The following is a 288,358-nucleotide window of genomic DNA, read 5'->3' on the forward strand; positions in this document are numbered from 1 at the left end:
CTCACTCTGTCTGTCTGTCTCTCTGTCACACACACACAGACACACACACACACACAGGATGCCCGATTAAATTTGAATTTCAGCAAACAATTTGTTAATATAAATGTTCCCATGGCACTACTGAGACATATTATTTGAGAATATACTTGTACTAAAATAACACAAAACTACCTGCTGTTTATCTGAAATTCAAATTTAACTAGACATCCTGTCTTTTATCTGAATTTTAAATTCCACCCAAGTTTTTGCCTTTAACAGAAATATGTGCAAGGAAAGACATGAGGCTCTACTGCAGACTTATAGGCCCTTAATTAAAGCAGACTATGTGGATCCCAAAATATTTTGAATTGTCCCTTTGGGGCACAGCACTAAAAAGTCCTTTCTTTTGGACAATGGAAAGAAGTGTTAGTGAATGAGGAGATGGACAATGCAGGTGGCCCTCACGCATGTCAAGTTTAGAAAGTGGAAATCCATTATGCTAACAGCCATCCATACTGGGGAAATTCCAGTGTGTGTGCGCGGGTGCCCATATGCATATGAAGCCGGGACAGGGATAGGGGGATGGCGTTGGTAATGACACAGTGCCCATACCTTAATTTGAAGTCCAGTATTCTGGGCAGAGTTTCCCAACAGGTCTGCACTAATTAGGTAAATGGGTTACGGTTGTGCCACAAGAGACTGACCTCTTCAGCTCTCAGGGTAGTCTTCGTTTAGAGGCACAGTGACATCTGGCAGAGGGACCCAAGTGAAAAGGGCTGGGAAGCCCCATAGAGCAGAAACATCCCCTAATATATGTAGGGTGGCACATCCATAAATGCTCAGAGCAGCATTTTTATAGTTACAAAAATCTAGACATACATTAAATGCCCATCAGAGCAAAAATGGAGGACTGAGTCACTGAATATTCAGCTAGCCAAGTGTTACAGTGCAATTAAAATGGATAAACCTGATCTGTAACTCCCAAGAGGAAGAGACCTCAAAAACCTAGCACTGAGAAATAAGCAGGTCACAGAAGGATGGCAGACACAGTACAGCAAACGTGTAAAATAGATAGTTAAGGGATTTTTTTTTAAAGATTTTATTTATTTATTTGTCAGAGAGAGAGAGCAAGAGAGCGAGCACAGGCAGACAGAGTGGCAGGCAGAGACAGAGGGAGAAGCAGGCTCCCCGCCGAGCAAGGAGCCCGATGTGGGACTCGATCCCAGGATGCTGGGATCGTGACCTGAACCGAAGGCAGCTGCCCAACCAACTGAGCCACCCAGGCATCCCAAGTTAAGGGAATTTTTTTTAAATGCAACCATCATGGGGCACCTGGGTGGCTCAGTGGGTTAAGCCTCTGCCTTCAGCTCAGGTCATGATCTCAGGGTCCTGGGATCGAGCCCCACATCAGGCTCTCCACTCAGCAGGGAGCCTGCTTCCCTCTCTGTCTCTGCCTACCTCTCTGCCTGCTTATGATATCTCTCTCTCTCTGTCTCTGTCAAATAAGTAAATAAAATCTTTAAAAAAGAAAAATGCAGCCATCGTGTATTAAAAGCAGACAAGCACTGATTAGAAGGATGTAGAAAGTACCTGTTTATGCCAGGGGAATGGGATGGAAGAGGATGGGTAAGAACAATGGCACAGGAGGGCACTCAAAAAGCTCAGCTCCGTTCTTCATTCTTTACACTGTTAACTCAGTCACGCCTTTCAACAACTCCAGAAGGTACTGGACGGTATTATCTCCTTTTTTACAGAGGAAAGGATGGATGCACAGAAATACAGAGATTAGACAACTTTCTCAGTATCAGACACCTCTAATAACAAAGGGGACAAAAGGGTCCTTACTTATTACTAATTTTTTTATTAATAAGGACTTGAAAATGTGACAAAATGACAACATAATAGATGAAAGGGTGTTTATGACACTTCATTCTTGTCCACTTTTTTGAAATATCAAATTTAAAAGCTCTGCTTTATTTTTTCAGAAGCTCAGACTTGTCCAATAAGATCATTCTAAAACTCTGGTTATGAATTCTTTTCATGAAAGCATAAGTCTTTTTCTCATCTGTCCTCACCAATGGTAGATAAATTACATAAACGGGTATCCTATTTATTTTTGTGTGGTAATACGGAAGTGAAGACATTCTATCTCAGTCTAAATTACACAGTAGGGCCGTAAACTTGCGTGCCTCGCTACAAATTATGTTATAATATTTAATATTTAAGGGATGGTTTCCATCCAAAAATTCTGTGCTTTGCATGATCCAAATGGATGAATGGGAATTAGGTCCAATTTTCCCTTAACTGATTTAATTAACTAAATCTTTTTTTTTTTTTTTTTTGGTTGCAGATAAGTTAAAAGCCAATATTTAAAAGCTTGCTGCAATTAAATTTCTAAGAGCCAGGAGAATAAACAGTATAAAGCATAATCTTTGATTCATGTACCCGGAGTAGTGTCAGGTGGTAATTTTATCTCCACTTCCAAAATAGATTGTAACATTTCATACAGAGCCATTGATGAGGAAATTGATGGGCAAATGGGGATGACAGTAAACATTCTTCCCTGGAATTGCTCTCTTCTGGTGGAAGAGCAGCTGAAGCTGTCGCACAGGAGCATGTCTCCACAGAGACTGGGCTGGGGGCAACCGGCCAAGCCTCCCTGACATAGTTGAGCTGTCATTTAATTACCCTCATTCATTTCCACTCTCAAAAGCTAGATGTTGGGGCGCCTGGCTGGCTTAGTGGGTTGAGTGTGCAACTCTTAATCTTGGGGTTGTAAGTTCAAGCCCCAAGCTGAGTGTGGAGATTGCTTAAAAATAACATCTTTTTTAAAAAATTAAATTAATTAATTAAATTACATTAAAAGCCAGTTGTTAGCTCCCTTGTGAGCAGAAGAAAGACCCGGCCCAAGTCACATAGATGGATCTGGATAACAGCAAGCTTTCAGGTGCAGGGGCCCCTGGGGTCTGTAAGTAACGAAGCAGCCATAGGACTGTGAATCCTAGACAATGAAGGAGGCACTCAGGTATGATGTGAGGGGCTACTGCCCCCACCAACTTGTCATGCTGTCTGAAGTTCCTACCCACACTCTCTCAGGTTCAGACATTGATCCAAGGAATTGCTTGTCTCAACCATGTGCCTTGTAGGAAGGGGACATTGCCCCTGAATATGGATTCGTGTATTTGACTCATTGGCTTGACAGTTTAGAGACAGCAAAAGATAAAAGAGTGGGGCACAGAAGAGATAAGTTTAATGAGAAGAATATATAAAGGCACATGTTATAGGGGCAATAGCAATTGGGGAAGCATATTAGGGCTCCTCAGACAAACAGAACCAGTAGCTTATTTTATATATATTATACATAGGTTATTGATATATATGTCCCATATATACCTTTATATAAATGTAAACCAATATTCTACTGATATAGTTATACATACACACATATAATCTACATAGAGAGTTTCATTGAGAGAGAGGTTTATTATAAAGAATTGCTCACGTGATTTCGGAGGCTGAGAAGTCCCACAATGTGCTGGCTGCAAGCGGGAGACCCAGGAGACCTGGTGGTGTAGTTTGGTCCAAGTCCAAAGGCCTGAGAACCAGAAGGCTGGTGATCCCAGTCCAAGGGCAGGAGAAAACCAATATTCCGGCTCACTCAGTCAGGCAGAGAGTTAATTCTCTCACTCTCCAATTTTTTTGTTCTATTCAGACCCTCAAGGCATTGGACGTAGCCCACCCACACTAGGGAGGGTGATCTGCTTTACTCAGTCTATGGATTCAAATGCTAATTTCATCCAGAAACACCCTCACAGACACACCCAGAAATCATGCTTAGCCAAATCTCTGGGCACACTGTGATCCAGTCAAATTAACACATAAAATTAACCAACACAGGCAAGCTGCAATAGAATTACAAACCAGGAGAAAACACTGAGATGCTAGGTCCCAGATAACGGAGGAAACAACAATAGGATTAGGAAGTACGAATGAAAACCTTTGCCTTCTTCGCATTATCCAGGCTTTAACCTTGAACAACTACTACCGGGAATTCAGCGACCTAAGAGTTTCTCAGAGTTCACATGCATACTTCCAGACCCACAAAACCAGTCGGTGTCACTGAGATGCATTTTGTGGAATGGAAGGAAGGATGTAAGAAAAAGTACATATCAGCCAGAGGGCTGTTCCGCTACTACAGGATAATGTCCTTGAATGTCATATGCATCAGGTCCTTCACAAAATGGAAGATAAAACCCCCTCTTAGGGCTGTTGTGAGGATTATCAGAATGACTGATGAGTAAGAAACCCTCAACCTATGTGATCTGTATTAGTCACTGACATTACACACACACACACGCGCGCGCGCGCGTGCATGCACAAAAGCATGGACTGTGGTCAAGGTCAATATCTCATTCTCAATGGCTAATATCCAACATATATTTTCAAAGATCTAGTCTTTGCTTTGTTGACCAACATTTGATCAGCTGCTTGGCATGGGGACAGAAAGGTGAGGCATTGATTCTCAGCTGATCTTGTGCTACCACCAATATTAATTACTTAATTCCTAGAGTTACTCAATATTGTAGGAATTAATCAGGTCTGGACTTAAAAACAAAAACCATATGTATGTGTGTGTGTATATATATATATATATATATATATATATATATATATATATATATATGATTCATTCTGCCAGCATGTTTGGGAATAGCAATTCTCAATGCCTGGAACCCAGCTCAGCTGTACCAGAATCATCCGGTAGGTTGGCTAATGGCCCTCTTCACCCTCCACTGCACCCCACGACATAATGAATCAGAATTTCTGAAAATGGGGCCCAGGAGTTTTAATGTTTAACAAGCTCCCTAGGGGTGCCTGGTTGGCCCAGTCAGGCAACTGAGTGACACTTAATGTTGGGGTCATGTGTTCAAGTCCCACATTGGTTCATGGAGCTTCCTTTAAAAAAAAAAAAAAAATCCTTAAAAAAAAAACAAGCTCACTAGATAATTTTTACTTAGAGTGAAATTTCGAACATGGTAGGTTTAAGGCAGAAGGCAGAGTGATCACTTCATATGAACCTTCACCTTTCCTATATCACAAACGTTCACCTTCAAACTACTGTTGACACTGTCAAAATTGAGTCTCTATTTTTCTGGCCTATTTAAACACAGTTTGGTTAATATAATCATTCTAAAAATTAAATACCTTTCAGTGCCTTCAGGGCAACATTCTGGGCTCAATTTAATTGGGGATAATTAAAGAGGAGGTACACAGGGGGAAAGCTGGGTTGTTTGCAGGCTCTGATTGGTTACTGTGGGCCACCTCTCTGCATGGCTCATTGTCCTCCCCTGCCCCGTAGGCACAGCACCTCTGCCTCACACACACCACAGCATGCTGGGGGAGAGCCTTGCGCACAGTGTCCTAAGTGTTCCATGATTGTGTTGGTCATTTCTTAGTCCAGGCATGGCTTGGTTTTCCCTAACTGTACATTTGCAGGAGACAATGGCCAGTGTTTGTGATTTTTTGTTTGTTTCTCCACATTAGGTTTGTTCTGACCATATTGACTGAACTGTAATTTTAGGTCTACCAAACCTAGTAAGAAAAAAATTGAACTTATATTTTGTATTTTTACCTTGCTTTTCTTCTAATTCGCTCTATTTTACTGTATTTTGCAAACACACAGCTACACGACAGTTTTTAAAACTTCTTCACCAAAGACAGCATGGCTTTCCACCACTCTCCTTTAAACAAATTCAGACAAAACCACAACTCTACTTCAGCACATTCTCACCTGCTAAATGGTAGGAGTTTACTCTAGATCATCCATGAGATTCCACAGTTCTCTGTGGATACGGTTATATCTTTTTCCTACAGGTGACAAACTTTTATGTTCACAGCAGACTTTCTGCTATCTTGTAGTTGCTCTGTGCCATCTCTCCCACTGTGAGACTGTGTGGATTAAGAGAATAAAGACCATTTTAATAATAGCTCAATCAAAATGTAATTAAGAAAGGTAATTTGGCATCATTAAAAATATTACATAATATACATCAAAGATAACGTCTAGATATTTCTTACCATCTGCTACTTTGGATGATCAGTTCTCTCCTCCAGTAAGATTTAAATGTTCTCATCAATATTTTGAAGTGTGCATTCTTTTCTGAACCTCCTTGTATTTGCCTTATCGTAATACATATCACACTGGATTAGAATCATTTGTGTAACATTAAGCTTCCTTTATAGATTTCTAGGTTCATGAGAATGGAAATCAGTTCTCTCTTATTCACCACTAGGTTCTAGTGCTCAGACTCTGACATATTAATAAATACGTATGGGAATAAATGAGTAAGTGGAAAAATGAATTTCTTAGAGGAAGAACCATGCATGCATCAGACTTTCCTTTCTTTACAGCCTCTTGAATATTTCTTGTCCATTACTTTCTCTTTGTTCTATAATCTCTGAGCATAAATTTTATAGTTTGAATAGAATCTAAGATTTCATATGTGTTCAGAGAGCCATAGTTACAATATGTCTTAATTCCCTTCACTCAGCATTTTTTTAATGCCAAATACCCAACGTAATTGTTATCTTCAAGTCTACATCTGAAGGCTGTGAACCTCTCTCATTTTCTGCTTCGGATTACCATAGTAAATTTTGCTTTTACATTGTGTATTGATGATCACATCTCTGTTGCTTGGACTGCATAAGCAGTGTTTTTGTTTTTTGTTTTTTAACTTTTTTAGCCAGCAGGAGCTTAAAAGCAAAGTTTTTTAAGTAAAGAAATTACTTTCCTTGTCCAGAGAAGATGTAGACAAAGCAAGTTCAAAGAGAAATCCAGTTAAATAAACTTTTGTCTCTGGGAACTGGATCCCCTAAGTTGGTTCTCAAGGTCTGCCTGCTTCACACTGACTGTCTGACTAGGTTTTCCTTTTGTGATCTACACTGCTTGAACTAAGGAAGGAATGACATCACAACATGCATGTCTCCCAGTGCTTCCTAAATGCACTGACCCCTTGAAAGTTTCAGAATGGCTTCTTTGTGCACTGGGAGGGACCATCTGGCTAGCTGTAGATAAACAAGTTTCAACATATGGGCCATAACACATACATGGCTCTGCTCTACTAGTGCAGAAAATTAAGAAAAGGTTGCTCTCTTGATGTGAGAAGCTCATGCAAAAGGAGCAGCACCCTGTCGTGGAGGGCCTGCCCTACACCGCACACAGGAGAGCTTAATTCCAGCCCCTTCTGTCCCACTCACTGAACATGTCACTTGATCACACCAAGTTTCCTCGATAGTCTCCTCTGAAAATTAACAAGTAAACCCTGGCCTTCCTCTTTCCCTCCACCTCCTTCTTTCTTTCCCATTAGGAAATATTTTTTACATGCTTCCTACATATGTTGCAAGCACAGTGCAAAGTGTTGGGCATATTGATGAGGGAAACAGACACTATAATCACCCCTGAAGATATGTACTAAACTATGATGGATATATACATTAAATAAAGAATTGAAAACATGAAGAATATTCCAGACAGAAGGTGGAAAGCATGTGTGAAGGTCCTGACATGGGAAGCATCGACTGTTGGAAAATGCAGGACTTTGTAAACATTTCTATCCCTTAAATGGAGGACTCTGTTGAGAGTCAAAATGCTGCAAGGAAAATGCCTGCCACCTCCAGATGGCAATTCAAGCAATCAGTATATTAGCATAAACTATCTGAAAACTCGTCTGCATCTTCATTGATGTTATGCCTATAATCAATGCATCTAATAAAACTGCATGAAAATATGATCACTAAAAACATATACAAGCATGTCAAGCACATGACACTGTGGCAAAGGCTTTAAGAATAGTGAAACCATTTCCAGAAAACTTACTCTATGAGTGCCCCTGCTTAATATGAACATAATAAAACCAAACACTAAGTAACCGTCATTAAGTGACAGCTTACAAGTACTGTTTCCTAAGCACCATTTCCCAATATCCAGCCCTGCAGGCTGACAGTTGACACCCCTGAGTGAGAAGAGACATGAGTCATCACAGCCATTCTTGCTGAACACTCATAAAATATGTGTAGAGTGTTTCTTTCAGTGATTTCCCCAATTCTGGGTTAAAACAAAAGCTGTACCTTTGGCACAAATTATGTCATGTGGGAAGCAGTATAAAGTGTCTGAGATTTCTCTCATTCTCTCTCAGTTTCTACTCCCTCCTTTCTTTTGGCAGCTGTGCTCGTGAAGCACAGTGCACACTGGCCAGCCCCTGTAGCCAGAAGAAAGCAGAGTTCAATAACCAGGCATTCGAGTCAGGCATGATAAAGAGCCGATGTGAATAACTAAGGTCATGACAAAAAAAAAAAAAAAAAAATTAAACAAACTCATTTAAAAACCTGAATCAACCCAATTAACCATAATGGCTTGTCTTCTACTATAGGAAAGAAACAGGACATTCCCTACACACTGCCACACCGTTCATGTGTGATATGGCGACCATCTGAGAAACGTATGCCTTCTCTCTAATGGCACACTTCTTCAGAGTAAGGACCTGCTTTATCCATGTTTGCTCTCTTGATGTCCACAGTGCTGAATATGCATAAGCCCAATAAATGCCAACTAATTACGTCAAGGAATGAAGAGTCATTCTTAAAAAAAGGGAAAAAAAAGTTACGAGCTGGATAAATCCTCACACTGAAACGCAGTAAATTATAGATGGTCTTAACTACCTGTTAGGATTTTAGCAAAACATACAAAACTTGGCCTTCTGTTATTCTACGTAGAGCAATATTCAAGACAGCAGACCTTCCATTAAAAATCGTTACTTAATTTGCTTTATTACAGCTACAAATAAACTTTATTTGATGTAATGTAATAAAACATTTTTAAAATTTAACAACATTTATCCGACCAGAATTAATCATTTAAATTATGAATATAAGTATATACAGTCACTTTAGCAAATCCATGGTTCAGGAATCTGTACAAGCTTTGTCTGAGAGGACAGCGCCCACCTCCCCTCCAGACCCTTCCTTGTGTCTGGTGAGATGCAATGTTCAGTGAAAGCAGAAGATATCCAAAATCCACGTTGGAATTCCATAGTCTCCTGGAAGAGAACAGCTATCTTTCTTGTAGGAAAATAATTTTCTCTGTCAGTTCTCTTTTATCAAACGAAGCTTTGCATTCACTTTCTCCCCTTGGTGGTACTCTTCTGATCCACCATCTTCCTGTCTTATTACATATTACTTGTACATTAAAAAAAAAAAAAAACTATCTGCATAGGGGCCTTTTCTGGTTCCTTACCTGCCTTAATGTCTACCACGTTGGGGAGGGAGAGGGAAGAAGAACAGAACTGGCCAGGCACACATTTGATTTAGGTTACAGAGAACACAAAAACGAATCTTCCTAAAAGAAGAGAATAGTGTTCTGAGTGTTTCCCAGTAGCAGCCTAGGCGACCTCCAAGTCACACAGTTCCCTTTAATATAACGCTGCCCAAGAATTAACAATGTTGATGCTCCATGCCTGAAAGCATCAGAACCTTCCATGGAAACCTTTCTTATTCCCACACTTCCTCCCCCAAAACACATGGTTACTGCCCAGCCTGGGAGCCCACAGCAGATGTGTCAACCTGGTAACTGAGCCCGAAGTTCCATGCCCGCAGCCATGCTGGTAGATAGCACAGCTCGGTGGCCCCTGCTCTTCTTCCAGGCACAAAGCCTACCGAAGGAACCCTCCTCACCTCTCAGGACCCTTCAGAAGAAGTGTGAGTACAAGAAAAAGCTTTATTCAGGTTTGATGATTCTCTCCATCCTGAGATCTGTTCCTGAGTGATACCATAACAATACAAGAGTTCACAAAGAAAAGTACATCGGTGGGGAAGTCACAGGGACCCTGCAAAAAAAGCGAAACTATTTGACAGAAGCTTGAACCAGACACTGCTCTGGGACATCATTTGTATTAGCTGATGACGGGATTCTGTTTTCTAACACGGACATGCAACACATTCAACACTACGCTTACCACAGTTTGCTTGGAAAAACACACCCTTCTGTCCTGCCACAAAATACATTCTGTCTCGTGAACAATTCCTGAATATTCACCACAATGCCTAGACTTGGAAGCATGGGAAGTGCGCATTGGAACTTTCTTCCATTTGAGGGGCTTGGACATACGCAAAGCACCAGAAACGATTTCTTTTCTGGGACTCAGTTCTGTTTGTGTGCTTACCGCTGAGCTGATCTGGCTGTCTTAAACGGAAAACTATTTTCTTTGGCACACAACAGCACTGATCCACAGAAAAAGATGAGAGGTCACCATCTCTCTCACAACATGCTTTGTACAACAGATCACCCTGCTTGTCACGTCTCAGCCACCCCAGGAAAGGACAAGCCGCGCTCCATTCTGCGGCCTCAGCAAATGGTTGAGTTCTGTTTCCACCTCTGTCTTGCCTTGTTGATTTCGTTTTCATTATTCCACTTTTGATCATGAATCATGACTTTTTTTCCTACAGTAGTCAGAGTTTTGTCTATAAAAAGAGAGAAAGAGAGAGAGACAGGGAGAGAGAGAAGACAAGAAAATGATTTAGCAGAACCGTAAATGTGAGTTTTCATTTTGTGGTGGGTAGATTTAATTTTGACAGCATTCAGTCATTTGAATCATGTGTGGTTTCTAAGGGGTTATATGAGCTGTTCTAAAAGGAAAGAAAGAGTGCTGTGGCTCTTTTCATAAATTTTATAGTGTCTCTAAGTTGCCAGGGCCTTAATATATTATAAAATATATATATATAAATCAGCCCCAGATAACCCATTTAGAAATTCACTTTTATAATACAGCTGTAGCCAAAAATGGCTCCACTCTCAAAAATTCTTGCAAAATACTACTGCACTTGCCCCACATGAAAAGAATAACGACAACCATATATGAGAAGTGCTCTTCCTTTCAAGCCAATGAGGGTCCATCATAGAAAGACATGTGTGCAAAAACCAGAGAACCCCATCTCTCTCACTTCCTTCCTCCCAGATTCACAGAAGTGGCATGAGTCATGGAGAAGTCTTGGCCAACAGTTGAGGGACAGTCTCTTTCTTCTTGGTGCAGAGCACATTCCCACCAGATCCACAATCCCCTAACTCTATACATTCATAGGACTTCACTTACCAAACACTATCCACAAGCTTGAAACCTAGGTCTGTTGAGGTTCCGGGGCCTGGCACCGCATCCCCAGGCTTTGCCTCCCCAACCCAATAATAGTCCTACTCTCACTTGGCTCTCAGGACTGGATAGATGGGTATTCCTGGTGAAAGGATCAGTTTCTCCATGAGACCCCATCTCTCCTTTTCTTTGTCTGTCACTTCACAGAATGATGCCTAAAGAGAAGGACCATGCTTCAGCTCAAACCCCCTCCCTCCAGGCTCCTGGGTTTGTGGGAGTGGGCACCGGAAACAGCTGTATCCCCAATGATGTTCCCCAACTACTCTTAGGCTGGGGCCTCCACCGTCTCAGCACAGAGGAGACACTGCACTTCCCTGCAGCTCAGCGCCGCTCTACTTGGATTGGTTCATGAAATGGACTAAACCACTTCAGCACCATCTCCCCCGCCCCCCTTCACCATCCACCTGCGAGGACACCACTGAACGTTCAAACATCCTTGGCCTCTTTCCTGGTCTCACCACCTTCCTCGTGTGGGCCCTCATGGCAGGAGACCTCATTTTCATATTGGTCTCCTAACCCATCTCCCTTCTCCTATTGTGAACCAGTCTACACCGCTGCCCTGGTCTCACCCCTGCTCCAAAAGCTTCATCTCTCTCTCCCTGACCCACACTGCCCAGCTGGCCTTCCGTGTTGACTCTAATTGACCCAGCTTTCAGGTACTGCTGAAGACCTGCCCTGTGTTCCTTATTTGCCTCCAACCACATCTGTGCTCCTCTGTCCCTGCTGTCCCATCTGCTTTGAATAGGTCCAACTCTACCTTTCCCCAAAGCTTATTTTTCTTATATACCTATCCATACTGCTTGATTTTTATTTATTTTTAGAGATTTTATTTATTTATATTTATTTGAGAGAGACAAGAGACAGAGCATGAGCACCAGCAGGGGGAGGGGCAGAGGAAGAGGGCCAGAGGGAGAGCAGTCTTCCCGAAGACGCAGGGAGCCAGACACAGGGCTTGATCCCAGGACCCTAAGATCACAATGTGAACCTAAGGCAAATGTGTAACTGACTGAGCCACCCAGACATCCCTGTACTTCTTGATTTTATTTGGTGTTATCTGTATCTACTCAGAAAACAAAAAAGAAAAAACATGTTCAGAGAAGCAAGAAAAGCCAATTGCCTGACTTTCCTATTCTAATTCCTATTCACATTGCAAAGTGAGAATGTAGGCAACAGCAAAGCAAACAAGCTGTGATTATTACTCACTGATGATTTAATGAAAACAAGGAGTTGAATTACAGCTAGTTAATGGTGAGGAAAACAGAACGGGGCGCGGAGGGGAACCCATGAAATAGCAAAGGTGTCATTTGTTTCTGCCTTTAAGGCAACATCCCAGCACAGATACCCAGAGCTTCAGGGCCTTGGTGGTTCCTCCCAGTTCCCACTAGGATCCATTCCTTTTCTTTTCTTTTTTTAACCACTGGTTTTCATAAAGAAAAGGTAGAATCACCCTGAACTCCAAAGCTTCAGCACAAAGCCGGAAGCCGTGGATTGACAGAACTCATAAAAGGAACCCAAGGTTACTCTGTCAGTTCACCACTGCAATCAACCGGGGTTCTAAGAGGCTTTTTGAACAGAAAGGCAATACAATCACCAAGGAGAAGAAGGGAGAGGCGAACAGAGAGCTACTTCAAAACAATTTCATAGAATTATTTTATATGGAAGTATTTCAAAAACGGCAACTCTTTTTCTCTTTTTAAAAATATTTTATTTACAAATGGCTATCAGACACATGAAAAAATGTTCATCACCACTAGCCATCAGGGAGATTCAAATTAAAACCACACTGAGATACCACCTGACACCAGTTAGAATGGCCAAAATTAGCAAGACAGGAAACAACATGTGTTGGAGAGGATGTGGAGAAAGGGGAACCCTCTTACACTGTTGGTGGGAATGCAAGTTGGTGCAGCCACTTTGGAGAACAGTGTGGAGATTCCTCAAGAAATTAAAATAGAGCTTCCCTATGAACCTGCAATTGCACTACTGGCATTTACCCCAAAGACACAGAGGTAGTGAAAAGAAGGGCCATCTGTACCCCAATGTTTATTGCAGCAATGGCTACAGTCGCCAAACTGTGGAAAGAACCAAGATGCCCTTCAACGGAAGAATGGATAAGGAAGATGTGGTCCATATATACTATGGAGTATTATGCCTCCATCAGAAAGGACGAATACCCAACTTTTGTAGCAACATGGACGGGACTGGAAGAGATTATGCTGAGCGAAATAAGTCAAGCAGAGAGAGTCAAGTATCATATGGTCTCACTTATTTGTGGAGCATAACAAATAACATGGAGGACATGGGGAGATGGAGAGGAGAGGGAGTTGAGGGAAATTGGAAGGGGAGGTGAACCATGAGAGACTATGGACTCTGAAAAACAACCTGAGGGTTTTGAAGGGGCAGGGGGTGGGAGGTTGGGGGAACCAGGTGGTGGGTAATAGGGAGGGCACGTATTGCATGGAGCACTGGGTGTGGTGCAAAAACAATGAATACTGTTACGCTGAAAAGAAATTTAAAAAATTTTTTTTTAATTTTATTTATTTAAGAGAGGAAAAAAAAGAAAGCTAGGGAAGAGGCAGAGGGAGAGGGAGAAGGAGACTCCCTGCTGAGTGGGGAGCCTGACATGGGACTCAATCCTAGCACCCCGAGATCATGACCTGAGCTGAAGGCAGACGCTCAATCGAGCCACCCAGGTGCACCCAAAACGGTTTTCTATATTGTTCCCAAAAAATCCTCACAATATGACCCTTAAAAACAATTTATGGCAATTGAAAGCAACTCCATAAGTGAGGTTGTCAAATTAAAAACACAAGAATCCCTGCTATAACACATTATCACACTTGGCTTTGTATTACCAGATTTGGATACTTGTGAAAAAGTGAAAGAGGTTATAACTTAGAAAAGACCAGGGAAGCAGACACAGCTTTTCTCTCTGTCCACTGCCTACTCAAGTGCCTGCTGGACTCCTGTGTCTCATTGTGCTGATCAAGAAAAGGGGAAGACATGGGTAGATATTAGGAAGGAGCAATACACTGTCTAGTAGAGCATTTACCCAGAAAAGAAAGGAAACCATTATGTAGGGATAGAGCCAAGAAGGCGGAGTTGGGGGCATAAGTGAACAAAATTAGAACCCAAGCAGCCACAGAGGGAGGAAAGGGCTGGAGAGACTGGAGGGAGGAACTTCAAGTCTGTAGGCAGGCCAAGAAGCATAGACAGGCACTGGAGAGATGGGTCGGGGGGGACAAAGGATCCTGAGAAGGTTTGCTGTGAGCTATAGGTTAGACACCAGTCACTCTTCCAGAGACTCCTGTAGAGTTATGAGTTGTTTGGGCTACCCAGCTGGTGTGTACTGAAATGCAAGTATGGGATATTCTTTTTTTTTTTTTAATTAATATACAATGTATTATTTGCTTCAGGGGTACAGGTCTGTGAATCATCAGTTTTATACAACTCACAGCACTCACTGTAGCACATACCCTCCCCAATGTCCATAACCCAGGCACCATACTCCCTCCCTCACCCCCAAGCAACCCTTAGTTTGTTCTTGAGATTAAGAGTCTCGTACCGTTTGTCTCCCTCCCTGGTTCCATCTTGTTTCATATTTTCCCTCCCTACCCCTCACAACCCCCCACCCTGCCTCTCATATTCCTCATATCAGAGAGATCATATGATAATTGTCTTTCTCTGATTGACTTATTTCACTCAGCATAACGCCCTCTAGTCCCATCCATATTGTTGCAAATGGCAGGATTTCGGGGTGGGGGGTGTTGATGGCTGCATAGTATTCCATTGTGTATATATACCACATCTTCTTTATCCATTCATTTGTTGAGGGACATCTAGATTTTTCAGTATGGGATATCCTGATTACTAGTCTCTCACTTACCACGACTGCCACATCATCCCCCCACCAACGCACTGGACTGAAAGCTTCCAGAAGCATAGACTGTCACCTCTTCATCTTTCCACCCCTTGACATGCCTGGCATTATGCCTTGTACGTAGCAAGCCTCAAAGGTCTCTGGAGAAAACCAGCCACTGAACAGACTACTTCCCACCTCTGCCTTCTGATTCATCTCACCTGGAACCCCTGGATCCATCCCATCTCTTCAATGATTCCTGTTCTCCTATTCACAGAGATCCAGTCAGAAGCTCTCTTTTGTCCACACTAGGAGTTTGCAACTTCAGCATTATAGAATTTGTGGTGGGGTAATGCTTTGTTGTGGGGGAGCTGCCCCTGTGCTAGGCGATGTTGAGAGGTATCCCACTGGATAATTGTAGGTCCTCCCCTCTCCCAACTGTGACAACCAAACATGTCTCTAGACACCGCCAAATGTTCCCTGGTGGCAAAACCAACTCTGGCTGAGAACCACCTGTCTACACTAAAATCCCAAATTTCTGGGGCTGGAAGGGGAGAGCCTTCACAATCTGATCTTGTTCTACCTTTCCACTCTGATCCCCAAATCTTGCCCCACCCCAGAGCTTAGCGCCAGGCTGACTGTCCTCTACAGATGCCCCCCCCCCCACTGGTGCCTTTACATGGATGCTGTCTCTACTCTCCTTTAGCTACAAATGCTTGACTACTTTCAGAGACGTACTGGAGCCCATATCCTGATGACGGTTAGGGTAAGCTCTGAGTTATTTTCCTCTGCTTTGAATCCGATAGCTTTTATTTTTTCCAACTTTCCATTGCTTTCATTATGAAAAGGGTGGCTGTGCATACATGTGTGTTTACATTCAGACTGCCCAACAGAAATATATGTAGGACAGGAAAGATATCATATATTTTCTGCATCCTTCGCAATGCATGGCACAGTTAGGAGCAAGAATTTCAAAAGGAGTCCTCCCCTATGGAAAGTGACTAGAATGCTACCTGGGTGTCAAATTTTTTAAAACAGCAGTTATTCCAACTCTCTTAATGGAAATTTCCTGAAGTTAATGGAGATTTAGACCAAGCATTCCAAATGATTTTCATATTCTATAATTGTAAAAAAAATCAATAATCACAAATCAAACAGAGTGAGATGTAATGAGAGAACAGTCATTTTCTTACACCAGGGGCAGCAAACTATGACCTGTGGGCCAAATTCAACTGGCAGCCTGTTTTTGTAAATAAAGTTTTATTGGTACATGACCATCATCATTTGCTTACTTGTGTTGATGACTGCTTTCTCATCGAAAAGGCAGAGATGAGTAGTTTCAAGTGACTCACGGCTAGCAAAGCCTAACACACTTACTATCTGGCCCTTCAGAGTAAAATTTGCTGACCCTTGTCTTAGACTAACAGGAAAACAACACCTAAGCCTCCATACTAGCTAACAACCCAGAGGCAAATATCCTTGGATGTGATGTTGGTGAAGTTAGAGAACAGGCTGCGTTCCTAGAGGTGTTCAGAGTCATTTGGCAGGTATCCTAGGTTTGGAGAGCCTCTGGAGGCCATTGTGATCCATGAGGACACTTTGGCGTTCACCTGAAGCAAGGCTGTTCTTCTGGGACAGCTAGGAGGAAGAAGGTGTCCTTTGACATGGTTGTTACCCATCAAGGAATCTAATATATGAAGAATTTACAGGAATAAGATTCAGATGAAGTGGGATCTAGACCTAGGGGTGCTGCCTTAGTCCCCAGGTCTGTTACCTCTTCTGTCAAATGAAGGGTCTGGACAACATGGCTGACAGGCAGCCCATGGTTCTCTGGCTGCTCCTGCCCACCAGGACAGGACAGGAGGACTGCCTCCTCCTCTCATGCCCAACACCGCCCTCTCATCGGCACCTTTCATCTTCTTGTTCCAGTTTCCTTGCCCTCAAACAGCTTTCAAACAGGAGGATGCTGCCTCTGCCTCAGATTTAAAGCAAAATCAGGGGGTGGCATGCTAACAACCCTAATTACTCTATTGTCTCCTTCCTTCTTTACCATGCCAAACTCACTAGCGAGTGGGTTGCATGTGACACCCCTATTCCTTATCACCACTGGCCCTCAGATCCCAGACCCTGCCCCAATTGCTCCCGAGAAAGGCAGAGGCCTCCCAGACAGACTCAGCAACCATGGGTTCCTTCCTCCTCCGAAATGGACAGCACCTCCTCAAAGCTCTGCAGCTTTCAAAAGACTTTAATCCCGGCTCCTCCCCATACTATCCACTCTCCTGTGTCCCAGGCTGCTTCCTTTTAGCTCGTGTGAATCTGCTTCGTTCCTCGAACAACTTTATCAGCAAAGGATGCGAACAACTTTATCAGCAAAGGATGCGAGCATCACAAAAGTCTTACTGGATAGAAGAATCACAGCAACAAAAAGCACCGGCATTACAAGAATGGGAGCTGCGGGACACAGCTTGGATGCTGTTTACGGGAAAAGGGTAGGAAACGCCACCTTCCTTGCCTATCACACCAGCTGCAATCCCTGGACATACCAGTCCAGTCTCCCGGGCCCTCTAAGTACCTGACTTGGGCTCTGGGAACTCTGCTGGGTGGAGGGCTGGAGTCTAGAATTCAAATCTGATCTGCTTAGTACAAAATCGGCTGGCTACGGATGCAGGGAACCCTCTGGGATATGCTCAGAGAGGGTCCATACGGGGTGGGGGGGACGGTTGGAGATGGGGATAAAAGGAGAATAGTGATAAGTGACCTTACAGCACAAACTCAGGTCTCTCGGGCCTCTCGGCAAGCTTCAGGGCCTCGTGCATGCCTGCAGCCGACAGCTTGCGGTTGATGTTCCGGTACTGGCACTGAAGCAGGCTGCGGTAGGTGGTCCTCAGGTCCCGGTTGAAGAAGGCATATATAAAAGGGTTAATGAGAGAGTTGGCGTAGCCCAGCCACAGAAAGGTCCTCTCCACCCACAGCGGGATGCAGCTGCAGGCTGTGCCGCAGATGAAGGGTCTGGCGGTGGAGAGGAGGAAGAACGGCAGCCAGCACACGGTGAAGGCCCCCACGATGATGCCCAAGGTGGTGGCCGCTTTCTGCTCCCGCTTGAAGATGGAGATGTTTTTCCTCTCGTGTTTGAGGAGTCTGGAAAGGTTGGCACACTCCTCCACCTCCTTCTGGAGCTTCACCATGCCGTTCAGGGAGATGCTGCTCTCCGGCTCCTCCGGCCGGGGGAAGCCGGGGAACTTGTGCTTGGCGGCGCTCTTCCGCGCGGCCTTGTAGATCTGGTAGTACATGAACAGCATGACGGACATGGGGATGTAAAACGCCACCGCCGTGGAGTAGATGGTGTAGCCAAAGTCCTGGCTGATCAGGCACACCTTGTCGTCGTTCACATTCTGAGCCCATCCGAAGAGCGGGGGTAAGGTGATGGAGGCCGAAAGCAGCCAGACAGACAGAATCATTTTCGCCATGCACTTGCCATTCTGCCTCACAGGGTACGTGAGCGGCCGTGTGATCCCAAGGTACCTGGAGGACAAGTAGAGAGCGGGCACGTGACTCTGGGATCACTCCCAAGCAACCAGAGGGCCAAGGCTGCTACCAGGCTTTCTACCTACTGAGCAGCTCCATTCCTCGGAACAGCCCTTCTACGGAGGCATCATAACGCCCCTTTTACAGTAAGGTAAACTAAGGCTCTGGGATGTTACCTGCTCCCATCCAGGTCATAGGCTTAGCTAGAGGGACTGCCACCCTCTGTCTGTAATGCCAGGCCATGCTTTTCTCGAACCTCGCAGGCTCTCCGATTCCCCACAGTCAGTGAACCAAAGGTTAAACATCCGTTTCCCCCCCATGACCACTGCCACCGACATCAGCCAGGAACAAAATGTCAAGCTGACGTGGGATGTGGTGACACATCTCACGCGTTAACCAAGGTCGACCGCGCTCTACTATTACACACCCACTGATCTCCCGGGTTGTCTTAACTCAGACAGGCTTTTCATTCATTTTAACTGCCCCCTTGCGCTGTGGTGAGAGCATCTCTTTAAGATCACAGAGATTTGTGAGATATTAAGGAAATTCTAGGGCTTTGGAATGGAAAATAGCAAGTAATCATTTTTTACACCCAGAAAATTCTCACATAAGAGTAATGTCAGAAGAACAATTCTATAAAATAAAAACAGCCTACCTCGTCTCTCCTCTCCTGAGAAGGATCACAAAAAAAGGGCACAATTCTGAAAAATAGGAGGTGAAGCCAACATTTTTTCTGAGCTTAGTTCTACATAGAGAATAAATAGTTCTCCATCTCTGCTATCAAGGATTTCCAATGCAAAAGAGATTCAGCAAACAGAAAACACACACAGCAAGATGTTTTTGCTAAATATTTAATGGTTTTCAGCTTTCCAAATTTGTTTTCTTCTCTGTGTATTTAATGGTCTTAGCTTCTACTTTGGGAAGAATGCAACGAGCCCGTAAGAAGCCAAGACAGGTAAAAGCTGTCGTTTTGTTAGTTTCTTTAAATTCATGGATGTGTATAAAAGATACAGTCTTAACACAGGAATAGGAAAGGTACAAAGCCCCCAAATTACCAAAAGGTTATTTTCTGAAAGTCTCTCAGTTGGTGGGTTGGAACTTTAAAAATAATTATTTTGTGCTAGAAATAGCCTCACGTTTTGTCTAAATTATCCCACAAAAGTCAAAAAATCATACTTTCACGATGAAAATAGGCATCACTGCAGCATTTACAACAAGGCAAAACTGAAATATTAATAAAAAGGAATCAGCCACATTTTCTTATTCACCAAGAATATTTACGTATTCCTTCAACAAATATTAATTGAGTTTCTTCTGTATGCCAGGTGCTATTTTAAAAGTTGGGAATGTGGCAGTGAATAAAGGAGATATAAATCTTGAAGGCAGGTGCTTGGGGAAATCGGATTAGGTTGAATGGGAGGACTATGGCTGATGGTTCTGTGGGAGGGGCTCCGGATTCTTTCCAAGGATTCACGTGTTAGTGGCACGGGTTCATTTCACAACCACTAGGTCCCTTTCCTCAATCAAGCCGATCCACAAACACTATCCCTAAGCTTATCAGGTATAACTAGGATTAAGTTCTGGCTCGGGAACAGAATGAAGGATGAGAAAGAAGGCAGTTCTCCTGAGAACACTAGAATTAGAGCTGAAAAGGAAAGGAAAAGAGAATAGGAGGGAGAAAAGAGGGGGGCAGGAAAGGAAGAGGGGAAAGAGGGAGCAAGGAAGGTAAATGCAGAGTAGACTTTGCTGTTTGGGAATTTTCTAAAATTATCTGAGTTTTAAGTCATGGAAAAAATTTTAAGAAAATTAACACAAACATACACAAAAATGGTAAATGAAGAAACCCATGAAGCAAGGTGTTGGAACTGACTGGAAGCATACAGTTAAGTTGATCCCTGCTCTGAGATGTTCCATTTCTTTCTTTTTTTTTTTTTTTTTTTTTTTTTGGTTTTGGTTTAGGCTTTTCCTGTTGGAACTGCTTTGCGGACCTCTCTTTTCAGATATCGAATTTCCTCTTTAACAACTCCTGTGGATGCACATAGCCTTTTGGCTTCTTCCTTGTTTCCGAGCTCCCTCAGCAAGCCTTTTCCAGGACTTGGATTTTGATTATCTTCTCTCTTTGCCTGTAGCCAAAGGCACAAGCTGCTTGTTTCCAAGCCTGGATCTAGCTTCCTGGATACCAACCGCAGCAAGAGGTCCAACGGGAAGAGACCAGTTCCTACAGTTCCCCAGGTGGCCACCAGATGGCATTGTGAGACCATCTTACAACTACTTACTGGGGGGTTGGCTTGTGGGTAGTTAGGGCAGTTGGTGTTTACTGGAAGGAGGAAGGAAGATCACTCTTGATGAGAAAAGTTTTATTTTATTTGCGGGGTTATACAAAAAAATTAGCATGCCTGGAATTCACAACCTCATAAACTCCTATTCTTGATTAACACGGTTCAGTTTTCCCTTCCACCCTTCAACAGACTCCTTACTCAAACAGGGAAATTCTATCTTCAGACTTAATTAAATCCAGCCTTTCTACTGCTCCCATAAATAATACGGAATTCACAAAGATTAAGCCTGAGAGATTAATTGAGTACCCAAGGACATCTCACAATATTAAATAATCTCATAAGCACAGCATGCTTATTCATATTCTAATATACTTAGTCTGACTTATATTGCATTTCAGTGATGTGGGTCGGCCCATATTTGGTCCTTCCTGGATGTATAAATTATAGCCCATAAACTCCTAATTTAGTCTCCATTCTCTAGTGGCATCAAGTCATGTCCTACAGTAAGGCAGTTACAGTTACTGGGTACCACCTGGTGAGACTTTCGGATGCTAAAATCAACTGAAGGATGATTTTAAAAAATACGAGTGCTCATTAAAGTGTCTGGAAATAAAATAAATAAACAAAAGTCAATAGTTTTTTTTTTTTTAAATCCATCAACAATTAGAAATATTATGAAAGGAAACAACTCTATTCATAGCAACCATCAAGGAATTAAAATACTTAGATAAATGTTTTAAATGCCAGAGCCTACACGAAGAACACATAAAATGCTACTGAAAGAATGAAGAGAATGCTTGAATCCATAGGGAATTTTTTAAAAAATACAACCCAGTATTATAAAAGTGCCAATTTCCCCTCAATTGATCTAAAAACAATATAGAACTGTACTGGAAAATTCCAGCAGGACTTTTCCTCTATCTACCAAATGACTTTTTAGTTCATTAAGTAAATATGGAAAAAACAGAAAGTCTGAAAAAGAAAACTGAAGGGATATTTACTCTATAAAAAAAAATAGTACAAAGCCACAGAAACAAAAACTCAGTAGTAATGACTCAGAAACAGACAGGTCAATTGAATAGAATAGAGCCCAGAAACAGATTCAAATATATAAGGGAATAATATAAGAAAATGCACCACTTTAAATCAGTAGTAAAATGGTGTATGTATTCTTGAAGTCTGACAACTGGCCAGCAATTGGGGTAAGTAAAAATAAAACTGGCTTAGGTTTCTCCTTATGCAAAAATAAATCCCAGATGGATCAAAGATTATCGTGTAAAAATGTTAAAATCTAAGGCTACTATGAGGAAATAAGGGGGAGTGGTTCTGCAATCCTTGAAAGACAATGCTCATTCTTAACTATGATACAAAAGCTTAAAACTTTATATAAAATGATGTAACAGTAAAATTTTTTTTTTAAAGATTTTATTTATTTATTTGACAGAGAGAGATCACAAGTAGGCAGAGAGGCAAGCAGAGAGAGTGAGAGGGAAGCAGGCTCCCCGCCGAGCAGAGAGCCCGACGCGGGACTCGATCCCAGGACCCCGAGATCATGACCCGAGCCGAAGGCAGTGGCCCAAACCACTGAGCCACCCAGGCGCCCCACGGTAAAATTTTTTGACAAGAATTTTATACACAAAAACAAATAAGTGATGTTTAGTTTAAATTAATAACCACTGTGTGCAGAGTTAAAAGTCAAATGACAAACTCCAAGCCCAAATAACAATTATCTCAATATTCACAGATCTCTTACAGGGCAATGAAAAAAAGACAAACATTGTAATAAAAATACTGAAGCAATTAAACAAAGAAGAAATAAGAACATCCAATGAGCACTTGGAAATATGTGCAATTTCATTAATAATCAAAGAGATGTGCGGCGCCTGGGTGGCTCAGCAGGTTAAAGCCTCTGCCTTTGGCTCAGGTCATGACTCCAGGGTCCTGGAATCGAGACCCGCATCGGGCTCTCTGCTTAGCTGGGAGCCTGCTTCCTCCTCTCTTTCTCTCTGCCTGCCTCCCTGCCTACTTGTGATCTCTATCTGTCAAATAAATAAATCTTTAAAAAATAATAATAATAATCAAAGAGATGCAAATTTTTAAGTGACTTTTGAGCACTTGTCAATTTTTAAGAAAGACAAAAGCCAATATTAAGAAAGTATGAAAAAACAAGCACTCTATTATTTTGCTTAGTGGAAGCTGCAACTGGGATGATAGATCTGGAGCAGTTTGGTAAGGAATATACACAAACATTGACCTTTTGGCTCAGCAATCCAACTTCTAGGAATTTAAGAATATAACTGTACAAATGCAAAATGATTAATGTGCAAGGATATTTAGGGGGGAGGGAGATGGAAGGATGGGTGAGCCTGGTGACGGGTATTAAGGAGGGCACAGATTGCATGGAGCACTGGGTGTTATACGCAAACAATGAATCATGGAACAGTACATCAAAAACTGATGATATACTGTATGGGGACTAACATAACATAATAAAAAATGTACAAGGATATTAATAAACACATAATGGGGGAGGGTGCAGTGTAAATGTCAACAGGAGGTTAGATAAAGTAGGGTATATATGCGTGTATATATAGATACAGATATGGATATGAATGTAGATACATAATGTAACCATTAAAAATTCTGAAATATGGGGGTGCCTGGGTGGCTCAGTGGGTTAAAAGCCTCTGCCTTTGGTTCAGGTCATGATCCCAGGGTCCTGGGATTGAGCCCCACATCGGGCTCTCTGCTCCGCGGGGAGCCTGCTTCCTCCTCTCTCTCTGCCTGTCTCTCTGCCTAGTTGTGATTTCTCTCTGTCAAATAAATAAAATATTTAAAAAAAATTGTGACATATGTATCTATTTAGTGGCATGAAAACACAATAAAGGGGATAGAAAACAGTACTTAGTCCCAAAAGAGTAGCAGAGCGTCATATATTGTATTAATCTTTTTATGTAAACGTAGGTGTTTGTATGAGTGTATGAGTGTGTGTGTGTGTGTGTGTGTGTGTGTGTGTGCGTGCTGAGATGTCTAGAAGGCTATCTACCAAATACGAATGGGACTTTTATCTGAGTTGGAGAGATTTGAGTAGTTTTAAATTTTTTCTTTGGGCTTGGAATTTTCTATGCTTAATTTTTTTTAACTATAAAAAAGAAATGAACATCATTTTAATTTCACTTTAATTCTGAGAATAAAATAGAAGATTAAGAAGAATTCTGTGATTCCTAAGGCACCTAAGTGATTTTGGCAATACAGATGATCTGGTTCATAAAACCTTTAAAAAGCTGATAATTAAATCTTAGGTTGTTTCATTTGATAAGCTTTCCAAAAGTGTTTTATTACATTCATAAATTCATACAAAGGAAACAGAACTCGCTGGCATTTAAAATTCCATAATTAGTATATAAAGTAATATTGGTATTCAGGAAGTGTTTGTCCAAATTATACATCCATTCTCTTAAATAGTATAAATTTGTTCTCCTATACAGTATAAATCTTACCTTTGTGGGGGGGGGGAGGAAATCTAGATTTATTCTGAAAATTCCCTAATATGCATGGTGAATATTTGTCACTCTACATTTTATGAACATTTATGCTCAGTGTTAATTAGAAAGCAGGGTGCTTATAAAGCCTTCAGAATTTAACTGTAAAATACATACAAATGTTAAAATACAGTAAATCTCAGAGATTAAGGCACCAAAGTATTATATAATTGAGAAATGTATGCAACTCACAACGGGGTTCTATTAAAGAAGGGGTTTGTAGAAAAAGAGGGTTAGGGAGTTGTAATCTACATAAAGAGGAATTAGAAAGCAAAAGAATTCTGCTGCCTGCCTTCCATTCTAACTCTACAGAAATTACAGGTAATGGTTCTTCAATGAAATGGCTTCTCCTGAGTTTTGCTGCTATAGAATAATAATTTAAGAGGTAAAAGAACAAGGAGAGAATTACTCTTTGGCAAGCGTTCGGCTTGGAAAAGGTCTGCACACTTAGCACACCAATTTTCGTGAGAAATCCTCCCTCACAGGTGAAATCCACTGCACTCCCCAGCCCGAAGTTGTCAGAATATCAGAATCACGAAGACGCTTTGGAAACCTACAGATTCCTAGACTGCCTTCCACATATTCTCTTTCAAGAAGTCTGGAGGCCCAGGACTTTGTATTTAGGGCTGTTCTGTTCCCTACCCGGTGTGCTGTTGTCAGAGTCACCTTCCCTTGCTCAATTACAGAGATTTTACTCTTGTATGAAGGACTTCACTTCTACTTTATATATTTCATCTTAATGGTTTACTTACAGTTGGGCCCAGCGAAAGCATCATGAATCGTGTCTCTGTTACACCAGCTTATTACTCTGCCTTCCAGTGTGCTAAATGCAAGTGAAATAAGCATGGTTTTTCTGTCCTAATCAAGTTGTAGATTTTTTTTAATTCACAGAAGACAACAAGGTTTTGTAAACCTTTTTGAGAGTAAGAAATAAGAACAAATACTTCCTTTTTTAAGATTTTATTTATTAAAGAGAGAGAGAGGAAATGAGAGAGAGAGAAAGCATGAGAGGGGAGAGGTCAGAGGGAGAAGCAGATTCCCCATTGAGAAGGCAGCCTGATGGGACTCCAGGATCATGACCTGAGCTGAAGGCAGTTGCTTAACCAACTGAGCCACCTAGGGTGCCCCAAGAACAAATATTTCTTATAATAAATTTCCAAAGTCACTAAGTACACATATATTTATGATATAAATAAGAATTTAAGGCATATATACGTACATATATATATGTAGGTATATAGATATAGGCATGCATATATTTATGTATTATGAAATGGAAACAGAGATTTCACAATACCAAGTTACCGTTATGATTCGCAATTTACTCTTTTCTATTCTACTTCAGATTTTTAAAGTGTTGGTCTTACTGAAGGAAATTGATTTCATGACCCAATAATGGATCATGACCCAAAGTTTAAAAATTACTAGCCTTCAATGAACATATTGAAAGGTGTTGAATATTATGAGTCATCAGGTGAAATGCAAATTAAAAGCACACTGAGATACCACCAACACCATCAGAAGGGTTACAGCTAAAAATGATAATGATTCGAACTGGTGTAGCCACTATGGAAAACAGTATCGAAGTTCCTCAAAAAGTTAAAAATAGAGCTACCCTACAACCCAGCAATTGCACTACTGGGTATCTATCCAAAGAATACACAGTGAATCGAAGGGGCACATGCTCCCCGATGTTTATAGCAGCAATGTCCACAATTGCCAAAACATGGAAAGAGCCCAGATGTCCACTGACAGATGAATGGATAAAGAAAAGGTGGTGTATCTATATACAATGGAATATTACTCAGCCATCAAAACAGTGAAATTTTGGGGCACCTGGGTGGCTCAGTGGGTTAAAGCCTCTGCCTTCGGCTCAGGTCATGATCCCAGGGTTCTGGGATCGAGCCCCGCATCGGGCTCTCTGCTCTGTGGACAGCCTGTTTCCTCCTCTCTCTCTCTGCCTACTTGTGATCTCTGTCTGTCAAATAAATAAATAAAATCTTAAAAAAAAAAAACAGTGAAATTTTGCCATTTGCAATGACATGGGTGGAACTAGAGGGTATTATGCTAAATGAAATGTCAGAGAAAGACAAATACCATAGGATTTCACTCATATGTGGAATTTAAGAGACAAAACATATGAACACAGGGGAAGGTAAGGAAAAATAAAATAAGAGGAAAGCAGGGAGGGAGGCAAACTACAGGGAACTGAGGATTGCTGGAGGGGAGGTGGGTAAGGTGATAGAGGGAACTGGGTGATGGGCATTGAAGTAATGTGGACTGGGTGTTGTATGCAACTGATGAATCACTGAACTCTACCTCTGAACCTAGTAATACAGTATATGTTAATTAAATTAAATTTAAATAAAATTAAAAAAATAAAAATGATGATGATGTTGATGTTGATGGAGAACCTGGGTGGCTCTGTCAGTTGAGCGTCTGACTCTTGATCTCAGCTCAGGTCTTGATCTTAGGATTTTAAGTTCAAGCCCTGCACAGGGCATAAAGACTACTTTAAAAAACTTCTAAAAAAATTAAAATGATGATGGTGATGATGATGATGATGATGGTAAAAACTACAATGCTAAGTGGTAGGGGAAGACAGGAAGCAACTGTCATTCTCATATACTGCTGATGAGAGTATAAATTGATGCAATAACTTTGGGAAACTATTTTTTAACATCTATTAAACCTGATTTTATATATATATATATATATATATATTCTTTTTTTAAAACATTTTTTAAAGATTTATTTATTTACTTTAGAGAGAGAAAGCAGGGGGAGGAGGGAAAGGGCAGAGGGAGATGGAGAGAGAATCCCAAGCAGACTCCATGCTGGGTGTGGAGCCGGATGTGGGGCTCAATCCCAGAAGCCTGAGATTATGACCGGAGCTGAATGCAAGAGTCGACACTTGACCAACTATGCCACTCAGGTGTCCCTATATTCTTCTAAATATACAATAAACATTTAACAAAATACTGAAATACATGTGTAAGAATGTTCATAGCAGCATTAATGGTAACAGCCCCAAAGGAAACCAACCCATTCCACAACAATAAAGTGCGTGCAATTCCACAATAGAAGAATGGGTACATACATTGTGGTATATTCATACAGTAAATTCTATAACACAAGAGTGAACCAACTACTGCTCAACGCACCAACACAGATGATTCTCACAAACATAAGATTGAACTAAAGCAGCCAAAAAGAAAAAAGAACACACAGTTCAAAAACAATCAAAACTAACCTATGGTGATAGGTAACCAGGATAGCAGTTACCTTGAGGGGAGACGGGATGTTAATAAGTAGGAGGGACTCTCAGGAAAATTTAGAGCTCTGGAAATGTTCTATTTCTTTATCTGGGTGTGTTACATAAATACATTCCTTTGGTCAAAATTAAGTTAGCTGTGCAGTCATGATTTGGCAGTGTTTGGAATGTAAAGAAACAAAGTTATTTATAAAAATTAAAAGTAAATTTTTAAGAACACATCAAATTTACCATTTGCCATTAACCTACACATCTCTAAATCTACCATTATAATGAGGTTCCATTATATTTTTAAACCATTTTCATCAATGTTTCCAGGCTGTAATTATAGTTAGGACCAGCAAAAATCGAGATTCCCCATTCTGAGCCCAGTATTGAGGAAGAAACGTCGCCAGAGGAAGAGGGGGAGAAAAGACAGCAACAAAACTCAACAAGATTTGGAAACAGAATAATAAAGGCTTCCTCTTTGAAAAACTAAATTATAAAATAAGAAATGATAGCTTCCCTTTAGGGAGAAAATCAGGCTTAATTAAAATAAAGCAAATCACTTAAAGCCAAAAGTACTTGTTAAAAATTCATATACTGTTTTAGTTTACTGTTGTTACATAATTAATTACCACAATTTAGTGGCTTAAAACAACACCAGACCTGTAGGTGTCCTTACAGTTGTGTAGGTCAAAAGTCTAGACACAGTTCCACTGGGTTCTCTACTCAGGGTCTCACCAGGTTGAACTCAAGGTTTTGGCTGGGGCTGAGGTGTCATAGGAGAACTCTGGCCAGAGTACATGGCTGCTGGCAGAATTCATTTCCTTGTAGCTGCAGAACCCATAAAGGTTGCATCTTCAAGGCCAGCAGGGGAACACCTGCTACACGTCTCAATCTCTAGTTCTTTAAATCCTCTTTGAAAAGCGCTCACCTGATTTGATCAGGCCCACTAACATTGAAGAGGGAAGAATTACACCAGCAAACACACAGGGAAAAGAGAATCTCAGGGCCATCTTAGAATCCTGCCTACCAGGGTGCCTGGGTGGCTCAGTGGGTTAAAGCCTCTGCCTTCAGCTCTTGTCATGATCCCAGGTCCTGGGATTGAGCCCCGCATCGGGATCTCTGCTCCACGGGGAGCCTGCTTCCCCTCTCTCTCACTCTGCCTGCCTCTCTGCCTACTTGTGATCTCCGTCTGTCAAATAAATAAATAAAATCTTAAAAAAAAAAAAAAGGGAATCCTCCCTACCACTGACATTCGGTGATAACAGAAGCTAAGGATACAGGAAACTTCCCACTAAGTGAGCTCAACAGAGACCTTTTTGCTACCTACTCAAGCTGAGACAAACTTCCAATGAGACTAATCTTGTCTGTACTCTATCATAAGGCAATTGTTTTCTGCTGAATTTTTCCACCATTTAATGCAAAAAGAACCCCACAAAAAGACAAAAACAAAAACCAAAAACACAAAACACAAATTTTCTCTTACTGCCAACTCAATTTTTAGCTACCTACTATGTAAAACTCCATATCTACCAAAAACTATCAATGAATTTTTTAGATAATTATAGGAAGTCACGCAAACAAATAATGTAAGAGATTAGTAGTGACTCCTGAATTATACTTGGTCCTTACTCACTTCAGTTGTATCTGAACTTACAATAAAGTCTGAATTTTCCCACCAAAGAATTTTATTCCTCAGAGAGAGAAATGGAAAGGCAAAGAGTCAGCCAAAATTTTACCAACAAAAACAAAACAAAGGAATGGCATAAAACTTTAGTTAAAATTTCAAAAGATCATAAGCAGGGAAAATATATCTGTTCTGTTTTATGATAGTACTAAGTGGCTTCTAATCCCACATCACTCCGCAGAAGCACCTGAAGAAAGGGTTAAGTGAGTAAAATCGTTAAATTTCTGAGTAGTATTATTTGAAGTAAATTTGAGGTGATAAGGAGCCAGTGTAAAGAAAAGCCATAAAAGTCATCAAGAAGAAAAGCCCCAAAACATTATTTTAGCCAAGGTAAGAAGGAGCACCCAAATCTGTTATCTTTTAAGACACTGGGCTAAAAATGAGATCTACACTGAGGTCCAGAAGATGGGTAGTCCTTAGCTTGTGCAATGTGCTCTGATACAGGACATTTAATGAAAATTTAGAATAAGAACAGTCTTCCACTAAGGGCTTTTCACTCAGTGGCAGTTACCCGCCCCCCAATCCTACACCTTCAGACTGTGGAAAAGTAGATAGAATAAATAGTAGCTTAAAGCGGGAAAATAACTGCTATCAAAGAAGGCAGAATGACATGGAGAACTCAACCACACGATGTCAGAACAAACACTAACATTTAAATAACTCAAGTTAAGAATGAGCCAGATGGAAAAAAAAAAAATGTTACAGCAACTATTACAATAATAACAGTGAAAGAAGAAAGCAACAGAACATGCATAAAACTCTTGAAAAAAAAAATCAAAATGAAAGCACACCCTTAGGTTAGAAGGAGTTTTCTTACAAATAGTTTTCTCTGTAAAGGACCTCAACAAGTACATCTGACCCTTGAACAATGCAGGAATTAGGGGCTTTGACCCTCCATGTAGTCAAAAGTCTGTCTTAACTTTTGACTCCCCGAAAATAACTCATAGCCTACTGTTGTCCAGAAGCCTTACTGGTAACATAAACAGTTGATTAGCATATATTTCGTATGAAATATGAATTATATACTCTATTCTTATAATAAAGCAAAAAAGCTAGAGAAAATAAAATTATGAGAAAATCATAGAAAGAGAAAACACATTTACAATACTGTACTAATTTTTAAAAATCCACATGGAGGTGGACCCATGAAGCTCAAACCAGTGCATTTCAAGGGTAGAAATTTATGTAATCACTAAAGCAGGGACTGAAAGATGAGATGCTGAAACAGCGGAATGAGATAGAAAAAGAGACTTCAGAGTTAAGGAAATAAATTGAGGTCAAAACACCAGCAGTTCAGTTCTAATAGATAAATTAGAAACAGGTAGGAATAGAATAAACATATGTGAAAAGTAAATCAGTGGCATGAGGAGAAGGCTTGAGATAAAATAATGCAGAGGGGAAAACATATTCACATAATTAGAGGAGGATAGACAAGGAGGACACACATGGATAATGCAACGTAGGTATGACTGGTGTTCCCGAAGAAATGAAAGAGCCTAACAGAGTAACAACAACACAACATCACTTAGACGTGCAAAATGTAAAAAGTATACAGAGATATAACATAGGATACTTTCCTTAGATTCATCAAAGGGGTGAATGTCATGATCAGAAGGACATATAACACAGCTGGGAAAAGTGACCTAGAATTATCTATCATCAAGAAGACCTAACCAGGTAACATTACTGAAGTTCAAGACATGGAAAGACATATACAGGCATCTGGAATGAAAAAGATCAAGAAATGTCCAAGGGGAAAACAATCAGACTGATTCTCAGTAGCATCACTCCATGATGGAACATAACAGTAAAGTGTCTAGGAAAATGTGAGTGTGGAAGAACACGATACCCATTACTTAAGGTTATAAAATCAACAAAATTCTCAACAGGAAAGAATTTGGGGGAATATAGCAACCATAAACTCATTTGCAAGACAGGGGGACAAAATGCATCCAACCAAAAATGAATCAAAATGAAGAATTTAGAAACAAAGAAACCATGATTATCACCAAACCTGTTTAAATGCAGACTAACACCTGTGGGAATTATATGAGAAAAACAATATAAGTTTTACAAAGTAAAAATAGCATAAGCCACAAGAATCAGGAGCTGAGCAAAGTGGTATAGGATACAGTGTTAGAAGACTAATCGCCTCCGGGAGCCTGGGTGGCTCAGTGGGTTAAACCTCTGCCCTCGGCTCAGGTCATGATCTCAGGGTCCTGGGACTGAGCCCCGCATTGGTCTTTCTGCTTGGCGGAGAGCCTGCTACCCCCCCCCCCCCCCCCGCCTGCCTCTCTGCCTGCTTGTGATCTCTGTCTCTCTGTCAAATAAATGAATAAAATCTTAAAAAAAAAAAAAGACTAATCACTTCAACTTTCATAGTAGGGAAGTACTAATATGGTCTATGAAATTTTAACATATAATTTCTATAAATCCAGCTTCTTGATGGTTGCATATTTTCCCCAATATCTTCATGCAATCTTTTAGGAAAGAATAGCCTTAAAGTCACAGCCCTTATTTTAAGTTTGTACTTCCTTCATTTTATTTTAAAATTCAAGTAAACATTGTTTTAATATTTTGTTAGGATAACAAGTATAATGTTATCTCCTTCTTTTAATTTTTCATCTATCAACTTTCTGTGTGTTGTTGAGTCAGCCAACCAGAGGGCCAGCTATCCTCCTAAGTGGACAGAAGCATAAAGAGATGTCTAAAATGGCCCTCACCGAATGTTAACATTGTCATTTTTCCTCTTTGTACAGGAGAGTTTACACACTTTGTTACTTTCCTATTTGTGTTTTTTATAATTGCTGGAAGTTTTTATGAGCACACATATTTTTCAAGAAATTATTTCTCTAAAATAATGAAAGTGCCTTTTTAATAAAATAATGGTTTCAGGGGTACCTGGCTGTCTCAGTCGGTTAGTTAAGCATCCTACTGTTCATTTCAGGTCAGGTCTTGATCTCACCATCGTGAGTTCAGGCCTTGAGTTGGGGTCCATGCTGGGTATGGAACCTACTTAAAAACAAAACAAAACAAAAAAACTGGTTTCAACCAGTAATTTCATTCACCTGCCAGTTGGTTCCTGTTTACAGATCTCTCTATGAACCTGGCAAGTTTGGGATCAACTGCTGATTTAACCAGACTCAATTTCTCAGAAAATTTTGCAAATTATCTTTGCACTCTAAATTCTCATTAACTTCTTGAATTGTGAAGTACCTCTTGGGAGGAAGCCAGTTCTAGGCCTTCTAACAGTCTAATCTCCTAACGAGCTCTGGTGAACTACAGGGGGCTGCCTACTCTTTGCCTCCATGTCTTTCAGAGGTAAACTCTTCCCCTTTCCTTTATTCTGGGCTAGGCTTGTGACTTGCTTTACCTACAAGCAAGTAAGCGATGTGTGACTTCTGAGGCCAAGACTTAAGATATCTGTAGCTTCTGCCTTCACAGCTTGGAAAAACCCCTCTTGGAAGCCCACCAGGCTGACAGGAAGCTCATGTTAAGCAAAGATAGATGATAGATAGATAGATAGATAGATAGATAGATAGATAGACAGACAGACAGACAGACAGAGACAGATATAGCACCTCGTGAGGAGCACTGAGTAGTCAGACAGGTGAGTAATGCTTTCTTGGATCTTCCAGTCTGGCCCAGACACCAGCTGAATGCGGCCAAATATGGAATCTCTTATGATGCCATCTGATGTCAGTGGGCCACCTAGGTGAACTCTGCCCAAATTCGTGACCACAGAATTTGGAACAATCATAAAGTTACCGGTGGTTTCTTCTGCAACAGCAGATGACTGAGACAGTATACGTATGCCATATTCTCCTCATTGACATGTGATCTCAGACACTGCATTTGCTGACAATCATTTCACCTCACTCTTAGGAATGAATTACCACAAAGCCCATGGCTTCATCTTGGCCTCTGCAGCCCCCAAAAGTGAGCCAGGAACATTCACCGGTGTTTGAAGCAACTCCAGATTTCACTCTTTGCTTTCTTTCACTTTGACTTTACCTTAATGGCTTCATTTATTCATTCAAAGAATATATCCTGAGTACTGGCAATAGGGTAGGTCCTGTTTAAGGACAGGGGCTACAGCAATGAACCTAATAGACCAACATCTATGAAGTCTGAATCGAAAAAACAAAACCAATGAACAAACAAAACCAGAAAGAGAATGATAAATACAGAGAACAAACTGGGGGTCGCCCTTGGGGGGGGAGGAGGTTGATGGATGAAATAGGTAAAGGCGGTTAAGTGGTATAAACTTTCTAACTTTTCAGTTATAAAACAAATAAGTCATGGGGAAGAAAAGCATAGCAGGAGGAACAGAGTCAATAATATTGCAATAGTGTTGCACAGTGACACATGGCAAGTAGGGGTGAACACAGCCTAATGTACAGAATTGTGGAATCACTATGTATTACACCCAGAAACAATACAACTATGTATGCCAACTATACTTCAATAAATACATTTAAAAATTTATGAGGCTTACAGAGATCAAAAATAAATAAGTAAAAAATGGACAGTAGGTCAGATCATTTTAAATGCAATGGCGAGAAAAAGGCAGTAGAGGGGAACAGAGAGTGGAGGATGGGCTGGGGATAACCTGCAGCACAGGTGTGCACTTTGGTCCCTGAAATGGGGGTGGCAGGCTGCCCAGTATTTCTTGAAGGGCTCTCCACTCTCAACTTCTGTGGTCTGGTCTTCACCCACTTCTTTACCTTAGGCTGCACAGAGAAGCACCGTCTTCATGGAGTGGCTTGACCATATTCAACATCTGGCTAAAATGAAAACCGCTGAAACCCTGCATCAGGCAGATCTGGCTTGAATTCTGGCTCTGTCCTCTTCACTAGCTCCAGCACTCTGAAAGGGATACTCAGCCCTCCGAGCTTCGGCTGCCTCCCAGGACAGAACGGGGGCGGGGTGGGGGTAGAGAATAGAGTCACTGTGATGGGGAAATGGGAACCTGAATGTCAGGTTTTCACACCACCCACTAAGTAGCAGACACTCAGAAACTAGAGTTGACTTCCTGCCCCAGAACCCCACTTTAAAGAAAGGAATTGGCAACTAAGGCTGCCACCTGAGTCGACCCAATGGGAGAGAGAGTAAGAGGACATATGAAGCATCTGGGAAAGAAGAACAGAGGGGGGTTATGCCCCACTCGGGAGAAACTGGCCGTGCCCAGCAGGTGTTTGTGGAATTTGTTGGTATGAGAGCTAGCTGGCCTTGAACGGATGAAGTGGCTGTATGAGGAGAGAAAAGACAGAATTAGAAGACATCGTTGGAACAGAGTAGATAGGGCTCAGAAATGATTTAGCAAGGACTGAGGGTAAAACTGGACAAAAGAGGAGGAGCTAAAGCAGCTCATCAGTTTTCAAGCCAGGCGGACTGGGAAGAGGGCGGGGCCATTATCCGAAGGAAGCAGTCCTCAGTCTACCTGATCCACCTTGCAGCCCGAGAGGCCTCTGGGGCAGATCCCACTGACCTCTCCAGATCCAGCGGCCATCACTCCACCCTGGTCATACCTGATGGCTCTGCAGCCTTCAGCAAGCACTCCGTGCCTCCTTCTTGAAACCTTCCTTGGGTCTGTACTGACAGATTTCTCAAGCCCCCGCCCCGCCACGCCTCTGGCCCACTCTTGCCCACTCTTCTTGGCCTTCTTGTCCTCTACTATGGGGCCTTCATGTTTTGGAACTCCTCCAGGCTGGGTCCCAACCCCACTGTCCTGACTCTGTATTCTCTAGCTGTTCCCCTCTATTACCATTGCTTTAAATCCTTCTATTGACTGATGATCTGCAAATTTGAGTCCCCAGCCCAGACTCCCCCAGGGAGCTCCAGACTCACAAATCCAACTGCCTCCTTCCCATCTCCACTTTGATATCTCTAAAGCTTCATATTCATTCCTTCATCCAACAGACTTTTTTGAAACACCTTATATGGATCTGGCACCCTCTCAATGTGTCCAAACATATCATTCTCCACAAACTGAGTCTCCTTCTACTTTCCCCACTTAGTGAATCCATCCAAGGGTACAGAAGGAGTCATTCTGGACTCCTCCTTCTCTAACTGACCTCCTCCATAGCTCTAAAACCTTACCCACTTCTCTCTGCCTCCACTGCCACCACTCTAGAATCCTTATCTCACCATGGATTACTGCAGTGGCCTTTGAATTGGCCTCTCGTATCTATTCTTCCCCTTCCTGACCCATTCTCCTCCTGCATCCAATATGACCTTTTCTTTTAAATTTTTAATGTTAATGTATTTAGTTGAATATGTAACATCTTCTCAGACTTAAAAAATTAAAGTATAATAAAAGTGGATATTGAGAAGTCGCGTTTCAAATCTTGCCCCATCCTCCTACCCCTTGCATTCTATATGTATCATTTTTATTACAGTCTTGTATACCCTTCCAGCTTTTCTTTGCACAAATGCAAGCAAATAAGAATATATTTCTTCTCTCCAACTTCCTTATATATAAAATAGCATACTGGATACACTGTGTTGTTCATTGCTTCTTTCACTTAAAAATATATCCTTGAGATACTTTTACATTGGTGCATCAAGAGTTCCCTCGTGCTTTTTTTAAGAGCTGCCTAGCATTCTATTGTGGGGCTTTGCCATCATTTATTTATCCAGTTATAAATAAATAATAGTATAAATAAATGCTAATGGTATCCATACCATTTGTACTCTCCCGTCCACCAATCAAAGCCAAAAAGAAATCCACAGGTCAGATGCAAACACCCAGGCAGCAAAATAATGAAACAATGCCAATGTCTTCCTTGTGATGTGAACTCTAAAACTTAGTGGCCACCTGCCTTCTGTTGGCCTTTGAAGGAAAGGAAAGTTGTTGTTGGCCAAGGCTGGTATTCAGCTCCTACTGAAGATCCCACTGACACAGAGCACAGAATGGATGTTTCTTTCTACTAGCCAACAATATTCAATTAACTGAAGCCCAGAGTCTACTTTGCAGAAATCCTACAATAGCTCAGGGTGTGTGTCTTTGAGCCATCCTTGCAGAAAGGACAAGAAGTCAGGTTTCCTCAATGACAAGTACCTCAGGTTGCTGCATTGTTTGAATGTAAACATTATTTTCCTCCTACTTTGAGAATATCATACACAGTAGTCTAAACCCACCAATATTTGAGCTTCTAAAAAACATATAAAATATGGCACCTACAGCTTTGGGTAAGACATTTGTCTCTGTATTTAATATTTTGATAACATCACTTTCCTTTCTTAAGTGAATTGTATGGAAAGTGATGAATTAAATTTACTTTATATTTTCTTTTCTATTTATTACTGTTATCTGATAATTAATTTGCCCATTTCCATTAATCTTCCCCCAAAGCAATCAACTAGCAAATACATTTAATCTTGAAATGCTTATTATGTATGCATAATTTTAACGTTTTCTTCATGAACTAAATGCTTATCTGATCTAGACCTATCACAAATGTTCATAAAATTTCACTGAAATAGAGTAGAATACAAATCAGCATATACTTATCAAAATGTATTTTCTGGTTTAAGTTTTAACATAATAAGGTTTGGACAATATAAGCAACTATGGCCAAATATATACTTTAAAAGAATTAGGAGAACAAATGAACAAAAGAATTTTTAGGATTAGAAAACCAATTATATAATATATTCCAATCTGGAAACATAACTTAAAAGATTAGATTCTAAAAAAACAAAAACAAAAACAAAGAAAAATTAAACCATTACAGTCGGCAAAATAACCGACACCAAGAGTTAGTTAAATAAAAATGAATAAAATCGAAAAGACCCTTTATAGACTGTTAAATAAGAAAGAGATTAAAAGAGAAAAGAAATGAAAGAGAAAATAGCATTTAAAAAGGTCAATAGCTTTCAAAGTAAACTAAAACATTAAAAAAAAGACTTTTTAAAAAGCCATTGGTAAGAACTATAAATCACTGTGTGTATAAAAAACAGTATTTAGAAAGACATCTCAATTGAAAACTGATAACAAATTTACTGTAATATAATTCAATAACCTCCTAAATTCAGAGAGTATTAAAATGAACTTCTAAAAACAAAACCCCACATCATAGTAGCATAGTTTTTGCTTTGATCAACATAATAATCTTACTATCTACTTATCTAAGCAAATAAGCACCAAGTATGGGGGTGGTTTACTCACCTCTAATTCAATCCTTTATTCTCATATCCTTTCAGTATTTTTCCTTCAAATGATATTAATCTACTGGTTTGAAATGTATTCCGTTCTAGTAGCAGATATTAGTCAATATAATCTAACCACTTAGCTGTCTTCGGCTTCTTCTTGGAAACACAAAATGTACCAATATGACTTGGGAGATTTTCCTCCTCCTCTTTCTTCCCCCTTTAGCACATTAAACCATTAAAAAACCACCACAACTTTAGTCCAAGAGGCTCTCGTTTCCTGTCGCCCTTTTCTTTTTTTCCTCATTTTTTTCTTTTTTTCCTCTTTCTCTTTCTTTTTTTTTTCTCTCTCAATCTCTCTCTCTCTCTCTCTCTCTCTCTCTTCTGGTGCAAAATGGTGGTTTATTAAACCATGGGCACAGGACTGGAGGGCACAAAGAGCTACCGCACTGGGCTGTGACCCTGCTGGGGTTGAGGAAGGTAAAGAAAGGGGAAGTTTCTGAAAGAACTTTCATATGCTAAAGAAGACTCCCAGACTACCCCAGGACTTGCTATTGTCAAGTTAAGGTTGTTTACCCCGCCAGTAAGGCCTTAACAGTAAGATACTTGGGAACTTCCTAGAGGAATGTTACATTCCTCCTATTACAGTCCTTATCAATGGGCTGCAGGTTTAAAAGAAATTAATTTTATTTACATTTTTTTCTGCCTCAGCCTCCCGCAATTTTATGGAGGGGAGGGCGATGCTAGGGCTTCCAGGCCCCTTAGCCCTTTTCCACGTAATGTATCTTTACACAGGGGCAAAACCTTTCCAGAGGGAAAATCATAGCTGATAAACTTATTTTTACTTGTATGGGGAAAAATTTACATTTTTTTTAAGATTTTATTTATTTATTTGACAGACAGAGATCACAAGTAGGCAGAGAGATCACAAGTAGGCAGAGAGAGAGGAGGAAGCAGCAGAGAGCCAGATCCCAGGACCCTGAGATCTTGACCTGAGCTGAAGGCAGAGGCTTTAACCCACTGAGCCACCCAGGTGCCCCAAAATTTACATTTCTTTTACACACGTGTCTATCCAGAAACCCAACCTCCTTTGTGTGAGTTTAAAGAAATATGGCGTGTATTTTTCCTTTTATCCCCAAAATGATTATGCCGAAAGAGTAAGAGCAAAAATAATTCTGCCTCATGTCTTCCTAGCATTTGAATACTACGAGCTAACATTTACTGAGCATGCAAAATGCCAGGCCCTGTGATAAATGCGTAGACAGGGCATTGGACTCAGTCCTTGCAACCCTACGTGGTAGATATTAGCCACATTTCACAAAAGAGGAAAACGAGGCTCAAAGAGGTTAACTTACTCTTCCACTGACGCCCAGCTAACAGAGCTCAAAACTGGACTCCAAATAAGTTTTTTCTGACTTAGGAGTCTCCTCCTAACCAATACCCATTTTCTGCCACCTCATTTACAAATCACATCCATATACATTCTCTCATATACTCCCTCTTTTTCCATTTATGTTGGAGAACCACTCCAAGTCTAGCTGGGAAAAGCTCAGAAGCCCTGACGGACTGAATATAGAAATTCCGATCTAGAACATCCCAAGCTTTGAGTTAAACTCACACATTGTGAGAGAAGTCAGAGCTGCCTAAAGCAAACAGCTACACTGTAAACCAGCGTTTACACTGAGTTCTACATCAGGTCTAGGACAAATGGGCCTTTTAATGTTTCCCCTCCCTGGGTGCCCTTCTTTTAGAGCAACCCAGAATAATTCTCAATCTTTTCCATACGGCAACTATTCAAATAGCTTCAGACATTTATGATCCTTTCACTCTTCTGTTCGGTTAGGTCCTCTTTATTGGAGATGATGGAACACTCAGCTCAAACAAGGAGAAGCAAGAAGGCAAAAGTCATGGCTTCTGATTAAAAAAAGTTAAGGTTCTGTTTCATGCATGTCTTGATCCAGGGGCTCAAACGATGCCACTGGCATCTGGGTTCCGTGTGATTCTCATCTCTACACCCATCAGCACGGCTCCATTCTCAAGCTCAGTATCTGGCCATACTGCTTCCAGCACCTAGAGTTATATTTAGCAAGATTTAGTCTAATTCAAGACTGTGCTCTCTCCCAGCAAACCCTGGAAAAGTCTTTTCTTTCATTTTACTGGCTTTGATTGGTTCACACATCCATCCCTGAGTCAGTCATAGGGGCCAGGAAAACAATAACCCTTCTCACTCAGTGCCCCAGATGGGAGTAGCATCCACTCCCCTTCAAACACACAGAGTAAAGCACAGGGTTCGGGTAGTTTCCCAGACTGAAATAACAGTTGTTCCAGGCAGCTTCCTTGTTTTCAGGAGAATTTGCCCAAGATCTTACAACATAACTACTGAAGCAAACTCAGGATCCAAATGTGTCTACATCTGCAGAAATGACATGAAAAGGGGAATGGTTCTAATTTTTTTCCACATTTTTGTGTTATACTTATAATTCAAGTTTATATAATAATATTGATAATTGATAATATTGATAATTATATAATGAAATTGATAATTGATAATAAGAAGATATTTCTTCTTTTTTGGAGTTGCTCTTCCCTTAAGTACTAAGCACTCTTGTGCTGTGTCCCTAGCTGGTTCCTTAGGGAGATGCTATTGTACAACAGCATCTCATTAGGACTTCTACTCTTTTCTCTGACAGGCTTATACATGGGAGGTTGCTTCACTTAAATGTTATAATACAGCATCAGGTAGGTACTTCTGGCTGGGAAAAACATTTTCAGAAAACCCAGGTCCATGTGACCTAAACAATGAGAATAATTTATCATCTCCCCAAACAAGAAGTCACAAAGTAGGACAGCTCTGAGATAGTTAATTTGTCAGCCCAACAACATCATCAGGGACTGGGCTTCCTTCCAGCTGCATAATCTGCCATTCTCCGGGTTTGGACTCAGCAGCTCCGTGGACCTAACGTGGCTGCTGCCACTTTGGAATGGGAGCACACACAAACCAAGACCAGCAGAACTATGACAGACGGGCCCTTCATCAGCATCTCTTTTTAAGCAGGGTCACCTTTCCCAGATGGCCTCTTTCTCAGAAGCCCTCTGCTCCAACTCATCAACAAGAAATCTATCACCTCCCTTGTCCTAAATCCAATCTGAGACAGAAATATGAGACCACCATGAGTGTTCAATGAAGAAAGCCCATGGGTAGGAGAGGGAGTGCCTGGACAAAAGAAGGTTCTTTAACAATTGCTTGGGTAGGTGGCAGAAAAAAATGAAAATCATTCATCACTTGGAAATAGACCTTATTTGCATTTTGGTGTTTTTTCCTTCCAAACTGTTTTCCCCCCCTCTTTCTTGGTTGCTTCATTTAAACTGTTTTATTCATTTGCCTGACAAATATTTGTTGAGGACCTACTATGTTCCAGTACTGTTCGAGGCAGTGGATTTGGTGGTGCTAGAGGCAAGGAAAGAAATAATTTACATGCTCTTTTCAGACAGTGTAGATGCTATGTGGATGAATTTTGAAGGGTCTGTAGGGTATATAGTGGGAAGAAATGACACAATGAGTCATCACAGTGAGGAGGCCTTATCTGAGCAGAGGTGAGGGAGTGAACCACCTGCGCATCCAAAGAAAGCACATCATATGTGCAAAGGCCCTGAGAGCAGCACACAGTCATGCTCACAAACAAAAGGGCCAGAGTGGCACAGAACACTAGCAAGGAGGGGAGAGGCAAGGGATTGATTTGCAAAGTGGTCAGCAACCAAACTTTAAAGTGCCTGGCTGGCCCTTATGGCCCTAGGGTTTTAGTCCAAGTGAGGTGAAAAGTCCCCAGAGGGCTGAGCAGGGGAGATGGGGCCTGAGTTACATTTTTAATGCTCACTGGGACTGCTATGTGAAGAGACTATGTAGAGACAAGATTCTAGGAAGCAGATTTCTCCAGATTCTCTAACAGCTTTTTAAGTTCTCTTTCACCTCACTTACAAGAACAATGCTTTTTAGTCATTAGCTTTCTCCTATATCTCTGGGAGTCTGTTTCGATCACTTCTTTTAGACCAGCACCGTCCAAGACAAATATAATGTCAGACTCATATGTAATTTAAAGTTTCTAGTAAAAAAATTTTTTAAATATACAGGTGAACTTAAATTTAATACTATGCTGCATTTAACCCATATATCTTAAATATTATCATTTCCACACATGATATAAAAATTTTAATGAGTGATTTTACAGTCTTTCTCTTATATAAAGTCTTCGAAACCCAATGTCTATTTCCCATATAGGGCACATCATCATTCTTAACTAACTGTATGTCAAGCCCTCAGAAGCCACATATGGCTTCTGCTACCATATTGGATGTGGAAGTTTGGGACAACAGTTTCCACCTTTTCTTTATTCCTTCAAATGCATCCCTTACGCTATTTCATGCCTTTAGTACTTGAGGAGTTAATTTCATAAATATTTTAATTATAAAAGGTCTGACAGACTTTAATATCCAGTATCACTCAGATCTGTTGGATGGACATTGTCTTATTCTATTGTCTTTATAGACTTTTTATTTTCAAATACTTTAATTCAAACACACACACACATATGCTAGCCAGCTTCAGTTCAGAATATTTGTTTGAAAAGGCAAAATGTTGGAAATCTTAATATGCCATAAATAACTAGATAAATTCTATTAGCCTTAGAAAAAATGGGAAACTTAACCATTTTTTCTTTCTCTTAAGTTTATGACCTAAATTTGATTTAATCATATTAGTAATTTCATAAACTCCAAACCTCATACCTCACATAGGTTGAAAGGACATCACTTTTTTAAAATTTTAAAATCGACATTTAAGCAGAGTAAAATTAAATTATCAGGTATAAAAATGCTGATTAGCTAGAGTACTTAGGGAATAAGATGGTTTTGTTAATTGAATTCTAAAGTTAATGTTTGCTGCTTATTGTGAAAAATCTTTCTAAAATATATTGGGCAGATTTCCATTAATTAAGTTTAGTCTACTGACTATAATAGATTCTCCTTTGATGATCCCAGAAGTTATGCAGTCTCAGTGTTATTATTCTTAAATCTAGCCATCAGTGTATGGAGGTACAAAGGAAAGAAAATCCAATTATTTAAGGTCTTAGTTGAGTTGAGGTCTGGCCAGAATTCCCTATAGCATGGCAAAAGAGAATGATTACTGTTTTATAGAGTAAGTGAGGGTATACTAGGTAGGAATGCTTTTAGCTAAATATAATAACCTCTCAGGTTCAGGAGGAGTCCTAAACAGCTATGTTACCTCTACAGTACCATTAGGGCATCGTAAATTCCCAGTTGTAACAAACTTAATCTTGTAGCCTTAAGCTGGTGTCTACCAAAAAAATGACAAGCCATCCATGTTCTAGGCTAGACGACAGGAGAAAGGCCAAAAGGCAAAAAAGAAAGTCAACATAGTCTGTCCATTTTTGAAGACTTCTCCAGGAGTCCCTCCCAAGAACTTTCATCTCAAGTCTCATCAGCTAGGACAGTGTAATCTGACCACCACAGCTCCAAGAGAGGCTGGGGGTGAGTATTTCAACTGAAAACATTGCCATGCTAAACAGAACCAGAGTCTTGTTAATAAAGAAAAATTAAAAAAGGGGTTTGGAAAGGGTAACCAGCAGTTGTACACATGGGAACTGGGGCATAAATTGTGGGGGAAAGGGAATTGGTTCCCAAATTCCTTATGTCTCACGGTGGTGGGATGGGAAGTGAACAGATAGGATCTGTACAAGAGAACACAATTTGTGTCAACAGATAATCTTGCCACTTCCTCACCCTCATCCCAAGCCACACAAGCCTCTTCATCTCTTCCTCCTCAAGCAGCACTGGACTCCAGGGACACTTCCAGCCATAAAATTTCTTAATGTTGTTTCCTCTTCCATTTCCCCTAAAGTGGACTCTAACTAGGTGACCCATAGATCCCAAGGGTAAGGACAACGACATGTCTCTCTCTGCTGGCCATTTGAGCCAGCTAGGGGAGACCACTGGACATGCTGAGTAATATTAAACTGAAAGAACCGAAATGAACATAAAGAAGGTCTGACTGTTTGGGCTGTTCAAACAGGACTACTTTAAATGTACTGGGGTCCCATGGAAACACACACTGGATCCTTGGCTTCTACCTCTGTAATTAATCCAGGTCATTTCTACTTGCTGGCACCCACTGCCTCTCACACTGTGCTTTCCTGTTTCTTCCGCCATCCAAAAATGGCTCCATACCTGGATGGCCATTGTCCATTGTCCAGGTGGTCTTCTTCTACCTGCCTCCCTCTACTCAATTCTCAACTTGATTTTTCAGCTTCAACTGCAATTACTGTCCCACCTACCAGACAGGAGACCAGGCACCCTCACTTCCAAACCAGTGTGCTGACTGTAGAAGTCAATCAGCCCAAACCGAGAGTCGCTGACCTGATTCTGGCCATGATGCTGGTGAAGGGCCAGTGGGAGGGAGGATATTAGACCTGCCACTTAATGGTGGTGCTGGCCTGCAGAGCCCCTGAGAGCAATCCCTGAGGAAATATGTATGCCTCTTGGAGATGTTTAAAAAGAATTCCAGCAAACATAAGCTCTCTTCCTCCTTCCCCCTCTTTGGAGCAGAAAATGCTAGAACAGAGAAGTTAGGACAGACCAGAAGAAGAGGGACCAATACCATCATGAATGACAAGATGAAACTCTTCACATTTCTAAATCTGCTGAGAAAGAGATCTGACGTGATTGGAGGAAGTAGTCAGTGTTTTATCCCAAGAAGAAGACAACAAGAGACAAACAAGGTCCTTGGTGTCTGACCCCTGCCTTTGGCTCCAACCTCATTGCAGGCCACTCCCTTCCTATACCTGTTTTCTATTTCTCACACACTGTGTCGGCTCAAAGAAAGCAGCTTCTGCTCTGATGAAAAACAACTCTGAAATTCCAACAAACGTTCATTTTTCACTCGTGTCACATCTTCTGTGAGTCCAGGCAATTCCCCAGGCCAGCTCTACCCCTTAGTGATGACTAAGTAGTACATCTCTGTCAAGCCATGCTTCCACAAGCCCAGAGCAGGTCAAGAGTGCTCTGGAGACACCACACCCACAGTTGAATCGCATCCAAAGAATAGTTGCCATTTCCACTCACATCCCATTGGCTAAAGCGTCTTACAAAGTGGTGATTAACCCCAGTGGGACAGGGAAGTCAGTCCACCACAACTGCAGAAGGACAGACGGCAATAATGCTGGGCAAAATAAAGAAACCATCACCTTTCCATGTTATCTTGGACCTCCACACTTTAGCTTCTCTGAGGGGCTGCTCTCCATAGGCTGCTCAGCCCCCAACCCTTTCCTTGGTTAACATCTATTCCTATCAGTTATTCCTCACTCTCCAGGCCTGCACCCAGACTGTGAGAACTCTGTACCGTCATTATACTTGTCACAGTATTTGCTTATCTTCCTCACAAAATGACACACTTCTCACAGCCTATTACTCGTCTTTTGAAAATTCAAGTATGGAGACCATGTGTGGCACATGGTAACGGATTCCAAAATGTGTGAGAAATGATTAAATGAATAAGCATGTAGCAACTCAAGAAAAGCCAAGAGCAGCACGAGGCACAGTGCCACAGGGAAGTGAAACAGACAAACCCACATCCAGCATGAAGGTCAGCCATCACCAAGAAGGACAAAATCAAACTCTCCACCTTTGTGAATCTGTAAGAAGCAAAATCCAGTGGAATGATGGGACGTGATCTGTTTTTTTCTCTTTGGGGTTGGAGGTGGGGGTTTGTTTTGTTTTGTTTGTTGTGTCTGGTGCCAGCAAGACACAGATATAGCCCAGGGCCTGGAACACTGCAGAATTCCCTCTATCTTAACTTTCTAGCCCACCTAAGAATACCACTGGTTTGAGGAAGAATCAGAGAAAAACAAAATTCCTTTGCAAGAAATAAATAGTCTATGATGGATGTGGCTTGAAATTTAAAGGTTTTCCTTGAGGTATAATTAACATATAGTGTTCTATTAGTCTGAGGTATATAATATAATGATTCAACAATTCTACACATTACTCAGTGTTCATGACAAGTATTCTTTTTTCTAAAGATTTTACTTATTTATTTATTTATTTATTTATTTATTTGAGAAAGAGAGAGATAGAATGTATGCTCAAGCTGGAGAGGAGCAGAGGGAGAGAAACAAGCAGACTCTGTGCTGACCGCGGAGCCCGACACAGGGCTTGATCTCAAGACCCCAAGATCATGACCTGAGCCAAAAATCCAAAAGTCAAAGACATTCAACCATCTGAGGCGCCCAGCACCTCAGGATAAGTATTCTTAACCCCCTTCACCTATTTCACCCACCTTCATATCTTCTCTCTGGCAACCACCAGTTTGGTTTTTTGTCTCTTTTTTGTTTGTTTGTTCATTTGTTTTGTTTCTTAAATTCCATATATGAGTGAAATCATTTGGTATTTGTCTTTCTCTGACTTATCTGGCTTAGCGTTATACTCTCCAGCTCCACCCATGTTGTTGTAAATGAAAGACTTCATTCTTTATTTTATGGCTGAGTAATGTTGTATATACATTATATAATATATATTATATACACTGTGTATATATATATGTACGTACATATATGTATGTACATTATATATATACACACACACACTATATCTTCTTTATCCATTCATCTATCAATGGACACTTGGGTTGCTTTTATATCTTGGCTATTATAAATAATGCTACAATACAATATGGGTGTATATATCTTTTTGAGTTAGTGTTTTTGTGTTATCTGGGTAAATACCCAGTAGTGGAATTACTGGATCATATGGTAATACCATTTTTAATTTTTTGAGGAATCTCCATACTGTTTTCCAGAGTGGCTGTTCCAGTTGGCATTCCCGACAGTCTAAGAAAGTTCTTTTCTCTCCACATCCTCACCAACACTTATTGTTTCCTGTGTTTTTGATTTTAGCCATTCTGACAGATGTGAGGTGATATCTCATTGTAGTTTTGAAGTGCATTTCCCTGATGACGAATGATGTTGAGCATCTTTTCACATATCTGTTGGCCATCTGCATGTAGTCTTTGAAAAAAAATGTCTATTCAGGTTCTCTGCCCATTTTTAATAGAATTGTTTGTATAGTGTTGAGTTGTATGAGTTCTTCATATATTCTGTATATTACTTCCTTATCAGATATATAATTTGCAAATACCTTCTTCCATTTAGTAGGATGTCCTTCAGTTTCATTGATACTTTCTTTTGCTATGCAAAGGAAACACAAAGAAAATTCCCTCACAAAGAATAAATGTTTACATCTATGACAAATGTGGCTTTAAATTTTAAGTTTTTAAACTTTTCTCATTTTTTATTAGAAAATAATATATGACCCAAAACAAAAATTTCAAATAATGCAAAATGGTATGAATTTAAAAATGGAAGTGTCCTCCCCATTTCTACCGTAGATCTCCAATACACTCTCAGAAGTAATCACTGTTAGCAGTGTATTCTTCCAGAAATCTCTATGCATATTATATTCCTACATGTTATTTAATCTTTTCACATAAATAAGATCATTTTCTATATATTCCACAACTTGTCCTTTTCCTGTACAATTGGACATCTCTGAATCAGTGCATATAAACATACTTCATTCATCTTAAAGTTGAATAGTGAGAACAAGGAATTTGAACCAAACCCTTAAAAAAAGAGGCCACAACTTTTTGGAGTTTTAAATATATCTTTCAAACAGGAAAAGAGTCTCAGGACATTGTCCTTTGGAAACAATGAGAAAAATGAGTTCATATTCTGCAGAAAATCTGAAAGACATCAGAAGGGTAATAAATGGTCAAACATTCATCTTTTCAGTGAAGATAAGAATCTGAGAAAGTAAATGCTTTCTTTTCCATAGAAAAAACTGTGTGTGATTCTACCAAAAAAAAAAAAAAGGAATCTGATTTCTAATGTCCTTATTTCAAACATTCCATCCTGTTACATAACAAGGGTTCTTCTTTTATTTTTTCACAATAAGAGAATCTGAATTAAAAGCCTTCCCTCATCAACTTAAAGAAATAATCATGCGTCAGATTTTCTGGATCAAAATCAGGATTTAGCTGGGAAATAACCTCTCTTTGCCCTTCTTTGACCACTACGGTGTTCCTGGCATAACCGGCCACCATGAGCGCAGGCAGCAGGAGGCTGCAACCATCGCCTTACTCCAGAATTACTCCCACGGCCCTCTTCTGTGTTCTGGGCACATTTTCCTTTGGCTCCAGACCTTAGCTCTCTCCTGCCTCTCTCTGGGTTGGATCAAGCTGGACTCCAGGACCAAGCAATGACCTCTGGCTATGCCCTGCTTCCCCCTGGGAAGCTGAATCCTGCCATTAATGGACATCACAAAAACAGGGAGGGGTGGTCCATCCCACATCCTGGAGAGACTCCTAGACATTGCCATAGCTGGGTCCACAGCACCTCCAATTCCACAGTCACAGGCAAGAGACAGTGCCCCCAGAATCCCCAGACTCTTCGGGATACCACACTGAGTGCTCTGCTTCTCCAAGAGGGCACTAAGCAGTTTCCAGAAGTGCCGAAGTTCAAGAATGTTAGCTCAGAAGTCAAGCTGACTGAGATCACACCCAACTTTAACTTCATTAGCTTGAGTAAGCCATTTTCCTAAGACCTCATTACCTCATTTGTGACAGAGGGCTAATAATAACACTTATACAAGAAGATTAAAGTAAAATCTTATTTTATAAGGTTAAATAATAAATAATAAATAATAAATAAGGTTAAATAATCCATGTTGTGTACTCATCACAGAATGTGACTTAAGCACACACAGAATATGTGTTCATGGAGTGCCAGTGATGATGCCAATGGTGAAGACAGTGACATCTTCAAAAAGTGTTTGGAAGTCCTGACTTCCTTGAGCAATGGACCCCTCCCCGCCCAACCCAGAATCATGCCCCATCAACTTTCCTATAGGAATGAGATGACCCAGATCCTTCCAGAGGAAAGGCACTCTGAAAAACCTATGACAGTGCCTTAAATGGCCAACTAGACTTAGCCAACATCCTCAGAAACAAGGTAAACCCTTGCCCATGCCATGTTCCTGAGGCTCCTTAAGAATGTTTTTGAGGCCTGTGTAATCATCTAGCACCCATCTCGCACTTTCTTCTCCTTCCCACAAATCTGTCTGACCATCTTTGAGCATTTTGTTCCCCATTCGCACTTTTGATTCCACTTTTCTAAGCACAATAAACATGGGCATCTATGTACAATATTGAATAATGACATCTAAAGTCTGCCGATCCAATTGTGCTATGTGTAGTTTTTGCTGATAATCACTGGTTTCCTGAGGAATTTTATAACTTGGTGATTATGAGCCCTTCTTATTAGAACTTGAACTGTGGGAATTCTCCGAGGCCTGTGTGGAAGGTGTATTTCCCTAGAGACCATTTGCATCCGTTTCTGCCAGGCGGGGCAACACTGCCAATCCAGGGCCCCTTTAAGCCCAATTCTAGGTTGGAGATTCTGCTTGTTTGTTTTTTCAGAGCCTCCTGAGTAGTATGGGCATCCCCACCTCTCCACTAACTTCCATGCAAATTTGCCCGTTAGGTCTTTCAATAGTCACTCTCTCAAAATTCTGGTTGGCAGCTTTGGTCTCACTCCCCACTTTATAAAACTCCTGGGCTTACTTCTTGCCTCTGGGATGCAGACTTTATATTTAAGACTCTAGGTCACCAGAAACCAGCAGCTCTCCCCATGGGAGGCCGCCAGCTCCCACACTGGTTTACCTTTTGGCCTGAGGATTCATCTTACTTTCTTGGCAGCTCAGCCACACAATTAAAATGACATGTATTTTAAAAATTCTGTTCGGCATTTTTAGTGTTTTTCATTAGAAGGGTTTTATAGAATATCTAGTCCATCCATAATACTGCCAGAAATAGCTTGGATTTTCATGTGATGTTAAAATTTACTCAGTTTTTTCTTCACCCTATTATTTGAATGGTTTATGTTTGCCTCTCCTTGTCATCTGCTTCAATAATCATGATGCTCCTGCTCGACTCTGGAGCCCCCACTAACTCACCTCTGAGTTTTCTCTTATTTTTCCTCTTGTTTCCCATTAAGCTGTGGCACTTTAGCACGAATTTTTCCAACTAGGTCTGCCCATAGGAGAAAGGTTACTATATAATTATTATTTTTATACTGTGACTTCAAGCAAGATTTCTAGAAAATTTAGTTCCTGACAGATACAATACAATTATACAAAGAAAGATGGAGATTAATTACATTCTTGCTAAGACAGAGCCTATTAAAGAGGTGATGTGGAATAGTATAGCATTTTATACATTATCTGTCACAAAACACACCACATACAAAACTGTCTAATCATGTTGCCAACCACCTCAGGAAATATTAATCATCTACCCACTAGAATCCTTCCATTATTTTAAAATTAATCACAAAAGACTTTAGAAAGATCTGCTAATAATCTCTGTATTGCATACCAAATACCTCCATCTGGTCCCTTCTTTGAAGCTTAAGCACTGTGGTTCCATGTCCAGCCTCTGAGACAGCCTGAGTTTGAATCACTGCTCTAATCCTTACCAAGTGAGAGGGTAAGAACAGGTCACTTCATATCTCAGAGTCTCTAGTTCTCATCTGCACAGTAGGAATAACTATATCAGGGTTTAAATATGAAAGTCTGTAAAACCTTGGTCCAGGGCCTGACACACAGACCATCTTTAATCATTGGCAGCTATAAGAATAAACTCTATTAATTAAAAAAATTTTTTTAAAATTATCCAACCAGCATTATCCCAACTAGAATAGCGACCACTTCTGAGCCAGTATCAAAGTTTAGGAAGCCAAGCGGTTTGTTTAAGGAATGGGGATTAATGTGTGCTGACCAACCACCTCCTCTACTTGGTACTCTGTGGGTAGGGCCAACCCAGTCTCCAAGATGCTCAGTCAGGGTAAAGTCAATGGCGCCCGCCTTAATTCAGAATGTGTAAGCGCTGACTGTGTGACTCAGCAGCAATAACCACAGTTCATACAGTTCTGTATTACTGCCCAGTTTGTTCATCAGCCATGACCACTCTGGGAAAGACTCAAGCTCCTGGCCACACACACGCTGTTCCTCTGCCTGGAACACTCCACAGTCTTCCTCGGGATAAGTCCTACTCATTCATTAGAGACTAGCTTGGATGCCATTTCCTCCAAAAAGACTCTCCAGTCTCACTGAATACCCTGCTCAGAATTCCTGGGGCTTCTCCTCAACACACAATCAACCATCCTGGAATATGTTCTCCACTTATTTGTTTTGGATCCTCAATAGGATAAGGTGCATTAGGGTAGGAACCATGTTTTTCCTTGTTTAGCACTAAATCTAAATCCTAGTTCCGTGGTTCCTATGATAGGCATTAAATAAATATTGATTGTATAAATGAATGAAACATGCTGAGAACTGTAATCAAAGATGTATTTGTCCTGTAGACATCACTTAGAGGCATTCAGAGAGACCTAAGTATCTAATTGAGATGATGGAATTGAAGAAGTAGCAGAACATACCCTTTGAACATTCTCCACTTTTGAAAGCCTAATAGAATCCAGGAGGTTTTGAAGTCCTAGAGGCAAATGCCTTTATTAACTGTATAATGTCCCCCATCCATCTGTCTGTTCCTCCCCCCCCCAACACACACACACTTGTCCATACAGTACATGACTCAGTACCTGGTACATAAACCCTAAATAAATGCCACCTGAATAACTGAATGGCATCCCTGCCATTCTGCCCCCCACCCCCATCAATCCTAACACTTCGCCTGTAGCAACAAACACCAGAGCCAAGAGCCAGCGCTGAACTCCCACAATCCATTTGGAGCCTCCGTTCTTGTGGTATATTTTAAATAACACTATGGTTCACCTTGTTCTTTACACAGACCTTAAAATTGTGTTTATTTTCCCTCCAACACTTTTTGCTGTTCCGCAAACGGCACCACAATGACTCCTGACAAGGACTGAGCCCCAAAGGCAGCGATGCACAAGGTCCTAGAGCCCACCTAGCCGCTGCACAGGAGAGCTTAGGAAACAGTCACCATGCTGCCTGGGGGCCGCCCAACGTCCGAACGTGTCTGCCTCTAGAGGGCGCTTTCTCACCCCCAGAGCCCGTGACCACAGGGATGTGGCCTTTCTGCAAGGTGCTCCCACACCTCTAACCTCCGTCTTCCATACGGCTGGTTCCAGGCATTTCTGCTGAGGGAACTTCCACGGGACACGGTGCCCAGGTTCATGTCTGACCTGCACCGACCTTACATTCTCACTAGAAACACAAAACCTACAACAGCAGGCAGGTTAACACCTGATCTTTGCTCAGCATTGGCCCACCCATCCAAGAAGGAGGCTACCATCGGTGGGAGACATTAGCACTTGGTAGATGCTAAGTAGTGGCCAAGGGCAGGCCGTGGCTAAAGAGGGTTCATCCACTCCATCAGCAGGAAAATGCCTGTCACACTTGCCTGCTTCTAGGTACCCACTTCATGTTTCTTTATAAAGGTCAGTGATTCTTATTTATTTGTTTATTCACATGTTTACCACACATGTTCTCCTGGGAACTTGGAAGCTGATGAGGTGACCAAATGTGGCGCCTGGGTTCACATTTGCTTGTGTACTTTTGGGGTACGGTCTAAGAAATGCTTAAACAGATGGAAAAGTTGATGAGACAAACAAAGAGAAAAAACCTAACAGAGTTTAACTTCTCTTATTCTAGGTTATTACCTGAACTTTTATTTTTAAACTACAAAGCCTTGAAATTCATGAATAATACAGGAAATCTGTAAAATGCCACTTTTCTGGAATAAGCAGGACATTAAAATGCAAATTGCAGTTCCACACACAGCTGTACTCGATGTGACAAATTAAGCTCTTCTTATTCCTAGTCTTGACATTTGCCTTCAAGATGTTGTTCAATGTAAAGAGAAAGAGCAAGGGAGAAGCAGACAAGAAGAGGGGCTACTACAATGTCCAGGAGGTTAGCCCCCCATAAGAGGTCCTGAAGGGATGAAAGGTCACCCTGGGAGTCCCCCTCCTCTAGCATAAGACATGGAGAAAACCAACCTCTGCATTACTGCATTTTTCTCAGGAAGGCCTCCCTATAAAAATAGCATTCTTTAATAATACACGTACCTCTTTAGAACAAGCAGGACAGAAATCGAAAACAAACTGAGTGAATGAGAAAGTTGGGAGTCCCTTTTAGACCTACAGTTGCATACTTCACTCACTCAGCTAGACCCACAAAGCTCATCCTCAAACCTCTCCTTATAATACAACATATTTATCATGACAAGTGCCTACTCTGCCTGGTGCACTTAGGATCCATCGGTAAGTTACTCGGACAGAGTTTACTGCCTTCACTGGGCTTACCTGTCACAGCTGCGTGTAGAGAATGACTAGCTAACGGTGTGATCAGCTGTAGGGCTAAGTATGTATTTGGCTTACATAATGCCCACCGCGGCCTTGTGAGGGCGGTACTGCTGTTACTCACATTTTACAAATGAGGACACCGAGAGGTTAAGTAATTTAGCTAGCACACTAGTAAGTGGGTGAACTACGATGTGAACCCCAGCACTCTGGCTCCAGAATCTGCCTACTTAACCCCTTCATTACATTGCCTCTCTCTTAACGGCCTCTCTCACTTGGCTACCCTGCTGTCCATGTACAACACAGCATACCCTCCCATGGGGAGGATCTGCTCCCTAGGTATCTTTGGAACCCCCACCACTCACAATCTCTACCGAATTTTATCCGTGAGTAATCATTACTTTTTCTTGAATAAATGATTCATCTGTTATTACTCAGTGACCTTGGGTTGGAGTTGCAACAGCAAGTATTAGCACCACCTGGTGGACAGAGGCCTAGCACAGGAAAGACCACCATTACTGAAGGCTTGACAGCAGGGATCAAAGCAATTTATCCTGATAATTCAGGTACTAGTCCTCGTGCAGGAACCTTGCCATCATTCCACAGACCTCTCACGCTCGATCTGATTAACCAAAAGCTAGTCACCTAGTATATAAAGGTGCCAATATCCCAAACAGATCAAGCGTTGGTATTCTTCAGGGATCAACAAAGCAGAACTTTTAAAATAGAACTCTTCCAGAAAAGTCATGATCATGGTCATGAGATGACAGGGAATATCTCAAACTCTTACAGGAAAGACCTACATACTTGTATCTACAAATAACTGCACTAATCTCGTTAAAGCAGATAAAATCAATCATTTAAAGACCAAGAATTAGATTGGGCCCAGATATAAAGCCTAAAAGATGATGATTGTTCCTGATCTCTGCTTCTACAGGAGCTCAACTCTTTACCCATTCTTTTACTAAATATTAGCAAATTTGTAAAAAAAAAAAAAGTAATTATAATAAACATGTATTAGTATACAAGTAAAGAGTTTACCTATACTTTGTTTCAAGTAAAACAAAACAAACAGAATTTCTTTTTTTTAAAGACCTCTTAGCAAAATAGGAAAAATAAGAGTATTTTGTTATTTTCAGTTGCTTTCCCTCTTTGACCTAAAGTGAAGAAAAAGAAAGGAGAAAAAAGGTATGCAAAAAGTGCAGGGAAACAGAGTTAGAGGCCAAAGTGGAAAAGTCAGGAAGACTTCAAATCCGCACTTTGTAACTTGGCAGCCTCCTATTCATCCCTCACGACCTTGCTCAAGCGTCACCTCTGCTGTGTAGTTTCTCCTAGCTATGCCCCTCCTCCACTGCTTACTCTCATTATTGAGATCCCATAGCACTTGATATGTACATTATGATATAATATCATATCATAATTATGCACTGACCTGTCCTTGTCCCCTAGACACTATGAAGATTTTCTTATGAAGTTTCTCAGAACATCTGCCAGTGAAATGACTACTGAAACCAGAAGTAAACAGCGGTCATTTGAAACAAATATCACTTCCTTCTTTCCAAACTATACTTTGTATTGTTACCCAACAAAAGCTCTTGAAGGTAGCTTAAAGACCCAGCAGTTCTCAAGGCCTTTTTTTAATATATATATTTTATTTATTTGACAGAGAAATCACAACTAGGCAGAGAAGCAGGCAGAGAGAGAAGAGGAAGCAGGCTGCCTGCAGAGCAGAGAGCCCGATGCAGGACTCGATCCCAGGACTCTGGGATCATGACCTGAGCTGAAGGCAGAGGCTTTAACCCACTGAGCCACCCAGGCGCCCCAGTTCTCAAGGCTTTTGCTTTGACTCTTTTGTGATTTTGTGTGTGTGTGTGTGTGTGTGTATGGTCTTCAAAACTGTCTTCCCAAGCTACAAAATCAAAAATCATTGAAATACAAAGCAGGAAAAGTAACCAAGGGCTTTGGTTTCCAATGCTATTTTTGTCTGTTCTGCCTACGATAAAACTATGTCAGGAGGGACACCCCACACACATCAATGCATCTGCCTGAGCTGAAAAGAATGTGGAAAGCCTCACTGGGAACATCAAACCCACTTTATATATCCAAGTGCCTGGACATGATCTGTTTATTTAAATGCTATTGGCAAATGGACTGCTGAAGGTTAACAGACAATTGAGAATCACTGTAGTTCTGTGAAAATGATAAACAAAACAGAAGGATCAGCCTTACAAAGTTTTATAAAATCAGCTACAATTACACAAAAATAAATCACCAGGAAAATCACTGTATTTGCTAAATGCATCTTATTGGTATAGTATAATGGTTAAAAAGTGTTTAGATTGAAGGATGTCACAGAGCCAGAATTCAAATCCATGTTTGGCTGTATATAACCTGGGTAACCTAAAACATGTTACTCAATCTTTTTATGGCTCAGTTTTCTTATCTGTAAAATGGGAGTGATAATAGTACAATCCTGGGTCTGTTATGAGCACTTAGCAGAGCATCTGGCATATAGTAAACACTCAGCAGATACTGTTATTCTTTCTCTTTTCTCATTTATTTATTCACTGCTTCAAGAAAATAAACACTGAGTGCACACACTAGCTATTATGCTGGAGACTTCCACACATATCTCTGCAGCTCCTTTCTGGAAAAATGAAAGGGTCGGACATAATGAAAATTCCCCAGGCCAACATCTTTTAGCCTAGTCATGCAAAGAGTCAAACTGTGCTCCCAGGCTTCTGCAAACATTTGATTCAAATTTCATTGTTAAGGTATATTAATTATTTTTACAACTTTAATGTGAAACATCAACCACACTCATTTATGTTCTCTATCAAAATTTCACGCAAAGGAGACCTGGAAGAACTTAATGTGCGCTGCCTGGTTAACTGCTTTATTCCAGAGTCCACACAACAAGCTTTTCTGTGAATATATTTGAAATTCTCAGGAATCTGACACTGATTAAGAAGACTGAAGGTCTTTTTTGGTTTGCTCTGTTTTGTTTTGTTAAAATTCAGACCTGCACGTGCCTACTCACTTAAAATCATACAAGCAAATAAAATCCTACAACATATGTGTGCTCCACTCAATTAAATGACAAAACACATTCATATGGCATTTTCTGACAAATGCTGACTAATTAAAATGGCTGAGGAACCCATTAATTGATTCTTTAAGCTGAGTACTTAATTAATAACCACATGCACTTGTTACTTGCTGTGATTTTAATTTGAGACAAGTATTTGCTACTCTTTTGAGTTACTGTATCCATTAAATTGAAGAGAACAATTTTTAAAAATACTGTCATTCACAACTACTCCTCAGTATGAGTCCATATTTTCTTGATACCATGCAAAGAGAGAGAGTATATGTGTGTGTGAGAGAGAAAGAGAGAGACACAAAGAGTGAAAGAGAAGGTTAAATTGGATGCTAAGATTGATGGCTGGAACTGTCTTCCATAAACAGAAATTTCATTACAAGTTTATTAAATGAGCCTCATTGCTCTTTTGGATGATTTTTTTTTAAGATTTTATTTATTTATTTGACAGAAAGGTAGAGAGAGAGCACAAGTAGGCAGAGTGGCAGGCAGAGGGGGAGGGAGAAGGAGGCTCTCCACTGAGCAGGGAGCCCGATACAGGGCTCGATCCCAGGACCCTGGGATTGTGGCCTGAGCCGAAGACAACCGCTTAACTGACTGAGTACCCAGGCACCACTTTGGATGACTCTCTGATAACCAAATGTCACAAATTTGAAGTCACAAATCTATACTAATAAAATGTCCCCTTCGTCTCATATTTGAATCCTACATATTTAAAAAGGAGGTTCAGAAATCTTTGTTCCGAAGTATTCTCTTTAGTGAGCCATTATCATAGGCTAGTAACTATTATGGTTCCTAGATGGGTCACATAGAGAAGTATCACCAAATACCTGTCCACAGAAAGGTTAAAGTCTACAGAAGACAGACAAACCCATATTTAGATTAAGGCACTATGTGTCAAGTGCCATCAAAGTGTATATGTGTTTTATATATATATATTATTTATATATAGAAAGAGAGAGCGCGAGAGTGCGCTGTAGATTGGGGGATGATTCAATTCAACCAGGAAGTCAGAGGAAAGTTTCATAAATAATCAGTTTTTAAGTAGAACATTGAATACTGAATAGAATTTAATAGGAGAATTAAAGAAGTAAAAGATTCAAGAAATGCTCCAGAAAGTTAAGTGGTCCAAGCATATGCATATACATTTTTGTTCATGTTCACTGAAGGAGGAGGTGGGGGAAAGAGTACAATATGAGATAATAAGACTAGCCTAAACTGAAATAAGCTGTCACTCCCAAAATTGCACCTAGAATAAAGATGTACATTTTGCAATTATCCTAGGTCTAAGGAACCAAAGAGAATAATGTTTAAAGTAAGATCTGCTGATAGTCCCTTTCAGATTTTTCTGTCATTCAAGATACCCTTATCATTTCCAGTGAACTAAGGTTTGATAATCCTCTTGTTTCTTGACCCTTCCTAACAATTTCTCACAAACATGAAAATATTACAATATTTGACAAGAGTTTTTGTTTTTTAAATTTGAAATATCTGGTCATAGTGGCTCCCTAGAGTTCTTCGTTATTTATCTGGGAAATCTCCAAATCTGTTTTCAGTAGAGTTTATAAAAAGACAGATGAAACTGAAGAATTTTGAAGAGAAAAGGAACTGTAAAATTGCGTAACTCAAACTCCTCATTTTCATGGCATCTATGACGCATACAGCTCAGATGATTCTGAGGAAAGGATGAAATAAAACAGAACACAAAACCATTTTTTAACCCAAACACACTTAAAAATGCTTGTTTAAGTGTCACACAAGTTCATCCTTCACGCTCTCAGTGCTAGAAAGATAACCATGATATCGTGATCCAAATTTCCAAGTTTCTTGACTTCCAACCCAAGCTTATCTTCATGCAGGGTACAGCGGGGATCAAACATAAGACACAGAGTCCCTGGTTCTAAGATTTCAGTGTCTAATTGGGGAGATAAAAGATAAAGTCTGTAAATAATAAGAGTTTTTTGTTTGTTTTTTTGTGGTTTCATTTGTTTTGTTTTTTGTTTTTTTACTACAGCCATACCAGATGGAAATTAATCATGACTCTTGGTTTACAACATATTGTCAACACTTCTCTAGGCATGACCCTCTTCTTATTTATTTTATCTTTAAAAATAATATAATGAGCACCACCAACGTACTATCTGTCCCAAGAATCAGAATGCAGACAGCCATACCTACCCATGGGCCCCTTCCTGCTGGGTTTAGGAAAGACTCAGTGGAGCTGGTCAGATTTCGTTCAAGGATGATCAGTACCATTTGGGTAGATGGAAAAGAATATCCAAACATGAATAAAATTTGAACAAAGGTCATACATAAAAACCTGTAAGGCAGGTTTGGGAAGGGACTAGGAAGAACACAAAGATGGATTCAGCTGGAATAACAACTTGTGTAAGGACCTAATGAGAGCCAACAGAAGATATACCTATAGGTAGAGAACTCTAAGTGCCACCTAAAGTATCTTAAATGTATTCTGAAGACAATAGGGAGACTTTCAACAGAGAAAAGAATGATCAAAGGAGAGTTTTAGAAAAATTAGCAGAATGGAAATAGACAAAATAGACTGAAGGGGGGAAGCCAAAATCAGAAAGTTCAGTTCAGAATTAGCTGTACAACGAAATATCACTGAAAATGACATCTGGCCCACGTGCCACTAGCAGCAACTTCCTGTTTTCCATAAAAAATATGGACTCTTCATGCAAACAAAAGACATAAAACTTATAAAAATCACTTAAGTGAATAGACTATTAACAAGTACCCTTGGATGATCTGTAAAAATATTCAACATGATAAAATTTAAAATACACACATTTTTAAAATCACAGAGTTAAAGGATAAACAGATTCATTGGGCAATTTTTAAAAAAGCATGGATGGTAATAATAATTTCAGGTAAAGTAGGGTATATAATTCAGCTAACTGGAAACACATATGGGAAAATATAAATTTCCAAAGCTGAACCCCCCCCCAAATTGTAAACCAACAAATAATAATGAAGGAAACTGAAAGATTAAAGAAAATAAAAGGCTCCAGAACCAGATGTTATGAACCAGTGGATCATAAAAGATCCACTCATTTTATGAATCTAATATAATTATAATATCTGAAAAAAACTAGCACCAAGTAAGAACAAATTACTGAAATTAACTACAGACCAGTACTATGTCTTTAATTTTAATAGGGATCACAGAGAACCTGTTATCTACCCTGCAATATGCTAAAACAGAAGAAAAAACATATAGTCTCTGTCTTCCTGGTAATTATGGTTTAGCCATTAAGCACATAATTATAAGTATGATGGGGTAGATATGTAATACGTGAAAATCACAATAAAATACAACAGAATTTTATTTTTTTTTTTTAAGATTTATTTATTTATTTATTTGACAGACAAAGATCACAAGTAGGCAGAGAGACAGGCAGAGAGAGAGGAGGAAGCAGGCTCCCTGCCGAGCAGAGAGCCCGACTCGGGGCTCAATCCCAGGGCCCTGAGATTGTGACCTGAGCCAAAGGCAGAGGCTTTAACCCACTGAGCCACCCAGGTGCCTCACAACAGAATTTTAAAATAAACTAAAAGAATCATTCATAATAACCATGGAGTAAGCAATCCTTACTAGCATTAAAGAATGCAAGCATAGTTTAATGTTGGGAAATTTATTTATATATTACATAGTAGTATATCAACATATGTATATGTGGACTGTTTTGAATATATATATTCAGTACTATATAGATAATGAAAAAAATTAATTATATTGAAAAAGAATTTTTTAAAAACTCAAAAGAAAACCCCCCAATATAAGATCAGTTTAGATTACACAGCAGTATATACTGCAGCCTCAGCCCTTACTCACCAATTCCTTATGTACAAAGAGAGCTTCTTAAAAATCTATAGTATTGGAAGGCAAGAAGGGGTGCCTTCGGTGGACCAAAAATCATAAGGAACCCCTTAAGGATAAAAGGTAGACTGGATTGGGTTAAAAAAGGAACTGTAGGGGTGTGGGTGGCTCAGTGGGTTAAAGCCTCTGCCTTCAGCTCAGGGTATGATCTCAGGATCCTGGGATCGAGCCCCGCATCAGGCTCTCTGCTCAGCGGGGAGCCTGCTCCCCTCTCTCTCTGCCTGCCTCTCTGCCTGTTTGTGATCTCTCTCTGTCAAATAAATAAGACATTTAAAAAATAAATAAATAACAAAAAAGGAACTGTAGTCCAAAATGCTCAGAGACAACGGCTGCTAAAATACAGGGGAAAGCCTCTGAAGATACCAGGAAGTAGGGCAGATACAGGAGGAAGCTCCAGGACAACCAACAGTGTGGTCTGAGTGGGGACGGTAATCACAGCTGGGACAGATATACAAGCCTGTCACTCTCCACTCACCCCCATGCTCAAAACACTAATTAGCAGAAACACACTACCTGGAAAGGCAAGATGAGCCCACAATCGAGAACCACAAGACATCTGGGGACAACCAAAACCACCAAAATGAAGCCCCAATTTCAACTTCAAGAACTAACACCAGAGAAAGAAGAATTATTATAGCAAACACAGACTTTAAAAGAGCATAATTTTGCAAAGTATAATTCATATCCCCAGAAGGATCAGACGAGATATTGAACCCATAAAAAAGTTAAACTTGATATAGTAAATTGTATCTTAGAAACACAACAGAGGGGCGCCTGGGTGGCTCAGTGGGTTAAGTCTCTGCCTTTGGCTCAGGTCATGATCTCAGGGTCCTGGGATCAAGCCCTGTATCAGGCTCTCTGCTCGGTGGGGAGCTGCTTCCCCCTCTCTCTCTGCCTGCCTCTCTGCCTACTTGTGATCTCTGTGTGTCAAATAAATAAATAGAATCCTTAAAAAAAAGAAAGAAACACAACAGAATATTTGTTTTCTTAGAATGAGTTAAGCAATTCTAAAGCTCATCTAGAAGAATATTTAGATGATATTAGTCAAGGAGTTTTGAAAGCAAATAGTCTTAATTGTTAGGTAATAAAAAATTAAAGCATCAAAATATTGGCATAAAAATTGATCATTAGGGGCGCCTGGGTGGCTCAGTGGGTTAGAGCCTCTGCCTTTGGCTCAGGTCATGATCTCAGAGCCCTACATCGGGCTCTCTGCTCAGCAGGGAGCCTGCTTTCCCCTCTCTCTCTGCCTGCTGCTCTGCCTACTTGTGATCTCTCTCTCTCTCTGTCAAATAAATAAATAAAATCTTAAAAAAAAATTGATAATTAACTAGACAGAGTAATAGCCCAGGAATAGACCTTAGTACAACAATGTATTTAGAGCAAAGTACAACAAACCTTATTACAACAATGAAAATAACTCAAGAACAAAATGTAAAAAACAAACAAACAAAAACCATGAATTATCTAAAATAAAACACAAATATTTCAATTGTCAAAAGATAAAAAAGATACTTAAACAAAAAGGCAATATAAGAAATAAAAGATAGCTTTAACTATTAAAATACAAAATTAAAAAGCAAATGATAACTCAGAAAAATATATCTACAACATCTATAACAAAAGAGGATTATTTTCAAATATAAAGAACTCCAAAAAGTTAATCTCTAATTGATACAGACACTGAGATGCAAACAAAAAAGCTTATTTGAATATTCACCATTTTACTTTATTTTATTTTTCTCCATTTTAATGTGAATCATGTTTAATGTAATCACTAAGTGGTTAAAGTAAGAATTTTATTCCCTTTATATTTTTTTACACTCCAGATTTTCTACATGAACCCAATATTGTCACAATCAGAACTAAAAGTTATCTCTGAATCAGTAAAATGAAGATAAACACACTGGCAAAGACAATTAATTTTAAAAAGAAATATAAGAATGATAAATATATGATAAAAGCTAGACAACTCTAATCAAAAATACAAACAAAAATAGGATGCCATGTTTGTTTCTTAAATTGTCAAAGTTTAAAAAAAAATTGTTCTAATGATATTACCCAGGGTTAGCAAGAACGCAGTGAAACAGACACTTTATTTACATAGTCTTCTCGGGGTAGAACCTAAATTGGTAAATCTTTCTGAAGAATGTAATAACATATGCCATCAATATTAAAAATACACAAATTCTTATAATTTCCACTTATAAGAAATTACCCTGAGAAAATAATCAGAGCAGCATAAAAGCATTTTCATCTTATTCTTTTTTTTTTTTTTTAAAGATTTTATTTATTTATTTGACAGAGAGAGAGATCACAAGTAGGCAGAGAGGCAGGCAGAGAGAGAGGAGGAAGCAGGCTCCCTGCAGAGCAGAGAGCCCGATGCGGGGCTCGATCCCAGGACCCTGAGATCATGACCTGAGCCGAAGGCAGCGGCTTAATCCACTGAGCCACCCAGGCGCCCCTCATCTTATTCTTTTTTTTTTTTTAATTTTTTTTCTTTAAGATTTTTTATTTATTTATTTGATAGAGAGAGATCACAAGTAGATAGAGAGGCAGTCAGAGAGAGAGAGAGAGGGAAGCAGGCTCCCTGCCGAGCAGGGAGCCCAATGCGGGACTCGATCCCAGGACCCTGAGATCATGACCTGAGCTGAAGGCAGCGGCTTAACCCACTGAGCCACCCAGGCGCCCCCCTCATCTTATTCTTAATAACAGCTCAAAACTAGATACAACCTGAATATCAAAATATAGGAAAATTACCAAATAAGTTATGATAGATAATTATGCAATCATCAAAAGTCATAATTTTGAAAAATGACTTAAGGATGTGATGATTGTTCCCAACATAATTTTAAGTGACAAACAGCGAGATATAAACTTCTATCTACAGTGGGAATGTAAAATGATGCAGCTGTTGCAGGAAACAGTATGGTGGTTCCTCAAAAAATTAAAACCAGAATTAGCCTATGACCCAACACTTCCACTTCTCGGTATATTCCCCAAAGAGTTAGAAACCAGGGTCTTGAAGAGGCAGTTGTATACCCATGTTTATATGCCCATGTTCATTTGCCCATGCTCACACAGCAGGATTCAAAACAGCCAAAAGGTGAAAGGAACCTAAGTGTCCATGGACACATAAGTGGATAAACAAGACGCCATCTATCCATAGAATGTAGTATTATTCCACCTTTGAAAGGAAGGAAATTCTGACACATGTCACGACATGGATGAACCTTGAAGGCAATATGCTATGTGAAAAAAGACAAAAGTGTGGTATGATTCCACTTCTATGAGGTACCTAGAGTAGTCAAATTCACACAGACAGAAGATAGAATGGTGGTTGCCAAGAGCTGAGACGAGGGGAATGGGAAGTTGTTTAATGTCTATAATCTCAGTTTTGCAGGATGAAAAGAATTCTACAGATTGGTTGTACAATATGCGAATATATGTAACAGTACTGGACCATACTTGAAAATGGTTAGGGTTGTAAATTTTATGTGTATTTTATCACAATTTTTTAAATGGGAAAAAAAAACTAGGTATGAACCCATTTTTGAAAGACATTTATAAGAAACAATCACATCCTTCTACCACCTCCACCATCACTTCTAAGGAGAACCTAGATATGAGCACAAAGTTTTAAAGCCTCTTCGAATAGCAAACAATAGAGGTCACAAGATATTAGAAGAGTAGGAAATGACTAAGAGAGAGAAGGTAGGAGCTGGCAAGATGGCAGTCCACAGAAGGGAGAAAGAAAGTAAAAGAGGAAGCCAAAACTCCATTGTCAAAGAAAATTTACAATATACTATAAATTGCTTACAAATACTTTTACACAAGTGGATTTTTCCAGGGAAGCTCAGAGAGGCAAGGCTGGTGGCAGGTGACAATTGGGTTATATGAAAAATGTCTAAGCAAAAAGACTGGAAAGATACACCCTAAAATGTCAGTGATGGTTATTTCTAGATAGTGAGATTCCTGGCAGCTTTTTTCTTCTTCACATCCTTCTTCTCATGTGTACTCCTTTACTGTTGTCTAAATTTTCTATAACAAGCACAAGGGCATTTATTTTTTAGCAGTTGTCTTGGGTAGTGGTGATGGGAATGAGAGGAAGGTAAGCAACAGGCATAGCCTTAGGAAAGATGGATCGACAGGATTTAGCAACAGGACCACTGAGGGGACTGCCTTCGCCTGTAGTTCATTCACTCACCAATTCACTGACATGAGCATCTAACAGACTCATTATCATCTGACCAGAGAATCATGTGAGAAGCCCACTTGGGCTTCGTACTAAGGATACACTCTAAGAAGAATGACCAGTCTAGTCAGAGTACTCACTGGAATCTAGGATGGCTGAAAAATGCTTTGAATTAGTGTAAAACAACAGACGAATGCCAGATACTGTCCCAATTACCTGAATTATTCTATCAAGGAACAAAAGCTCCATAAAACAATGAAGAATGTATCAAGGAAGGTGTTCTATTAAGCAAAATTTCCGAACTGTGCATCTTTATGGAGCATTTTGATAAGCATTGTTAAGTGAAATCTTTGGAAAAGAATTTGTGTACTGTTTTTGCATGCTGAAACAGCATCTACAGAACATCTAATGTTTTCCTGATGACTCAGTGTCATCATCAAAAGCATCAAGCCCAGCGCTGTCAATGACACAGTTATGCCCTTAGGAGCTACCAGGTTCTCTAGGACTACTTCCCACTCCAGTCCAGATTTCTAGGTTCTTTCCATTCTTGTGTGTTTTTCTATAGCTTTTATAGCTTTTATCTTAAACACATTAAGGTTCGGAGCTGGAAGTGACCTCAGAGACTACCTAATACGACCTACTCATCTCACAGAGGAGCAAACTATTTTCCTCCTCCACTCTGAGGCTCTTCTCCCAACGTTTAGCTGTGTCAATGTGCCTACCGTGAGCAACACCTCTCCGGTTACCAATGTTCTGCTTCTAATCTGACAACTGGGAAAGCAGATAAGCAACCTTATTAGAATTATGCCAAAAATAACCATGATCTAAATGGAAAACTATTCTTAGAACACAAAGTAGGAGTTTTAATGTTGTTCTCTTGGGTCATTCACTTCTTTGTGGGAATTTGGAGGCCTGTTTTCCATCCCTCAGGTTTGGGGAATATGTTTACAATACAATACTACAGGCTTCTAGGACTATATATAGAGAACGCTAATCCTCTGAGAAGAAGGAACTCTTCCTCTCATGAACCAAGTGAGCTCAAGTCAACTGTAGTCATTCTGAGCCTCAGTGTGCTCACATGTATAATGGGAATGATGTCTACCTGGGATCATAATGAATGGATTAAGTGAGGTCAGGTGCTTTAAACAGTGCTCAAAAATGAGAGTTGATATTGCTGTTCCTCTTCACATTCCCTCAAGCACTACAAGAAGGCATGTTTGCAAAAATTAACACAGTACCTTCATTTATTTAGCTCCTTCAGGACTGGGTACAATTCTACCCAAAGCAAGAGTGGGAGCCTCACTTGCAGATACTCTGATTTAACTGGTCTGAGTTGGCGCCTCAGTATAGAGATCCTCAAATGATTCCCATAGAAGCCCAGGTTGCGAATGAATGCTCCAGGCAAAAACCTTGAACCCTGCTGAGGCTCCATACCTGCCTACATCAGATCAAGACCCCTAGAAGCCCTACTGTCCGCTGGTGAGACTCTAGCTTGGTTTACTCTTGGTACTGTCACACTGCTCCCCCAGGGACACTGCCTCTCTCTCAAATAAATAAGTCTTTTAAAAAGAAAAGTTACTACAGTTCCACTCAGTTATCTACCCAAGAGAAATAAGAATAATGTCCACACAAAGACTTGTCTACAAATGTTCACAACAGATTTATGACAGCCAAAATGTAGAACAGCCTAGATGCCCTTCAGCTGATGAGTAGATAAACAAAATGTGGTATAGCCATACAACAGAATGCTGTTCTGCAAGATATACATATATCTCTTGGGGGGGGGGGGTGTAGATTGGAAATATTCCAGGACTGGATTGTGGTGAGAAATATACAACACTATACATTTACTCAAAATCATGGATCTGGGTACTTACAATGGTGAATTTTATGGTATGTAAATTATATCTCACTAAAACTGTTAAACAATACACACACACACACACATACACAAAATGATGCAATAAAAACCACTGTGGAAATCTAAGAGTTCATTCCTAGCCCTTCCCAGAAAATCTCTCCTACTCCCTTTTCACTAATACTGCCTCTTTATCCACAATGACAGGCAGGCATGCCTCAGGCTGGGGACCCAAAGCCAACAGGAATCTGCTAGTTTTGGTGCCCTGTGTCTGAACAGTGTACCCTATTTCCCCTTAACCTCTCCTACATATTCACGTGGATAACTTAGAGTTACAACCCCAGATTGCCCCATGAAGGCTTAGCCTGGTAACGGGTTTCTACTTCTGGAGTCTACCCACTCCCAACTGTCCTTCCTCTTGGCTCCCAAGCTCACTTTTGTCCTGTAACACTGATTTTAGTCCAGCATTATTCCTCAATGCATAAACCTAAAACAAAAGCCCTAAAAGCCATCTCCTACCCTGGGCCAAGAACCTCATTCTGACTGACGTCAGCTAGCTTCCCCCTAGTTCTGGGGTGGGATAGAGTTCAGGCAGTGGCTCATAAGCTGAAGGGTATATCCCAGGGATTCCCATCCTTCTTCAAAAATGAGGACCCCTTTAGGATGTCAAAACATTTTTCAAACCCACACTTAGTAGTAATTGCACTTTTAGTATCAGTTGACTAAAAAAGTACAGAATGACAAAACGCTATGCTAGCTTAAATGCTCTTAAGTAAATTTGCATTTTATTAATCATAATCACATCTACATTTACCGGGAAGGAAAATCTGCTCTTTTTTAAAAGGGAGAAATACTTAGCTCCAGCTGCTGCTGTATCCTGAGAAAGTGCAGAACTCACATGGTGGGGAGAAAAGGTCATTTTTTTTTTCCTTAGGATGATGGAGCCTGAGTTGTGAAAGGGAAGCCAGCCTCCAGACTGATCTGATGAAAGAGATAAAGGCTACTGGGAAATAACTTGGTTTGCATAATAAAACAACAAAGATCTTTCAAGTAGTTCTCAGGCAGCTAACAAGAGTGGTGGTGGCTTTTCGTATTGTTTTTGGTATGGGGAGCAGCAAAGGTGAGGAAGAACCCCAACATATTGAAAGAGTTATTGAGGGGAAAAGTATCAATGGGAAGAAGAGCTTAACACAAATCCAGATCATTACTGGATTGGAGCAAGGACCTGGATGTTGTCAGATGCCCAGCTCACAACATGGGAAATCCCCTACAGGAAATGGGGTTTCTGATCATTTCTTGAGTCATCTCTTTAGAATCATCAGAATCACAAGTGAGCGTCACAGATACTGAGGGAAGAGCACATCTGAACTAGTGAAGCACACAGATCAAAACACCAGCTGAGGACCCACAGTCCCACCAAGTCTGTCATTTCAAATACCTATAACACCCAAATACCTATAACACCCAAATACCAATACTACAGGAAAAGCAGTACTCCACTTACAAAAAAACACTCTTGTACATACATTCTTACTTTTACCACCAAAATATCCTATGAGAAAGGTATAATCAACCCAACTTTACAATATGGGAAACAGAGGCCCAAAGAGAGTGAAATGATGTCTTACATCTAATAAGGAAATCACCCAATGAGAACCAAAAGCGAGGTCTTTGGATTCCAAATGCAGTGTGTTTTGTACAACATCATGGGTATGGCAAATGAACAGAAAAAAATAAAAAGAAGTCAGGGCAACTAAATTCTAAGTCATATCAGGCTTCAACAGCAATAGAGACTGCCTCAGAAGTCAAAGAATTAAGCAGTGCTCTAGACAGATTAGGTACTCCTGCTAACTTTACTATTTCCCACTCATCAACATTATGAGCATTCATTCATTAAATCATTCAACAAATATTGATTGACTGTTTATCTTGAGCCAGCACATTGGCAAAAGCCAAGTTTCAGTAATTGCAATTTGAATACCATTCAATAATGATATCGATAAACAGTGTGACGATATCCTTTCCTTGATGGTACGAACCTGATTCGCTGCCATCGTGGTTTGTGGGCATTATTAAGCTCATGAAAACCCTGTATTTCCCAAGGAACAAAAAACCATTTGCCCCAAAAGATGCTAATTACACTCACACACAAACCATCAGCCTATACTGCTTTTAAATGTATAACCAGATAAACACAAAAGTCTATTCATGGCATTTTTTATTCTGGAGCACCCAAAATAAGGCGAAAGTCTGCCCAAGTGCAGTTGAGCAATAACCTGGGTCAAAGTCATAACAGAAAGATGTGACTCAGTTAAGTTGTTCTACAAGGAAAGGAAATAATATAAACAACTGTCTCAACTACTAGAGTACTATTCACAGGTCTGTCCTCACTGCGGTGTATGTGAGCATCACTGGATAGGAAGTCAGTTCCATGTGCCTTCCAAGTTCTGGTCTTGTCACTTAGCAGTCAGTGGCTTTAAGCAGGCACTTCTTTACTCTGTGCTTTGGTTTTCTCTTTATAAAATGTGAAGGTTAGACTATATAAATTCCAGAAGTTAATATCAATCAAAATTCTCAGCAAGAAATAAATTGCACCCTCAAATTAGGATAGTCAAGGAAACTGTGTACAGAGGTATGAGCAGGAGGCAAGGGAATGACAAAGGACAGTGGGGCAACAGAACAATCACCACATGCAAAGGGAGGAGGGCAAGAGGCAGTTAAAGGACCCAGTGGGAAAGAGTCAGGCGGCAGGAGCCACCTGCAGAGGAACCGTGACTTCCGGTCAAGGGACACAGTCAGTGCAAGGTAACCTTCAGGAAGGGTAGGATCTCTCTTTGATATCCTTCCAGAACCCAACCAGAAGCTGGAGAGTGTATCAGTTTCCCAGGGAAGAAAACAGAGTGGAGAAAATAGAGGGAAGATCTGGAGATGTCAACTAGCACAGGTCTCTTCCAGTTCTCGCATTCTTCGATTCTGTTCATCTGGTAATTTGTGGGGGATAATTTGACCTCGCTTGACCTCTGGCATGTCAAACCTGGAACTCGGGACAATCAGGGATAAGTAGAGTCCAGCACACACACCAAGGTCAACACCTATCTTATCACTGTACAGAATATTTCAAGGTGCTGATATCATGCTCCTAGGTGAACCTCCAAGGTCTAGATATATTATTTGATTTGCATCTTTAAAAGAAGACCCATGATCTACCAGGAATAGACCATACTTTCCATTCCTTTCCTTGAGAAATGTAACAGTTAAGACACCAGCCTCGAATCAGATTCTGACCCTGAGTAACCTGATTAAATTCTCTAAGACTTTCCACGTTTGTAAAATGGGGATAATAGAATCTACCACACAGAGCTGTTGGAAAGAGTGCATGAAATGGTCAGCATGTAGCACAAAGTCCTACAGATACCAGGTAACATTTAATCCTTCACTGGGTACTTATTTAAAAAAAAATTTCTTGGGGATTGCTAATGATTTTTACCTAAGTTACCTTTCTCTTCCTTCATTCCAACTCTAAAGGACTCCTTGACACGACTTTCTAGGGTTCCCGAAATGCCAACAATTGATCAGGGATTTTTATTGAAGCTACACATGAAATGAATTTGTTTGGAGATTCATCACCTCAGACAAGATGAAATTAACAGCTTTCAATGGAAAACTGTTCATTTTGAAAATACAAATCCTACACACTGAAAATCAAATCAAATGTAAATAAAAAAAATCAATCATCACATAACGCCATTGGAAAAATATAATCTAGAAAGAGAAAACTTGGATTCTTATCAAAAAGTTTATTTTGACCAGCGTCTTCTGTGAGTACATAATCCTATTCTTTAAAAACTTGGGAGAGACTTTGCTATTACCTGTAGACATATTAAGAAATTATAAGGATGGGTAAGAGACCACCATAACTTTAAAAGACAATGTGGAGGGGCGCCTGGGTGGCTCAGTGGGTTAAAGTCTCTGCCTTCAGCTCAGGTCATGATCCCAGGGTCTTGGGATCGAGCCCTGCATCGGGCTCTCTGCTCAGCAGGGAGCCTGCTTCCTCCTTTCTCTCTGCCTGCCTCTCTGCCTACTTGAGATCTCTGTCTGTCAAATAAATAAATAAAATCTTTAAAAAAAAAAAAAAGACAATGTGGAAATACAAAATGTCAAGAGTAGAATAAACATCACGTGTTGAATACCCAGGGAAGTGGGGAAGTGGGGAAGAAAGAAGTAAAGAGGCTTCTGGTGAAACAGAAGTCAATATTCAAAGACATTGCAGTTGAGCTACACATATTCATCTGGTCTGTGCACATTTCTGAAGTACATTCTTGGTCCCTGGCACTGGGATAGTCCTTAGGTCAGCAAATCCTACCAGTCCTCCAGACACTGCTTCTGCTCTTGAAGTATCCAAGGTTTCCTGGGGAGGCAGACTCATAAACAGCCATCCAGAGAACATGACGGACACTGAGCTATAATACGAACAAGTCAATATGGGAACATAAATTCAGGGAAAGAGGAGGATCAAATTACTAATGGCTTGCTATCAGTTAGCTTCTGCTGTGTAACAAATTACTCTAAAACCTTGAGATTTAAACACCAGCTATATATTCAGTTTGCTACTCTGCAGGTCAGCTGTACTGTTCTGGTCTAGGTTGGTTCAGTTCATCTCAGATGAGCTTCCCCGCTTCCCCACTTTCTTATGTCTGTGATCAGGTGAGAGACCTGCTGGTGCCTGAGTAGGTTATGGAAACCTCATTTGCCTGAGTGGGGACAGGGAAATAGGAGAACTAAGTCATGAGTCTCCTATCACTCAGTCTAGGCTTCTTCATGTAGAATTAGTCACAGTGCCCCCCAAATCAACAAAGGCTGGCAAATACCAATGCATAGGCTCTTTTCAAGTTTCTGTCTGCATCATGTTTGCTAAAGTCCCATTACGCAAAGCAAGGTAGAAGGCCAAGCCTAGAGTCAACATGGGAAGGGCTGTAAAGTCACACATGGAAGGCATGTGTATATAGGAATGGGAAGAATTTAAGGCCATTTTTATAATCTATCACAAGGCTACACACAAGTGACATTTGAGGAGAATGTAACAGTCTCCTAGGAATTTAGCAGAATAGGAGCTATTCCCTGGAAGAAGAATCAAGACAGGAACCAACATGTAAGTGTCAACATGTCTCTGACTCACCCAAGATAGAGCAAGGAGAGGTTCTGAAGGGAGGTTTACAGTTTATCATGGGATTTTTCATTTTGTGCAGGGGTATTTGAAATATCTGTGGCTGTAGTGGATCCCATTATATGATTTCCAGCATCTCATCTTGCCTCTGGGGCTCGGAAGCTAACCCAATAAGGCTGGCGGGGGTGTTCATGTAATGCATATAACAGGTAAAAATCCTGTTATACTGGCCTCCCTTACAAAGAGACCTTAAAGACAGAACATCTTGACAATGAAATCCTCAGTGACTTCATAAACCACGGGAAGCAGAGCTGTGGCTTCAGAGTCAGAAAAAAAAAAAAAATGCCCTGGCAACTATGATGACGCCCCCACTCAGGGAGAAAGGAAACAAGGCCCACCAAAGCAGAACTGGATCATAAATGGTGTGGCTTCTATGTCCCTCAGTCCCTCATTTCCCCCGCCTACTTATTCCAAACCCAAGATCCAATTAAATAGTCAAGATTTGCTTGCTTCATTCATTCACTTATTCATTTACTTATCCATCAAATATTTATTGGGCACCTTCCACATGCCAAGAGAAGCTGGGAACAAACAGAGATGAGTAAGTGCCCCTGTCCCCAAGGACTCTCAACATTTGCTGTGTGGGGTGGGGGAAGAAATGGAAACAAGTACATTTCAGCATGATGATAATTGAGAAGGAATCTCAAGGCGCTAAGGGAAAGCCTGGAAGGAGAACCCAACACAGACCAAGGGTCAGGGACAGCTTCCTGGAGACCAAAATATGTTAGCTGAATGCTAAAGAATGTTTAAGAAACAGGCAGGAAAGTGAAGGGCATTCCAGGCAGAGGAAACAACAGGTACTAGAACACAGGAGGAAGGATATGGTATAATCAGGAAAAATGGAAACAGCCCCTATACTTTCTGACACACAGGAAGTCCACAGAGAAAGGGCACAAGCAGGAGACAACTAGGATGTCATCTGACAAGGGATGATGCCCCACAAGCTCTCCTCTCCCCAATATCTAGAACATTGTATCAGGTACCAGTTAGTCACCTTCCTGACAAACTGAGCATAACCCATCATGAAGGAACTCGAGCCCCTGACTTGCCTCAAGCAGTGTCTATACTGAATCATGGAATAGACTTTGGCCCCTATTTTTAGCATCACTGGATAGTTAGGGTGATTTGGGGGCAGGCTGCCATTCCCTGAAGCCTCACCAGGCCCCCATACAGGCTTTTTCTGCAGGCAAACTTGATTTACTTCTTCTCTTCAGGATGAAAGAAGACAGGAAAGTCAAAAAGGGCACCAGGGAGTCCTCCCATTCAAACAGCTCTAATTCCAGAATGCTGCCTTGATTGGCTGGCAGAACTCAAGGCCACAGCGCAGCTCAGAGTTGAACAATATTAACAACAGTAATAATAACAAGCTCTCAATCTGCGGGCATTTTATAAGAGACAAGCCCTTGGCTAAATTCCTCTTGGAATCTCATTTATTCCTCATATTAACTCTGTGGAGATATTTCTATCATAATGAGCCATGAAACTTAGAGATAAAACATGGTGACTTATGTCAGGTCACAGGAGTCACAGAGACAGAATTTGTGTCCTCTCCCATCTCTGCCGTTTCCTAACACAGGCTCCCCTATTTGACACCCAATTTTACCAGATAACGTTTATTCATTCAGGGGTATTTCTGCATCCCACCTCGTGTACTGAGCCTGCAGAAGATGAATCAGACATGGTCTGGAGCCTAAAGTTCTTCTGCCCTTGTAGGATATCCATGAATTCAACCATCCATTAATTCAATCAATATGATTAAGCACCTACTATGTGCCAGGAACTCTGTAAGCGCTAGGAAGTAGAAGTGAAAAATGAAGTCAAATTTCTTGTCTATTGTAGTAGAATTTAAGACATGTACCTAAGTAACCATCATCAGGGTACCATGCCACAGATATGGGGCTGGAAGCTCGGGTTCCTGACTCCCAGCTATATCAGCAAAACTTTCTCGAAAAAGCTGTTTCTAGTCACCATCTCCACTTCTTTCCTCTTGTCTCTCTCAACTCGCTCCATCTGGGCTTCTGATCCACTGCTCCACTGAAGCTGCTCTTCTCAAGACAACTAGAGCTCAAGGTCACCAAGTTGACTGGTTACTTTTCTAGCCTTCTCCTACAATACCATTTCACAGAGTTGATAGTCTGTCTTTGTCAAAATACGTTTCCCTTGATTTCCTTGATAGCACATTCTCTAGGTGTTCCTCATGTTTCACTGACCATTCCTTTTTTAGTTTTGCTAGCTTGTCCTCTCCACTTAACCTCTAAATATTTTATCTCCTTAAGGACTGGTATCCAGGCTCCTTTTCCTATCTATTCTTTCCCACCCTATGGCTTTAAATATCATTTATACTGGCACCCAAATATGTATATCTCTAGTCCTGACTTCTCTTGGGAACTCTAGACACTTAAATCCAAATGTCCACGGACACCAAACTCAACATTCAAAATAGAACTCATTTTTACTACCAGTCCTATACTTTCTCGTTCAGTAAACAGCATCACCATCTGCTGAGTGGCTTGAGCCAAAAGTACGTCCTCCTTTATTCTTCTTTGTCCCTCACTCCCCATACCCAACCTCAGTGCTGCTGATGCACCTCCAAGGCATATCTTGATCCCTTCACTTCTCTCCATCTTCACTATTCCATTATTTCTTATCTTGATAACTACAGAAGCCTTTGGGTTGGTCTCCTGGCTCTGCCGTGTTATTTATATCTCAGGGTATTTGTTACCACCTCAGAAAGGGCTTCCATGATTACCCACTCTAATTAATTCATTGCTCTGTTTTAATTCTCCATATGGTACATATTACCAATGAATGTACAAAAGTCTATCTGTTTCCAGCCCATTTATTCTCACTAGAATGTAAGATTCAAGAAAGTGAAGAGCTTATTTTTGCCTTGTTTAGGATACTGAGGAGTAACTAGCGAAAATGGAGTAACCAGTAAAGGCTGAAGAAATGAAAAGATTAATCCCTATGACTCCCATAATAAGAAAAGATCAGTTTGATATGTGAAGAAGTTGCTAATAAAGGCCTATCACTTTTGTGATCCAGGAAGGAAGCCAGAGGGGCAGGACCTGCAGCAGCCCCAAAACTATCAGGTATGGAACCACAAGGCAATCCATTTGTCAAAACGGAAGAATGGTCAAAGACTTTTATTGAGACTATCAGAGACTTTTTCACACCAAACACACAGAATATATATTTCCCAAAATACAATTCTGAAATATTCAGGCAGTTGGACCAGATTGATTATAGCTGGACTGGAGCATGCCACTGAAGTCTCCCAGGTTGAAGCATTACGACTGATAGGTGCCTGTAAGTGGATAGTTCTGGCAGATGTTTGGGATGAATGAACCATTTAGAAAGAAGAAAGCCATCCAGCTGCCATTCTTTGAGAGTAGAAAATTCTATCAGAAGGCCCAGGAATACCGAATGCTCGGGAATTTGAATCAGAACAGAGCCCTTGATGACAGTGAGAATGCAAACTGGGTAAATGAGCAAAACCAAAGCTCCCCATATAGATGCACCGTGAGGGCTCCCCCCAAGGCCCACGGCCGCTCCATCCACAGACGCTGGTGCCGGCATCTCACTACAACGCCGGAAGACTGAGCACATGGGTCGGACCCACAAGCCATCACTGTGCAGCAGTCCTTGGCAAAACTTCAGGCACGAAAGGCTGTTCAAAAACAGACCACAGAGTACCTGAGTTTTTATTGATGGAAGCACTCAAACAACCCAATTGTTTGCAACCAGAAGCTAAATGACTCATAATCTCATCCAGAAAGGTCATAGCACACAGGGACTGACTGCAGAGCAATATGGATAAGCTAGTTTTTTAAAGGTCCAAATTTTCTGATATGTGAATAAATCAACTTAATGGATGCTCAAGCAGATAACTTCTTGAAGATGCGGGTGTGTCTTTGTCCACGTTTGTATCATCACAGTACTTCAATATATAGGAGACAAGAAACAAGGGTTTGTCTATTAAAGAAATCTCAGTTCCATCGTCTCCTCTAACTTGCTCATGCATCCTCTCTCCCCTCCCTGCCTACCTTGCTCTCCCTCTTCATTCTCTCTTTCTACACACACACACACACACACACACACACACACACACACACAAACACACGGCCTCTCTGTTAGGGCCTGGTGCTCAAGAGTCCTTAAACCGGTGGAGAAGTGGATCATACTATTCCATAACGACTTACTCTAACCCTAACCCAAAAGCTAACAGATGGACAGGAGTGGAGGTGCACTGGACCAGCAATGGAGGAGAGGCTGCCAAAACACATCTGGCTCCTAGGATATTAGATAAGAGACTATGGACTTCTGCTAACATCATTACTATCACAGTCACATCACCTCTGTCCTCTCTGAAAGGCAGAAGAAAACATCTAGTGTGGAATGTGGTTCACAAATGATGTTCACCAAGTCAAAACCCCTCTGGATCTCAAAACACCTGAAGTCAGACATTTCCCCAGCCAAATGTGACTCCACTACTTTCTTCCTAGGCACGCTTGGGCAAGTTATTTAAGCTCTAACAGGCTCCCTTTGCTCATCACACAGGTGGCCATGATGAGACTGCCCACAGAGCAGTTGTGGAGATAAAGTGAGATGAATTACATAAAGCCCTTGGCAGTGGGCCTGGCACAAAATATGCACTCAACAAATGATATTGCAAATGCCATTTACTATGCTCCCCTACTTGGCTCTCACCTTCACGCCTGACACCTGTGGCTCTCCTTCTGGGATGTGTGAGCTTGGTCAAAAATATGTTTCTTCACCGAAAGAAAAAGGCTCTGGGATGTTCATTCAGTTTTGCCTTCATTTTCCCCCTGTTCCATGGCACAACAATGATGATAAGAAAGATCCAATCCCTGGCTCTAAACTGCTAAGCTTTCAATATCCCGGGGCCTTTAAAGTCAGTGTTCTGCCTATGCATGGAAAGCAGAAAGTGACTCAGCAGCCTACTATGCCTATGGATAGATGGGAAAATTCCTTGGGGCTATCCTACTACCTTCATGCTGTTTCTGTTCCATCAATCCCCAAATGCTAATTTGATTTCCCAAGGATATATCTATGTTGTCTCCAGAAAGAATGTTGCACAGAAAGCTGGAAAATAAGAAGTCAAGGCTAGACCTTGGGAATCTGAGGTACCCACCGTCCTTCCTCAAATCAACCTACAACGATTAGCTAAACACCTACTATGTGTCAAGTACTATGCTGGGGATGGGGATACAGTCTCTGACAAGATAGACTCCTGCCATGAAGAATATATGGAAGATTCCATGCAGAATGTACAGGTCCTGCTATGCAGAATGTATGGATGATTGAGCCAACAAATCATGCATTCATTACAATTAATTTCACAAACTGTTAATTACACATTGCAGTGAGTGTTACTAAGAAAAAATGCAGTGAGTTTTAAGACTCTTTAAGGTGGTCTGGAGATTCTAGGATTGCTTGCATAAGATAGTAACATCTAATCAAAGACCTGTCTAGAGAGTGATAGGAATTAGCCAGCCAAAGAGGTTGAAAGGGGGAGAGGGCAATAAAAAGACTTGTGAAAGCCCAGAACATCAAAATGTCAAGGAACTAAAAAAAAGAATAAGGTTTCCAGAATACTGAGGCCTTGGAGGAGATGGGGAGATAGATAGATAGATGGACAGAATGACCAACGGACCAACAGAGAACTGAATCGAATCGAATCGAATTGAATTGAAACTTGGGCAAAAGTTGGCAAACTCCAGCAGGGTCAAATCTGGCCTGCTGATTTTTGTCTAGTACCCCCTAGCTAAGAATGTTTTTTATGTTTTAAAATAGTTGAACAAATAAAAAGAATATTTAATGAGATGTAAAAATGACATGAAATGCAAACTGCAGTATTCATAAATGAAGTTTTATGGAACACAGCCACTCCCACATATCCACGTAATGCCTATGGCTGCTTTCAAGCTATAGCAGCAAAGTAGTCACAACAGAGACCACATGGCATGCAAGCCTAAAGTATACACTAAAATACTTACCTAGCTCTTTACAGGAAGAGGTTTGCCAACCCCCAATCTAGTGAGGCAGGCAGAGGTCAGATTATATAATCTTTTAGGTCACAATGAACATTTAGGATCTCATCCCAAGAAATGGGGAACTCATTAACCCATTCAAGAAGCAGGAGAACAGCATAATCCAGCACATTGGACTAACCCGGGAGCTTCCAAAGTTCTTCCAAAGTTCGGATGCATGAGTCCTAGCCCCAAAGGCTGTGCATTAGTTGGCCTTGTGGGTGGCCTGGGTGTGGGCTGTGGAATTTTTTTAAGATTCCTAGGTGATTCTAATGCGCAGATAAGTTTAGGAACTGTGAATAAAATCACATTTGCACTTTTAAAAGAACATCCTAACTCCATCTTGTTAAACATTAAAATCACCTGGAGGGTGTTTTCAAACAAACTGATGCCCAGGCCCATCCAGGTCAATTAAATCAGGATTTCTCTAGAGCTGGGCTCCAAGACCGGAGTTAAGAAAGGCAACCCGCAGCATCTGCCACAAGGGGAAATGTCTGACAGATGGGCTTTTCCTGTGCTATTCCCTCACCTGGGATGCCTTCTGGCTCCCTCTCTGTATGTTTGCTCACAGACTGATTCGCTGCCTCCAGACTCTTGGCATCTCTGTTCCCCTTGCCTGGAAACTCTCCTGCCTTTCCATCACCAGTCTAATTCAACATTTCATCTGAGACCTCGATCAGGATTTAACTCCATCATGGTCATACCCAAACTCTTATTTTCTTTAAATACATACACATTAATACATGACACTTGAGCCAGCTTTGAACCCAGGTTTCACTCATACAAACTGTGTCTTTGGACAAGTCACTTTCTCCCTCCAGTTCCTCCCACATGGCGTGAGATAATAATGCCCACTCCACAATGTTGTCAGAAGGATCAAAGGAGATTTCCGTGGGTGGAAAGTGGTCTGTGAACAATAAAAGCGCTGAACACCAATTAGCTGCCAGCATTTCTACCCTGCCAGCTAACTCATAAGAAGGAAAAAAAGTAGTTTGTGGAAAGCATCACTCACAAAAGTGCAAAAGATCTCTTTATCCTCCTCCCTCTCACCTTCCCATAGCAAAGCTAGAAAAGGATTCTAGCAACCCTTAAAGTATACCTACCAGCTGCAAATTAATTTAGAGATGAGCGAGGATGACTTCTTCAAAGAGAAAGGCGATCCAGAGAAGCCAGAAGGCTCCCTGCACTGCTGATCACAGTGGAATGAAAGCCAAGAGCCCAGCTCAGATCATCGAAGCGAATGAGTCACAACACCTGGCGAGGAGGCAAGACTTCAGCCAGACGCCAGTCAGAGCTAAGGAGCACGGCTCTTGCAAATAACTCAAATGAGTTCCTGTAACTGTTAACAACCCCAAGATGACCCCTGCCCTCATGCATGAAGCTAAAAATGAATGGTGGCAGACGGCACTGGAACAGCAAGTGTACCTGGTCAGACAGACCACCCATCTGATGTGAATCCTCACAGGATGTCATCAGATAAAGACCTCCATCCTTTCGATGATAAAACAAAATGCAGAAGCAGGAAAGTGCCTAGAATATACATGGATGCTTTGGCGGTAATTTAAAAAGGGAACATTCTTGTAATTATCACTACAGTCAAGAGGTAAAACAGGACAGCACTTTAGAAGCAAGCCCAGAGGTAATCACTCTCCTTGGTCTCATGATCTATATCTCTTCCCTTTTCTTTCTAAAATTCCCACTTACCTAGGTCTCTAAACAAGTTTGTTTGTTTCAGACTTATATGAATGGAATCACACTGTATGTGTTCTTTGGGATTCTGCTTCTTCTGCCCAGCATTACGTTTGTGACCCCAAAGTATTTATGTGAAATGACATGATGTCTGAAATTTGATTTAAAATACTGTGAAGATGGAGGAGTCACAATGTTGAATAAATGGGCCATAAACTGATCACTGTTGAACCTAGGCAATGGATATATTAGGTTCTTCATACTATACTCCTGACTGTTAGATATGTTTCAAATTTTTTGGAACAAAAAATTGTTTATATTACTCTGAGATTCATTTTGACCACAGTTCATTCATTTTTATTGTTGTATAGCAGTAGTTCTCTAGGTAAGGTCCCCACACCAGGAGCATCAGAATCATCTGGGAATCTGAAATGCAAATTATCTGGCTCCACCCCAGACTTACTGAATCAGAAACTTGGGGTGGGACCCAGCAATCTGTGTTTTAATATGCTCTCCAGATAGTCCTGATACATGTTCAAATTAGATAACCACTATTGAATAGTACTCTATTATGCAAATATACCACAATTGTGTATTCATTCTACAACTGATGCACATGTGTATTATTACAAGTTTTAGGATTCCAAGTCTGTGGATATTATAAATATTCTTTTTTTAAAAAAAAATTTATTTATTTGTCAGAGAGAGAGAGCACAAGCAGGGGGAGCGGCAGGCAGAGGGAGAAGGAGAAGCAGGCTCCCAGCTGAGCAGGGGCTCAATCCTAGGACCCTGGGATCATGACCTGAGCGGAAGACAGAGGCTTAACTGACTGAGCCACACAGGCGTCCCCATACTATAAATATTCTTATACAAGACTTTTGGTGACAAGAGTCTCTCTGATACAATCCTAATGGTAAGATAACAAGATCATAGGTTGAATTATCTTCGACAGTACACAATAACACAAAACTATTTTCAGAGAGATTCACCAATTCACAACCCTATTAGTAAAGTATGAAAGTACCCTTTGCTCTACATTCTTGTTAATACTTGGTATTTTTCAGATATTTTAATTGTTGCCATTCTAGAGCATTACACACTTTCAGGCTTTCCAACTTGGGATTAAAAAATATATATTAGGGAATAGATATATTAGGGGATAGAACTCTAGACATGAAATCATAGTTTTGCAAATATGTTAGTTGATGGGTTTGCATGAAATGGGCCTGATTTCAGAAAGAATCTGGCATGATGGAGAAACTGCAAAGGTCATTGGAACTATATACTTTGGAAAGCAAGAGGGAATGTGGTATAAAATGTTATTGAGAAGTGAAGCAAGGACAAATCAGGGACCTTACAGATGCGCTAAACAGTTTCAATTTTATTTCAAGTGAAATGAAAAGCCAATGAAAGGTTTTCAGAAGAGCAATTTACATAATTATACTTCTGTATTTGTATATATTTAAAATATTTCAGGCGCACATCCACTTGTAGCTATGATGAGGATGCATGATGCTTCAGACCAATGCTTCTGCTGAAACAACGAAAAAAGCTGGACAAAGCACAGAGAGGCATACACACACTCACACCTGTTTGGAGCCATCAGAGTTTCTGAGACAACCAGGAGCTGAGAGGACAAAATAATCCTGAAGAGAGAACCACAGAGAGGTAAGCCAAAATTCTGCCGCCACTCTTTCTCTTGGTACATTGGCCATAATTAGGTGAGGGGAAGGGGCAGAGGATCCAGGCAAAGAGCCTCTGCAGAACTACTTATGAAGAAGCAACAATACCAGAAGAAATTTTGGCAGTCTCTTGAAGATAGAAAGACAGAAATTAAAGACCTAAGAGGCCAAGATCCCAGTAAGAAGGAAGGAGCAGAAAACGAAGCCCAACGCTTGGCTGGTACTCCCCTTAAGATGTTGGTTGAGTGCTGAAGTTGTGCAGGGCAGGGGACTGAGAGGCCCAGGAGAAAGCTCCCAAAAGGATTTCAGTAGGAGTTTTAGCAGTCTTACAGTGCTGAGAGAAGAACAGTTACAGTACTAAACAAGCCAGCAGGAGAAGACATTGAGAATAACTCGTGCTCTTAGCTGAAATCCCACGGAAAGCTACACCCCGGGAAGAGGCATTGGCCAGCAGCAGACAGAGCCCTATCAAAATTAAAACATCACCTATAGTTAGCACAACCCCTAAATGGAATACAATAATAAGTCCACCAATATGCTTGCCTAGAAGCTATTTTCTCTCGAGAAAAATAACATCATCTACAACATCTATAATTTTGCATGCTAAATGTTGAGCATATAGTCAAATGTACTAGGCATGCCAAGACGTAGACCCAAAACCCAGAGGAAAACAAACAAATAGATCACACACAAAGAAACCACAAGTGATTCAGATATTGAAATTAGTATAAAAAGAGCCTAGGTATACTCAAGAACATAATAACAAGAAGGAGAAATTACATGCATAAGGCAGAGAATTCAAATCAACGAAAAGGAACAAATCAGAAAAAAAAAAGGATCAATTGGAACTTCTAGGAGTGTGAAATTAATAATCAATAGATAAGGCTGAACAACAGATTAGACATAGCAGAAGAGAGGACTAGTAAATTGGAAGGCAGGTCAAAAATTTCTCAAAACTGAAGCACAGCATAAAATGGAAAATAAAGAGTGTAACAGACATGTGTGACAGAGTAAAAGTTCTAAATTATATAAATTTGAGACACAGAAGAGAGAAAGAATGGGAAAGTAAAATTATTTAAAGAGATAACAGCAAACTGATCAGAGACATCAATGCACAAATACAAAAATTAAGAATCCCAGCAGGGTTGACAGCAAATAAACAGTAAAAAATAATCAATAATGCCACACCTGGGGACATCTTAGAAAAACTGATAAAAACCAAAGACAAAGAGAAAATCCTAAAAGCAACCAGAAGAAAAAAACACACATTATCTTCAACAGCATAATAATAATGTTGGTGAATGGCTGATTTTTCTCCAGAAATGACAGAAATATGAAGACAATGGAAGAATGTTTTAGAGTGCTGAAAACCCCTCAAACATAGAATTACATACTCAGAGAAAATGTCATTCAAAAATGACGGCAAAATTAAGACAGTTTCAGATAAACCCAAACTGATAGTAATTGTTACTAACAAACCCTCACTTTAAAAAAAAATGTTAATGAAAGTTTAACTGGGCAGAAGAAAATAATCCCAGATGAAAACATGGTAATGCAGGAAAAAAAAAAAGAGCAATGAAAAGGTAAACATGTGGGGAAATAAGAATGAATACTGACTGCCTAAAATAACAAAAATAATATCTAATAGATTTTTTTTTAAAGATTTTATTTATTTATTTGACAGAGGTTACAAGTAGGCAGAGAGGCAGGCAGAGAGAGGGGGGAGCAGGCTCCCTGCTGAGCAGAGAGCCCAATGCATGTGGGGCTCGATCCCAGGACCCTGGGATCATGACCTGAGCCAAAGGCAGAGGCTTTAACCCACTGAGCCACCCAAGCACCTCTAGATTTTCTAAATATGTAGATTAAAATATATGACAACAGTAACAGAAAGGATGTACGGGGGTAAACAGAATTAAAATACAATAAGGAACCTTACTATACAGTATTGTACTCACCCAAAACAAACGAAAACATGTCCCCAAAATGAATTGTATACAAATAAATGCTTATAGCAGCACTATTAGTGGCATTCAGAAACTGGAAACAATTCAAATGTCCATCTACAGGTGAACTGATAAACTAAATGGAATATTACCCAAAAAATAAATAAATAAAATAAAACAAAATCAAATACCGACAGACTATAAACTATGGGTCAATCACAGAGATATTGAGCAAAAGAAGCCCGAATTAAGAGTACACACTATACTGTTACATTTATATGAGGTTCTAACCAAGTGAAACTAATTCATGATGCAAAAAGTCAGGATAAGTTATCCTTGGAGTATCAGAAACTGGAAAGGGGCAGAAAGAGACCTCTGGGAGGTTGGTAATATTCAGTTTCTTGATCTAGTGGCAGATTACATCAAAGTGTTCGCTTTATGGAAATTTATCAAACTCTATACTTAGGATTGTTTGTTTTCTATATGTATTTCCAAAAGACATTAAAAATATATTTCAGACTAACAGAAAGTTATACAAAGAATAACAAGACTGTATCAACCATCAAAATTAGAAACAAAACATTACTGATACAGTTGGTATGTGTGTTATTCCCTCATTATAAGAGCCCCTACCCAGAGATAACCACTCCCATGAGTGAGGTGTTCATCATTCCTCTGCACTCTTTTTCCCTTTACTCCTTGGACTCATCTAAACAATGTACAGAGCTCTTTTATATGTTTTAAACTATATATAAAATATAACTTGATCTCTATTTTTATTTTTTTAAAGACGTATTTATTTAGAGAGAGAGAGAGAGAGCAAGTGGGGAAAGGTACAGAGGGAAAGAATCTCAAGCAGACTCCCTGCTGAGCACAGAGCCCCACCTGGGGTTCAAAGATCTCAGGACCCTGAGATCATGACCAAGCCAAAATCAAGAGTCAGACGCTGAACCGACTAAGCCACCCAGGTGCCCCGATTTCTATTTTTAAAAGATCATTCTGAAAGGAGGACAAGGCAACTTCCTAAAATTATAAAAATATGCTATGTCTTGATAGGAATATTGGTTACATGGGTATAGACATTTGTAAAACACATCAAGCTATGCATTTAATATCTGTGCATTTTGCTATACATAAATGTTATCTCACTTAAAACAGGATTTTTTAAGAGACCATTCTAGCTACTTCATTGACAATGGACTGGACAGAAAAGAAACCAACAAGGCCAGTTAAAATACTCCAGTAGACCTGATAGTGCCAAACTCACCTACCAAGGAGGAAGGACATAAAGACAGCTTGTGGGCACAGTTCTTTGAGCGGCTTAACTGGGAAGTGGAGCAGTAACTGAGAAGTAAGGCCAGAGGAAAATAAAAGATCAAGCTTGATCCAGTTGAGAGGAAACACTGAAGACAAAGAAGAGAAGCAGGATCAAGGAAGGAGCAAAATCCTTGAGATAAGAGGGGATGGGATGTGAAGCGCAGGTGGTTTAGTCTTTGCCAGGACACAATGTCTTTTCGCCCTTTAACTGGGCAGAAATAAAAAGCGAACAGATGTAAGAAAGATTGTTTGGTAGTGGAAAGATAATGAAGCTCCCATTCCAATGACTGCTACATTTTCAACAATCATGGATCATTATCTGAGAAGGATGGGGAAGGGAGTGTTGAAGCCTGGGCAGAAGAACAGCATGAAACTGCACTGAAAAAGGCCAGAAAAGCATCCCTGTGAAGGTAGGGGTGTGGTTAAGAAAAATCAAAGAGTTCCATTTTGGACTTAAATGCTCAATAGATATCCAAATTCTCACAATACAGTTAGAGCTCAAAAGCAGGAATACTATTATTCATCCTTGATTATACTTCACAAAGCACCCTGTAACCTAACCTTGTACTCAAGAGGGGATGAATAAGTGAAGATTAAAATGTTTCATATTTTCTTAGTACATTTGTATGTCATTGGTCATAGTCTACAATGGAACTGAAAAAAACAGTCTCTTCAGAAATAATTCTTAGATATCGAAAGCATTTTCCTTTTTCTCATTTTTACTTTTGTGTGTTCTTGGAAGAAAAGCAATCTGCATCTTCCAGTGTTATCAGCTCTTCACTTTATCAGAAAAAAAAAAATAAAACCTATGTTCATCCCCCAAAATAATTTTGAAGACGAATTCACCAATGGAGCAATTCTCACAGGAAATAAAGAGATAGAATCTATATTCCTATATTACCACAATTTGTGACAATCGTAAGGATATACTGGATAAAGAAACCGGAAGCTCTTGCCAAGAAGGATTAACCTCTGTCATGGAAACATTCCTGCTGCTTGTTGGTAAGTCACATATGTACCCTGAGTGACAAGCCTTTAGCTCATATACAGGAACCTCAGGGTGGTCCCAAGCCAAACCTGAATGCGTCCAGCAGGGCAGAAGCACCGCCTGTGTTAGGAGATGAGTCAGTATACTGTGCTGTTTACATATCACTAATCAATTACGAAAGGAAGAAAAATTATAAATGCATTTCTTGCAGCATAAATTGGCATGTGTTGTACTACACCAAGTTCCATTTAAAAGGACTCCATTCATGCAAGAAGCACCGATTTGGTTGGCTTAGCAGTTCAATTTTTATGCTTACAATTCATTTATATACTATGTATATTGAGTGCACTCTCATATTTCCTGTTGCCACAGCCAGACTGTGAATGCATATGTTTTTGTCATTCTTCACTACAGTAATTCAGAACTTCAGCTGTCAAGTTTGGAGCTAATATTCTCATATATGCCATTCGTGCACTGCTCTTAAAAATAATTCCTTGTTTGCTCTCAGAAGCTCCAACCTGACATGATATATGAAATGGCAGGATCAATTCTTTAAAAATAACCTAGATCTTTAAATGCAGCTACAATATATTTTTTCCTTGAAAATAATCCCCTTTCCTATCATTCCCTTTATTCAGTAATTATAAACCCTGGTCAAGCAGTAAAATAGGACAACATGTTAAATATCAACAAACCGCAAATAGCAGGGAGGAAAAGGAAGAAAATCTCAGCTTCCTGCTACACCATCCTTTGAGGCACTGTCATTTTAAGTGTGGAGGCATCAATTATTTCTTCTATGTTGAAGGGTTTATATATTTAAAGGTTCCATAGGTCCACAAAGAAAATAAGCAATCGTTTCTCTGTATCATTAAACACAACAGGATACAGTCCTGTGCCAGTTTTAAAACACCAGCAGAATTACGTGGGTGAACACTAAGGTTTAATATTTCACTTTAAAGAGAAACAGAGTTATTACGTGGCCAAAGGACATTGGGACCATCCTTCAAGTTGTCAGTTGCACAGTGTTTCGGGGACCAAAGTCTAGCTCCATTGCAGCATCCTGTAATCCTGGAGTCTGAAGAAACCTCAGGGTCTCCTAGCCCAATCTGTCACCCAAGAATTTTACTGAAATTTTCCCCTCAGTATCTCTGACAGATGGTCAGCCTCTGTTGCAATTACTCCACTGGGGAGTTCGTAAGAGAAGATTCTCAAGGGATGTGATGAAAGACTAGAACCAACCATTCAGACAGGGAGTAAGGCTCCAGTCAGCAAGGCTGCAGAATACAGACAGCGCTGCCAAACGCTAAAATCAGACTTCCAGGAGAATGAGATTTGGAATCAGCAATCATAGGGGTGCAACGTTTAGATATGTAGAACCCCAATTCTGGAACCCTCCTCAGTCCCCTCACTGGCCTGGGGAGGAGCTCCCCACAATCTGGAAGCAAGGAGCCTTTTCACGACTGATTTCTTAAAGTAAGAAATGACACTTTCAGACTCACAGCAAGGGTTTGTCAAGCTCAGAAAGGATCAAATCCTTTCCTTCTAAAAACCAAGCCCAGGGACCCCCTGCTGGAACTGCTAATGTTTAAAATACTTAAACTTTGGTTTTAAACCCTCACTAAAACATTTCGGGCTCTTCTTTTCAAGGTGCATATAGGTTCCGCTCTAACTGAAGTTGCTAGGTTGGTGTAGGGTTGATGTGTGGGGGTTGATGTTTTCGGCGCAGCCCTTCATCCCGCCTAGGAGTCTGGTTTATCCTCCCAAGAAAGGCGAGCGCTCGCGGTGGAGCGGTCAGCGCATCCCCAGCCGGACCCGGGACGGGGCGGCCCGGCCCTTACCTGTCGATGCTGATCACGCACAGGGTCATGATCGAGGCCGTGCAACACATGACGTCCATGGCGATGAAGACGTTGCAGAAGAAGTGGCCAAAGATCCACTTGCCCCCGATAAGGTCGGTGACGCTGACGAAGGGCATGACCGCCACGGCCACCGAGAGGTCGGCCAGCGCCAGGGACACGATCAGGTAGTTGGAGGGCTGGCGGAGCTTCTTGACGAAGCACACCGAGATCACCACCAGGCAGTTGCCTGCGATCGTCAGCAGCGTGATGAGCGTCAGGATGGAGCCGATCACAACTTTCTCGGCTCTGCCATAGTTGATCTGCTCCCCGCAGCCGGAGGCATTGTCCGGCGGCGCGTCCCAGGTGGGCACCGGGCTGGCCGTCACCTCTGGGACCCCGCGCAGCAGGTGTGGCGCCCAGGAACCCGAGACCGGGCCGGCGCCGTCGGGGCTCAGTTCCGGCAGCCCGCGCCCCACCTCCGGCAGGAGCAAAGAGCGGAGGTGCCCGTAGAGGTCCGGGCGGCCGCTGCTGTTAACGTCCATCATCGTGCCGCTGTGCGCTGCTGCCCATGGAGCCGGCGCCCCCGCCACGCGCTCCGGCCTCCGGCCCGGGGGCTTCACCTCGCCGGTTCCGCTCCGCCCGGCCCAGCCATGGGGCCGCGCCGGCCGCTGGGGGGCGCCTCTGCTCGGCCCCGCAGCCCCACACGTCCCGGGGCCCCAGCCGCTGCGGACCACGCCGGAGCGCGGCCGCGCCGAGACTCCACGCGGGAGGCGCCCCCGGCACCGACGGAAGCCCGGGACGCGCGGCTCACGGGCCCGCGGGCACCGCTCGGCTGCTCCCCGCAGTCCGCAGCCGCCGCGCGCCTCGGCCGAGCGCGCCCGGGAGGCAGCGGCAGAAGTTGCGGAGTGCGCCCCGCCCCTCGCGCCCGCCGCCGCCGCTCCCCTGCGGCAGCCGCGCCGCGTCCCCGCCGCCGCCGCCGCTGCCCGCGCCCCTCCGGCTCCCGGGACAGGATTCCCCGGCTGGGCCGGGCCGCCGCCTCTCCCGCACCTACCCGCCGGGCGTGGGGCGGTGCTCCCCGCGCCTCCCGGGATCCCGAACCGGTTTGCTCCCAGATCCCTCTGTGCGGCTGGAGGCGCAGACCCCCTCCGACAGACTCGAGCCTCCTCACAGAATGAACGACACTTGGATGGGGGAGGACAAGGGGACCGGCGGACGCTCGGACTCACTGCAAAATGAAGAACCTGAAAAGGATTTTTTTTTTTTTCTTAATTAAAAAACCTTTTCGAGCACCACACCAAGCAACAAATAGATACTTCCGTTTCCCATTTTGACCACTTCTGGGAGAAAGCGAAGATGGAAAAGGAGAAGCAGCCGACTGGGGTGGGGGTGGGAGCTCAGAAGAAAACAGGGAGAGGGTGGGATGCCTTCAGGTCTTGGCACCCAGGAGGAGCTGGGGGCTCTGGGGAAGGGACCACCACGGAGCTTAAACCCATTGTGACTAACCCTCCAGCGTCTAGACACAGGCCTTTCGGGCTCTGCAAATAGATCCTGGCAGCTTTTCTATTCCGACTTCAAAGCCTAATATACTGAAATAAGGGTTAATTTTCCCATGGTATTCTGGAAATCTTGCCCATAAGCAAAGAAATGAGCGGTTATAATGTTCTGCAGAAGAGCCCTGGAAGTGTATGTTGACTTAGCGCATATCGTCTAAAACCCCCTTGATATTCAAACCCTGCCAGAGTGGCTGATTTTTACTATTTGACACTTACTTCACTGCATTTTGTATAAAGGTTTTATTGTAAACCAGCAGTGATTTCCTTAAAGACTCTAAAAATAATCAAATCTGTTTTCTAGTTAGGCCCTAGCAGATTATAAATAGGAAGAAAGGGAACACAAACCTCAAAATGCATTGATCTGAGAGCTGAATAATTCATTCTTCAAGGTGGGTATTAGCCCTATTTTTCCAGATAAGGAAACACAGTGACTACTGCATTCAGCTGGAAAGGCAAAGCTAAGTTTCAAACCGAGGTTTATCTGATTAGTATGTCCATATTCTTCTCTCTACACTTAAAAACAGAATATTCTTAAGTAAAAAACAACAACAACAAAACCTACATGGTGGGCTAATGGTCACTATTTATGACCATTTCAGGGTCTCTCTGACTGAGATAAGTAGATCAATACATTGAGTCAGAGGAAGAGTGAAAGTTAGGTAGGCCACAAAGCAATACCATTTAGTAGTTAAGAAAATGGATGAGGAAATGTCTTCAATCTTACTTACGTTAGTATTAAACATAATTTCAGACAAAAGAAAACTAGTTTGCTGCTGGAAGGCATCGAAGAAACCATTTGTTTACCTTTCAAGACAGGGAACAGAGGTTGAGAGACGTTTAATGAGTGAGCCAAGATCTTATACGACTACACTGAAATGGTTTAATTCTCTGGTTTTGAGTTTAGAATTGTCTCAAGAACTCTTGAAAATTCTCTAAGGTGGTAATTTCACAAGCTACTTTTGACTTTTCTTATTTTAACTCTTCAATCATTTTAACTTATCTTGACTTTCCTCTTTTTCCCCCCAAGTAATCAGGCCAACTTAGATTGTCTTGGCTCTCATAAACAATAGCCCACATTAATGAATTATACGAAGAATTTAAAAGCAATAGTTTTATTATTTGAATCTACAGTTAATATAATTTGCCACCTATATTCCTACCAGCTCTTACCACGCCTACTTATTTCATAGCAGCTTCTGATGTTTTTAGCATTCATTTTTTCATTGTAGGATGCCAAATAATCAGTAAAGTACTACTTTCAAATTGACTTCCTCTTCCATTTTCTATACAGCATCAGGTCCAAACTCCCCTTTTTATAGAGCCGTCACCTCTATTACATTATCCTGGGTGATGGCTGGGTATATTTCCTTAGAGTTGCTAGATTTTTAATTTATAAGCTGTCACAATGCATAAACATGGTTATTGAAAATCTCAGCTTCTGCGACATTACCCTGCTTATGTTGAGTTTAAATTTCATCTATCATTATTTCGAGATCCTGACAGAACTACCTGGAATTCTTTGTTTCTCTCTAATCTTGACTAACAAATAATCCTCTCTTCATAAAAACCCTAAAAATCTCATGTATACATTTCCATAATTTTCTTGTAATGAAAAGCTAAAGGTAGAGTTTTTAAAAAATATCCACAAAATCCCTAAATACTCACCTAAATTTGTTATTTGTTTTGTCCTTGGTTTCCTAGTGTTTAAAATCCATACCAAGGTGTTGCTTCCTTCACCCTCCCCCTGCCCACCTACTCTTTGGCAGTTACACTGGAGAGAATAAGAGAAGTGTTGGCATTTAAATCAAATCGTGTTGTTCGTTTTCATCCCTTTTATTTCTTTCATTTAAAAAATAACTCTGCTGCTTTAAGAAGTATGAAACCTTGTTTAGACTCTCATTTCCTATAACAACGGTCTCATAAAATTGTCAGTGAGGGTACTTGAGACTACAGCTTTCTGATGCTTCCAACTGGTAATCTCCCTCTCTCAAAACTGCTCTGGGGTAGTAGAGAAGAGCTGCCGAGTCCTACAACAGGAATTATCGTCTTTTTATAAGCTCTTCCTCCCTCTAGGTACTCATAGCTCATCCAAAGCATATGCTTAATCATATCTATGCAGACACACACATACCCATCCATAGGACATAAACTTAGAGAGTCTTTTCCCCTAAAACCAGCATATTCTGACAATCTAGATTTACTTTAAGAAACACAAATAAAGTAAAGCTTTCTAAGTCATAGGACCCACTGGCAACTCACTGGTCAGTTAAGCATACTAATGTCATGCTGACTGGGGTTCCAGTAATGTCCAACGTCCGATGCTGCTGGCTTCCTACAGAATTACTCTTACTTTTCCAAAGTTCTTCAGCTTCTCACTTTTCAATACCCCATTGCCTCACTCAACTAAACTATTCCCTGGGGTGTCTCTTGATCCCAATAACCAAATACTACCCTACCCTATGACTACCAGTTGGGCTGTGGGGCAGTAGCACAGGGACAGAATTCAGAACACCCATCCTCATGACAATGACTGAAATCTGTCAACAGACATTGGGGAGGCTCAGTTGGGATAAGAGCAGCTAGCTAACCTGGAACCAGGAATGCCCCTCTCTCTGTGACCCCTTTTACCATAGCTAGTTTCATCCTTTCTAGATTCCTGAAGCATTTTTTTCCCATATCTTTATTCTAGCATCTACCAGAGCAATATGCTTTAGATTTTATTTATTTATTTATTTATTTGACAGAGAGATCACAAGTAGGTGTGGGGGGTGGGGAAGGCAGGCTCCCTGCTGAGCAGAGAGCCCCATATGGGGCACGATCCATGGATCCTGAGATCATGACCTGAGCCAAAGGCAGAGGCTTAACCCACTGAGCCACCCAGGCGCCCCCAAATATGCTTTATATTTACCTGACTATCCTCCCATTAAACTGTGAACTCCCCAAAGACAAGGATTATTTTCTTATTTGTTCCATGTGTTGGTGTTCAATAAACATTTGTCAAATGAACTGAGTGTAGAATAATGCCTATAACCAAGTGTCATTCATGGTGTAAAAGAATTTCTCAGCTTAAAAGTGAATTGTGAGCTTGGTTTTCTTTTAGATATATACATCCTTTAATTATGCTACCTTTGTTTGCATTATCTCCCAAGGCTGACGACAAAAATGTACTTTTTTTCTTTGGTTCCTTCCATTTAGAAAACTTCCATTCTCTTTACAAAATAAATGTAACCTTTAAAAATTGTCATAAGAAAAGATAAATAGAAAATCAAAGAACAGATAGATCCAAGAACGCTTATTTTTAAATTACTCAATTTTTTTCATACTAGGACTGTTTTTTGAAATATACGTGGTACGTGCGCGCCGCCTAGTGGGAAATTTGTTCCTCAGTATAAATTCCACAAAGAGAAAAACTGCCATGGAGAGCTTTTGTCAGGGAACAAATTCAGCAATGTTGGCTTTCGATCTCTGAACCTGAAGGACTAATTAAAAGAAAAATTAAATTCTTCAATTTAAAGAAATGTAAAGAAAAACTGATAAAAGCAGCATTCACTCATTGATTGAGCCAATGTTTACTGAGTCTAATAATACAAGTTGTAGTACGATATGCAAATAGGTATGAACTAAGGTTGAGTCCACAGGAAAGAGGTATTGGATCTGACTGGGGAAACCAAAGAACTCACAGAACTAACATTTCAGTTAGGCTGGAAGAAAGAGGACAGGGTTCCATAAATATGGGGGATACTTTTTTTAATAAATATGTTTAGATTCTAATAGTTTAAATTAGATTTACTTTTTTAAAGAATTTATTTATTTGAGAGAGAGAGAACAAGCAGGGGGAGAGGCAGAGGAGAAGCAGACTCCTGGCTGAGCAGGGACCCTGACATGGGGCTCAATCCCAGGACCCTGGAATCATGACCTGAGCTGAAGGCAGACCCTCAACCCACTGAGCCCCGAGGCATCCTAAATTTAGATTTAAATTAACTGAAAATTGTCAGTACTTCTAATTTACATGTACTATTTGTAAGTAAAGGCTAAATATATATACTTACTTGTTTAACATGTATTAGATTTTATTTTTAAGATGATGATATACATATATGTATGTCGATAAAGGTAATGTGCATATGTGTGCGTCACCATAAACGTGAGGGCTACAAATGCAGAGTGATGCAGGGGTGCTGTATTGTCAACTCAAATAACAGCAGCACTATTACTGCAATGACATGATATTTGAAATGAGGAACAACTCTTCTAGTTTTCTTGCAGTTATAACCAACTCATAATTCCAAGCAAATCAAAGCACAGGCTTCCCTCTGTTTACTCAATAGTTACATTCCTGGAAACTTCTGTGCATATAAAAAAATTGTAAAAAAAAAATTGCTGTGCATTTATATATAAAACTTGTTTAGGTTCTAGATGCAAAAAAAAAAAAAAAAGGAAAAGAAAAAGAAAAAGAAAAAAGAAAAAAAAAGATAATCAAGATTTACCCATGCCGGACAAGGAGCAAGTGCTCATTCTGCAAGATTTTCTCACACATTGCAGGATTGTTAGCATCCCTGGGCAGTTCTTGCCAAAGCTAGTATCAACCATCTCACCTCTCAATTATTGTGACAACAATAAGTCTAAAAAAATACTCACATAAATTTTCAAGTGCCCCCCGCCCAGGGTTGGCTGGGAGGTGGAAGAGAGGGCAACAATACTGTTATGGAACATTGTTTTAAATAATGGTTCATGAGATATTTTCTGTAAAGTATAATATATGTATTTTATGTTTTCCAGGCTAAGATGCAAGATTGAGGCTATTATATAGGTCCTTAAAGAGGAAAACTTCCTTGTGTAATTTTCATTCATAGTAATGACATAAATTGGAAAGGACAAGTTAAGCAGTATTATCATAAAATTTAAATGTTTAAATCAGAATACCTTTTTTGGATCATAGTTTTGATACTCAGTATGAGGTTAGACCATAATTTTCATAGCTGGAAACCAGTTTATGTGCGGAAAATGACCTGGGTTATCCTTAGCCAGATGAGTTTCCCAAAGACACAATTTTGCTATCTATGAACAAATCAGTTTATGTGATTTTTTTTTAAAGGGAGATGGGGGATATCAGAATATTTAAAGGAGATATATCATCAACCAAAAAGACTATATCTGACCCAGTCTTCCCTGATGAGCCAAGGTGGACATATTTTCCTTGATAACATTAGCAAGAAAATCTCTTTCTGCGATTCAAGATGTTTTCAACAACCACTATATCCATTTACAGCTATTTGGAGTATGAACTGCGTGGTTAACTACCACGACTATTATTTTTGTATAGTGTTTAAGTTTAGAGTTCAGAATGGTTTCTAGTCAATAGTACAATAAATTGACTAAGACTCTGTGTCTTGACAAAATCTTGTCACATTGTGCTTATGTTCCATAAGTCTGATGTTAAAAATGACCCCTGCAGGAATCCCATCTGTAGTCATGGTTACCAGTTCTGACAAATCTACTTCAAAATTTTCAAAATTCTTCTCCACACACACACGGAGCCACTTCCTAATGATGTGCCTTTTGGGGGGCACTTTTCCAGATGATATTTAGTCATATCGAAATTTTCAACAACACAAACAGCTTTTATATATCTACTTGATTATCAACTGCAATAGAAAATGCCCAAAATAACTTGATTTTTAAAGGTCATTTATCCTTCAAGTTCCAAGCTGTATTTCTAACATCCTCAGCAATAGCATTTATAGTTACCATGTTTGTAAACGCTAATTTCTGTTTAGGACCTGTTCTTTCTCTTGCTTTCAATAAACAGTCTTTGTAAACTTGCCTTCGGTTAAGAAGTTGTAGTTGCCTGAGCAATTTTTGTTTTCACTTAATGTGCTCTAATTCCAAGGCAGCACCACGGTGATGAGTAATTTTATCTATCAACTTGACCGGTCCACAGGGTACCCAGATATTTGATCAAACATTGTTTGTTTGTTTTCCTGAATGAGATTAGCATTTGAATCAGTTGGCTGAGTAAAGCAGAATTAACCTCCCTAATACGGGGGGGGGGGGGGCGGGGGGGGGTGGGTGGGGGGGGCTTCATCCCCAGTTGGAGGCCTGAATAGAACAAAAGGTCTGATCCTTCTTCAAATAAGGAAGGATTCCTCCCACCTGATGCCTTCAAGCTGGGACAATGTTTTTTGGTTTTTTGTTTTGTGTTTTTTTTCTGTCACTGGACTCAAGCTGAAATATCAGCTTTTTCTGGGGCTTGAGCCTGCTGGCCTTCAGAACAAGAGCTACATCAGCTCTCCTGAGTCTCCAGAGGGCCACCTGTAGATCTGGGGACTTGTCAGCCTCCACAATCCCCTGAGCCAATCACTCATATGATACACACACTTTTTGGCTTTACCAGCTATGTGGCAAATGGGGGCAAATACAAGTCTGCCTAGAGGAAGGGTGCCATTTTCCAATCTGCACAAGGGCTCCTTTAAGTGCTTCATCATTGGGAATAAAAGAGGGGTGCTTTGGGGGTTGCTGGTGTATCATGCCAGCATACCATACACACAGTTCAGTGAACTTCTGGCCGTGTGTTTAGATAAATGAATACGATCCAACAGCTACAGTTGTGATGATGTGAGTATGAAGGTGAACAAGAGCTCATGGGTTCATTGATTAAATCTGCAAATTTTGACTGAGCACTGTCTATTTGTGCCCATTGTGGATAAACCCCAGACTTCTGCATCTTGTTACTTTTCAATTCAATCCATCAAAATCTAAATCAAGCATTCCCTCCTCCAGGAAAACATCCTTTATCTCCTCCAAATCCCCCAAACTCCCCCTCAATCTGGGACAGAAGACCCTGCCAGATGTACCTGACACATCTGTGCAAATCGTGTTATAATACTGCTTTCTCGCCTTGTCCCCCACCTCAACCATAAGCTGCCAGAGGACAGGAGCCCACGGGAGTGCTCATTTACGAAAGGAGAACCAAGTGAAAAGAGGATAAAGCCAAAGATTAGCTGAACACACACTGACTTTTGGGGACAAGCTCAAGAAAGATAGGCCTTTGGAGAGACCAAGAAGGGCTTAAGGGTTGCTTTGGATACCAAAAGTCACTCTTTCTAAACTCCTCAAGGAAGAGGAAATGACTAAAGAGCCATCCATCTTCTCTGACCTCAGATATAATAGGAATAACAATATCTCCTTCATTGGCTGATTGTGATGATTAATCAGATAATGGATACAGAGTGGATACAAAAATGGATAAATCAGATAATGGACACAAAGTACACAGAGCAATTATATGGTACTATTATTTTCCAGGCAGATATTTTCAGGGTCTCCTTCAAACTCCAGATCCTTTTTGCCTCAGCTTCCCCTGCAGGCCAACTTCTGACCCTTCTTCCTTGTTCTTCTCCCCTATCACCATCCCATCCTATCTCTCCCTCCTCCTTTCCCAACCTCCAACTCTCTCCACTGCTTGCTTTGTCCAGGAGACAATACAGGAAGGGAAAACTGAGCCAAACTGCCTGGGTGTATATATAGACCTATCCCCATTACTTGAGCCATAGGTTTCTCAGATGTAAAATGCAGATGTTGCTAAACAAAAACAAAAAACAAACAAACAAAAAAAGCCAGTACTTAACTCATAGTTGTTTTGAAAATTAAATAAGATATCCAAGTAAGTACTCACGGAATTAGCTGGTCCTCAATAAAACGTTCAGTGACTTTTCTCTATTCATTTTCTTTCTCCCCCTTTCATTTACTCCTCACCTAGGCCTGGGGGTGAAAATGGGAAAAGAAGTCTAAACCGTACAGTTCACAAGAAAAGCACCATGACTTTCAAAGAAAGAAGCCCTCTTTAGTCTAATGCTGACATCAAAGAATCAGTTATCTTATTCCCCTTCACTACGCATTGGTCCTATTTCTGACCATTCTAGATACTGTGGTCATAGGTGAAGATGCCTGTATGATCTTGCAAAATTAACCCTAGATTTCCTGATGAAAAGCGGAGTTTGCTTTGCATGACCTTGTTCTATTTACAGAAGTAAAAAAAATTCTTGTTCTTACTTAGGAAATATCAAGTACTGGGGGGAAAAAACAAAGTATTTCTTCTTTATTAAATTTAACCAGAAGGAGAATTGCATGCTACCACATGGAACAGCGCCCTCTTAAAACTGCCTTCTGAAATTAGGAAAGAAAGCATGTAAAGAAGGACTAATCATTACGGTGTGGTCCATAGACCAGAAACTATCTAGGTACTGTTTGTTTTAAGTACAGAAATTGAAACTGTTTAGAAACGTTTACAGCACTTTGGTACTGTCTGGACATTTAACCCCCCAGTCAGTAGGCTCTTCTTATTTTGCGGAGTACGGGGCGATTCTGTTGCTGTCAAACCAGTTTTATGCGGCCAGAGCTGCTGCTTACCCGTAATGCACAAGGGACCACGTACGGGGTCTCCGAAGAACTGGAGGCGGGGGAGGGGACCGCAGGATGGGGTAGAGGTGAGACTCGCGGTCCAGTTTGAGAAGCCCCGATGTAAACTGTAGTTCCACAATTTTACGTTGACGGATAATTTATCCATCTTCGAGAGTTCATTTAATGAAGTCCAAAAATGTGGAAACATCCAATGTGTGGGATATGTGCCACTTTGTTCACTTCTCAGCTGGAAAACGGACAGATTTCAATTTTACATCTCCCCTGTCGAACCTGTTTGGCTAACCCAGTCCTGGGGCTCCCCGCTCGTCCGAGAGAGAGCCCTGCCATCTCGTGGCTGGAGACGGGGACCGCAAGACAGAGCCGCGAGCCGGGACCGCCCGTTCTGACTGGACCGAGAGACCTCGATCTGAGGTCCTCTGCTCAGTTCTCCGTCTTCAGGATCAGCCCGTTTCAAAGAACAGAATGGACTTCAGAAGGCGGAGAGAAAAGGGTTTCTTACGACTGTTTCAAAAGCGCTTCCAGCTCTTGGCAGAAGTGTCCGGTTCGCTAAAGAATCACTTTCTACAGTATTTTCTAGACGAATAGTGGGAGATGTGAACGCCTCCGAGGGAAACCAAACGTTCTCATTCAGAAGGCGGCAAAGAAGGATTGAAGTGAGGCCGTGGATTTCAAAACAGTAACTTTTGCTGGTACTTGAAGGCGAGGCAAGTGCCTTCGAACCTTAAAGCGAATACTTAAGTGGAGAGAGCGGCGGGCGGCGCAGGTAAACTACAATTCCCAGCATGCCAGAGGGGGCGGGCCCTGCGGCTGCGCAGACAGGCGCGCGACGATCACGTGATTTCAGCATGGCGGTGTTCGCGGATTTGGACCTGCGAGCGGGTTCCGACCTGAAGGCGCTTCGCGGGTTGGTGGAGAACGCCGCTCATCGTGAGTCTCCCCGGCTTTGCAGGCCGCGGTGCCTGCCCAGTCCCGCTGTTCCCCAGACTATGGGGCCACGTTCAAGAGGGACTCGAGGGCTTGTCCTCGTCCAGGTCTCCTGAGATCTCTGGGATGTCCCTGGTAGCTGATGCAGCCGCGGTGTTACTCTGATCCCGGGCGCGGGAAACTCGAAGGCACCTGGGAGCTGTTACCCGGTCCAGCTCCTTCTCGCCTGCCAGTTGAAAAAACTGAGGCTCTGAGAGGATGGGAGACTTGCACAGAGCCCCACAGCTGATGGATGGCAGAAGCCTGGGCTTCCAAGTGTACAAGTCACCTACGCCACTGCTTTTGGTATCACCCCTTTCTGCCTCAGGGCACCATCAGAGCATTTCGGGGAATTGAGCACAGGCGGGTAAAGCTGTGGAAATTCAAAGAAGAGGGGGAAGGGACGTGAGGGTGACATTGTGGGAACAATATTAAGAAGAAGAGGAGGTAGGGGGAGGAGGGAAGACGTACTATGCGGGTGGGAGGGGAGCAGCATGGCCAGAATGCAAGAGTATTAGGCATACTTGAATCCAAGGGAAGCCAAAGCCCTGAGAGATCCTCTTTAATGATTGGAGTTAATCATGAGTGTTGTCTTCTTCCTTCCACGGTAAAGTGTGGGGATAGAGAAGTAAAAATGAGGAGGTTTCTGTGGAGCCTGTCGAATAATGGATATTCATTAACTATTTAAGGGTTAGGAAGGAAAGAAGGAACTCAAACAGATGAGAGAGAGCAAGCCATTCTTCTGAAGTTAATATGCATGATCTTTTAATACTAGTATCCTGTCGTCCCCATTGGTATTTAAATAACTTAAAAATAGGAGTCACGATCCAGACATGTTTTTGGTAGTCCGAATGTCCAGAAAAATGCTGTATTGAGCTGATAAAGGAAGGCCCTGGTCTCCAGAGAGTTCCCAATCTACTGATGGTGGGCAGCTGGAAAGGGGAGGTGAGCAGTGGTGTGAAGGAGTGATTACTCCATTTCTCCCCAGGAGAAGGGCCTCTGAGGGAAGTAGGGTAAAAAGCAAAAGAAATGAGCGAGAAAAAAAAGTATCGTGCTAATAATACATCACAGAAGTCAAACAGAGCCCTGTCTCTGTGCCACACGCTGCTCTAAATCATCCTATGCTTGTTATCTTGTTTCTCACGACAGTTGTGTGAGGTAAGTTCTGTTAACACCATTTGATAGTTAAGACCTGAAGCTTGAAGTTAAGTAACTTGTAAATGGTAACCCGTAGATTTGATGGCAGGTGGTCTAACACCAGAGCCCATATCCACAACCACTGTTCCTACTGACCCCTAATCTTGACATGAATTGAGCCGAGCCTGTGCATACAGGGAAAAGGTTGTCCCATTTAAAAAGAATGTTCGATTTTTCTTTTCAGTTGGCTATTCAGTTGTTGCCATCAATCATGTTGTTGAATTCAAGGAAAAGAAACAGGTAAAAAAACAATTTCTGAAGTTAATAACCAGCATTTACAATCGTCTTTGTTTATATTGGTAATGTGGAAGCTACAGATGAGCATATTTCTTAAATGCACCCTCTTGTGTACTGTCTTATTTTACATGTTAACAGTTGAGTCAGTGCGAAGTTTTTGTGAAGTATTAAGGCATGGTAGAAAGATTCTTAAAGTTGAGGTGATGTTAATTAAACAACTTTCAGTAATTTTTAAAAGTACGTTGTCATTGACTGAATTGTAATCCCAGTATTACTCCTTTTTATTTTACTGACATGGACTCATTACTAATTCCCCTCTTAAACATGCACGTAAATGTGTATATTTCTCTTCAGGCCCAACAACTGTACCTTTTAGTTTATTTCAGTCTAAAAACTGTTTTTCATCTCTCCTCTCCATTGATGTTCCTAACTGCTTCTCTGATTTCCAGCTTTCTTCCTTTTACTTTGTTTTTTTTAACTTAAGTGTTTCTCTATACCAGAAATTAACTTTTCTGAAGACCCCCTGTAAGTTTTCCATTATGCTTCATTACTTTAACATGTATGATCTAGGGTGACTGTTTATTGTTTTTTATAGGAAATTGAAAAACCAGTAGCTGTTTCTGAACTCTTTACAACTTTGCCAATTGTACAGGTAGGTATTTTGTTGTTTAAGAACCATAATACTATTCAAATATGCCCAATTTTATGTAGGGTTTTCTAACAGGCACTGTTCCTTCCTCCGCCAGTCTTACTTTTCCACAAGACTCAGCTCTTCCATGAAGTATTCACTTACTACGAATTCAGTACTTCTTTGATGATCTTTTTTTCCTGAAGTCCTATAACCGTTCATCTCTTTATGTAGTTTAATGCATGTACATCTTTATTTTACTAATTATATTATAAATTCCTTGGTAATGAAGACTAGCTTTTACTGATCGTCACTATATTTTATTGCTGGTACCTTTTAATGACTACTTTCCACTGGTAAAGAGGAAAGTCAGTCATTGGCATTTGAACTTTTTTTGATAGAATGTTTTTGATTATAGGGAAAATCAAGACCGATCAAAGTTTTAACTAGATTGACGATTATCGTTTCAGATCCATCTCACTGTAATGTTTTGGTAAGTTAATTTTTCTTCTTTTTGGCCTTTTAAGTTGTACCGGTTAATATTGCACCTCACTTCCTACTCTTTTTTTTTTTTTTTTAAGGTTTTATTTATTTACTTGACAGAGGAAACACAAGTATGGGGAGCAGCAGGCAGAGGGAGATGGAGAAGCAGGCTCCCCACAGAGCAGGAAGCCCAATTTGGGGGTTGATCCCAGGACCCTGGGATCATGACTTGAGCCGAAGGCAGATGCTTAACCCACTGAGCCACCCAGGCAGCCTGAACCTCACCACCTTCTGAATCCCTGAATCCCCCGCCCCCGGTTAGGATACCTGCCTACTCTCCTTATCCTCAGAATTCATATAACATAACAGTCTTTTCTACTCTTGGCACAGATACAGGGGTACGACAGTTAACAAATCCTTTGACAACTTCATTGAACTCACATGAACCAGACGTACAGTGGGTGCTGGAGATATTTATGTGAATAAGACAGACAGAATTATTGAACTTAGGAAGGTTGTAGTTTAATTGACAAGATAAGCACTAAACAGATAATTAAGAATGTGAGGAATATTTGAAGAGTTGGAGGTAATAAATAAAAGATACTCCAAGGAAGGTGATGTTCCACCTGGAGCCAGAAGAATCAGTAAGTGTTATGTAGGTGCTGAGCACATGAGAGAGTGTTCCCACAGACAGGATGGATTAGGCACAGATCCTGGGTCCCAAGAAAACATGGTGTTTTCTGGGAAATGAAACAACACCAGTAGGGCTCACCCTTGTGAGCTCGCTCACCTGGGATGAGGTTAGGGAGCTAGTCTGAGTGAACAGTTGGAAGCCCTTGAAAATTTTAAATGAGGGAGTGAAATTATGATGTTTGCATTAAAGAGACTGGATCAGGGGGGTTGAGGGGATTTAAGAGTCTTGGCAGGGACCAAGGATTGACAGGATTCTATGGTTGATTGGATGTAGTGTGGTGGCTCCCAGCACTGCCTGATCAGCCCGCTAGGTAGATGGTGGTACCTTTTCCTGAGACGGGACATAAAAAGAGTAGCAGGTTTGAAGGCATCATGTTTGGGACATGATGGGTTATTGTAAGGATTCCAGTGGCGTTTGTAAAATGGGCAGTTGGAAAAAGGGGCGTGGCCCTCAAGAGGGATCTGATTAAAGATATTGATTTGGAAGGGGTCGCTCTGTAGAGAGTAAATGGAGTCATGGCAATGGATGAGAATCCCTGGTTCAGGCGTGGACGTGTGAAGAAGTTCTTGGACAGAGTCCTAAGGAACTTCAGCATTTAATGGTAGAGTAGAGAAGGGGAGCTAGAGCTGGAGACTGAGGCGGGACTGTGAGAAATACGAAGACAATGAGCAAAGTGAGAAGGGAAACGTGAGGAAGGGTCAGCAGCATCTTCGAGCCCGAGTAGTCCAGCAGGAGAGGGGCTCAGACATGTCTTGGAATGTTGACAAGAAGTCAGTGGTTGCCTTAGCAAAAAACCACCTCCATGGAAGTGATAGGGACGGGAGGAAATGCAGACAGTGTGTGATGCTGACTTTGCTTGCAAAGTTGACTCCGTAGGGGAACAGAAGGCACAGGGAGGTTGCCGGACAAGAACCTGCTATCTCTGGGTTTTGGTAGCTGGGAGAGAGGAGTATGCCTGCTGATGGGAAGGATCTAATGGAGGAGAGAGAGAGAGATCCTGAAAACGTGAGCAGTTTTATCTTGAGCTAGAGTGGACTCCTCTGCCATAGAACAGGAGTCATCAAGGAAGGGCTGGCCTCTTTTCTAATGATTAACATTGCTTAAAAACAAAAGTGGAAAGCCAAGTTCTGGTATTTTATGCAACTGCAAGGCAGGGTTCTGGTTCTCTGGGCCCAGGTAGACCTAAAGGGAGCTGACTTTTGATGGGTTACAAAGATGTTCATTCTCTTTTGTTATCATGAGCATCCTGGTAACCCCTTTTTGTCCCTTTTCAATTGGGAGTGGACAAGCAGAGAGCACAGAATCCTAGGTCCTAACTTTTCTAAGACCTGGGGTCTGCCCTGTGTCAGCATGTCTGCCCAGCAGCCCTTCATGCCTTCTTCTGCTTCTCTTCACCCCTCCCCTTTCCTGCTCTGATTTTTAGATGCCTTTTCTTTCTACAAAATCAGAGGTAAAAACTTTAAAGGTACAAACAGGCAAAGAAATATCATATATTACCCCATCATTCAGAAACCGTGTTTGAACATACAGTTGAGCCTTGAACAATGCCAAGGATGAGGGCACAGACCCCCATAACTCCTACCCCACATAGTTAAATATTTGTGTATAAATTTTGACTCCCCCAAAACTTCACTACTAATGGTATCCTACTGCCGACCTGAAGCCTTACTAATAACGTAACAGTAACATTATAGTAACGGTAACAGTAATAACATTTACAGTACTGTACTAGTTTTATTTAAAAAGAAAAAAAGAATGTATGGGTGGACCTATGCAGTGTGAACCCATGTTCAGGGCTCAGCTGCATAGTTTTCCAATCTTTTCATAGACATACACATACGGTGTTAAGTTTGAGATTTTCATTTTAAGTAATAACTGTTTAACTGATCTATTCCTCTTCTACTGTCAGAGGACTATCAGGTATTTTCTTACACATCTAGCATTTTAATTTATATTTAACAGTGTTCTTATTGTGAGCCTAATTGTATCATGTTTAGTGTGTGTATTTCTTGTCTCATAAAAAAATGGTGAGTTCCACTGACAGCCCAGACATATGCCTTGAATGAGTTCATATCCCCAGTCCCCTGCATACAGTAGGTGCTCAGAAATATCTGGTAACTTCCTCCACTCATGTGTAAGAGCACCAGCTATCCAATTTGATTTTTATATCACAAGCAGAGGTTGGTATGCAGTTAAAGGGTAACAATGTGGAAAGGAGGGTGATGGGTGGGATCTAAAACCTCATATGCTTAGGCGGGTTTCTCTGTCCACATACAAAGCAAAGCAGAAATGGCATGTAAGAAATATTACGTGATTAAAATAAATGCAGCTAGACCACAAGTCAGAATTCCATGTGTACACTCTTGGTTATTGTACAATAACATTCTTTTTGTACTGCTAGAGAGCAACGTCTTCAAGGGTCCGACTGTATGATATCGTGGCAGTTTTTCCAAAGACAGAAAAACTTTTTCATGTAAGTATGTAAGTAACAGATAGTGAAAGAAAATAGTATTTATTTTATGTAAGAAGTCTGATGTTCTGCTTTTGCAGGTGATCTGTTTCACTCCATCTGGAAACTTCTAAGATTTTTCATGTGTACCTGGGATTCTGAAATTTCACAAGGGGGTGCTTAGGTGGCATGTGTTGTTTTGTTTTGTTTTATTCATCTTGCTGGATATTTGCTGGGCTCAGATTGAAAGAGTCTCTCAAGGTTTTTTTCTGTTTGTTTATCTCTGCTTCATTCACTTACTCATTCATTCATCTGAAATGTCTCTTAGGTGAATGTTGTTCTGTCTCATTCAAAGCTCTGAAATCACCTCAGTTTCTGCCTTTTATACTACGCATTGCTACCCATGGGGGAAGAAAGGTGCAGAGTTCTGCTGTGGCATAAGAGATCTTCTCTCTGGTTTGGCTTTCTCCTTTGCGTGCTCTGAGGTGTAGTCCATATGCTAGCAAGATCAGTCAGCCTTTAGTCTCCCAGAAGTTCTTCAGAATCAGCCATCTGCTGATTCTATTGCCCTTTGTGTTCTTTGTGCCTTTATGAATTTAATTCCTTTTGTATTTTTAAAATTGCCGTTTCTGTGACTTTTCAGGAGGGAACGCTGTTGAACATGCATAGTCATTTTGTCAAGTTGAAACAGAGAACACTGGGTATTTTATTTTTTTCACTCTGCACATTTTAAATGATTATAGGAAAGAACAAAAATCAGCCATAATACAGTTTTTCAGGAATGTTTTACTGTGTAAAATAGCCATAGCTACTTTTAGGAAGTTCTGAATGTTATTTTTATCTAGATTCAAGAAAATAGCCAACTACCAAAACTATACTCACCAAAAGGATACTGCAGGAAAAAAATGTACTGGTCATTGATGTTTTAATTTTACAGCCAGTTCATTTTTTTTACTTTATTGTTTTTATTAACATATATTGTATTATTTGCCCCAGGGTACAGGACGATTCACAATCATCAGGCTTACACATTTCACAGCACTCATTTTTAAGCAAAATGTGTTCTAAAGTTATAGGATGATTTTCCTTAGGTTTATCCGGTAGATGGAGCTGTTGACTAAGGAGGCTGATGTGTGATTAAATTTAGTTTTTAGGGGAACTATCAATTCTTAATTATTTATATTACTTTAAGGAAATAGCAGAAATTGTCTGTGAATTTTTTTTTACTTTGGTGATGCCCTTCATAAAATGCTCAATATAGTAATTATCAAGAATTCTGTAAAAGGTGAGTGGGGTCAAGTGGTTCTTAGTTATCAGAAGCCCCTGTGGAACTAGTGAAAACCAGGCACTTTCAGATCTCCACCACTGGAGATTCAGATCCATTAGGTTTGGGGTTAGAATATCTGTTTGTTTTGTTTTGTTTTTTTCAAGTCCCATAGGAGATTCTCACTCAGTATTGAAACCCCAAGGAGGAATATGAGCATATCCACGTTCACTGAATAACAGCTTAGTTTTCTGACTAAGTAATAGCAACTCACTTATAATGTAGACTGAAAGTTGGCAGTGTACCTAATTTTTTGTTGCCCATTTATTTTTTTAATTGATTCTGAAGTGCACACAATTTACATTTTGATAGTCATATAACATGGTGGAGAAGCATATGTTCCCAGAAACTAATACGTATTTATTTCTTTAACACAATAATCCTGGGAATAAACAGAACAGATATACTTTATTATCCTCATTTTTTAGAAGAGAAGGTTGAGATTTAGGCTAAATGATTTGCTTTAAAATCTTGGGTGGTATATAGCAGAGCCAGGACTTTTGGGTTTTAGAATACATTAAAATTTCATTTAGCAATTTTATCTTATTATAGTTGACCCTTGAACAGCATGGGCTTAAACTGCACGGGTCCACTTTTTGTGCAGATTTTTTTCAATAAATACAATACTATAAATGTATTTTCCTAATGTTTTTCTTAGTAATGTTTATTGTCTAGCTTACTTTGTTGTAAGAACACAGTATATGATACACAAATGTGTTCATTAGCTGTTTATGTTATCAGTAATGCTTTTGATCAACAGAAGTTAAATTTTGGGGGAATCAGAAGTTATATGTAGATTTTCTGAGTAAGGGGTTGGCACCCCTCAATCCTAGGTTGCTAATGAGTCAGCTGTACTTGTTTATATCTGATTATTCAAAAGTGTGAACTCAAAAGCATGAACACATGCTTTGTATGGTGGGTAGAACTGTCAGAAATACTCCTGACTATAGAATAAAGCCATAAATAACATACAAGGTATTTGTTTGGAACAGACTATGCAGAGAGTTACATGAAAAGTTACATGAAAACAGATTCTAAAATTGGAACATCTTCCTTTTATCTGTCCACATCTTTCCCATTCATTAAGGAGCAGTTAAGTTAGCACTCTCCCTGTTTTCTATAGAAAATCAATTTTAAGAGACATTTTTCTTTTAATCCTAAAGGTTTTACAAGTATATCATGGTTTGGAACTGGGTCAGATGCAAGCAGTGTGTTGCTTAGCAGGATGTATTCTCTAAGTGATTTTGTTTGTTTGGTTTTTAGTAGATTATCTAGAATTTAAGCAAGCATCCCTATAGATGTGACATTCTAAAACTAAGGTCTCTAAAATGAGTCATAAGAGCAAATACACAACACACATATGTTAACACTTAGTAGTTTAAAATCTAACCACCTTAAATAGCATTGTTTCCATGGAAAATAACATATGATTTTCCATTCGGAGTATCTGGAAGATATCTCATGAATAAACCCTCCCTCTCCAGAGTTACCCTAGGGGCGAAGGCAGAGATGAAAGACTGTAAGGGGAGTCCATGGCCGCAGAATTTGGCAGGCGGCATTACATAGAAGCTTCAGGAACTTCTGAGTTACTCCCATTTAGGATTTAAAGCAACTAAACAGGATGAGGAAAATTCAAGTTATTTAGTCCAGTGCACTTTGAAGTACTTTGATTTTGTACTCCATCAATTTAAAAAAAAATTGAGTCTTTATCCCCAGTACATTGTTTATTTTCTTATAAATTACGTGTATGTTCCATTATGTCAGTGTGATTTTTAAAATCATATACGCACACAAAACAGATTTTAAGAGAATGAATTAAAAAATAAAGGGAAATAGAAGGTCTGTTTTTTTCCTTCCAAAATCCATGCAGTAGCCTTCAAAGAGTGTTGTCGGAGACCTTGTGTGCAACACCGGAGGCTCCTCAGGAGAGGGAGTACCTTCCAGGCAGTGCTCCTCAAGCTGGCTCCACCAGCTTCAGAACTGACAGGACTGTTTGTTAAAATGCAGGTTATTAGGCCCTACTTACTACTGAGTTTATTACCGGGAGTAAGACCTGATAATTTCCAGTTTAGTTAAATTCTTCAGAAGAGGGGCGCCTGGGTGGCTCAGTGGGTTGAAGCCTCTGCCTTCGGCTCAGGTCATGATCTCAGGGTCCTGGGATCGAGCCCCGCATCAGGCTCCCTGCTCAGTGGGGAGCCTGCTTCCTCCTCTCTCTCTGCCTGCCTCTCTGCCTATTGTGATCTCTGTCAAATAAATAAATAAATAAATAAATAAATAAATAAAATTCCTCAGAAGGGTTTATATACACACACTTGAGACCGAGAGTCACCCTTGATGGACATCTCGCTTTTCTCCGGGTAAGTCTGGCTCTCCCCTACATCTTATTTCTCATAAAGTACCAACATGTATTAACCCGACACCCATGTAGGGGATTTGTGGGAGACTGAACCCCCACCCTCCCATTCTCCCAGTTCTGTAGAATCAAAAGTAAATGTATTTGTGGGTATGTGTAGTTTGGAGACTATGCCTTCCTTAAATCCTCATAGGAGTCCCTGAAAGGTGAAAAGAGTCTGTACGGCTTGATACACAATTTGGCAAAACCACTATAATCAGGTTCTCAACTGCAAATAGTATTTGAACATAATCTGTTTTAGTGATTTAGGAAGTATATCATTATAATGTAAAATGAGCTGTTATTTTATAGTTTCCTAAGCGTATCAGTTAAACACTTGGATTAATAGAAAGTTAAATAACAAAAGAATTCAGTTTGAAACATTTTAAGTTTGAGGTGTCAGAGGGAGCCAAGTGGAGCTGTCCTTTGTAAATGAACGTTTATTATAATATGTGTACTTATACCAACACAAGGAATCGTTTTTAATTAGCTGCTCTTATGTAAGAGGGAGAAAATGAGCAATATATCTGTTAAAAAAGAAACTAATTTAGCTTTATTCTGAGGAAGAATCCTTAATGGATTAAGAAAATTGAATCTGCTTTTTTTTAAATGAAAAACAATGATAATAAGTTCAAACAGGACAATGGGGCCGTGCATTGAAATGCACACTTTTCTTCCCATCTGAAACTCTCCCTGTTCTCCTTTGGCGACCACTACTAATAGTTTTTGTGTATCTTCTCATCTTCTCAGCAGTAATTATATACGTACTCCTTCCTTCCTTAATTCCCCTCTTCCTCTTTCCACCTTCCTTCCTTCCTAACACCATGCTTTTTTTTTTTCACCTAACAGTATATATGGTTCCATAATATCAGTTACAGATGTACTTCATTCCCTTGGAGTCCTCATACTCTGTTGTATAAAGGGACTATATTTTATTGAAGTAAAATAAAGGGATATCTAGTTGTGTCTAGTCTTTGGTGATTAGTATTGCAGTGACTCTCCTCGCACTAACATTCTTGAGCATTTGTTGGGTATAAGGCTATAGAATATATTTCCACAGGCTTTCTGCAGGATACATTCCTACAGGTGAATTGCTGGTGTGTGCGTTTAAAATTTTGACACTTGTTGCTAAAATCCTTTTCAAGACCCTGTACTGATTCAAAGACCCTGTGAGTGCCTGTTTATTCGTTCTCTTGTTAGCAGTGGATTACTGAACTCTTGGATCTTTGCTATTCTGATAGCTTAAAAATGGTGACCAGAAACTAAATTTGTTATATCTTCTATTCAAAGCTTTTCATCCATCCTTATCAAATTCTCAGTGAGTCTTATGAGGTGGACAGCTGTAGCAGTTGGGATGGGGCAGGTTGTTTATGAGCCAAGTGTTTCTGCCAAAACAGTGTTATTTCCCAGGCTTACTAAGTTACTATGATTGTCTATAGCCAGGCAGCCTCTATCACTGCTTGCTTCTTCCTAAAGCCCTGGAGTGGGGGTAGGAATGACCAAAGTGGGAATTCTGAAGAAGAGAGGCAAGATGTGACATTCCTGTCACTCCTAAAAGTCCAAGCTGATCATATGGGGGATATTATTACCTGCTCTTTACCCCTCTTCCTTACTCTGCCATTCCCCTCTGGCCGGAGCCCTGGCGTTAGTTTGCCAGCATAGCCAACTGCATTTTGAATTTGTTCATCAAGCCCGTCTACACCAGCATTGTCAGTAAGGCTTGTTTTCAGTGTACTACAAAACAGACAATTTTTTCTGTCACTGTAAATCAGGTAAATGCCAAATCAGAGCCAGATATGCATCTTCTGGCAGTGGTTTTGGCATATACTCTGATGCTCGTAAACTTTTCCCAGCTTTATTTTGCTCCTCTGATTTTCTTTTCATTCTGTTTTCCTTATCTATTTTCTTTTGAATGTTTTTGTTTCGTTTTTTTGAAAGCCATTTCAAACCTCTTTTGGAGGTAAATGCAAAGTACTGATCAATAAGCAAGAACAAAAATTAGAACAAAGGAAAGGGAACTTAGAAGTTGAAAAATACGTTCAGCATCATTTGATTTGTAACAACTGTGCTTTGACCACTACCACCCTCCTTCTCCATCTCTTCCTCCTCCCCCCCGCTTTTTCTTATCTCTTTCCCCTCTATGGAGACAACTTATGCATTACACCCATTACATAGACTATTTCTCTTCTAGTTGGAACAAAAGGCCATCAGCAAGGTCATGCTAGTTTCCTAGCCCCTCAGGAGTCTGATAGAAACCACGGTCCTGGGACAGTTCCTGGCAGAAAAATAATCAATCTGTGGAATAAATGGACCATGCACATATTCCTTTGGCTTATTTTTCTTCCTGGATTTAGGAACAGTTAGTTACCACTTTCTGGAACAATCTGATGTAGCCTTCCAGAAACTGAGCCTCTCTTAGCATTCCACCCTTCTATAGCAACTGTGAGATAGAGGGTCTCCAGGCTCTGTCTGGTGAGATGATCCATGAACATATCACTGTGCTCCATCTCGGTTACAGTTAAACCACTCAAGCCAAATGTGAAGCAGTGGCTAATCATTGATAGATACGTTTCAACACCATTATGATGCCTGTGGACTGAACTATATATAATTTATATTTCCTTAAATCAGATTTGACTATGTCTCCCATTCTTAATGTGTGCCATTTCTTTCTTTCGTCTTTACCTGTTGTTTTTGTTTTTGTTTTTTTCTTGACAGGTCGCTTGTACACATTTAGATGTGGATTTAGTCTGCATAACTGTAACAGAGAAACTACCATTTTACTTCAAAAGACCACCTGTTAATGTGGTGAGTGTTGTGCTTTCTCTTTTATATGTGAATCTGTTCAAACCCACATTAACGAACTGGAAAAGGGGCAGGCAGAAGGACCTAGTAGTCTTTAGAAGGAAAAACCGAAGGCTAGGTGATAAATAGGCAGTTTAGGAAAGAAGATTTTCATTTTTGAAAGCTGACTAGAGATAGAAAAGGAACTTAAAACAAAAATTATCCAGTAAATTATTAAGATGCGTTTTAAAGACCTTAGAAGCCAGAGTTAATGAAAGATATTTCTTAAAAGGATAGCCACAATCACAGACACTTAGAGCCTGAGCATTGAACAGTAAGGGGATGGGGCAGAAGAAGAGGTAGGGGAAAAAAACAGAGAGGGTTCCTGAGGCACCAGCGAGCTTGGGCGGGTGGGTAGAGGAGGGAGCCGGGTGTGAACACCCAGCGGACGAGGTCCAAGCAGGATGAAGATCTACCCTGAAGCTCGCTGGTTGACGCAAAAGCCCAGGGTTACTTTTATAATAGCCTTAGGAGATGGCCATGTGTTCAGGAAAGTTTTGTTCCTGCTTCTGCAGTGGAATTCTCCTTACCTTTCTACGTAGTTTCTCTTGTTTCTCCCAACCCTTTATCTTCCATCTGTCACCCCTTCTTGCCAGTCTTCATCAGAAAAGCGGTAGAGCTTCACCTCCATGGCTGCCAGGTCAGCATAGTGGTCAACTGTTTGCGTGGGCAGCCGGGTCCCGAGGAACGGTTAGGATGCTGTTTCAGAAGAGCAGCCTTCAAACCTGTCTCCCCTTCTCAAGAATTCCTCTCGAAGGAGACCAAGGGTCTCACAGACAATCCAGATTCCATACCCTGTCCTGTCAGAATTGGAAAATTAAAAACTTAGGCACTTTTTCAAGATCGATAACTCCGCTCTTCTTCTGTCTCTGTGGAATCACAACTTCCTCGAGCTTTCTTTCACTGTCGCTGCTGAGGAATTGGCTCGAGGCCAAGAGTAGGGGGAGACAGTGAAAGGAGAACATTGATCTATGTGGTGTGCAAAAATTGAATCCGTGTGGAAAAATTTAAGTTGGCTTATGTTCTACGCCTAAAAATATGCTACTAAAGAACTTGAAAAGGACTCAGAATTTTAAAGTCGTATATGTAAGGGGAAAACTATAAACCAGCTCTTTTCTGATAAATACAGAGAGTGCTACTGAACATAAAACAGTATTTACTAAGCTCAAATCATGTTTCCTGTCTTCTTGCTGGTACTTATAAAAAATAAACCCTAAAAACACTTCTGAATCATCACATTTTCGGGTTGGATATCTGTGTTGTTTTTAGCAGCTCACCTGTGCAGTGTGGTAAATGCAGGCTAGCAAGGAGAAGCCGTTCAGCCCATCAGTCACAGGATGAGGAAAGTTCTGGTTGGTATCCTGTCAAAAGAGATCTCTGAGATTCTGCAGCTACCTGCGATAAAAGGCACAAACAAATACAGTACCTGAGGTGATGGCAGTCTCATTGGCCTCACATATTATTCCTCTCCAGAGATAGCAAGCTCTGTCTCTAGAAGTGTGCCGAGGCTTTTTACCAGCCTCCAACTACCAGTCCAATTTCTGTAGTTAGGTGGTGCAGCCACTCTGTATTGCTATTCAGCTTACATTTTTTTTTTTTTTTTTTTTTTTTAACCTCTCTCTTTGTCTTAATAAATAAGGAAGGCCATTTTCTAGACTTCTTTGCCTGAGTAAACCCACCTCTGGTACTGTGCCCTTGGCTGGGAGGAGATAGTAGCATGGGATGCTAAGGCCAAGTCCATGGAACAGATGGACAGCAGTGCACAGCACATAACTCCTCATGTCCTTCAGCAGTGGTAGGCTTCTCAATGGCTGTTTTGGCAAGGGCTTTCAGTTAGTTCCTTATGAATGTGCCCTACTGTTCAACCTAGATTGTAAGCTTCTAGAGGGCACCAGCTGTGGGCTGGGTCTTTTTAATTATCCGCAAAATCTTGCCTGCAATGGATGCTCCTTAAAATTTGTCAGTCGAATGAATATATGTCAAATTTAGCATATCAAGGTGCAGCTTGGGGAACATGGCCAAATCCTGCTTGTCATCAGTCTTTATCTGGCTGTCAGGGTCTGGCAGGAAGTGTGGGCCTGGAGGGAAGTGGGGCACTGGGGCAGCGTGAGGAGGATGGCAGTGGGGACAGTGGCAGTAGGACTGCCCACCCTCCAGTTCCATCTGTAGGTACAGGAAAACTGCTGTTTGATGGATATTTTGGGCTTAATTCCATCTATTTCAATTTAAGAATTCTGAAAAGTAAAAATTTGACAAGCGAAAGGGATGTGCAGTATTTAACACAGTGTCTGCTTTTTTAAAAATCTGGTGTGAACATTTTACATATGTTGTTTAATAAAAACTAGATGATGGAGTGGAAGGAAGGGCTGTGCAGGATTATTTTTAGTCTTCATCTAGTGTAGAAGTAGGCTGTGGTGTGAATTGGTCAGGAAGCATAAAAGTCCATATTTATTCACCACCCATTTTTCATTTGAAAGAGTAAGCTGGAAACATATAATAAGAGGTAGCTAGCTTATTGTTCAGGGTAAGTAAGAGTTGGGATGATATGTATGTATTATTTGTATCTAATAATATCTATTCTAGATATGGAGCTGTAAGATTTTACATTAAAATATGGAAATATGTTCACCATGAAGGGATAGAAAATGTGGTAAATGTGAGTAATAATTAATCTTGGGTCCCAGTCCTTGCATGCTCCTTTGGACTTGAGAGTAAACTTGTCTTTGGCCGTGAAAAGTTGATAGGTTGACTTTATAAGGATCACCGTATTGGGCACAGATCTTAATTTGGAAAGGATATGTATCCCTTTATTTTGTGGTGGTGAAAAGCAGGAACATTAAGATACTTAAATCATTAGTCTTCTTCCCAGAGGCCTTAAGCCATGTGACAGTTATCAGCTCAAAAGGTTGGGATGATAGGTTGGAGGGTACAAATTTCCAGTTACAAGAAGAATAACTTCTGAGGCTCTTATGTACTCACATGACTGTAGTTCATAGTACAGTGTTGTGTACTTGAAAGTTGTTTAGAATAGACCTGAAGCATTCTCACCAAAAAAAAAAAAAAGGTTACATTAACTATGTCAGGTGATATATGTGCCAATTGTGTGGATCTTAGTAATCATTCCACAATGTATATGTGTATCAAATCATTATATTATATACTTTAAATATGTATAGTTATGTTTGTCAGTTATTCCTCAGTAAAGTTAGAAGATGACAACAGCTGGTGTCACGAAGGAGGCCCAGGAGCTCGAGCAGCATACCAGAGCATTCCTTTGTACAACTTAGAGCTTGCATCCCCCTTAGTTATCTTAACCACATGCTTGGAGCACTGTAATATCAGTTATGTAATTCCCTCTAAAATCTACAAACCTCTTCTGGAGTCTAAGTAACCTGTACGGAAATCACAACTTCATCATGTGATAGTTGGATTTCAAAAAGTTGAATTCAGCTCATCTTCTTAGACAGTCAGGTGACTTCTCATTACTTATCTTATGGTTTAGGCACTTTCTCAGCTGCTCCAGCCCAGCAGCCATAGGGCGTGTGGATGTGAAGTATCTCCATTATGCAGATAAGATCGAGATTCAGGTAGTTTGTGGCTCACACTTCTCTCACAAGTTGACTTCGAATTGTACTCAAGCTCTGATTCTGAATCTGCTGTCATTTCCCACTGGGAAATGCCATTTAAAATTACTTTACAGCACAACTCTTTGTTAAGCATAGAATAATCTTATATTTTAGAACATGATCTTTAGGAATTCAGGTTTTGAGAACAATTTTTTTAAGCAGCACATATCTTTACCTTCCTTTGATTTTCCCTTTGATTTTTTTTTTTTCCCCCAGTGTTCTTGCCATTCAACAGTGACTTCAAGTTTATGGAGTTATTTCAGTGGTTATATGTGTTATGTTCCCTGATGTTTTCCTCTCAACACTCCCTTTAACTGTAATCTATTTCTGTCTTCATGGTCCAATTAGTCCCCACTGAGAAGTGTCCCGCAAATAGTGTCTGAAGCAGTGAAGTTGTTCCAGGAATGATGCCATATATACTTGAGTTGGGTGTGAGAGCTCAATAAACTTTATTTTTCATCACACATATTGTGAACCTAAATGTGTTGAGTGCTTTATCGATCCAGTGCTTAGACCAGTGCTAGCAAACTTGCCAGTATCAACAATTTTTGTGTGGCAAAAAAACCAGAGAGAAGGTTAAAAGACTGGTGAAAATATTTTCACATATTTCAAAGCTAAAAGGCTAATAGAGCTGCTGGAAAATGAGAAGCTAAAAAACACAGATGAACAGTCCCCCCAAAATGGATTAAGAATGTGAAAAGACATTTCACTGGAAAGGAAATACAAATGGCCCTCAAAAATGAAAGATACTTAAATTCCTCATTATAGGAAAAATTCACATGAAAAACACCTAACTGATTGGCACAAACCTGGGAGTTTGATGTACACTCTGCCGTAAGGTTGCGGGAAAGCAGGCATTCTCGTACATTGCTGGAACAGTGTAAATTGGAACGATCCCTACGGGGAAGTGGGTGATTTGGCAACAACCATCTGAATTACAACTGCCTTCCCTTTCTGACCTTGTGTATTAGTTTCCTAGGGCTGCCAAAACAAAGCACCACAAACTGGGTGGCTTAAAACAACAGCGATTTATTCTCATGCTCCTAGAGGCTAGAAGTCTAAAATCAGGATATCATCAGGATCATGATCCCTGTAGGAGCTGTAGGAGAATCCTTCTCCGCCCCTTCTTGGCTTCTGATTTGCCAGTAAATAATCTTTGGGGGTCCTTGGTGTGCAGCTGTGTGACTCCACGGTCTCTGGCTTCGTCTCGCAGTATGTTCTGCCTGTGTGTCTGTGTCTTTATGTGGTTGTCATGTTGTAAGGACCCCAGTCTTGGGATCAGGGGTGTGTCTTAGACCAGTGACCTCATCTTAACTAATTACATCTACAACAACCTTGTTTCCAAGTAAGGTCACATTCTGATGCACTGAGGGTTAGGACTTCAGCATACCTTTCAGGTGAGTGGGGAGGGGGAACACAGTTCAACCCATAATACCCAGCTTGAGTGTTTATTCTGCAGATAGATTGAAACAGCCCAAAGTCTCTTGATGGAGGCATGGTTAATTACACGCTGCTGTATCTCTCCAGTGAAATACTGTGCCGCTATAAAACAGAATTCAGGAGTTAGGAGCTGACATAGAAAAGCCCTCGAGTCAGAGCAAGAATTTGGTGTGCTACCTTTTGGGTAAGAAAGAGGAAAAATAATATGTATTCGTATTTACTTATGTTTGTATGAAGACACTCTGGAAGAAGACACAGAAATTAATAGAAGTAATTACAAAAGGTGGGAATGGGGCAGATGGGAGCAGACATACAAGTAAAATTTCTTATTGCTTTTTTATGTTACTTTCCTTAGTGAATTAGATGAACAAATTATGTTAAATAATGTTACACCAAAGGGTGTTGAATCCTTTCGAACTCAGTAAAGAATTTTTATGAAATTACCAGAGAATCTGTATATTGGCCTGGTAATCAACTCTCTATCTTCTTCCTGTCATCTTCAGCTTTGCTTTGTTTTTGGAAGTCTACCAACAGTTTTTTTTTGATTCACCTATCACACACCAGCCTTTGTGGCATCATTATGACTGTTATTTCTCATTAGTAAAGAAATCTGATCATCTGCCTATTTCCAGAACCTTGGTCAGAGATGTGAACAAAAGCCAATCAGGCAGGCACTGGCATGCTTTATGAAGAGGCTGTTAGGAACAATCATTTGACAAGCTTAAGGCAATTTACATTAGAATAGTCTTAGAAACAGGCCCAGGTAATGAGTCTATATTTTATCCATCAAAAAATTTAAAGTATAGTATTATGAAAGAAATATTCACAACCTTCAATAGCACATTATGTATAATTTCTCTGTCTCAGACTTTTCTTAGCTGTTTAAAAGTGAACTTGACTAATGTACTGAGAGCAAAATCAGAACTTTTTTCTTAAAGACTAATTAAGCTGTTTATTGTCTTCGCTCCCTCCCCCTGTGAAAGTTTTTATTTTAATCTCATCCCCAGAGGGGGCTAAAATTTTAGATACAGTTAGGGATACTTTATGACCTGGTCCCCCAGGTCTGTGTATCATCCACATCTTCTCCCCTTCTCCATCCTACTGCCTTGTGTTTTAGTTCAGCAAAGAGCAGGATGAAGAAAAAAATGTCAGCTTCTTTGACTAATTAGTAATTTTGGTAAGAGAAGTAGCCAAGGGAATAGTTGAGAATCTGGTTAAAGGAAATGTGGTTTAACTGTTGAATAATTCACCACTTTTATCCTGGTTCCTTTTACATGAATAATCTGTAGTGAGCAGCATTATTACATAACTTCTTTCCTATAAGCTACTATTTATCTACTCAGAATATAAATACATTTAACACTTTTTGCATAAAAGGCAGTTATGTGTTACAAAGAAATATCATGACGCTGCTCTCCAGCTGTGTACAAGACAGGCAGGGACACTGAGGTGCACATTTAACTTTGGCACAAAGCGTATCATCACAGACACCATTCCCAGAAATAATCAACACAAGCCCAAGGTTTAGAGGTGGGAAGAAGTTGTCAGGGAAGGTTGCAATATGGAAAATCCCATGTAAATTTTAACTAAACTAATACCAGATATGTAAGGAATTCTACAATAAAATCTCAGAACCTTAAGGCAAGAGGAAAAGTTAATGAAGGGAGGATTAGGGGATAGGAGAAAGGGAGTCTCGGTTCAGGGAGGGGAAAGGGGCCTTCCATGTACACCTGAATTAGTTTAAGGCGGGCTGCCAGTTCTGGAAGACCAGTTTTTCCGTCCGTTGTGAACATTCAGAAGTAGAATTCCAGCGGCCACAGCTGACCTCTCCCAGCTCATCCTCTGGGTAATAGAAACTCACTTGCCAGGTGCTGCCCAGTTTGTGTCTGCCATCCTTCCTGTGTTCATTCAGAAGAGCACTACAACCAACCAGGGACTTCCCCCTGCCATGCCAGCATTCTTCAGATGCTTCCCACTGCTCAGATGAGTGTGCCTGCAGTCCTAAAGACCGGCACAGTTGGCCCTTCCCACCCTCCTTAGCCTCCATTCCCACCACAGGGGGCCCCCTCACTCTTGTCCCCAGCCATGACCTCCTCTCTGTGCTCCCACACTCCCTCCAACCCCAGAGCCTTTCCGTGTACTCCTCCCTCTGAAAATGCCCCATTTACTCAGTTCCTTCATCATCTACTCCTAAACTTCTTTTCTTTTAATTTTTTTAATATATTTTTTTAAGATTTTATTTTTTATTTATTTGACAGAGAGATCACAAGTAGGCAGAGAGGCAGGCAGAGAGAGAGGAAGAAGCAGGCTCTTCGCGGAGCAGAGAGCCTGATGTGGGGCTCAATCCCAGGACCCTGGGATCATGACCTGAGGCGAAGGCAGAGGCTTTAACCCACTGAGCCACCCAGGCTCCCCTCTACTCCTAAACTTCTTGATAGCACTTACCACAGTTGAAGTATTAGGTTTTTTGGTAATTATTTGGTAGTCCCCTTAGAGTAAAAGCTCTGAAAAGGGAGGAACCACGTCGGCGTTTGCTCATCATTCCCACACATGGTTGGCTGAACACATACCTGTCGTGAATGGATGAAGATACAGAGCTGGGCATCAGAAAAGATGGACAGTGTAGTGGTAGATTTCAGTTCTGTTTCCACCCCTTCCAGGCTGTTTTCTTACTTCTGGATGCCCAGCTATTAAGAATGCTGTAAGTAAGAAAGAAGTTTCTTTTTCTCATGTAAAAGACCAAGCTTGTCTGGTGAGGTGAGCTGGACGAAATAGTTAAGAGCCCAGGCTTCATCCATGCCTGAGCCCAGCCAGAACTCAGGACTCTAGTAGTAAAGGACAAGGGGAGAACAGATGTTGGAGTCAGTTAGCAGTCTCTGTCACAGTGCCTCATAAAGGCGTCATTAGGGTTAAATACACACATAAGACTCTTAGCATGCACTTGACACATGATACTTCCTTCATTCAACATATGTAATAATTGACTCACCTGAGGGGCCTTCCCACCTCTGTTCTTCAAGCATTTTTCAGCTCTTCATTTCTTTGTCTCTTACATTGTTGGGTCCAATTAAGTTTTGTTTGTTTTCTGTGTTTGCAAACAGTTTACTGAAGTGTAGGGAGCAGTCTCCATCTTCCTTTTAATAGTTCATGGAGGAATATTTGCCACCCCACTGGGACTTTGCTCTCTGTTGCTGCCTCACGATTCCTATTTATATAAAGTTAACCTCCCGACAGCTAAGATCCACTATTGATCAGATAGAGCCAAACATCGGCCTTCTCCTGCGGATGGTGCCATTCAGGCATGAATCTGCCTTTGTTTCAGGCTGTACCTTGACATGTGGGAGGTCTAAGGTGGAGTTGAGGAGGGAGGTGAGGGAGATTCCTAGTGAAAAGAAAGTAGGGCAGTGCGTGTTTCTCCTTGACAGTTTATTTCCTTTATCTCCTGTGAAGGCAATTGACCGAGGCGTGGGCTTTGAACTCATCTACAGCCCTGCTATCAAAGATTCCACAATGAGAAGGTACACAATTTCCAATGCCCTCAATTTGATGCAGGTCTGCAAAGGAAAGGTATGGTTCCCAAATTTCAAGGTGTTTTTCAAATCCAGCAGTTTATTCTTATTATTAATATACTGGAATTGTTTAACTGATTCCTTTTCCCTAAAGCAGAAAGTTCTCAAAGCAGGGAAACAAATTCTCCCATGTCAGTGAATCCTGCAAGGTTTTGTTTTTGTTTTGTTTGTTTGTTTTTTTAATTTATTTGAGAAAGAGAGATCATAAGTAGGCGAAGAGGCAGGCAGAGAGATAGGGGGAAGCAGGCTCCCTGCCGAGCAGAGAGCCCGATGCGGGGCTCGATCCCAGGACCCTGAGATCATGACCTGGGCCGAAGGCAGAGGCTTAACCCACTGAGCCACCCAGGTGCCCCAATCCTGCAAGTTTTAAGGGAAGGAGAATTATCAAAGGAAGAAGAATGGCAGGGTGGGGGAGGAAGATGCCTTGAAACCCTTTATCTCCTAATAAGGAATTCCAAGTTCACCTACTGTGAAAAGAATGGTCTAGATAACAATTGTTTGTCATCAGTTAGTTGAATTAAGATTAGATGACTTTTTCAAGTAGTTTTTTAAATGAATTCACCTTTTGTAAGATCCAGTGGGAAGGCTTTTACTCTGTTACTTGTCTTGTAGGCTGCTGTTGATCCTAAGGTCTTTCTTTGACTTTGATTCTTTACCTTATCTTTAGAAGAATGGTATTTGTAGGAACTTAAATGTTAGCAAGTGATAACTGGTTATTTGTATTAGAAGACTTTTCCATTTTTTTTTTCATTTATCTGAAATTAATATTGAACACTTTCCCTTTGGCAGAATGTGATTCTATCTAGTGCTGCAGAAAGGGTAAGTTTGGCGTGAGTACTTTGTTTTCACTTTTCAAGTTATAAAACTGTGAAACATGTTTCTAGAGGATAAATTAATAGTAATATAATGTATGCTTATTGCATACTTGCATTTTGAATTGCCTGTGCCCGTTGCAGTTGCTGAAGAGTAAAATGTATCCCTATTTCTCCTGGGCTGCAGGTTTTGTTTATGGGAAGTTTTTTTCTTTATGCTGTTACCAAATGCTTTCAGGGTTCTTTTAGAAACTTTTGGAAACTTAAGAAAACCTTCAAAATTGTAAGGACTTAAATTGATGTGGTTAACTCCTTTAGTTTTTGGATATTTAAGCATCCTATTAATTTACTGCAAATGAAATCATTGAAATACTATGAATAACTTCTCTCCTGTCTATTTTTTGTTCATTTTATTTTAGCCTTTAGAAATAAGAGGCCCATACGATGTGGCGAACTTGTATCCTTTTCTAGTTGGAAGCTGTTGAAATGTTCTTTTAGGAAATTTGGAAATTGATGTGATACTATAGTTTAAGATTTTTTTTAACCTTTTATTGTGAGTTTACCAATGTAAAACTTCAAAAATAAATTACATAGGTTGTAAAGAGCTTCATCCTTTGTTTCCTACATTAAGGGTGAAATAAAAAAGGGGGAACAAAGGACTCTTTATCATAAAAGCTTAGATTGAGTCTCTTCACAGATGCCTGTTGCATTCAGGCTAGAACTGCTGGAGAGTGGAAGTCCCTCTTGGTGTGGCCAGGGGAGCTGGGGTTGGCAGTTGGGTTTCTGTTAGTCCCCTGTTGCTAACGCTGGGTTGAAAGCTTTAATGGCCCCACCAGAGGACTACTGTTTGGGCTGTCGGAAAGTGACGCCAAGGCCGCCGTGTCCACCAACTGCCGAGCGGTGCTTCTGCACGGAGGTGAGCAAGTTCTTCCAATAAAACACCAAATGCTCCTGTTAGGAGTCAGTCTTTTTTAATTTTTTTAATTTTTTAAATATTTTTATTTATTTGACAGAGAGAGATCACAAGTAGGCAGAGAGGCAGGCAGGGGCGGGGAGCGGGGGTGGGAAGCAGGCTCCTTGCTAAGCAGAGAGCCCGATGCGGGGCTTGATCCCAGGACCCTGAGATCATGACCTGAGCTGAAGGCAGAGGCCTAACCCACTGAGCCACCCAGGCACCCCAAGCCAGTCTTTTTTAATCAGACGATGGAGCCTATTTACTTTTACTCTCCTGCTCTGCAAACCTCCTTTAGGCTCATCTTTGCTCAGCCTGTTTTAACTTTACCCACCAATGCTTCTCACCCTTTGCTTCAGACTTGACTTTGTGTACTCTGTGGACCGAACGTGGTCTGTGTTACAAAACTGAGTACTGAATGTGTCTTCCAAGCTCCACATGTCCGGGCCTGTCTACCTTCCTCCTCCCTCCTCTCCAGAGAGGCATGCTTCCCCTGCTGAAGTCATTGTTTGCAAGAACTGAAATGTGAAAAAATTGATGTTAAACCATTTATTAGGAACACAGAAAAGCAAATACATTTTAAAAACCCAACTAAAAAACTCAAATAGTGTCTTTTCATATTTATTACAATTCATGATCCTTTTTCTCTTTTTTCTTGTTTTCATGCTTAACTACGTGCAGACTGTATATCTTTTACTCACAATTCATTTACATAAATCTACTACTTGAAGCCACTGAACTTCATATTCACTAGATAATAAAAATTAAACCAGAAGTATTTGCTATGCCAAGACTTTAGAGAATGAAGATGAGGGTTTTGTTTTGTTTTTGTTTTTTTATAAAGATTTTATTTATTAATTTGACAGAGATCACAGGTAGGCAGAGAGGGGGGAAGCAGGCTCCCCACTGAGCAGAGAGCCCGATGCAGGGCTTGATCCCAGGACCCTGAGATCCTGACCTGAGCTGAAGGCAGAGGCTTAACCCGCTGAGCCACCCAGGCACCCCGAAGATGAGGTTTTTTAAAAAGGAAAAAATTTAGAGGCGCCTGGGTGGCTCAGTCAGTTAAGTGTCCCAACTCTTGATTTTGGCTCAGGTCTTAATCCCAGGGTTGTGGAATCGAGCCCCACGTTAGGTGTTCTGCTCAGTAAAGAGTCATTTCGTCCCTCTCCCTCTCCCCTTCCTGCACACACGTGCACTCTCAAGTAAATAAACTCTTCAAAACATATTGTCTCTCTTCCTTCCCTTTTAAAAAAAAAGATATTTATACTTTTGATCTGCTGTTTTATCTTTGTTCTCTCTGCGATTTTTAGCACTAGTAGTAGTGGTCACGAAGCAGTTCGCTTGATATCACCTAGATAAATTTAAACTTCAGAATAGGGCTACATGTAGACTAGGTTATTTGGCATATGAATAGGTGAATTATTGAGGCCTTGTGTGTTGTGTCTAGATTTTAATGATCTGATCCCCACTTGGGAGAACTGATTCCTGTATTGACTTACCGTAATTAGATGATTTTGCTTCTGTTTTCAACATTTTTAGTTTGAGATAATTGTATTATGTAGGCTAGACCCGATCACATAAGCTCTGGGAATGGCCAGATTCATTAGGACGTTATCAAGATTGTCTTGAAATTAAGAAATAGTGGGTTTGTGCTTTGGTTGTTCTGCCATTATTTTTGTCTGTTTTAAATGAACATAAGGAATCATCAAGATTTTGGATAACAATTGGTGTTCCGAAATAGACTAAAATATGAAAAGGAAGCTAATAAGAAAATATAATGGGAAAAATATGAAATTCTGCACTTGACTTAAAAAAACTCAGCTGTTCAGCAGAGGGTATGTATATAAAGCTAGGCTTTTATGAAGCTAAACTAAAGGAGGCCTTACGGACTTTAGGTAGCATTACCCTCCCACTGTGTGAAAGTCCTGTTTTATGGCTGCTGTCCCTGCAGAATTAATAGCACATCTGGAGGATACATTACAGTTACCCTGCTTTTAGTTGACATTGGGATCAATATTAGACGGCAGTGTGGTGGGTTCCTAAGATTGTGAATTCAGCCTCAGGTTACACTAGAAGAAATAAAGGAATCTGAAGCAAGGGGATTCAGAGTCTCACTATTATTACCCTCTGCGTTGATGAAGTCCCAACTGGCGTGTGTATCATCCCAAGTGCCCCATTTCAGAAGGATAGCAGTACTTCTGGAGCACTACCAGAAGACGCTTGCTAGGTTCTTAGAGGGTCTGGAAACCTTATCATGAAATGGTTGAAAGCAGTGCTGGAATGGATACCTGGAAACGGAAGACTTAGGACATGTAGTCGCTGCCATTCAACACTGGAAGGCTCTCTATAGGGAATCAGGATTAGGTGGGCCGTCCAGGGTTCCAGAAACCAGTGAATAGAAATTCTGAGGAGGCTGTAGAGAAGGGACAGAGGAAGTTGGCATTTTAATGACCTTGAGAGAAGTTTGTCCCTTTTACAAATTAGAACGCTTTAAATAATTGGCAAAGATTCAGGACTTGGTAAATTAATCCTGAGAAGTGAGAAGGTCATGATTATGTAACTCTAGAATTGACTTGACTTTTATTACTTGAAACAAGAAATCTTAACTGAATTTATGTTCATCGAAGTTCTTTTGATTCTGTCTTCTGTGTAGCCAGCGGATCTCTCCTTCTTTCTCCTCCCTAGTCCTTATTTCGTAAGGACTAAATTTGGATCTTTTCATGGTGTTATGGCCTTAAGCTTACCCATCAAGCCCCATTTCCCCCTAAATTTTTCACATTCCTCCTTCACACCAGCATATTGTCCCCTAAACATACTAGGTTCTTCTTACCTTTTCCCGCATGCCTTTGCAAAGGAATCCCATCTTTTTCTTTTTCTGTATTCCTAGTGTTACTTCTGTTATGATACCTTCCTAATTCATCCAGGAAGAGTTTCTTCTTACGGGTGCCTCCATTCCCATTACATTTGCCCCTCACGTTCTTTTTATCTCTGTGGTAGGCATCTCAGTACCCTTTATAGATGACACAGGGCATGGCCCAGTAGTACATTTTTAGCTGAAATTGGATAGATTTAAGTTGAACTCTGCTGCCAGCCTGACCTAACATCTCACAATTCCCTTTCTTTATCCATTGTCACCAAGTATATGAGAGATCAATAAATGTGTGTTTCATTCACTCAACAGGTATTTATTGAACACCTGTTAGATAACCAGGCATTGCTGGGTGTTAATGCAATACAACTGATTCTTCAGAGGCACATAGATGACCTAGTGAGGGACCCAGATACGGTACACGCTGTAAAATGAAGTAAACACATGTTATCACCACGGGAGGAACACAGTTGACTGTTGACCAGGCTGTCTTGATTCATGTGCCTTTCCACTGTACTTAAAACATCTGCTGCACCAAAGTCTGGGACTTGGGCCCTGGCTGCCTAAGGTACCATAGACAGACCATTGGAGAGAACCTGTCCTGCAGTTTTACCCTTGAGTAATCCCCTTAGAATGAATTAGATGTAAATACTATACTGGTATTTGTATCCATTGGGGAAGACAAGGTACTAACAGTGAATGACATCAGTATCCATAGCAGTTATTCTGGCTTTATCATTTACTAATGTTGTTAAGTCAAAGTAACATGGTGATGCTTGTTAAACCACATCTTTTTAAATCAGGTCTTAACTTAAGGCCTATGGTTTCCCTGTTTGTTTTATAGAAACTAGAAAAACTGCTTTTGGAATTATTTCCACAGTGAAGAAACCTCGACCATCAGAAGCAGATGATGATTCTCTTCCAGCTTGCAAGAAAGCCAAGTGTGAGAGCTGAAAAGAATCCCCAGTCTCTGTCAACACTCCCTTCTTCCTTTTGGTAGTCCATTAGCTGCAATAGAAATAAAACCTTTATGATTTACTGTTTTCATTTGGAACTAGAAATCAGTAATCTATAAAAACAATTCTATATTCAAGCCGTTAAAGTAACAAAACCTAGTGAAGCAGTAAAAAAAAGACTGCCCACTTAATGAATTTAGATATACTTTTAAGAGAAAAATCAGAGATGAGTTTATTTATTTTTTTGTGTTAAGTAATAAAAGAGCAGGTATAATTGAATAAGATGTTTCCATATTTCGGGAGACTCTTTAAAATGTTTCTTCTTTTAAAAATCCATGCTTTGCTGCTTTACTGGATATACATGGCTTATTATTTTTTAATCTTACTGTTCAAAAGGGGGTTATTTTGAGGCCTATTAAGGCATACCAAGGGATTAGCCTTTAGGTGATTTATTTTTGTTGTAAACCTCTCTCTTTGTATTCATCAAGTCAAAGTTCTTTCTGAAAGGAATTGTTATAAATTTTGTGGAAGGAGAGAGAAAGTGCATCTAAAATTACATGTGGCCTCTTCTTTTGCTGCTTACCTCCATGATATTCTTGAAATAGAATTCCCTCTTTTGGGGTACCTGGGTGGCTCAGTGGGTTAAAGCCTCTGCTTTCGGCTCAGGTCATGATCCCAGGGTCCTGGGATTGAGCCCCGCATCGGGCTCTCTGCTCAGCGGGGAGCCTGCTTCCCTTCCTCTCTGGCTGCCTCTCTGCCTACCTGTGATCTCTGTCTGTCAAATAAATAAATAAAATCTTTAAAAAATTAAAAAAAAAAAAAAGAATTCCCTCTTTTGAGTTGGAAGTCCCTGAAAAACTAATACTGATTTTCCTAATAGCAGTATTAAAAATATCAAACCATTGTACTCAACCAACTTTGGAAATGATTTTTTTTTAAGTAGCAGAATATTAAAATAAATGGAAGTGGCCTTTTTTGCAAATATCTGTATTCATGTTATGTTGATATGAAGAATCATTTCAGTGAGAAAAAGGATACCATTCTGAGAGAGAAAAGATAATTTTTTAAAAGAGCTGTATATCAGTCTCACTTGTGGATACAGATGCTTAGGTAAAATATTGGTAAAGTGAGACCATTAAAACAGTATGCCTGATAATTGAGATTTATCCTAGAAATGTAAGGATATTTCAGTTCTTTTTAATGTACTGTACTTTATCGTATTTATTTATCAATCAAATTAGAGAAATCAGAATCATTTTAATGGATAAGACATTTGATAAAACTTAAAATCCAATCCTGATCTTAAAAATGATAAAAACCCATGGCAAATGTTTACAAATAGAATATATCACATACACACACACATATGTTTATATACTGTATGTATTGAACATGGTGGCTCTAAAAGCATTCTTATCTGACTTCCACTTGAGCAATTTGGTGGATTAGCCAACTCCATTCCCTCCATAAAATGATGCTGATGCCACCGTCGCTGCCGAGCCCACACAGGAGTCCACCACTCCCTCAAGGGCCGGCTTGATTCTGCCCTCACCCCACTTGGATTCACCAATGGTTAATGTATGTTTATTCACCAGTCTGTTGATGCCATTGTGGTTAGCATGATAAAGTTATATATATATTAACTAAATATTATGAAAACTGTTGCACTATGAAGCACAAAAAAGGAATTCCCAGGAAATCCAAGTTTATGCTTTTGAAAGACTTGAAAAGATGAGCCATTTAAAAAAAAAAAAAACCTGTCACAATAGGTGTGAACAGGACAACTAAACTAAGATTTGGGGGATCCAGTGAAAATTCCACACTTGGATTGCTTCACTCAAGTCTTAAGTTGTCTTTCTTCTTTAAAGAGACAGGAACTCAATCAAAGACAACCATAGGTGTCCCAACAGAGGGTCCATAATCCCAAGAACAGATGTGATCTTTACAGATCGGCACAGGAGTGTGCATATATAGATTTTAAACTCAAAATATTTAAGGGGGCATATGGTCATCTTTTTTTTGAGGTTCCATCTTGGTCTATTATGTCAATCAACTGGTTATATTACGTGTGTATTTGCCTCACTTGCAGTGGATATAATAGCGAGGGCTTCTGTTACATTAGGAAGTAAAGTTATTGCAGATGAGTCTGGCCTCTTCAAAAAAGAAGCAACTGGGTAAAGCTTAGAAATACAGGTGCTCCTTCGTTTATGTACCTTTGCTACATATTTGCAGATGTGCCTTCTTTCAGTTTATGAACAGACGCTTATCCTGTTCAGAATAGGTGGGCATGATGGCTGGTCCTCAGTGGAGAGTGGCAGGTAGGTTTCCTTCTAATATTTATCTTTGTTAGAACATGATGCATTACTGACTTCATGCAACAAAATGTCAATACCTTAAGGAAAAGTTAGGCAGGGTGGTCAGTTACAAGCTAAAGAAACAAAAGGTAGTCGTTTGGTTGTTTGGTTAATAGTAAGTTGCTATAAAATGTCATTTTAAAAGATGGTACTATTCCAAAGATATAAATTAAACACATAGGTCCTCTATGATGAAAACGCTTTAATAGGGAAATTAAAGACGACTGGAAGACGCTCTGGGTTTTGGGGTTTTTTTTGTTGTTGTTTTGTTTTGGATGAGACATTGTTCATCAAATTTTCCCCCAAATTATAAATTTAACAAAATTTAAAACCATCCACATATGTTGGTTTCCTTGTATATATGTTTGGATTTGAAAGAATAAATAGAATACCTACAAAAATTCATAGAAAAATAATGGGAGGGGGGAACCTGAGTGGCTCAGTCAGTTAAGCATCTGCCTTTGGCTCAGATTATGATCCCAGGGTCCTGGGATCGAGCCCCCATCTGGACTCTCTGCGCAATGGGGAGTCTGCTTCTCCCTCTCCCTCTGCCCCTCCTCCCTATTCATGCCCCCCACCCCCGCTCTCTCAAATAAATAAATGCAGTCTTCAAGGGGAAAAAAAAAAACCACCAGTGGAAGGGACTTGTACACCCAGTATTACAGAATACAACAGGACTCTGGTAACTAAAACTGTAACTGGTGCAGAAATTTATATAGATGAGTGAAAAACTTGGGAGTCCAGAACAACTCCATTTACAAGAAGTTGTGGATTTCTCAATTCAGTGGTGTTGGAATAATTGGTTATTATTATAATAATAATTGATAACTGATAATTGCTATGCAGGAAAGACAGTACAGCAAACAAAGTAAGTGTAAAGACTAAAGACTCTGCATATTAAAATCTGAACCTGTTAGTACTCAGTACCTGTGACCTTGCGCAAATTTCATAATCACACTTTGACTTGCTTTCTTCTTTTTTCCCTACCGATGGCACTACTGCAAGGGTTAAGCAGATTCGTATTTGTAGGAGGCTCAAAGAAGGACCAGTCCTACAGAACGTATTTACTAAGCATTAGCTATTGTTCTATCATTTAGGGAAAAAAATAAGTCTAGTCCTTATCTTCTACCCAATGTACAACCACACTCAATTCAAGTGGATTAAAGAATTAAATTTTTAAGTTTGTAAAATACTAAAGAAAAGGTAGGTACATTTTTTTGTCTAAAATAACCTTGGGTTGGAAAAAACCTAAGTGTCATCAAAGCCAGAAAACATGAAAATTAATTTGCCTCTATAAAAATAATGTTCTGTTAGAAAAGTACAACTAAGAAAGTAGATTTATGAGGCACCGTATAGAGCAGAGGAGTTTAGCATCCGAAGTAAAAGCTTTACAAAAATTGTTTTTTAAAAACATACGCAATTTGAGTGTGGCTCAGTCAGTTGGGCATTCCACTCTTGATTTTGGCTCAGGTCATGATCTCAAGGTGGTGAGCTTGAGCCCTGCGTCAGGCTCCACACTGGACGTGGAGCCTGCTTGTGTACCGTTCTCCAGTTGATTCAAATTTGAGCACTTGTGGTTTCTCTTCACTCTCCCCAGAGCACTGCCCTGGGCTCATGGAACTCACCTTATTCAAAGAGGCCTGGGAAGCTTTACCTTCCCACCCCCCCAACCCCCACCAGTTCTGCCCATGGTTTGTGCCTGATGCAGGACATTATCACCCAGCCTTCTGGCCTCCGCAGCATGATTGATGCTCCTGAGCTGGGATAAGGCTGAGGAGAGACTCTTCCTGAAAGCACATTTGCCTGTTTCTTCTGCCCTGTCCTGTTTTCCTCATCGCCTTATAGAGCGCGCTCAATAAATCACTAACATGGGGCACCTGGGTGGCTCAGTGGCTTAAGCCTCTGCCTTCGGCTCAGGTCATGATCTCAGGGTCCTGGGATCAAGCCCCACATCGGGCTCTCTGCTCGGTGGGGAGCCTGCTCCCCACCCCACCCCCCCGCCTGCCACTCTGCTTACTTGTGATCTCTCTCTCTCTCTGTCAAATAAATAAAATCTTTTAAAAATAAATCACTAACACAAGAATCCTCATTTCAGGTGCTGCTTCCAAGGAACCTGACATAATAGAAACTGGGCAACAAAGACGGATCCAAAAAATGCTCCATAAATAAAGATGGTGAACTTTTTCAGTAATTAGGAAAATTCACCACAAATGTATCTTTTGCTGATCAGATTGGAAAAGATTTGTAAGATGAGAATTCTCATAATTTGGGGAAAAATCAATAACATAATGGAAGGGGATTAATTTGATACTAACCTTACAGAGTCTTCTATGAGTGTGTTTCTTCAGAAATAGCTGGTTAGGTATGAAGGGTAGTGGATAAGGATATTCACTGCAACAATGTCTAGAATAATGGGAAAATAGAAACAACCCAAACGACCAATAATAGGACTAAACGGTCCATTATAAACTGAAACATAAGAATACCTGGATTTCTTAAGGAACTGAAAAGTCCACAGAGTTGAAATTCAGAGTTTAGTGAAGAGAGTGATGAGAAATAGATGAGAATAGAGAGTTAAAGGCAGTCAGATTTCAAGGATTTTTGAAAAATGTTAAGGAGTTTTCATTTCATTCTGAGGGCAACAGGAAGCCATTGAAGAATTTTTTTATTTTTATTTATTTTTAAAGATTTTATTTATTTATTTGACAGAGATCACAAGTAGGCAGAGAGGCAGGCAGAGAGAGATAGGAGGAAGAAGGTTCCCCACTGAGCAGAGAGCCTGATGCGGGGCTCGATTCTAGGACTCTGGGATCATGACCTGAGCCGAAGGCAGAGGCTTTAACCCACTGAGCCACCCAGGTGCCCCGCCACTGAAGAATTTTAAAGAGGTGAATGGCTTGACCAGATTTGCAGTTTAGAAAAATCACTCTGTAATAACACTATATGTTAATTTAAAAATTTTTAAAAATAACTGTAACTTAACAGACTGGCAGGAAAAGAGCCTGAGGCCGGGAGCCAGGCAAGGACCATTTGAGTAACAGGAGGACACTGTGGCCATCTGAGCTAGGGCAGTGGCCCCTGGGATGGAAGAAGTGGACAGACTGCAGAGCCACTTAGGGAGGATACTTGGTAAGAAGACTTGGAGGTTGATTGGGATAAAGGAGTGAGAAAAAGAGAAGCGAGAAAAACTACCAGGCATCTGTTGGTCAATGGGACGTTCTCTTCACTGAGGAAGAGCCAAGATGAGAGACAGATTGTGGGCAAAGAGTTGGCTCAGGTGGCAAGACAAAAAGCTTTAAAGTTGACCACCTGTGAGACAGGTGAAAGCTTTGCCTGAAGTGTTTATCTTCTCCATTAGCAGAGCTGGCGGAGTTGGCCTTGTTCAAATGGGACTTACCCCATGTTGTCTTTCATGGGGTACCTTCGCCCTCTACCTTTGTGTTGGTGGAAATCTCATGTGGTGACTCAAAAGTGTCTTCTGTACCCTCCCAGCTGTTGCGGGGAGGGGGGTTCGAGGAAGGCATCATAAAGAGAGACCTTGGTCACATAATAACCTGCCAAGTTATGCTGTGGGAGACACCAATACCAGCCAAAAAATGTGACTTGTGTCGTGGGTGCTTTAAGAGGAAGAAGTGGGAGGACCCCAGCCTTAAGGACATGACTGGTTAGAGCCAGGACCCTAGCAGGAGGGAGACAATGGAGGGACTGAAGTCCTGATGCCCTTGGGAGGTTAGGAGACTAGATACAAAAGGCTCAAAGATATCTCAAACCATCCTCACAACTTAGGTGTCCGGGAGCAGCTGACTAGAACACCTTCTGCTTAGGGACCATGCCTGCGCACACTCTCAGTGTTAGAGGCATAGCGAAGAGGCTGTGTGTGTTCTTCCATCCGGTGAGAGTTTTGGAGGGAGGGAGCCCAGTGCTACTGTTTTATATTGACCTTCATACATTTCCTAAAGTGCCAGACTTTCCCCATGATCGTGCCCTTTCCGGTGGCCTGTCTGCTGCCTGGAATAACTCCAGCTCATCCTTCAGACTGCCCTCAGTCAGCACCTGAGTGAAATCAGCACCTCAGTGAAGTCTTTGTAGAATTCCCCACCTTGCCCCTCCCCTTCAAATGAGTGTGCTTTTGCGTCTGAGACTCACAGCACTCTTGTTTTTTTTCCTTTCATTGGACTTACCACAGATCATTACTATGTATTTATTTTGGACATTATTTAATATTCATCCGTTCCAGAAAAGCAGGGCAGGGACAATCTGGCTTTCTCATCAGGTCTTAGGTCTTAGCAGCTGGCCTAGCACCTGGCAACAAAATGGCTCCCCTTGGAGGTCAGAAATCATTAACCAGGTGTATTTTCTCGTGGGCAGCCTCTGACACACAGCTGGTGTCCACAATAATCATTAAGCCTCCAATTAGCTCTGATGGGAATGTCAAAGATCACTTGTTTAAAGTGCAGTATCATACCGCCCACCAGGGGTCTCTTTCTCCCCACCACTGGGGCCAAAAGAACTTGAACTCTATCTTGGTGACAGTTTTCCCAGCCTTGCTGCTCAATGTGTGCTTCTAGTGTACCACCACCTCTGCATCCTCAGGGAGCTTCTCAGAAATGCAGAGTTCGCCTCCCCCCACCCCCGCACCCCTGCAACGAATGGGAGGGATCAGAAACTGCCTTTTAGCAAGATCCTCAGGTGGTCTGCATACACGGTCAATACTGTGAGAGGTACTATTTTACAGGACATTTCCAATCCCCGAAACTTGGAAGACAAAAACTCCATCTAAATGACCTTTTTCACATGGTTCTTTCCCACCATACTTATAGGAGCACTTAGAAAGAGGTTTAGAATTTGCTTTTATTATGAATATAAAATAGACATACAACATAATATACATTTACACATTTACACTTTGCGGTCACTTTCATCTTTTTTCAACAAATTCACTTCATCATGGCCCAGTGGCCTGCACCCGCCACGAACACGCCACGTACACTCACGACATTCTCTTCACCTTGGTACAACGTGTGACTTGGTAAGGAATACCAGGCCCGGGCGTCCGACGGCTTGGCTTTACCGTCCTCCTCACAGAATCCCTCTCATTCTACAGTTTCTTCTCCTGTCTCTACACGCCTCCCACTGCCCCAAACTTCAGCATTAAAAATTCAGGAGGAAAGAAGGCTGTAATAATCACCCTTGTCCTTTAAAAAACACCTTGAAATATCGTCCACCAGCGAGGTGCACATGAGTGGGCACGAGCAGCACCGCTCGTTAACATGGTTTAACAGCGAATCTACAGGGAGTTGATATGTGTTATATACAAATGAAGGTTTGCTCACCAAGTGGGTCATCGTGAAGGATCAGAATTTCCAGTGGCATCACAGTATATAAATAAATAAATAAATGGAAATAAATTAAAATAAATAGAGTGAGATTCACTAAGGGAAATTCCCCTAACTATATGTCTGTGCTTTCTCCAACCTTCACTGGGTGCAGCTTTACAACAGGTGGCTAGGAGCTGGGTGTTAGGACTAGTTGCTCTTCCTTGGGGCCTTGCCTTCAAAATGCTGGTGAAGAACAACGGGATGCGAGCGGCACCATTTCCCTCAGAAGGAGGCTATGCGAGAGGTTTTGTAGGAGTTCTCCTTCAGGCTGTCAAATATCGCTTTGGTTCCATTCTGCCAGTGCAGGACCAGATCCATTGGGGTCTTCCCAGCCTAATCAAAATGCAGGAGGAAATTTGACTTTCAGATGGAAGGCATCTAAAAGTTCTATACATCCTCTGTGTGTGTGTGTGTGTGTGTATGTGTGTTTAATGAGGTAATGAGTGGGTCTATGTTGTTGAACTGTTTATGCTTCCACTATGAGTGATTTGCAGTTTATATTCAAATCAGCCCTTCAGTGTTTCTCACAGGAATGCTTTATGGCATTTCAGATGAGCAATGTTTTGGGGTTTTGTTGTTTTTTTTTTCCCCGCCCTGTGGGACTGCCCCAGGTATTGGTTTAAAAAAAAAAAAAAATCAATCCCTAGTTCCTAGACAGTAAATGGGAAGAGCATTCCAAGACACTTTGAAATTCAAAAAATGCCTCTCTATATATCCAGTATCCTGTAGAAGTGGCCTGGGGAGAAAGTGGTCAAGAACAAGTTCCTTTCGATTTGGAAAACGATTTCTGATAAAACATGATGATAAACGAGCTGTTTGGGCACCTTGGCAAAGTCCTCAGGTGCTGTGCAGAACTATTACTGCTCCAAGAGGGCTGGTTTTCACACTGGGATCTCCTGGGAAATTTCATTTTCTTGGAGGGGACATCAACAACATGTAAATAATTTTTGAAACCAAAATGCTTTTCCGCTTATGCGTAGGTCTCCAGACATTTACAAAAATACATACCATGTCACCTCTCAATTCTTGTCTTTAAATATGAGACGTCTTAAAATTTCCCACCCCTGTTCTTTTGGAAGTCTCTTTAACTCAGAGACTGTGAACTGGCAACTTTAAGATGCAAATCAGTCTAGAGACCTCTTTTGTTTGGGCCCAGACAGAACTCAGATTTCTTAAAAGTTGGAATTAATTGGCAATAGTCGGAAATTAGGAGATTTCCCAACTGAATCTGTGAACTCTCTGAAAAAATCAGAAGAGTTGGCCAGCACGATACCTAGGGCTTCACAGAGCAACAATGGACCGGGGTGGGGAAGAGCCACCACCTTTAAAAGTTACGTGCACAGACGCCCTGCAGCCAATATTTATGTAATTTAGGTGATCTGCCTGGCCCCTGTGCTTATTTGAACTAGTGGCCCCGTAACCTTCATTTTGGAACTCCCCACCTCTGTAGCATGTTCCTTGAGAAACACTCATCGGTACACATGGTGACAGAGCTTTGGACAACAGAATAATGTACTGTGTGTTGTTTCCAGTCCCCCTCAGGATGGTGTCCAGTGGCTTAGTGGTCTTTTGGGGGAATATCCAGCCATTGGATCAATGACATTAATATTTCTAGGACCCTTATGTTGTGCTCTAACTGATAATTCAAAGCCATGAGCCCCACTGATATATTTTGGGCTATTCTTCCATGAATTCCTTCACATCCTCTCTATTAGAGTTTATCTCCTGATTTTCTGGCTACTTACACAGTTTCCCCAAATCTGTAGGCTAGTTCTCTGGGCTGGTAATGTCTTACTGCCTAAAAATAATTGTCATAGTTTCTGCAGTTTTGGAGATTTCATTAAATCTACTTTTTTCCCCGCTAATTTATTTAAATTATTAGATAAGACTAATCCCAATAAGAAGTACGAGGGGATCCTACTATTAACACTTTCCCATCCAAGCAGCCTCTGTTTATTGCATCTATCCTTTGTTCCTAACACCAAGACAGTTTTGAGGGGTTTTTTTTATGATAAAATATTCCTCTCAGTCTCATAGTAACACAATAAGGGGAAGAAATTATTCACAATAGAAGATTACTGGGGTTTTCCTTCTTTGTAAAGTGATTCTCTACCAAATCTTTCAAATTATTTCTTTGGTAATTTATATCCATTCCTCCCAGTGATATTTTTAAAGCTTATATTAGATGATGTTTGTCTGGGAATTGGGACCATGAGGAAAAGTTGGCTCTCTTCCCTGGCTTGCAGATGAAGCTAAATTAACACGTACTTGTAGAAGGGACTTATATGAGCATTTTCAGGCCCTAAATATAGGAAATTATTTTGAGGGATATGCAGATAAACCACAGTGGAGAATGGATAGAAATTATCTCAAAAAATAAAGGCAAAAGCATGGCTAACCCTGGAAGAAAGTGGTAGCATGTCCTGCTATTGTAAGGAGGGGAGGACTATTCAGAATTACTCAGATTCGATATTGATTAATTCCAGTTCATTGGCTCTTGGCCCCATTGACTGCTATGGAATTCAATCCTTTCAGGAATGGTGCCCATCTTTATTCCTGACAACCCCAGGCCTTGCTCAGCCACGGGTGTCCAGGGAAGACTGTGCTTTGGTTTGTGAAGGTGAGCGATTTGACCGTCTCATATTTTCAAGAGGAAATCTTCAAGGAATTGCTGGACATTGTGATTGTGTCACGATGGCTCTACTCATCTCTGACCAGGTGACCCGAGTCCTTGCCAAGGACTAGCAATGTCATTAGGGGAATAGACAGGGGCATTTAAAGCATCACAAGACCGCCCCCAAACCTGAAATCCTACCACTATGAGATCGTTTTCAAGTAGAGCAGATATGCTTTCGTGCATCAGAAAGCCCATAAGCGGGGCTGCTTGTTTTGGGTACTTACACAATTCTTGATGTTGAGGTCGGCCCCATACATAATCAGGAGTCGGATCATTTTATAACGGTTCAGCCTCACGGCGTCATGCAGAGGGGTATCTCCTTCCTAGAGAAGCAGAGACCACAGGCTAAAGTGGGGCCTAAGGCCAGGAAGTGGGTCCCACAAGAGCGGGGGCTTGGGGAGTGATTCCAGATAAGTGAGGCTGGAGCTGCTGGAGGTGGAACTTTGCCCAGGGACTCACTCGGTCTTTGGCGTTGAGGTCCGCCTCACAGGCGATGAGATGCTCCGCGCACTCGTAGTGGCCGGTTCTCACAGCTACGTGCAGCGCTGTGCTGAGCAACTGGGAAATTGAAGAATGCGACTGATTTGCGGGACTCAAGGAGAGAGACTGTCCCAGACCCCCAGGCATGTGCGAGGGGGACAAGTGGCCACTACGGTGCCCCACACAGCAAAAGCTTCCCGCTGACCCAAATGGTGAGATGGCTTTGGGAGAGGAGCTGGGAGGGGAGAGGGACCCAGGAGTGGGGGAGGGAGGAAATAAATACCTTATCCCGAGCACTGATTTTTGCTCCTTTATTCAGTAGCAATTTTAAGACATCAAGGTTTCCTCCACGGCTTGCCCAGTGGAGGGCTGTAGATTCAAGCTATACCAGAAGGTAAAAGGACATGAGTTAATGTAAAGAGCTGGTCTGAGGAGTTAATACTTGGTTTCTGAGACCCGGAAACACCAGACTGGCTAGAGCATCCATGGTAGCAATGGGCTGTCCCCCTCCGGACTATGACTACAATGACTGAGAACTACAGTTTATTGAGAATTTCGGCATCCCGACAAGGTGCTGTGCACTTTCGATGGACTGGTCCTCCCAGCAACGTTATGAGGTAAGTGTGACCACGCTCGTTTGGCAGATAAGAAAGACAAGTCTCCAAAATAGTCAAGTTTCTTGCCCAAGGAAAAACAGCTAGTAAGTATCAGAATAGATATCCAAACCCACATCTGCCTGGAACTTTTAGCCACTTTTGCCAGATATACTCAGAAGTTCTAGAGAAATGCATTTTAAAATTCTGGCAGAATAAAAGCAGTCCCTTCCAAGAGATTTTAATCTGGATCTGCCACCTCTTTCTGTGTCCCTGTGCTTTTTTCCTCATCTCTTGTTGGTTCTGTGCTGTCGTTTATGCCAACACAACCAGTGTCCTTCAAGTGTCCCCACTCAAGGTCATCGCACACTGCCTTGACTCTTGAGAGATGCCCTCTTCCCCTCTCTGACATGTTCCTGGCCTTCCAAATCATGCATTCGTGAATGTTAGTGTCTTTTCATGCAAACTTTTTTTTTTTTTATTGCTTTCCTGTGTGTTTGTCTTCAGGGTTCAATTTTGTTCAAATTCTTTGGACTTTTTTTAATATCCCTCTTCCACTTCACTATAAAGTCAAATTGAGCTGCATTTAAATAAATAAAGCATTTTCCCAGCTCAATCTTCAGTCCATAAAATATGCTGTATGCTGATCTTTGTAGAACTCACAGTAGTTGAATTATTGAGGTCTGAATAGCAGCTACTTTCCATGGATGCAGTTCATTCCATATGCAGTTTAGCCCCTGATCTCACTGATGGCATCTATCATACAAGGTGTACAGCTAGAGAATTCCAACACATCACTGGCTGCCAAGGGGCCACGAGCAGACTGCTGTGTATAATGGAAGGAAAGGGACACGGAGAGGCAAGTGCTGACTATATTAGTTCTCAGTAATGCTACTGACTTGATACTGACCCAACTCTCTGATGGGGATATTGAATTGCATGCAGTGGCTTTCACTTCCTTCTTTTCCCTGGAACACTCATCTCCTCTTCAGTATGTATGGAAAATACTTTCCACATGACCTAGCCCTGTCTCCCAACTTCCCTTTGTATGGAGAAATGAGCTTTTGCCTGGTTTTCTCAGATCAATTTTCAATCCAATCAGCCCCATTTTTCATCGTAGGTTTTCTCAAGCTTCATATGGATTCCTTATTTTGGCTCATTTCCAAACAAAGAAATATATTTACCATATCACGGAATTCGATCTGAGCTCCAGCTTCCATTAACTTCTCCACAATTGCCAAATGTCCTTCTAAGCATGCTCTGTGAAGAGCCGTCCGTTTATACTGTCAGAAGAGAGATTTAAAAAGAGAGATAGTGATGCATATAAAAATGAGCAGAAATCCTTTCTAAGAGGTAGGAAGCTGAGGACTCCTACATCCTCACTGACAGAAACTCGAGTACTACTTTTTGAATTAGAAATGTCAAATTCACTAAAATTTCAGAACTAGAAGAGTGATCCTGCAACTGAGGCTTGAGTTTCCTGCAGGTACATTTCTAAGTGCTCAGTGGTCTACATGGAGGGATGTGAACTTCAAGCTCACAACTACCTCAACGCTGACATTTCCCTTTCTTGAATTTTGTGCCTTCATTGTTTGTGTAAAATTTGCCATGCAGACCAGAAGGTTTTCTCCCATCTGGGACCGTTGCTGGGTTGAATATCAAAAAGTATTCAATTCTTTTTTAAGAAAATGGGGGACTCATTTTTAGTTCAACTTCAGAAATGATTCTCCATTCAGTTCAGCGGGGAAAGGATACAAAAAGGATTAGTGTTTCTGGTAAAAAGGCTTCATATTAATGGATTGACTATTTGGCCTAGAACAACTGTTGGCATTGTTCATTCCAGTGCCCTCTATTTACAGACAAGGAAACAGAGGTCTAGGAAATGCAAAGTAGCTGCTAAAATCAAATAGTCACATAGTGGTAGAGCCAGCACTTGAACTCAAGTCACAGAGTCCCTGAGTAGTGGTGATGTGTTTAGGTCCAATCAAGGATGATGCTATTGGGGCATCTGGGTGGCTCAGTCGGTTAAGCATCTCCTTTCAGCTCGGGTCATGATCCCGGGGTCCTGGGATCGAACCCTGCATCAGACTCCCTGCTCAGCCCCTCCCCCTGCTTGTGCTTACCCTCACTCTCTCTGTCTCTAATAAATAAAATCTTTTTTTTTTTCTTTTAAAGGATGATGCGATTGTGTGTCTGTCTAAAAGAGACTTGTTGGTCCTGCCTTATTAAAAGTCTACCCCAAGAACATAAAAAGCTAAAGACAAACTAAAAAGTCAGTCAGAAGAATATGGGAGTGCAAAAAATGCTGCAATTCTCAGCACGAATCCAGCCTCTTTGTTCTGGACTGCTGCACTCTCCTAATATGCTAGTGGCATCTGGGACAACAGCTGGAGAGACTGTTCCAGGTGGAGTGCTTGTTGGCACCGTGTTAGCAAGGCAGAAGTTAAGCAGAAGCAGCACAAAATGAATGAGCTGGATTTTGCAGCGCTTTGTAGAAGTCTTACCTCATCACAGACATCTGGATTGTTCTTGTCCGACAAGAATTTTTCTACTACTGGCAGTTTATTCTCCAGGGCAGCCTTCAGGAACCTCGGCACATCCACAGGTTCCGTCTAAAGCCAAGAGCAGAGCACGGGAGTTACCGTGAGCTTTCCGACATCCGATCAAACCCTCCACAGATATTTATTCCCCAGCAACCTAACGCCAGACATATAATACTACCAAAGCAAACCGTCCTTACAATGATTTCAGGTTCAGGTTCCTTTATAGCTGGGACTTTAGTCTTCTTGTATTTTTTCCTTTTCTTAAGCTGAATGATGACTTCAAGGTCTTCTAAATTTTCAAGCTTTGATCTTTGTTCTAGTTTTTTCTTCTTGAGCTAAAAAAGAAATCTGTATTTCAACACATGGTGACCAGCATTCTGGTTGCGTCTAAACAAAATCTGCAAGGTCTGTGATAAGTGTGGGGGAAACAGCTGGAGCAAAACAGTAAAAAAAAAAAAAAAAAAAAAGAAAAAAAAAACAACAACAACCTTTAAAACTAATCGTTGACGTTGACTTAGTGACTTCTTATTCAAGAATTTTGGGTGCCTACATTTTCGTCTTCACTTCCCTTGCCTGTAGCATCAGCCTTTGACTCATTGGAGTTAGGATATAGTCTGTAACTGAGGATCGAGTCATCATTTCCATAAACAAACCCTGGATTTCTGCCGAATTTTTTTTATTTAACTCAAAAGAATCCAACAAGGGATAAGTTCTGAAATATCAATGCCAGTCTCTTTCAGGCAGCCTACAGAGCAGGGCTCATGAAGCAGGCTTTCCTGGGACTACTGCTAACTAAGGCATGTTTTATCTGCAATTAGTAAGGAATGAAAATTCACACAGCACCGCGGAGTTTGTCAGCACAGATAATGAACACAGCCAAAGCCATGTGATTGAGAAAAAGTCTCTCTTGCCTTGGATTAACTAGACACTGTATGACATCAGAAATTCACTGGTCATGTTTCTCTTTCCAAGTCTTTAAATCAGAACGTAGTCCTAGAACCTTCAATCATTGATTCAGAATCCAGAAGTCATTGTCTTGCTACAGAATTAGTTCCTACAACCTGGCCTATAGAAGTTGTCTCTTTATGGGTTTGAATTTGGCAAAGAAACACCTTTGGAATGGTTGCATTTATTTTGTTTCCTCTCTTTTCTCCTTCCTGCCTGGCATCTCCTTCTCTTACCCCATCCCTGGTTTCCCGCACTAATGGATTCCAAGAAAGGTCCTTACCTCCGCCTCTCGCTCTTTCTCAATTTTCCACTGTTGCTCTGCCAGACTCAGGGAGTGGGCTGGAAGTGTCTTCAGGTCCTCTTGCTTCTCTAAAGTAACAGCAGCTTCATACTGCCCATCTCTGAAATCCTCAGGTAGGAACTCCCCAGTCTCCCCATTGCCATTCTTCTTCCCTGTGACCTGGGAGGAAAGGAACTTGTAAGTCAGAAGTAGCAGGGCCTGTCCTGGGATCATTCTCCAGAGACAATGCTGGTCCTCCCTCCCTGACGACAGCCACCTCCATGTGCTGTGCTCTCAGATCCCAGGCTGGGACACACTGCTGCTGCAGGAGACCAGAAGGCCATCAGACGATGGGTCGACTCTCTTGATAAAGCAAGGCTGAGTTTAGGCTGATACGTTTAAATGCACTTTTAATCCACCTAATCACACTTCACCTAAGAAAACTACAACCCTTCCATGATTATTTAAAATTCTTCCATTTCAGGTACTTTTGACTGACTCTTGGCCTTGAGTTGTGGAAGTTTCCAGACATCTATTCTTGCCATAGAACTTTTTCCCTAAGCATCCTCATAACGACCTGTGAATCCACGCTGTAGTAAGAAAACCAAAGGAGAAGATAATAAATAGGAAATACAGAGAACATTCATGACGGCCAGATTTGTTTTCCCAATTTCACTTATTTCATCACTTAGGCCAACCCTGTTCTGTGGACGACATCAGGGTACCTGTGCATTATGCCTAAAGAAGGACATTTCGGGCTTCATATAAAAACCAAGACCAAACCGGTTTTCATGGCGAGACAACAATGTGTCTTACGTACCAAATCTTCCACTTTCATCACCATCATGTCAGCCTGAGGTTGGTTCATCTGCGTGTTTGCTGCTGTGGAACGAGTGCCTCGAGTCAGCCCTGCGGAGCCCCTCCACACCGGTCGCCTTATATAGCGAGGGCCGGGTGAGGTCATCTCCCAACCTGGGAACCCAAGTAACACCCCCGCCCCCACCCGCGGCCAACTCAGAGGCAGGTGAATTTTCATTCCAGACTCAGTGTCTGGGAAGCAGAGGAGGGAGGGGCTGCCAAGTAACCCCCCTGAATGTGTGAATCAGGAAGAAATGTGAGAGGGCCATTCCTTGGGCGGTGACCACACCGCTCAGCAATGCAAGTCATCCTATTTATCGAGAAGCCAGGGGACAGCTGTCTGTTGATACCACACCACAGGCTGCTCCTTTTCCTTCTTTGCCAGCTTTCATATGACTAACCCTATCAAGAAAATGTAAATACCCTGCATAGCACACTGCCAGTAATATCTTGCTGATAACCAGACTTATCAACACTTCACTTGGGGGAAGTGTTGCTTCAGGACATCCTATTCCTATCGGTAAACGGTCTGAGAGGAAAGGATCCGGGTCCTAATGACCCTTGTCTATATCGGTTTGGAATTCTCTGGAGTGATGTCTAGGGCTAAAAAGGCCCCATGACATGCCACCTTACCATCGTTACAAGAAACTGAAAGCATTCAGTAATGCACTTTTATTTTATGGTGTCACTGGCCATAATTAGCACATGACACGCTTCCTGTCATCTAAAAGGACATACTTACAGAGGCCTCTTTGATGCAAATGGTCCCCACCAAGATTAGAGGAGATCAGTTATTTAGAAATGGCATGGTGTTGATTGGGTCATAGAGCCAAGGTTCTCAGAGGCTATCAATAAAACACTCAGCTGTGCGAGCTTGTCAAAAATGCAGATCTCGGGGCGCCTGGGTGGCTCAGTGGGTTAAAGCCTCTGCCTTCGGCTCAGGTCATGATCCCAGGGTCCTGGGATCGAGCCCCGCATTGGGTTTTCTGCTCAGCAGGGAGCCTGCTTCCTCCTCTCTCTCTCTCTGCCTGCCTCTCTGCCTACTTGAAATCTCTGTCTGTCAAATAAATAAATAAAATCTTTAAAAAAAAAATGCAGATCTCCTGGGCCCACTCCGGGGCATTCTGAATCCATTTATGGTGGGTCCTAGGAATCTGTATTTTTCAAAGCACCCACAAAATTCTGGTGCATCGAGGTTTGAGATACATTGCTAGAGGGGCAGAGGACTTTGCTCTGGGGAGGGGTAAAGACTACCCCAGTTTTTGGTTTCTCATTCTGAGGTGTTAAATTATCTAAAAATATTTAGGCCTTTTTTTTTTTTTTTAAAGATTTTATTTATTTGACAGAGAGATCACAAGTAGAGAAGCAGGCAGAGAGAGAGGGAGAAGCAGGCTCCCTGCTGAGCAGAGAGCCCGGTGTGGGGCTTGATCCCAGGACCCCAAGACCATGACCTGAGCCAAAGGCAGAGTCTTAACCCACTGAGCCACCCAGGAGCTCCAATATTTAGGTCTTTTTACGGTTCAGGAAGAGACTAGGATTGTACCTTCAAAGCCATTTATAACCTTAGTTTTTTCAATACAAGAAACAAAGGGGAGAATGAGAGGGAGTATTTATGGAGGGGACTGTTAGGATGTTATGTTGAATTTATGTATCTGTAACCCCTCAAGACTACTCTGCCCCACCAACTTGGCTGCCATCCTCTTCTCCCCTCACACCGATCAGCTCCTGGACATCTTCTGGAACCGTCAGAATGAGACATTGACTGCCTACACTGGTAGAGAAGAACCCTCCTAATAACCCCTTTATCTTCTGGTCTCCTACTGTTCTTTCCTAAAAGGGGTTTTACTTAAAGCAAATCTCCTGGTGTTTTCTTTGAGGCAGACACAACTCTTATGTCTTCCTTGGTTTTTCCATCCAAGTGAGAAATGGCCATTTTAGCTTTTCCTACCATTTCTCAGGGCTTTTTGTTCCAGGCTTGACCCAAATTGAGGATAGTGTTAGGAGACATCTTTGGGGAAGGGTCACAGGTTAAGGGACTTGATTATGGAATCCCACCACCGTCGGTGCCCTGAAAGTTCAAGCAAGACCCACATGCTTTCATTTTACACAGGGGGTTGTGGCCCAGAAACAGGGAGTAACTTGCTGCAGATACACAGCAGGTTGATGGATACTCGGTTGAAGAGTTTCCATTCCATCCAAAGGAAGCCGAAGCTCACAGAGCACAGAGGGGATTTTCAAGGGCAGGGCCCAACCAAAACTGATAAAAGGCGCTCATTGCTTAGATCACCTCAAACAGTGCAAGCAGAAGTGGGTAGAAGACTGCACATCAAGCTTTAATCTTCCACTATTCCCTGAGTTTTTTCCTCTCAAACCTGACCAATTCTGTACGGGAGGCTCCAGAAAGTCTTTTTTTTTTTTTTTTTTTTTTTTTTTGAGACATTGAGAGAGAGGAGTGGGGGGAAGGGTCAAAGGGAAAGAAAGATAGAGAATCTCAAAATCTCAAGCAGACTCTATATCCAGCTTGATCTCACGACCCCCAAATCAAGACCTGAGTCAAAATCAAAAGTCAGCCCCCTGACTGACCGAGCCCCCCAGGGACCCCTCCAGGAAGTCTTGAAGGGAATTTTGCAGAAGGTGAGAGTGGAGGACAGTTGATGGAATGGGCTGAACTGAGAGAAAAGGAGCGAACCAGGCAGGTCAGCCATGATTGTCAGGTCAGCAAAATCCCTGCTGGGCCTCTCCGCGCCACTGTCCCCGTGTTGGGCCAGTAGGCATGATAACATAGGACAGGATCTGTGCTTCAAAAAGCGATTCTAGGTGCATTTGGCTCCCTGACAACACATAAGACAAAATTATATTTTCGAATCATTCTTACCAAAATTGAAAACAGAACTTCTCAACTAGAGGCAAGTTCTGTCTCTTGTTTTTTTTTTTGTTTGTTTGTTTGTTTTGTTTTGTTTTGTTTTAAAAACTTCCCTCCTGTAAAAGCACCTCATGGGGGAAGTTCTGAAACGTATATATTTGGCTGGATCTTACTCTCACACTAGGCACAACCCTGCATTACCGAGATGAGTTCAGAGAAAAAAGCTTCTCAGTGGTTCTACCATTCTTTACCCCACGTCAGCCATCTGTGGACAGAGGGAGCAGGGAAACGGTTCCTGGGTTTTATTGGAGTTACCTCATGAGCCTTTCACCCAGTTTCCACAGCATTTCTGCATTTCGGTGGGACCAGAATCAACACCCTGTTTCCAGCTGGAGAGAGCGAGAGGCAGAGGAACAGAGCCCACGGCACTCGCTGTTGTCACCCCAAGTTCCAAAGACGTGCCCAGACCCCACCCCGGGAATGGTGCGGCAGCTCCGCTCCAAGGGCAATCTCATCTTTCCAAATTTGGGGACCTTGTACTTCACTGTACTTCTACTAAGATATTTCTCTTATTATATTTTCTTAAGTACGTAAGGAATCTGTGCATGTCATTGTTAAAAAGTAAAAAGACCCAGAATGTTGCTTATTTGCAATCTTACCAAGTGTTGATTTGATACTTGATTTTTTTCACCTGATAATGTGTCTGAGCACTCGTCTTCTACCAGCGCAGACCAATCTATTTCATTATTTTAATCAACTGCATGGATTTCCACGTGTGGACAGACTATTGCTTATTTACCCACTCTCCCATCTGTGGATGTTTAGGCTGTTTTTCAAAACAGGCCCCTTTATTTGCTCCAATCAAAGACTTCTTTTTTTTTTTTTAAAGATTCATTTATTTGACAGATAGAGACCACAAGCAGGCAGAGAGGCAGGCAGAGAGAGAGAGAGAGAGAGAGGAGGAGGAAGCAGGCTCCTCGCCAAGCAGAGAGCCCGATGCGGGGCTCGATCCTAGGACCCTGGGATCATGACCTGATCTGAAGGCAGAGGCTTTAACCTGCTGAGCCACCCAGGCGCCCCCAATCAAAGACTTCTTATAGCACATAACATTTTATTGTTATTAACACTCTGTGTCCTTAGAACACCCACCTCCATACTAAAAGGAATGACTCCAAGGACCGTATCCAGATTCTGACTCAGAAGACACCTTGTTCCACGGTTGTACTTATAATTGCTCATTTTGCCATCCCTCTTCATAGCCTTCCCGGAGCCAGCAGCTACTCACCTCCCTTGGCTCAGAGAAGAGGCTGACTCTGCCTGACTAGGAATGCAAGTAGCCTTATGGCCAAGCCATGGCTCAGTTTACACACTTGAAAATGCCAAAGGCAGGTCATAAAATGCAAAGAAGGTTCAAGGTTGTTTCCCCACCCCCACCAACAGGGAATGGAATAACCTGTGTTTGAAAAGCTGAACACACTGGGGACATATTTGAGCAGGACAGTGGTATCTGCCTTCATCTCTCAAGAGACACGGTAAGACTAAAGTCCTTTCCTGCCCAGGGCTCTGGAATCAAAGCACATGCACAGTGCCTGTAAGCAATGGGGCACAAGCTTTCTTTTTGCAGGTATTAGTGGCCCTCAGAGGGAGAGGTAGGTGAGAGGGTAGGTCTTACCTCCACAGCTTATGGCAGGTGCCTTGTAAATTACCTGTCTCAACCCGAATTTTGCCACACATATGAACCCATGTCAGCCAATAGGCACACACAGCCACACGGGCTCTTCTATAAACTCAATGAAACCGCCCCATCTTAGGCCCTCATACAACAAACAGCATAAAAGGTTCAGTTGAGGCCAATGAAACCACATCTTAGTAGCAAATTTTAGCTAAGTTTCTGGTCTAACCAGGTGACAGAACATTCCATCTATGGCCCAACACGAGATCTGACGAAGTCCTTGTACTCACTATAGACCTAGAACTCCAACAGGCATAACAAAATGTCTGACACACAGTAGGGCTTAATATTTAAGTTAACACCTGGCAGTATAGTTATATGCTTTTCTAGCCACACCACATATCTTGAATCCTCCTTTCAGTGACAAATAATCCGTAATATTGTTAATGCTAATTAACAGAATGCTTTAGTACTAGTAAGAGTTAAAGATGGTTAAAGGGCTTGTGGTAGCCTCTTCCAGAACGTGCACAGCTGACAGACTTCTTATAAACCCTAAGTAACCACAAGTGTACCGTGCCCAGTTAGGTCAGGTCGGACGAGAATTAACCTTTCCCAGGGCAGCCGTTCTCAAGGCTGGGTGCATCTTCGAATTGGCTGTGAAGCGTTTAAAAGATGCTAATACTCCAGCGTCACCCTAGGTAAACGAAATCTGAACCTTTGCTGTAAGTTCCAGGTATTGGCGTTTAAAAAAAATTCTCCAGCTGATTCTAATTTCCACCCAACTTTGAGATCCCAACACAGGATCTAGATTTAAGTGACTCTGTATACAAATAAATGTACATATAATCTTGAAGGTAGAGGAGGCAGTCAAGCTATCCTTACCCCAGTTTCTGAATTTTGGTTGTTAAAGATTCTGCCTTTACGATGATTATGGAAAATACACACACACACACACACACACACACACACACACACACACACACACTTTAGATATTCAATATTTGGCCTTACTCTCTGTCAGGCATTTTTATAGAGCTGAGATAAAGAAAGAGGGAGCCTGGCTTTTAAACCTGGCCCTGCCCTGGGTCTAGTTGAGCAAGTCCTCTCACATCTTAGGACCTCAAATCCTCCAGTTACCAAAGGAGAGTTTTGAATGAAATGATCTCTGGGGTCCTAAATTTTTATGGAGGTCTTCAAACCACTGAATCAAAAGGTAGAAATAAACATTCCTGACTGCATTATATGCAGATAGCAGAAGTGATTCTCCAAAGCCTCTTAAAGAGGAAATGGTCCATAAAGCCTCCACTAGCCCAGACATTTTAAAGACACACCCCCACTTGATAACCATGAAAATCTCACACCTTCTGTTAACATGAATAGGAAAGTCAAGAGGAACTTGAGGCCAAAACCAAATCAAAGCAATAGTCATTTTGAGTATGTTTTTCCAAAGCTCCCCCAGACCTTAGAGATCTTTTTTTTTTTTAATTTTTTATTTTTTTAAAGATTTTATTTATTTATTTGACAGAGAGAGATCACAAGTAGGCAGAGAGGCAGGCAGAGAGAGAGAGGAGGAAGCAGGCTCCCTGCAGAGCAGAGAGCCCGACGCGGGGCTTGATCCCAGGACCCTGAGATCATGACCTGAGCTGAAGGCAGCAGCTTAACCCACTGAGCCACCCAGGCGCCCCGACCTTAGAGATCTTGATAAGGCTTCTTCCCTCCTCCTTCCCATGTGAGAATCTCTGCCCCAGTTCTGGCCTTTGCTGGAGTCCATGTAGAAAAAGGGCTGATCAATGGTCAGGAAGGGCTGTCAGGGACTTTATATTAAAAGTCTTATTTCTTCAAACAGTGGATTCTTTTTTAGGCCCCTGCATTAATTTCCACGGTCTTAGTAAAACAGAGCCTTTAACAATCAACATTCTGAGCCAGTGATAAGGTTGAGGGGACTGTCTCTTACTATGGGAAGAATCAGCTAATGTGAATGCATAACGATTCCCCTTCCTGCCCTTACTGTTTCTGAAAAGCTAAACTTACATCATAAAATGAAATTTCACAGAATGGACAAGGGCATGGTAGAGAGTTTGCATTGAAGCAGTTTGGAGGAAAAAAAGTCCAATTGTCATAGTAACGCTCTGAAAAGATTTTGATGCAACTTTGGAATTACTTCACATCCAATTACATAGGACATCCACTTGGGGTGAGAGATAAGTGCTTCTATGACTGCAAACATAGAAGGAAAATCCATTTAACCTCTTTAGCCAATTTATTAAAGCAGGGAAGAATTATTTTTTAAATGCAATTTCTGACTTCAGGTAAGGGGTATTGGAAAAAAATGTCTCTGTATAGTTTGGAGGTTCCTAATAAAAAAGAAAGTGCTGCAAGACATCTTAAGTATGGGTTCTTTGGGAAGCAGAGAAATTTAGTAAAAATCAGTAAAAGCACTGAGTGGTCACTGAGTCAATGGCCATTAGGAAGGGCCAGGCTGAGGCAGGCAGGACCCTTCTACTTTAAAGACTAAAACCTCCCTTTGTAAACATCCTGATGCGCGAAATCTCACCGCAACATGGCTTCTCGTGGCTCGCCTAAGTCTTGGCAGTTTAGTCAGTTTGTCTCATTCTAGCTTCAGAAAAGCCCATCCCCAACAAAAACATCCACGGAACACATTTTACTGTGAGTCTTCCTAGATCAAGGGAGACAGAGCTGAAAGATGAATTTCCAGCCACTGAAATCCTCCTGGAACTACTCCCCTTCTGCTGGTTCAAAACACTTCTTATAACTAGGTATTTTCGAGTTCTTTTGAATACTGAATTTTGGAATGTAGAAAAGCCTTCAATATTGTCTAGCCCAGTCCCCTAACTAAATACTCTGGAGCAAGTGACACCTGAAGAGGTCAAGGTGCTTGTCCCAAATCACATACAGGGCCGGGGTACAAACCCAGCTCTCCCCACTTCTAGGCCCATTCTCCATTCCCAGAGGAAAAGTATTTTTCAAGTATCAAGATAGGTTAGCTGATATCTGGTGCTCCATTCCCTTCAAAGTAAATGCCCACACAGGTACTATTTCATGTTTTCTGTCTCCTTGTATACAGAGGGTTATAGCTCTGTCACTTGAAAAATACATACAGCCTCTTATCCCTTGGGGGAAATTGCTGATTCCAGGTTTGGAACAAGGAAGGTACAAGATGAGCTTAGAATATTCTGTGTCAGAAAGCAAGCAGGTACTCATGACTAATGTATGCCGAGTGTGAAAAAGAATAATGATGGTAACTTACGAATGAGATGATCTGTTGGGTCCATAGTGATACTCAATAAATAAATAAATAATATAAATATGGGGCTTCTGGGCGGCTCAGTTGGTTGGGCCTCTGACTCTTGGTTTCTGCTGAGGTATGCATGATGCCATGAGTGGTGGGATCTGTCTCCATGATCAGTGAGGAGCCTGCTGGAAGATTCTTTTCCTGTGCCCCTCCCCACTCATACTTATGTGCATGCAGTGCACTCTTTCTCTCTCTCTAAAATAAAATTTTAAAAAACCTTGTAAGGTTTATAATAAAATAACTAATATAAATATGTAAGCAAGTAAATAGAGAAAGGAAGGGAAAGGGAAGCTCTTCTTTACAGAAGAATGCCAGCTAATTAATGTAGAGAGAAGGGTAAAATTAGAAAGTTCATCCCAGTAAAATAATTGACCCAAGCAAAAATTATCAATGAATGCTAAAACTATTTTATGAAAGGTCTCTGAGCATCAGGATATTCTCATACTACTAAAGGATCACACAAAGATTATTTATTAGACAATAAGGGGCAAAAAGAACCTTTAAAATGGAGAGACCCAGCAGGCATCATTTTCAGGAGTAACCAAACTTATTATCAAAAGAAGCACTAGGGCTCAGGTCTCAGTAGTTTTTAAAACTTTCCATCTGTTCAAATTTCCATCTAGAGTTGAGGATACCATCCCAGGGCTGAGATTTATGTGAATATGTATGTAAATATACATATATATGTATTTTTGAAGTCATAGTGAACAATAAAGCCATCCTTGTCACAGTCCCAGAGTTGTGACTATAAGACCTTGGGAAAAAATACATCTTATATGCAAATTGTTCACTCAATGTTTATTTAGCCTGTTCCTGCAGGACACCTGACATGTATTTCCTAAAGTGTTGCACTAAGAAGTGGACGTCATCACTTATGCAATATCCTTACCAAAAATGATTCACCTGAGTCCAATCATGAGGCAACAGACAAATCCAGAACGTCAGACCCTCAACAAAACAACCAGCTGGGCTCTTCGAATAGGTCAGTGACTTGAAAAGCCAAACAAAAAAAGAATCGGCTTTTCTAGATTAAAAGAAACTTAAAGAGACCTAACAATCGAACAAAATACATGGATTTTGGTTGGATCCTGTAATTTAAAAAACAAAAACTAAAAGATATATTTTGGGAACAATTAAATTTGAATACAACTTGAATTTTAAACACTATTAACAATAGTTTTCTTATGTTTTATAATGGTTTTAAGGTACTGCAGGAGGCTGTCCTTATCTATTCTGAATTATTTTGAGGTGGGATGTCATGATACCTGCTTTCAAATGGTTCAACAGAAAAACTCCTTGTGTGTGTATCTGTACCTAAAGAGAAAAGACCGAGAAAGAAAAAGAGCGTAACTATAAAATATTAACCATTGACTCTAGGTGAAGAATATAGGGATTCTCACTGACTGCTGTTCTTTCCACTATACCTTTTCAAACTTTAAAATAAGTACAACTTGGGGCATCTGGGTGGCTCAGTCAGTTAAGCATCTGCCTTTGGCTCAGGTCATGATCCCAGGGTCATCGAGCTCCGCATTGGGCTCTGTGCTCAGCGGGGAGTCCGCCTCTCCCTTTGCCTCTGCCCCTCTATCCAGTCATATTGTCTCTCTCTCTCAGTCTGTCTCAAATAAATAAAAGCATTAAAAAAATTAAAAAGCAAAAAAAAAAAAAAACCTACAACTTTTTAGTAAGATAGGAAGCCTAGAACATAAGCTTCATGAAGCAGGGGATGTTTGCCTGCCTGTCTCACTGATGTACGCTGGGCACATAGTAGGCACTCAGTAAACCTGGGTCTAATGCAAAGCGAACATGAAGAAGGCGGAGGGCTTGGGGCTGGGGGGAAGGGCTGGAAGCGGGGAGCCTGAGGGTGTCGTGCCTGTCCCTCTGCGGTTTGCAGACCCGGGCGGCAGGAATGCCTGCACCACGGCCCTTCTGGCCAAGCCCTCTGTCTGCATTGCCTCTGAGCTGCCAGACAGATAGCAGGTTGGGAGAGAGTCCCTCAGCCCGAAGGGCTTACCCGTGACCCGCTTTCCCACCAACACCACCGTGGAGCTGGAATGGCAGGGAGATGTTTCTGATGAGAGGAGAAAACTGGGGCTTTTGTTTGCACACAGCTGCTCAGGTACACCCCATGGATCCCAGGGGAAACATGAGCATGTGTGGACCCTCCTGGGTCGTGAGGTCCCAGAGCCCCCCCACGCAAATGGTGAAATTGAAAGTCTTATGGTCAGGGGGCAGCTGACTTCTTTCTCTATCAAATCTCCTTTCCTGGGCGCCTGGGTGGCTCAGTGGGTTAAGCCGCTGCCTTCAGCTTGGGTCATGATCTCAGGGTCCTGGGGACGAGCCCCACATTGGGCTCTCTGCTCAGCAGGGAGCCTGCTTCCTCCTTTCTCTCTCTCTATCTGCCTCTCTGCCTACTTGTGATCTCTCTCTGTCAAATAAATAAATAAAAATCTTTAAAAAAAAGTTTAAAAAAATCTCCTTTCCTGCCACCAAAAGAGTGTATTGCTTTCAAAAGATGAGTTGTCTAACATTCCACCGGATGATGACTTCTTACTTCATTTCCAAATTCTGGGTTTGGATGTGTACTAACGGCTAAAAGATGAGTAGAACAAAAATGGCCCTGGAGGCTAATGGAGGAGGAGAGTCCCTGGGGGTGGTGGGGGACTCAGGTGTGCAGCAGACTAGAGAGGGGCTCAGCCCAAGAGCAGCCACCTAAAGGTTCTTTCTTTCCTTCCTTCATCCCTCCTTTCCCCTCCTTCCTTCCCTCCTCTTTTCTCTACCCTCTAGCCACCTCAAAAACCAGAGGGACTGAAATCAAAGTCAGATGAAGGTCAAAGGACCCCAGCCTTCATCCTCCCTAATACTTGGTAAGTGGGGCCTTGCCCTCCTATTAAGTGACTATTTCAGAAAGCTGTTCAGACCCTTTTAACTAGAAACACCCGCCCCCCCCCCCACTCCTTCCCGCCCCCCCCCCCCACTCCTTCCCGCCCCCAGGCATGTCATCCCTTTCCTGTGTCAACCTGCAAGGGAAGGTGTTCTTACCCCTCCCCCTCAGAAGGAGCCTGGCAGGGTTTTCCGAACTGAATTCACGTAAGAAAGGGAAGAGCCTGTTTGGAAAAACATACTCTTCTGCTGCCAACAAAAGCAGACCTTTTAGGGAGGAGGGAAACTGTAACCCCTCCAAGATCTTCGCTCTCCTTCGGAGCCGGGGCTCTCAGGTTTCACAAAGGAATTTATAGAGCAGACTGACGCCTCTGGGGTTGGAATCAGCTCAGTACTAAGTGGAGAGCCAGGAAGAGGGCTAGGCACCCTTCTCTGCTTTGTGCGGGCTGGGGATTGTTTACAGGGAATGAAAATGTCCTCTCACTGAAAAGGAATGTTTGGCAAGGAAATGACCTCTGGAGGCACAAGCCGGTCGCTCCCTGGGGACTCAGTTTGGGATAGTAACCATCAGAACCACCAGCCTGGTCAAAGCCCTACTCGGTGGGGTGGGGGAGGGGGCTGAGGGTTAGGGGAGCTTGGTGATGTTTAAAGCAACTCCTGCCTTCGAAGGACAGCTGTCCTCTTTTCTAGGTAAGTATGGATGGCAAATGAAGGGAAAGGAGGAAAAAATGAGAGGTTGGAAATCACTTAGGGAGAAATAAGAGGAATGCTTGACTTGTTGGTGTGCCTGTTCCCTACTTAGCCGAGAGCTTGATCTAGGTCTTCTCAAACCTGTGTTTAGGGGGCACTGGATGGTGTGGGGTGAGTAGCCCTGGTGTCTGACATCTAGCAGAGAGAGATGATGTTCTTCCTTATTTGGTGGCTCGAGAAGCCAAGTTCCCTCCTCATCTCTCATTGCACGAGTGCTGGGCCCTGGTCAGCAGAAGCCCAGCCATTCAGCGCCCCCCTCCCACCCCGCCCTGGCCCCCTGTCTTATCACAGAGTCTTCACTGAGGAATTCTCAGGCCCACCCTGAGCTCCGGAAGTGCTCCAACCCATGGCCTGCCACTTGGCTCCTCTTGTGATGACAAGCAGATAACATAGCTCACATGCTTTCTCCTTTCCCTGCATACCAACCAGACCCCAGCTCTGAAAAGGGAACACACCACAAACCAAGAGAGATGGAGGTTTATTTTTATAGAGACGTTGTTAAGGCATTGCAGTAAGCCTAGAATTATGGAACGTGCTTCCCCATGTCACTCTAGGGTCTCTCCTCAATCACCGTAAGATTTTTATAGATGGGGAAATCAGTGGGTGCGGAGGTTAATTAAATAGTCACAGTCACATAGCAAGCACGTATGTGTGTGTGTGTTGGGGGCCGGGGAGAGTTCAAATTCAAAGCCCAGGCTGACTGCATGTCCAGAGGCCCTTTATTGTAGTTAAATCTCATCAGAACTGAACATATCCCTGATGGCAGTCACCACCGAGAAGATTTGCCAAGTTCGGGTATCCTTAACTTCAAGACAAGCATTCCTTCTTCAAGGCATGGTATCAAAAGGTACGTTTGCATATCCATCAACATCCACTGGGGTTACAACCACAACTCAGATGCAATGGACAAAGTCTCTATATCTGAGAAACAAAAAGAAAGCAGAGAAAATATTTGCTAAACACATCAGCAGATGAATGGATGTAAATATGAAACAAAGTGGCAGGATATACATCTAAATCGATACATAGGAATGAGTTCAATGCCTCTTTTAAAAGACAAATGCTCTTATATGATGTGAAACAATACAAACCAAGCTATCAACTATTTATGAGAGACACACTTATGCTAGCACAAGATCGAGAGGAAGAAAATAAAGGGATGGACAGAGGGACGCCATGTAAAGGCTACCAAAGTATGCAGAAGGGGCAATATTAGTACAAGACACAATAAATCTGAGGCAAAAAGTGCCAGATGGGAGAAAGAGAGATGAACAACATCCAAGAAGAAGTTCTGCGCATCATTACTGTGCATGCACTCAACAACATAGCCTTGGAAACATCGAAAGACCAAATCTGTATACTCAAGCATGCTAAAAACAGGTACTCATAATAAAAAGTACTGTTTGGACCTGACAGAAACTTGCTGTCTCTTCCAATGGATAAATTGTCTGCAGTATATTTAAGGCAGGGAGCTTAAGCTCAGGCTTTCAGATTGAAAAGATCCAAGTATTTCGGGGAGAGCTTATTTATGCTGTATGAGTATTTTACGTCAGGGAAGCATTATGACAAATAGACCGTGAAAATCACACCACATCCTAAGGAAAAACAAAAAGCCACAGAAGATTCTTGGAGTGTCTCTTCAGGAAATCCTCAAGCACTCAAGGCTCTTGCCAGTTAGGGTAATGTGTTCATAAATTTCCCCGAACAAACTCATTCCAGCATCAGAAAATGACAAATCAATCAAACTTTAGAGAATTGATGGCTAAACTCTTCCAGGGCTGTGGGCATGAATCCAGGAAAGGAATTTATGCCAGGATATTGAACCCTTCCTGCCAAAAATGGAAAGAAAGATGGAAAGAAAACTAGTTACTTCAATTCATATCTACCACATTCTGGGGAAGAGAGTGAAGATTCGCTTAGAGTTTCTAATAAGGGACATGAAATTCCTAGCAAAAATGTGGAACTGAAGCAGTCAGTTCTTAAACAGATCTCATCTTCTCCAGCAAGGGTGTCGGGGGCAAGAATCTAATGAGGAAAAACGTCCGTGAACAACCTTGGGCATCTAGGATTCTAAATGATATCTTGTGAAGGGAAGAAAATTGAGTGGATATTGAAGGAAAACCTAAGAACTAGTACATGCTAATCTAGAGTTTATTCTGGAAAGTGTAAATTACACAATGAATTTGTTAGCCATCCTGATAGCTTTCCAAGAGAAGAGGACCTTTTCTTCCTGATCCTGTGTCAGGTACCTAGGTGAATTCTCACACCTTAAGGGGATTTGGTATAGTTGAGGTCACTAGTGCCTTAAGTTCTACATCCAAACTGTGGGAACATGGACCGGAGACCCTACTAGGTCATTAACAAGGTTGGCTGGTGTGTGAAAGGGTTAGCCACACACACATACACACACATATACATATATGTAACACATGTATATATCTCTATATATTTAACTGCAGAGAGAAAGAGAGATTAACTTGGGTCTCTTTCTGCCTCTTCATCATTCCTTATAGTCTCTTTTCTCTTTCTCCTCTCCAGTCTAACACTGCTTCATTCCCTGTTTGTCTGCCAGTGGGTAGGTCTTGTCTCTGCGTTTCTCTGTGTGGGCTTCAGTGTATTCCTCTCATTCATTGGCTGCCTACCCCTCTCTCTTCCTCTCTCTGTTCCCCTCCCTTCCTTACTCCTGCCTTTTGCTCTGGCTCTGGCTGCTGCCCCTGCTGCTATGATGCATTTTCTATTGATGGAATGAACATTAAGGATGCCCAAATATGGTAAGGGTTTCAGTCAGGGTTGAGATCATGGTAGACAGGCAATGCTCACACCCTGCACCGTGCTCAGGAAACTCAGGACTGTCACAAACACTGGCCCACCTTATATCCATCCTCCTGAGATCAGAGGAAACGGAGTGATGTAGCCAGACCCTGGTTTATAAAAGGCAGCAGAGACTCTCTGTGGGCAGCTGCCACTTGTTACAATTCTGTCGATTTTCCATCCCAAAGCAATTTACATTCATGTCTCTGTTATGATCACTTTGCTGTGCCCTTAGTGGAGGGGAAACCATCTTGCCTAGAATCAATTTAGATAATTAGAGTAAATCCACTGGATAAGGAATGCTCAGATACAACAATGCAACTATTGAAAGATTTTTTTTCTTTTTAAATTCACCCTCCTTTTAAAAGAATATTCAAAGAATTGCCCCATCAGAGCTCTGAAATGTCAAGAATTCCTCTCATTTCTTGCTGTGGTTAATGCCAGGAACATTCTAGAACACTGCAATTGCTCATTCCTTAGAATGAAGGATAGCGAATGATTTTGTTTGCCTGAGATTCAACCTCTCTGAGAAGTATTTTTCCAAGGTGCTCCTTGAGCTAAAGCCTGGCTAAAAACCTTTCAAACCAATCTATGGGAAAATACCTTTTTTTATTAAAGAGCTTTGCTTAATCAAGCGTTCCTCCATGGCGTTTTAGAGATTTTATTTTTACTGAATCCTTCTAGAACCTGCAGGAAATCTTCAAAATGGATGACACCAACTTCAGCTGCAGAAAACAGCTGCAGTGAAGGTCAGGGGAGACAGACAGGCAAAAGTGAAGAATGTAAAGGGTATAGCTCGTTGATTTTTTTAAAGGGGATTCCAAGCCAGAAAGGCTGGGAAACCTATCCCTTAAATTCATGGTTCTTGAAATTGATTAGAAAGGGCTTATAAAGTCTTGTGGAAGGGCTATATAGGGTATGAAATTTTCCACCTAGGACAAATTCTGAACTGTAATGGGACTCTCCCTCAATCTAACCTATTTATTACCATTTACTGAGCACTCACCATATGCCACCCTTTGGGACAAATGTTTGATTTGTTCATATAAATCTCATAGTCATTTTTAAATACAGATATGTTTATTTTCTCTCTTTTACAGATGGACAAATAGAGCCTGATGGGTTAAAGCAATTTGTTTACACAGCTAAGAAGAAAGAGATCTGAGATTCAAACCCACAATTGGTGACCTTACAGTCTATGTTTTTAAATACCTGTCTCATGGCCAGATTTGCCACCGAGGAGTCCAGATTCAGAGAGAAAATTGGCTCTGAGCACCAGTGACAACAAATGTCCCAGATGGGAATCCTGCTAAGCCTCCCCTGGGCCTAATCAGTAAATCTCAGAATGTTATGGAGATCGTCATTGAAAGAGCTACTCAGGTTCATCAAGTCCTATGCCATTTGCAAAGTTTGGTATCTTTAATCTCAGATGATCTTTTCTAGAACTCTGTGACTTAGGGGTTGGTATTCCCATTTTAACAGAAAAAAGGACTAAGACCCAATGAGGTTAAGTACTTTCTCAAGGTCACGTATTTGGTAACTTCAGAGCCACGGTCTGGGCTAAGTCCACCTGAATCTTTGTCCAGGGGCCTTTGAGCTGCTTCTGCTGGGCCAACTCCAATCCACTGATCACGACTACTCTGGAGTGTTTCGAAAAATAGTCTTAGGATGGATCAAGACTTGGTGAGAAAAAGGATCATGATTGATTAACCATGTCGGCACAGACACTAGGATGAGGAGTGGCAGCACACTTGCCATAATTATGTCATCTCTGATCTACTTTGTGCAAACTCAGATTTTCCAGAAGAAGGAATAAAGGTAGATCTCAGAAATTCTGAGAATACTCAAAATTCTAATTGAGTCAATTCCAGCTGAGCTGAAACAGAATTGAATGACTTGAAGTGAAAAACGAATCTTAAATATAAATAAAAGGGAGGTAATTTGTAATTAAAGTACTACCTGCTTTAGTAGTTATTTCCTGGGGCACAATGATACTAGAAGTCATAACAAAGTAGCCAATTGCTTGGCCTGTTTATAATGAGTAAGTTTGGATTTAAAAAAAAAAAGGAGAAGCCAACATCAAGTTGAATATTGTTAATACCTTGTCTTTATAGTTACGTATTGAAATAAGGCCTAAAGAAGTAAATTTTTTCTTTTCCCATATACTTTAAATAAGTAAATTTCTTTTTTTTCCATATGTGAGGTTTTAATTTTTTAAATTATTTTTATTAACATATAACGTATTATTTGCCCCAGGCGTACATGTCTGTGAATCATCAGGCTTACATATTTCATAGCACTCACCATAGCACATACCTTCCCCAATGTCCATAACCCAACCACCCTCTCCATAATCCCCCTCCCCCCAGCAACCCTCAGTTTGTTTTGTGAGATTAAGAGTCTCTTATGGTTTGTCTCCCTCCCAATCCCATCTTGTTTCATTTTTTCCTTCCCTACCCTGCAAACCCCCCACTCTGCCACTCAAATTCCTCATATCAGGGAGATCATATGATAATTGTCTTTCTCTGATTGACTTATTCCACTCCGCATAATACCCTCTAGTTCCATCCACATCATTGTAAATGGCAAGATTTTGTGTCTTTTGATGGCTGCGTAGTATTCCGTTATATATATATATCTCACATATCTCTCATATATATATATATATATCTCACGTTTTATATATATATATATGTGTGTGTATATATATACATGTGTGTGTATATATATATATGTGTGTATATATATCACATCTTCTTTATCCATTCATCTGTTGATGGGCATCTAGGTTCTTTCCATAGTTTGGCTATTGTGGACATTGCTGCTATAAACATTTGGGTGCATGTGACCCTTTGTATCACTACATTTGTATCTTTAGGGTAAATACCCAGTAGTGCAATTGCTGGGTTGTAGGGTACCTCTATTTGAAAATAGAGGAAACTCCATGCTGTTTTCCAGAGTGGCTGGACCAGTTTGCATTCCCACCAACAGTGGAGGAGGGTTCCCCTTTCTCCACATCCTCTCCAGCATCTGTCATTTCCTGACTTGTTCATTTTAACCATTCTGACTGGTGTGAGGTGATATTTCATTGTGCTTTTGATTTGTATTTCCCTGATGCCGAGTGATGTGGAGCACTTTTTCATGGGTCTGTTGGCCATCTGGATGTCTTCTTTGCAGAAATGTCTGTTCATGTCTTCTGCCCATTTCTTGATTGGGTTCTTTGTTCTTTGGGTGTTGAGTTTGGTAAATTCTTCATAGATTTTGGATACTAGCCCTTTATCTGATATGTCATTTGCAAATATCTTCTCCCATTCTGTCAGTTGTCTTTTGGTTTTGTTGACTGTTTCCTTTGCTGTGCAAAAGCTTTTGATCTTGATGAAGTCCCAATAGTTCATTTTTGCCCTTGCTTCCCTTGTCTTTGGCAATATTTCTAGGAAGAAGTTGCTGCAGCTGAGGTCAAAGAGGTTGCTGCCTGTGTTCTCCTCAAGGATTTTGATGGATTCCTTTCTCACTTGAGGTCTTTCATCCAATTTGAGTCTATTTTTGTGTGCAGTGTAAGGAAATGGTCCAGTTTCATTTTTCTGCATGTGGCTGTCCAATTTTCCCAACACCATTTGTTGAAGAGACTGTCTTTTTCCCATTGGACATTCTTTCCTGCTTTGTCAAAGATTAGTTGACCATAGAGTTGAGGGTCTATTTCTGGGCTTTCTATTCTGTTCCATTGATCTATGTGTCTGTTTTTGTGCCAGTATCATACTGTCTTGATGATTATAGCTTTGTAGTAGAATTTGAAGTCTGAAATTGTGATGCCACCAACTTTGGCTTTCTTTTTCAACATTCCTCTGGCTATCGAGGGTCTTTTCTGGTTCCATATAAATTTTAAGATTATTTGTTCCATTTCTTTGAAAAAAATTGATGGTATTTTGATAGGGATTGCATTAAATGTATAGATTGCTTTAGGTAGCGTAGATATTTTCACAAAATTTGTTCTTCCAATCCATGAACATGTAACATTGTTCCATTTCTTTGTGTCTTCCTCAATTTCTTTCATGAGTACTTTATAGTTTTCTGAGCACAAATTCTTGGCCCCTTTGGTTATGTTTATTCCTAACCAAAGGTATTTTATGGTTTTGGTGCAATTATAAGTGGGATCAACTCTTTAGTTTCTCTTTCTTCTGTCTTGTTGTTGGTGTATAGAAATGCAACTGATTTCTGTGCATTGATTTTATATCCTGACACTTTACTGAATTCTTGTATGAGTTCCAGCAGTTTTGGAGTGGAGTCTTTTGGGTTTTCCACATAAAGTATCATATCATCTGCAAAGAGTGAGAGTTTGACTTCTTTGCCAATTCAGATGCCTTTAATTTCTTTTTGTTGTCTGATTGCTGAGGCTAGGACTTCTAGTACCATGCTGAATAGCAGTGGTGATAGTGGACATCCCTGCCATGTTCCTAATCTTAGCAGAAAAGCTCTCAGTTTTTCCCATTGAGAATGATATTTACTGTGGATTTTTCATAGATGGCTTTGATGATATTTAGGTATGTACCTTCTGTCCCTACACTTTGAAGAGTTTTGATCAAGAAAGGATGCTGTACTTTGTCAAATGTTTTTTCAGCATCTATTGAGGCTATCATATGGTTCTTGTTCTTTCTTTTATTAATGTATTCTATCACATTGATTGATTTGCAGATGTTGAGCCAATCTTGCAGCTCAGGAATAAGCCCCACTTGGTCGTGGTGAATAATACTTTTAATACACTGTTGGATCCTATTGGCTAGTATTTTGGTGAGAATTTTTGCATCTGTGTTATTAAGGATATTGGTCTATAATTCTCCTTTTTGATGGGATCTTTGTCTGGTTTTGGGATCAAGGTAATGCTAGCCTCATAAAATGAGTTTGGAAGTTTTCCTTCCATTTCTATTTTTTGGAACAGTTTCAGGAGAATAGGTATTAATTCTTCTTTAAGTGTTTGGTAGAATTCCCCTGGGAAGCCGTCTAGCCCTAGGCTCCTGTTTGTTGGGAGATTTTTGATGACTGCTTCAATCTCCTTACTGGTTATGGGTCTATTCAAGTTTTCTATTTCTTAACCTGGTTGAGTTTTGGTAGTTTATATGTCTCTAGGAATGCACCCATTTCTTCCAGATTGTCAAATTTGCTGGTGAAGAGTTGCTCATAATATGTTCTTATAATTGTTTGTATTTCTTTGGTGTTGGCTGTGATCTCTCCTCTTTCATTCATGATTTTATTAATTTGGGTCCTTTCTCTTTGCTTTTTGGTAAGTCTGGCCAGGGGTTTAGCAATCTTATTAATTCTTTCAAAGAACTAGCTCCTACTTTCATTTATTTGTTCTACTGTTCTTTTGGTTTCTATTTCACAGATTTCTGCTCTGATCTTTATTATTTCTCTTTTCCTGCTGGGTTTAGGCTTTCTTTGTTTTTCTTTCTCCAGCTCCTTTAGGTGTATGGTTAGGTTGTATATTTAAGAACTTTCTTGTTTCTTGAGAAAGTTTTGTATTTCTATATGCTTTCTACTCAGGACTGCCTTTGCTGTCCCCCAAAGATTTTGAACTGTTGTGTTTTCATTTTCATTTGTTTCCATGAATTTTTTCAATTCTTCTTTAATTTCCTGGTTGATGCATTCATTCTTTAGTAAGATGCTCTTTAGCCTCCATGTATTTGAGTTCTTTCCAACTTTGCTCTTGTGATTGAGTTCTAGCTTCAGAGCACTGTGGTCTGGAAATATGCAGGGAATGATCTTTTGGTACCAGTTGAGACCTGATTTGTGACCCAGGGTATGATCTATTCTGGAGAATGTTCTATGTGCACTAGAGAAGAATGTGTATTCTGTTGCTTTTAGATGGAATGTTTTGAATATATCTGTGATGTCCATCTGGTCCAGTGTGTCGTTTAAAGCCTTTATTTCCTTGTTGATCTTTTGTTTAGATGATCTGTCTATTTCAGTGAGGGGAGTATTAAAATCCCCTACTATTATTGTGTTATTGTCGATGTATTTCTTTGATTTTGTTATTAATTGATTTATATAATTTTTATTAATTCTGATAGATCAAAATATACCCTCCCAACTACTTCCCAAAATTTTAAAGAAAGAAAAACATATATATACAAAAACAAGGGTAAACATGATGAAGGGATGGAATATGACTGCAAAGATGAAAATTTAAAAAGATTCTAAAAAAGGAATTGATAAGTTGGTTGGAAAAAGAAAAAAAAAGAGGAAAGAATGTAATCAGGCTGGAAACTAGAACAAAGCCACACACTAGATTTAGGGTATATTTTGACCTATTAAAAGAAATTGTATCCCAAATTTTTAAAGAAAAAAACCCTATATGTACACACAAAAAAATAAGGTTAAATACAATGAAGGGATAAAATATGACTCTAACAATGAAAATTCAAAAAGATTTTTAAGAAAGATATTGATAAGGGCGCCTGGGTGGCTCAGTGGTTTAAGCTGCTGCCTTCGGCTCAGGTCATGATCTCAGGGTCCTGGGATCGAGTCCCGCATCGGGCTCTCTGCTCGGCAGGGAGCCTGCTTCCCTCTCACTCTCTCTGCCTGCCTCTCTGCCTACTTGTATCTCTCTCTGTCAAATAAATAAATAAAATCTTTAAAAAAAAAAGAAAGATATTGATAAGATAAAATAGTTTAAAAATTTTAAAAGAGGAAAGAGGAAAAATTAAAAAATAGAATAAGAATAAAATAAAATTTTAAAAAATTAACTTTGTAAGACTAAAGGATCATTGTAAAAAAGCCATGAATTCTATATGTTGCTTTCCCCTAGCTCTGGCATTCCAACCATAGTTCTCATTGATGGGTAAACTTGGTCTTGGCCAGATGTTCTTGCTGGTCTTCTGGGGGAGGGGCCTGTTGTAGTGATTCTCAATGTCTTTGCCCAAGGCAGAATTGCACTGCCCTTGCCAGGGGCCAAGTTAAGCAATCTGCTCGGGTTAGTGCTTGAAGCTTTTGTTCCCTGAACGCTTTCCCTAGAGCTTTGGAGGAGCAGAATGAAAATGGCGACCTCCCAATCTCTGGCTCAGAGGAGCCGAGGGCTCACAGCCCCATTCCTCAGTGCGCCCTCAGAGGAAAGTGCTCAATCTCTCCCGTCTCCCTGGTCTCTGGCCACACTCTGTGCTCATTCGGACTATGACCAAGTGTTTCTATCTCTGGCGCACAGTCCCGTTTGGAGTCTCCAATCCCAGCAGATTCCTGCAGTGCTCTCCAGCCACTTCTCCCGGAGGAGGAAGGAGGGGTCTCTCCGGATCTGCCACTTGTGGCAGTGGCCCGACTGTGCCTCAGATCACAGTTTAAGGTAACCCCGAGCTGAAAGCCCCCACCTTGGCTCCGTCTCTGCAGCCAGCTTCCCTGCTCGAATATCTGGGAGCTTTGCCACCCTCAGACACTCCCAGTCTTTCTGTAACCCCATGGGTCCGGAGACCACACTGTCCCCGCGAGGGCTCCACCCCCACTTGTCCTCTGGAGCAACATCCCTCAGTGGAGCAGACTTCTAAAAGTTTTGATTTTGTGCTCCGGTGCTCCACCACTTGCCAGGAGCCAGTCCCTCCCCCCACAGTCCATCTTCCCATCACTTCAGATTCACTCCTCTGCATGTCCTACGTTCCAGAAAGTGGTCAATTTTCTGTTTCTAGAATTGCTGCTCTTCCTCTCATCTGTCTCCTGTTGAGTTTGTAGGTGTTCATAATGGTTTGATAACTATCTAACTGAACTCCTGGGACCTGATGATATTTCAGTCTCCTACTCATCTGCCATCTTGCTTTCTCTCCTAAGTAAATTTCTTTTTACATGTAGATTTATTATTGATAGAACAGGTAACATGTGGATGGATAGATTGGCAGCTTAAGCAGCACAGTTGACCTTGCCATCAATGATGTGATTGTCCAAAATCATCAATGGTTCTTAGGAAAATTAAAAAAAAAAAAAAAAAAAGAACTGTATAATTTTCCCTTGATTCACATATAGTTCTGTTTCTGGAAAAACAAGGTCTATTAAAGCTATAAAAAATACCTTTTAGGGCGCCTGGGTGGCTCAGTGGTTTAAGCTGCTGCCTTCGGCTCAGGTCATGATCTCGGGATCCTGGGATCGAGTCCCGCATCGGGCTCTCTGCTTGGCAGGGAGCCTGCTTCCTTCTCACTCTCTCTGCCTACCTCTCTGCCTACTTGTGATTTCTCTCTGTCAAATAAATAAATAAAATCTTTTAAAAAAAATACCTTTTATTTTTTATGTACAATGGAATTAGGTTCTAGGCTCAGATAATTATAAAATATCTTGCAGGGCACTGGAAAGACATGCTGGATATGAGACCATTCTTTTTTTTTTTTTTTTTTCAAGATTTTATTTATTTATTTGACAGAGATCACAGGTAGGCAGAGAAGCAGGCAGAGAGAGAGGAGGAAGCAGGCTCCCTGCTGAGCAGAGAGCCTGATGTGGGGCTCAATCTCAGGACCCTGAGATCATGACCTGAGCCGAAAGCAGGGGCTTTAACCCACTGAGCCACCCAGGTGCCCCTGAGACCATTCTTGATATGGAGTCATCCCCTGCATTCCTGGCAGTCTGGAATTCCTGGCCTTCCCCATTAAGTGTCAGTGCAGTCTCCCAGTCACAGTGTCAACCAATAACAGCTTCACGTATTTCCAAAGCGCCCCTAGGAGATGGTGTTATACTTTTTGCAGAGATTGTCCTCTATAGAGAAGACCAAGAAAGGAATGAAAGTCTAAGAGAGTGTCATCAGGCATGGCTACAACTGCATTTCCCCAGTTGATGTTGAGGAAGAAGCTTCCCATCTAAGCCAAGTAAAGGGAGATGGGGGCATCAGCAAGAGACTTGGGTACAGAGATTGGGGCTTCTGTCATGAAAAGAAGACTAGCATCTCCTTCCCCTGGTTGGATATTCACAGCAGATTAGTTCTTCCTCATCTGTGTCAAGGAGGATTGGAGAAACGTGGAGAGTACAGGGGGATTGTGTACCACTTGGAGTAGCTGGATGCTCTCATGCCACTGGGCCTGGCAAAGAGCTTGAGTTTCCTAAGGGAAAACTGGACACAGTGGATTTCAGGGATTTGGGCTTTGAGCCATCTTGCTGTTCTCCCCTCAAAGAGGATTGTCTGTGGTACAGATACCCAACAATAAGTGGATATTGCATAAGCCACCTTTGGAGGGAACTGACGTGGAAGTGGAGCCCAGGATTAGAAGTGGGACTGGAGCCACATCTTCCAGTCAGGGAATTATAAAGTAGGAGGAAGGAGAAGGGGCTTTCAGGAGCCTCAAAGAACCTTTGCATGAATATCCATCATAGAGGAGGTGTGGTCATTGACTGGCACGAGCTAGATCATTAACAATACAGCATGGGAAGACCTCAACCAGTTAAGTAAAAACAAGTTTGCCCTTTCTCCTCTCTTCCCCACTTGTGATGGTTAATTTTATAATATCAACTGTAATGGACAGGGTGCCCAGATATTTGGTGATTGAAACATTCTGGGTATATATCTGAGGGGGTTTCTGGATGAGATTAACTTTTGAGTCAGTGGACTGGAGTAGAGCAGATTGCCCTCCCCAGTGTGGGTGGGCCTCATTCAGTTTGTTTGTTGATGGTCTGAATAGAATAAAAGGCTGAGTAAGAGAGAAATTGAACTCTGCCTGATTATCTCTGAGATGGAGAATTAGTCTCTTTCTTCCAGACTCAGACTCAGGCTGGAACTCACACCATTGGCTCTCATGGTTGTCAGGCCTTTGGACTTGGACTGGAACTTGAACTGAGAACATCAGCTCTCTTGGGTTTCCAGCTTCCAACTGCAGATCTTGGGACTTCTCAGGGTCTGTAATCACATGAGCCAATTCCTTATAATAAATCTCTATTTACCTATTTATCTGTCCCTCTAACTATGTCTATATATTGAATATAATATCCTACTGGTTCTGTTTCTCTGGAGAGGCCTGGGAGTTCCCAACCCATTGCAGGAGCTAGGACCATGATGAGTGGACAATAATGGTAAAGAGCTTTGAAGTGCATAGGAGATTGGAGTTTATATTGTACCAGACTATATTTTAACAACTGAAAGTGAAGAGAAGGCTATGGACTCTATCTAGGAGACTGTGAAAGCATATGGAATAATTTTATAAAAGATAATTGGGATTTGGGAGCAACTATTGAAAGAAATAAAAATGTTTCATGTTTATCTTCCCGCCAGTTACAGGTCCTCAGGAACCTAGTGACCTACCTGACTTTGTTCCACAAAAGACTTAAAATAATTTATAAGAAGGCATTTATATACAATGGGAAATGAAAACTAGGATAAGAAAAAAATATAAACTGAATAGAATGCTAGTTAAGAAAAGGAAACTTCAGGTCAAAGATTCATAGGGCTTCTAGTTCTGTACTGTCATTAGTGTTGAGCCGCCAATTTGGTTCTGATCTTCCAACAGCTAAAGCAGAAGGAGGAACATGATCCATCAGATGAGAACAGGGATAAAATACACTAATAATTTTCAGAATAAAAATACATTGGGAGGTGTACAGTCTGATCAAGGAACGAACACCAATGGCTATCACTGTCCAGTGTCTGTCCCCTGTTGCCTCAATGGCTTAGATATGCCTTCCAATTAATGAGATGCTTCAGATTAATATTACTGATGACTAAAATTGAGAACCACTACATATTAGTGCAGTTCTAGGACTTTTAGTCATCATCCCCGTTTTATAGATGGGGACCCTGAGGTATTTAAAGATTGAGTAATTGAACAACATCGACCCAGCTAGCAAGTGGCAGAGCCAGAACCTGAAGTCAAGTCTGCTGGTTTCTAGCCCCACACTCTTCACTAAATCAACTCGTGGTGCTGTTATCAGAAATGAGAGAATGCTGACAGCGCTGCCTTAGCCCGAGTGCCCAGGGATGGGAGCACTCTGCTAACTGAGGCACGAACACGCTGGTGGCATCCTATAGTTTTGTAAAGGCAACAATGGTTAACCGTGTTTGAAAACCCCACCTGGCAGGGGTGATGCTGAACACTAGCTGGCCTTTCACAACATGAAATGAAAATTCACACCACTCTCACCATATTTGGGGCAGGACTTTGAAAAATGTATATGTATTTGTTTTTGAAGAAAGCACAATATTGGTTTAAAAAAACAGTGACTCATAGAAATTTTATAGCGAAGTTTTAGTTTCACCACTTAAAGCCAGATCTGATTTCCTCGATTATGTGAACCAACTGGCTTTGAGTTCTGATGCCTTTGTTTAGCATTAGGGAGGCAGCTGAGCTGTAATGGAAAGTGGATTGAATTTGGAATCTAAACACCAGGGTTCAGGTTCTGTCCACCTGACTTCGTTATTTTGACAGAGTTCCCGTTCTGTCATCTATGAAACTAATATAACAAATTCTGCCATTTAGGCCAAAGATTGGGGTGGGGGGGATATGTGTGTGTGTGTGTGTGTGTGTGTGTGTGTGTTTGAAAAATTCTAAAAACCCTAAACTGAAATTATACAGTATGATATTTCTGTGTTGAATTCAAAAGGAGGGAGGTAGCTGGGTGGCTGAAAGAGCATTTGGTTAAGAATAAAGAGATCACATATTTACATAGTGGGTCTGAGTAAGTGACCAGCACTCTAACTTCCTGAATTTAGATAAAGCATATATTAAAAAAAAAAAAAAAACTTAATTTTTCTCAAAAAACCCTAATTTTTCTCACCTATTAACTGAAATTAGTTAAATGCCCCTTTCTATCCCTAAGTATTTTGGTTTTTGATCATTGGTTTGCTTCAATTTATGTTTCTATATTTGTGTAGGAACATAAATCAGGATCAGGAATATTATTGCCTGGATTTCTATTTTGAAAAAGTGTGAAATGTGAAGACTTTCAAACCTTGGTGTTTGTAACTAACACATGTAAAATCACTCACAGTGACTTTTGGAATATTTTTATCTGTCAGAGATTTGGGAAGAGGCATCTGAGTACTAAACTTCAGATCTTTAATGTGTTATAACCTCTCATTGATTTCCAGTTGCAGTTTTAGCTCTTGGAAAACTGCCTTTTACTTATGGTTCCCATACTCGTTTCCTAGGTCTGCCAAAGCAAAGGTCCACAGACAGGTTGGTGTAAGCAACAGAGTTGGCTCCTTCCGGGGGCTATGAGGACAAATCTGTTTCAGGCCTCTCTCCTAGCCTCTGGTCATTTTCTGGCTCTTATGGGTTGAATTATGTTCCCTCAAAATTTGTATATTGAGGTCCTAACCCTCAGTTTTCCAACTGTGACCTTATTTAGAGATAAGGTCTTTAATCAAAATAAAGGAGGTCATTAGGGTTCATCTTAATCCACTATGACTGGCATTTTTATAAGGGGAGGTTTTGACAGACTCATATGGATGGAAGGCGATGTGGAGTCATAGGGGGAAGATGTCTGTCTCCAAGGCAAGGAGAGAGGCCTGGAACAGAATGTTCCCTCAGCCCTCAGAAAGAACCTAACTTGCCAAAAGGTTGATCTAGGACTTCCACCATTTGGGACTGTAAGACAATACATTTCTTTTGTTTAAACTACCCAGTGTGTGATACTTTGTTATGATAGCCCTAGGAAACTAATAAACTCACAATGTTGCCATTTGTTGGCTTGTAGAGGCAAAACCCCAATCTCTGCCTTCATGTTCACATGGCATACTTCATGTGTGTGTGTGTGTGTGTCTACCTGTCTGTCTCCAAATTTTCCCTTTTGATAAAAGATAGCTGTTATATCGGACTAGGACCCATCCCCTGCTCCGTCATGACTTCATCTTAACTAATTATATCTGCTACAACCCTATATCAAGGAAAGTCACGTTCTAAGGTACTTGGTTTAAGGTTTCAACCTGTGAATTTGGAGGAGATACAATTCAACCAGGAACAGTTACTTACTGTGGTAGACTGAAAAACATGACCAAAATATTTTACAGCTCCTCCCCTGAAGAGGTAAAGTTTATTCTCTCATTCCTTGAGTCTAGATAACACTGATGACTTACTCTTTCTAGGAGAATATAACAGTAACGACACCACAGAAAGTGTGGAGCTTAAGTAGGCCTCCAGAGTCCTTGTAGCCTCTGTTGTCTGGACTTCTCCTCTGAGACTGCATGACCAGAAGCTGCACCAGCCCCTTCAAGGATAAGAAGCCTTGTGGAAGGAAAACAAGGTGCCCCTTACAACAGCCAGCAACAACGGCCAGACATTGAGTGAGACCATCCCAGACCTTTTAAATAGGAGCTGGCAAACTGTAGCCCATGGGCTAAATCCAGTCCGGCTATATTTATATAGCCTATGAACTAAGAATGGTTTTAGCCATTTTAATGGTTGGAAAATATCAAAAGAAGAATACTGCTTTATGGCACATGGAAATTATGTGAAATCCAAATTTTAGAGTCCACAAATAAAACTGTGTTAGGACATAGCCACCCTCATTTATATATTGCCTGTGGTTGCTTTTTGTGTTCTAATGGCAGACTCAAGTATTTGTGACAGAGGCCATATGACCATGAACGTCTAAAATATTTAATATCTGGCCCTTTATAGAAAAAGTTTTCTGAGCACTGTGTTAAGTACAGCTGAGTTTCCAGCCAAATACTGCTGTGTGAGTGAGCCCAGTGAAGCAAGCAGAAGACCTGTCCTGATCCCATAGGGATCAGGAGAACAAATCCTTGTTTTAAACCACAGAGTTTGAGGGTGGCTAGTTATGAAGCAACAGATAACCAACATACTTATACATCAGACTTCCAGTTAAGTGGAAAACATTTTTACTATGAAGCCAAACAGAACATGCCTGTCTTTGCAAAAACAACAACAAAAAACAATCTCCAAATACTTTGGGAACCTGAACCAAACCTCCCAAACCTTTTTTTTCCACACGTACGGTTGTAATTATTTTTTAAACCAACAATGCAGGGAGCAAATAATTAGTCGAATCAAAACTCTTCACAAAATTGTATTAAATGTCCTCAGTTTACATTAGATTTCACCCTAACAAATTTTCTGAATTTCATGCTATCTGACTAGTAGCAAATGATTCTGACAAAAGTGCCTGAAAAGAGCAGACAAAAACTCCCCCCTGCCTTTGTGTACTCATCACTGCTAATGGAATTGAACAGCCACTAGCCAAACCCGGAAGGAACGCACTGTTATCAGTTTGCTCTCTGAGCTCTGCCATAGTTAGCTGACTTCCTGTGCAGGAGACACAGCCATAGCCTAACCACAGAAGCTTGCAGTTTCCGGCCTCTAACAATGAAAGCTGGGACCCGTGAGATCTGGGAAAACCTGGGTCTGAATCTAACCACTTAACCCAGAGCTCCTGCCTTGACTGTAGCCACCAAATTCCCACACAGTTATCAGAGACATCACTGAATTAAAAGACCCAAGACATTTGGAGTTCAGAGTTGTCATCCATTCTGGAGATTTACTTGAGAGTTATCAGTATAGAGATTGTAAGTCATAAAATTGGCTGCAATGTTGAGCTGGTTATTACTGTAGGCAATTGAGCACTAATTGTGCTGAAGGTACTTTGAGGAGCTATGTAGAATATGCCTCAGAATTGTCTGTTGGAGATGTGGATAGAGGAGAAACCACTAGATCTCAGGTGCTCCACAGGGGTCGCCTCCCTCAAACTTCCAGATTTGTGTATGTCCCTGAATGTCGCAGCAGATTCCCTTGGGCACTACAGTATGATGTTGGCTATAGATAAAGATATCTCTGGAACCTGCAAATGTGCCTTATATGGCAAAATGGGACTTTGCAAATGTGATTAAGTTAAAGATCTTGAGATGGGGAAATCATCCTGGATTGTCTAGGTGAGCCTTAGGTGCAAGCACAGAGTCCCTCTACGAGGGACACTTGACCACACGCTGGAAAAGAAAGCCATGTGAGGCACACAGGATCAGAGAGAGAAGGGGCTGCATGGCTGGCTTGGAAGATGGAGGAAGAGGCTGTGAGCCAAGGAATACAAAGAATGCTGTTCTAGAGCCAGAAAGAACAACCACACAGATTTGTAGTAATATGTGATCGCAGCCCAAGGAAATGAACAGAGAGGAAGACAATAGTGTTTGGGGGTTATACCTGCAGATTCTGGCACCAATGACTGGAGTATAAAGGTCAACCAACGGGATGTGAGACAAGGAGCAAATCTGGGCTGATACAGTCCACCCTTCCCACCGCTTGGATCTGTTGTGGCCTATGCTCAGTGCAGCCCATCAAAGAGCTTGGATGGTGGTGATCAGTCTCTACCCAATCCAGGAAGATTAAATGGAACAAGCTACAGTCTCTGCTTCTGCTTCTGGAATAAGCTACAGTCTCTGGTCCTCTTCTATGACTGATAGTTATCCTTTACCTCCTCTACCATCCTTTTTATATGTCTCTCACCTTCAGCTGCTCTTCAGTAGGTATGGTGGGCTGCCTGGTGGTGTGACCCAGGACTTCATTTCTGAGGGACTAAAACTCTTAGTTGTTTATCCTGGTTGGATCCTGAATCCTCCAGTTGCCCATTTATGCTGATCATTGGACACGGAGGCACTAAGAAACACTTCTGATCAAGACACATTCCTTCTTGCCTTGATGATATAACAGTAATCACATAACCTCATGATAATCTGGGAAATGAGTTAATATGGTGATTCCTTTCTCTGCCTTTTGGTTAATTGGCTTAAGAAACCAAAATAACTAGATGCCCATGGAAGTTTCTGGTTCAGTGGGGCAATTTGCGGGTCCTCTTATGAAAATATACCATCTAGGTCAGGAGAGAATGGAAAGACTTCTAATCCAACACAACCTAAGATTAAAGGGATAGGAAGGACAAATTTTACACCTGCGTCCTTGGAAATTATGAGGAAAGGGAACAATCCTACTTCCATCCTATTGGTTCCTAGAATCATGTATTCTAGCTATTGAGGATACAGCACCATATGCACCATATATCAGTGATTGGAGCAGAGTCTACACTGATCCTGGAAGATAGTCCTCTAATTCTGCAAGGTGTTTTTCCTGAAATGAGGCCACAGTGGAGTCTTTAATTGACCATTCCATCATTATATCATGCTGCTGCCTTCCAGGTGATTTGATATATAGTTGAAAGAATGAGTGCCATAGTTATATGCCAAATGTCACCTGTTCTTCACTGTAAAATAGATCTATTGATCTGATACAAAGTTATGTAGGAATCTCATATCAGTAAATCAGACACTTTATACAACCTTGGAGATGGTGCAGGAAGAGGCATTGTAGGCACAAAATGCAAACCCATATGGCAGATGGAAGAGATGCATAGATATGGGGAAAGGACACAGAGCTTCTATGCCCATTCTGAGCATACCACCCTCCCAGCACCACTGTGCGTTCACCAACCCAGTCAGTCCCTGAGCCCCACTCTTGTAAAGTTTTTGTGGAAGCTTCATTATATAGGCATGATTGATTAAACCATTGTCCACTAGTGTTTTACTCAACCTCCAGCCTGTGTCCCTCCCTGGAGGTCAGGAGGGTGGGACTGAAAGTACTAACCCTCCAACCATATGGTTGGTTGCCCTGGCGACCAGCTCTCATCCTTTCCAAACGTCACCTCATTAGCATAATCTCAGGTGTGGTTGAAATGGTGTTTGGTTGTTTTTTTTTTGTTTTTTTTTTTTTTGTAAATCAAGACACTTTTATTGCTCTTATCACTTAGGAAATTGCAAGGATTTTAGGAGCTCTGTGCCAGGAATGGGATGAAGACCAAATATATATTTCTTATTATAAATCATGAGATCACACTCCTGGTTTTTTCCCATGTAGCCTGGCAGCCAGAACCCAATGTTTGTAAACATTTCCTTAAATATAAACATATAGATGTAAGTACCAGTTTTTCCCAAATAGTAATACAATCTCAGGTTCAGAAGGACAACAGCAGTATAAGCAATGAGACTCTCAGATCTGTTAAGACTTTGCTTTGCATGGATACTGTCACCAGAAGCTCAAACCTCTTGCTGTGGGGGCAAGCAAGTCTACCTGTATAAACTGTATCTGCTCCTCCCCTGTGGAGCTACCTGCTTCTCAAAGGTTCTGGATCCTTGATTTAATACATCAGGCACATAATAGAGAAGCAGTTAGTAGTCTTGAGCCTATTTTTTCTTCGCCCACCAATCCATAACCCACTGGAACCCTTATAGTGCAAAGTCCATGAAGAGCCCTCCAGAAATGGGAGCTCCTTCCATCCCTCCTTTCCATCCAGGTAAGAATATCCCAGTTTGATTCTATACCTTTCTGTCACTTTCCATTATTCAAACACCCTCATTAGGCTGGTCCTTGAAACTTGGGCCTATTAACTTTAAAACATCCATCCATTTTCAATTCAAGGCTCTCTTCCTCCCAAACCCGTTGCTCAGCACAGGCTACTCTGGGATCTCTGGTTGCCTGGAATGGGGCAGGGAGTGCAGTGAGGGGGTGATCGCCTTCTTACCTTCTCTGCACTTGCTTCTCTAGTTTTGGGATGTGGCACAGGGAGATGAAAGACCCTTCAATTGTGGCTGCTCCGGCAACATCTTCCCTGCATCTGGGCTCTTTCTCCATGAGCTAGAGGAGTGGTGGGCACAAGGATGCCCTCAATGGGCAGTTATTCAGTGCCAAAGAGCAACCCCAGGTATGAGTATCCCCTTGCAAAAATCCATTTCCTCCACCAGCTAGAGACCTCAGGCCCCGTTTCTCTGAGGCAAGCTCCTCTGTGCCCTTGACTGTGGTGGTCCCTGGCAATGAGGACAGCTCTGTTCTTTGTCTCTGCCTAATCTTATCTGTCCTTTGGAGACTTTGGGAACAAAAACTCATTTTATGTGTCTTTAGGAAATGAGGACTCAAGGGTGATGTCCTTCCTTGCCTCCCCACCTACCTCTGTTTGCTCCCCAGGGCTCAGATCCCCTGGCATGGATCTGCAAGTCAAGAAGCTAAGTAGATGTTGGGGTAGGGATCAAAATGACAATCTACCCACCAGAATTTACGAGACAGTTCTCTTGGGCGTCTCTACCACAGTTCTAGGGAGGGACTAGTTAGTGGCCTTCTCCCTGAACGAAGGGTAGCCTTTCTTTGAAAATGATGGATTTCCTCAAAGACAACCTCCCTCCAGATTCCTGTCCCCTCTTATATCTCTTCTCTCCAGGGTTCCCGGGTGGCCTCTCTTGCACAGGTGGTAGGTGGTGGCAGGTGAGAGGGGTAGTCCTATAGCTAGAGTGGGGCTTTCTTTGAATTCTAGAAGTTCTGAGAGCTAATTAAGGTGTTGGTAGTGTGTTATATCTGTGCCATAAAGCAAAGGAGCAAGAAAAAGGCCTCCATCAATTCTTTACAATTCCCATTACATAAATACAGGTTGAGTTGTTGCCAAAGAGAGGCCACTGTGTGTCCCCAAGGACTTGCATCACAGATGAGGGCACTGCCTAAGGCAACTAGGGAAATTCCTACCAACAGAAGAGATGTGGAAATATCTTGTTTCCCACTGATGCCAAGGCCAGAAATGGAAATTTTGGCCTGAAATAACCTTTTCTGGGCCAATCATCATAATGGGATATCTAACCTAAGACTCAGTTTCCTGACCTGTAAAGTTAACGTTGAACTAGCCTGCATGGTTTTCCTAGCTCAGATTTTTAAGAGTTAAGATGATGGAATGTGCTGGTGTTGTACAAATAAAAGAGACAAGTTTTTTTGTTGTTGTTGTTTGGTTTTTTTTGGTTAGCTATTTGGAAATCCCCTATGCAATTTGTGCCCATAGATAGAATTCAGATTTATAATCTAAAATAATCTTTTCCTATCTCAAATATCCCCAATTTACTCCCTGACTTACTGTTATATTTCATTGTGAGTTAATTAAGCCAGATGATAAGGAACAAGCAAGGGTGTCTGTGTCCAGGACAATTAAAATGATCTGAAGACTAGGAGGTGGGTTTTTTGGAAGGACACATGGGAACCTCCTGGAACCCAAGGGCAGACAGGGCAGCAGATTCCACAGGGACTGGCTCCTCCTCACCAGCTTTCCAGGCGCGTGGTCTCTTATCTTGGCTTTTTTCTGCATACCTACTTCCTTTCACTGAGGAGGAGGTCTGGGCGGGGTTGCCAAATGGATGAAAAAGCCTGCTTCAAAGTGCAAATATCTCCATGAGACATTTTCTAAGAAAACCGAGTCTTCAGTTTTAGTTATTGTGCATTTAGTTTTAATGGTCTTCATTGCTGGGGTGCCCAAGAAGCTTAAAGTTGGGGGTGCTTTAGGATCACTAGTAAGGGGAAAAAAAGCAATAAAGCACTGGATAACAGGAGAGGGAGAGCTGATTGAAAACCAGTCAACTCCCTGAAAGATCTAAACAAGGGATGAAGCCTCCCATGTCCTTAGTTCGTGATTCTAGAGACAGTTGACCTGTTGACTTATAGATATCATTAAAAAGCCTCGGCTAGAAATAGTGACAATGTCAGAACCTGTTCTCCACGTTAAGATCTGACAAAGAGTTACTTTCAATAAGAAAAAGTGAACCTTTGCTTATTACTCTGACATCAGACATCTTTGGCCTTTTTTTTTTTTTTTTTTTTTTGGAAATAATTTCCAGACCTCACAATAATTTGAGCCAAAAGTTAGAGTCCCAGATCCTAATCCAGGCTTTGACACTAATTTTTCAGAAACTGTTTTCTTGGAGCCTGGAGTTTGATGAATGGCACCAAATTCCTTCCCTGCTGCCTCCGTGGCTGAACACTTTGACATCTTAGAAAAGGCTAGAATGGTGGTTCCATCACTTATCAGCTATGTATCCTTGGGAATGCACTTAACCTCTCTAAGTTTTTCTCATAAAGACTTGAATTGTTAGCTTTCTTGTGATTTGTCATTTTCGTTCTCTTTCTCTCTTCCAAGGCAGCGACTTTCCCCTACAATTCTTTGTGCTATCCCCTGTGCCACTGCTGGCAGGGTGCTGAGCTGAGTGCCCACGCTCAATAGATGTTTAATGTTTATCATTTTCTTGATTTTGGCAAAATATTAATAATCATTTATTACATAAATGGGCAAAACATTGAGTCTGGTTACTTTGATGGGGGAGCTGCAAATTTACCTGGAAGGTCTCTCTTCTCTCTCACAGCATGGGTCTCTACGAAGCTGTTTGGGAGTAGAAACTATTCAGGGCAGAGCTGTTGTCTTGATGGACAGCCTTAGCTTTTGGTGACCAAGAGACACAGACAGGGAGCTGCTGCTCATTAGATGCCCCGCTTTCCTAAAACAAATACATAGAGGACATCAAAGAAGCAATACGATTCTTTTCGGGAAGTTTCCATTATTGCCTCAGGGAAGGTTCAGTTAATTGAGGCCAGGACTTCTCCTGTGGATTCTCCCTCCTCCTCAGCTGTTTCTTCTCTACCAGTTCTCTCTGATCTTCCTGGATGGGAGGTGGAGGTTGGAGGAGCATGAGTTTTGTTCCTATCGCTGAAGAGATGGGGATTCAGTGGAAAAGGACCAGATGGAAGTGGAGAAAAAGAAAAGTGGGCTTTCTTCAGGTTGCCATTAATTTCCTCCTTAATAATCTAAAATCACTGGCTATTTGCAGCCAAAGGACTAGCTTTCTTCTGATAATATCCAGCCTGAAGTGGTATGTGTGAGGAGTTCCTACATCTCCTCTGAACAGAACTTTGGTTCTGTTTCTGGCAAAATAACAAATCTGGCCTTACCAAGCTGAGGGAGTCCTTGTCCTGTCCATATTCTGGGTAACTGCAAAGCTTCCTGGCATTAATTGGCAATGATAAATGCCTGCTATCCCTGATTCCCCTCTTCCTGGGTGGGAGAATAAGAGGCCCAGCCAACCTCACAACAATGAAATACAAGCACCAATGTCAATTCAAGCAGAACCTTCTGAAGGAGTCCAAGGTCGTGCTTGTCCCCTGAAAAATTGCAATGCCTTCTCCATGATTTCTAGAGAAACTGCTGGAGGTACTCTTCCATATATACTGAGAGTACTGTTCACAACCCACTGTAATTGTTTCATTCATTTCTACCGCTCTCCACTGTAGGCTATGAGCCATCTGACAGCTAAGGCTACGCCCACCCCACCAACAACCAAGGGCATGGTCCCTGCCTCCTCCTCCATCACCCCTTGTGCACAACATTTTGTGAGAAGAAAAGAGGGAATTTTGTGCCTTCCATGTAAATATTTAGTAGATTCAGCATCTCCCCAAGCTCTGAGAGTTGTGGTCCAATGTCAGCTCATAACTCATGTGTTGAGAAATACACAGACAGGACAAGGTGGATTGGCTTGTAGGCCTAAAGCAGGAAGGCCAGAAATTCTAGATCCATTGACTTGTCCAAAGCAGCATGGAAGGCATTGCATTGTCATACCCAAGAAGGTTCAGGATGGTTGGACAACCGCAGCTCTATGAAAGGAGATAAAGAAGAAAACACCTGTAATGTGTCTCAGACAGTGACCTGTCTGTTCCTGGTTGTGCATACAGATGATTCAGCTCTCAGAGGATGGAGCTATAAAATATTGATATCACACATGTGATTCTCCTTGTTCTGATTTCATGCTCGCTAAGCAACTGACAAATTACAAGTTGATCACCCATGTATTTATTAATACCCTACTTTGTTCTAGAAAGGACATTAGGGGGCTTACAAAGATGCACATGCTTCGATTTAAAAGATAAATTTGATATAAATGGATAGAGTGGGTTTTTCGTTGGGTCTGTTTCATATCCATTTTACCTGTATTATTTCCCATTTTCTTTGAGGAAACAAGCTGCCTCCTGGGGGGAACTGGCACCATCTCCTCACAGGGTAAAGACGGTGTGTGGCCCACCCTTAGCCAATCTGAGAATTCCATCCACTTGGTCTCAGGGGCTTGGTCAAGTCCTCCGTGGAAATCCAATCTCGGGAACTTTGGCAGAATTACAGGGGAAGAGAAGCTCTTAATCCCCTGGTACTGCTCTCTGTAGGATGCTACAAGCCTGGGGCTGCCACAAGCTTCAGGTGGGGAGGCAGGGACCTGAGATAGGAGGCCACAGACAAGAGCAAAGCTGAGGGACGACAGGATACTGAGCGAGGATGGGGCATTTTGAATTCCTAGATGCAGCCATGGCTGAGGGTAGACCTCTGGACTGTGTTTTAATAGTCATAACATTCTTTTTTCCTTAATTGAGTTTCTCGCCAATCTCAACAGAAGGTCCTAATTAAAATTCAGTATGTAAGAAAATCGGAGAGAGGGCAAAGTAAGCATAGAGAAGAAAACACTGAGACTAGTAGTAAAGTGAGCACCACCCCTGTCCCCCGCCTGCAAATGTCTGCTGTGAATTCAGGGCACTTGCTAGCACTGGGCCACAAACTCAACTCAAACCTCATAGCAGTCAACGCAGGGTGAAAGCAGCTCTGTTAATTAATTAGGGGACCCAGAAGATTCAAACTAAGATGCTCAGGAGAAATATTGCTATTCTTGACTATAAAAACTGAAAGGGATTTCTACCTTGAGCTCCTCATAAAAAAATGCTGCATAGAACAGTGAATCACACACAACAGACAACAGTATCCTTCAAGAAGTACAATAATGAGTTAATGAATTTCATAGAACTGTTTCTTGTAACATCCTGCAGAGTGGGCCGTGACCTCATACCCAGCACAGTCCCATGAGAGCAGCTTTAAAGTGGGAGAAATGGTTCGAGTCCCATACACAGCTCTCTGCTGGAATGACTTCATCAGGACCCCACCAGAATGAGCAAGCTGCAAGCTGTACCCCTCAGTGAATGGTTTGGGGCCATAGACCAGTTAAACATCTTTGCTTTGCGAAGTTAATCTAAGCCTTTTGTTCTATGCTTGTAAGACAGATGAATGGTTGTCTATTAAAGCTATTTTTACTGAGTCCGTGATACCATGTCATATGTAAAGTGAGAACGTTCATCTTTCTCCTCTTTCTGAGGAAGTGGGCCATGCGAGTGGAGATTTCCTAGATTCCCTAGAAGGAATCCCTTTCTGGATGAAAGGAGCCTTCCTACCTGCAATCTGACAAAGACATGCTTGGGATTTTAGGGGTTTGTTTTTTAATCTGATGAATTTCAGCACTGAAGGAGGCACGCTAGAATTATAAGGCCTTCAGACAGTCCCAACTGGCTCACAGAAGGTTGTTCTAAACACATGTGAGTTGAATGTGTGATAATTGCACACTGCAAGTATGTCTGGTAAAGATTTTCTGTTCCTATTGAGATGGATAAGTCCCTAAATTCCGTAATAACATTTTCTCTCTGGATGTAACTTGGGAAGCCAGATTTCTAGCATTTTGTATGTCGAACCAACTCATTTTATTTATATGGCCATTATCCTTTTTAAAAATGTATGGGCAAGTTCATCCCTAAAAGTCACAAATTTTAATTCACTTCTTTCCTCCATGGACTTGTATTTCTATTCCATTTCTTCCATAGAATTTCATTCTAATATAACATGTTTTCACATTTGAAAGTCCTTTACGGATATTTATCTTGAGCAAATATACTTTTATAAATTAAAATTAATTATTTTTATTCTTGTGACTATAAAGTTCTTATTGTTAAAAATTTCATCTGGATTCAGAAGCTGCCTCTCTGCTGATATCTTGCCCATAGTATTATTGAAGATCAGTTAGCCTAGAAAGTAGCATTATTAGACTATTGTATTCTCTGAAGCAACCAGAAAAAATTCTATAAGAGCAGATGATGGTCAAAGTCATAGTTTGGCAATTTAATGAAAAATTGGGGGGTTTAAGCAGGTTATAATAAATCAATCCCTTATCCCCCCTCTGACTTTGGAGCTGATAGAGATTTTGACACAGGCGTCTAAAGATGAAAATATCTATTTTATTAATGACCAGACCACAGGCACACTGGCTCTGCTGGGGCAAAGACAGGAACAGTGGTGTGTGGATCCCCACTCCCCACCTTTCTGAGGCAGAACAGTGATCAGTGGGGCAAAGAGCAGATTCTGGGAAATGGACCCTGACCCTTGGGCTGTGAAGTTTTAAAGCTGCATTATTAAAGAATCACCAAGACTTCCTCTATAGCAGTTGTGGTAAGGGCACAATAATGAGCAGAGCATGGCAAAATCTTGACTCCAGTCCTATGCCCTCTGCTCTTGGTTTGTGGCTGGGGGGATGGCTGGCCCCTCCTTGTGTAAGCAAGAAGTAGGAGCCTTGCCTTTGCAGGTGCATAGGCAGCCCCATCCCCCAAACGACACCCCCATTCATAAATGGGGAAGTACCACCTTTCTCCTGTCCTCTTTCAGAGGCTGGGTCAAGCCTAGAGGTTAACTTGGATTGGCTGCCTAAACCCTGAGCTGTAATTCACTTCCTCAGAGCTTTGCAGCCAATGTCTTTTCTAGAAATCTGAGGATAAGAGTCAGTCTTGGGCAAATTAAGGCATACCTTTCTGAACCTCACTCAAAAGTGCTTCCTACTACTTCTTTCCAAGTTGACCTCACTATCCTAGAGCTATAGGACTTCCCACGCAAGGGCAGGGTCTGCCTGAGTTTACCAGTTGGAGGAGCAGAAAGTATGTGTGTCCTGAGGCAGAAGGTTACAAAAGAGAAACCCCAGAAAAAACTCAACTTCAGTCTTCCTCCCAAATCACCAATCAGTTTGGTCATGCACCTACACTTGGGGTGGAGGAGTGAAGGGTTGAGGGGCCTTCAGAAAAACCCTCCACTGATATTTTTCCCTCCTCAGGAGGGATACACCAGTTTCTTGTCCTTTATGGAAATGCATGGCAGCTCTGAATCATGAATGAACGGCACCTACATTCCTGGCAAGAGATGGTGATAGTTCTACAACCGTATGAATGTATTTGATGCTACTTCAAAAGGGTTAAAATGATAAATTTTCTTTAGACTTATTCTACTACAACTAAAAACAGACTGGATCTAATCTTGTTTTGGGTTTTATTTTCCTTGGTTTTGAAGAGCTAATGCATGCACATGGTTTTAAATTTTACAAACGCAATGGCCTCCCCCCAGTCTATCCCCTAGCCAATCCAAATTCTTTTCTAAAGGCAAACAGTAACACCAGTGTTTTGGTAGCTGTTTCATTCATACACAAATATATTTTAAAAACTTTGACACAAACAGTACCAAATTTGACATGTTTTTCTGCAATTTGCTTTTTTTTTTTTTTAGCTTAATTTAGAAATTTCCTGGGAGGAACGTTCCATATCAGTATGTCAGAGTCCTAGCATTCCTATCTACCTATTTTTCTAGCATCTGGATGGTCCACAGTTGACTTAACCAATCCCCTTTATGGTACAAATCTAGATGGTTCTAATCTTTTGCGCCTCTAAACAGTGAATAGCTTTGAGTATGTGTCATTTCTCTTATCTACCTACACAAAGGATAAATTCCCAAATGTGAACTTCTCTAACCATCGTTCCAATAGTTTTCCACACAGGCATAGTTGACCCTAATACTGTTGAGTAGACATTGGAAACGAGGAAGATCACTAATCTGACAAGCTAACCAGAAAAGTGGTCATGTATTCTGCTTATAAATCATCATGTCGCACTTTGGTATGTACTAAAGGAGGAAAACCATTGAACGAGCCCTAAGAAAACCGCGTCCATTTTCAAAGAGTGACACTTTCTGGCGGAGATCTGGTCAGCCCATAATCCATAACTACCTGGCTAGAAGTGAATTTTCTTTACATAATTCCTTATATTTTCCCCAGTGTAATTTTCCCATGTCTCTACCTATAATACCTTTTTTATAATGTGACAATTAAAGACCCCCTGCAGGTTAGCCAGAGAAAGTGATATTACCGCATATGACAGGTGAGGAAACAGGAAAAAAGGCCATGAGAAGTTGCAGCTCATTTGACCAGTAAGTCAATGAAAGAATCTGGATTAAGATCCAGATCAATAACCTAATCTTGGGCTCTCCCCACTAATCTATATTGTCCTTTCTCTCCAGCTCAAAAATAAATGAACTGTTCCTAAATCTTCCAGGCCCAGGAGAGGTCACAGTTTGTGGACACCCAATGACTGCTTTATTCCTTGGAATTTGTCCTGATGCTCCACAGATGTTGAAGATAAACACAAGGGATTTTTCAGGCATTGATATCTTCAAACAAGGAAGATCCAGGAAGGCTGACGACTTCCAGGCTTGCCTACAGACTTACGTGGCTCACGTGTCAAGATGGAAAGAGGTAAGTCTGAGCTTTAAGACTGCTACTGCTCCCTGAGAAGAACCAGAGGGTAATGGATTTTTTTACAGTGGGGAACACTTTTTCATATTGTGGGCACCAAAGCGCTATGAACCCTTTAAAACCCCTCCCATGAAATGCAACTCTGGGTGGCATAGAACAGGAGAGAGCGCTCCAGCGCTGCACATGGAAGCCGCTCTGGGAAGGCCAGGCAACAACCATGCTGCTGAAGAGGGTGACCCTGGCTATATGCACAGTCACCAAGAAATTTAAGCAAAGCCTGGACTGGGAGCCATAGTAGAATTCATAGTAGAATTCAAGAATTCTTGAAAGCTAGTACTTCTAGCCTCAATCACTGGGAGAGTCAGTCTTGAGTGCTGTAGCAAAGAACCCTCGAATATCACTGGAGAAACACACCGAAGGTCTGTTTCTCACCCTTGTCACCATCAGGAGGTGGGGGTCTGGGGAAGGGGCAAGGGGTGCTGTGTTCCATGTGGCCACAGAAATGGCATCTGTTACCTCTGCCCAAAGTCCCTTGGCCTGGACTCAGAGGATTCCTATTGCTTGGGAGGCTGGGAAGTGAGTCTTCCTCCACATTCTGGAGAAAAAGAAGGGTCTGGGTGAACATACGGCAGTCTCTCTGCTCCATCAACATAAATAAACAGACTCAGAACCTGAATGGTAAGGGACACAGAAGAGAGCCACAAGTACATGATGACAGGGACAGTGAAAGGAGAAAAGATCTGAACAGGATCAGATAGAGACCTTTGCCTCTATAAAGGTCTTTGGTACAAAAGGCTGTGGGTCCGGATTCTAGAACTATAACGTCTATTACTAATAGCTTGTGGGGCATAGAAATGCGTTAAGGTTAACTGTGTAACAAACTGTACATAATTCTCATTTCATACCTGGAATCGATCATCCCTAGTTAGCCTCTTTTTGCTGTCTTTATAAAGCCATGGTTTAAAGAACCCTACGGGGTACTTCTAACATGAGATGTCTGGGCAGAGAGAGTCTTACTGACAGCTTGGTCTGGGGACACGGGCATGAAGGGGTTCACCTTGAGACTGGCCACCCTGGACAGGCATGTTCCTGACTGGTGTGCTACACATTTCTCTTATAGCCTGGAAAAAATGAGGGAAGGAGCCAATGTCGACCTCAGGGTCTCTGGCACGGTTTTTTGGAAACCGCACACCATGACAAATCTCAAGGAAGTTAAAAAAACAAACAATCTTAACCAAGGCAGCCTCGCTATTTTTAAAAGAACTGGGGCTTCTTTACTTCAAACCCACATTCCTGTGAGCTTGGCAACCATCCTACTCTAAAATGAACATCCCTTTGCCAGCCATGATGTTTAAAAACACAGCTAAGCACTCTCAGCGGAAGGCTAAGCTTTTTCAACCTCAGGAATGTGAATGTCTACTCCGGAGGGCCCAGGAGGGCTGGTTAACAGGATGTGTCTGTGTTAGAGGATGTCTAGGTTATTGTAGGTATCTGTGTTACCCCATGTGAGTGCGTGTGCACGTGTGCATGCACGCGCACGCGCGTGTGTGTGTGTGTGTGTGTGTGTGTGAAATTCAAAGCAAGACAGAGGAAAGCCACTCAAGTAAACCCACATTTTACCTTCCGGTATGTGAAACTGCAGTTAATTGGCTGAGGAGAAACGAGAACCTACAAGGAACTGACACGAGGACTGTTAAGAAACTCCCGGAAGACTGAACTCTCGCTGGCTGTGTAATCACAAGCACCTGCAAAGCTCTCCCTCACTGAGGAGAGAGCAAGGTGCACCTGCCAGCCAGCATCTGCCTGGAGGAAGGAAAGACAGGACTTCAACCCCGAGCAGGAAAGTGCCAGCCCCTCTCCTGTGCTCAGCTGTCACGCTCAGTTGCACTGCATGCGGGTCTGCCTGTCAGCGTGTGCTGAATCCTACGGCCCTGTTCCAGGTCTTACGATCTGCACTGTGTTCCAGATGACTTGTTGCCCCTACCTGTGTGCACCCAAGAAGGCTCTGGTTTCTATAACAACAGACCACGTCCCCCTGGAGTCTCCATGCAGCGTGCTGAGGCCACATGCAGATCCCGGCCTTCTGCCGGGCCCCTCTAGGGCCATGCCTGTTCCCTCCCAGACACGAGCACTGAGCGTCAGTAGTTCCCAAAGGTGGAAAGTGGAAATGGAGACTCAGTGAAGAAGTACATAGACGCAGAGCTCTCGTCAGCCATTCTGATCTGGAAGCAGTCTGGATTCTCCTTCCCTGGGCTTCATCTAGGTTCTTTTAAGCCTGTAGCAAGAACAGGAAATCAGCTATCAGTGGGCTTACTAGAATATTTTCTCAGTAATCTTTTGGAAGAGCAGTGGATGTCAAGATTTTTTTTTAAATCTAGACGCCGAGGGCGCCTGGGTGGCTCGGTGGGTTGGGTCGCTGCCTACGGCTCGGGTCATGATCTCGGGGTCCTGGGATCGAGTCCCGCGTCGGGCTCTCTGCTCGGCGGGGAGCCTGCTTTCCCCTCTCTCTCTGCCTGCCTCTCTGTCAACTTGTGATCTCTCTGTGTCAAATAAATAAATAAAATCTTAAAAAAAAAAAAAATCTAGACGCCGAAGCATGGTGCATTTGTGGCAATGCTACTGTTTGGGCAGGGGGCAGAGAGATAGGTCTTTGTCAGTTTTCTTTTTGCCTAGAGACCAAATGTCTGGGAGAGAGGATGGGCGAGGCATTGCTCTTTGGACTTGCTGCAATCTGGAAAGAATAAAGTTTGCACGGTAGAAATGAGAGAGTCTTCGGGATTGTGATTTTGTGTTGTGACTGGATTCACATTTGCAGTCATCCTTGCAACCAGAAGGATCACGTGACTAGCGTGTGCTCTGAAGGAGCCAGAACAGAACTGCCTATTCTAATGCAGAAACGGGGTCTCAGGGCTCTGCGGGCTGCCTGAGCAATTGCCCTTTGCCTGTTGTAGGGCCCTGCGTGAGCATCAATCCTCTAGGTGGCTTCTGGGCTCCTTCCTTCTCAACCAATCGTGGCTGCTAAGAGCAGGTGACCTCACAACTGTTTTAGCAACTTTTACTGCTGCGAATCATTCTCTTGGGAGCCTCAGAAGCTGGCAAAATAAATCTTTGTATTCACTCCGTTTGTATTCTGACAGCACAGAAAACCCCTGCTTTGAAAAGGAAAGCTTTTCCCGAGCAAATGCAGTGGAGGGAACAGATTCCCCGTGTGTGGCTTTGAAGGTGTTAACATAACAATAATTGTTTTCATTTTGATAAGCTCTACAGATTCCAGAGTTCTCTCAAGAGTTCCATTTCATTTGATATGTGCAGTTACCACGTGAAGTAGGCAGGGCTGACCTTGACCGGCATCCCTATCAGAAACTCAGTGGTATTAAATGGCTTGCCAATGTCACAAGGTAAGTAGTTGGCACAAATTGCAATGCAGATGTCCTGACAAGTCAGTAGGCTTTCTCTTCTACCTTCCACTAAACTTCTAAAATAACCCTATAGATTTAAAAAATATATAATCGCCACTCGTATGCAAGCCCCGGAAAATTCCAAGGCTGATGAAAGAGGTCTATTTTGGTGATGCAAGTGAATATCGAGCTGCTGATTTTGAGCGAAAGCAGCCAATGCAAATAAGCATGATATATTCATATATTCATCCATTTGAAAGAAATCTGATGGCAAGAATTTGCTCTAACAAAGCAGATTCTCGGATGTGCCAGCATCTGTACAAATACGTGTCATTCTCTGCAACCTCCATGCACAGGGGAGCGCCACTGATTCCCTGAGCACAGAGTCTTAGAGGTAATTTTATCAACCCCATTTTCCAGGGGAGGAAAGCAGATTCAAAGAGCAGTGCCTTGCCCCACATCACACTGTTAAAGGTGTCAGACTCCAGAGCTTCAGACACCACGGTCGGTTCAGAGAGATGCTTCTGAGCCTCTGGATGGTTCCAAGTCACGAAAGAAGCACTAAATAAGGCTCTGCATAGTATTTAAGCAGATGAGCGCAATAAGGCCTCTTAGCAGGATTTAGAGCAACAAAAGACTGGAATCAAAGTCTTGCGGCTTGTGTAAGGTTGTTCTTCTGACAGTGGGTCTCTCCAGAGTGCGGGATCCCTTGGAAGTCACCTTCAACTTGGCTTCGCCCTTGAGCCTCAGCCTGGGAGTGTGAAGCCAGGATTGCCGGCTGCCTAGTGTGGTGTGATGGCGGGGACAGGGTTTGGCTCTGGGCTCCCCTGTGCTTTCCACATCGCCTCAGTTACCGGCCAGGGCCCAGTGTGAGGCCCAGGAAACTGCGCCAAAACAAGCCCAAGTGATGGTGCAAAGGGCTATGGTATTTATTCAGGGGCTTTCTCAGAAGGCTTTCCAAATGTTCCATTGGGAGGTTTATTTTCAAACCTCAGTCCAAGACCAAACCACTTATGGTTATGTCAGCCTCTTTGCCCAAGGTGTCCCTGAGCTGCTTTCAGCAGGCTTCTAAAAGAATCCCGGAGACTTGGGACTTGGACCGTGCCTCTGAAGGAATGGCCTGACACCGGCGTCACTCAGAATCTTTCTCTTATGTCTTGGAGGGAGGGATGTAATCAGACAAAATTCTGGGAGGAGTTGCCGCCATAGTGGGGCAGATGCTGCGGGCGCTGCTCCGAACCCCCTTGGGTCCAAGGCCCACAGCTTCCCGGCGGCCCCCAGGGCTGCCTGCTGCCAGACCCTAGCTGAGACCCTCCCCTGAAGTTGCCTTTTGATACAGGTTGTTGCCTCCCTTGAGATTAGAACTCCTTCCCCAGAAAAACCCTGCGTCTGATGATGGGTCAATGTGGGGGCACAAAAGATTGACCCCTGGCTTCATTCAGGACATCTTTGCAGGGGCCTCCCCAACTCCGATTAGTTGGGGTCTCTGTGCTGCTCCATTGATGTGCAGGTTCGTCCTCTGCCTGGACACCCATCCTGCTCACCGTTACGATGGTGCCCCCAGGCACCCCCACCAGAGTGCTACATTCATTAGCAGTGATGAACCTGCTCTGACCCGTTATCCTCATCCCAAGTCCATAGCGCACCGCAGGGCTCATGCTTGGTGTTGTGCACTATGCGGGTTTCGATCGATGTACAATGACACGTGTCCATCATTATAGTAGCATTTGGAGAAGTTTCACTGCCCTAAAGATCCTGTGCTTTGTTTGTTTGTGCTACTGCCCATACCCCCTTCCCCTGCTCGCTCACTGGCCGCCACTCATCTTTCCATTGTCTCCACAGTGAGCTCCATTCTCATCTTTTTATCCCAATAAACCAGCTATCCAAGGTCATCCTGGGTGAGCTATGGCCGGTGCAGAGGGACCCTGCTACCTGCGGTCTGTAAGGCAGCCTCACGCCACATGCACAAAGATAGGCGCCACCATCTGATGACATTTTGGCAGCCAAAGGGAACTTGTGACTGCCATTGGTAGGCATGACAGCCAAGCATGTGGTCCCCGGGGAAAGCCCTTCACATGGGTCTTTCCTTGCTGCATTTATATTTAGCTCAAATGCCAAACTGCAGTTGTTTTCCTCAGTGACAGGCACCAAAAAATAACCAAAAAGAATAAGGAATCATTGTGACCTTTCTTCCCTGTGGGATGTGTAGTCCGTCCTCAAATTTGGGACTGTACCCCCAACCACCAACTTTCCCGTGCCCGGCCCATGAGATGTACACCCATATTTATTGTATCAAAGGAGTTTCAGAAGGAAAAGACTTGAATTCTTGTTCTATGGCTTTTAAACAATGTTTCTATGTTCATTTTTAGTTGAGAAATATTTCAAGGGGCGCCTGGGGTGGCTCAGTCAGTTAAGCGTCTGCCTTCCAATCCAGTAGTGATCCCAGAGTGCTGGGATCAAGCCCCGCTTCGGGCTCCTTGCTCGGTGGGGAGTCTGCTTCTCCTTCTCCCTCAGCCCCCCTGGCTCGTGCGTGCTCTCTCTCTCAAATAAATTAAATCTTTAAAAAAAAAAAGAAGAAAAAATATTTCTAACCTGTAGCAGGGTGCAGAAAGCAAAATACACAGCCAATCTGCCTACCATCCACATTAAATAGCTGTTAACATTTTCTCATTTTTACTTGCACACCCTCGGAACAAAAGGAAAAAAACTACAGCTGGCCCCACACCCCTGCTCTTACTCTCTTCTTCCTCCCCCTGCAGAGGCAGCTCTGCCTGAAGCTGCTATGTGGGATTCCCATGCATGCTTCTGTCCTCTCCCTAACCATCTGTGTGTCCGAAACATTTACTATCATTTGATGTGCCTTCAGAATTTACTGAAATGTCATCCTATTGTATATATGATTTTGAGATTGGCTTTTTGTCAGGTACCATCTATTTTAGGTGGTTGTTTGGACACAACGTAGGCCTCGTTCATTCATTTAACAGCAGCCCAGGACATCACCGTGTATTTGTCTCCCTATGGATGAAAGTTAATGGTTTGCTTTTGTTGTTGTTGCACCGGTGAGCATGCTCGTGCCCGCGTCTCCGTGCACGTGTATGTGTTTTCTTTAGCATAGGCTCTTGGATGCAGGATTGCTAAGTGGCAAGGCGTGGACTTCCTCACGCTCCCGGGTATTGGCTAATTGCTCTCCCAAGTGGCCGTACCGGCTCACATTCCTACCAGATCTGTAACTTCTGGTTTCCTGCATCCTCACCATCACTTGTGACGCTTCCAAAATTTTCCAACATGATAGGTGCGAAAGGCATTTTGTCATCTTAATTTACATTTCCTTGATTACTCATAAGCTTAAACCTTTGTCTATGTTTTACAAGCCAGTTTTATGTGTGTATTTGTGTGAGGGAGGGAAAAGGAGGGAAAGAGAAGGAGAAGGAAGGGGAGGGAGAGGAGGAGGAAGAGAGAGAAGGGGAGAGCCCCATGGGAAAAAGGAGAGGAGGAAGGGAAGGGGAAAGGAGGGAGACCAGTTCCAATCCTTTGTTCCTCTGAGAAAACTGGCTGACCCTTCGCTTATCCATTTGTAACTATTCTGCATTTATTCTAAAGTATTTCAACCGCAAATACCTTCTGCTAAACTGTATCTAGTTTTTAAAATCATGTTTATGTTACCCTCTGTTATAAACTAGTTTATGACTCTGATATAGTCAAATTCATCAGTCTTCTTAAGGCTTGTGGGTATTGGTTCTTTAATAAATCTGCTCATAACTGCATTTGAGATAGTCTCCCATATTGTTTTCTAAAAATTCTAAATTTCTGCTCTTCACATTCAAATTTTTGTCCATCTGGAATTTACTTTTGCTTATGTGGTGAAGTAGAAATCTAATTTTATCTCTTCCAAATAGAAAGCGAAATGTTTCAGCACCTCAAAAGGACAGTCCAGCTTTTCCCAGTGTTTGAAATGCCATTTCTGTCCAATACACATTTCCATGTACAAGGGGCTCACTCCCTTGGCTCTCCAAACCATCCTGCTGGTCCATTTGCCTGTCCCTGCCCCAGGCTGTCATGTGAACGTTATTACAGCTAATGGCAATATATAACGGCAGGTGCACTGAGTCACCTCATTCTTTGTCCTCACATTTATTCATTTGTTTTCCGGTTTTAATGAGATACAACGGAAAAATAACACTTCTAAGTCTAAAGTGTACAATGTGATGATTTGATATATTCATATACTGTGAATAATTAACATAATAATATTAGTTAACACACCTCAACAGTTACCATTTGTGTGTGTGTGTTGAAGACATTTAAGATTTCCTCTTAGCAAATTCCAAGTATGCAGTAAAGTATTGTTGTGTATAGATTCAAATTTATTCTGACTTTCTTTAGTTCTTACCTTTCCAATATTTTAGGCTTAGCTAATTGATTGCCTGAGAAAAATGTTATCAGATTGATAAAAGAAATGTGTGTAATGGGATAACTTGGTAACTTTTTTGCCATTTGTAAAATATTGAGTCTTCCCGATGAGAAATGTGGTACATCTTTCAACCTAGGTCGTCTTGATAAATTATACATTTATATTATTTAATATAGATTTATACTTTTACCTGTAAAGATTCTACACATTTTTATTAGCTATCTTAGGAGGTTTTCATAACTCTTGCTACAACTGTAAATAGTGTCTTTTTAAAAAATTATATTTTCTAATAATTTGTTGTAGGTGTTGAGAAACCATTTTTAAAAATCAGTTTTAAATGAGGCAACTTGTGTATTTCCTTATTTCTTCTAATAGTTGCTGATTACTTCTCTTCTCTTGGATTTTTAAAAATAGATAATCATAGCATCCATAAATAATTATACTTTCATACTTCAATTTTGAATATTCATTTTATTTCTTTTTCTCATCATTACTTCATTGGCTAAGACTTACAAAGCAATTTTGAGTAAGGGCTGTTCATATTAGTCATCCTTGCCTTGTTCCTGAACTTCAGTGAAATTATTTTAGAGATGCATTGAGTATGACTTTAACTGTAGATGGATAGTAGACAAATTTTATTGGGTTGTTCTTATTTCTGGTATGCTAAAAGAATTGGTTATGAATGGATATCAAATTTTATCAAATGAGTTCTTTGCATCTTTTAAGGTGATTACATGTTTTTTCTTTTTTATCGTGTATGTGGCAAATTATTTGCAACCCTACTAGATTCAGTTTGCCAATGTTTGTTTCAAAACTTTATGTATTTCTTCATAAATGAAATTCATCCATAGTTTCCTTTTTTGTAATGTCTTTTCCAGTTTTTGTTGTCAAGGTTATATAATGAGTTGTAAACTTTTCTCCCTTTTTCTTGTTTCTGGAACAGATTGCATAAGATAGGAATTGAATTTCCCTTGAAAGCTGAGAAAAACCTGCCTGTAAATCTCTCTGAGCTGTGCATTCTTTTTGTGAATAGATTTTGAGTTACTGATTAAGTATTCTATTTTTAAATTTTTAAAAAGATTTTTATTGTTATTTATTTATCTGACAGAGAGAGAGGGAGAAAGCATAAGCAGGGGGAGTGGCAGGCAGAGGGAGAGGGAGAAGCAGACTCCCTGCTGAGCAGGAAGCCCAATACTGGGCTCCATCCCAGGACCCTGGGATCACGACCAGAGCCAAAGGCAGGTACTTAACTGACTGAGCCACCCAGGCGCCCCGATTAAGTATTTTAAAGGCCATAAATCTATTCAGCTATTTCTTTTTGAGCTGTATTTTCTTGGAGTGTTTCCATTTTATCTAAAATTTCAGTATTGCAACAAAATCATACATAGTCTCATGACTTTGTGAATTTATACTATATCCATAATTACATCTTTTTCTTTCCCAGTGTAGCTCATTTGTACCATCTTTTTTTTTCTGCTCTTTTGTCTTTCTCTCTCTCTCTCTCTTTTAAAATATTTATTTACTTATTCGAGAACGAGAGAGAGCAAATGGAAGGGGGAGAAGAGAGGCTCCGGAGGGAGGAAGAATCCTCAAGCAGACTCCCTGCTGAGCACGGAGCCCCTCGAGGGGCTCGATCCCAGGACCCCGAGATCATGACCTGAGCCAAAATCAAGAGTCAGCAACTTAACCCACTGAGCCATCCAGCTGCCCCTCTTTTGCCTTTGTTAATCATTTCATTGTCTTCTATTTCATTCATTTCGCTGTTAATCTGTATCTTTTTTCCTTCATCTTTTCTTGAGCTCCCATTGGTATTTTTTTTCTAGCTTCTTTAATTAGATGTGTTCATTCATCCTCAAAATTTCTTCTTTTTTAGGTGTATACGCATGTGTGTATGCCTACCTGTCATCTCTTCTCCAAAGCACTGCGTTAGCCACGTCTCACAATTGTGATATGCACTTTTCCCCTCATCATTCAGCTCTAGATATTTTTAAATTTCCATTATCATTTCTATTTTGACTCATTAATAATTCAGAAATGTTTTTACATTTCCAAACATATGGTTCCTTTTCTGTAGTTACATTTTGTAATTTGCTTCCAATTTAATAGCCTTGGAGAAGGGGTTGTGGTCTGTATGATATTGATTCATGTGTTACTTTTAGATACTTGCTTTGTGGCCAAGTGTGTGGTCATTCAATAATAAGTGCAATGTGTACTCGCTAATTGTTAGATATAGGAAATGCTATATTCAAGTTATTAAATGTGTTGCTTTAATCATTTGTATGTTTACTAATTATTTGGTTTGCTTAACCTCCTTAATATGGAGCATTGCGTTAAACTAGCTCCCCACGATTGTGAATTTCTTCATTTTTTTGTGATTCTGGTCATTTGTCTTCCATAAATTTTAAGACTACATTCTTAAAAGTTGAGGACTTCAGAATTTTTAAGTCTTTTTGATGGTTAGTTTCTGGCCTAGCTGTATGATGAGTCTTTCTTTGCTCTACTTCTCTCTCTTAGAACTAAAACACAGCCAGGACTTTCTGCCATCGTTGTCCATAGCACATCCCCACTGCTCTTGCATTAAGATTTCTAACCTCCTTTTGAAACACAGGTTTTCCTAACCTTTTCTGAGATTTGCAACCATCACAAGATCATCTCTAACCCCTGCACCTCCATTCCTGAGGTCAACTATGTTGGGGGAGCATTTCCCCTAATTTTATGATTCAACTTTTAGCTGTCTCCTGGTGTTGCTAAAATTGAAGATTGAATTTTATTTTCCATTCCTCTTGTTGCTTTTGGATGCTTTCCAGGCAATCCTAATTTTTACTGCCATCTTCACACTGAAATTTTTACATAGTGAAGCCCAAGGTTAATCAACATCTTTACTTGTCTCCTGAACATTACCTTAACCATATCCATTTGATCACTCTTTCTCATACCATGTGCTCTCCTTGTCTACTATTTTAGGTACACCTTGGGATTCTGACCCCAAACAGATCATCATTATATCGTTCTGTGATCAGTGCTCATTTAGATTTGCCCGTGTCTTCCTTTCTCTGTCTCTCCATGCGACTTTTCTTCTTGCTTCCCATGGCTTCTTCCAGAGACGTAGAGCTTCTGGAATTCTTTCCGTGGGGGGCTGCGTATTGTAGATTATTTCGATCTTTGCTTGCCTATTGATGTCTCTAGCTTGCTTTCACTTTTGAATTTTACTTTAGCTGAGAATAGAATTCTAAAGGGTCCATTATTTTCTCCGAAGGTATTGTTTCATTACCAGTGTCTATTATGCTACTAAGAAATTAGCTGGCAGTTTAAGTAATAATAGCAAGAACCAAAAAATCTGGCTACTTCACAAAGACACGAGGATATAAATGAGAACAACTTGGAGGAACGCTAAGCCATGATCTTCATTTTTCAACCCCACTTTTCAATTACACACACTTTGTTTAAATTCAACTATTATATTTTTATTTCCCTTGATGCCAATCAATTATTCTTACAAACTATTTGGAATCTGTTGCACGTTTCCATATTTAACACATATGTTCAACCCACGAAAACTCTTCATTTGAAAGAGCTGTAATGTAAACAGGTCTGAAATTTCTGTTTCCAAATTTTGTTTTTGTTCTTTTTCTGTACATGTGCAGCTATGAATGTTTTTCTTTTCAGAGGTGACACCCTTACATTGTTTTGGTGACAAAAAAATCACCTAATTATGGGAAATATCTTGACATCCCTAACAGCTGGAACCACTCCTGCTAGCTGTCTGTGTCACTTCAGGCAAAACACTTCCATTCTCTGCACCCCCCCCTTCCCCCAGCCCCTGAGGGGCTCCAGCACATTCCTAATCCACCCTGGACAGGGCTGGCAGAAAATCCAAGCCTTTGGGTAGAGCGGTTCCTTAAGTCCAAGTGCTTATTTCCGTGGATTTCCAACATAGCATTTAAAAAAAGCAAGGGGAAGAAGCATGTCTAAAATGTGATTCCTTTTGCATGAATTTTTTTTTAAAAAGATAGATAGTTGGTAGTATAATACAAACAATTCTGAGGCAAGGAGAATCAGTGGTTAATTGTTTACAGTGGTAAACAGTTATGGAAGGAGAAACTAGGTAATGGAAGACCTCTCTTTTTTTTTTTTTTTTTTTTTTAGATTTATTTATTTATTTATTTATTTGACAGAGAGAGATCACAAGTAGACAGAGAGGCAGGCAGAGAGAGAGAGGGAAGCAGGCTCGCTGCCGAGCAGAGAGCCCGATATGGGACTCGATCCCAGGACCCTGAGATCATGACCTGAGCCGAAGGCAGCGGCTTAACCCACTGAGCCACCCAGGCGCCCTGGAAGACCTCTCTTTAGCACTTTTCTGAAGTATTTAAATCACATAACTCAGCAGATATTATATTATATACATAGGTGTATGTTGTATATTTATGAGTAGATGTGTTGCTTGAGTATATATACATAACACATATACTGTATATGTGATGTTGAGATCATATATGTGATACGTACTATATATTATGTATAACAGAAAATCATATATTGTATGATAATATATATTACATATAACAGGAGTTCAGAAAACTTCTGTTACATGTATAATTTATATAATTATATATATACAATGAAGATATATATATTCGTGTATGTGCATGTGTTTACATACATATATATAAACAGCAGGAATATTCTGAGCAAGGAGACTATATACTACCATTCTTCTTGGCTTATTTTCTATTTTATACTTTTCTGTTGACAAAACTTAAAGGAAAAAAATGCAGAAAATAAAAGGCCTCAAGTTATCCCTGTGCTAGCTTGCTAGGGCTGCCTTCACAAAGTACCCCAAGTTAGGTACTCAAATGACAGAAATTGAGTGTCTTACACTTCCAGAGGCTCTAAGTGTGACACGGAGGTTGGCTCTGCAGGAAGGGTCTGCTCCAGGCCCCTCTCTTTGGCCTGTGGACAGCTGCCTTCACCTTGGGCTTCTTCACATCATCTTCTTCTATGTGTGTTTCTGTACCCAAATTTCCCTTTTTAGTAAGTTCATTAATCACATTGGATTAGGGTCCACCTTAAAATACCTCACTTCACTTGATTACCTCTGTAGAGACTATCTCCAAATGAGGTCGTTCTGAAGTACTGGAGGTTAGGAATCCAACACATCATTTTTGGGGAGCGGGCATAATTGAACCCATAACCGTACTTAATATGATAGGAATTCACGGAAGTGGAGAAAATAAAGAAAGCAAATGGAGACACTTTCCGCAGGAGGGGACATTGGACCGCATTCTTGAAGGATAAATCATCCTCCGTCCTTTGACAGGGAGAAGGAGTGGATTTCACACTCTCCTCCCCTCTTTCACTGGAACAAGATGGGGAAATGAACGTTGGGAATGAGGATGACAAATGAGCAGGACACTCATGAGGGCCATATGCTTAGAAATAAATGTTTCATTCCATGTGGTGAACGTAAACTGGGATCGTACTGATGAGGCCAGAGTAAGGGAGGAGAGCTAAGTGGAACTCAAGGAAGAATTTGCAAATACCCAGAGTTATCTTATAATGGAAATGGGCCACTCCACAGGTGAGGGCATGCCTGGGGGAAACTGAGGCAGAAGCTATAGAAGGGTTCTTACAGGTTGGCAGCTGGATTCAACTAATTCTGGTCTTCCTGGGAAGTCCAGCCCAGCATGTGTGTGCAGGGAGAAGTTTGTGAGTGGAGTGGGAAGGGGGAAGGGTTATAAATGAGAACATTCCTACTGGGGGAGAAATGAGACCCCAAACATGAGAAGGAAAGCTCCTTTTGAAAACCTGAATCAGAGACAACAGGGGAGACAGGGGGAGGAGGGGGAGGAGACAGTTACTCCAGTGGGGAAGGTCGGACTCGCCAGAGTCACACATTACAGCCAAATTTTCTCAGAACCACAAGGTCCAGGCCCAAAACATGGGGTCAAGAGGATGAGAATTTTGGCCCAAGATGAATGAATCTGGTTTCCCCAGCTGCCTCCACTCTGGAAATTTGTATGTTGAAAGAATGTGAGTACCTGAGACTATTTCTAGTTACAGCTGCTCTTTGGTATTAATAAAGGTCTAATTGCTAAAACCTTGTGCAGGGGACATGGGGTTCATTTTCCTGACACATGGAAAATGTGGTTTGGAGGCCGAGCTGTCAGACCCAAATCACCTCCAGACCCGGCCCATGGCAAGCACGTTTCATTCCCGGGCAGGACTTGGGAAGCTTGGTCGATGGCCTCTTTACAGCTATTTGTATCCAAACAGGGGAGCCGCCCTGACGGGTTGGAATTCTTGTCGAAGAAGTATGGCACCAAGCTTCCTTCCAGGCCCATTTCCCAGGTAACAGGGTGTGGAGAAAGACCCCCACATTGTCATGCCCGCCAGTGACGGAGCCCCTTGTCCAGCATTCAGATCAAGTTTATGAGGTGTCCCCCAGCTCTCACCAGGTAGCTCGAGAAAGAAGACCACCACCACATAACTCGGAGGCTCTCTGTAGGCAGGCTTCCTATGTAAAAGGAGGGGAGTGAGGGCACTCCGGGCTGCCGCCCTGTCTTGGCCTCTCTGTGGGGAGAGACACAAAGAGGCTCCGTGGGGGTGAGGGGAAGCTCCACTCTCCCCTTCCCCACCCACAAATACTGGTTGCTGTATCCCCTCCAAATCTAAACATAGTTGACTCACTTTTTGCTTCATGGAAGCACAATCTGTATTCACAAAAGCTACTCAAAAGTTGTCCCAAACATCAAAGATCGAAGTCCATGCATTTGTACTTGAACGCCAGTTCCAATTTTTTAAGCGAATCCCCCTCCCTAAGTTCACTCACTTTTAATTCATCTTTCCGGCTTGTGAGCAGAGTTCCCAGATCAGTCTTCATTCCTCACTGGGCTTTTCATGCACAATATTGGAGTACATTAAATGACCCTTGTGAGAAGTTCCAGGAAATTATGCCTTGCTGATTTATGGGCCTGCCTCCCAGAAATCCGAGTTTTAAGAAACCCTCGACGTTGACAGGTAGTGCGACATAGTGACTAAGTGCCTGGACTCCACAGTCAGACTGCCTGGGCTTCAACACTGGTCCCACCATTTACACTTCATGTGACCTTGGGCAAGTGTCCTTGGTTTTCTTATATGTAAAGTAGGAAAAATGATAGTAATTCTGCAGAGGACAGTTGTGACAAGTAAGTTATCATGTGTAAAGTGCTTTACAATAGATACCAGCCATTATTACTGCTTCCACAGAAAGAGTGATGTTAGAGCAACTAAGAGTGGGGTCCCAGGAGACCCAATGAAAAAATGCAAGATTTGCACGGATGCTCCTCACAGGGTCATGCCGTGTGCCGTGTCACCCATGTGGAGTGGGCATGACATGGTTCCACAGGAAAACCAAGTACGGTTTGTACTATTGGAGGAGTTGGTGTTTGCTAACGCTCAACACCCCGAAAGAGGTCATTTAGCTTGAAGAGTCCTGGCCCACTTAAGCCAGAGGCAGACCAAGGAGACACAGTAAGCCCAGCAAAGACCCAGTGCAGATGGAGAGAGGCTGTCCCTTGGTGAAGTGGGCAGCAGGAATTTTGCACAATGTTCTTTGGGGGTTCGGCAGAGCTTCAATCTGTGCAGTAGCCAGCAGGGACAGCGAGAGCAGTTAGGGATGAAGAATGTGCTTTACAAGCAAGCCGAGGGGAACGGCAGACAACTGGTGTGGTTCCCAGGTCAGGCAGGGGATTAGTTTACAGCCTGGATGATGAAAGAGGATTCAAATATGGTCTGTGCCGAGACATCTGCTTGGAAGAGGCTCTCGTGCTCACCAGAGGGGTGCAGCGCTAAGCCCCTCAGCCCTCGTCTGAGCTTACTCCCAGCTGTCTGTCCTCTCTGGAACCACCTGGGGGGAGCTACCTCACTCAGCGTCATGGCCCTTCCCAGGACAGCCTGATCCAGTGACCAGCCAACACAGAGGCCTGGGCCTTGTGCCCCAGCTCAGGACAGCCCTGGAAGTTATCTTGTCTTCAGAAACTCCCCCCACCCCCCAAAGTCAGCTAAGGCTGCTGGGGATACTGCACGGAGGCTTAACCGTTCACTCTGTCCAATCCTGCTTCTCGCAATAGACGTGGACTCCAAGAGCAGCCCCTCAGGGGTGCCTCCCATGGTAACCACCACCTCAGAATCTCATTCCCTGCAGAGCCCTGATTCTCCCTCTCATGACCCACGGGCTCCTCTCATTTCCTAGCCTGTCGGTTGGGGCCACGTGACAGGGTCCTGGCCGACGGGAAGTAGGCTGAGTGGAGGGGCCCAGGGTCTCCCAGTGCCCTCAGAGGCCACACATGTGAGGGGGCACAGACACCACTTGGAGGAAACTTGCAAATGTGGCAAATAAACCTTTGTCATGTTAAAGCTCTGAGATTTTGGATTTGTTTTTGTGGATATATTTCCTTTCCTTTTTTTTTTTTTCCTTTAAGAGTTTATTTATTTGACAGAGATTACAAGGAGGCAGAGAGGCAGGCAGAGAGAGAGGGGGGAAGAAGGCTCCCTGCTGAGCAGAGAGCCCGATGTGGGGCTCGATCCCAGGACACTGAGATCATGATCTGAGCCAGAAGCAGAGGCTTTAACCCACTGAGCCACCCAGGTGCCACTCTATTTGTTTTCTTAACAAACCTTATCTTACTCTGTCTTAGCTAACATATCAGCCCTACTTCTTAAAAACCTTTCTAATTCCAGAGAGAGAAGGAACTACAAGTTAATATCCGAACACACTGTGAAATATTTGTTGCTTGTTTTACGTCTACTTAAGTTAACCATTAGAGAAGCATAACATAATTAGTCCCACGTTGTAGGTTTAGCTATTCTCAATACTAATACTGCGAATGTATCCTTTTGTTGTGTTTATGAATTTTGCGTATTCTCAGTGGCAATATTTCTGGGGAATCCTTTTGTGTGGGTGTATTTCCTAGGGCCCAAGCTAAATAAACCATTTAGGCATTTTGACTAATAAATCTGACTTGAGCGCCTCCAACTGAGGATTAGGTCGATATTCTGGTGCCCTAAATAGAATAACCAAGTAAATGTAAATAAATATATATGCACACACTGATTGATTTTTTTAACCAGATTCTTTTAACTAACTAAGCACCTAGTATGTGTATCATGGGCTTGGAAGCTTGCTACCTAGTAAAGTCTTCCTAGTCTCAAGGAACTTATTGGCCAGTGGGAGAGGCAGACCTGGGCCCAACTGCCTTTGGGGTTCAGTGCAGTAAGGACATGTCAGGGCACACTGGGGGCCAGAGGGAAGGAGGGGGTACTCAGCTCTGCCTATGGAGGGCCAGAGAAGACAGCAAACACACAGCTGACTCTTAAGCTACAACTTGATTGAAGAATTGGGGTTCATCTGGCCCAGGAAGTGAGGTTGGGGAAGGAATTCCAGGCAGAGACCATAGAAACAGTGAGATGCATCTGGGATGCAGCCCAGCTAGAGAGTTGACCTGGCAAGTGCTACAGGGCCATGGAAGGCAAGAGATGAGATCAGAAAGAAAGCACAGGCCAGATTCTGGGAGGTCGATATGCAATGCTGTGGGACTTGGCCTTTTCCATTTATTCTTTCTTTTATTGCCAAGTTTGTTTGACCTGCTTAATTGTTGCTCTTCTGGGCTCTCATGCAGACACAATTTTATTCTGAGGGGTAGAGTTTGTGGAATCATAATCTTCAGGCATCATTAAAACTGATTTCCCATGGCTCATACCAGGAAAAATAAGATCCCAGCGGTACCTCAGACAGTGGAATATTATTCAGTGCTAAAAAGAAATGAGCTATCAAACCGAGAAAAGACATGGAGGAAACTTAAATGCATATTACTAAGTGAAAGAAGCCGGTCTGAGAAGACTGCATACCATATGATTCCGACTCCATGACATTCTGGAAAAGGCAAAACTATGGAGACAGCAAAAAGATCAGTGGTTGCCAGGGGCTGGGTCAGGGGAGGGACAACTAGGATTTTTAGGGCAGTGAAACTACTCCATATGATACTATAATGATGGCTACATTGGTCCAAACCCACAGAAGGTACACCGTCCAAAGTGGTCCCTAGTGTAAACTGTGGACTTTGGCTGACTATGATGTGTCAATGTAGATTCATCAATGGTAACAAATGTTCTCTCTGGTTAGGAGGGTTAATGATGCGGGAAACTGTGCATGCGTGGTATCAGGAGGTATACGGCCAATTTTGTATCTTCCTCTCAATTTTGCTGTATACCTAAAATTGCTCTAAGAAATAAACTATATTAATAAAAGAAAAAACCCTCTCCGAAGCACACATCACAGAGCTATTCTCACCTGGTACCTGTCCTTGGCTCCGTGCAGCGGATTCCACCTCATGCCTGCCCCCAGGAAGTTCAGGCCCAGCTGCCAAGTGGCTTTGAGGGGGAAAACACTTCTCTGCCCCTCCCGGTTCAGGCCTGCTTCCCAGACAAGGGGCACTCCTGCTGCCCTCAAGAGCTCCTCTCCTGCCTCTGTAGTAATAGCACTCCCATTCATTTAGGGTGGCAAGGTGCCCAGGCAAGAGACTTTCTTAGCCCTCAGCCAGCTTTGGAACTGTTCGGGACACTTCAGAAACACTATTTAAAAGAGAATTGGCTGGGAGGCCTTTCCCTAAAACACATATACTCACACACACACACTTTTTCCTTCCTTTTCCATTTTTCTTCTTGCGAGGCTCTGATGTAAATATGATTGCTGGAGCTCCGGCAGCCATCCTGTGACCCTAAGAACAGAAGTTGTTCATTAAGGTAAAGTAAGCAGAAAAATAGAAGGAAGCTCGAGTCTTTGGGGACCAAGGAGCTAGCCTAACAGCTCTGACTGCCAACTTCAAGACTTTATTTCAGAAAGAGAACTGCATATGTGTTTAACCCACCTTCAATTGGGGGTTTAACCTAATCTTGATATAATTGGTTTTTCTTGGGATGATTGACAGGAGAGTTTCTCCTTCCTTAAGGAGCGATTCCAACCCCTACCACAAGGGGGTGGCCTTGCCCTATATGCCTCAACATAACAATTCCATGTTTAAGAGTCTAACGTCAGTACCATTCTGGAGAATTCGGTCTTAACAGTTGCATGTGACAGCTATGGCCCAGTTAGTCCTGAGCTGTGCTGGGCTCTGTCCAGTTCCTCTAGCATGAGATTTGGATCTCATGTTTTTCCTCTGTTTTCTCTGTCCAGGTCCTCGGCTTCTAGAAACAATCCCTAGAACCAAACAGAACAGAGAAGCAAGTCTGATTCAGGGGAACATAACAATTTTCTACTTCTAAACGGAACAAGGAACTTCTAGTCCAAACACCATTCAGGCTGGTGATAACTTTACACTTTTCAACAAGGAGCAATGGGTAGATGCTTGCTTTACATTTGTGTAAATAAAGGTGATTGATTAACCAGCAGCTGGTAGTTCTAATAAGGAAGATTCTAGCCTAAAGGATTATTGAATCTCGACTTCCTGCAAGGTGGAAAACTGCCTGCAGCATTTAAGCGACTCTTTTTCAGTTTACATTCACGGAAGTTTCAAAAATCTCCAGGCAGAGCATTTTAGTCATTAATAATCTGTGAAGAGAGTAATTTATCTAACTCTCACTCTGGCTAAGGGCAAACTGCTTTCTCAAAATGAAAGTACGGTCCTCATGCTATAAAAAACCAGCTCACGACTAACCAACAAAGGACCTTGTGGTGTGAGGGGTGATTGCGACACCAAAGCCTTCTGACAGTTTCAGATCACATGGCCTTGCTGTCTCAGCACTCTCCTGGTCTAGCTCCAGCTTCACCCCAATACTGTAGGGTGAAGATGTGGGGGGTTTCACCGGAGAACTAATAACACTGAATTTCTCCTCTCAACTCCCTTACTGGGCTGCTGTGTTGGGTACAAACAAGCAAAGAAAAAAATGTGTCTGCAGCGTTGAGAAATATTCTCTTCATTCTCTCCCATCTCCTGGAAGATGTAGAAAGTCTTCATAGGTAATAAGATCAGTGATGGTTGTGCAACCTCAACCCCCTGCTTCCTCACAGGCACAGAATCAGGTGTCTGCTCCCTTCGGGGATCCCCCAGGGGTTGGGTTGTGCAAATAAACACACAGGATGCCCTGTTACATTAGCATGCTTGGTGCGATCTTTGGGACACACTCATACTAAAACATTATTCAGGGTTTATCTGGAATTCAAAGTTAATTGAGTGTTCTGGATTTTATCTGGCAATCCTACTTGGCGGGAAAGAATCTGCCCCTGGTGGGAGGCCAGGGGAGAGCAGTAAAAAACGTGAGCAGATTCTAGAATCTATCAAGGGGATTGCCCCAGGGAATGTTACTGATTACAAACAAAACAGCCACAAACCACTGGGCCGGTGGGCAGGTTTTCCCAGAGCCGCTGATGTCCTCTTGTGATATATGTTTACAAAGTCTCAGATGCCCTCCTGCTCTGGGTATATTGAGAGCTGAGTTGGGGGTGCTTAACACCTGGCTAGCCAATGACCACTGAGGAGGAGGCTTGAGATACCTACTCCAGCTCCTTGCCCCCGAGCTTGTGTGTTCTGCACTTTCACGCATAGATCTGTGTTGGGGCAGGATACCATGAGGGGTCTCTGTAGACACAAAGCAGTTGGTCGTTACCAGGATGCCCAGCAACCCTACTGTCTCAGAAGGCAACTTGTCTAAACTGTTGGAAATACGGAAAACACTTGGTACCTGTTCCTTGAGTTTGCCCACTCTGCGGTGCTCCTTCCCCAGCTCTGTCTGGCATCTGTTGTCCCAATGTCTGGCTTACTCAAAGCACCCAATCAGAGTCCACCTGCTGAAGAAATGTGAAGATATGCGGGCACCTTCTCTGGGCCCAGCGAGGATGTAGGTGGGCAGTGCTCCATTTTCTGCCTTTTTGGTCTCCACACTACACTTTGCAGACATAAATACATGACTATATTGAATAGTGAGTCAGTCTCAGAAGGGAATTACAGGCGAGGATCCTCTCCTTCATTCTAATTCCCTTCTGGCATAGAGCCCTGCATCCAGGACGGTCAAAGGTCTCACTACCTGTAAGTTTCCTGAGTTTCACAAGGAGGTACCTGAAGGCTTCAGCATCTCTCTCTTGGGTGAGGTCCTCTGCCTGCTTCTCGCCCACTGCTGCTTAGCTCACCCTCAGGGTGTAGGCCCTCCCAAGTACTTTGTTTTTTAGCTCTTGTCTGAATCTTTACCCATCTTACTACAAAATCCCATCCTTATCTACAGTAAGAGGTCTCTCTCCCTAGGTTCTTCTTTCCTTCTCATGCAAAATCCCAAGTCCCTTTTTCAGTCTAAAGTTGCAGAGCTGGATGGTCAGAGATGTCTATGGCCACCAAATCTGGAAGGAAGGAAGAAAGGAAGGAATGGAGGGAGGAGGGGAGGGAAGAGGGAAGAAAGGGAGGAAAAGAAAAAAAAAATCCCATCATCATCCTGGGGAGATGTGGATCCCTCTGGTCACAATTCCATCTCATTTCCCAGTGTGATCTCCAGGCATGCCAGCGCCTTTAATCATGGTCATGTTAAATTGGGCACATACACTATCTCAGGGATAATATGATCTGAATCCTCATTGAGAGAGACCTGTTTTCCCACTGGCAAGATAACCATGCCCCATTATTGTGCAGAACAGACTTCCCACCAGGAGCCAAACAGCATGGAGAAAGGAACAAGGCCACCGGTTAACAGATGCCCCTTGAAAGGCCAGGAAGAACTCCAGACTACTGGATTAAATTATTTAGCTTCAACCTGTCTCCTTTGGGAGAAAGGGAATGGAGTGAGTTTGGCTGGCAGTTCTTCCCATTACTTAGACAACAAATGTTCTCCAGGACTTAACCAGGGACCTTGTTTTCTTTAGAGCAGCTTCACGGACTTCAGTCTGCTTTAAGTGACGAAGTTGCTGGTATAGCTAGGCTACTGTAAGATTAGAGAGAGATTAGTCATTCAGTGTTAATCTTATTATTTCTACCTCACTTCCTTTTTGATCAGAATTCACAGGGTCTAATTGTCCCACCTTCTGATTTGTCTTTGTTCTTTCTATGATTCTTCATCTCTAACCTCTCGGTTTCCATAGTAGACTGGTTCTTGTCATAGATCTGGCTTTCTTGGACTTCCAGATCTTGACACATACTGTCCTTTCGGCCTGGAATGATCTTATCCCACCCACCCCCCCACCTCCTGCTTCTGACTTACTCGGCTCACCCTTCCCGTCTCAGAGTAAATGATATTTCCCTCTCGAGGCCACCAGACACCCTTGGCAGCGCTCCTCAAACTGGTCTGCATAAGAATCTGGAGATTTAAATAGCCTGGAGAGCCTTTTAAAAAGAGAGGTTCCTTCTTCTGTTCTCTGCCCCCTTCACCAAATTCTAACTCAGTAGGTCTGGGATGGGGGTAATTTAAACAAGTCCCCAGGTAATTTTGATTCTGCAGACCACATGGTACAAACCACTACCCCCAGGCTACATTAAATCTCCCAGCTCTGTGGTTCTGGAGCTTTCTCTATACACGTTATCAAAAGGCATTATCGTTAATATCCCCTTAATGTCTCTCCTCCTGGATAGGCTAAAACACAAGAAGGCAGATCTGGTCCGTATTATTGGTTGCTGTGTCCGCATCGATCAGCACCTGTGTCCTGGGTGCTGGTTGCTAGTATACCTCAGCCCCGGGGTCAGTAGCTTCTTCTCACAATTATTAATAACTAGGTTGCCTCGACATCCCGTTTCGCTCTTCCAAACTGGCTTCCGGCATCTGCGAAACAATTCCCTGCATTAAATCTCCTCTGGTTGCAACACCTAGCATGGTTTCCATGTTCCTGATTATGCTGACCATTACACATATTGGTTTCAAAAGCATCTCTTCAAATACATATGAGAGTTAAGCATTCAGAGTCGTGTGAGTTCTCTCCATCACATTATTTTCCCTTTCTCATTAATGTTTCTTGTCATCAGACACTTCTTGTGATTGAACTTCTCGTTTGTACCAGAGCCCATGCTTCCACCACTGGTAAAAAGTAGAGACAGTGGGGATGGGGATGGGACACTTGAAGTGACGGAGATGGCAGAATGTTAAATGCTGTGGGAACCCCAGGGCAGGGCAGGGGACGCTAACCCCATCCAAGGCTGGGGACACTGAGGAAGCCTTCCCCAGGCTGTCCTGCATGCACAGTATTGTAGAAATACAGAAGAGGCAGAGACTAAGTAGGAGAAAATGGAAGGCTCCACAGAAGAAGGGACGTTGCCTTGGATCTGGAAGGATGAACAGGAGCATGTGATGTAAAAGATCAGAATCCAGTGTTTCGATGAAAGAGAGAGCCGTGTGCCTCAGCATGGGGACATGGTGTTCCTGGTGTGTGCTCAGTGGCCTAGGCGACCAGGGAAATGAACTGGTTGGAAATGAGGTCCTTCAGGCCAATTATAAAGGAACTTGGGAGCCTGGTTGACAAGGACACATTTAGGCAACAGGGACCGACTGAAGTGTTTGAAGATGGGTAGAGGTTGATAAAATAGATTCACACTTGAGAACGTTGTGTCTGGAGAACAGAATTGAACAGTAGAGACTGGCGGCAGCAGGGAGAGCGGTGACAAAGCCGAGACAGAGATTCAGGTGAAAGCTGACGAGAGTGTGACCCATGAGAAGCAGGAGGGGGTGGAGAAGAGGAACAGACCCAAGTCTGAGAGAAGACACAGGGGGGACTTTTTTCTTCTTCTGACTGATGAGGGAGAGAAAGGAAAACTCTGGAAACAAATGATCAGGTGTTAAAAAGGCAAACACCTCTAGGAACCTGGCAGGTAAAATGAGTGAGGCAGGCTTGGCTGAAGAACATGGAGGCACATGGTCCATCCAAAGGGCAAATACCCACGAGCTCCAGCCAATTGTTGTCATGTGGAAATGCAGTGTTGCCAGATCTTGTGATTTGTCAGCAGAAGCCAGAAGTCTAGATATTCCTGTAAAAGTACCCGCTATCTTTAATGTGGGAGACTAATTCACATTTTTTCTAAACACCCTGCTGGCCAAGTAAAGCACACCATGGCTGCATTGGGCCCTTGGGTGGCCAATTTGTAACCTCTGATCTAGAGGGAATGGCAGGGTTGGTCTTTGAATAAATCCCACCAGCCAAGGCAGATATGCAGCCCATTTCTGCTAGAACATAAACAAGTCATGAGCCTATAGCATTCAAAAAAAAAAAAAATCTATTAAATCTACTGGCTAAATCTGGAAAGCTGATACAGAATGTGCTGATATGTAACTAATCTTGTTCTGGTAAGAAGAATCTTAAGACGCTGAAGTAGAAGGAAGGAAATCCGTAATCTCTGACGTGGTCACTAACACACCTTTAAAAAATCAGAATTTAAGAGAATGATGCTTTGGAGGAGATCATGGTCTAACGTGTCTTTAAGAACTTTAATGCTAATAATTATGGTTATTTCAATATATATCACAGACAGTATATAAAGAATTCCCATGAATCAGTAATAAGGCAATATCCCAACAGAACATGGATGAAGAATACGCACAGTTCACAGAAAAGGAAGTATTGGTCTTCCATCTGGAAAAAAATGCTTTGCTTTACTTCACTTACTCATGTAAGAAATCCAAATTATGACCATGTCTTTGACCTATAATATTGGAAAAAGTTAAAAGGAAATTTGGATAACAAGTTGTATAGATAAGGATGTTGGGACATGACACTATCATACACTGGTGTGGAATTATACATTTCACCATGGCTGCTAAGGGGAGAAGGTTAGTGGGATCCATTAAAGTTTAAAAATATGTATACCTCTTGACCCCAACATTTCTAAATATAAGAATATTAATTAACCACATGATTTTAGTCACACATTTGGGAAAGATATATAAATACATAAATATTCATTATAGCATCATTTATAATAGCAAAAAGTTGAAAACAAACAAAATGTCCATCAATATGGAAATAATGGACCATGAATGGGACACTGAAGCCCTACACGTACTGAAAGGGACACATTTCCTGCATATTAAGGGAAAGAAGCACGGTTAAGAAGTGTAAATTAGGGGCACCTGGGTGGTTCAGTGGGTTAAGCCTCTGCCTTTGGCTTAGGTCATGATCTCAGGGTCCTGGGATCAAGCCCCACATCAGGCTCTCTGCTCAGCCGGGAGCCTGCTTCCCTCTCTCTCTCTGTCTGCTGTTCTGCCTACTTGTGATCTCTCTTCCTGTCAAAGAAATAAAATCTTTAAGGAAAAAAGTGTAAATTGCATAATAACATTTGGGATTGCATAAATATGTACTTATATATGTATAAAATGTCTTCAGAAAGTTCAAGAAGTTTTTTTTTAATTTAATTTAATTTTTTCAATGTCCCAAGATTCATTTTTAATGCACCACACCCAGTGCTCCATGTAATACATGCCCTCCTTAATACCCTAGGCTCACCCACCCCCTCATCCCCACTCCCTTCCAAAACCCTTAGTTTGTTTTTCAGAGTCCACAGTCTCTCATGGTTCATCTCCCCTTCTGATTTCCCCTAATTCACTTTTCCTTTCCTTCTCCTAATGTCCTCCGTGTTACTCCTTATACTCCACAAGTAAATGAAACCATATGATAATTGACTCTCTCTGCTTGACTTATTTTACTTAGCAGAATCTCCTCCAGTCCCGTCCATGTTGATAAAAAGTTGGGTATTCATCCTTTCTGATGGAGGCATAATACTCCATTGTATGTATGAACCATATCTTCTTTATCCATTCGTCTTTTGAAGGGCATCTTGGCTCTTTCCATAGTTTGGCAATTATGGCCATTGCTGCTATGAACACTGGGGTACAGACGGCCCTTCTTTTCACTGCATTTGTACCTTTGCGGTAAATACCCAGTAGTGCAATAGCAGGGTCATAGGGAAGCTCTATTTTTAATTTCTTAAGGACTCTCCACACTTTTTTCCAAAGTGGCTGCATCAACTTGCATTCCCACCAACAGTATAAGAGGGTTCCCCTTTCTCCACGTCCTCTCCAACACTTGAAGACATACAAATGGCTAATAGACACATGAAAAAATGTTCATCGTCATTAGCCATCAGAGAAATTCAAATCAAAATCACACTGAGATACCATCTTACACTAGTTAGAGTGGCCAAAATTAACAAGACAAGAAGTATCTTGTAAAAAGGGTTGCCTCTGGGGAGAGCACATTGAGTAGGAAGCTATATATTCTTTTGTATATGTTGAATTTTTGTTTTACATATATATATATACACACATACATACATACACAAATAAATATCTAATGCGTTATAAAAATATAATAATATGCATACTATAATGTATAAGATATATTACCTATTAAAAGCAATTTTTTCAAAAAGTCCTACTAACTAAAAAAAAAAAAAAAAAATCACTAACACTGTCAATCCTCTCAAAGATTTCTTAATGCTTTTGAATCCCAAGACCAAACTTTGGCTTCAAAGTGCTAGCAACCTTACCACAGCTTTGGCTATCGAAATAATTGTAGTTATTTTTCTTCTGCTATCTCAGATTCAGATCCAAATCATTAGCTTTTTTATCCAGCATGCTGGTGGAAGTACATCCAAACCCACAAATGTGAAAAAAAAATGAAATGTGGAAGTAGGAGTCGTCTCTGTAGAAGTTCTGCATAGTTCCCTCACGGGAGTCGGGATGGCTCCCAAGCTTTTTTCTGAACCATTTCTCTGAGGGAAATGAAACGATAAGGCAGCCATTTAAACCACAAGCTGAGCCTGGGTCTGGTGGACTAGGAGGAGAAAATTCAGTGAACTCTTTATGTTTCCACTGTGTAGGAGCACAGACTATCTTTCTCAGGCAGACATGGGAACATACAGAGGACTCAGAAATCCCATTAAGTTTCAGAGTCCACTGCCAATAAATTTAATAAGAAATGGAAGCAAGGTTATTTATTTGTTTTACAGCATTCTCAAGACTGCACAGAAAGAAACTCTTAGAAGAATTCAGATCAGTGAGTAAACCATTCATGATTCTCCACCAAATCCCCGAATATATTTTAAGCACCTACTAAGTGCTAGTTCAGTAGACTAGGCACCATGGTAGGGCTATAGGGACGGGAAAGGCATTCATAATCTAATTCAGAGCTTCCCAAAGTCTCCTCTGAGAGGAATTCTGGGGAATATTAATATTGTTCCAAGACAAGATTTTCTCAACAGTTAAGCATCAGCAAATTAGCAAGAAAACGAATCAAAGATAAAATCCAAGTTTCAGAAGTACAGGATTTTTAGATCTTTTAATATATTGATATGCAATGTGAAGTTCTAGACAGGGGCACAGTATGCAGCTTTCCTCCCAAATTATTTGAATACCACGAGATTTTTGGTTTGAGCAGCTGGAGGAACTAATATTTTTGCAACATATGTAGGAAAGCAATAGCCCAAATTCAGAGAGAAACATAAATACATATGTGGAAAGTTAAACAGCAAAATAAAAGTTTCATAACACAAGCAGGGGTTAACTGCCCAAAAGTTCAGCATAAATGCAATAAACGACCTCAGATCCAAAAAGGAGAAGGTAATGGTGACTCAGAGTCAGAAAGGCTGTGGGGAACTAAGGGGCGGGGGCTAAGTCTCCAAGAAGGGAGATACCAGTCAAGAAAGAGAAGCAGCTGGAAGGGATAGAACTGTTTGGAGAAGGGAGGAGACCAAGTTGACTAGAGCAGAAGGTTCATTACAGAGGAAAGAGAGAGATGTCCAGGTAGGACTGGACTGCAAAGGGCTCTGACTGACTGGCTAAGTCATCTGAACCTTGTCTTGATCATTCAGAGCCTAGAAAAGCCTCTAAGCAGGGCACTAGAATGTTCCAGATGATCTTCTAAGGAAATTACCCTGGTGCTCATTTGCAGAGAGAATTGGGGGTGGGGAGAATGGCACAGGAAGGGAAGGAAACGGGGGCCAGAAACTGTAGAATAAAGATGCGGAGCACGGTCAGTGCACAGACTACAAAAGGCGTTTTCAACGAGGAAGTGGTAGAACATGAAAATTATATACAAGGGTATCCATGATTGGCGAGGGGTTTGGAGTCTGGGTGGTGAGAATGGTACTGTTCACATGGGTAGGATAATTTGGGGGATATCAAGTTTCATTGTGCTCCGTGAGTTTTTCCTAACCCACCTCCAACCCCCATTGACTGCACAAAAGTAAGCAGGCTTTTCATACTTCTTTGCCGGAAAGACAATTGCCTGAAATCACCCCTCCTTTTCTTTTATAAAGCCAAACCTCACAAAAGTTTGGGTATCCTAGAATGATGAACCATCATAACAGGAACTCCTTCAAGGTCAGGGAGAAGGAGGGCAGCAGCCGTGGATCCCAAGAGTGATGTTCTGACCAATGTATACACCCTTGAAGCCATGACTGTAATAAAATGAACATATCCCTTAAGCTGTCCTCGTGCTCCTTTGTAATCCCTTTTTACCTCCCTCCCTCCTCCACCCCCATTCTGAGGCAACTAACTGATCTGCTTTCAGCCCCTGTTAATTCTTTTCCACTTTATAGCAGTGTAGGTACATAAATAAAAGCATGCCATAAATTTTTTTTCATTCGGCATGATTGTATGACTATCCATCTATGTAGTTGTATCCGTAATTCATCCTTCTGCACTGCCAAGTAGTGTTTCATTATATGCATATACCACCATTTGTTTAGCATTTACATGTCAGTGAACTTCTGGGTTAAGATCTGAAAATTCTTTACATATCCTGCATAGAGGCTGTTTATCAGATACATGATTTCTAAATGTTTTCTTCCAGTCTCTTGCTTCTTTTTTCATTTGCCTTAACAATGTCATTCAAGGAACAGTTCTCCGTTTTGATGAATCCAACGTATCAATGTCTTCTTTTGTGGACTGTGTTTCTGGTGTTGTAAGAAATCCCAGGTCATGGAGATGTGATCCTATGTTTTTTCCTAAAATTTCTACAGTTTTAGGTTTTATATTTAGGTCTATAATCCATTTTTTAAAAAATATTTTATTTGAGGGAAATGGGGGGGCAGAGGGAGAGGGACAAGCAGAGCCCCCCAATGAGCACTGAACGTGGAAGCCTGATAGGGGCACTCGATCCTGGGACCCTGAGATCATGACCTGAGCCAAAGTCAGATGCTTAAACAAAGGAGCCACTCAGCCTCCCCCAATCCATTTTTTAAAGTTAGTTTTTATATATGGTATAAGCTATAGACTGAAGAGGGATTTTTTGGTCTTTTTTAGTTCTTTTTTTAATTTTAATTTTTTTGTATACAAATATCCAACTGTTGTAGCGCCATGTGTTGCACCTTTGTCGAACATCAGTCACTATATTACAGGCAGGTCTATTTTTGGATTTTCTATTCTGCTTATTATTTGCCTATCTTTATGTCGATACAGCATATCTTGATTCCTGTAACTTCAGAATAAGTTTTGAGGTCAGGTGGTGTAAGTCCTCCAGCTTAATTCTTTTATTTATTTATTTTAAGAGTTTGTTTATTTGAGAGACAGAGAGAGTTAGTGAGAGATAGGGCATAAGCAGGGGAGAGAGGGAGAAGCAGGTTCCCTACTGAGCAGGGAGCCCAACACAGGATTCCGTCCCAGGACTCTGGGATAATGACCTGAGTGGAAGGCAGACACATAACCGACTGAGCCATGCCGGTGCCCTTCTTTTTTTTTTTTTCTTTTTTAAGGTAGTTTGGCAATTCTAAGTTTTTGGCATTTCCCTATGAATTTTAGAATCAGCTTGTCAGTTTCTACGAAAATAAAAACCAACTGTAATTTCAATTAGACTGCCTTGAATCTATAGGTATATCTGGGGAGAATGGACAACAATGTTGATTCATCTGCTCCACATCCAATCCAGGATCCTATTATTTAGGCTCTCTTTAGTGATTTTCAGCAATATTTTGTAGTTTTCAGTGTACATACTTTGAACATGTTTGGTCAGATCTATCATTAAGTATCCCATATTTTTGATGCTATTGTAAATGGTTGTTTTGGAATTTCAAAAGTCTAATTGTTCATGTAACATTGTTAAACTCACTTATTAATTCCAGTTGCCTTTGTAATAGAAATTTCTACATAGATAGTCATATCATCTATGAATATTTATTTCTTCCTTTATCTAGATGCTGTGTATTTCTTTTTCTTGCTTTAGGGCTCTGTCTAGAACCCCCAGTAACAATGTATTCTGGATCTTTCATGTGATAATCAGTCAGATACAAGCACAGAGAAAACACAGGAGAGGCTCAGAAAAACAAGTTTTTTATACTCCCAAGTCTGAGTAACAGGGGCATGGCTCGCCATGCAGGGCCCCCTGGGAAGTCCCCAGTGATCAGGAGACAGAAAGCAGGAGCAGGGGGAAGCCGAGGCAAGAGTCTTTACGAGGGTTTCTGTGGGAAAGACAAGGCAGAGGAGGGTGAACAGTTTAGGAGTGGCTAGTTTGAACAATTCCAGGAAGTTCTGGGTTATAGGGATGGTCTCTGGTTGCCTGGCACCTGGCCCTGGGATGATTAAGGCAGTGGAAGATTTCTTTCAGGGGAGCTTGGGCCAGATAGAGGAGGTTTGGCTCTAGATTGGCTAGTTTGCATATAAATGCATGCCTTCAGCTGAGCCCTTTGTTATCTCTAAGAATCGCCTAGTTGCAGCAGCAGTCTCCCCAGCCAGAATCCTTTTTCTTTCACCTTTTAATTTTATTTATTTATTTATTTATTTATTTATTTATTTATTTATTTTATTTATTATTTGACAGAAAGAGACCCAGTGAGAGAGGGAACACAAGCAGGGGGAGTGAGAGAGGGAGAAGCAGGCTTCCCACTGAGCAGATCAGTGGGATACTGGGCTAGATCCCAGTATCCCAGGATCCTAACCTGTTAGGCAGATGCCTAACAACTGAGCCACACAGGCACCCTTACCTTTTAATTTTAAAGATGGGGAAACATTATAATGTACAGAATATATTATATACATTAGATATATAATGTACAGAATATATACATTACATTTACATGTTACATATGCGTAATTATTATATTTGTATTATTTACATTGTATGTATTTGTATTACATACAAATTCTGTACACAGAGTACAGGTTGAACAGACGTGGTGAAGTAGACGTCCTTGCTTTTTTCCTGGTCTAATGGGTTGAGAGCGTCATGTGCTCAGACAGGGAAAGCAAACAGACTGAGCAGCCATTAGACCCAGTGACGGAGAGATGGCTGATGTCCTTGTAGTGCAAGCTCAGTAGAACTGTGAAAACAGAAGCCCACTTCAGATGCTTCCTGAGAAAGCGTGGATTAAGAGGTCTCTGAATAAGTATGGATCATTCTAAGGGTTCCGCTGTGGAAAGTAAAGAAATCCGTGCAGTGGTTTGAGGAGGGCACCCTGAGGAATAAGTAGGTTTTACTGATAGGAAAGACCTAAGGTGTATGTTTTATAATAACCATTTCTCCATCCTCAAATATTACTATTGTGAAACATTTGTCACAATTCCAAAACTTTATTTTTGGAGAGCTGAATCACTGAATTCACTCGCCTACTGCAAAAATAAAGAAATCCTTATTTAAAATGTAAATGTTAAAAGTAATAAATGTTTTCAGATCCCAAATAGAAGTAGAAAAATTATGATTTTTTTTTTCTAAAATTAGGCGTTCTAGCAATTGGCTCCTTTTTACTTAACAACTGCTAATGCAAAGGAGGAAGCGAACTGGGCGTTGGGTTTTGAAAGTCATGGAGATAGAAGTGTGTGAGATCAGCTCAGCAAATGGCCCAGTGCATGGGGAACTAGGCCCCTCTGAGCCCAACCTTTTGGGAGCTTCAGCTGCCATGTAATCTGGTGGTTGGAGGAAGCCTGCCTGCTCACGGCTTTCTACAGCTCACTGTCCTTCTCTCTGTCTAGTATGCCTTGTGCGCAAGACATTTGTAATAGAGCCCTAAGAAAATAATGCACAGAAAATGACAGAAATTTGTGTGAGGGATGCCAGTTTGGTTTGGAGAGATCTACTGGACTAAAGTCAAGAAAAATAATCCAAATTAACTGCAGATAGAGTCTTTTCCTATTCCTGTGTTTAAAGTAGAACGATGAGATGATTTAAAAACAGCAGTAACACCACCACCAACAATAAAACTGGAGCAGGTAGAGTGGGACAGAGGAGAGAATTAAGAGCTACTCATTTATAAAACCTGCCACTCGGGGTATGGTCCGTGGACCAACAGCCTCAACACCCCTGGGGACCAGAAGCAGAATCTCAGGTCCTACCCCAAACCCTCTAACTGCAAATGTGCTTTGCCAGGTAGACTGTCTGCCCACTAAAGTCTGAGAAAGACTGCTTTCAAAAACATTCGGGAACTGTGGGTTGGTTGGTACCTTGAGACGTTCTTTGGGGTTCAGACAGTTGAGAGGCAAACGAGCCTGCTTGGGAGGAATCATCAGTAGTTTAGCGAGACATCAGTCAGGGATTCGTCAATACAGATTTGAGAAGGGATTTTTGAGAGAACAGGAAGCTGGAGGTTAGGGAAACTGAGTAAGAGGCCAAATGTGAGAACCAGACATAAGTCCTGTCAGCTTATTCACTCAGGCAGAATCGGTGGCCTGAAGAGATCAAATATATCTAGGGCTGAAAGGCTGAACCCAGAATAAGGAATTTGGTCTTAGCCAAAACCTGGAAGTTTTCCAGATATTTAAGCAAGGAGAGTTTGAGCAGGAAGCAGCGAGCAGTGGGGAGTGCTTGGCTTGAACCGAGAGCCAAGTGGTGGACATGCTCTGTATGCACCTCACGGGGTCTTCCCTTTCATACAAGAACCCCCATCATAGGGTTGGTGTTACTGGACCCTCCTTAGATGGACTGCCTCTAAAAAAAAAAAAAAAAACTAGACCAGGGTACAATTTTCAGGAACATAGTCTTCACTGGAAAGTCTTAATCCTCCCAGCGGATTGCAAAAGACAGTTACTCCCTGTAAGTCCAGAGGTGTGGGGAACTTGGCTGGCAGGAGGCTCTTTGGGGACTGGCGGTGGGAAGCTGGTGGGAGGCACCTCCCTTTGTGACAGATGTGCAGGGCGATGGCCCACGTCATCGTCCAGCCCCTCCCTTCCTGACTCCGCCCCTGTGCCCCCGCAGCTCTAGCTGCCCCTCTAACCGGACACAGCTGGACTCTCTAGCCTCCTTGTTCTCAGATGTTTGGGATCATCAGGAGCACGTGGGAACTCGAGTATAAAATGCTAACTCCTGCCCTCCCCTAGCCAAGGCTCTGAGGTATTCTGGTAGTGGAGGTCCAGGGTAGGATCCAGAAAATGCTTTAGGAACCAATGCCAGAAAGGGGTTCTGCTGCAGATGTTCTCAGACTAGATTTTCAAGAGCATTGCTTAACACCCTCCTGCTGTTGCGCTCTGTCTGCGTTCAGGAACTTCACCGATCTGGGTGGGGGCAGCGGCAGGGTTCAGGGACTCAGGCGTGGGTTGGATCCTCTGCCAGGGTCATCCCGCTTCTCCCTCCCCGCTGACGGTGTGCAGACCAAGCTCTCCTATCTGCCCTCCCCGCTGTCTCAGTGACTGGCGGACAGCCCCCCCCCCCCCCCCCCCCCCCGCCGCCATCATCCATACCTCTTCAGCCTTACCAGCTCTCCTCTGTGAACTCTCCCAAACACGCTCTCTTTCTGGCAGTCTCCAATTCCACTTTGGAATTCCCTCAATTCCAGCCAGCTTTGACCCCTCTCTTCTAAGGCTTCTCCAGGTCTCCAATTACCTCTTCAAGGGTGTATTCAACGGTGTCTTTCTACTCCCCGCTCCTTGACCTCCCAGCTGCATCTGCCACTGCCAATCACCCTCTCCTCTGAACTTTCTAGCTCTGCTGGGCCCGCCATTTCAAGGCTCACACTTTGCCTTTCCACCTAATCAATGAGCACCCCCCACCCCCGTGTGAACAGATCTCAGGATTGCGCAGGCTTTTGTACTTGTCACTGCCTCCTATGTTTCCTTTAATCTCCTGAGCATCAGAATACCACTGGGGAGCCTAAAAAAGGAACCTTCTCCGTAGTCGGTTGCCTTACTTGAGGATATTCAGACCAAGGCTTCTAGTTAAGACCCACTTCTAATTTGCAGCATCTAGTGTCGCATGAAAATGGGGGTCCCCTTATTTTAAGAGCACTAAGAAATACTTCCATTCGAGCCATGCATGAGGCCCGGGGGGGGAGGGGGGGGCTGTTCACAGCCTGGAGCACTGCGCAACTGCACAGGCCGTGCACTCAAGGCTTGAGACGCAGGCCTGGCTTCCAGGTGCCCTGGCCTGTTAGCCTAGAGACTACCTGGACCAGATAAGCGACTGGGAACATGGTAATCCTTCAGATAAAATCAGAGCATGCATTCCCCAGTCAGCAGCTAATTTTCCTAGGGAAACACCCACCCGCACCTTCCCAGCCCTGCCGGCTGTGCTGTGCGGGTCTTGTCACCAGGAGCCGGGAGAGGAGCCTGTGAATGACACAGCAGTGTTCTTCAGCCACAAGGGCAAGAAGAAACGGCTTGACAGTGTAGATCAGAGGCATCCTGCTTGTCATGGGTGCTGTGGCTTTGCATGGCACTGTGGCATATGGGAAATTCTGTCCTAAACACGGTGCTCTCACTTTTTCCCATTTGAGTCCCTAAACCCCAGGCGACCAGACTGAAGATAGAAACTGGAATCCCAGAGGCAGCAAGTCTCCCTGCTTTCTTTGGGGCGGCGCCAAAAAGAGATAAAGAAAGTGTTGTATTAGGCAGCAGTAAACAGGCAAGGGACAAGAAGGCCTTTAATAAAACAGACCTTTATTGGGGCTAAAATGGCCCCGGGCTGACCCCACCCTAAATCCTGGCAGTGTCCGACGACAGGAATTCAGGGGAACAAAAACGCTGGCATTGCTGGCTACATCCCGTGCATACAGAACAGAAGGCGTTGCAGAAACCCGCAAGCAAGGAATACATAAATACTATTATCCAGCATTTCAGCCAAAACTTATTTTTCAGTCCAGACACCTATGCTATTCTGCCTTCTCTGCCTCAAATTTCTGTCCTGTGACTCACAGGGAAGGCCTTGGGGACAATGAAATATCCCAGAGACCTAAAATAGGTCCTTCTCCCTCCCTCCGGCATCAGGATGAATTTCCTACAGCATTTTTTTTTTTTTTTGCCTTTATTAACCAGGCATGAATGATAATATTGCCGGGGCTTAAGCACTCATCTCTGTCGTGGTAAATATAAATAATGAGGCACAGTCATAGAAAAGCATGCCAGAATTTCATTGATTAACGTCCTGTACCACAGCCTCTCTTTGAAATTAAAAACACTTTCAATGACACGGCACAGAAAAGGCATTGCACGAAAAATATTTCGACGAGGAGGCTGTCATTAAAGCATGCCCGAAATAGAACTGTTTTAACCATTCTCTCTCCTCTCCCCTGCCCCTCATGCCCCTCCCCCTCCCTCCCCCACCCCCGCCCTCGCAGGCTGGGAGGCTGCAAGAGGTTCAATTACAAGCATTAGAGAAAGTAGTTTTGTCCATTTGAATTCTAGAAGCTTCAAAAAACATACCTACGGGTCATGCTTACCCCATGGGTCTCTTCCTGTCATCCCCCACCCGTGCAAGTGATAACTAAGGAAGTGATATGGCCAGATGTAGCATCCAGCTGTTGAGTCATTGATAAGGAGGATTTTTAAACGTCTTATCGATGCGTCAGAATCTGCCCCGTTGCCAATGTCTTCCTTCTGTCCCCCATCGTCCTCCACACACAGCCTCCTCATCGGTCTCCTTGACTCCAGTTTTGCGCCACATTTGCCACTGGGGCCAGACAGCGAAGGCAAACCCATCATTGGAAGGCGAGGCTCGCTGCAGGCTTGTTTGGCTTTGCAAGTGCAGTGGCTTCTTCTGTTTGGTTTGGAGTTTTCAGTTTTGAATGCCTCTAGACGGAGCCTGTATGTTTGCAGCCTGCACCTCCATGCCCCGTCTTACCCCTCGCTGGGCACTCTGGGCCCCTCCCCTGCAGGCACCCCTTCCTCTCCTCTGAGGCCTTGCTGGTAGCTGGTCCAAGGAATGCAGCCCAAACCCCAGATCTCTGACTCGGGATCCTCAGCCATGTCACCACAGGGTTGCTTCCCATGTCTGTGTCTCCCACCTCTTTGACCTCTGCCAGCCCTGGTCTCCTCCCTTGCCCTCATGGGCCTCTGCCAGGGGCCGGGGCGCACTCCTGCTAACCCCAACCCTCCCTCCGCCTCTGACCCCAGACTGCCTGGAAACCTGACTCTTCTCTCAAAACCCAGTAGAAAGGTCACCTCTCTGTGATGGCTTTGATCTTCGAAGTCTCCTATAATAGAAAAGCAAAGACGGTGGCATCAGCCGAACCTGAATTCGAATTCTGCTCTTTGACTTCCCATGCATGAGAACTTAGCAATTTTCTGAAGGTCTTCGAAGCTCCACCCACAGCTTTGTAACATGAGAATGATTTCTACCACGTTCATAGGTTGTTTTGAGTGTGGAAAGAAATCATGTATGCCAAAGGTGCACAGAAACCTGTTATTACCATGTGCTTTTCTACTTTCACAGAACATAGCATTTTCAACATTTTAATGAAGATATTTGTGCCAATGCCTTTCTCCTACTGAATCACAGAGCAGGAAACTCATCTGTTATGTCACTGCATTTCCCACAGTGCCCAGCACAGACCTCCTACCTTGACATTCAGTAGGCATGTGCTAAATGTGTGCTTGCTCAAATGATCCGTTCTGTTTTCACGAAACTGATGACCATTTGTTTAGCTGATACTGCATGGGAGAAACGGGCCTGAAATATTTCGTCAACTCCTACAGCGTTGAGACTTCCTTTCTCATTTTTAGATTTTTAGCCCAGTGATTTAGGTTTTAATCCCCCAAATTATAATGGCAATTACTTATGACTTTTGTAAATGTCTTTTTAATTTTTTTTTTTTTTACTATTTTTATAGTGCTTCCTATAGACCAGGAAAAAGTCCAGGAGTTTCACATTTATTCTTTATGTAATCCTCGCAACAAAACTGGGAAGTGGATACAATTTTTATCCCCATTTTGCAGATAAGGAAACCAACACTTGTTGAGGTTAAGGTTAAGTAACTTGACTAAAATCATGCAGCTAGCGCGTGGTAGGCCTGTATCCAGACCCAGGAAGCCTGGCTCCAGAGAACAAATCTTTACGACTGCCTAGCACAGCCTCTGACGTACCGCCCCCAGATCAGCTGTAAAGCAGGAAACAAATGGGATTGATCCAACTGATTTCTGTTTCACAAACAATATAACCTATTTCAGCTGATGTCTTGATTGACCAGGACTAGGTGCCGCTGGTGAACTTGTGTGGGACTGGAAAGGACTGACAGGTGCTTTGCCTCCCCCCACCCCTCCCAACCCCACCCTGGCAGGTAGCAGTGGGTCTGCTGGGAAATCCCTTCTGCCTCTCATGTAGATCCGAGTATAACTTGTGGGGAAAAGCACTAGTTGATCGAAGAGGGGTGCAGCAGCCGGGGGCTGCTCCAGCGGGACCTGCTCCAGCCAGGCAGTCCCTACAGAAGCAGAAGTGGCCGGGAGCAGAGGAAGAGGAGATCCGCCACAGACTCTTGGCTCAATGAGTGTCAATCAAAAAAAGCATGGCCTTGAAAATGACTCAAAGCTTGGAGCTGAAATTGTCCCAAGGATTCACGGGGTCCATGGTAGCAACCCCAGGCCTGCAGGGCTCAGGGCCGGTTTGAGGCTGTGAGAATCACCCACGCCTGATCATTTGCTCCCCGGGCTTCAGACATGTGGCTCCTTTTTGCCAGAATCTAGGATCACGGGACACCATTTTCCACACCGTGATCAGTAGCAATGCTTTTCAACAGATTTCCTGGGACTCTTGTTAAAAATGAAGGTTCTAATGCAGTGGGGACAGTGTTCCCTGCGACTCTGCCTTTGTAACAAACTCCTGGGTGATGCTGATTCTGCTGATCCACGGACCACGCTCTGAGCTGTACGGGCATATACAACACTAGCCTCTTGAGAGAAACTCTTAAGAGGTTACAGTTCTTTACAGAGGACCTCTTATGATTATGGCCTCTTATGATTAAAGCACACTGTAAGTCTTTAGGAAGGATCTATAATATACAGAATTTCCAGACTTTATTTGCCCAAAGAAATACTTTTTCTGTAGAAATCTATTAACAGCTCTGTTAATTAAGATTAGTTTCAATTTCTATTAACAGAAAATCCAAAGCAGCAGTGACTTTTTCTCTTCCACATACAAGAAATCTAGATAGTCTGGGGTTGGCATGGCTCCTGGCAAAGTCAGACACCCGGTTTCCTTGGGTCATGCTGTTCCGTTCGTGGCTTTCACATCAAAGTCCAAGATGGCTGCTCCAGGTTCAGCCTCCACATCGCAGGAAGCACCACCAGGAAGAAGGAAGGGCAAGAGAGGGACACACACACACTCTTCTTTCCCTCAACACTTCCAAGAAGTTGCACATACTGTCTACTCTTTCATCTCATTGGCCCGAACTTTATCACAGACAAAAATGCAAGGAAGGCTAGGAAGTGTGGTCTCTATATTCTGAGCGGCCATATTCGTAGCTAAAAATCAAGGGTACCGTTACCAACAGGGAGAGGTGGGAATTGAGGGAAAACAAAGTATTTCTATTACACTGTCTTAAAGAACTAGTAAAAATAGTTTGGGAAATGATCTTCTGGTCTGAGCCCATCATTTCCCACATCTGGTTGGTAGAGAGCCAGGACAGGCATCTCTATCTCTTGATTCCCATTCCAGGTCATACTCCATTACTTTCTGCTTCCTCTTCATATGGCATCCTTCCTATCCCTCCTAACAGAGAGGACACCCTAGAGAGTCCCTTTCTTGGCTGCTGGAAGCTATGGCCCTGTTAGGTGCACCTGGCTGATTGCAATGACATGCCCAGCTTCCCCTGGGCTCAGAGAATGCATTAATGTCACAGAAGAGAGGCAAGGACACTGGAGAATGAAACTGTGGGTTGTTATTTTGCCATTGGACAGATTTGCACCAACAGGCAGAAGACAGCATCACAAGTTGTATTATTCATGTAATTTTACAGTCCACCCATTCTTGGTGAATGCTTCTCTGTGAATTTCTCAATGCTTTCCCCGTCCAGCCGTGCCCTCCTGTCTTTCAACGTTGATCTGCTATGGGAGGCAGTGAGGCTCGCTCTCGAACACTGAATCCCTGAGCAAAATCAGTTCTGTCTCAGTGCTCTGATTCCTGCCTAAATGAAGAAAAAGGAATCGAATGGGGGCTGGGGAAAGGGAGATTTGAAATTTACCGCCTGCCTACTGTGTGCCCAGATGCTTATCTAGGTGTTTATATACTTGACTTATTTAATTAACACTCACTGCAGTTTATGGCCCTGAGCAGCAAAGACCAAGCTGGGGGTTGAACCAGGTATCTATGCTTTGAAAATCCATCTCTTTTTTACCAGGACAGAAGATAGGAAGGAGCCTTCTACACATTCACTTTCTTTGTCTCGTGTGCTTCACCCTGACACCTCCCCCCACCACATTCTTTCACACATTGACTTTGTGTTCATCTTTTCCCAGTAATTAGTAAATTACAACCCCCACATCTCAGATTCTTGACATTCATTTGCTGGTTCCCAGTAATTCATTCCATTTGGTATTTGCTTTGAAAACGGCACAGAAGTCCTCGCTAATGCGACACGCACTCCCTCGCCTGAATGAGGCTCTTCACCTCATTTATCACATTGCGTTGCTGGTCCTGAAGGCTGACAGGCAATTCAGGCTTTCTGAATGCAATTCAGGCATTGATTTTAATCTATAAAGCTTTGGCGTCTGGGTCCTGGCTGCCATGGAAATGAAATAGCTTCTTGGATACTTTTCTACATGCTGCTGCTAACTGTTCTGAAATGCGAGGCTCGGAGAGGCATTTGTGTGCTGCTTCTGATGTAAAAATGTCCAGCGTGAACAGGCGCTCAACTTTAACCACTGTTGTCGACACGGAACAGGGACCCCAAGCAAGGACACGCACATGCAATGCGCTTGCGTTCATGGACCCACACACTGAATTTAATTGATAATATCGGGCGAAAAGTCCATTTAAAAATACAAGGGGCGCCTGGGTGGCTCAGTGGGTTAAAGCCTCTGCCTTCGGCTCAGGTCATGATCCCAGAGTCCTGGGATCGAGCCCCACATCGGGCTCTCTGCTCCGCGGGGAGCCTGCTTCCTCCTCTCTCTCTGCCTGCCTCTCTGCCTAGTTGTGATTTCTCTCTGTCAAATAAAAAAAAAAAAATACAGACGTAGAGGTGGCCAACACAACTGCTTTTCAAACAGGAAGTCCCTAAGCCCGAGCAGGACCATGGGTGCCAGGAAGCCAATGAGGAAGCATGGTGTTCAGTGTCTCATGTGTGATCTGGTTTTCTCTCATCCACACCAAAGAGGCTGGTGGCAGGAAAGTTATTCTGAGGCACACGCTTTGTCAAGCTGGGGATGGGAAGCATGGAACTTTGGTGCTTACACTAAAAGTGTGCCAGGAGGCAGCGACGGCCCCCCTCCCACACACACACCCAGGGGAGTATGACACCACCTCTGTTCCAGTTGACCACAGAGGCTGGGAAAGGCTGAGGAAGATCACAACCCACACCTGTAAGGAGGATTTAAATACTCTCCACCTGAGTTCTGCTCTTATCCTCTTCACTCGAAGTTTCTGGCTCTCTGCTTGAATGTTCACGTGGCATTCATTTCAAAATGCACTTCCTTGCTTTTGCTTTTTAAATTCTGATGGCACTGGCATTAGCAAAGAAGGTGACAAAGCCATTGACATGGTGACATCCATCCCTAAAAGGACAGAGCTTTCATTTTTTTAAATAAGAATGTGTCCAAAAGTGAGAGACTTGAGTGAAATTAGAAATGGGAAAGGATGAACCTGAGGCACTTTCTAGTAACAAATGTCAGCCGAATCCACTGTGGGGCTTTAGTTTTCATAAAGGAAGGCTGGTGGACCATGACTCCGTATGGAGAGCTGGCTGGGACATGGATGTGATTGGGTCCCTAAAATCTCTCTCCACACCAAAACTTTGGCGACACAATAACTCGGCCAGCAGAGGACAGCCCATCTCCCAGGAACAGTTAAGGGTGAGCTCGACCATGGCTTCTCAGGATCACCCACCCTTCTCCAATTACCCAATTCTGTTTAGAAAGTCATCGTGAAAATCCCACCAGCACTAAGAACTACAAGTGTGACACGGGAAATGTTGTCTGTAGGGTTTAGCTTCAACAAAGCCAGGTCAAACTGGGAGACAGAGCTGACGTCAGAGGGCATCAGTCTGGTAAATGCATGCTGACTTCTTGCAGACTACAAACCATGGCTCTGTCTGTAAAGCCTCAAACAACTGTGTGATTAAGTCAGTTCAGTCAAGAATCTCTGAGGGCAGTTGCTTAGACCATCAAGATAGACTGGCTAGTCACCACTTTTTTACTTTCGCAATGTGAATTGTGCGGCCTTACAAACATGAGGGGTGAGAAGGAGGTAGGAGCCATAAACTCTTTCGTTTACCAAAGCCAAGCCAGCCCCTGTAAGACCATCTGGACAGCTACAAGCCCAGGGAGGGTTATCCACATCCTCAGGTACACCAGACACCAGCTGGGGCTCATGGTGTGTCTCCGCCATCTGAGAACAGCCCTGGCCCAGTGGGATGGGGCCCCAGACGTCATGTCTGTGTCCCATGGCTCAGTGGCTTGCGTAGTTGTCAGATCCAGGAGAAAACGAACCTAAGATGGATGGATCAGCACCACGATCTACTGCCCACAAGGGTGGGTAAAAATGGTAGCAGTTTGCTAATAACTAGTTATTGTACTTTTAAAATCATCAGAAATACAAACTGGTCTGCCTGCCATGGGTGAGCCAGGCTCACTGGAGTATTTCTACAGAATTGGAACTTAAAAGGAGGTCATCTCTCCTCTGGAGGTAGAAGCCACAGGGCTGGACCTTAGCACGGTGAGCAATCCTATTCCCCACCAAGCCAACGATGCTGGGCTGCAATGCAAGGCAGAAATGAGAGACAGACACAGCCCTAGAGATGTTTGATTCTTGGGCCCAACTGCTCCCTGCCCCTTGCATTGACAGTTATATGAGGCACCCCCTTATCCCACCAATAAATTCTCTTCTGTCTGTGCTAACTAGTGTTGGGTTTCTATCACTTGCGGTCATTGTGACACATGGGCGAATTTTCTCATCCTGACCACTGACCTATCCCACAATTAGATGACTCTCTCTCTCTCTCTCTCTCTCTCTCTGTGTGTGTGTGTGTGTGTGTGTGTGTGTTTGCCTCCAATCACCCATTCATCCCCTCTTTGCTCAAGGATCCCTCTGAGTCACAACCTGTTGTATGTGGCACTCAGATGTTCAAGATTTCTTCAGGACACCACTCCCTGTGACCCAAAGTTCCTGACATATCTTCACCTTCTCTCTAGGCGTGGAATTCTGTGCCTCCTGGCTCAATACCTTCCCATCCTTTTATTACATTCCCCTGCCTCTGGTCCCTTGGGGTTTCTGGCAGATAACGGAGCAAAATTGGCCACTCTGCCCCCTCCTTCATCTAGGACTGTGACCGTTCCCTGTCCCCAAGAACTTCAATAAGCAGGGGCACCTGGGTGGCTCAGTGGGTTAAAGCCTCTGCCTTCAGCTCAGGTCATGATCCCAGGGTCCTGGGATTGAGCCCCGCATCAGGCTCTCTGCTCGTCAGGGAGCCTGCTTCCTCCTCTCTCTCTCTGCCTGCCTCTCTGCCTACTAGTGATCTCTGTCTGTCAAATAAATAAATAAATCTTTAAAAAAACAAACAAAAAAAAAAGAACTTCAATAAGCATCCTTTTTTGTTCCTCCTTCCCCTCTCCTCATTTAGCGTTATAGCCAAACCCTCAGACAATAGAAAATTATCTCCTCTTTTTAAAACCCAAGGAATCTGGCTTTAAGGCTTCATTTTAGAATATTTGACCTTGATTTCAAAAGACTTTTAGGATCTTATTTCTGAAGATTATACATAGAGGCCCTTCATATTCTCAGATTTAATACTCACCATCTCCCCATATGCAGACATTTTTGGGGAGGGGCAGCAGAGCATCCCAATTTCCTTCCTAATGTTTTTGAAATTAGTGGGAGACCAAAAGCTCCTTCTATAGGAGCTGCAAAGGTTGATATTCACTCTTCTAGTTAGAGCCCCAGCCCCCAAATTAGGCATGGCCCATCAGATGCAAACATCTGGGACTGAGAATCCAAAGCTAATTAGCCCAAGAAGGGATCATGATTTTCCATACTGGTGGTGGCAATCAAGACAACAATATCCAGTCTATGGGGCAGCCTTGGTGCCTCCAGTGGAGTCCAATGCCCAACAGCAGGGCAGCAGTGCCCATGTTGAACAACTTCTGTGGCATTGATCTTGGCTGAGGATGGGCTCCCCAGGCTGCCTGTTCATTTTCTCAACATGGGTCTCCAGCCTTCCCCTAGGATTCTGCAATGTCCCCAGTGCCCTTTTGTAGGTAAGTTTCTCATAGCTAGAAACTATTAATGATGCACTTTCAAAGTGTTCATGACAGGCAGAAATTTTTTTTCCCTGCAACACATATATGAAATGTGTAATCTGGGAGACCAACACATATAGAATCTGGTTGATCCACTGATGAGTGAGCCTAGCTGACTTCCAGCATCCACGACTCAGTTCAGCTCTATTCTCTCTTGTGAAATGGTAGCAGGCAGCTTGTTTCTCTTGGGGGTGGGGGGGATGGCAAAGCGGAGACGGAGTTGATCAGTTGAAGCTGTGGTAGAAGTAATAAAAGCACAAAGAAAGAGATGGTTTCTTCTGAGAAAGTAACTTTATTCATGACGTAAGTTCTGTGCGTAAAATAGAGTCCTGGCTCTAACAGGGTCACTGCAGTGGCGCTTCTCCTATTGCCTGGGGGAAATGATGGTCTTAGAATTCTTATTCTTATGTTTGGTTTGCTGACTAAACCAGGAAAGTATTGGCAGTGAAAAGAAATGTTGACACAACAGACATACTGGTCAGCCTTAGGAGTAGACAGCTGGATATTCTAGAAGGTCTTTGTCTACCAGGCACTGAGTTATCTGCGCACAGCACTCCTTCCTTCTTCCTCAACCAGATTCTAGTTCTTTTTCCTCAGGTCCAAAGCTGGGAATGGACAAGTGTCAGCATGCTGGCCACTTGCTTGCACCCCCATATTTATGCATCTGGCGACAGTCTACATTTGCACAGGTTCTTACAGGGGTGATTTCCATAGCAACAGTAGGAATATAAAAAAGGCACCTGAGTGAAGCTTTAAAGATAAGTCCCCCTCTTTAAGAAGCCTTCCGTCTGGGGAGCGACAGCCTATTGCTTTCTTTCTATACTTTCTATATTTCTATTTCTTTCTATACTTTCTTCGCTCCCTGCCACATATGTACATTTCTAACTCAGCTCGCTGTCTTCTGGCTTAATTACCAACATGTTAGCCTCACTTTTTAGGCCAGGACATAAAGAAAGATCCTTGCTGGACAGCTGTGGTTTACAAGTGTTTTATGAACCAAGAAGGAAGGAGGAGGAAAAAACTTACATGATTAGAATGCCTACCAGACTCCCAGCATGTTTACTTATTTTGTCTCATTTTCATATTTAACTCATGCAGAACAAGGATACTTCTGCAGTGCAGGCAGAGCTTGTGCAGAGGTGGCAAATTTTATATCCAACATCTCATTCGTGTCTCATCACCAAGAAAGCCAGAGAGGAGAAAGCATGAAGTAGTTAGGATCTGTGTTGGGCAGGGGACACAAGTGTCAGAGGGAGAGCAGAACGCATGGGGCTCAGGCTGGCTATTCTGTTTCCAAATCCCACATGTCATTCAATCAGAGGGATTGGGAAGAAGAAGGAGAGATATTGATTCATTTCCTGAGCTGACAGGGGAAGCCCTTCAAGCAAAGGGTATTAACTATTTGGGTTTGTTTCCTTGACACTTACCTGCCAGCCTCTTATGAGTTTTCTCCTTTTTTAATTTAAAGACATGTGTGCACAGCATTATCTTTCTAAGCAAAGCCCTAGTAACTTTTCACCCTCCTACAAGAATCTCCATTTTTTTGAGACCATGATACCATTTTTAAAAACTTTTTGCCCTTTTGAGCATGTATGGAAAAGGCTGGTCTCACCTGTATATGAAAATTCAACTCATTCATTTGTTCATTCATTCATTCATTCATAAAAGTATCTGAGTCTCCTCCTTTGTGTCAGTCATGGTGCTTTGGGCTGAGGAATGCAAAAGACCATGGGCCCTACCCTCACAGAGCTTGTCATCTAATTGAAAGAAAAAAGCCAGTTAATTATACAGTTATGGAATTACAAATTGGGATAAGGGCATTGAAAATAAGGGCACCCAATGGTGATGGAATGCTGTGACACAGCCCCTGTTCCCCACATTCTACCCTGTTCCCTACATTCTACTGTTAAGGTCTTTCCATTTAGAGGATGGATGAGTTAGCACATTAAGCATCCACTGTGAGGAAGTTTGATTCCATCACTTTTCTTCCAAACAGATGCGTGAAATCAGTGTCCCGAGGAAATGGGAGGATTTATGGACTCAACAGAGGAGGTTAAAGGAACAATTTGGGAGCATTAGACATTGTTCAGTGGGTGAACCTGGCCAGGGAGCCCCAGAAACCCTATTTGTAGCAGAAAGGCACCAGAAGTTCAAGAGGGAAGGAGAAGTATACAAAATGAGAAGCTAAGGGGCACCTGGATGGCTCAGTGGGTTAAGCCGCTGCCTTCGGCTCAGGTCATGATCTCGGGGTCCTGGGATCGAGTCCCGCATCGGGCTCTCTGCTCAGCAGGGAGCCTGCTTCCCTCCCTCTCTCTCTCTGCCTGCCTCTCTATCTACTTGTGATCTCTGTCTGTCAAATAAATAAATAAAATCTTTAAAAAAAAAATGAGAAGCTAAGAGCCCAGAAAACAATCTGTCCTAAGGAGATCTTACCCACTACTGCACGTATCTAGAGAAATGATAAATATAAGGTACAGGGAATGATCTTAAATTTACTTGTCATTAGTATCTGAGCTATTCAAAGCTAATTTTCAGTGACTGCAGATTAATAATAGACACAGGTGTTTGGCATTCTCTCTGAAACTAAGTGGCATCTTTTTATTAGAGGTTTTCCAGATGGCTGCCTTCAATTCTGCCAACTACACAGATGGGAAGGGTTCCCTTACCTGGACTCAAAGTGTATATCCTATCAGTTGTTACTTGTCAAGCATTGTCTCCTAAGTGAGATAACACAGGCTATAGTTGAGTTAAATGAACATTTTTTTTTTCCTGGTTATAACTTAATCTCAGGCTATGATTGATTCCTGGTTATGTCCTTAATCCCTCATCTTATTGAATGAGATCAAACAACATGTACACTCAAAGTCTATCCCCCTTTTCCTTTTTTTAATCTGAAGCCCAAGCCAGGACTAATTATGAAAAATCAGGTCCAGGCTTTGCTTTCCCCTGGGCTTCCACCTGGCCCTGCGAATCCCTCTGGATAAAAACAGCTCCTAAGACAAAAGTTCAGCCAATGCACAGGGAGAAGTGAAAAGAGAGTTTCCCCAGGATTAATTCTCATTCTGTCACCCTTTCCACCAGGGTGTCCATCACCAAGCCTTGGGAAGGGAATGTGGATCCTCAACTAAACCAATGTAAAGTCCTCCTTGAGTTTAGAGTTGGGAAAAGCGATTATGCAAACACTCTTTTAACTTTCTATTGGGAGAGTTCATGCAAGGCCTGTTACGTTCCATAAAGAACCAATGTGAGTTTCCTCTAGTATTTCCCTTCTCTTAACTCAACAAGATCCTGAAGCTCTGTTGGAGCCTGAATTTCAGTGGGATTTTGCTTCATGTAGGTTGGAACCTTTATAGGATTTTCAACTTCATTTTAATTTCAGATATGTCAAGGAGCCCTTTCTCTGTGCCTAGGATGGAGTGATCCTAGAAGTGAAGAACTCCATCTTCCAACATTTCATCCACCATGTAGCTTATTGGTAGCCTTTGCAAAATAGAAGTTGAATTAATCAATCATTCGCGTCTAAGGCAATTTCTCTGCTTTCAGGAAATTTAGAATTGGGTGAGAGATAAAGGCATGCACACATTTTTAAAAAGATATATAAAGTACTGTGGTAAAATGGGATGGGTTTTCATCCCATTAAGAGACTAGGTCAGAGTTGTGGTTCTGCCATTTATAGATGGTAATTCAACATTATGTCCCAGAACCCCAGTTTCCTCATCTGCAATTGGAAAAATTGGACTAAATGATATTAGATGACTCCCTATAAATTCTACCCAGATGATATTTCAAATCTATCCTCTTGCTTCCATGCCAACTACTACTCCTGTCCACACTACCACCATCTTGTTCCTGTGGCATTGTAAAAGGCCCTGGTTTCCTTGCTTCCAGTCTTGTCTTCTCAGATTTTGTCATTGCAGCTAGAGTAACTTTTTGAAAATACAAATTGTATCTTAACACATGCCCCTCCCCTACTACCAAAAATTCTCCGATGGCTCCGACTACACTTAGAATAAAACATAAGCCACATAGCTGTTCTTCCATAGCCTGACCTGTGATTATCTCCTTGACCTTCTCATCTTGTGCTCTCCCCCTTATCCACTATGTGATCACTGCCTTTTTTTTTTTTTTTTTTTTGGCCCAAACCATGCCCATAACTACCCTGTTCCTCCATCTAGAAAATCCCCATCCCAATGAACCCATATCTTCTGAGCTTTTTGTGACCAGTCATACCTTATTGTTTCTTTCTCCCTCCAAGTAGGACCAGGAACCAAGGGGATAAGAAGCAGAAATCCAGATCAGGTTCCAGTCCAATTGAGAAATTAAGTGGAGAGTAATGTAAAGGCTTCTAGTTTTGGAGGCTAATGGAGGCAGGAGAATAGAAGGGGATGAAGAGGTTTGGGACATGGTAAAGGAACTCTCCGTGGCTTGTTTATAAATCCTTGTCTTTCTTTAGATGCTTTCCCTTATCCAGAATACATAAGCTTCCCCCCCCCCCCCACACACACACAAAGAGTAAGAACGTTATGGCTAAACTGGTTGCTGTATTCAGTGTCTGATTGTATCAGTCAGTGCCCTATTCTGATTGGTCAGTGCCCAGCTGATCCAAGTGTTAACATTTTTTAATATCATGGCTCTAGTAGTCTTTCTGGTGTCCCGCTCCCCTTTCTGAACCATCTCCTGCTCTGTGCTAGAATGCCACCCTTAGGCAGAGCTTGTCAAATTTTCCTTCCAGGGACCCATAAAGGTAGAAATTCCTAGATTAGAGGTTGTGGACCAAATTTATTTGAAGACTCTTTAAGCCTTACAATTCATCAAAATTGGTATTCTGCTTCATAAAATTTGTTTTAATATGAAAAACATGTTTTAAAGTACCATTAAGATTTGTGGCTTAAAGAACAGACTTGGAAGTCAGAACCCTAAGACTTGGGATCACTGTTCTGACACTCAGGAGTTGTATGACCTTGAGCAAGTTACCTGACCTCTCTGAGCCTCCATATTCCTCCTATGGTTGCTGAGCACATGGCGAATATTCTATGGATTATGAGCATCCTGGGACCTGGAGTCTGTGTTTTATCCATCTTCATATTCCCCCACAGAGACTAGAAGAGTGCCCTTTCTGTAGAAGTCCCTTTATATGTGTTCATTCCTCTACATCAGACATATGTGCACCTGTGGTTATCCAGTTTTTACCACTAGATGGAGAGCATGTATCCTAGGATTTTTAATCCATTAGTAAGTGAGCAAGCAAGCATTTATATGTAGTGTCTTAAACAAATCAACTTATTTGTTAATGACAGTATCATTAAAACTAGCTCTCAAAAATGCAATTATAAGATAACTTCCAGAACTAATTGTTCTTAAAATAATTAAAAGGCAAAGGCAAGGGAGAAACATGAACTTCAGGATAGCAGTTAACTCTGGGGGTGGCATAAATTGGAATTGGGGGGAGTGGGAGCTCTAAATGTATCTATCTGCTGATTTCTTATTTAAAAATAGATTCAAAGCAAGTATGTCTCAGAGCTTAACCTTGGATGAATTCTGGGTGCTGGTGGTGAATACCTGCATGTATTTCTGTGTTTGAAATTTTTCACAATTGCACTTTTGTAAAGTGGAGGGAAGACTTGGAGATGAAATGTATGTTTCCTGTTTCTATCACTATACATGCTGCCTAATGAGCTTTTTAATGTTTTCCCTGGAGAGCTGCACTTTGCTACAGAAAAATACAATATAGCAAAAACCATACCATGTCTCTCCCATTCCCACCTTCCTCCTGAACCTTACATTTTGCCCTGAAGTTAAGTCCTTTAAAGGTCATCACTTCAACTCAGTTGGCTAATTAGTTCTTGTCTCCAAATTGGATTGCTTCCTACTAATTTGAAAGATGTAGAAACACTGTTCCTGTATGTCTGTTCTGGTTACTATTGCTACCTAACAAACTACTCCAAACCTTCGTGGCATGAAACACCCATTTTACTAGGCTCGTAGAACTTTGTTCTATGATATCTGGGGGACTCACGTTGGAGGACTTAGCTGGGGAGTTGACTTGTTAGTTGGAAGTAATGTGCTGGTTGGTGATGGGGTGGGGGGAGTGCCTTTGCTCACGTGTCTAGTAGTTGATACTGGCTGACACCTGACAGTTCAGTGGGGGCGGCTTGAATGAGCCATCTTCTAGATATAAACAAGTCACTATGGTTGGCTCAGATTCCACAGGAAGTGACAGAGATACAGGACTTCAATAAAAGGGATGTCAAAGAATTTTCAGGCATATGATAAGGCCATCATAATATCTTCTTAACTCTGCTATTACAATGAAGTGAAATTGACAAGCCTGGACCCCACTTCCTCTTTGTCCATTTGACTCATCTACACAGAGGAGCATTCAAGTGTATCCACTAAATTATCTACGGACATGTCTGGTCAAGTTCATGCAGCTCAGGTTTAAGCTAAGAGTAATTCATTTTATCAGCCCTATTGCTCTTGAAAGCTGACCAGTTATTTTTTTATGACCAGTATGCATAAAAGTATATATCATAAATAACATTTATAATAAAATTTTTTACCACTAATGAAATATTCTCAAAGGAGACCTTCATTAATTATCTGTTGCTGCACAATGAATGAGTCTAAAACTCAGTAGCTTTTAAACAACATTTATGATCTCATGGCTTCTGTGGGTGAGGAATTTGTGAATGGCTTAGCTCAGTGGCCCTGGCTCATGGTCTCTCGTTGGGGCTATAGTCAAGACGTTGGCCAGGGCTATGTCATCGAAGTCTTAAATGAGGCTGAAGAATCTACTGGCAGCATGGTTTGCTCACATGGCTGTTGGCCAGAGGCCACAGTTGTTTATTGGTTCTTGGCAGGTGACATCAGTTCCTCAATATGTGGGCCTCTTCCTAGGACTGCTTTAGTGGTCTCATGACATGACAGCTGGTGTCTTCAGAGCGAGCGATCCAAGAGAGAGAGCAAGGAGGAAGCCACAGTACCTTTTATGTTCAAATCTTTGTAAGTGACACAAGGGCACACCTGCCACACTCTATTCATCAGAAGTGAGTTACTGAGTCCTGCTCATGCTCAAGGGGAGGAGAGCTAAGTCCCACCTCTTGAAGGGAGACAGATGAAAGAATTTGTGATTCTATATTAAGACTGCCACAGGGAGTTGGGAGGAGAGGTTTCTCTAACTCTGTCCTGAAGGGCTCGGCCTCAGGACAGCTCCTATTTATGCAACCAACATGGGGAGACCAGTCATTTCTATATGGAAAAGCAGAAATCAACTTCCACTTTGCCATTCAGATGGGAAATAGACTTGAATACTCTCTTCTACTCTGATCATATCTTTATAGGATGGGAACTAGGATTCTTTTTTTCTTTTTCATTTTATTTTATTTCTTTTCAGTGTTCCAGCATTCATTGTTTATGCACCACACCCAGTGCTCCATGTAATACGTGCCCTCCTTAATACCTACCACAGGATCACCCAACCCCTCACCTCCCTCCAAAATCCTCAGTTTGTTTCTCAGAGTCTACAGTCTCTCATGATTTGTCCCCCCCCCCCGATTTCCCCCAACTCACTTCTCTCCATCTCCCCATGTCCTCCGTGTTATTCCTTATGTTCCACAAGTAAGTGAAACCATATGATAATTGACTCTCTCTGCTTGACTTATTTCACTCAGTATAATCTCTTCCCATCCATGTTGATACAAAAGTCGGGTATTCATCCTTTCTGATGGAGGCATAATACTCCATTGTATATATGGACCATATCTTCTTTATCCATTCGCCCATTGAAGGGCATCTTGGTTCTTTCCACAGTTTGGCGACTGTGGCCATTGCTGCTATGAGCACTGGGGTACAGATGGCCCTTATTTTCACTATTTCAGTATCTTTGTGGTAAATACCCAGCTGTGCGATTGCAGGGTCATAGGGAAGCTCTACTTTTAATTTCTTATGGAATCTCCACACTGTTTTCCAAAGTGGCTGCACCAACTTTCATTCCCACCAACAGCTTAAGAGGGTTCCCCTTTCTCCACATCCTCTCCAACACATGTTGTTTATTGTCTTGTTAATTTTGGCCATTCTAACTAGTGTAAGGGGGTATCTCAATGTGGTTTTGATTTGAATCTCCCTGATGTCTGGTGATGATGAACATTTTTTCACATGTCTGTTAGCCATTTGTGTCTTCTTTGGAGAAGTGTCTGTTCATGTCTTCTGCCCATTTTTTGATGTGATTATCTGTTTTGTGTGTGTTGAGTTTGAGGAGTTCTTTATAGATCTTGGATATCAACCCTTTGTAGTGTCATTTGCAAATACCTTCTCCCATTCCACGGGTTGCCTCTTTGTCTTGTTGACTATTTCCTTTGCTGTGCAGAAGCATTTGATCTTGATGAAGTTCCAAAATTTCATCTTCACTTTGGTTTCCTTTGCCTTTGGAGACATATCTTGAAGGAAGTTGCTGTGGCCGATGTCAAAGAGACTACTGTCTATGTTCTCCTCTAGGATTTTGATAGATTCCTGCCTCACATTGAGTTTTTTTTGTCCATTTTGAGTTTATCTTTGTGTATGGTGTAAGAGAATGATCAAGTTTCATTTGTCTACATATAGCTGTCCAATTTTCCCAGTACCATTTATTGAAGAGACTATCTTTTTTCCACTGTATATTTTTTCCTGTTTTGTCGAAGATTATTTGACCATAGAGTTGAGGGTCCATATCTGGGCTCTCTACTCTGTTCCACTGGTCTATGTGTCTGTTTTTATGCCAGTACCACGCTGTCTTGGTGACCACAGCTTTGTAGTAAAGCTTGAAATCAGGCGATGTGATGCCCCCAGTTTTGTTTTTCTTTTTCAACATTTTCTTAGCAATGCGGGATCTCTTCTGGTTCCATACAAATTTTAGGATTGTTTTTTCCAGCTCTTTGAAAAATGCTATTGGAATTTTGATTAGGATGGCATTGAAAGTATAGATTGCTCTAGGTGGTATAGACATTTTAACAATATTTATTCTTCCAATCCATGAGCATGGAATGCTTTTACAACATTTTGTGTCTTCAATTTCTTTCATAAGTGGGAACTAGGATTCTTGCCCATAAAAGCTGGGGGAATGCTTTCATACATGGTGCATTTCATCTTTGCTCACAGTTGTGGCACTCTCATGGAGGTGTGGGCATTCCACTGCCCGTTCCAACCACCTAATGGACACTAGGGTTGAGTTGGCCACCCAAGTTGCCTGGACAGGTGTGTCCTTTGTCGTACTCCATTATTCTATTGCTTATATTTCAAAACTCTCAATGTGAATGGTCAGGATGATAGATGAGGCCATTCTTCAGGCGAAGGTAGATCATAAGATGCAGAAAAATTGCTGTTTCAAAAGGCAAAAACCCAGTAAAATAAAGTGCATTCCTGAGTAACTGTTCCTCATTCTTAAAGAGATAGAGCAGAATAGCGGCAATTTCTCATTTATTGAGAAAGGGAAACCTAAGTGTCCTTAATTCAGACATCTTAAAGGAAGATCTTCTATGAATCCTAACTTGGGAAATGCCAGTCTTTAGGACAGAATAGCCAGGTCCCTGACAGGAAGGTGAGGGGTAACTCCCTTCAAGGAAAAAATGGTCGAATTGTATCTGGTTCTGGATTTAATTCAACTTGACTACTTAGCAGTAAAGATAAATTGAACCCACAGAGAAAACTGAAAATAGCATTTTCCTGGCAAGCCCTTCAATGGACTTAGTGTGTTTAGATTTATGAGGGGGTGAATGACCTTCTCTGCCTTGGTTATTCACATTTTCATTTTTCCAGTACTGATTTTCCATCTGGCCTAACCAGAGCCTGAAGTTGCTGAATCAAGCAGAGCCAACAGGTCTGCCTTGAGCTGGCTGGAACATGCACAGAACTGGGCAAGACAAATAGGTTCCTTTCTGAAAGGTCTATCAAGCAGAAGCCCATGTCTCTTTCCTCCCCGCCTGCCTCAGAGCGCAGCCCTGAGAGAGAACATGTCTAGTTCTTCCAATACCACTGCCCATGGAGCAGGCCTGTGGGAATGTCTGTTGAAGAAGCTGGCTGTGTGAAGAGGATGGAGGCCATTATTAAGTGCAAGAACATTGTCATGTAGACCTGGTTCTCCTCCCAGAATCCTGGGCTGCCAGGGTCAGAGAAGGCTAGGTGGTCAACTGATTTCTAGCAGCTCCAGGGAAACAGGGAAGAGTGCAAGTTACTCCACACCCAAGAAGGGCTCAGGAGCAGTGGAGCACCCACTGGGAATCAACATTTTAGTGTAGCTTCAAGGCAAGTGACAAGCTCTACACCTGACGTAGAAAGGCCACAACTCACATTCAAACTGCTGCTGTGTTAATAGAAGGTATCAGCCGGGCTTTGAGCCCCAGAAAGACAGGGCCTGTGTCTGCTTTCCCTGCTGCTCTACTGCTGGGGTCTAATGGAGTATCTGACACAGAGTAGGCATTAAACAAATGTTTGTTGATTGAATGATTGAGTGATTGAAAAGTCCTTAGGGGTGCCTGCATGGCTTAGTGGGTTAAAGCCTCTGCCTTCGGCTCGGGTCATGATCTCAGGGTCCTGGGAGTGAACCCCACATCTGGTTCTCTGCTCACCAGGGAGCCTGCTTCTCTGGGGCGCCTGGGTGGCTCAGTGGGTTGGGCCTCTGCCTTTGGCTCAGGTCGTGATCTTGGGGTCCTGGGATCGAGTCCTGCATCAGGCTCTCTGGTTGGCGGGGCGCCTGCTTCCTCCTCTCTCTCTCTCTGCCTGCATCTCTGCCTACTTGTGATCTCTGTCAAATAAATAAATAAAATCTTAAAAAAAAAGTGATTAAAAAAAGTCCTTTGCAATACTTTTCAAAATTGTTTCACTCCAGCTTAGTTATATAACTCTCACTCTAAAACTGCCTGTAACAGTGATTTAGAATTCAAAAGATTCTTCATGCATAAATAGAAGATTTTCTTCAAAAATTGGACCAAAATTCTATGTTGGTGTGAAACTACAAAGCCATCATGAGTTTGTACCAAGAAACTAAAGGAGAGTCATTGCGGCTATCAGAGACAGTCCTGGGGTGGCACGTGCAACCTGAACCTCGCTCTTGACATTCGTTTTTACCTATGGAGGTGGGCTCCACCATTATATCCATGATTTGAGAAAGCCACTTGGGAAACTTATCAGGGACCCAGGATCCAGGAGGAGCCAATACCAAAAACCCCTGCTGCTTTGTGCTAAGTTGGCAGTTCTCTCCCTATTAAGCCATACAACATCCAGGCGGAAGAAGAGAGCAACCCCAGCGACCACACAGCTTGCGGCTACCTTAGTTCGGCATTAATAGGAATAAGCTTTTAAAGTTTTCTTTCTTTAAATCCCAAGTAAATTTGCAGAGGGAATCATGAGAATGTGGGAGACTCTGGGACGGTAACTAATGCGTGGTACCAAGACAAAATAAAAGAAAAAGATCAAAGATCAGTTTCTCTAAGCTGGGTGGCACCTTGGCACCAAATCCTGGGAACAGATGCTGGCTGATTTGAATGAAAAAAGAGCAGAAGTAGCCCAAGATAAGAAATAATTGGCTAAAAGATACAAAGCCATACTTTTGACTGGGGACAATAAAGTTTTCCAAGCAGATGTTAGAATAACTGCCTTTTCAAATACAACTCCAAGCAAAACTAGGAGAAGAGAAGCATTGTTAAATATTTTCCTCCAAAGTTTAAATTAAGACATGGTCAGAGAAGAGGAGACCCCTTCCAAAGCCTCAGCAGGATAAATCAATCTAGAGGAGCCCTTTGTGTTCCAGGAGAATGATGTCAGAACCCATCCCAAGAAGAAGAAAGAAATGTTTGCGATAAAGGTCACTTGAGAACTATAAAGATAAATGCCATTTGTAATGACTTAAAAAGGCTTCCAGGAAGGAGAGGAGTCAACTCACTATTTCAGAATCAATGAAAAAGGAAAAACTCTCCTGGTTGAAAACTTTCAGGGTCATTTAGACATTCTAGAAAGTCCACGAAACTTTGAAGGGAAAGAACCCAAGAGTATGATTATGGAAAAGCAATGTTATATTGTTTAACTGTTAAAAGTATATCGTGCATTTACATATGCATCAGTCATGAAAAAATAGAGAAAGTTTCTGACAGCAAGCAGAAGGCAGAGACTAACAATCCTTCCACCCTGTTTTTTAATTATTGACCCTGAGAGTCTTAGGTTAATCAGATATTCATGGGGCATGGGGAAATCCAAGGGTACAGAAGGAAGAACGCCAACCATGATCCAGAAGACCTGGATCACATTCCAGCCTCATCGCTGCCTGTCTCTGAGAACTGCTACACATTTTAGTGCCTTATCTCTCCATTAGTTAAGGGAAGATAATGAGAGTTTCTTGAAGGGTTAGGGATAAAGGAGTCCCTACATAGAGTGGACCCATAGTAGGTGCTCAGTAGATGGATTTAAATTTGTTGGGTTTGAATCAGCTCAGTAGCTGATTATTCACACTGTCTTGATCTTCCCAACAGCCCCATGATGAGGGGTGGGATAGGGACTGTTATACTCTTAATGCCAATTAGGAAACTGAGACTCAGGAAGGTTAGGAAACTTGCTCATGGAGCAAGCTGGTGAGGAGCCGCACCAGGCAGTCTGGCTCCAACCCCCACCCTCACCTGACTTAATAGAGGGGAGAGGGGAGAGAGAAAGTGATCAGGCTTATATTATCGTCTTCCTTTTTGTTTCTGCTTTAACTCAGGGAACAAGATGAGATTTTCCTCTAATAGCACAAGTAGCTACTAACTGCATTCCAATTACCAACGTTAAAGAGGGTGGCCTAACATATAAGAGATAAGGTGGTAATTGACACTTTATTGTCCAGGCAGTGTCCTACTTGCTTTATTACATGGATTCATTCATTTTTCTCAATAAACTTATGAGGGAGGTGCCTCCATCTTGTCCACTTGATGGAGGCTCTAAGTGAACGTGTGGTAGATCTTGGCTTCGGACCAGCCACTGGAGCTCTGGGGCCACATTTCACCCCGACACTGGGCAGCCTCTCAACTTCAGGTTTCCTGCAGCAAGCCCACAAGCAATTATCGGCTTAGCCCCGGCTAGGGATTGGGGATGGGGGAGCTGTTTAACTTCAGGGAGAACAGTGACTTGAAGTTGGGGAAAAAAACAATATTTATTGACAGCTTATAATTTCAGTGAATAAGGACATTTTAAGTTAATAATGTCCTACCTAGGGTTCCAAGTCCTTGGACTTCACCAAAGATAATAGCAGGGGTCTGTGAGCTATTTTCATTATTTCAAAATGCCTATTAGTATGTCACCAATCATGGAAAACATAGTCTTTATATATGGTAACAAAGCGCAAAAGAAGAAAACTTTGAGAGAAAAATTTCATTTCTAGACTTGAGCAAGGTTTCAAGGATTCCTAATTTCGGAAACTAGTGAATTTTCACCCTGTTAGAGTTGAAATCCTCCTTGTAGATAGCAGGTTTGCCCTAATAGAGGAGACACCCCCATTATCAAAGGGAACTCAACAAGACTCAAAAACTTCAAGAAAGAAGTTGCCGACAGACATGAAAGGCAATTTTAGCCATTTACCTGGAATTACCAGTCACCGTAGGAGCCGAAGAGGCATTTTTCTGCCAACTGGTTGAAGCTTGTGCCAGAATGATCCTGCTGTTTCTTAATTGTCCTAAAAGCTTGTAGCCAGCAATTTCCCTGCCAAGCCTGACCTCACTTTCATGTTTTTATAATATGCAGATCACGAAGTGTCCCATTCAGAGTGGGAAACGAGAAATTACTTCCTTGTCCTTACTTTCTTTGGAACTCACCACCTAATCTGTGTAATGTCTTCCTGTAAAATAATACTTCAGTGGTCAGCTCAAAATCTCAGGTATGATTTAAAAAAAAATTTTTTTTAGTATTTTTTAATATATGACGATCTTCACAGCAAACGTATAAGGTAAAGGAGAGGAAAGCAGTGTTATTCCCATTTATGAGTGATAAGTGAACAAAAATATGACCAATGGACATAAAAACCTATGTGTGACGTATTAAGTTGCAAATTGCAGATGAAATGTAACGTATGCTCTCATTTTTGTAAAAAAAAAAAAAGAAGAAGAAGAAGCCATATAGCTCTATGTGTGTGCGCCCATGTGTATGGGGGCAGTGAGCTGAAAAGCACAGACACTCTAATGTTACCAGTGGTTTCCTCTTAAGGTGAGCATGAGAACAAGGGGCTATAAATGAGAACTGGTCACTTTATATCTCTTTACCTTTGTGTTGTTTCAATGTTTTACAGTAACCATATATTTTTACAAATTCAAATAATTTTTAAAAAGAAAAACAGTGTGAAGTAGATAATAAATATTCCACATGATGGACATTTGTATCTAGTTTGTTCTCTTGGATGCATATTTTCAGAGTGATTTCAATAAGATGTTGGAAAAACCTGCCCAATTTACCGTAGGAAAATGGTTGCCTGGCATCTGAAACTTATGGAAAAGTGGCTTTCTGCTCAATCCTTCTTGGGAACCTTTGCTTCAGAATGGAACGGAGACTGAGTTGGGATGACTGAAGGAGTCTCTTGACCATCTCTTTGGCCCTATGGAATCCTTTGAGGAACAAAACAAAGATTTCAAAAAATGGAACAGTCTTCATGACTTATTTAGATTTTGATGGGGTTCCATAATGAAAGCAATTTGGGGATGGATAGTTGATATGACAAGTCTTTCCATTCCAGTAGAAGTGTGACTATGGGACTGTGGTTTAGGAGAAAGAGCAAAAATTTGGACTTTGACAGATGCATTCAGATCCTAACTGCTGACTAACAGTGGGTTAGCCTCAGACAGTCTACGTAATTTCTGTGAAAATCTCCTTCCTCTACTACAAAATAGAATAATGCCAAAGGGAGGAGTTATATGTAAAGGGCATCACATAATTCCTGGCTCATGGTAGGTGTTTAAGAAATTCTTGGCTCTCTAATAATAAGAAGACTAAGTATAAATGGTCTTTAATCTATATTGATACTTAGAGTGAACAAATAAGGGTACTTAGAGTGTGGATGCCATTTCGATACACCCTGGGAAGATTTGGCGGGAAGTGGCAGTGATTCTGTCCATGGTCTAATTTCCTGTCTATCCATGACGTTTTCTATCTGGCCAGAGCAATCTATCACACTGTACAAAAACTATTTGAAGTCTGTGTCTTACTGAGGAAAGGCCAACAGTATCGACTCCATATATGAATAAAAAAACAATGTACAGAAAGTAAAAGTGATCCATTTGTAAATGTATTTGCCGTTGGGTTGTGTTTGTTATTGGAGGTGTCTAGCTCTGCTGTCTTCTCCAACATTCTGCATCCAACCGAGATGGCAAACCCTGTTAAATTGCTCAGGGACATTTCTCTGATGACTAGCCTTGGACTCAGAGGGTGAAAACCAACCAAAGGAAAACCTCTTGGTACTAACCAGATAAGAGACAAATGGAAGACTGAGGCATTTCAACATGACAAATCCAGACAAATCACCTGGGAAGAAATAAACCAGGCTGTATCTGTAGGATAATTGGCTGTAGATTCTCCAACCCAACCTCGGAAAGGCACCTTCATATTCAGTTCATATTTGTGAGCAAGATGTCATATTAGGCCCTATGGGCGATTCAAAGATGGATAAACAGGGGCCTTGCCCTCTAAGTACTCATGATATTGCAATAGTGCAGAAGGCAATGACTCACTAGATCATCTGAAATTAAAATGTTCTGAATTTTAGCCTTACCACATAGCTTCCCTGGAGAGCATTCTCAGTGATGCTTCTCTCTTTAGTGGATCTGGAGTGCTGTCACATGGAAGAGAGTGTCAGGTCTTGTGACAAACAATCAAAAAGGTTCAGAAGAAGACCGTCATGACCCTCTGTGAGACCTCCATCATGGGACTGCAGCCCTTGTTTACTTTCCATCTCCCTTCCTACAGCTTGACCGTGGGCAGCCTCACACTCGGGTCATGGATTTGGAGAGGTGACCTTACAACAAAGTGGGAGTATTGGGACAAATCTCAAGGAAGCCTGGGTCGGGATGAATGAAGCTTTAGTGTCCAGCCCTTCCTAGCCCAGATTGTTTTTTGGTCTGGCTCCCTGAGTCTGAATTTTTCTTCCCAACCCCATTTACTGCTACATCTCTCCAAAAGCTGAAGACTTTCTCTCAGCTGTCCTTGTCCTGAGGCAGTTATACCGTCTGATCTGCCCTTTCAGGAACCACTCCTAGATCCTAGAAAGGGGGGATCCTGCATTCTCCGGGAGCTACCATGTGGATGTTGGTGCTTGCTGGTTGGCACACCTCCGAGGTCTCTCCTGAACTGGCTCTTCACAAGCACCGTCTTCCTACCTTCTCTTGCTTTTCAGGACTCTTTCCTCCTGTAGTGGCTGCCGGCACCTAAAGCCTGCACTCTGTTTCAGAGCTTTTGCCAGACAGTTTGAGCTTAAATTGCAATTTATCCATGTAGACTGATAATCAGGTCATTTGTGTTCAAGTGCTGTTTCCATGGCCACGGACGAGTCCCTTCACCTCTCCAAACTTCAGGTGACTGGATGGGGAAAACTCCATTGGCAAAAGCGTGTTCGCCAGGCGCGCGCGTGCGCGCGCACACACACACACACACACACACACACACACACACACACACACACACGTTTTCAGAATGAGTTATGAAAGTGGTTTGACTTCCAGCTCCACTGTTGACTAGCATGTGTAATCTAGTTAGTTCTTTGAGTCTCAATGTCCTCATCTGTGAGCAGAGAAGACACCTCCCTCAAGAAGTTCCAGAAAGAATAAATGAAGTCACCTAGGCAAAGCACTTAGGGCTGAGTGCAGCACAGAGGAAGAACATAGTAAATGTCAGCGTTCACCATGGCTGTTCCCTCACTCCCAGATCTTCTCGTGTTTGCTAATGCTCCCCTACTTTCCTCTCCTACCTTCTTTTCTATCATCTTACCCCCGTGATTCCTCAGTCTCCCCCCCCCCCTTTTTTTTTTTTCATTTGCACTGAAAGTGGTAGAGGGCTGGGAAGAGGGAGGATCTGTTTCCTTTACATGTGTCAACTTGCACTAATTAAAGAATGACAGCGGCTCTACCTCCACTCTTCTAGCCTTGGTGGCCAAAAGAGACAGGATGATTAAGCTCTATAACTGGGTCTGAGGTTAACTGAAACTATCTAACCATTTAAATCATAACTTATGAAAAATGTTTTACTGCCATCACACCATACTCTTGCAAGAAAAAGCCAACAGCAACATTAGATGACTTCCTAAAAGTATTTTCTTAAACGTTTCTTTTCTGTGAAAATGACCCTATGGGAAAAAAAAATGTGAGTAGTATAATTTTAATATGCCTTTCCTTTATTTTTTCCCTAAAATTTATTTTTATTTGGTTTTCCTGGCTATATATTTATTCTAGAAATTAGGAAATTAGAGAAAAATATATGGAGGAAATTAAAGTAATCCACAATTATACCATCCCAAAACAAATACTGTTTTTAATATTTTCCTCTTTGCAAATGCTCTTATTTTTAAAGTTAAGAACGTATTTGCATATATAGTTTTGTGTCTTGTGAACATTTTTATGATGCCCACAAACAGGTTTTTATAAACAAACTTTCGAGATATTCCATTGTATCCAGATTTAACCAATTGCCTATAGTGAGACATTTTGGTTGTTTGCAATTTTGTTGATTTTGTCTGCCCTACACCCCTTCTTCTCTTTCCTCTTCGATTATTAGTGATGCTATATATTTTTTTATGTTTATTCACCAAGTATTTGGGAATTGTTAGTTCCAACCATTTTTCTAGTAATAGTACTGTTCACCGTCATTGTCCTCATTCCAGCATTTGGGGCCAAAAATGGCCAAGGCCAGGTTAGTTCAGACTCTTGGACAGAGAAGATAACTGCATACGAGAACAGATTTTATCTCACTCCCAGCATTTATCTTCCTGATACTGACATTCCCTAGGAACAGGTGGTATTGAAAAGGGTTGTTCTTTTGCCAAGAAATCTAGTTGAAAGGGAGTTTGCAAGGACATCCAGGCCTGGTGTGGGGCCGAAAGCTAAACAGGAAGCTACCAAGTCATGGGCTTTCTCAACACAGCTCTAGGATCAGCTGAGGGGATGAGATCATAGGAAGAATAATTACAGGGGGGGGGGGGACATGGAATCTTTATTATCTCTAAAGAGGAAAATCGCTACCCCAGGAAGAATTTTTTTTTCTATATAGTTCCCTTTTTGCCTAACTCTTTGCTTCTAGGCTCAGCTCAAGTGTACCTGGAAATCTACAGATGGCAAAGATTGGGAAGCAGATAGTCATGCTCCCAATTTAGGATTATATACCAGTCAGGACCTTTCCAGGGCCACCTGTCCACTGGGCTCACTGATCACCAGATAGGGCAAGTCAGGGAAAGCAAATGTAAGTTGAAGACAAGTAGGAATATTGGTTCCTCTTCCAAAGATTAAAAAAAAAAAAAAAACACAGACATTTCATTGATCACCCCACAAAGACTGGACTTTACTCCACCATACATTCTGGCCTTGATGCTTGATAACCTCCACAACTTTGGGGCACAAAAACACACTTAGTATCATCCTTGAGAGTATAACATTCTTGAAGTCAGAAATAAAATCTTCAACTTCTTTGGAACTCTCACCACACAGAGCGATCAGACTGGAAGTAACCTAGAAGGTGTATTGCTTTGCTAGATACCAGGTTCTTGCAGGGGTGGGTATTATTGCCCAAAGGGGAGAAAGTAGACTAGAGCAAAGTCAGAAGATAAGGATACCATAAACATAAGCCAGTTCATACCACTGCCCACCCAACGCCCTCCTTTCATCCCATCTACTTGAGTAGAGGCAGCATTCTCATCATGGCCTCCAAGACTCTCCAGGATCTGACCACAATCCCTCCCTTACCTCTTTCTTCTTGTTTTCCTACTACCATTCACTCTACCCTATGCACAATAGCCTGGAGGGGGTACGATGCTGTTTCCCCTGCCTGGAAGAGCATGGCCTCAGCTTGGAAGTTGGTGCTGTCAGATGACTGTACCCCCAGGAGCTGAACAGCAAGTTCTTTCTTCAAGGGGAATCCAAGTACTTTATTCCATGGCTGCCATGCTCCCCAAAGTAGTTTTTCCAGGAGGTTTTCTCCATCACCCCCCCCCCCACCTGCCAACGATGTCTAGCCTGGATGACCCAACCACATGCTCCCACAGCATCCTGCATATTCCCTCTCTGTGCCAGTGCTCGTCCACTTGTCTCTGTCTCCCGCCTGGACAGAGGACAGAGACCATGTTAATTTCATTCACCATTGTATCCCCAACCCTAACCAGAGCTTGGAACATAGAAGACATTCAGCAGATGGCTGTTAAATGAAAATATAAATGAATAAATGATACCAGCTGCTTCCATTCCCTTAACCTGCTACAGCATTAATAAACAAATCTTGAACCTGGTGGATATATGAAAATAAAAATATCAGGACTATCAAGCCAGCCTTTCTGTATCGGTTTCTACCTTCTGCTTGCTGATTTATGCTAATGATTACTGCCATGTTCACTTTGAATGTGGATGTAAAACTACAGGGTCACTTGAGGGAAATCTCCCAAACTTCCAAGCTTGGGGACCCTGCTGAAGACACAGAATTTCAAAGGGCTCAGAAGAAATTTGTTACATATGTGCACACGCACGTGCACGGACAAACACCCCCCCACACCCCCACACACATCTAGTAGATCACATCCAATGGAATAATTCCATAATGAAATTTTTATCTGAAACTGATTGGCCCCAGACCCCCTGACCCCACAGCTAAGCCAAAGATGATTTGGCATCCTTGTAAAGATCTAAAGGACTCAGTTTCCCTCTAGACCATGGTGTTATTTCCACACCTTGGCTGTGCCATGGAAATACCTGGTGAGCTTTTATTTATTTTTTAATTAATTAATTTTTTAAATTAACATATAACGTATTATTAGTTTCAGGGGTACAGGTCTGTGGATCATCAGTCTTACATAATTCACAGCAATGCCTGGGCTCAGGTCACATACCTGAGACTAATTACAGGGAATGTTATTTTTCCAAGTGGCCACAATGCTTCCCGTGTGCCCTGGATTCTTTCTTTCCCTGAGCACTTTCTTGGAGCCCTCCTGGGCATCAGGCATCATAGGAGGCACTGTCTTTTCCCTTAATTTGTCTATGTAAAATCGTATCTCATCCATTTTGCATAGACTGGCCTGCACCCTGGAAGGGAACCAATTTTATAAGCCCTTATTATTTATTCTATGCTGTCAGAGGACAGCAAGAACAGGGAAAAATTTTTGTAAACTTGCTTAAGCTACCCTTAATACCTAAAGAGACTCCTTTAGCTCAACCCTTTATGAGAACATTGGAACTAAAGCCATTCCACAGATAAACTGTCAATTTTAACTTCCACACACAATTTACATGCAAGGGGATAAAAATTATTAAGGCTTGGGGTTCCCAGCATCCCTTCTCCATCTTTGTTCAGTCAGCCCCTTGTTCCTGCCCCACTTTCTATGAAGAAAATGGGGAAAATCTGGCTCTCGTGAGAAAGGCAATGAGCACGACATCCAAACCTCAGTCCTCCAGAATTGTAGGACTGGGACGTGCCTCACTGGGAGCCACTGCGGAAGAAAGTATGCATGTGTAGAAAAGATGGGAGACCCAGGGACCTGAGCGGCAGACACACGCAGAAGAAAAACACTCTAAGGAATTTGGGGGTGCTAAAAATAAAAGAAATAGATTTTAATGAATTTCTAAGGTCTAAGTTATTATATCAGCTTCACTGAGACAGTGAAGTATAAAAACTGAAACTTCTGTACGAGCTGTGCCACCAAAGTCCAGGATCCTCCTAGGCAGGACTGCAAAGACCACACGTCTGTGTGAGTTACACAGACGCACTCTGCGCGCAGGTGCACACCCCACTCCCTGACGCCCACCGCCTCTTCCTCACTGCTTATGGGGGAGACATATCTGAGTGGCTGCCGAGAATCTCCGCTCTGCCTCTGAGGGAATCCTCTTCTTTATCTGTTGCTCTGCTTCTCCATCTGCTCTTCTCCTTTCGGACTCTCACTGCTCATTTCTGCTTTGCACGCACACTGGCTGTGTCCCGGTATCCGCGCCATGGAAACACAGTCCTCCCAGCGTACCCTGTAGCTGTAAACGCAGTCTCCTGGACTCCCATCTTTAAGATCATGGACAAAGCAGACATGTATTTATTTAACACATATTCATAAAGTGTCAGCTGCATGGGTGACCTTGCAAGGGTGAAACAGCTCAGACACAGTCACACATCCCTGGCTTCAGGGAGTCTACACTCTAGCAAGGAATTTTGTGTACTGAAACAAGCAATAGGTTTTTGGTGTTTTTTTGTTTTTTTGTTTTTTTAGTATTGTTTCTATTTTTTAATTAATTTATCTATTTGAGAGAGAATTTGAGAGCACAAGCAGAGGGAGAAGGAGAGAGAATCTCAAGTAGACTCTGAGCTGAAAGCAGAGCCCAACGAGGGGCTTGATCCCACAACCCTGAGATTATGATCTGAGCTGAAACCAAGAGTGGCAAGCTCAACCAACTGAGCCACCCAGGCGCCCCGGTACTGTTTTTATTTTATTTATTTATTTTATTTTATTTATTTAACAGAGAGAAATCACAACTAGGCAGAGAGGCAGGCAGAGAGAGAGGAGGAAGCAGGCTCCCTGCAGAGCAGAGAGCCCGACGTGGGGCTCGATCCCAGGACCCTGAGATCATGACCTGCGCCCGAAGGCAGTGGCTTAATCCACTGAGCCACCCAGGCGCCCCTACTGTTTTTAATATAGGGCAAAAAATAAGACTTCCTGAGGAAGCGGCATTGAACCTGAGGATGGAAGGAGGACAGATGACAAGGGGGGAAAGGGCATTCTAGCAAGGGTTAAGAGCGTGTTGGAAACCTGGTAAGGGCAGTGAAGAAAACTCAAGGAGCTAAAGGAAGTTCAGCATGAGTTGAGGGGAGGAAAGTGCTTGAGGGGAGACATGGTGAGAGACAGTGACAGAGGTCAGGCAGGAGAGCCTGGGTCTGGATCTTGGAAGCCATATTAAGAAATCTGAACTGTATTCAGAGCAAAAGAGACCCCTACAGTAGCACTATCCAACAGACTTTTGGAGGCTGGTGGGAATGTTCCATATTGGCTCCGTTCAGCATGGTAACCACCAGCTCACGTGGCTACGGAGCACATAGTATGTGGCTGGTTTAACAAAGACACTGAATTTTTTGCTTTAGTGAATTTAAATAGGATACATGTATCAGACAGTGCAGCCCTATGATGTTATGATGGGACACTTACGTATATGTCCATTTGCTGACACATGTACATACACAGACCTACATAAATGGTTTTGTGCTTTCACATGATTTTACGACCTCATTCCTCAGTAATGTGTTTGTGGATACAACCAGACACGACTGACAGACCCTCACGTATCCTTATAGAAGGACATGAGCCATGAAAATTGAAAATTTTGCATCGTGCATGAGTCCGTAGAGGGAGATTTGACCCAGGAAGAATTGGCACGAGAAGGAAATGGGAGGGATGTAAAACAAAGTGATACTTTTTAACTGAAAACAGGAAACAAAGAAAAGAAAATCCAATGAGACCACAGTGATTTGGGAGTCTAAGCTTTGTTTTCTTCTATCTTTTCATCTTTCTGTAAAAGATTTTCAAAAATGACACATCTTTCGAAGGCACACTGGAACTGTCACCTTGAGAACCAGGAAGAACTCCAAAGAACATAGACAAAAAAGGGGATGGAAGTCATCTTTAACCTGGATGACCTATTTATCTAACTGACCTTCATCCACTCAGAAAATTTTAGGTATTCTGGTTTACACCAGTATTTATTTTGAATTTATTAAAATTGTAGGAAATGGAATAGTTGAAGTCCTACCTATGAGAATTACTAGCGTACCTAAAAGATTGACCACCGCATGAACTAGCATAATGACTTTTTCCTTGTGGAAAGGGTAACTAAATTCTACACACATGAACTAAACAATAACTCCTCCATCCAGTAAACAGTGTAATCGTTACCACCTAAGAATGTTATGATTTTCTTTCCAGTGCTCATCTTTCCCAGTAAGTCTCTTGATGGATACTCTTTACCCACCTTGGCCTAGCAATTTCCTCAGTATGCTGTGTTCCTGACTGCTTCCGAGTCTTTGTGCACACTGTTCCCTCTACCTGAAACATTCTTCCCAATCTCTTGCCAAGTTAGCCCGCACCCATCCTTCAGGTCTTGATTTATACACCACTTCCTTAGGAATGTGGTCTCCAACCCACTCCACCTAACCCAGATCAGCTCAGTCCTCCCTGTTTTACATTTCCAAAGCCCCTGGTCTTCTCTTTCATAGCACTCCTCGGAGTTATAATAACTTAATTACTTGCATAATTATTGTTTAACTTTATCTTGTCATCTGGATTGTTGGCTCCCTGAGGTCAGATAGTGCAATCTGCCTTGTTTGTCATTTATCATATCTACAAGATTTAGGACAGGTCCTGGCAGATAGTAGGTGCTCAATAAATATTAATTCAAAGCTCTGTAAGTGAATGAATGTATTTAGTTTTGTTTCCCCTTTAGTTTTGTTCATCTAATCCCTTCCTTCCATCTTGCTGTATCATAAGCTACCCTATTATGGAGTTCTGTACAATGGAAAACAACACCAAAGAAACCCTAAGCCAAGCCTAGTTGATTAACTCTGGTATTCCTTGTGCAGTTCCCCTTAAGATCTCATAGAGCATCTGGTGTTAAATCATTAAGTCACAGCAGCTATAAACATGTTCAGGCCCAGCATGAACTTGGTCTGACATCCAACCAGTCTTCCGGCTGTCACAGAAATGCCTCCATCCATTTCAGAAATGGGCTTACTACAGAAATACGATGCTTTGTTCGTTATATTTATGAGATACTGAATTTCCAAGATGCCTTCAATCAATAGAAAATAGACATTATATTCTTACCTGAAGGCAACAGTGATGTGACTCACTGTGAATCTGGGAGGGAGGGAAATAAGACGGCTCTCAGAAAATTATTTTAATAGACATGTGCTAACCTACCTTAGGGAGAATGGCTTTCAGAACAATGAGGCTTGATTGTGATGAGGATTATGGAAAATTTTAAAATATCTGCTGGCTGAAAGGGGATTCATCAGTGCTGGAGATGTAGAAAGGAAGCAGCAGCAGTGAAGGATGTCACAGACAGACCTGGAAGAGCTGTGGTCACATTAGCAGAAACTTCTCCCTTGAGAGGGGGTTGAGCCAGCTCTCTGCTTCTATCGTGATTGTCTATTGTCCTTTCCATCCAACACCTTGTTTTGACTCTATGCTCAGTAAGCTAACTTTGATTATAATTTAGTTTCTTATGTCTGTCTGTCTCCTGGGAGGTAGGATGTTAATCTTGCCAAGACGGCCGTCCCTTTGGGCCTAAAATCTGCTTCTCATCAGAAAGCCATGCATTGGCACAGGGGTCCTGGGAAGTTGGCTAACCTCAGTCCTCTCCTGAGAGGTGTGCCCCTCCCAACCACCCCTGGGTGGTGCCTAGAAGCAGGTGACAGGGTGTGTCCAGGTGAGGCCAGCCCCAGACTAGAGCTCCCACCACCAAGGCTGCCCTGCAAGTTCTCTGAGGCATCACCTACCCTTCCCCCTTTCCTGGCAAAATCCCAACCTGCTGTCCGCTGTCTCCGTACAAATTTAAAAGGGAGACCCCGTGAAGTAACTTGTCTGTTAAAAGCGGCCACATCCTCCTAGAGATCCTTTTGAAGATTCCCATGAAGAGACATGAAATTCAAGTTATATCATGGGTATGAAGACTGCTGCCCCCAGAAAGACAAAGACAGCTGGGAGAAAGGCCAGGAGAAGGAGAGTAGAAAGAGAGTAAGGGGCTAATGTCCTCATCATACCAGCTGAAGAGACAAAAGATACTGTATCAGAGAGTTGAATGGGAATCTGGTAGAATATAATTAAGTTAAAGATTTATCAATAAAAGAAATAAAAATAACAATAGTAACCACATTGTAATAGATATATCGATGAAGAATAAACTAACAAGAGTAAAAGTAACTGCACTGTCCTAGTTAAACACAAAGATGAGGAAAGGAAAAGTGCAAGAGAGTCGAATTCAGTTCCACCATAGCAGGGTGCCCATGGATAATGTAAAGAAAAGTATGTTATTTTAGAGATGTAGGGGTAAGCTCACAGAAAACCAAGGTTAAAAAGTTCTAGGTGGTTACCTCTGGAAATCTGAGTAAAAAGGGTTGTGGCCAAGGAGTTTTTTAAAATAAGTCTATATTATTATTATTATTATTAATATTAAAATTTGATTGTGTGCATTTTGAGTCCTTCATCCAATATCCCTTTATTAAGTGCTAACCATGTGCAAGGCAAAATCCAGGCCCTGGATATTCGCACTGAACATAATACACAAAAATCCTGCCTTCGAAAATGTAGTAGAAGCGACAGAATAAGTAAACACTAAAATATATGGTATGTCACATGATGTTAGTGCAATTAAAGAAAGTAAAGCTCTTGTATATCAGGTGAGAGATTTGAACACAGACTTGAAGGAGGTAAGGGAGGAAGACATGTGGTTTCCTTTGAAGGAAGACTGTTTCAGGCAGAAGGAACAGCCAGTGCAAAGGTCCTGAGGTGGGAATGCCTAATGAGTTGGGGGGAGAGCAAAGAGGCCAATGCAGCTGGAGTGGAGGGAATGAGAAGACATAATCAGAAAAGGTAGAGTGCTGGCATGAAGAGGGGCACAGTACAAGGCTTGGTAGCGATACCCAGATTTCGGCTTTTACTGGGAGTAAGATGGGAAGCCTGTTGAAGGTATTCAAGCAGAAGAGTAACATCTAACAAATTTTTAAAAATCTGACATTTTAAATAATAGGCTTTTTTGAGATTATCAGGGGACGACAAGAAGGGAAAACAGATGATAAAAATTTTTCAAGTTATAAAGGAAGACAGTAAAAAACTAGACTCCTAAATTATCGTTAAATAAAAGGATGTGTTTTCTTGTTTTAACCTGTGAATATCTGTGAGCTAAAGATCTTTCATGACACAAAGGAAGAATTTCCTATTGTTGCCCTTAGATGTTCTTTTAACCTGCTTGCCCTCAATGAGAGTCCATCTGCCAATAAACCCCACTGGGTTTCCAGAATTTGGAGACTGGGACAGCTCCTCAGCCATCCTGGCCTCCCCCCTTCTCCTTTGATGTTGAAGCACAGGTATTTCGGTCTTGTTGTTGCCATATCAGTGGCTCGCAGACCCGGTTGATCACTGGAATCTCATGGAAGAGCTTTTCACAAATATAGACTTCTGGGTTCCCCCCTGAAAAGATTCTGAATCTTTTGCCTTGAGGTGGGATCCAAGCAGTGATGGCAGGAGGACAGTGCACCCTTGACCCCCCCAAGGGCAGGCTGGTGGGAGGTGTACACCCAAGTGCAGGCGATAAGTGGGTGCATTGTCTTTTAGAGAATTTAAAGAATGATAATAGAACCAACTAAGAGTCAGCCTGCTTTTTATTATCACCATGTGCTAACCATTCTAAACATTGTCAGTGATCAAATATTTCTCCAAAATCTAGTTTGTTTGTCTGTTTGATTGGTTGGTTGGTTAGGGTTTTTTGGTCTGAGTTCTAAGCACTTGGTTTAAGTTATATGTATATAACTTTTTAATATTTTTTAATAAAAATATTTTAATAATTTTTTTTAAAGATTTCATTTATTTATTTGAAAGAGCAGAGCTAGAGCAAGAGAGAGACCATGAGGTGGGGGGAAGGGGAGAGGGAGAGGAAGAAGCAGATTCCCTGCTGAGCAGGGAACACCATGAGGGGCTGGATCCCAACATCCCAGGATCATGATCTGAGCTCAGGCAAATGCTTGACTGACTGAGCCACCCAGGTGCCCCCAGAGAAATTTTCTAATAGTTGAAGTCGGAGGCTTGCTTGGGATTCAATCTGTGTCTTCAACGGCCGTAGTACTAGATTTTCCAGCTTTCTAAATAAGTCAGACTAACCCATGGTAATAGTCTTAGTCAAGATGAAGAAACAGAACTTGAGTTACTTCAGATTTGCCATTCTATGTAATCACCTGGAGTTTTTATTTGTGCATATGGTGCACAAATTATTATGGTGAAATAGAGTATAAATTATGAAGTACAACATATATTTTGGGATGGGCAAATTTTATTTCCTACTTGAACTATTGTATTGAATATATTTTTTTAAAAAGTAGATTCCATGTCTAATGTGGAGCTTGAACTCACAACCCTGAGATCAAGAGTGAGATGCTGTATGGTCTGAGCCAGCCAGGCACCCCTTGAATAATATTTTTAAATTAAAAGTTTGGGGTGCCTCGGTGGCTCAGTGGGTTAAAGCCTCTGCCTTCAGCTCAGGTCATGATCCTAGGGTCCTGGAATCGAGCCCCACATCGGGCTCTCTGCTCAGCGGTGAGCCTGCTTCCCTTCCTCTCTCTCTCTGCCCGCCTCTCTGCCTATTTGTGATCTCTGTCTGTCAAATAAATGAATAAAATCTTTAAAAAAAATTAAAAGTTCTTCTTTCAAATTGTTAACTATTTATAAAATAAAAATGAGTCAAGACAATGTTATTTCACATACATTATTTATTATATCTACCTTATGTACAACATATGTCCTACATATATTATTCATAACATGACGTATCTTACATAGTCACTACTGATTATTGCATAATTACTATTAAAATAATTTTGTCACAAAATGAAGGGGGTGTTACTCTGCTCCAATGATCAAATGGGCCAGGTCCCTTCCCTGGATCTAGAGGTCTATGTTTTAAAAGTTCTCCAGGTCCTTTTGACATGCAGCCAGATGCAGGAATCTCTCTCCGTATCAAATTCGCCACTTGCTCCAACTCTTCTATCTTCTCCATCCTCCTTCCCTACGCCAGCTCTACTCCCGCTTTCCCCATTCGGTCTCCTGAGGGTCCTGGGAGGTGAAACGGTGCTGATTAAAACCTTTTTTTGCCTCTAGACAGCGGTGTGCTGACAAATACTTAACAACCAGTTCCCTGGGTGATTTATAACATTTATGGATTTCCATAGTATAAAATACTCCCAACACCAACATGATGTCAACCTGCTTGAGAAGTTTCTGCAAATGTAACCATCGGTTCTCACAAGCTTGAACAAGTCAGCTGCAGCACATCGCTGCTCCCAGGGGTTCCTGAGACATTCTGCTAGAAGGATAATGGATTCTCGTGCAAGAATTCACTCACTTTTTAAAATATTTGTTTACTTACTTGAGAGAGAGAGAGTGAGTGAGAGGGGCTGAGGAGAGGGGGAAGAGAGACTCTCAAGCAGACTCCCCGCTGAGCCCAGAGCCCAACACGGGACTTGATCTCACAACCCATGAGATCATGACCTGAGCCAAAGTCACGGGTCCAGCGCTTTAACCAATGGGACCACCTGGCACCCAAGCTCGCCATTTTTTAGAAACTAAACTTCAGCTTTCTGGATCATTCCTTAAGTTTGTAAATTTGATGTTAAAATATATATTATTCTTACATACACTCTGCCACCACGGGTCAGGAATAACAAACTTCCATGTTCCTTCTTTTTTCCACTTTATGAAGCACATACCAGCCCCATAGTCAGAAGTTTTGGGATGAAAATATGTCTTTCTAGCAACATGTGTGTGAACACACACCGACAAACTCTTCCTCCTCCCATTAAGTTTATTGGCAAACATACCGAGAACATACTTGCTTCCCCTGTCTCTGACCAACCTGTTCCCCTGTAAAACTCAGTTAAGTCTGTCTTCATTCTTTCCTCTCAAAAGGAAGTGCCAAGAATGAGGCAGCTTCCCATCCTGACTTTGAACTGTGAGTCATACCCAAACAGACCTGGGTTCAAGTCCTACTCATTAGCACTTACACCTGGTGAGACTATCTACCGTCTCTGAGCCTCAGCGATAGTCACTACCTCATAGGGTTGGTGTGGGATTTAAATGAGATAATACTAGCTAAGCACGTTGCCTGGGCCTGCAACATAGTTAGCCTCAGCAAGTTCGACTGTTATTCTAATTACCTCAGTCAGTGTTAGTGTGATCACTCTGCTAGACTTTCCAGTTACCATGGAAATGAATAGCCGAGGTGCCGATGTTCCCTGAGATACATATCCAGCTGGACTGGAAACAACTGAAGGATTCTTCACGTTACTCAGCCCTTGCACTGATAATTACTTACAGAGCACTGCTCAGAAGCAATCCTAGTATGTAATTTCTTTGCCGTGCTTTGTATAAACAAACTCTCAATACTTAATTCCTTCTTATTACTTAACTGTTCACTTGTTGCGCTTTGTTTTCTTAACTATTTTGTGAAAATGCAGGAGTCATGTCTTATTCATCAGGGAGCTCCTTCAAAGCGCTTAGCAGAGTGCCTGGTATGAAGTGGCTGTTCAGTAAATATTTGATTGACTACATTGTTTATAGAAAAGGTTTGCACTGTATTTTTGTTTGCTTGATTTGGTGCTGTAAATCTGTAATATTTTCTTATTCCTGATTCCCGGGGATTAGGGACTATGGACAAAGCAAAGCTTGACTTCCCTCCCCTCCAACAGAAACGTACATTATTTATAATAGTACAAAGTATATATGCATATAGATATATTCAGTTATAAAGATGATGTAAGGCACATAGTTTTATCTTCAGAATGATAGTATTGCATTAAGGATCTTCAGACCTGGTGCAGTTCTCTGTGCCTCTGTCAGAAACTCAGTAGGGCCCTTTGGGAGCTGACCCAGGCTATGGCCATGACCGTGCTAGGCCCAGGTATTCCACCCCTGCCTGCCTCAAGACAGATCTTGCCATACTGTTCTTATAGCAGACCCAGGAGGCAGAAAGCCTAAAGAAATCTGGGGACCACAGTACCACCTGTGTGGCTATGACTAGACATAAGAGACAGTACTAGCTGAAGTTTTAGTTGTTGGGAACAAAGTGTCTGCATCAGTCAGGATTTTATCAGAAGTACTATCATGAGTGCTATAGGGGAAGGGGTCTATTATAATATTTAGACTTTATACAATGGTAGTATGTGCTGGACAATTTTATATAAGAGAGGGAAGACAGGAAATGGGGAGAGCAAGGACAGTCCAGAAGACCTAAAATGGAAGTCATGAGGGCAAACTATCTCAACTTTAATAACATGAGTGACCGATGAGAAAAGCCAGCACCCTTCAAGCAGCCTAAAGCTGCACACATACCTGGCCCAAGCCTCAGAGATGCTGAAGGAGCAAATCCAGCAGTCAGAGGAGGAGCTAGAAGCTGGGATGCTAACCCATGCCAAAAAAGGGAGCAGCAGACCAGTGGCCACATGAGGGAGCTGCTCCTGTGCCTGGTATAGAAATGGCTGAAGCTTCGTTTGTCTTCAAATCTTGCCCAGATTTCTCTTGTGGCCAACCCCAATCTCAAATCATATGGAGAAGTAATTTCACTTCTCTAAATAGACACAATAAAAAGACACCATAGATCCCCAGATAACTCAAGGGCTGTAATTTCCTTACAGAATTACTGGAAAGGATTGGAAATACTACATACATGTAAATCTCACAGAGTGACAGGCATATAACTGGTCCTTAATAATGAGAAGGAAATGACAATGTTAATGACACTAATAAGATAACTTGTTAAAATGTTAATTTATGGTTTCTTTTCCTTATTTTTTTTAAACAGATTAGTATTTTAATATTTTAAACAGACAGCCCTAATATCCCTAATATATATTCTCTTCTTCGTGGTACTAGAATTCCCCTCAGTATAATTTTTCTTTTGCAACCACAGGTGGCCTTAAGAATTAGGTCAGTCAGTGGACTGGGAATACAAATGCCATGAGAACTTCTAGATCACTACCTAAAAGACAAGTTACAGGTCCTGGGCTTCCTCTCTTTCCCCTTTCTGTGGGTTGGGTCACAGACATGGGGTGCACCGCACTCTGGCCATGAGGATAAGGACACCATCCTGGGAACTATTGTAAGGAGAAGATAAAAGGAGCCTAAATCCCTACAAGACCACGTGGAGGCGATAAGCCCATGGAAGAGAGAAGCTGCCCAGACTTCTCACCCTCCTGCTGCTATTCAAGTCACCATCACACATTTGTGGCTTTTACTGTAATAAATGAGTCCATACCCTAACTAAAACACATTTTCTAGCATCTGCACCTTTTTTTCCTGAAGACTGAAAGCAGAAATTGCTTGAAATATCTACCGGTTTTAAGTACCTAAGCTCATTGAATAGATGTTTCCAGGAGATGAAGAGAGACTGAAGAGGGGCTTGAGAACAAGGGGAAAGGATGCTGCCTTCCAGAGAAGGAGACTGAGGTCTCCGGGATTTATGCATAGTGGGAAGCCTCAGCGCACTCTTGGACAGAGACCCAAGGGTAGCAGGTATTAGAAAGAGTGCATGCTGCCCCAAGAAGGCTGGCGCCTTGTTCGCTGGCTTTGGATCTCATCATGGATTATCATGATTGGGGCGACAGAGACTCATGTGAGGGACCATTTGGACCGGAACAAAGAAGGTCTTAGTAGTAACCAGTCAATTAGCAAAAGAGCCATGCTAATGCTCTGCACCAGAAGACCCAAGAACACTTCATCCAATGGCAATCCAGGGGGAACCTCAGTGTAAACGAAGATGTATCTTCCATTAACTTGGCAGGATGGGGACTCTGAGATTGATATAATATTATTTTAAAGAAAATACAGAAATGCAGATGAGTTTGTGGATGTGGATTCCATTTGATACATTGTAATTTTTTTTATTATTATTCCAGAGTCACCCCAGATTTTGTGTTTATCCCAGGGCAGGCCCTGCCTGGGCTCAGGGATTAGCTAAGGCTGAGTGGCCCAGAGTGAAAGATGGGGGGAGGCAGGGCAGGAGACACTATCATGGTCTCAAGGACTGTGGCTCTAGAGCTCAGTAGTCTTCCTTAGTTCTTGTGCCTCCAGTGCCCACCGGGTTACAAAAACCCTTCTCTTTCCCCAGGTGTCGAGCTTGTTGCAAACAAATCAGGCAGCTTAGGAACAGTGGTTACCCAGAGTGCCCTCTACCTCAAGCTCCTCTAGGAGAAGTGAGCTCCAGGGGATCCGCATCACCAGACATGTGGGGCTGGTCAGGGCGCCTGGGTGGCTTAGTGGGTTGAAGCCTCTGCCTTCGGCTCAGGTCATGATCTCACGGTTCTGGGATCAAGCCCCACATTGGGCTCTCCGCTTAGTGGGGAGTCTGCTTCTTTCTCTCTCTCTCTCTCTCTCTGCCTGCCTCTCTGCCTGCTTGTAATCTCTCTGTCAAATAAATAAATAAATAAATCTAAAAAAAAAAAAAAAAGAAAGAAAGAAACTGCATGTCAGCCCCTGAAGCCTTAAGCCCATCAGCTCTCATGTTGACATAAGCAGGCAGAGAGCTCCATGGGAACGTAGGAAGGGATGTGGAAGCCAAATGATACCAACAGGTGGACCTCCAGAGAACCCAGAGGGAAGCTGACCTCCAGCATCTCACTCTCTTCCTCTCTCCCTCTCTCCCTTTCATAAGAAAAAGAACCATCCTAGCTAGGGCAGGGCACAAGAAGGACTCGAAGTGACAAGGATCAGAGCAGCCTGGAGGGAAGAGATCTATCTCAAGGTAAAACACTGAAACTTCCTAGTGGTCAGTGCCTCCTGGAAACCATTGAGATGCTCTGTAAGTTACAAAGGGCTGGAGAGTCTCACCATAAGGGCCTGCACTTTTATGGCCCCAAAGCAGGTGTAACAAACAGCTGGAGAAGACACATAAAGCTGCTTCTTGGTAGCCAGGTGCACAGGGCCCAGGAAGCAGGGTGGCCAGCCCAGCTGTCTGTTCTTAAACCCCTCCTTCTCTCCTTTTCTCCCTCTCTCCCTTCTTCTCCTTCTCTCTTCCTTTCTTTCCTGTTAATCACTCATTAACTGATCCAAAAACATGTATTTGGTTTCCATCTGCGTGCCAGGAACCCTGCTTAGATGCTCTGGTTACAAAGACAACCAACCTTTAGTCCTTGCCCTAGAGGACCTTGCACATTTTCATAGATTATCATTCATTTATTCATTCAACACACATTTATGAGTTGCTGGGTTAGGAAAAATACAGCCCCCTAGGCCTGGAGCTTACACTGTTACACGCCCTACACAATGAGCAACTCTTTTCTACCAAGCGTGTGGAGAAAATACATGGTTCTTGTCAAGACTGACTATAGACTCATCTACCTTTCCCTTTCTCCATCCCTTTCTCAAGTCCTTTACGCCCGTGTCCACTAATTTTTCTTCCCAAAAAGGGAAGTAGTTGGTGCCTGAAATTCTAAGCTCCCTGATTTCAGACAAGGCCTGGGAGAGTATAAATAAGCATATGAATATTTAGCAAAAATGACTGCTATGTGAAGCTCGAAGCAGTGTTTTCATAATGCAGAGCCTGCTTTAATCACAGCCACAGGGAAAGCATTTGTTGCTGTCTTATCACACAGGAACGATTTTCCCATTGGCGATGGCAGCCCGCCAGCTGGCTGTGGAGCCAGAGCCTTCTTGGTCCTTTGGGTCACAATATCAGTTGGCATGCTCTACCGCCAGGCGCTGACATTTCTATTTTTGTAGGAGGTGCCAGGTCAGGAAGCAAAACTGCAGAATCACAGACTAATTCTTATTTACATTGAACAGGAATCTCATTTTGGCTCAGAAGTGTATGAATTTCCAACCCTTAGAGTTGAATACATCAGAGATGGCTTAGAGCTTTGCTGATTGAAGTCGGCTGATAGTCTTTGGATCTTATCATTCCCTTTAAATTCCCAAGGTGGGTGGTAGAATGTCTCTATAAATCTACAGTAACTTGCCATTTCTAAATAAAGCTGCAGCTCAGCTGAGGCACCACTTTCATCCAAGCCCAGCTCAGAATGAGCACAACAGAGCAATGGCTTGTATAGAGGAATTGAGTCTTCTGAAAGAAGGGTTTGGAACCATCCTCAGTTGCCTTCCCAAAGAATGCTGCCGAAGGCTCCTTTTGACCTTTACCTGAGACAATTCATAGCCACTTAAACTCCATGATAACTGTGTCTTAGAAATATTTTAACATCAGATTGGAACTTCTGACTCCAGCCAAGACAGAGTAACAGAGAGAATAAGATTTATTCTCCCACATAAAACATACAAAGGACAAAAATATATGAAGTAAGTTTTCAGGACACTGAACATCAGGCAATGAAGGATTCCTGAGAGCCAGGAAACAGACAAGATAAGCACCATGATCGGCTCCTTCCAGAGACTTCACAGGTTGCAAATTAGGGGCAAGGAAAACACAGGTAGAGGGCGATGGACTCCCTGGATTGAAGGAGGGGGCTGAGAATCTGAGAGACAGCTAGGGTTTGCAGGACAGAATACTGGGGAGACTGCCGGGGGGGGGGGGGGTAGAAAACAACATGCAGAAAGCACTCTGAAAATCTTTAGCAAGAACCCGCGAAGTATTCAGCTAATAATCAGTGCGTGCATGTGAAAAAAAATAGATGAGTAAAGAAACACCTCAGCAATCACACACACATAGGCATAATACCTGTTCCCACAAGCCAGACTGGAAACTTCATGATTCATGAAATGCTGGGCAAAGTACACAGAAGATTCTTACTTCTGTAGTGGGGAAAAATTAGCCCCTGACTGAGTACTGCTCCAGTCTTGCCCAATAAGTCTTAAAGGCAAGCCAAAAGGACCAAAGTACTTCTAATTGAATCCCAGGCATAAACTATTTCTTAACTGGATTCTAGGAAGAAAAAAAAAAAAAGGGGGCTTAAGAGTATTTATAGGAATACAAAAATATCCAGTACCTAACAAAGTAAATTTTACAGTGTCTGGTATCCAATAAAAAATTACCAAGCATAAAAAGAATCAGGAAAATATAACTTGTAATGAGAATAAACAATCAATTAAAATCAACCTAGAGCTCACACAGGTGTTAGAATTAGCAGAGAAGGACACTAAAATGGCTATTATAACTACATTCCATATGTTCAAAAAGCTAACTAGAGACATAGAAGATTTTTTAAAAAGGACTCCAAATTCAAGAGATAAAAACTCAATGTGAGAGATGGAAAACACTTTGGATGTGATTAATGGCAGATTAGACATTACAAAAGAAAAGATTAATGAATTTGAAGACAGAACAATAGAAACTATTCAAAATGAAGTACAAGGCAAAAAAAAATATTTTTTTAAATGAACAGAGCATCAGTGAACTGTTGTCCAATTCAAATAGGTAATATAAGCATAATTGGAATCTCCGATAGAGGAGAGGGACAGAAAAAATTTGAAGAAATAATAACCAAAATATTTCAAACTTGATGAAAATTATAAACCCACAAATCCAAAAAGGTAAACAAAGTCTCATCACAAGAAATTTAAAATATACCAAGGATCATCAAAATCAAAATCCTCAGAACCAGTGGTAGAGAGAAAAATCAGTGGAACAAAGAAAGGATGACATCAGATTTCTCAACTGAAACAATGTGCATGAGAAGACAAGGGAGCAATGTCTTTAAAATATTGAAAAAACTTTGGAATTAGAATTCTATACCTAGAAAAAAATATCTTTCATAAACAAAGGTAAAATAAAACCTTTTTCAGAAATAGAAAAAGCTGAATGAATTCATCACCAGCACACCCACATAACAAGAAAACTTAGGGAAAATTATACCAGATGGAAATATGGATGTACAAAAAGGAGAGCTTCAGAATGAATAATTGTTTAAGTAAAATAATTCATAATGAAGATTTGTTTAAACAAAAAGCATAACAATGTAGTATGGGGTTTATAATGTGTGTGTGTGTGTACACATGTGTGTAAATTGTATGACGACTCTACCGTAAAGTCTGGAAAAGGAAATGAAAATATATTGTTGTAAGGGTCTTAGAGAAGTGAGATATGGAAATCAATTGATCTACATGAACTCATAGAACCATCACAGTGATCTTGTGAGAAGGTTCAAGACACCGTTTATATATGTGTATATGTGCGTGTGTACACATGCATGTATATATGTTTCGCTTGAACTAAGATGCAATTCATATATTTCATAAAAAATGAAAATAACAAAGCAAGTTGGAAGACTTATACTACCAAATATCAAGACATATTCTTAAGTTAAAATAATCAAAGCAGGATGGCACTAACACAAGATTGGGTAAAGCCAAAAAAAAAAAAAAAAAACCTCAGTCACACAGTGTAAGATTCTATTTAAGCTCTGATAACAGAAAGCGTACAGTCATTGTTCTTCCTACCACATATAATATAAAACAATATGAAGGACTTAGTTTCTTTTTTTTTTTTTTAAAGACAGGCAGAGAGGCAGGCAGAGAGAGAGGAGGAAGCAGGCTCCCTGCTGAGCAGAGAGCCCCATGTGGGGCTCGATCCCAATCATGACCTGAGCCAAAGGCAGAGGCTTTAACCCACTGAGCCACCCAGGTGCCCCAGACCTAATTTTTAACATATCAGTCATATCAATAATTATAAGTGAGTTAAAATCACCCATTAAAAGGAAGGAATATATTCAGTCTTAAAACATATTGCAAATATTCAAAACTATGGAGATGGGCACACTCTACCCTTCTGAACTAAGTACTTCCCAGAGGCCCACTTCCTAACACCATCATATCAGGCATTGGGATTTCAGTGTATGAACTGGGGCGGGGGTTGGGGGGCAAACATTCAGACCACATCTTTTTTTTTTTTTAAAGTAGACTCCACACCCCACATGGAACCCAGTGTGGGGCTTGAACTCATGACCCTGAGATCAAGACCTCAGCTGAGATCAGGAGTCAGACATTTAACTGACTGAGCCACCCAGGTGGCCCCAGACCATAGTACAATTTAAGGATAAGTCTAGAGTTGAGCAGCAAATTCAAGCCAGCTCCCTGCTACCTTTACAGGATATCCAAGGACAACATTGGGCTTGAGCCCACGTCTGTTGAACACCTCAGCCTCCATTCCCTCTCCCAGCCACTGGGTCCATTGGATGTATCACAAATACACGCCACACGTCCTGATGTTATTCCTCGGTAGACATGACTACTCGGTCATACTACCTTTTCATGGGCAGCCCACACAGATTAACTCTGCTTCAAGAGAGAGTGCAGACACTTCAAAGAGGTGACAATCCTCATAGTCCTGCCCAGGGTGGACCTCAGTCTGCTTCCACCCTGGGGGTATTTACCATGGAGCTCAGGGCCTTCATTCAGCGCCCCCTGCCCCCCAATGTTCCATTTGCACTCGAAATGCCAGGGCTCCAACTGGTGCCCTTCTAAGTTCACTGCTCTTCCAATGTTGATGGAAAATAGCCAGTGACATGTTTCTATTTTACTTTTGTTCCATCCCAGAGAAGTCCCTAAACTTTCCTGCCCCAAACCCTCCATTAGGTTTCTAGGCTCGTAGGTATTTGTCCTGATCCAAAATCAGCCTGGATTTATATTTGAAATTTCCTAAAATGTAGAGAAGAGGAAGAGGAAGGAAAAGGGTATTATTGTTGTCGAATGCGTATCCACTGAGAACAGCAGAAGGACCCTTTTTGGTTTTGCCAGAATTAGCATCGCTAGATAAAATGGGAGACTTATATCCTGCCGGTTGCCAGGAGAGCGTGCCAGCTAATTTTAGCCCGCTGTGTAAATATAACCAGCACTGGTATGCACTGGCCTTTCGCATCCACAAGGGTCAGGGACATCCCGCAGCAGCCAGAGAGGGACAGTGCTGCCCCAGGATCGACTGAACTTCCTGGGCCCTGGGGGCCCCTGCTCCCCGGGGAGAGGGGATACTGATTTTCCACTTGGAAACAAGCTCAGAGATCCTGACACCCCCTGGGCACAAGGAAAAGCCTTACCTGATAGGTTTGCTGTTGGGATCAAATGAATTGAAAGACATCAAGATCATGGCCTCTGCCTGGCACCCGTGTGTGCCCAGGGTGTGGGGGTCGCTCTCATCATTTCTCCAAGAACTCAAGGGTCTCTCTGTCAGCAGTCACAATGACAAACCCTTCAACTTAGAAGTTTCCAGAAACAGTTTCAGGGTGGCTAAAGTAGTGTAAGAGAGATGTATATGTGTTCACTTTCACTATCTTTTTCTATTTGGCCACCAAGATTAAGACAACGACAAAAAACAAAATGGTTCTAAAATAGGTAAGATGTGTAAAAATAATATGAGAACAGCGTTCAGGGTTCAAGAAAGGAAACATTTCTGGGCTGGTTGTCTTTTTCTTCTTTATCTTGTTTCTGGGTGGGTTTAGTTTGGTTTGATTTGGTTTCATCTGAAAGTCAGTTACAAGAATAAGCCGAGGATGGAGTTATTAGCCAGAGCAGACTGTCCTCCTCCAGAGGGAAGTGAGGGAAGGAAGAAGGGCGTGCTCCTTGACCGCAGACCATGTGAACCTGAACGTGAAGAACGCCCTTATGGAGCTCATATAAATGGATGGATGATCACCCAAGTTTTCCTCATTTGTTTAAGAGTGCATAGCGTAATTTATTTTTAGCAACCAGATAATCCTGCTGGCTATGTTTCTGCTCTGGCTAATATTAGTTTGCATTTCCTGAGCCAGCCAAGCGAGTGGGATCAGATAGTGACATGGGGAGGGAGTTGGTTCAGGGTTTTAAAACTGGCAACACAACTGCAGGGCAAATCATTCTGTATTTAAATGTGGAGCATTGCTACATTGTTTCCTTTTTATACAGAAGAATTTCTTTCAGGTAAACTAATTCTAGTATTTAAAAAAGTATACTCCCAGGAGTAACCCCTCATTTGTAGTTTCTTTTAGGGGCAAAGATCTCAATGTGCTGGTAGAATCACTGTGTATGGTTCTTGGCAAACACCTATCACAGTATCTTCCTCCTCCCTCCCAGTGACTCCTAGGCATGCTGTGGTCACACTGGGCTCCTGTGTGATAACAGGCTGTGGCAGACAGGGACACAGTTCTCTCTACCTGGAACCCCAGGGATTTGTCTTTATGGCTCTCATGGGGAAAGCGCAGAAATCAGACAGACTTTGTTTAAAATCCTACTCTAGGACTGTGGCAAGCTGTGTGACCTAAGGCTAGTGACTTCACCTCTCTGAACCTCCAAGCAGGAACACGGTCCTTGCTTTGTGTGCTTGCTTTTAGCTTAATAAATGTTAAACCTCACAACACCTCTGGGAGGTGAGTATTATTATTAGTCATAATTTAAGAATGAGAAAACCAAAGCTAGTAAGTAATTCAAAAGTCAGGCCTTGTTACCGAACTTGAGGTAGTAGCAAGGATAGAGAGTAAGAGAAGGCTGTGATAGAGGAAAGACGTGGGATCTGCAGAACTTACCCAGTGGCTGGACACTGCCTTGCTGGCATCGGGTGGCGCAAGAATTCCTGGCTTATTTGACGGGAGAGTCATGGTGCAAGTCAGCCCCAGAGCGATGCTAAAAGTTCTGTCCCAGGTCTGTTGGTTTGGGGCCCTGTGTGGGACGTATACATGGAGACACACAGCCCCACCCATTCGCACCAAATACCTACCTTCATGTTGAGGTCTCTCTTGAAATTCCTCAATTAGAACCTTCTTTACTTACTTAGAAAGCGTTTCATTAATTCCATAAATAATTAGCTCTGCTATAGGGTTCAGTGGCTGCGATCTCAGACTCTACAGCCCCGAGCCGATCTTCTACCTGTTACCTGGGCTGACTACACACACGGCGTGGGAGGTCATCAAAGGGCGAGCCGAACTCAGAATGTGATCCTGGGAAGGAACAAGAGAACTGCTTTCTGTGATCCTTAAATATGCCCAGATCCCTGCAGTCTTAAGTACAATTCAGTTTAGCAACCAATAATTGAGCATCTACCATGAGCCAAGCCATGTGTTAGGCATGGAGACACAACAATAAACAAGAGACACAATTTTCTCACCTTCGCTGGGGTTACTTCTAGCCCGGGAGGCAACAGTTAAACTGAAAATAAATGTGTCAGGTGCAGAGATTTTCTGCTCTGTTCTCCCTTCGAGAAAGGACTTGCTGCCCAGCTATCGGCAGTATGGTTAACTGAGAGCCTCTAGCACTTAGAACCTCCAGGTCCCCCTCAGGTTTCAAGCTAAGGTCACACTATTCTCACGGTGGCTTCCAGACCACGGCCAACTGGAGCAGTGGTAGCTGAGAGTGTATATTCTCAGGGGTGACCCCCAGCGAGTGTTGCCAGAGTTACCAAATAAAAGCACAGGACACCCTATTAAATTCATATTTCAGATAAACTGTGACTATTTTTTAAGATAAGTATTCCCCAAATATTGCATGGGATGTGCTAAAGAAAAAATTCCTCACTTATCTGAAATGTAAATTTAACTGAACCCCTGTTTACCTTACTCCCCTGCCAATGACTGAGCAAGACACTGGTACAAAAGTCTTCACATTTTCCTTCAACCTCAGACTGTATTAATAGGTGGTCTTTGCTCCAGAATTCTTGCTGGGTTAGTGAGGTCTTGACATGCCTTGATCCTGGTCCGATGGCTTTCTCTACACAATCCTGAGTTGGTCCCTTTTCTTTTCATAGGTATTACTCCCCGGTAAATATTTTGCACTTCTAACCCCATTTCAGCATCTAGTTGTCAGAGAACTTAACTTGCAACTGTTGGTACCAAGAATGATCTGAGAAAGCCAGTGGTAAGATCTAGGTTTGGGGACCGTATTGCTCACACCCAGCTGGTTATGAGGACCCCCCTATTCCTGGTGGTAGGTGATTTGAAGGTGGCCTTTGGCATGAGACGGGAGTCTACTTGTTAAATTCATCCTGGGTGAGCTGGGAGGGCATGTAGGCAGAGGAGAGTGCACTGATTCAAGCATTTGAAATGTACTTTGAGGCTCATTGGTATAAAGATCGTGGAATTGGATGATTATCACTAACCTGCAGGACAGGAGGATAGTGAAAAATTGAGAACAGTTAGCAACTAAAACTAAGTAAAGAGGAAGCCCCTTTTCAGCAGAAAAGCTGAAAGTGAAGCCCAGGATTTAATAGCTACTGAACTTCAAAGACTATTCAGTGCTCAACCAAGACAGGACTCTTATGTCAAAGTCAGGCCCCAGCTGGCAAAAACTGAATCATGACACAACACTTGGGATGTTCCCTAGATGCCTCTGAACCTTCTGAGCCTGTAGGGGTCCCTCGCCTCGATCAGTCAAGAGCTAGCACATTGCTTATGCAGGAAAGTGATACAGAGTGCTTTCCCCCAAAAGACAGCAGATGGCTTCCCTCTTCCTCTCCTGGACAGCAGGCTACCATCAGGGTTAAGTCATAGCTCCACCCAGCCAGGGACAGGCTAGGTCTGATAAGGGAAGAAGCCACCATAACCCCAAAGACACTGGAACATGAGATTAGGTGCTTGATCAAGAGGGCTGAAACAGAAGTCTGAATAAGAGAGAGTACTTGGGTCACTCTCCTGAGATACAAGAAACACTCCAAGAAGCAATATAAACTTGCTCTTAGGGTTGCTTCTAGAAGCCTGGAGAAATTGATGACCCATGCTGAAAGTCTGGAATGCCTGTGTGCCATGCCATGGCAGACATAGGGGAAGAAAGTAAAAGGCTCAGGGAAGTGGGCTTGCAGGAATGGGTGTATGTGAGGCCAGAAGGCCCATCAGAAGACACCATTTACCAAGGCCACTGAGAATGTGCTGGTGAGAGGGACAGGACTAGCGTCGCTAAGTGGTTCAGTGGTGGCTCTCTTCTGGGGCTGACAATAGGAGAGTCTGTCACAGAACTTGGCTCACTGATAGACCTGGGGATGTTGGGCTCCTCCAAAACAATTAAGGCCAGGTGGTGGTTTTTAACCACCAGAAGCCAGGTGGTTGTAATTATCATGACAACTTACAAGAACAGAGTGGTGGCCTGGAGGGCTTAACCTATAGAGAGCATCCTGGAGATGGCGAATAGAACTCACCATTCCTAGGAACGAAATACTAGGCAGCCAACTAGAGTGCCCATTAACTATATATAATCAAAGGGAAGGAGAATGAATGCAAAAGGCTGAGGAAGATTTCACCAATTCAAAGTCAGGATAACCTTGCCAAGGGACCACACCTGAGCCAGTTTTCAGATTCAAAACCTGTTGGCTGACAAGTGGCTAAATCTCTGGGAAGAAGGACTCCACACTACCAGGGCAAGTATACACTAATAATACCCAAGTCCTTCCCCAAGAGGTCTTATTGCCATTTACTTGATTGACTATCCATGGGAGAAAGAAATGGTCAGACCTTCCAAAATCTATTGGACACAGGATCTGAATGGTCATTGAAGCCTAAAGACTGAAACACCATCACGGGTCCCTCCCTGTCTGCAGTGGGAAAACATGAGTATAAGGCAATAAATGGACTCCTGGCCAAAATATGGCTTAGCGTGAGTCCACTGGTCCATGCATCCACAGAGTGGTCACTTCCCCTGTTCCAAAAATGTATTATTGGGATTATTATAGTTGACAGTTGATATAATCCTTACTTTGAGTCCTTGGTCTCTGGGTAAGCACGGTCAGAATGGAGAATGTCAAGGGGAAGTCTCAGAAATTTCTGGTTATGATAAGCAAATAAAAAATGGTATTGCATCCTGAGATTAAAGATTTCGGGATGCAGTGGGGATGGTGGTCTATATGACATCTCGATTTGATTCCCCAGTCTGCACCCTACAGAAGCGGAATGAATCCTCGTCAATGACTATAGACAACTGCAAGTGCAACCAGTACTAACTCCAATCACATCTGCTGCAGCAGATATAGCACCACTGCTGGAGCAGATAAATATGGCCTCAGGTATGTGGTATGTACCACTGACTTGGAAAATGCGTGCTTTTCATTCCCAGTTTAAAAAGGCCATTCAAAACAGTTCACATTCAAATGGAATGGGCAACATTATACATTTACAGTTTTGCTCCAAGGCAATGCTAACTCTCCTGTCTTCTGTAATAATATAGTCCAAAGAGATCTAGACCATCTGGATAATATGAAGAATATCACATTGATATTGATATAATATCATAACCACATTGACCCATTAAGTAGATGACATGGGAGCAAGAGGTGACTACTGACTGCATTGGTAGCCTTGGTAAGATAGATGTGCTTTGGGGGAGGGGGTGACAGATAAATCCTGGAAGATTCAGGAACCTAACACTTCAGGAAAGCTTTTAGGGATCCTGGATTCACACTATAGTAGCCATTCTCTCCAAAGTAAAAGACAAATTTCTGTGTCTTGCATCCCTACTAAAAAACAAGAAAGCACAATGCCTGGTAGGCTTCTTCAGAGTCTGGGGGTAGCATATTCTATACCTAGAAATAACTGCTCCAGCCCATAGATTGGGCCATCATTGATTGAGTAGGGCCTGGAGCAGAAAAGGGCTCCGTAGCTGGTCCAGACTACCTCTGGGTCCAAGCTCAGGTTAGCTGTACCAACAAATTTAAACAGGTATCCCAGATTATATTATAGCTGAACAGATGCCCCTACCTCAGCTTATAACTAGGGCATGTAGGTGATCCCATAAGGCCAGCTGAAAGAGGAAGGAAAAGCCTGACCTTTCTGTGTGGATGAGTTGGCTCAGTAAGTGGGTACAAACCAAAAATGGATGGCAACTGCACTACAACCTCACTCGGCAGTAGCCTTGAATGACAATGGAAAGAAAGCAGCAAGGCACCAGCTCATCTGCTCTAAGAGAATGGGCCCAAGGTAAGAAGACCTATGGACTCATGGAGAGTGGCAAATGGCTTGGCTTGTTGGCCACAGAACTGGAAGAAAGAAGGTCAGTAAACTGAACCCAGATGTCTAGAGTAAAGGCAGGTGCACACTCGCTCTGGGGAATGAGTACAAACTCTGAACATCTTTTCATTACAGGTAAATACCCATCAAAGAACATCTACCAGAGAAGAGACACTAGACAACCAAACAGACAAAATGACTCAGTCAGTTTCTCTTAGTCAGTTATGCCCTGCTAGCAGCCATCCCTGTCCTCGCACAATGGGCACACTAAAAAATATAGCCTAAAGCTTAGTGGCTTGAAACAACAATATTTATTATCTCATAGTTTCTATAGATCCAGAATCCAGGCATGGCTTAGTTGGTTCTCTCATGGGCTATAATTAAGGTGTCTGTTAGTCAGCGATATGGTTTCATGCCAAGGCTCGACTGGGGAAGGACCTGCTTCCAAACTTACTCATATGGCTAGTGGAAGGATGGAGCCTCTCACAGATTGTGTTGTGTGACTTCAGGCCTTACTTCTTCACCACATCGAACTCTCTGTACAGAAGCTAGATTCATCAGAGTGAACCAGGTGGAGGCCAGAGAGAGAATGCCATCAGGATAGAAGTGACAATCATTTATAACCTAATCATTGAAGGGAAGGGATGTCCTATCATTTTTGCTGTGTTCTCTTTGTTAGAAGTGATTCAGTAGGTCTAGCTCAAAGACAAGGGCAGGGAATTATACAAGAGTATGAATACCAGAAGGCAGGGACCCTTCGTAGTCTTCTTAGAAGTCTGCCTCTCAAGCTGCCCATGGAGCCAACAGCATAGACCCCACTTACCAATGCTCATCTAGCAACTACTGCCTATGAATTTCTAATTTCCCAACAACCGGAAACAAAAGCTGAGCTCCAAGTATACTATTCCTAGAGGAGACCAGCAAGCTACTTGTTGGCAAGTTGACCACATTGGCCCCTTCTTTCCTGGAAGTGCAAGTGGTTCCGTTCCACAGGAATAGATAGGTATTCTAAATGTGAATTTGCCTTTCCTACTCACAGAGCCTCAGCCAGTATCACTATCCAGGGCTTACAGAATGCCTGGCCCACTGCATAGAATCCCATACAACACAGCATCCAACCAGGGAACTTACTTTACCCCACAGAAGGTGTGGGAATGGGCCCATGACCGTAGGATTCATTGGTTGTATCACATACCCCACCAGCCAGAAGTTGCCATTCTGATAAGGCATTGGAATTGCCTCCTGAGGGTGCAACTGAAGCGCCAGCCAGAGACAACAACAGCCCAGGAGAATGGAGTGTCATCCTTCCTAATAGAGTAAAGCACAGACCTTGATATGACACAGGGTTCCAGGTAGGAAGAATACATGACCTGGGGAGCCTAGGAGTAGCAGTGAGAGTAGTCTCACTTAATCATCACTCCCAGTGACCCACTGGGGGACTTTATGTTCCATATCCCTGCATCTCTAGGCTCTGCAGGATTAAGAACTGGTACCCCAGGGGGATACACTCTCATCCAGGGATACCACAAGAGCCTTGTTGAACTATAAGCTATGGTTGCTCCATGGGCAATGAGAGCTTCTTGTGTTCAGAGATCAGCAGGCAAGAGGAACCCTCTCTTGTCAGGGGTGTGGACTCTGCCCATCCAGAAGGGGGAAGTCCTGCATTTGCCCAATGGGGGCAGGAGAAACCCAGCTGATGGACCTGAGACATCTCAGGACTCCCTAGACCAATTGTGACTGTGAATGGACAAGAGCGACAGTGCTGGTTTGAGAAAGGGTAGTTACCATGGGCTCAAAGTTGAAGTCTCAGTGCTGGGTAGGCTACCTAGACCAGGAAAGATGGCCACTGAGGGCAAGGAGAATTCAGGATGGATCTTGAAAGAAGGGATGATGAATACCAGGTGTAGCCCAAAGACCAACTGTGGCGATGAGGAGCTAGAGTCTGTCCCACTAACTTTCCTCTTTTAAGTTTCCTCTCAGGAAGAAAGGCCCACTAGAGCCTTGGAAAGCTGCCCCTGTTACAGCGTAAGAGGTGGGTTGTGGCAGATATGTCCATGTGCCTTTCAGAGCCCTTTTCAAGACAGGACTCATTGTGTGACTGTGGGGACTGTGGTTAGCTGGCCCCTCTCAGCTGGTAGCTTCTTTTAGTTTACCTCAGCTTTCCAGTCAAGACCATTCTTTTCTCAAGGCAGCCCCTAGCCAAGAACTGAGCAGATGGCCTAGCCATTTCCATCCAACATAGAACTCTTTCGATGGGAAGTCTTTCTTCCAGAGATCCCTGATGTCTGGCAGGGACTCTGTGAGGTCTGAATCATGATCTGAAAGCCCTTCCTATGCAATCCTTTCTCCTCCCTAAGTCCATATATGTCCCCCCAAAAATATATGTTTGTATCCTGATTCCTGGAATCTGTGAAAATTACCTTATTTGAAAAAGAAGTTTTTGCTAATGTGAATAGATTAAGGAATTTTAAGACAAAGAGGAAACCATTCTGGATGACCCAGATGGACCTTTAGGGGAGCAAAATTTACCACCACCCCAAAATGTATCTCTTCGGCATGTAGATTATTTTAGGCTGGTTTATTTTTAAGGAACAGTAGGCTCCAAAAGACCTTTTGACCTTCCCCCCTAGCTGCCTGAAAGAATGTAGACCAAGGACCTGCTCCAGGAAGGGAGCTGTCACCATGGACAACTGCAGTATAATACGAACTAGGTGTGGCAGACAGGGAGGAACTTAGCAAAGTCTGTTTCTTAAAATTCCTCTCTGTGTCCTATTGTTTCTGGATGGCCCAGCAAACATTTGTTTACCAAACATTTCCTCTTTTTCGTCTTCCTGTGAATGTCTTCCTTCTCTTTGAAGTCTCAGGCCCCTACCCCCTTCTCTTAGCTCTGGATGGCAGATACGCCTCCATTGCCTGACTGCCTGTGGGGCTCAGTTCTTATGGAACTCCCATATGTACATAATTAGATTTGATTTTCTCCTGTTCATCTGTCTCGTGCCAATTTCTCGGAGCCACCAAGAGAAACTTGAAGGATATAGGAAAATTCACCTTCCCCAACAGTAATCACGGGTACCGTTTTAAGAGCGACACACAAAGGAGAGAGACAGAGAATGCAGAGAACTTGAAGGCAGAGACTGGACTAAGGCAGCTGCAAGCCAAGGATGTCTAGGGCTCCTAGAAGCTAGAAGAAGAAGAAAAAAAAACAGATTCTCCCCTAGAACCTTCAGAAGGAAAACCACCCTGCTGACACCTTGATTTTGAATTTCTGGACTCTAAAACCATGAAAGAATAAATTTCTGTTGTTCTAAGCCACGAAGTGTGTGGCAATTTGCTATAGCAGCCACAAGAACTCATACACTCCCCTTCTCTGCTCATGGGTGTCACTCCCAGCCTTTTCCACGCCTGACTGCCATGGAGCTTCTGCTTCCTGGAGAACTTGACCTGCAACAGCATGATAGGACACAGCTGAACTGTATGATTAGGAAGAGTACACAGGAAGGGTCCTTAGCCCAGTCCTGGGGAATTGGGAGGGGATGTGAACAGCCAGGGCTTTAGGGAGGAAGTGACAACTCGAGGGGCCTACAGGATGGGCAAAAGACAGCCAAATAAAGACATGTTAGGGAGAATGTCGCATACCCAAGGAACTAAAAAAAATATTCTGCTTGAGAGAAAGGGCTAGCGGTATGAGGTTAGGGCAGTGAGGCAAGCAGAGGCCAGACCAAACTGGCTGAGAGTGCTTTTAGGTCTTTGTACTTAATTCTAGAAAGATTTTAAAAGATAGTGCCATGATCAACACTTTACTAATAAAGATTAATTCCTTCAGCTTGAAAGAATTTCCAGAAGGCAACTATTCCTGAGAAAGATACCACAATAAAACCTTCTCATGTATTAATGCCTTTGTGTGCACAGTTGTACTGTTCTTAGTTAGGATCGGATCCTAAGAACGTTTCCACTGGGGACATGGGGACATTCTGATGGCCTCAGGCAGCCCTCTCTTCAAAGTCAGATAAGAACAGCCTTTTCTATTCTTTTTCTTTTCACAGCCTTTTCTCAATCTTGATATAAAGTGCTATGCAAAGGGAGTTTCAGGCCCCACCCTCCATCCAACCACAGGAGCAACCCCCTAATCCCTTGCCAATAAACATTCTAGAGCTGTTTTTGGCCCTGGCATTCAGGACTAGAAGGATTTTCCACCCAAAGTCAAAGTGATGCAAAAAAAAAAAAAAAAACCGCACAACCATCTGCAGTCTGGGAATCCTCCCCAGGGACTGCCAGCCCTGGGACTGACCGCACTGGACGGTTAGTTATCTCACAAGAACAGCTGTGGGATACGACCAGCCCCCTTGAGGGAGAGACATCAGCACCCACTCCAGGAAGGCACAGCCTACACAGGAAATTGTTATCTTACCTCCCTTGGGGAACAAAGAGGAAGCTTCCTTTGATGCAGACATCAAAAACGAGTGGCCTTAGGGCCACATCTGGTGTATTTTCTCGGGTCCTCCACTCCTGTTGCTACCGGTTTGTAACTGAACCAACATTCAACTATTGGAGGGGTTCACATAGTAGCCCAGACTTCTGGGCGTTCTCGTCAAAGCAGGATCCAGGCTTCAATCCACCTTCATTCCTGTAGCAGCCGGAATCCAGAGGCGAGGTCAACGGTCACCACCTCCACGAGGGACAAGCCTGCTTCCATTTACACGGTCCCGCATTCTCCTGAGTCCTGCATTCTCCTGATTTTCTCCTCAACCAGAAGCCAAGTGTTTTTGTTTTTCTAACACGAGTAGAAGAAATATTTACCTGTAGCCATTGACCCACCAAAAGCAGGAAAATGAATGCTATCTTGAGAGGGCCAGAGCTTCTAGACAAGTAGGAAAGACCATACCGTATTTTTCCTCTGACACGTCTCATTCATTTGTTTTTTTTTTTAAGATTTTATTTATTTACTTGACAGAGAGAAATCACAAGGAGGCAGAGAGGCAGGCAGAGAGAGAGAGAGAGAGAGAGAGAGACGAGGAAGCAGGCTCCCTGCCAAGCAGAGAGCCCGATGCGGGGCACAATCCGAGGACCCTGAGACCATGACCTGAGCAGAAGGCAGAGGCTTAACCCACTGGGCCACCCAAGCACCCTCATTCATTTAATTTTTATGTCCTGACTTAAATGGGGTTTTTTAATTGAAGTATAGTTAGCATACAATATTAGTTTCAGGTGTACAACACACGGATTCCACAATTCTACTCATGACTCAAATCTCACCACAATAAGTATATTACGATCTATCACCATACAAAGTTGGTACAATATTAGTACTATGTGCCCTAGGCTGTAGCTTTCATTCTTGTGACTTATTTATTTCACAACTGCAAGTTTGCCTCTCTTAATCCCCTTCACCTATTTCCCCCACCCCCACCCGCACCACTAGGAGTTTGTTCTCTGTATTTATCAGTCTGTGTCTGTTTTGTCTGTTCCTTTGTTTTGTGAGTTAGATGTGTTTTCAGGGCTCAGCCCCTCGCTCTCTGGTCCAGCTCCTCTGTTCCGCCCGCCCCATCCTCTCTCACGCTCCAGAGCTGAACCTCCTGGCCTTGCTTCCCTCAGTGGCCGAGCTTCTCCGCAGAGCGTGACCATGACCATGGCCCCAGATACCACAAGGAAGACAGTTCCTGGGAACCTGGGGAATCCCAAACTTCGGGGAAGAAGCCCCAGTCAGAAATACTGGGGGAACTACAGGGAGAACGTGGCAGGAAGTTTCTGGCTAAAAAAGAGATGGCTTTGTCTCAGTCACCCTGTCCCTCTCCTTCCCTAACACGCCCACACACCCAGTGGAGACTAAGCCTCACTGCTAAACAAGGTACCAAGATCTGAACTGGAGTCTGCATGTGACTACTCTTCTTGTTGCTGGTCACAGGGGAAATGCCAATCCTTGGGGGTAGTTCTGCACTGATGACCTGGGGGGGGGGAGGAGCGAGGTGTGGTTTCCTCCTCCTCTCTCCAAGCGCCAGCCAGTGGCAGCCGGTTGGGGTGGTGAGGAGCCCCCGTGGCAGCTTCTTTTGCTAATTCTCCGGGACAGAGTGTAGGACAGGCTAGAGTGGGGGCAGGACAGGGTGTGGAGGGGGAGCAGATCTCCCTAGCTGGGAGGAGTATTTTATCACTGAGATGGTTTAGAATTGCCACCACAATCTGATATTTGCTAATTCGGTTTGGTAACAATGCTTTCTGTTCCATTGGATTATTGAAGTTGAAATTCCCTACAGAAAGGCCACCCCCTTATTGCCCATCCCCCCCTTGAAGTGCCACTGCTGCCTTTAATAAAGCTCCAAGGTCAGCCTCCAGCCACACAGCTAACTTGCTTGTCTTATCTGATTGAATCCTCCCAATAGCCCTGAGGGGTCTGGTAACAATGCTCATTTGGGGGATGAGGAACTGGGGTTTAGGGAGGGGAGGTGACTTTCCCAAAATCACATGGAGGAAATGGGGAAGGGCAGATGAATTCAGGTTCACAGACTTCAGTTCCTAGTGCTTCACTGACCTGCCGCACCCACTTAGTTTCTTTCTGGTCCAGCTCCCAATCTCGCCTGCTTCTGGCCCCGCCAGATACGGTTTCTGTTTTAGCCTCGGCTCACCCACTGGCAGAATACCGGGGCACCTCTTCTCCGACTCAGACCTCTGTTTTCCTTCTCAACCAGGTCGGAATTCTCCCTCTTTCCATTCAGCCACTAGAGTGCTCCAGAAAGATTCTCCACTTAATCCAATCTAGCCAGGAGGAAGTCCTCAGATCTTGGGGGTTGCCCGTCTTCTATGACTAGAATTTAAACAACATGGAAAGGCCCGTGTGTGTGTGTGTGTGTGTGTGTGTGTGTGTGTGTGTGTGTGTGTACATGTGGCGGTGTGGAGCGTTGTGTGTGTGTGTGTGTGTGTACATGTGGAGTATGGAGTGTCGTGTGTGTGTGTATGTGTGTGTGTGTATACCTGTGGAGGTATGGAGTGTTGTGTGTGTGTGTGTGTGTGTGTGTACATGTGGAGGTTTGTAGGATCGTGGAAATGCATCCTCTTGGGACAGAGCAAGCAGGTAGAGATGCAGGGAGAAACATAGGAGATACAGACCTGACTGGCTGCCCTCACCGGCTTTATAAACATTTCTTCCACAAAGATTCCTGCCTGGAAAACCATTTCTCGAGTTAACCTCTGCTTTTCCTGCCTGATACTATTCAAGAACAGTTCCTTTGTTTTGCTACTTGAATATTCTGACAGCGCTCCATCCCTCAATGGCTCCGTCTCCCTTCGCAGGATAAAGAGGCACTTTTCCTCGGTTCTTCACTAGATCCCCTCTTCCTTGTCCCAGATCCATGATCTTGGGACACAGGCCTAGGCACCTCTACTCCACGCAGGGAGGATGTCTCCTTGGGCTGCAGGAGTGCCAATGTTCTCATGTGAAAGAAGGAGCTGGGATAAAGGTATAATTGAAATGAACAATGCCATTTAAGTACTACAAAATGGTTTTAGAAATGGGTTTTAATTTCATAAGTAATGCATATTCATTGAAGAAGAATTAGAAAATCTATTTATGCAAAAAGATAAAATCTCACCACACACACAAGGAACCTTTGATAATCTCTGATTGCATGTTCTCCAAGGCTTCTCCCATTAATATGATTATGTATGTTACATATGTGTTTTCATAACAAGCATAAGAGGTACCTAGTTTGGGGGCACCTGGGTGGCTCAGGTGGTTAAGTGTCTGCCTTTGGCTCAGGTCATGATCTCAGGGTCTTGGGATAGAGTCCCATGTCAGGCTCTCTGCTCAGCAGGGAGTCTGCTTCTCCCTCTCACTCTTCCTCTCTCAAATAAAAAAATAAAATCTTTAAAAAAAGAAGTACATAGTTTTATAACCTGCTTTTCTAAGGAACTGTCTATTATGGCTTTGGTAAAGTTCGGTCATTTTCCAAAAATACAGGTTTCCCTAGTATTCTCTCTGAACTTTTATAATCTAATGCATCATTTACCAAACAAGTAACCATCAGGAGCAAGAACTAATTTTTTTTAATTATGTTTCTTTGCTGAGGGTGGCCTATGATGTTCTGGGGCTGTAAGTGCATTATCTCATATATTCCTTCCATTAAATTGATTTCATCACTCTCATACAGCTGAGGACACCTGGGCATAGAGAGATTCACTTATTCTCCCAAGGTCACACAGCTGGGAACCAGCAGGTCCACTGACATCAAAAGCAAGCTCTTTCCAAACTACCAATCCATCAGTAAACCATAGGAGATCATGTAGCAGCACCGATCCCATGATGTAGACTAGAAAAGAAAGCACCCACCGTCACCCTGGGGCCCATCCCCAGCACCTGGTGTGAATGTAAGGGAAGCTCCCTTGGAGGGTCAACTGGAGTCTTTGGTGATAAGCCTTCTCTAAGGCATAGCAGAGAAACTGAGGCAGCTTCTCCTTTGGAGATAAGCCTTCTCCAAAACATAGCAGGGAAACGGAGGCAGGCTTATTAAGGGGCAGAACCAGCTTTGTGATGCTGGTGTAGTGATAAGTAGGCAGTTGTTGTCATTAATTGGAACTCTACTGACTGAAGTTGACTAGCACCTATACCAGCCCTAAGACGGGCTCTAGGAGATTCTAGGCAAGCACACTCGGGGACTAGTTCAACTTCTCCTTTGGAAAAGGATGCCTTCTATTTCTTGCAAAAATTCACGATAAAGCAGGTGGATTTCCCAGTGGTCGCCTGTGAACACTAACTACATTCTGAAAGAGCAGGACAGACAGTTACTCCGTATTAGGAATCCTTTTTCTTCAATGAATGAAACCCAAGAACGTCTGTGCCCACTTGCAAGTTTTGGTATTTCTCTCATAAAAGTTAGAGGATTAGCACTCTATAATGTTACCCTCTCCTTGCAGGGAAATAATTACTTGCTAGAACGACAGTCATTCACTTCTTTCAGTGTTACAGTCATAGCTCTAAACTATTTTAACATCTTTGAAGAGAATTAATTAGCTCTTCTGTTGATACTTCTAAAGCACTTTAATGCAGGTCTGGTTTTAACTCAGCCTTTAAAAGAATTTCTATGGCAGCCATTTAACAGATAACAGACTTTTCAGGAAATGCCCCCCTGCTTTGTAGCATTTGAAAGGAATCATGTTTGATGGACATTTGTGAAATTAAGAAATATAATTACTCATTGATAAAAGTGTACTGTTGATGAAAAATCCTTTAAAAAATGAAAGGTATGTCTTATAATTGATTTTTTTTTCTCAGTCAGAAAATAATGTCATGGCCAATTTCTTTAATTATAAGGAAACTTAAAGTAAAGGACAGCACTGAGTACCAGGAAAATCACAAATTATTTCAAATCTCCTGAGTGAAATTCATCATTTCTCCTGATGGCACATTCCTATGTCCAGCAGACGTTTTCATTCCAAATCTTCTTCTTAGTTTATCCTTTAATCGGATTTCCTGAAAGCCATTGAGCGCCTGCTGGACGCCAGGGTAATTTGGCAATCGTTAATTTTAAATCTTCAAAACCAATTCCACGCGAACGGTAGTATAAAGTGACAAAACTCCCCTCACTTCCTAGTTGATAAAGTTTAAGGGAAAAAAAAGTTAATGGACATGGTTAAAATCACACAGCTCTAAGGGGCAGAGCTGGAGTTTGAACCCAAGTCTTCAGTCTACAGTCAAGCTGCACCTGCTTCACCGGATGAGGCAGTCATGGGAATGCAACGCGAGGCAGTCACATACGCACCTGCCTCTTCTCTCATCCTCGTCCCCCCAGTGAGAGAACTGCCCGTTTCTGGCCTGCTGCTGGAAGCTGGGTCTGCCATACAGATTACTCAATGAGAGCAATTCTGATACCAAGAGCAAGTTTACTGAGCCACCACTATGTCTTATTTGATCAGAATGAATAATATATGGATATCTGTATTTTTAAAGCTTTCCAAGCCATTTTCGGGTAGGAAGGAAGAGCTGAGAAACATGCTTAAAATCTATGAACCCAATTCCATCGGCCTCTCCTCACAAATCTCATTTTCTGCAAACCATCTTCACTTTCCCTTTGCTGCCTTGGGACTCATCCCTCATAATTAACGTGGAGTAGCCCTGCAAGAGACTGCCAGCTCCGGGATAGGACTGTGGCCTGTTTCCTTCCTGTCAAATCCCCTCAATGTCTTCTCACTCATTCAATATTTAGGTAAAAAAAAATAAAAAAAAATAAAAATCCAATGACTTTTTCTAAGGCTAAGAGAGGTCTGTAGGAATAGCTATGGAGACAAAACACATCAGAGTAATTGAAAGAACATGAGAAGCAAACAGACTTTCTTTAAATCCTTGTGACTTGATTTGGGCTAAGTAATTCACTCTCACAGAATCTATAAGGTAGGGCTAAGCACAGATACCTCTTGGAGCTATTGGGAGATCACGTATGGGCCTCAGAGGAAACTGGACCTTCTTTCCACCCTGCCCGCCGCCATTTCAATTTAAACGAGTGTCACACTCCAAGGAAATAGAACTCAACTCCAAACTACCTTGAAAACCAATTCTGTCTGAATGGAGGTCTCCTTAGAGATGACAAACTGGACCAGCAAAGTCCGGGCACATCTGACTCAGACATGGGCTGGAAAGTCAGATAGCCTGCTTTCAAATCCTGGCTCCCTCATCTCTTAGTTGTGTGTCCTTGGACCAGTTTTTTGAGGTCCTGTCTCTGTCTCAGTCTGTTCCTCTGTGAAATGGAGGTAATAGTAGTATTTACCTCACAGGACCAGAAGCTGCAAGAAGTGGAACAGCTGGGGTAGGACAGATCTTTTTGAGACCAGTTGCCTTGCTTCTTAGAAAACTATCTTTAGTGTAGGTAGGCCAGACAGAGCTTCTGGAATTTAGATGCAAGGTTCTGGGTCTGTCTCCTTTCTCTTCCCTAACGTCCTGATCACTTCCCTCACCTCTGTCCTAACATCCAGTTCCAGTGGTCTTGAACTTCTGGGGGCTCACCTTCTTCCATGGCTGAGGCCTTGAGTCTCAGGATTAAATGTGTTACTAGATGTAAAAACAGTGCCCAATGGGGTACCTGGGTGGTTTAGTCAATTAAGCGTTTGATTCTCGGTTTAGATTTAGGTCTTAATCTCAGGGCTGTGAGATGGAGCCCTGTATCAGGCTCTGCGTTCAGAGTGGAATCTGCTGGTCCCTCTCCCTCCCACTCTGCCCCTCCCCCTGCTCACATTTGTGTGCTCTCTGTCTCACACACACACACGAAGAAGAAGCCGCATAAGCCTACTTTAAATTAAATGATTAAAATTAAATAAAGTTAAGAATTCAATTCCTCAGGTACATTAGCCATAGTTCAGATATGACTGCATTGCCCAGCACTGTCAAGGAACCTTTCTGACCCAGCAGGAAGTTCTACTGGTCGGTATTGACTCTAGAGAAACAAGCTGGATGTACCTTGGGTCCTCAGAGAGCCTCATCTCAAATTTCTGAGCCTCTAGGCCTCCACTGGAGGAAAAGCTGAGCCTTCAAAGCTTCAACACCATTGTAACTGCATGTCAGGACAGAGGCAGGGCCGTTCTCAGGATGGTGGAAAGGAGAAAGAAGACAGACGCAGGCTCCGCATCCAAATTCTACAAGCTCTTAGTCTGCTTAAGATCAAGATCGAGGGCACCTGGGTGGCTCAGTGGTTTAGGCCTCTGCCTTCGGCTCAGGTCATGATCCCAGGGTCCTGGGATCGAGTCCCGCATCGGGCTCTCTGCTTGGCGGGGAGCCTGCTTCCTCCTCTCTCTCTCTCTCTCTCTGCTTGCCTCTCTGCCTACTTGTGATCTCTCTCTGTCGAATAAATGGATAAAATCTTAAAAGATCAAGATCGATTTCCAAGAGACATGGCAGCACGCCTTGAAAAGACTCATTCTACCTCAGCCAGCCTACCTCTTGGGACTGAACCTCGTGGAACAGGAACTCTGAGATTATTCCTCACCCTTTAAAGTGAAGCAGAAATTGGGAGCAATGATCAGGACATTTCAAAGAGGAAAATGTCTGAAATAAGTTATCAGCAAGGTCAAGGCAAAAATAAGTTTTCCTCCCTGAATTATCCAGATTATTGCTTTGATTCTCATGCCAATGCAGTCTGGGAATGGGGTGCCCACCCTGGCTTGTGACTTCTTCCTGCTGTGGACTGAGAACCACAGGAGATGGGAAGGGCACAGCTGGCAAAGAAGACGTGGCCACAGATGTGGGTCTAGCAGGTGGCGGGGTCTGCTGAGGGGCATCTTGATCAGTGGGCTCTGGAGAGATGCACGAGGCTCCGGAGACCAACTCTTGAAATCATCCTGCCTTTCCAGGGCCCTCTGCCTCTGGGCCTTTCTTTACTACTGCCTCTGGAAGCATTCCATGTGCAAGGCTGACCGAATGAGATTTGTAGCCTTTTTAAATTTAATCAAAGTCTTCTACTCAAGGAGGATCAAGCCCATGCTCAGCGGGCATGGATGACATGTCTGGGTACTTCTAAGTTGGAATAGCAGCTCTCCAAAGTAGTCATGTGTCTGAGGAAGGATGAGGAGGGTATGGACCACCCACAACCTCCAAGCAGAGCTGTGAGTGTACAAAGCCAGCCAGCAGCCTCACGGGCAGCTGGCAGCTTGGCGAGACTTCTGAAGCCTCCTGCCTCAGTTTCCCTTCTCTTTCTGATACTTTTCCTACTGCCCTGACGCACCGACCCACATAGACATGTCCTAACACTTGTACAATACGTGAGGGGAAAAAGGGTAAAAAATTGTGAACACAAATTAGGTAGAAAAGCAAATATTTATTTAGACTTCAAATTCCTATAATGGTAGAAATTCAGGGCCCTTCCTCTGGGATCTTTTCTGGCAATTTGCCAGAAATGCTTACACACAAATGCTTCCTAATGGCAGCCTGGCTTTTCCTCTCTATCTAGAACATTCTATAATGCCTGCAACAATCAGCACTCACAGGAGCCATACAGGTGAGGATTTCTGAAGGTCAAGCTTTATTAGTGTCCTAGTAAGTCCACCTCTGAGCATAGTTCATAGGATTGAGGATGGGGTTGTAGGGTGAGGCCAAGTATTACAGTGCTCTACTTTTTCTTTTACAATAAGAAAATGACTCCAGAAAAGTAAAGTTGTTGCCCCACCCTCCCATAGCTTTTAACATTAGGAATAAGAACCAGGTCTCCAACTTCCCAGCCTGTGTTCTAGCCGCAAACTGCTTTGTTTGACAAGAGGTGGCATTGTGAAGTACACAGAGCCCGAGATCCAAGTCAAAGATTTGAGTTACAAATCCCTGACCTGCTTCTTCCCAGCAAGGATACCTTGGGCGGATCACGCAGCTTCTCTGAACCGTCATTTCTTTGTCTCTTGGGCCCCTTGTGTGCAATACGTGAAACAACATATCACAAGTATATAAAACCTGGAAGGTGCTTAATAAATATTGATTGCCTTATTGTCACTAGGGCCATTTCTTGGATGACACCTTTCTCCAGGGGGGGTGGGTGTTTACAGCAAGAGAATGTGAACATAGATGATGTAACTGAAATTTCTTAAATTGTCTTTTGCCAAGCCTAAATGAAATGGAGCCTTATATCGTTTTTGCAATTTAAACAACCCAGGTGTTGGATTCCCTGAGTAAAAGCTGGCTATAAAATTAGCTCTAGCCATCTAGGAAAATAAAGTACAGAAGTAATTTACAATTAATATGTTCTCCATTCTGCTCGTGATAGCTTCATGGCTAGTTTAAGGCACTTAAAAATATGAATTCAGACCAATATTTAAAATATGGGGTACTGATTCTATTTCCTATTTTTCCTCATGACAAAAGAGATTTCATGCTGTCATATACACATTCAAGCAGAAAGCCATTTTGCTTTTTCCATTTGTTTTCATTACTTTTTTTCTATATTTGTTCTTTGACACTGTTTGTATTGAAGCCAGGGTTTGCCTTCTTTTCACTTTATCTCTCCATGGCAACAGATAGATTGCAATGCCACACACAAAAATGCAGAATTACAACCTCCCTGCCGGATCAAGCAGAAAGAACTGTATACAGTGTAACCAGTGATGGAAACTCAGGATAGTTAATGAATAAGCCAAATCTTTCTTTTTAAGATAGACCATAAATCACAATTCCTTCTTATATCTTCTCTTTTTCCCTAGGGAAGATCCCAGTAGGCCCTCAGTAAATATTTGTAGGATGAATGACTGATTGATTGACTATCACTAATTCCTTTTCCAAGCGTTTGCCAGTCATCTGATTAAGGATGTATTTGAGAAATTGTAACCATAATGATTAAAATTTATTGAATGCTTTCCATCTAATGTGCACTGTAGAGAATACTTTACATTCAGGAGCTCATTACATCATCACCACAGCCCCATGAAGTGGTCATTATCATCTCCTGTTTGCAGATGAAGAACCAGAGGCTCAGAGAGGTTAAGTGCCAGGTTCACAGCTAGAAAGTGGAGGAACTGAGATTTACTCCTTTAAAGTCTGTCTGATGCTAGAGCTTGGGAGCTTAGCCTCTCTGCTGGCATGTGTACCCAGAATTTTGCTAGGAGATCAATGCCAATTCTATAGATCTATTTCTTCCAAGAGCTACTGCTCCCTCCACTGTTTTAAAAGGGGTACCTTTACTCACCTCTAATGTGTTCCTTGTGCTTTCTCAGAGATTTCTGACAGTGGCTCTATATTATAATTCCAATTTCCTTTAGTGTCTAGGATTTGCTTGATACCAACACCTGAACTCATCTGAAAATAGATGCATGTACTCTTTCTTTATGTTTGCTACAGACCTTCCAGTATCAATCCCACATTCTTTGCCTAAGATCATTCTCTTTGATGATTGATTCTCCCTAGGAGCCATATTTGTTCTTCCTTCAGTATTTACTCCAAAGTCCTGTGGGTTTTTCTCTTCACCCTCATTTGGACCTGCTCTTTCTTTTCCAGTTCTACAGCATCTATCAGGTCAAGGCACTTGCACAACATCCCTAAATTACTGCAGCAGTTTCTGAACACTCTCTAAGATCTCTATCCTGCCCAGTTCTCCTACTAAGGCATTTGGGATTCTTCTTCTTCTTTTGGGGGGTGGGGTGGGGGTGTTCTTCTATTTAAGAACTTACTGCAGCTTTTTGTCTCTTCCAGGACAAGTTCCAAATCCCTTCGCTGTCCTTGAACTAGCCCATTTCCTCATTTTTCCTAAGATCCAACCTAGACTAGCAAATCTGTAGGTCTCTAACACAGGGTTTACGGATTTGTCTCTAAACATTCCCTGCACCACTCTTCCAAATGAAATTTCCTCTCTGCTCCTTTCTGTCAAAAGTTATCCTTTCCTTCCATGATTAGAGACCAAGCTTTTCTCTCACTTCTACCAGTAAGTAGTTTGGGACTGTGGATAAGCCTCTTACAGTTCTCTCTTTTTAGGAAGCTAACCAGAAATGCTCCCCCAAAAGACTGGCTATCCTGGGCTTCATGCTGCCCTCCCCAGTTAAGGCTTCCTTTTGGCTTGGTGCCGGGGACGTTTTCTATCTTAGAGCAAGGCAGCCAAGTGAAATTGTAGGTGAACAAGGACCATGTCCTCCTTTTGCAAGGTGGAAAAATGAGCCACTTCTCAGGCAGATCAAACTTAATAAAAAGTTCAAGTTTAGTAATAATAATTAGAAGTTATGGATCTGAAAATAGGTTCTCTTCAAATATCCATATGTAAGCACCGCTTGAAAAACCTTCCCCTTCCCCTATAAATATTGAAGATCACTGGGGCTAGAAGATACTTGAAGTTTTTTCTAATGGTGAGTTTCCTTATGATTTGCATCTAAACTTCTCTCTGGACATTCTGTGAAGTGCAGATCCCAGAGCCAAATGGTTGATGTTCAGATTCCAGTATGTTCTATCACTTACTACCTGTGTGAGTAACATTACTTATCCATTCCTTGGCTAAACAGAAATAATAGTAGTAATATTACTCTCTCAGAGTAATGTTGTGAAGAAAAATGTTGTGAATTACTCTCTCAGAGATGTCATGAAGAACATATGAGGTCGTGCAAGGAAAGCACTTAGAACGATGTCTGGCATGTATATAAAATACTTAATAGATATTAACTACTGCTATGCTTAGAGAGATGCCCTAGCAAGAGTTCGAGAAGTCGGTCAGTCGTATCTGTAAGTTGAGGAGGCATCTGCACACAGGTGGTAATGTAGATTGTGTGCAATGATGCTTCTAAGGAAATCCTTTCATTCAACAAATGCCACTCTCTCTGCTGGTGGTCCCTTGCCCTACCAGAGCTAACAGCTTGGAAGGGACAGTTAAGTCAATGCATTTTATCTTGCAGTTAAGGGGCAAAATGACTGGTCCCCCGTATTTGCTATAGAAAGTCAGAAAGAGAGGAGGCCTACAGACCTGACGATCCTCGTAACTAGGATTTGATCTGAACAAATGTGGAGGGGGCTGAACATTTTACCTGTGGCCAGAGCGTCACCAGAGGAAGAAGAGTTAGTACAGGGGGCGAGGCTGGTGAGAGACAGTGAAGGCACCCAGTGAGCCAACATTGAAACTTAATGAGAAGGAGAGAATAGTCTCGAGCCCACAGGATGGAAATTGAGAGCAATAAATGCAAAGTCCTGTGTTCTTGCCCCAAATGTCAGCTGCATGAGTCGAGGAGTAAGTAATTCTAAACTGACAGTCATTCATGGGAAAAATTCAAGAAAAGGGAAGTTAGGGACCAACTGACTGTAAGCTTAATATGGGTAGGAATTTTTCATCTGAACTGAAATTCCTAACCCAGTCTGGGAGGCTATGACAAGATCAGGGAGAGCATTGTTCAGTGTGAGGCTTTTTTGTTGCCCTTGAAGTGATTTTTGAAAAGACTATTAGGAAGTTGACTTTGGTTTTAAAATAATACCATACCTTAAGGTATGTATTTTTAAAAATCTAGTTCTTAAGCTTTTAAGTTAACTTACAAAACCTATCATTCAATTCTCTTAAATTTAACTATCATTTTTAAAGGACTTTGAATAATACTTGGCCGTAATTACAAACTTAAAGATCTTAAAATATTTAAACTATGTTTATAAATGTAATATAGGCTGTGATTTTTTTAAAAAAAAATCTCTTTAATGTCTTACTTAATAGAAGATGAAACTTCCCAAGTACTTAAGTAATTATTATAAAAATAAATTGTATTTATAAATATGACTCAAACTTTTTTTTTTAAGATTTTATTTATTTATTTGAAAGACAGAAATTACAACTAGGCAGAGAGGCAGGCAGAGAGAGAGGAGGAAGCAGGCTCCCTGCCGAGCAGAGAGCCCGATGCGGGGCTTGATCCCAGGACCCTGGGATCATGACCTGAGCCGAAGGCAGAGGCTTTAACCCACTGAGCCACCCAGGCACCCCTCTTTTTTTTTTTTAAGATTTTATTTATCCATTTGACAGACAGAGATCACAAGTAGGCAGAGAGTCAGGCAGAGAGAGAGGGGAAAGCAGGATCCCTGCTGAACAGAGAGCCCGATGCGGGGCTCGATCCCAGGACCCTGAGATCATGACCTGAGCCGAAGGCAGCAGCTTAATCCACTGAGCCACTCAGGCACCCCTGACTCAAACTTTCTTAATTGTTCTGATATTATATATATACCTAGTAAGATTTGCACTTAAAATCATAAGTCTAAGTCATGTCCTCACTTATGTATTTTAAGTTGGCATAATAAGGTTGCCTCTCAAAACAATCTCTAAGTACTTCAAATAAAAATAAATATGTGTCAATTTCTTGATATGAAAATATTCATATCTTGGGTTTTAGTTTCTTAAGCATGTTACACAATTGTAAATCTTTCCAAGGTTGGAAGGGGTTTAACCCTTAAGTAAATGTTTTATTATACTACAGAACTTGGAGGATGACCTACTAATGTAAAGGGGGAATGGCCTTTTCTGCGTGAGATGACAAAATGGCCAGAGATTTCAGTGGGACACAATCTGAACTTTCTTTCTTGGAAAACTTGATAGGATGTTTTGCGTCCAATTAGTTCATAACTTCAAAGTGTTTATAGAGTAGAAGAAGGGGAAGAAGAGAGGACAAATAAACTACTTTCCTGGGCTCAAGTTTTATATATTACCTAGTTTTTATTCTTGTCACAGATGTGATTCCTACTCAAACTGATCATTGGACTGGATTTTGCATTTCTCTATTTCTCATGGGAAGTGGTTTTTTTCCTTCTAACTTTAAAAGCCCTGTACTTAATGGGATAGTCCAATTTTTTCCACATGTTTGTGACTGATTTAGGATCACACACAACTCTTGTAATTGGTAATAAGATACACAATTAGTTCTGGATATTTCTCCAGGTTTTGCCTTAATTTTTATCCCAAACTGCAAAGCCATGCCGGTAGTTCAAATCTACCATATTAGGTGCTAGGCAGACTGTGTCAGGTGTCTTCTGTCCAGTGCTGCTCCAGGTGATGCGAAAAATCATGACAACACAATGAACACCTACCGAGGGCAGCCAGGTGGACTGGGGACTGGAAACCCAACATGGGGTTTGGGGACTGGACACCCAACATTCATGCAGAAGGGCAGAAGGAGACATGATGACTGTCTGCAAAGGTATGAACAACTCTCTCATGGAAGAAGAAGTAGACTTCTTTCCTTGACCCCTGACATCACTGGAGAGATGTAACAGAGTGGCAAAGTCAGTTCAGCATAAGGAAGAACTTTCTAACAATGGGGCTTCTCCCAAGGGAATTGATTACCTTGGGAGATAGTTATCCCTTACTTACTCAAAGTATCCGAGTGAACCGGGGTATCCATCTGTCAAAGATGTACTAGAAGAGATTCTAACAATAGTCAAGAGGTTGACTTAAATGATTCATAGACTCTCCTCCACCTTTAAGAATCTCTGATTACAAAAAAACAGAGTCACAAAGCTAGATGGCTCATAAAAGGCATCTAAATGTCAAAAACTTAATGGTGTCATTATATTGTCCACTTACAGCCTCATGGGCATGTCAAACCTCCTGATGCTGAAAGCCTTCCTTTTTCCTGGGACGGAAACCTTTTGAGTTTTACAGAGATTAGAAATGAGATGGATCAGGGAAGTGGTGGAGGGAGGAGGTGGCGGGGGGGAGGAGTTGCAGCAACAGCTGGAAGAAATTAGAGCCACAATAGAAATCAAAAGGAACAGATACCCTGAAAGAAGAGAGAAAACAGTACCACTTTGCAGTTTGGGAGGGGGAAATGATGGAAAGAGCTTTACCTCAAGAGAAAGCCCTTGAAGACATAGGTACACATGTATATGCTTGTGTGTTTGAAAGCATGTGTGCATGGAACAGGCAAAAGGAATCGGACCTAAGGCTAAGGTAACTAATTACCTTAGGGTAATTAGGGTATTTAGGGGACAAAATAAGGCACTTAGCTACTTCATTATTAGTCATTATATTTTCATAATAACATTAGCTAACATTTTTGAATGCCTGCTCAGGGACAGGGGTTATACCAGACATCTCCAATGTTCTTTCCTGTCCCATAGGGGGATCAGGTTTGGCACGATAAAGTGATCAGAGAAGACAGGAAAGCCCAAAGGACATTGTCCGAAGATGTCCCTTTGCCACTCTTTAGATCATACAATGAAACTTCCAGATTCACTGGTCAGACACCTGGCGTTGAAACTCAGCCCCACCATTCTACCAGGTATGAAAAACTTAACGTCTTAAAAAACCTCAACTTTCCTAGATGTAAAATGAGGGTAAATGCTATATCCACTATTTCACAGTGTTAAGAACAAAGAAGTGTGTCCAAAATGGAGTCACATATGTAAGCCCCACGTCACCAAGTCAAGATTTAACTCAGTTTCAGTTTCAGCTCTCCCAGAAATGGAATCTTACACCAGACAGTCAGGAATCGCCTGAGCAGCACGCGTTAGGTTATCTGCCTCATAGACCCTGGCCATTCCATAAGAGAAAGTCAACTCACAATCACCTACCTACTTTTTTTGCCTGGAATAGCTGCCTTGTTCCATCTCCCTTTCATTTTGTACAGCAATTTAGAGTTCCTTTCTATCTGCTAGATTGGATGCTGCCAGATTCAAATTGATTTGTGCTCAAAGAAACTCTTAAAATTTTTAAATATGGCTCAGTTTATCTTTTAACAATGTGAAGAGTTGTCAAAATTAAATGAGGAAATGCATGCAAAGTGATTTCTATAGTACTTGGCACACAGTAAGTACTCAAGAAATGGAAGCTATTCTTCTCTCACAGGGGTAGGCAAACTTTTCCTCTAACAGGCCACACAGCAACTATGTTAGGTTTTGTGGGCCGTGTGGTTTCTGTCACAAGTACTCAACTGTCCAGTGACTTTATTTACAGATGCAGAGATTTGAGTAGAATAAAACTTTCAGATATCCCATAACATCTTTTATTTTCTCAACTATTAAAAATTACAGAAACCATTTTTTGCTCGCAGCTTGTGGGCCATAGTTTATAAGCCCCGTCCCAGCAATCAGAAAACCTTTGCCTCTATTCCACATTAGCCACGAGCCAGGTCGCTCAGGTCTC

General features: G+C 42.2%; 3 protein-coding genes across 6 annotated transcripts; 1 reads left to right on the plus strand and 2 right to left on the minus strand.

Annotated features, from left to right (window-relative positions):
- Positions 1–8,919: 8,919 nt before the first annotated feature.
- On the minus strand, positions 8,920–87,216 carry HTR7 (5-hydroxytryptamine receptor 7). Of its 2 annotated transcripts, none has more exons than XM_046026351.1 (3): positions 86,672–87,216; positions 17,800–18,558; positions 8,920–10,494 (listed from the first exon to the last, which is right to left on the minus strand). In XM_046026351.1, the coding sequence occupies exons 1-3, from the start codon at positions 87,214–87,216 to the stop codon at positions 10,452–10,454; spliced, it is 1,347 nt and encodes a 448-aa protein (XP_045882307.1). In that variant the 3' UTR covers positions 8,920–10,451. The 2 variants fall into 2 exon arrangements, with proteins under 2 accessions (XP_045882307.1, XP_045882308.1); XM_046026352.1 differs by having other exon boundaries at positions 17,795–18,558.
- Positions 87,217–97,475: 10,259 nt separating this feature from the next.
- RPP30 (ribonuclease P/MRP subunit p30) lies at positions 97,476–128,627 on the plus strand. Of its 3 annotated transcripts, none has more exons than XM_046028037.1 (11): positions 97,476–97,572; positions 98,990–99,045; positions 99,638–99,694; positions 100,089–100,163; positions 103,249–103,320; positions 109,731–109,820; positions 118,373–118,489; positions 119,281–119,310; positions 119,723–119,760; positions 120,140–120,219; positions 128,530–128,627. In XM_046028037.1, the coding sequence occupies exons 1-11, from the start codon at positions 97,491–97,493 to the stop codon at positions 128,601–128,603; spliced, it is 771 nt and encodes a 256-aa protein (XP_045883993.1). In that variant the 5' UTR covers positions 97,476–97,490; the 3' UTR covers positions 128,604–128,627. The 3 variants fall into 3 exon arrangements, with proteins under 3 accessions (XP_045883993.1, XP_045883992.1, XP_045883994.1); XM_046028036.1 differs by lacking the exon at positions 128,530–128,627 and adding an exon at positions 123,969–125,062; XM_046028038.1 differs by lacking the exons at positions 103,249–103,320; positions 128,530–128,627 and adding an exon at positions 123,969–125,065.
- Positions 128,628–132,012: 3,385 nt separating this feature from the next.
- Positions 132,013–140,208, minus strand: ANKRD1 (ankyrin repeat domain 1). Its single transcript, XM_046027526.1, has 9 exons — positions 140,154–140,208; positions 139,334–139,513; positions 138,303–138,440; positions 138,067–138,174; positions 136,747–136,845; positions 135,253–135,351; positions 134,949–135,047; positions 134,714–134,812; positions 132,013–132,145 (listed from the first exon to the last, which is right to left on the minus strand). The coding sequence occupies exons 1-9, from the start codon at positions 140,199–140,201 to the stop codon at positions 132,035–132,037; spliced, it is 981 nt and encodes a 326-aa protein (XP_045883482.1). The 5' UTR covers positions 140,202–140,208; the 3' UTR covers positions 132,013–132,034.
- Positions 140,209–288,358: the final 148,150 nt, after the last annotated feature.

This window comes from Meles meles, chromosome 13 (assembly GCF_922984935.1).
Source record: "Meles meles chromosome 13, mMelMel3.1 paternal haplotype, whole genome shotgun sequence".
Taxonomy (NCBI): Eukaryota; Metazoa; Chordata; class Mammalia; order Carnivora; family Mustelidae; genus Meles; species Meles meles.

Coding starts and splice junctions, on each gene's coding strand:
- HTR7 (XM_046026351.1), bottom strand. CDS start 87,216: ATGATGGACGTTAACAGCAGCGGCCGCCCGGACCTCTACGGGCACCTC. Junction 18,559..86,671: donor TGCGTGATCAGCATCGACAG/GTAAGGGCCGGG, acceptor CTTGTCCTCCAG/GTACCTTGGGATCACACGGC. Junction 10,495..17,799: donor GAGAGACCTGAGTTTGTGCT/GTAAGGTCACTT, acceptor CTCTTTTTATAG/ACAAAACTCTGACTACTGTA.
- RPP30 (XM_046028036.1), top strand. CDS start 97,491: ATGGCGGTGTTCGCGGATTTGGACCTGCGAGCGGGTTCCGACCTGAAG. Junction 97,573..98,989: donor GGTGGAGAACGCCGCTCATC/GTGAGTCTCCCC, acceptor TTTTCTTTTCAG/TTGGCTATTCAGTTGTTGCC. Junction 99,695..100,088: donor CAACTTTGCCAATTGTACAG/GTAGGTATTTTG, acceptor TTTTGATTATAG/GGAAAATCAAGACCGATCAA.
- ANKRD1 (XM_046027526.1), bottom strand. CDS start 140,201: ATGAACCAACCTCAGGCTGACATGATGGTGATGAAAGTGGAAGATTTG. Junction 138,441..139,333: donor AGAAAGAGCGAGAGGCGGAG/GTAAGGACCTTT, acceptor TTTCTTTTTTAG/CTCAAGAAGAAAAAACTAGA. Junction 138,175..138,302: donor AACCTGAACCTGAAATCATT/GTAAGGACGGTT, acceptor TCTTGGCTTTAG/ACGGAACCTGTGGATGTGCC.